This window comes from Excalfactoria chinensis, chromosome 21 (assembly GCF_039878825.1).
Source record: "Excalfactoria chinensis isolate bCotChi1 chromosome 21, bCotChi1.hap2, whole genome shotgun sequence".
Taxonomy (NCBI): Eukaryota; Metazoa; Chordata; class Aves; order Galliformes; family Phasianidae; genus Excalfactoria; species Excalfactoria chinensis.
In genome coordinates, this window is record NC_092845.1 from 5,570,425 (window position 1) to 5,793,082 (window position 222,658).

The 222,658-nt window shown below is 53.7% G+C and overlaps 17 protein-coding genes across 35 annotated transcripts; 9 read left to right on the forward strand and 8 right to left on the reverse strand.

The window, feature by feature from the left end:
* The first annotated feature begins 364 nt into the window (after positions 1–364).
* On the forward strand, positions 365–37,074 carry CDON (cell adhesion associated, oncogene regulated). The gene is made up of 19 exons (XM_072354992.1): positions 365–620; positions 12,520–12,617; positions 14,085–14,357; positions 15,104–15,250; positions 15,492–15,635; positions 15,836–16,123; positions 16,624–16,893; positions 20,411–20,694; positions 22,058–22,232; positions 22,370–22,498; positions 23,576–23,782; positions 24,377–24,558; positions 25,342–25,447; positions 27,896–28,018; positions 28,756–28,980; positions 29,339–29,598; positions 31,772–31,851; positions 34,409–34,659; positions 35,259–37,074. The coding sequence occupies exons 2-19, from the start codon at positions 12,548–12,550 to the stop codon at positions 35,405–35,407; spliced, it is 3,363 nt and encodes a 1,120-aa protein (XP_072211093.1). The 5' UTR covers positions 365–620; positions 12,520–12,547; the 3' UTR covers positions 35,408–37,074.
* Positions 37,075–37,438: 364 nt separating this feature from the next.
* Positions 37,439–41,675, reverse strand: VSIG10L2 (V-set and immunoglobulin domain containing 10 like 2). The gene is made up of 12 exons (XM_072354845.1): positions 41,490–41,675; positions 41,068–41,415; positions 40,408–40,692; positions 40,036–40,311; positions 39,614–39,907; positions 39,158–39,418; positions 38,774–39,067; positions 38,391–38,693; positions 37,937–38,059; positions 37,841–37,865; positions 37,648–37,763; positions 37,439–37,571 (listed from the first exon to the last, which is right to left on the reverse strand). Exons 1-12 carry the CDS (start codon positions 41,542–41,544, stop codon positions 37,501–37,503), a joined length of 2,451 nt encoding a protein of 816 aa, XP_072210946.1. The 5' UTR covers positions 41,545–41,675; the 3' UTR covers positions 37,439–37,500.
* On the forward strand, positions 38,736–47,966 carry PUS3 (pseudouridine synthase 3). Of its 4 annotated transcripts, none has more exons than XM_072354849.1 (5): positions 38,736–38,834; positions 44,512–44,945; positions 46,009–46,577; positions 46,867–47,057; positions 47,415–47,966. In XM_072354849.1, the coding sequence occupies exons 2-5, from the start codon at positions 44,559–44,561 to the stop codon at positions 47,645–47,647; spliced, it is 1,380 nt and encodes a 459-aa protein (XP_072210950.1). In that variant the 5' UTR covers positions 38,736–38,834; positions 44,512–44,558; the 3' UTR covers positions 47,648–47,966. The 4 variants fall into 4 exon arrangements, with proteins under 4 accessions (XP_072210950.1, XP_072210949.1, XP_072210947.1 ...); XM_072354848.1 differs by lacking the exon at positions 38,736–38,834 and adding an exon at positions 41,979–42,103; XM_072354846.1 differs by lacking the exon at positions 38,736–38,834 and adding an exon at positions 42,198–42,326.
* Positions 42,366–48,205, reverse strand: HYLS1 (HYLS1 centriolar and ciliogenesis associated). Of its 2 annotated transcripts, none has more exons than XM_072354853.1 (3): positions 48,050–48,205; positions 46,964–47,045; positions 42,366–43,571 (listed from the first exon to the last, which is right to left on the reverse strand). In XM_072354853.1, the coding sequence occupies exon 3, from the start codon at positions 43,545–43,547 to the stop codon at positions 42,705–42,707; it is 843 nt and encodes a 280-aa protein (XP_072210954.1). In that variant the 5' UTR covers positions 43,548–43,571; positions 46,964–47,045; positions 48,050–48,205; the 3' UTR covers positions 42,366–42,704. The 2 variants fall into 2 exon arrangements, with proteins under 2 accessions (XP_072210954.1, XP_072210955.1); XM_072354854.1 differs by having other exon boundaries at positions 42,366–43,568; positions 46,962–47,045.
* A 46-nt stretch (positions 48,206–48,251) lies between these two features.
* Positions 48,252–50,857, forward strand: RPUSD4 (RNA pseudouridine synthase D4). Its single transcript, XM_072354852.1, has 7 exons — positions 48,252–48,481; positions 48,550–48,703; positions 48,889–49,090; positions 49,495–49,588; positions 49,666–49,816; positions 50,095–50,192; positions 50,340–50,857. Exons 1-7 carry the CDS (start codon positions 48,338–48,340, stop codon positions 50,532–50,534), a joined length of 1,038 nt encoding a protein of 345 aa, XP_072210953.1. The 5' UTR covers positions 48,252–48,337; the 3' UTR covers positions 50,535–50,857.
* A 205-nt stretch (positions 50,858–51,062) lies between these two features.
* PANX3 (pannexin 3) lies at positions 51,063–55,132 on the forward strand. 2 transcript variants are annotated; one of them, XM_072354851.1, is made up of 5 exons: positions 51,063–52,195; positions 52,897–53,039; positions 53,208–53,422; positions 53,546–54,189; positions 55,010–55,132. In XM_072354851.1, the coding sequence occupies exons 1-5, from the start codon at positions 52,015–52,017 to the stop codon at positions 55,057–55,059; spliced, it is 1,233 nt and encodes a 410-aa protein (XP_072210952.1). In that variant the 5' UTR covers positions 51,063–52,014; the 3' UTR covers positions 55,060–55,132. The 2 variants fall into 2 exon arrangements, with proteins under 2 accessions (XP_072210952.1, XP_072210951.1); XM_072354850.1 differs by having other exon boundaries at positions 53,546–55,046.
* Positions 55,133–55,212: 80 nt separating this feature from the next.
* NRGN (neurogranin) lies at positions 55,213–62,985 on the forward strand. Of its 5 annotated transcripts, none has more exons than XM_072354963.1 (4): positions 55,213–55,319; positions 55,785–55,992; positions 56,103–56,197; positions 56,351–56,715. In XM_072354963.1, exons 2-4 carry the CDS (start codon positions 55,839–55,841, stop codon positions 56,519–56,521), a joined length of 420 nt encoding a protein of 139 aa, XP_072211064.1. In that variant the 5' UTR covers positions 55,213–55,319; positions 55,785–55,838; the 3' UTR covers positions 56,522–56,715. The 5 variants fall into 5 exon arrangements, with proteins under 5 accessions (XP_072211064.1, XP_072211063.1, XP_072211062.1 ...); XM_072354962.1 differs by lacking the exon at positions 55,213–55,319 and adding an exon at positions 55,501–55,589; XM_072354961.1 differs by lacking the exon at positions 55,213–55,319 and having other exon boundaries at positions 55,607–55,992.
* A 740-nt stretch (positions 62,986–63,725) lies between these two features.
* Positions 63,726–70,170, reverse strand: ESAM (endothelial cell adhesion molecule). Its single transcript, XM_072354960.1, has 7 exons — positions 70,072–70,170; positions 65,865–66,022; positions 65,161–65,374; positions 64,931–65,086; positions 64,619–64,741; positions 64,385–64,523; positions 63,726–64,191 (listed from the first exon to the last, which is right to left on the reverse strand). Exons 1-7 carry the CDS (start codon positions 70,115–70,117, stop codon positions 63,858–63,860), a joined length of 1,170 nt encoding a protein of 389 aa, XP_072211061.1. The 5' UTR covers positions 70,118–70,170; the 3' UTR covers positions 63,726–63,857.
* Positions 70,171–70,946: 776 nt separating this feature from the next.
* Positions 70,947–87,465, reverse strand: MSANTD2 (Myb/SANT DNA binding domain containing 2). 4 transcript variants are annotated; one of them, XM_072355065.1, is made up of 5 exons: positions 86,927–87,465; positions 78,846–78,890; positions 78,003–78,261; positions 76,357–76,417; positions 70,947–72,660 (listed from the first exon to the last, which is right to left on the reverse strand). In XM_072355065.1, exons 1-5 carry the CDS (start codon positions 87,422–87,424, stop codon positions 71,808–71,810), a joined length of 1,716 nt encoding a protein of 571 aa, XP_072211166.1. In that variant the 5' UTR covers positions 87,425–87,465; the 3' UTR covers positions 70,947–71,807. The 4 variants fall into 4 exon arrangements, with proteins under 4 accessions (XP_072211166.1, XP_072211168.1, XP_072211167.1 ...); XM_072355067.1 differs by lacking the exon at positions 86,927–87,465 and adding an exon at positions 80,260–80,280 and having other exon boundaries at positions 78,846–78,887; XM_072355066.1 differs by lacking the exon at positions 78,846–78,890.
* A 6,276-nt stretch (positions 87,466–93,741) lies between these two features.
* Positions 93,742–102,655, forward strand: ROBO3 (roundabout guidance receptor 3). Its single transcript, XM_072354796.1, has 26 exons — positions 93,742–94,038; positions 95,258–95,584; positions 95,882–96,039; positions 96,111–96,231; positions 96,302–96,440; positions 96,956–97,083; positions 97,309–97,433; positions 97,509–97,680; positions 97,756–97,964; positions 98,194–98,275; positions 98,360–98,525; positions 98,606–98,772; positions 98,856–98,962; positions 99,038–99,254; positions 99,330–99,442; positions 99,904–100,075; positions 100,184–100,369; positions 100,439–100,580; positions 100,647–100,717; positions 100,790–100,960; positions 101,033–101,183; positions 101,250–101,411; positions 101,973–102,079; positions 102,160–102,237; positions 102,307–102,408; positions 102,480–102,655. Exons 1-26 carry the CDS (start codon positions 93,891–93,893, stop codon positions 102,638–102,640), a joined length of 3,882 nt encoding a protein of 1,293 aa, XP_072210897.1. The 5' UTR covers positions 93,742–93,890; the 3' UTR covers positions 102,641–102,655.
* A 32-nt stretch (positions 102,656–102,687) lies between these two features.
* Positions 102,688–107,785, reverse strand: ROBO4 (roundabout guidance receptor 4). The gene is made up of 13 exons (XM_072354797.1): positions 107,568–107,785; positions 107,205–107,483; positions 106,999–107,137; positions 106,796–106,923; positions 106,319–106,434; positions 106,025–106,244; positions 105,826–105,947; positions 105,407–105,578; positions 105,176–105,326; positions 104,966–105,096; positions 104,633–104,755; positions 104,278–104,557; positions 102,688–104,168 (listed from the first exon to the last, which is right to left on the reverse strand). The coding sequence occupies exons 1-13, from the start codon at positions 107,695–107,697 to the stop codon at positions 103,037–103,039; spliced, it is 3,123 nt and encodes a 1,040-aa protein (XP_072210898.1). The 5' UTR covers positions 107,698–107,785; the 3' UTR covers positions 102,688–103,036.
* A 344-nt stretch (positions 107,786–108,129) lies between these two features.
* Positions 108,130–113,145, reverse strand: HEPACAM (hepatic and glial cell adhesion molecule). Of its 2 annotated transcripts, XM_072354800.1 has the most exons (7): positions 112,988–113,145; positions 111,042–111,383; positions 110,523–110,804; positions 110,341–110,434; positions 109,768–109,838; positions 109,630–109,700; positions 108,130–109,548 (listed from the first exon to the last, which is right to left on the reverse strand). In XM_072354800.1, the coding sequence occupies exons 1-7, from the start codon at positions 113,049–113,051 to the stop codon at positions 109,330–109,332; spliced, it is 1,143 nt and encodes a 380-aa protein (XP_072210901.1). In that variant the 5' UTR covers positions 113,052–113,145; the 3' UTR covers positions 108,130–109,329. The 2 variants fall into 2 exon arrangements, with proteins under 2 accessions (XP_072210901.1, XP_072210899.1); XM_072354798.1 differs by having other exon boundaries at positions 108,130–109,700.
* A 721-nt stretch (positions 113,146–113,866) lies between these two features.
* Positions 113,867–127,523, forward strand: CCDC15 (coiled-coil domain containing 15). Its single transcript, XM_072354994.1, has 11 exons — positions 113,867–113,930; positions 114,139–114,325; positions 115,935–116,084; positions 116,897–117,085; positions 117,538–117,678; positions 120,931–121,089; positions 122,191–122,310; positions 124,091–124,194; positions 126,290–126,469; positions 126,537–126,685; positions 126,791–127,523. Exons 2-11 carry the CDS (start codon positions 114,161–114,163, stop codon positions 126,901–126,903), a joined length of 1,470 nt encoding a protein of 489 aa, XP_072211095.1. The 5' UTR covers positions 113,867–113,930; positions 114,139–114,160; the 3' UTR covers positions 126,904–127,523.
* A 788-nt stretch (positions 127,524–128,311) lies between these two features.
* SLC37A2 (solute carrier family 37 member 2) lies at positions 128,312–135,686 on the forward strand. Of its 4 annotated transcripts, XM_072354897.1 has the most exons (20): positions 128,378–128,515; positions 130,032–130,113; positions 130,211–130,298; positions 130,590–130,668; positions 130,755–130,890; positions 131,060–131,136; positions 131,214–131,380; positions 131,671–131,708; positions 131,919–132,038; positions 132,119–132,209; positions 132,294–132,356; positions 132,695–132,780; positions 133,366–133,414; positions 133,738–133,811; positions 134,101–134,179; positions 134,282–134,379; positions 134,500–134,564; positions 134,646–134,692; positions 135,179–135,206; positions 135,469–135,575. In XM_072354897.1, exons 1-18 carry the CDS (start codon positions 128,457–128,459, stop codon positions 134,686–134,688), a joined length of 1,494 nt encoding a protein of 497 aa, XP_072210998.1. In that variant the 5' UTR covers positions 128,378–128,456; the 3' UTR covers positions 134,689–134,692; positions 135,179–135,206; positions 135,469–135,575. The 4 variants fall into 4 exon arrangements, with proteins under 4 accessions (XP_072211001.1, XP_072210998.1, XP_072211000.1 ...); XM_072354900.1 differs by lacking the exon at positions 135,179–135,206 and having other exon boundaries at positions 128,312–128,515; positions 134,646–134,694; positions 135,469–135,604; XM_072354899.1 differs by lacking the exon at positions 134,646–134,692.
* A 2,079-nt stretch (positions 135,687–137,765) lies between these two features.
* On the reverse strand, positions 137,766–139,368 carry TMEM218 (transmembrane protein 218). Its single transcript, XM_072355011.1, has 3 exons — positions 139,223–139,368; positions 138,982–139,084; positions 137,766–138,354 (listed from the first exon to the last, which is right to left on the reverse strand). The coding sequence occupies exons 1-3, from the start codon at positions 139,318–139,320 to the stop codon at positions 138,220–138,222; spliced, it is 336 nt and encodes a 111-aa protein (XP_072211112.1). The 5' UTR covers positions 139,321–139,368; the 3' UTR covers positions 137,766–138,219.
* A 6,507-nt stretch (positions 139,369–145,875) lies between these two features.
* Positions 145,876–204,430, forward strand: PKNOX2 (PBX/knotted 1 homeobox 2). 2 transcript variants are annotated; one of them, XM_072354786.1, is made up of 15 exons: positions 145,876–145,984; positions 147,897–148,017; positions 179,214–179,320; positions 179,703–179,781; positions 182,073–182,141; positions 185,474–185,582; positions 189,772–189,908; positions 193,472–193,643; positions 196,100–196,288; positions 199,744–199,876; positions 199,949–200,046; positions 201,209–201,328; positions 201,906–201,982; positions 202,496–202,674; positions 202,893–204,430. In XM_072354786.1, the coding sequence occupies exons 6-15, from the start codon at positions 185,499–185,501 to the stop codon at positions 203,135–203,137; spliced, it is 1,434 nt and encodes a 477-aa protein (XP_072210887.1). In that variant the 5' UTR covers positions 145,876–145,984; positions 147,897–148,017; positions 179,214–179,320; positions 179,703–179,781; positions 182,073–182,141; positions 185,474–185,498; the 3' UTR covers positions 203,138–204,430. The 2 variants fall into 2 exon arrangements, with proteins under 2 accessions (XP_072210887.1, XP_072210888.1); XM_072354787.1 differs by lacking the exon at positions 182,073–182,141.
* Positions 204,431–205,301: 871 nt separating this feature from the next.
* On the reverse strand, positions 205,302–214,211 carry FEZ1 (fasciculation and elongation protein zeta 1). Of its 2 annotated transcripts, none has more exons than XM_072354789.1 (10): positions 214,105–214,211; positions 212,349–212,649; positions 210,554–210,650; positions 209,728–209,820; positions 209,317–209,527; positions 207,852–208,123; positions 207,441–207,521; positions 207,048–207,123; positions 206,290–206,355; positions 205,302–205,461 (listed from the first exon to the last, which is right to left on the reverse strand). In XM_072354789.1, exons 2-10 carry the CDS (start codon positions 212,621–212,623, stop codon positions 205,445–205,447), a joined length of 1,188 nt encoding a protein of 395 aa, XP_072210890.1. In that variant the 5' UTR covers positions 212,624–212,649; positions 214,105–214,211; the 3' UTR covers positions 205,302–205,444. The 2 variants fall into 2 exon arrangements, with proteins under 2 accessions (XP_072210890.1, XP_072210891.1); XM_072354790.1 differs by lacking the exon at positions 214,105–214,211 and adding an exon at positions 214,005–214,029.
* Between the last annotated feature and the right edge of the window lie 8,447 nt (positions 214,212–222,658).

Consider the following 222,658-nt stretch of genomic DNA (forward strand, 5'->3'; position numbering starts at 1 on the left):
GCAGACAAGCGGGTTGCACAAAGCACGGCCAGCTGCGCGGGGCTCGGGCAGCAGCAGCCGCCTCCCGCGGCACGCGGGGCTGCGAGGCGCTGTTTTGCTCGGGGAACGTTTGCACGGCAAAAAGCCGAGACAGCGAAGCCGAGCGCGCATCGTGCACGCGCACCGCGCGCCGCCCCCCTCCCGTTCTGCCGCCCGCGGGCGCGCGCCGTGGTGGGCGTGCACCGCGCCCCGCCCCCCCTCCCTCTTAAAGGGCCCGCGCCCACCGCCCCGCTTCCTCCCGCGGGGGCCTCCTCGACTCTCCCCCCGCAGCTCCGGCCCTTGGTACGTTCCGCGGGGCGGGGGCGGCGGGCGGCGGGGCTCGCGGGAGCGGGCGGGAGGCGCCCGGCCGGGTCGCCCGCCCCGCCTGCAGGCTGCGGGGCCGGGTCCGCTTCCCTGCGGGCTGGGGGACGCGGGAGCTGCGCTTCCCGGCTGGATGCGGCCGCCGGCAGCCGGGCGCGGCGTGACTCGTTGCGGGCTGCCCGCATGCACGCGGCGCGCCGCTCGCTTCGCACCCCCGGCACGAGCCGCTGCGCCCCGAGCCCCGAACGGCGGCGCTGAGCGGAGCTGTCAGCCCCGGAGCGGTGAGTGCTGCGGACAAGGGGGGGGTTGTGCGCGCTCGGCCCGAGCGCCGCCCGTTACCGCGTGCACCGACCCCGGCACGGTGACAGCCGGCCCCCCCCGCTTCGCCTCTCGCTCGCGCTGCCTCCGTTCCGTTCTTATTCGCTCTCCCCCTTCTGCGGCTGCAGCCCGGCCGTCATCGCCGCACGAGGCAGGTAGAGCCGTCCTCGCGCTTCTCGCTGCTGCAGCGCTGCCCGTCCCGACAGCTGCGGGCGCTGCGCACCCCCTCGGTTGGAGGGAAAGGTGCTTTTGCAGTCAGTGCCGCTGCGCTGTGAGAGTTCTCGTGTAGCAGTGCTGTGAATCCTCACCTTTTTGATCCGGCGTGGTTGTTACGGTTGTTAATGTTGTTATGGTTGTTACGGTTGTGACCTGCGTGCTTTTGTTACAGCGAACCAAACGTGCGCTGCTCGTGAGACTGAAACCAACGCGCTGCGTTTGTTGGAGGCTGCCTCGGGGAGAGCCCGATGCACGGAGCAATAAAACGGGAAACGTGCGTTTTCCCAGTCATCCCCTCCGCAACAAGAGGGAGGCTCTGGGCAGGTGGGCGCAGCGGTGCTGCAGCCCCCGGAGCTGCTCGGAGCCGTTGGGGTCTCGGGCTGCTCGGTGGGATCGCCGCTCGGTGCTGCGCTGTTTTGACTCCGGGCTCTGGATGGGGACAGCCCGGTGGAGAGGGATTAGCGATTCATACAAGGGTGAGCCTGGAGCTTTGTTACCGGGATTAACGCGATTTACACCCTTAAGCTGCTTGTAAGCGGCCGTGTCGGGGTGGGTGCTCTGCTCCCCTCCCGTGCACCACGGAGGGCACCCTGGGCTGTGCTGCTCGATGGGTTCCCATCGCTCTCCTCCTTGTCAGCACCGTTCTTGATGTTCCACCAAACCCGTTGGGTTGGCGCACCCTGTGTGCTCCCTCTGCTGGGGCTCAGCGCTCCTTAATGTGGTGTTTCTTACCCCCGAAAGCAAGGAAAAAGCCAGGAGGGGCCGTAGTGCTGCGGGGCAAACCCCAGCAGTGCTTTTGCCATCTCGAGGTGTGCTGTCAGCCCATAAACTGGGGCTCGTGCTTACTTTGGCGCGGCCGCGTGCCAGAGGAATAAGGCAGCTGTGCTCCGACTTCAGGTGATGTCACTTGAGGATTTTAACTGTCAAAGCTTGGAAACACACTCACTTGTTTCAAGCCTGATTCTGCAGATGTGGAAACAGTGAAGCACAGCGATGGATTGGCTGCATGGGCGCACTGTGCTGGTGTTCCTCATCCCAGTACCTCTCAGCCATTGTGGGAGCCCTGCTGGGAGCTCGGGGTGCCATCCTGCTCTGCTCCCTGCCATCAGTGTAAGGACAGAGGAGCTTCAGCTTCCAACACTGAACTGGGAAGCGTGAGATGGTTAAATTGTGTCAGGATGAATTTATTTTGTAACTCAACGTGGATTTGGGTTTCTCGTACAGGGCTGTGTCTCTGCTGTGCAGCTCGCAGTGCTCCCATGCACGCAGCCATCTGCACAACTGTCTGAAGATGCATTTTGTTTCATCGGTTTTATTTGGCTTGGCACAGCTCCACGGTGCCCCATCCTGGGGCTGCTGCTGTGTCTGTGTGACAGCTGCGGGTTCTGCTGCTCCTGGATGCGGTTCCAGAGGGGCCTGGAGCTGCTCTGGGTTTGATGTGCTCAGGGAACCCCAGCACCGAGTTTGCAGCTTTCCCACTTGCTGCAGCGTGTCTCCGGTTTGTAAAGCTGTGAGGTGAACCATCCTGTAACTAGAAGAGTTAGTTAATAACAGCCCAAGGTCTGCGGTGCCTTTTCTTTGTTTGCAGCCCTCAGTCTTTTCTCAGCCTCCAGCTCTCCCTGCTTTAGCTGTCATTTTCCTCTCACTGACACACACGTGTTCAGATACAGGCCATGTTTGAAGCTCTCTAAGTGCAGAGGAGTGCTGTCAGAGGCTGTTTGGGAAGCTGAGCCGTGCAGTCAGTGCTGGTTGTGTGGAGGGGAGCTGCTCACGGTTCCCCTCTTGATGGGACCCTCCTGCTTTCCTATCAGTTCAGTCTCCAGGCCGGTTCCTGGGCACCAGGCACTGCCCTGTGCCCTGCCCTGTGCCCTGCCCTGTGCCCTGCCCTGTGCCCTGCCCTGTGCCCTGCTCTGCAGTCTGGTGGCTCAGCTGGCACCAGCTCTGCTCCTGAGGAGCGTTCCCAGCTGCATGGGAACGATTCATCCCGAGTGCTGTTATTCTGCAGTGCAACATCTGACAAGTTTCCAGTGCTGCATTCCCAGCACTGCCTGAACTTGCTGTTGTCTCTCCCTCTTTCTCCAGGGAGAGATCCTCCCTCTTCCCATCCCAACCCCTACAGTCTCCTCCGCAAGCTCAGCACGAAGGCTCCGTGCTAACGAGCGCAGTCTCCAATTACCCGTCTCAAGAATTCCTGGAATAGATAGCTGCCTGTGGATGTGCACGCTGCTTTTTTCTGGGTGTTCTTCCAGCAATTTCCTTGGTAAATGACTCGCTGCATCTTCCAGGGCTGAGTGTGTCACACGGCTCTGCTCGGCCTCATCACGGTGCTGTGCTGCTGGTCCTGGTGCAGTTATCAGCATGGGATGAGCCGTGTGTTCAGCACGGCCTGCACCACCTGCCTTTCCCATTAAGCCCTCGCTCTTCCGATGTGAGAAATCTCTGCTGCCTTCCAACAGAAGGGAAAACAATCACGCGAGCTGAGCTGTGTTCCCATCTCTCCCATCGCTGTGAGCTGCTGGAGCTCTCCCACCAGCCGGGGGCTCAGAGCAGAGGGTCCGTGGCTGGTGCTGTGGGACGCTGCTGCTCTGATGGGTGCCCTGGATTTTCTGATGGCTGCGGGGGCTACAGGGGTGGGGGGGGTGGGGTCACAGCCCCTTTTGGCAGCAGCTGGTTTGAAATGAGCTTAGCTGGCTCATAAAGCCGCGTTCTCGTGGTGTAGCTGAGCTAAGTGTTGCAGAGGGGGAAGGCTTTGCTGTTTCCCCCATACTTTGCCCCATAAAGCTGTTCTGAAACGGTTTGGGGGGGAGGAGGAGAAGGTTAAAAAATACAGTGGTAATTCCCCTGACAAGCATCACAAGATAAGCTCCCTCCATTGGAGTATTGCTGGGTCCTGCCTGGCAGGGGGGCAATGCCAGGAGCAGCGGGGGGAGCAGAGCGGGCCGGGCCAGGAGACCCAACTGCTGGGTAACGTGAAACCGCCCCCGGCCTCACCTGTCTGCCTGATCACACCTCTGATTTATGGGCTGGATTTTGCTGTTTAGTTTTCCCCACAGACTTCAACCATTGTATCTGATAATGAACCGAGTGGTTGAGCCTTATTTGTTTAATTCAAAGGCAAGTTGAATGTTTTCGACCTCGGAGTGGTACCAAGTCTGCTCACTGGGCTTTCCCTGCAGCAAACCTACAAGCAGAGGAGGGGAAGGGCTGCAGTGGGAACTGGGCTGTGATGGTGCACAGTGTAATGCTCAGACAAAGGGGTTGTGTGCTCTGGGAAGGGCTGGGCACCACCAAATTACATCTGTGGAGTGACGGTGGCTGTGGGCTGCGCTCCTGCCCTGCTCACCTCCTGGTGCTGCTCCTTCCCTCCCTCTGCTGTCTCGGGGGCTGCAGGAGCTCCCATTCCTCCTGCGGTGCCCTGGGATGTGTGTGGGCACTGCTGGGCAGCAGCCCGCTCTGATGCAGCTGGGGATGCTCCTGGTTCCTATGGGGGGTTTCCCTCCCTCAGCTCTCACCTGAGAGAGTACATCCGTGTGGCTGAAAAGCAAAGGCCTCTCATTGACGTGCTGGTGTAGGAGGTGACCCCTATGAGTGCTCCTCATTGAGGACATGGCCATCGTGGGGAACTGCACCAAGAGTGGAGGAAGTTGGTGGCTGCAAACCAGAGGAGGTGTTTTGTGGTTTCTGATCCCCTGGACCCGAGCGGGGCTCTCCCCACTGCAGTCCCTGTTGTGAGTTGGTGTTTCTTCTGTTCTTGTTTCCCTTCTTGCTTGCTGTTTGTTAAGAGCTGATAGATCAGCCCAAATAAGGGTATGAGGGAGGCTGGAGGTTCTCAGGAGGATCCACAGACAGTCAGTACATGACTTGTTGCCTTTATCTCTGAGATCAGGAGATTCTTTTGCAGTGATGGATTAATCCACTCCTGAGTGAATAATATAACCAAGAACAAGCAGGAGCCAGCACTCCAAACAGATGATGTGTTTAATACGTGTGTGCCTCTCCTCCCCCACCAAACAGCGTCTTTCTTCGCCGTCTCATTCTGCGGGGGCCCGCTGAAATCCCAGCGTGTGGAGGGGGAGGGGGGCGGGCCTGGGGCCGTGTCAGATGTCTGCAGGTGGGTGAGGGTTGGGAGCTGCCTGCAGTGTGTCCCAGCGAGCTGTGCTGGCTGTCGTTGCTTTGGTTTGCCCCCCGTGGGGACGTGGTGGCATTGAGCTCTGCAGGGGCGGCATCCAGCTGTGCTTCTGTCTGCCCTGGGCTGTGTTGGCTGGGATGCTGAAGGCGGTGCTGGATGTGTCTGTGCCGTGCAGGGCTTTGCTGCCCGCAGCTTTGCTGGGCGATGTTCCTCGTCCATCAGCAGTAACGGCGCTGTGTGGCTTTTGCCCCTTTCCCCTCCCTGCAGAAAGCAGCTCTCGCATTGCAGCTATGCAGGCCCAGCTCTCCGTGCTGTGTGCTGAGCACTGTTACTTTTAAGGAATTATTTAGCCTGCAGTCGTTTCAGGAAACCTTTGTTTCCCAGCACCTTCCCAAGCCGTGCTGTTGGCGGGGCACGGAGGCTGATTGCCTCAATACCTTCCAGTGACATCGCGGCCCGGAGCTTGGAGCCTCCTCTAATGAAACGTGAGCTGAGGAGGAAAACCCCGAGGGTTTTTTGGAACAGAAGATGTTTTCTGTTCTTGCCACTAATCTTTGTTGCAGGATGAAATTGGAATGTATCCTTCACATCTCTGTGAGGGTGTAGAAGGAAGCTGGCAGCGGATGTCATCAGAAAAGCTATTACCCAAACTCTCGGAACGTGTTGAAATGTTGGGCCCGATGGTATAACCTTAAATACTGATGTTCAGGCTGAGGCGCTTCCCGTTGCTGTGCCTGCTGGGATGGGGCAGAGAGGAGCCCAGGAGGGGGATAATGGATGGTGGGTGCTGGGGGTTCCGGTTCTGCACAGTGCGGCAGCGCCGGGTCCCAACGTGAGCCGCTCCTGTGGGCTGCAGGAGGAGCTGGCAGTGACCTTCACCCCGTGCCCTTTGCTTGTCTGATAGGTTGCAGGTTGAGGACGCAGAAGAAGCCGAAGCCCTTCTCCGAGCAGGAGGTGTGAAGCTGTTTATTTTCACTCTGGAAATGTATATACTGCAGGAGGCAGATGCTCGCCTGCTTAACCCAAGCATTCACGACTTATCTGGGGTCTGGCAAGTGTACAAGTGTTGTCCTTTCTAATCCCCAACTATTAAAAAGTCCAGGCACCTTTCTCTGGCTGAGTCTGAGACTGCTTGAAAACACAAAGAGGAGCCAACAGAAAGAGCTCTTGCTCTCCTTGCCAAGTTTAAATGAAGACTAATGCCGTGGTGCTCCTTAATCTTGTTTTTCTTGCTATGGGATGGATGCTGACGTGGGGTGGGATCGGTCCTGGCTGCAGTTATCTGCTGAGCGCGGCGCCAAGCTGTGCGAGGAGGAAAGCAACAATCTGGAGCAGAGAGGAGAGTCAGAGCTGGTCGGTGTCTCAGTTCTCATGCATAATCCTGTTTTGATTCTCTCTCCACCAGCAGTGAATTCTGAAGGCTGGGCGAGAGCCGTGCAGCACCGCTCCCTGCACACCTCCCATATCCTGCAGCCATGAGTTCACAGGCTCCTAATTGCCGATGATGTCAGACAGCAGTCGATGGAGCTGCTATAAATTCTGGCTGCAGGTGTGGATTTAACAGTTGTGCTTCCCTTTAAGGGATCACGGATAGCACGGGTCCTGCAAGTTCCAACACACTGAGTTGGACGTGGGGGCACAAGGGGCTGTTTGGTGTTTTTGGGGGCTGTTGCTGCCGAGGGATGAGCTGTTCCCCCTATGGGTGTTTGTTTCCTCCCGCTCTGTGCTCCCCTCTCTGCCCGTGTGTTGGTGCTGCAGGCAGGGGATGCACGCTGCCCTGGAGGAAGGTGCTGGGCTGAAGCGGTTGTGAAATGCTGCGCAGTGAGATCACTTGGCTGCCAACCAGGAGATCCAGTTGGTGGTGTGGGAAGAAGAGGGGAGCGCTGCCAACAGCGGGGAGAGCACAGCGCTGAGCTGCAGGTCTGGGGATGGGAGCAGGTAGGGGTGAGGGCTGCTTTGGGACCTTTACACTAATGATACCTTGGGGTCCCTCGGGCTCTAAAAGCCCTTAGTTAGGCATTTAAAGATAATTGCGGCAGAGCCGAGCTGTACATTAGCCTAATGCTCCATTCCTTTTCTTCCCCCCAGGCCAGAAGCTCAGAAACCATACCCACTTCATTAGCGTGGCAGCAGGGGGACTGTCAGCCTCCTCCTTTGAGGTTACTAATGAAGCTGAGTGCCTCACGGTGCCTGTTTGCAGAGCGCTGTGGGTCGGTGGGACCGGAGGGGCATCCCTGCTGTCCCAATGGGACACCTTCAGGTGCCCCCAGCAGGGGCTGAGCCGGCCGTGCTGTGGGAGAGCAGCATTGCTGCAGGAGCACAGCACACAAACCGTTAACTTTCCTTCACTCTGCTCACAAATCCATTTCTTCAGCCCATGCCAAAGCATGCGTTCTTCTATCAAGACCATATGTACGCCAAGGCTGAGGTTTTCAAGTCAAGGTGTTCTTGAAATATTGGAGTGCAAATTAAGTATCTGAGTAATCTCGACTGTCTTCTCGAAAAAATTCGCTATCAGCTTCACTTATTACTCAAAGGATTAATGGAAAGCTAAACTTTGATCCGGGTCCAACAGCTGATACCAGCCGTGAGGCTTTCCAGGCCTGAGAGCAGCACAGAGGAATCCAGCTCGGCTGAGCTGCTCCATCAGCTTTGGGGCCGGGGCGGTTTTTGTGCTCAGCCCCTTCACGCCTTCTTGTGTCACCTCTGTCCCGTAGCACCCAGTGCTGCCATGAGGGCTGATGTTGCACTGCAGGATGCAGCCACATCCCTCTTGGATTGAAGCGTGCTGTGGGACGCGGGGTGTGCTGGGCTGGTTGCTCAGGGCTCAGCATTCATGGAGCCCTTTGGAGAACAGAACTTTATTGCTGCCACTCTTGCAGTCCCGTCTCTGGCGATGCCATCATTCCTGGTTATGGTGTTTGAACAAAACCCCAACCCTTACGTAAATGCCTGATTGCTTATCTCCATCGCTCGGCTTCCTGCAATTTAGTAACACAGAAACTGCAGTTTCAGTGCTTGGGGTGGGGGGAGCAAAATGGGAGCACTTCTATTTTTCTCTGGTTTGACACTAGCTGTGACTGCAGCTCGACTCCTCGGTGTTGGGGTCCTCTCGGAGAGCGTAATTAGGAACACATTGATTCTTATTGCAGCTGGCAGCTGCTCACTATTGCCTTTTTCAGCTTCTGACCCCCATAGTCCCGCTGACCTTTCCTGGGGTTAGTCGTGGGCCCTTTGCATTGTGATGGGCTAGAAGTGGCTCATGTGGAGTTGATTATTTCCTTGCTTGTCTGGCCTTTTTGGTGCCATAACTCCAAGTCACTTCCATTTTCTTCCCCTGCTTTTGGCTGACCACAGTGAAAGGAAATGCTTTTGCTGGCGACAGGATCAGTTTGCATGCTTGACTGCCTCGATTGAGACCCTGAAAAGGGGGGAGGGGGAGGGTAATGAACACTGTAGGTGCTGCATTTGCTTTTTAAAGGCTGATGCTAATGATTGAGCGATCATTAAGCATTGATAAAAATGGCGCTGGGGCTGCTTGGGATCGCTCTGGGTGCTCCAGCCCTGCTCAGGGCGGTGTGTGCAGGTGTGTGTGTGTGTGTGTGTGCACGGGGTGTGTGCTGTGCACTGACAGCAGAGCTGCACTCCACGCTGCGCCCCGCACAAAGCTAATGAAGTCTATGTGCCAGCTGTTACACTCATTTTGCCGGACCCCAGGAGGACAGCATGAAGACAGTGAGTGATCAAAGGCTTTGCAGATCACTGAGGAGCCGGGGCTGCAGGAATGTCTGATTGCTTTTTCTTGGAATGCCACAGGCTTCAATACCACTCTTTTTTTTTTGAGGGTGTCTTGGTGTGAGATTTAATGACCCAACTCAGCTTGCTTGCACTGAAGGCGCTGCTTCGCTTCGTTCCGGGGGTTTCATTTGCCCCAAATTTTGCTGCTTTGAAACTCTGCAGTTGTTGGTGCAGCGAGGATCTGGGAAAGCGAGTTAAAAATTGATTGGATTGCAGAGCTGCCAGGAAGATAAATAACACAGAGTGCGCTCAGTGCTGCTGCAGCCTGTTCGGATTGCAGCCGGGGGGGACGGGGCTGGATGGAGAGCTGAGACCTTCAGGTCTGCTCAGCCCTGGGCAGCGCTGCGGCGGCAGACGTCACTTTTTCCTTGGGCTGCTCGCAGGGCTGTCAGCTCCTGGAGGTGGAGTGGGGAACCTGAATACCTCCCTCTGTTCCTCGGCCTGCCGTTTCCTTCCTCCTCCTCCTCCTCCTCCCTGGCGCTGTGCGGAGTTGGTGCTCGCAGGGCTCCATGCGGAGCGAGCGAAGGGATCCCGTCCTCCTTTAGCTCCGGGTGTGCCGGACCCACACTGAAGGTCAGATGCTGGGAGGGAGGGCTGGGAGGGAATGTGGTGGTGGTGGCTCTGCATGGAGTGTAGCTGCAGGATGAGGTTATAGCAGCTACAGGCAGAGCTGGGTTTGTGGTCAGGTGTGGGAGCGGGGCAGTCCCGGCAGTCATCCAAAGGATGGGGAGTTTGATGGATGCTTTGAGTCGGAAGGGACCCTTAAAGGCCGTCTGCTCCCATAGCCTGCAGGGAGTGGGGATGCCCACAGCTCCAGCAGGTGCACAGATCCCAGTCCTGCACTGAGGGATGCTACGACAGCGGTGTGCAGCATGGGGCTGTGACTGATGAGTGCATGGCTGTCCCTGGGGCTGCTGCTGACCATTTATGAGGGATCGGTGACAAATGAGGCACACAACTAGAATTACTCTGTCCCTGGGAGTGCTCCATCTGTCTTCCTAATGATCTCCCAGAAGGTATCAGGTGTGTTTATTTATGGCTCTGTGTGTGTGGGGCACTTTCTGCAGGCAGGCGTCCATTGGAGTGGTTGGGACTCCTCAATCTCCTGACACAGCCCCTTTATCTTCCTTGTTCCCATTGACTGGGATATAGCAGAGCAGCAAAGAGGTCAAGTGTTGGAGGAAAACAACTGGGAACTGACTTTAGATAAAGAGGTTTCAGTGGAGGTGGGATAAGTGTGTGCTTTGGCCACGCTGTGGCTTTCTGCTGTGTGTCACTGAGATTGCCACTGGGAGTGGAAAGGCTTTGCTCTGCCCATGGGAACTGTGGCCGCTTCAGTTCCACTCTGTTAACGTTGCTGTGAGTAATTCCTGTCAGTACTGGCGTTCCACAAGGATTATAAATAGACCCATCCTGTCCGTGTCACCTCTTCCTTCAGAACGTGGAGCATTTGATGCCACAGTGGTGGGGATGGATGAGCTCAGGTGAGGGGCAGGGAGTGAAGCCATGGATGTTCCTGGGTGCGCTCACCCTGCAGGCTGAGATGTGTAACTGGAGTGGCATCCAAGCAAAGCGCTCCTTCCTCTGCCCTGTGAGCACCTTGCTGGCCCTTGGCAGAACCTGCTGTCACAGGCAGTGGTCGGAGTGGGAGCTGCATGGTACTGAAGTGATGGCGGAGCAGAGGAGTTCTGATTTTCCCCTCCTTTGGGCAGTTCAACACTTGGATTTGTTTTAGCATGTAATGCTTGAGGCAGAGTTTATCCACCGAGTGTCTGAAGACCCCCAGAACAGCAAGCTGTGGTCTCTGTTCTCTCCTTTGCTGGGGGCTCTGCAGTGAAACATGGAAGGAAAAGCAAATCTCCTTTGGGTTGTGTAGCACTCGTGGGCTCCATCTGTGTGTCTGAGTGGAGTCTGCGGTGCTCTCAGAGGTGATGTGGGGAGAGGTCTGTGATGGCTTCCGGGCGGTGCTGCTGAGGATGCCAGCCCAGGTAAAGCTGCTGCTTCATTCCTCCCTGCAGTTGGGCTGCGGTGGCCCCCATTGCTCTGAGCTCTGTTTGACGTCTCACCGCTCCGCCAGCCAGACTGCTGGGTCGGAGAGGAGTAGCTGTTGACACTGGCAGCCAGGAACATGTAAAGAGAAAGATAAACAGAGGGAAATCAGAGCCCGGATAAAGTAGATCTCCAAAGATAAAGTTTAGTTAAAGATAATGAGCTGGCCTTGTTTGAAAAGACAGCTGCGGAATAACCCAGTAGCTCCATGTGCCGGGGTTAAAGTTGACCTAGAATATACGTTTCATTGCGTTTCATAAATAAATAGTCAGGGGAAGATTTGGCAAAAAGCAACATTGCCCCCCACCCTCTTCAGAGCAGCGTTTGATGTTAACAAGTTCTCTGCGTGTTTACTCTGCGCTCACAGCGGAGCGGCCGCGCTGCCAGGACCTGGGAGGCCCCGGGTGAAGCTGCCCCAAAACAGCAGCGCAGCTCCTCGGGATCCCGCTCCCCTCCTAAAGCTGTCACTGGGAACTCGAGGCGGAATCGCGGGGAGAAGCGGTTGGAAGTAAATAGTCCTATAAAATCTGATGTTTTTATGATGGTTGGAGCCTTCTCCCGACGCGTGTTTTGCGCAGACACTCCACGGTGACACTGATGATGAAACGCCGCGAGTTTAAATAAACCGTGGGATGGTGTAGCCGTGGGTGTCTGGATGTTGGTCCTTGGGAGCGGAGCGCTGCCCAGATGTGCTTCCATCGGCTGCTGTGTGGGTGAGGAGTTTGTGCACCGATGTGACAGATGAGACGTCTCATGTAGTGCTGGGTGTTATCAGCAGCAGGGCTGTATGGTGAGCTGCGGGCAGACTGATAAATGAAGTAACTGCGCTAAATGAGCTCAGATCTTATTCATCATCGCGGGGTGGAGGGCAGCAGAAAACGCAGTGAGAGGTGGCTGTGGGCTTTGGGGCTGTTTGGGAGCAGGGAGCGTTCCATGATGGCCCTGGGGTGCAGAGCATTGCGTTGGAGACCTGCACTGTGTTCGGGGCTTCTGCTCCTGGGGAGGGGAGATCTGCGGTCCTAGTGGCTGCTGGGGATGTGTCCTCTCCCAAAGGGCAGTGCTGTGCTGGTGCGGCCGTGGGGGGGTCACCGTCCTGGGCTGCAGCACTGAGCGGTGCAGTCAGTGTGTGCGGTGCAGGGATCCAGGAGGACTTCTCCAACCTGAGCAGCTCTGTGCACATCGGGATCTGCTGGTGATGCTGCCCTGGTGGGCTGCTGAGTGCGGGCAGCGTTCCCCATCAGCGGCTGCAGGACTGTGAGCTGCTGCTGTGGGACATGGATCCTCATGCCTTGTTAAGCAAGTGGAGCTGCTGATGGATGGCCAAACGATTATTGTTTGCAAACAATATTATCTGCGATAGATAAGCTGTTTATTTTGGACTTCAGTTCCTCTGGTTGGCAAGTAGTCCCATTCATCAAGGCAGCGCGGCTCGGTGCGTGTGCCGCGTATCCCAGCTGCGGAAAAATCTTACATCAAGAATAGGACTTGGAAACACAGTGAAGCTCAACTTGTAACTCACTTTTGCAGATGGTTTCTATATTGCAGAGAATATTGGCCGTTTCCTGGTTGCGCCATGTTTTGTTTTTTTCATCCTCAAACACTTTGTTGTAGGGGAGCTAAAAGAAGAACTCCTGAACCTTCCCATAGACATCTGTGTGTTTGCTTTGCAGCCGTGTTGGTGCCTGCTGTCCGGGCGCTATGCAGTCGGCCCCTGCGTGCCTGCATGCACTGCTCGCCGCCACCGCACTCATCTCCGCCAGTAGCTCAGGTAAGGACCTGCTGGGTGAGGCTGAGCCCAATGAGGCTGAGCCCCAGAGCTTTGTTCTTTGGGGTCGCTGTGGATGGGCCGGGCTGTGGGTTCGCATCTCAGTTCCCGTGGGGCTGGGAGGGGTTTGCAGTTTGTGAAGGAAAAGGGGAGCGGGATCTGTGAGCTGTGAACGTCGATGCGTGGCGGTGGTTGGAACGGCTCCGGCGTGTAGAAGAAAGCAGAGGGATGGTTTTAATTGACACATCTGCTCTGTGTAGTCAGCTTGTCTTAATGTAACCGCACAAAAAAGAAGCTTTTACTACTTTTAGCACTTCATAGGCAGTCGTTATAAAGCAAATGGGATAAATTTTGTTTTTCAAGCCGTCGTGGGAGATGAGTTCCATCTGCAGGTCGGCGCTGCCCGCTGTGACCACAGTGCGGGCGCTGCAGGACGGGGCAGTGCAGCCACCACTGCTGGCCCTGAGGTTCAAACCCGACTATTAGGAAAAGCAGTTTTCTAATTAAAAGCTACAATGGTCCATCTGGAGCCCCGAGAAATGCTTAGATACCGTTTTTATGGATCTCATATAGTTGTTGTTGTTGTTTTTTAAGTGAAGCCACGCTTTAATTTCCAGCGTTGTTTTATGTCTATGCAGATAGTTGGCTTTATGGTGTTGTTAAAAATGCTCAGTTTCTCATCTGCAACTCATCTCTGGAAGCAGTTGGACGGGCTGCACTGAGAGGCAAAGCGTGAGCTGAGGGCCCCACCTATGAGAAAACCGTATCCAACCTGGATTTCATTTTCCCTGCTCTCAGCTCGTCCTGTTTGGGCTTTTTTAGCTTATTTACAAACTCAAACGCATTTTTCCTTGCTGCTCTTCCTATCTGCAAACATCCCCCCCCCATTTCTAACCAAACAGGACCTGTTGGTGCTAAGTGCTGTTTTCTCACTTGGTTTGTATGAAATCTTCAGCAAAGAATCCCGCAGAAAACAAATGGAAATAATTCCCAATGTTTTGTTGGCCAGAACAGGAAAAAAAATTCCTCCAACAAGCAGGAATTTTCTCCTGGCAGATCAATGGACTCTCCTCACCAAGTTTTCTGGAGCTCAGCCTTTTATTTATGAGCAGCTTTCCCTGTCTGCTCTCCTTGCTGCGGTGCAGATAATGCTGCCCAATCCATCACTCATCCCAATGAAGTTGTGCATTTGGTGTTCCCGGGTCCTTTGCTGCCCACGCAGCCTTGCTGTGCTCAGTGCATCGTTCTGCTCCCACCCTCAGCCCCTGCAGTCACATCTGAGCCCCTCTGCAGGGCAGTGCAGTGCAGCTGCACGTTGCAGGGCAGCATCCCAAACGTTGTTGGGGATTTGCTCTGCATCCAGTGTGGCCATATTCTCTACGCACCCATTTCTCTGGGTCTCATTGTGGGTGCTCGTATAAATGCATTGACAGATAATGCTCACTAACAGTACTGTGTGCTTCCTTTTAGACTTGACTCCCCGCTTTACTTCCGAGCCTATTTCTGCCGTCCAGAAGCCCGGTGGCCCCGTGGTGCTGCACTGCTCTGCTGAGCCCCCATCAGCACACATCTCCTGGCTGCTGGATGGAGAGCCGCTGGGCAGCGGGCTGCAAGGGGTGGAAATCCAGCACGGGTCTCTGAGCATCGCCTCCCTGAGCCCAGCCACATCTGGCCGCTATCAGTGCGTGGCCAACAGCAGCGCGGGCGCAGTTCTGAGCAGGGCTGCGGTGGTGTCAATAGGCAGTAAGTCAGTTTGGTTTGTATTCCTCGCTCCACGTGAGTTACAGAGACCTCAATGAGGTTGTGTGATTTGTTTTAATGCTGTGTGGGGGAATCGGGCGTTGGGACCCACTGCGGATCTCAGTCCTTGGAGGTGGGCATTCAGTGGAGCTGGGATGACGCGCTGTGACTCCCACGACGTGGAGCTGACTGGCTGTGCCATGTTCCTGCAGCGTTCATCCCTCAGCGTGGTTTGTCTGCTCTGGATCGCAGCACTGTCTGAATCGGGCCTTTGTCAGGCAGGGTTTGAGTGATTCTGTGTAAGGGAATCTCATCTATGGAGCATGGCCAAAATCCCCCCGGGAGGAAGATTTCTTCAGAGAGGTGTTTTGGTAGAGTAGTGACCCATAGCGAGACCCTCTCAGGAGAACCGTGGGGTGGCTGCCGTAGGAAAGTGGCGCAGCTGGGAGATGCTGTGAGCGTGAAGGGCCCAGAGGAGCAGAATTCACATTTCTGCCTTCCTTTTGAGGTTCTTGCAACACGGCTGAAGGTGCTGCTGAGGCCTTCAGCTGGCTGCATTGCTCACAGCAATGAGTGGAGGACGCCGCCGGGTTCAGCATTGCAAAAGCACTGTACTGCTTCCTATGAGAAAGCTCCGTGCATTAGTTTCAGTTGCACTCTGTGATGCCGTTGGAGCCCATGATGAACACCAGGTCCTCTCTTCCCTCTCCCACCCTCAGCTGCTCATCACCTCCTGCAATTCCCTGCAGGTCTGGCTCACTTTGACCCATCGCTGACACCCGTCATTGAGGCTGAGGAAGGAGGGACGGCGCTCATCAGCTGCGCAGTGCCAAAGAGCAACCCCAGAGCTCAGATCCGATTCCGGGTGCGGGGCAAGTGGCTGCTGCGTTCTGCAGGTGAGGAGCAGCGCCCAGCGGGCGGCCATGGGGCTGGATGGGACTCCCAGTGCTGCAGATGTGTGCACACCGTCCTGTGCTTCATCAAACCCCTTTGTAACAAAATGTCCTGTTTGTAGCAGCGTGATTTCTTCATGATTCCAGATGCAGGGTGGGTCAGTTTGTGTGACAGGCTATTAGAAAATGTCTGCCTTTATTTGAGGTGAAGTTAAGATGCCTTTCTTCTTCCCCACTTGTTCAGATAAGTACCTCATTCTCCCGTCGGGAAACCTGCAGATCCTCAATGTGTCCATGGAGGACAGGGGGTCCTACAGGTGTGCTGCCTACAACCCCGTCACTCACGACCTCAGAATAGAACCCACCGGGAGGAAACTCGTCGTCACACGTGAGTGCTCCGTTCCACCTCACAGAGCGAATGGAGCTGGAGGGAAGAAGTCACAGCTCGGCTGGGCGGTGGGCTGCTGTGTACAGGGGGTCAGCGACCAGCCAGAACGTGTGCTGAAGGCTGTGCAAGGCTTTGGTGCTGTGCAATGGCAGCGTGCAGCCGAGAAGTGCCAGAACTGATCCTGCTCTCCTCCCTTCCAGGCTCCTCCATTGCACAGCCCCGCATCCTGCACCCCCGGCAGCCGCAGGTGCTATCTGTGCTGCAGCACAGCCCGCTCACCCTGGAGTGCGTGGCTGCAGGGCTGCCCGTGGCCGCTGTGCGCTGGGAGAAGGACGGCCATGATGTGCTGCGCGGGGGCAGGTGGGCCCTGCAGCACTCCCACCTGGTGACTGATGGGCTGCAGCCGGAGGACTCCGGGAACTACTCCTGTGTGCTGGAGAGCGGGCTGGGGGAGCTGATGTACGCCAACTACTCGCTCACTGTGCTCGGTAAGAAATAAAGCCGCTCTCATGGCCGGCTGTGTCTCGCCTCCCGTGGCAGGTTGCGTATTAAAACAGAGACATGTTCATAACAAGCTTAAAATTCATTTTGCTCCCCTTTCCTTTGTGGTCATTTTCCCCTTTGAGGTTTTGGTCTCCGTTGCTGTTTTTGTTTGGATTTCAGTGCACACCTCAGGGGAACTTGGAAAGGGGGCTGCTGACATTGCATGCACCTTTTGTTACGGGGACGTTGCCAAAGAATTATTTTGGAAGTACAAGTGTTTTATGAACAGCATTACTGCAAGCATGATTGGTTGGAATAGAGGGAAAAGACCACTGAAATGAGCAAATCAAGGGGAGCAGCAGCCCTGTGGTGCGCAGAACCAGCACTGCGTGGTCCTTTCTGAGCTGTTGTATGGAATAAGTTTGTTTCACATTTCCAGTGTTGTTTTTCAGGGTTTGGGCTCGGATACATACGGAGCTTCACACAGAACTATTTCTCTTTTCAGAACCTGTCTCAATTTCCAAAGGACTGCAAGACGAGACCGTGGCCATCGGCACAACGGTGTCTTTGCGGTGCGCCGCCCACGGGACCCCCTCTCCAGCCCTCAGCTGGCTGCACAACGCTGCACCCCTCCGTCCATCCCCGCGGCATTTCCTGCTGGGGGGCAGCCTGCAGATCCGTGGTGTCACCATGCAGGACGCCGGTGTGTACCAGTGTGTGGCGGATAATGGCGTTGGCTTTGCGCAGTCGGCCGGGAAGCTTCGTGTGCAGCCAGGTAGGAGCACTGCGGGAAAGCAAATTCGGCTTTTATAAGTATTGTGGAATCACTGAGGTTGGATGAGAGCCCCCGGGTGCCCAGTCCAAGCCCACCCTGCCGTGCCCGCAGTGCCGCATGGCTGCCTGGGACACCTCCACGATGGTGACTTGAAGCTTTATGCCGCCGTGTTTTCCCCTCGCTGATTTTTGTCTCTGCAGCACACGGTGCAGATCAGTGCTGACAGGTGCGTGGTGAGAGCTGCAGGTGTTTCTGAGGTGTTGTGGTTGCTCGATATTTGAAACGCAGGTTGCCAGCTGCAATTAAACCAGTTTGTGGTTAAATTCGGCACAATTTATGCTGAAATGGAATCGGGACTGGATGAACTGGTATTCTGCAGTGTGGGCTGCTGAGCAATTAAGCCTTTTTCATACCCTTAAGTTAGCAGGACAATTTTCAGCTCTGGAGGTGATGCCATGTCCTGCAGGTTTGCTGCAAGGCACCGCAGTGGCTTTGGCCCCTTCTTGGGTGGAGAGGCTTTGCTTTCTGCCCCTGGGGAGACTGAGCCAGGCAGTTCTGCATGTACTGCAGTTATGCCTTTAATGCACAGGGAAGGCGGAGTGGTTTGTGTGCTTCCATCAGCTTTAGAGCAGCAGAATCATGGAGGCTGGGATCCCCAAACCCGTCCCGCCGTGCCCACTGCCCACATCCCTCAGTGCTGCATTCCCATGGCTCTGGGACACCCCTAAGGTTGGTGACCCCCCCCTCCCTGGGCAGCTGTGCAGAGCAGCACCGCTCATTGGAGAAGAGATTGTTCCTCATTTCCAACCTGAGTGTGACGTGACCTCGTTTTCCAGCTCTTACAGCACCTTGTGTCTGGATGTTTAGCTGAGTGCCAGTGGGATTCAGGATTCTCATGCATGTGTCCCCGTATTTCCAGTTTCATTGCTACCAATTGGCCCATTCCTATGATTTGCAAAGATGCTGAAAGGTTCTCTTAGAGGAAGGGGAGGGGGAAAAAACGGAGTGAGTGTGATCCCATCAAGTGGTTCATTTGTGAGTTTTTGTTGGACGTGGCTGAATGGAAGCAAAGCTAAATGTCATCCCAGGGTTCAGCCTGTATCAAACAAAACCCAACTGCTTCGCCTCAGAGTTTTATGGCTGTGAGTTGAAGTTTAATGTTTTGTTTATTAGCTTTTATCGGTTTCTAATACGCTGTGCTCGCTGCCGATTGTGGTGCGGCGTGGTTGCGGCATTTGGTTCTCATATAAAAGTCCTTAAGTACTTTCTGGGAGCTGTTGGGGTTTTTGAGCAGCCCCCATTGGTGTCAGAGCCGCGCTCAGCCCGTCAGCTGAACGGCAGCAGTTTGTGCCAGGTGCTCATTGGGCGCTGCAGGACCGTGTGAGCTGCGATTCCAGTGTGTTGCATTGGAGTGGGATGAACCTCAGCTCTGCCCCAGCAGTTTGTGTCTGTGCTTTGCCTCACTCCGGCAGAGCTGAGAGCGTTTGGATGAGAAATGTATTTATTTTTTCCTCTCTGCTGGATCTGCTCCATGACCTGGTTCATTGCATGGGCTTCAAAGCTGACACGGCCGCTCAAGCCACCACCATAGTGAGAAACCACCGCAATGTAAGATGATCGCCTTGGGGTCCCGTGTCTGCAGCACTGCAAGTCTCTTTTAGACTCTTGCGGTGGTTGCGTGGCAGAATCTTCCCATAGCTGCAGAACAGCTTCTGTCCAATGGAAATGAAGGAGAGAAATGCACTGCAGGAGGTGTGAGTGGTGCTGGGCAGGTTGGTTTAAAGCACGAGAAGGAGAAGATTTGCTGGAGGTGGACAGCTGGCACAAAGCACCCTGCAGGGGCTTCCTGGCCTTTGGCAGAGCTTCAGACAGAGAACCCTTCAGTTGTTTGGGAAGGGGATGAGCACCTGGGAATGTGATCTGTTTGCACTGATGGCAAAGCACAAAGGTTGCTCTGCTGCTGTGCAAACAGGGGATGCCAGCAGGTCGGGAACTGCTGGCCCCTCCATGTAAAGAGAGGCAGGGCGGTCATCGTGGAGATGAACGGGCATAAAGCTTCCCCAGACTTTGCTTCTGGCTGCTGCTGGAGATGGGATTTGGGGCACTTCAGCCCTTGGCTCGACCCAGGTGGGTCACACTGGCGGGGCTGTGGGGCTGAGGAAGAGGAGCGGGCGCTCGAGGTGGCACAGCCAGCAGCAGGCTGTGTGTGGATGTGAATGGGCAGCAGTTACACCAGGAGCTGAGCAGCCAGAGCTGGGCTCAGAGCTGCCTCATGGAAACTGTTACCCGGGGTTGTTTTTCTGAAAGCAAAACGCAACTGGTTTGCCAGTCGGCGACGAGTCCCGTCCCGGAGCAATAAACACAGCGATGACTGCAGGTCTGCTGTCACCAGCCGTAACCGCAGCTCCCCAGGCCAGCAGGCACCAACCCTGAGTGCCCACCCACAGACCCGCGTCCATCACACTGCGCCGTCCCTCTGGCTCCCGGAGCCGCGACAGCATTTGTTTCCAATATTCCATGTGGCAATGCATCACTTTCTCCCCGCCGCACTGACAGCAGCAGGGACCCTTTCCCTCCGGGGCTGCGGTGGCTCTCAGCCCTGCCTGCCTTCGGGGTCCTCTCCATGGGCCCATCCCTTCTCCTGCCTCCGAGCTGCATTGCGTTCCCAAACAAATAGGAAGAAACAAAGGCTTGCGGAGTGTCTTCGTTTTGAAAAGAGAGCTTTCCTCCCCTTCCCAGCTTTTTAAAAAGTGGCCAAAAATAGCAGCCACACTTGCTGCTGGTATTTTAATGGAGGTTTGGAGGAATCCGAGTCAGCCGGCCCAGCGCTGCCTGGGCTGTGCGTTACCGAGGAATTTGTTTGTTTTGTAAACCAAGTTCCCTTCATTCCCTTCCCCTTCCAGACCCCGCACGTAACATAAACCTCCACGGCTCCGCGGGAGGGACGCAGCTCGGCACATCTGGGCTGCAGTGCTGCTCCCAGCCATCCTTCTCCGCAGCGCTGACGTTTTCTTGTCCTGCACAGTGTCAGACGTCCAACCTGCCGCCCCTTCCCCGCCCCGGCCCTGCTGAGCCCCACATCCACCAAACAGTGGGTTTTTTGTCCCGTGGCCTCTCCCGCACTCCCATGTGTTTTATTTCCCACCAGCACAGTCCATGGGCTGCAGGGGCCGGGGGTCTCGGGGCGCACTGGTGTGGAGCTGAGCGTTGGGTCGCTCTGTGAGCTGAGGTCATTCTCAGTGTACGTTTTGGGATGAAGTAGTTGAGTTGTGCAGCTTTCAAAGCTGATTGAAATTACGGCAGAGACCTCAGAGATGGAGGTAGGAGAATGTCCTCTTGTGTGCATGCCGGTCCGGGGCATGGAAAGTTCCTTGTACAACTGCAGTTAATTTAAAATGACTCTGTTGTGTCACAAGTGGAGCTGTATGTTTCTGCTGTTAACATACGGTGCTGCTGCGCCCTGTGCTGGGCTGTGCCCATGGATGGTGTAACCAGGCTGCTTTTGCATTCCCTGTAGAAGCCAGCCTGAAAGCAGAAGAAATGTCTCTCACGGAGACTGCCCAGGGTGATGAAAGCCGCAGCGATTCCGGTGTGGAAGAGGTGATTCCCAGCTCACCCCCAACAGAGCCGCGTTTGGACACAGCTGCGACAGACAAGCCGTGGGGCAGCATTTCCCCCCCCGAGGCACCCATCATCCTCAGCCCCCCGCAGACACTCAGCCCAGACGTGTACACCTTGGTGTGGCGGTCGGGGCGGGACGGTGGGCTGCCCATCAACGCATACTTTGTGAAGTACCGCAAGGTAACGGGCCCTCCTGCTGTGCTTGGGGGGTCACTGGCTGGTGTTAATGAGGGCATGGGATGCGGGCAGCACTGCCTCACATGGAGCTGAACTGCAGCTTTGCTGCGGCCACGAGGGCAGTTTGTTCCTGGGTGGCTATGCCAGGCAGTGTGCTGCTCTGTCTAGATGTGTGTGGGGCTGATTCCCATCTTAGTTCTGTTATGGTATCATTATGGCCATGGGGAATTGGGCTCCAGGGCACGTTGCACTCAGCATCAGTGATGTTAAAGGTTGGAAGGGGTTTGCTATGGCTGCATTGGGATCAGAAGGAAAGCTGAGCGTTAGCCTGACACATCAAAGGGATTGCATCCCAAGGAGCAACACGTTGCAGTCCATTTTAGACTGAAATCATCAGACATGGAGCTGAGATTCTTTAAGCAGGTACCTCTCATGGCCTTGAAAAGTGTGTCTGCAGCGAGCTGATGGAATTGAGAGCCAAGCAATGCTGTTCTTCCAAGCAAACAGTTTCCTTTGTGGCAAAGCTATTGGGTTTATTCTTCATAAGCTTTTTAATCCTCTACATCCTGATCTTGTCTTAGCCTGGAGGGAGCGCTTTGGTGTCTGACCTGTTAGTTCCTGAAAACCCGATGCCAAAGTCTGTTGATACAATTCCTCAACCGAAGGGAGGTGGTGGCTCACGTGAGCGCTGACGGCTCCGATTGACCCCTCGGTGCTCACCCTCCCTAACAGCCCTCTCTCTCCGCATGAAATGTGCTCACTCGTGCGTTTCTCAGCAGGGAGTTGCTGTGTTTTCTTAGGGAGGTGCTCGCTTTGTGTCATAGATGATTTTATTTATTTCCCTCTTTGGGGGAAAAGAAAAGAAAATTAGTGGGGAATAACGGCACTGGAAGAGGGATCTCTTCAGAGGGGAGCACTGGAACAGAGACCTCTGGCATAACCCTTGATAATCCGTGGCATTTGGATTTGCCTCCCATGTTATATTAAAGTCTTATATTGTTTGGTAGTTTATTTTTGGTAGACTCTGTCTTTTCCTTCGGGATTTGGGGTAATGCTTTTCTGCAGAGGTCGAGCATTAAGGGACTGCCCTCAGTGTGCTTCAGCAGAGAAAATGATTGGTTTTTCATCGCGTTTGTGGGGTGGGATGGTGGGGGAGGCTGTGAAGGCAGCCGCAGAAGTGCTGATCTGAGGGCAAAGTGTTTGGAGATGGCACCACCCAACAAACGTACCATGGAGAGGCCGAGGAAAACCTGAGGGAAGCTGGCAGGTTAGAGAGGTCCTCGGGGTGTTTGTGTGCAGAGCAGTCATGGATTTGAGTATTGCTTTGGGGTCCGTCGGTGCTGAGCTCTGTTTCTGTCCCGCACAGCTGGATGACGGTGTGGGCTCCGCTGGGGGTTGGCACACAGTGCGCGTCCCGGGCAGCGAGAATGAGCTGCGGCTCAGCGAGTTGGAGCCCTCCAGCCTCTACGAAGTGCTGATGGTGGCCAGGAGCGCCGCTGGAGAAGGCCAACCTGCCATGCTGACGTTCCGCACCAGCAAAGGTACAGAATCGCAGCCATTCGGGTTGGAAAGACCACGAAGATCCCCCACCCCACCACATCTGTGCAGCTCTAGCATCACTGGTTTCGTTACTGACCTTCTGGGGTGATGGGTTGTGTGTGTGTCTCGTGTTCCTTAGAAAGAACGTCATCCTCAAAAAACACACAGGCTCCTTCTCCACCGGTGGGCGTCCCAAAGCACCCCGTTGTCCATGAAGGGACCAACAATTTCGGAGTGGTGCTCCCTGATGTACCTCGGCACAGTGGAGGTGGGTCTGCGGCTGTTTGTCTCTCCTCTACTCGTGTTGGATGCAGGGTGGTGCACCCAACTGAACTCATGTGCTTTTTGCTGCTCTGGCTGCTTGTGTTGCCTCCCTTATTCCTGTTTATTTGTGGGGCCTCCTGGAGTTGTGTTACCTGGGTGAGACCAAAGCAGCCCCTCACACTGTCGGGTTTTCTGCTCCTGCTCTGCACTCCCAGTGTGATGCTGGCTGTGCTGTGGGTTGGTGCGGTTCCTGCACGGCCCAGGGCAGCACACAGCAGTGTGTTCTGTACGGCTTCTGTGCGGAGAAGTACTGGGGCTGGGAATGTAACAGATGCACATCCTAATCTAGAGGGCAGATAGGATTTCAAAGGGCGCTGTCACCTGCATGCTCGGCTCTCAGAAATGAGATAAAAGTCTTCTGTGTGTAACCCACATTCCTGCTAAATATCAGAGTCCCTTTTTACATCAGAGGAGCCGGCTGAGGGGGCCCTGTGTGCCCCGCTGTGTGCACCAGCTCTGCTGCTGTGGCTGCTCCAGGCTGTCCATGAGGGGGGTTAGCGGTGCCGTGCAGCTCTGGGTGCTCACAGTGGCTGTAGCAGATTCACTAACACGGCTCTTCCTGTTCTCTCTGTCCCAATGCTGTCTGTAACTTCCAGTGAGCTCCGTAAGTACACCGTTTGCTGCATGCCTCCTTTGCTCTTTGCTCTCCTTTCTTCCAAGTGATGGTCTGGGCAATGTAGTGCTCATTAGTGGTGGGGTGGGTTGAAGTTTCATTGGGGCCTGGGGCAGGTTCAAAAGCTGTTTTTGCCATTCACTCGCTGTGCTCCCATTTCCATTGGAGGTGGGCTGGGCAGCGCTGCACGTCCATTTGGATGTCACCTCACTGAGCTGGGTAATTCTGTTCCTCCATCCTTCTCTTCATGCACCCTTTCCAGAAGAGTAAGAGGATCACTGATAGGATTTGGGATTCTCTGCGTTAGTGCACAAAGTCTGATTTGATCATGAACTCCTTTAATCAGTTGCTCCAGAAGATGAAGTTCCAGCTGTGCTGGTTCTCTTGTAACCCAATTTCACCCTTCAGTTCCAGAAGCTCCCGACCGTCCCACCATCTCCACCGCGTCCGAATCCTCTGTCTACGTCACCTGGATTCCTCGAGCCAACGGGGGCTCCCCCATCACAGCCTTCAAGGTGGAGTACAGGCGGGTGGGACGGAGCAGCGACTGGCTGATTGCAGCCGACAGCATTTCTCCTTCCAAGCTGTCCGTGGAGGTTCGCAGTTTGGAGCCAGGTACTGCGGGCTGCTCCTCCACCTTCAGGTGGCTGCTGGTGCAGGGGGGAGCTTTGGGATGGGACTCTGTTATGTGAATTCTAGTTGGTGTCTGGCTGTCCAAATGGAAAAGAGAAACACCCGCACCGTCATTTAATGCTTCTTCATGCAGAGAGGGGGTTTGTGTACTGTTGCTATTATGAACTTAATGGTCCTTCTGGTAAACAGTCGGAATGCAAAAAGAGAAGAAAATGCATTGAGGAGGAGTTGTGCGTTCCGGTTTGCTTTCTCCTGTTGTCCAGCCCTAAAAGCTTAGTGAAGGAGCGGAGGGAAGGGGCAGTGAGCTCCTGCTGAAGGCTCTTCTCAGTGCCCACTGCTTCGTGAGCTGATGGAGTCCATCTCTGTGCAACGTCTTTGCGTTTCCCTCATGGCTCCTATGAGCTGTTTATATTCCGATGGCCACATCAGTCTGTGGCAGCGAGTTCTGAGGGCTTTTTTTTTTTTTCCCAACTGGATGTTGTGCAAAAACTGCTCCCTAATCTGTTTAGTCTCTCCTTGAATCCCGGTTCTGGTGCTTGTTTCACTGCCACTTTCTTGCCCTTTTTCCCTTTTAAGGAGAGATGTATAAGTTCCGTGTGATCGCTGTGAACAACTACGGGGAGAGCCCCCGCAGCGCCGCGTCCCGCCCCTACCAGGTCGCAGGCTTCACCCACCGCTTCTCCAGCCGCCCCATCGCCGGGCCCCACATTGCTTACACTGAAGCCATCAGTGACACTCAGATCATGCTGAAGTGGACGGTGAGTAGGGGCAGCCCTGGCTCTGCTCACATGGTTTTGGCCATGTCTGTTGCAATTCCTGCTGCTTGGAATCTGTGGTCATTAAGAATCATTATGAGATGGCTGGAAGAAGCCACTAAGTTCATCAACCATCACCCACCGGTTCCCTCCCCCCTGGCTGAGCTGGCACCAGTGCTGTGCTGCCTTTAGAAACCCGTCCTCTTGCCTCGCTTCTAGCAGAGGACTCATGTTAGAGAAGCGTTTGCCTTTCCCCTGGTACCTTGTCTTCTGTAAACAAGTGCTTTAAAGTCCTTACTGAAAGCCACAGAAATTCTTTGCTCTTGTTTTGAAATCTAACCCCCTGGTGTACTTTGGAGGATTTAACGTGTGGAGTTCCCGGTGTTAGTTTGCTCTGCTAGCTTAGTCTTAAGAGATGTTAAGGATAATAAACTTGAAATAACCCCTTGTTCCTCGGGAGGCCGCATAACTTAAAGTTACACTCAAATATTCTGAGCTGGATTGGAGCGACCTGAATTCTGGCTGAGCCAAGGATGGTTTTAGCTTCTCCTTTCCATTATATGCTCAACTTTTCAGCTTATTAATGGTCGAACCCCAAGTGAATGTCATTAAAATGGTGTGGGAGGGGGAGGTGTCATCTGCAGCTCAGGTGATGGGAGAAGTGTTGGCGGGGTGATGGGCTGTGGTCAGCAGGATGGAGGGGTGCGATGGGGATCTCAGAGCTCTTTTCTGACCTTAATGACCAAATCCACTGAGTTTGTTCTTGTCTGCTGAATTCTCTTCCAGTACATTACGTCGAGCAACAACAACACCCCCATCCAAGGGTTTTATATCTATTATCGGCCCACGGACAGCGACAACGACAGCGACTACAAGAGGGATGTTGTGGAAGGTACGGCTCCGTTTGCACGCTGAGCAGCACGGCGTGGTGGGGAGGATCGCCGTGTAGCCATGTTGGCTGTGTTTATATGAAATCTAAACTGCTTTTCCCAAGTGGAGCCTTTACCATATATTTCACAGCAGCAGCCATCTCAGCCCCATTACAGCCCGTTCTGCCCACACATGGGCTTGTTGCTTCCTTCTGAGCCCTCGTTCACACTGAAACTCGAGAAGCAAACAGTGGTAGTGGGGCTGTGCTGTTGGGTTTGTGATGGCAGTGCTGCCCGGGGAGCTGTGCTGTGGCTGCAGGTACAGCAGAGCTTCGTTTTGCCTTTTAACCAGCTCTGTTTTCTCAGCGCACATTAGATCACCATTTTCCTGGAAGAAGTTATTAGATAATGTCTATATTAGTCCAGAAGTGGAAAAGCCTTTTACAAATATTTCACTCCATGTCCTTATTGCTCGGGCTGAGTAAACGCAGTGATCTCATCCCGCCCCGATGACGGCAATTATTTTCTCCCCTCATTTATTTTGGTTACAAGGGGAACGAGCCTTTATTTTGAACGTTTCCCTCAGCTGGACAGCCCTGCACAGGGCCGTGCTGTGTGACACGAGCCTTTGCACCTCCACAAAGCTATTGGCTGTTCACCATTTCTGCTTTACTTTGCAGCCTGCAGCTTCGTCTGCAAACGTCTCTCAGCCAGACCTTGTGCCAGAACTGCTCTGCCCCCAGAACAGCTTCTTGGCTAAAGCGTGATAGCCACACGTGGGAGCTGTGATGGTGTCTGTGCCATACATCGCTCATCCTGCCCCGTTTCCCTCGTTCCCTGTTTTTTTAGCCCCGCATCCCTCCCCACTCTGACAGGCGCGGTGCCGCGGGCAGCACAGAGCAGAGCTGAGCAATGCCGGCGTTCCTCCGCTCCCTGTTCGGTCTTGTTGGAGGCACCCAGAGCTCTGCTCCCATCTCAGGAGCTGCAGGCCAGAGCAGATCTCACTGAACAGAAAGTCCCACCTGCAATGGCTGCTTTAAGGAAAGAAGCAAAGTGAGAGCGGCCCCGTCCTGTGTGTGTGTCTCTGTTTGAGGGTCCTGGAGACTGAAATTAAGATGTAAATGCAGTCTGATGTCAGTTGTTTAAATGTTTTCCCTTGCTAATGGTGCACGAAGAGGACAGTTAAAGTGCCTGTACTGATTCCAGTCCCACTAATGGTTTGGAGCGGAAACCTAAAACCTGGTGCAGTGATTAGCAATAGGAATGTGTGTGTGCTGGATGGGGGGGGGAGGGCTGCAGCCCTGCAGGGCAGCATCAGACCTGCCTGCATCGAGTCCTCCTGCTGGCAACGCGTAAATCAGGAGGTGCTGTGACAGCTCCTTAGAAACAGTGGAAACAGTTGAAGGTGGTATTTTCCAAGAGGGATTAGGGGCGCTCAAACAGTTAATTAAACTCCCTGAAGGGGGAAAAAAAAAAAAAAAGAAAGAAAAAAAGGAGTCGCTGTTTATTAAAATTTGTCCCAGGCCCACGAAAGTAAAAGCAGGCAGTGATGGATGGGATGGATGTGGAGGAGCTCCGTGCTGCAGGAGGTGTCCCAGGCAAACACTGGCAGGCAGCCAGGGCTGACAGCGTCCCATTAGCGCTGCTGGCGCGGAATGCGGCTCTGCAGGGCAGGCGGCAGCGCCCGGTGCTGCTTCCTGCTGCATTCCGTGCCTGCCGGGCTGCGTGCAGTTTGAGGAGCACAGATGTGCCCTTCCTGTGCAGAAATGCTGCAGGGAGACGTCCGGCTCCGCAGCTCACCTGCTCCATCTGCTGAGCCCTCCTCTGTGCCCTGCGTGCTGTGGGTGCCGGCACTCCAGGTGGTGTGAGGGAGTTTTGTGCTGTGAGATGCAGTTTGCAAGATGCTGCGGAGAGCTGCAGGGTGGAGCTGAAGATGTCAGCGGTGCTGCTGTAAAGCTGCTGCAATGCTGGGCTTGGAGTGCTGAGCTCGGGGACTTCTGCTTGTGTGGGAAAACAAACACAGAAAAACTTAAACAAACAGGAATCCTTAAGTACTCAAACCAAGCCTTGTTCATCAGAAGGCTGTGACAGGATGGGCTTTGGGTCACAGTGAGCCGTGAGCTTCCAGACGGGTCTGAGGGTCCGTAACAAAACCTTCTCCAGCAGGAGAGCCACCAGTGTGTGTTCTGTACAGCCCTGCAGCAGCACGGCCATGGAACTGCTGTGGCTGGGAAGGAACTGTGAGGTCAAGTCCTACCCTTGTACCATCCCCACCTCGCTGGCCGTGTCCCCAGGTGGGATCTCAGTCACTGAGGCCAGGAAGGAGCTCTCAGAGCACCGAGTCCCATCCTCTGCCATCCCCATCATGCTGGCTCGTGGAGCCCCGGGGTGCTGCAGCCATCCCTGCTGTACCCACACCCAGCTCTGAGTCATCCCGGTGAATGAAATGCAGTTGATGTGTTTTTCCACAGGCACAAAGCAGTGGCACCTGATAAATCACCTGCAGCCAGAAACCTCCTACGACATAAAAATGCAGTGCTATAACGAAGGTGGTGAAAGCGAGTACAGCAACGTGATGATCTGCGAGACGAAGGGTGAGCCGTGTGAGCTGTGCCTCTGCTGCCCCGGGGCTGCGGGGGGTTGCAGTGCAAAAGTTGTCTGTAATGAAGGCTGTAATGTTCCGGAATGTTCCAAGGGGATGTTTTGTCTTCCGTAGCAGGGATTGTTTTTAGTGGAGCTGCTGGGCTGCGCTCCCAAGGACGGCTCTCACCCCGTGCCTGGCCAGCACAGCAGTGCCTTTGGGAGCAGCACGGGGTGCAGCTCTGCATTGGGATTGAGGGGTGATGCTGCTCACCCAGAGGGCCTGCACGGAGGTGCTGCCTCTGCAGAGCAGCCCGGCTGTGACTCAGGCACCTCCTGAAGGTGTCCGTGTCAGGCGGGTTGAATCTGAGCTGGGAACCAGCGTGGTGTGATTTCTGGGTTATCTGTCCGTGTGTTTGCTGTGATTCCTGTTCAGCTCTTTTTCTGAGTGGACAGATGGGTGCTCTCCAGTTGGAGTTACTGCAGCGTGCCTTGAGCTGCGTGTTACGGCTCCCAGTGACCTCAGCGGGAGGGTTAGCGGGCTGGATGACAGCCTTCTTCCAAGGCAAACAGTTATTACCCAATAGCAGTTGGCCTTCTCCTTACAGTTTTCAGTACTGACTTGGAAGGCTTCTCATGGAGGCGTTAGGATTGTAACCCCAGCAAGTCGTTATTTTCCTTTCATAATGAAAAAATGCATTTAGAGAACTCCTTTGGTGAACGTTCCCTTCCTGTCTCCCATTGCACGCAGTGAAGCGCATGCCAGGAGCGTCCGAATACCCAGCCAAGGAGCTGAGCACCCCACCCAGCCCCCCCGAGCGGGCAGGGGGCAGCGGGGGTCCGTCCTCCGGCCCGGTGCGCAGCAGTGACATGCTGTACCTGATCGTGGGCTGCGTCCTGGGCGTCATGGTCCTCATCCTCATCGTGTTCATCGCCATGTGTCTGTGGAAGAACCGCCAGCAGAACGCCATGCACAGTGAGTTGCTCTGGGGCTTCCTTTCGTGGCGGTGCAGGATAAGATCGTGCCTTCAGCTGCAGCCCAGGCACACTGTGGGAGCAGCTCTGGGGTAGCAATGGGTCTGTTGGTCCCAGTTGGCCACATTTGGGCGCTCTGTGTCTGCCTGATGGCAGCAGAGCCCTCCAGCACGGCGCTGCCCATCTGCCCTGCAGGCGATGGCTGCTTTCCACTCCTACGGCTGTTCCTGAGCACTGAGCCAATTCACAAAGTGCAGCAGGAGAAAATGAGTTTCCTCTGTTTCTCAGCCGCCCCTCGGGCACTACGTGCGCTCTCTGGAGCAGAACCTCACTCTGACTCACACCTGGCTCTCTTGCAGAATACGACCCTCCTGGCTACCTGTACCAAGGGGCAGAGCTCAGCGGGCAGATGATCAAATACACCACCCTGCCCGGCACCAGCCGCGTTAATGGCAGCGTCCACAGCAGCTTCCTGAGCAGCGGCGCTGGCAGCGGCTGCCCGCACCACCACAAAGCAGCCGCTGGGCTGGATGGGGCCGTGAACGGAGGGGTTGGGCTGCACAGCAGCTCCCTGCCCGGCGCACACCTGGACTGTGAGCGTGCCCAGCACCTGGTGAACGTAAGCTTGGGGGCTGCAGCGGCGGGTTTAGAGCTGGGGGGAGGCAGGGGAGGAACTCATCCATTGATAACAGCCGGCTCCGCTGAGCGGCTGCTCCCAGAGGAGGCAACCGGGCTGATATTTCTGATACAAACATGATGGTTTTCATTTGAGAATATCGGATGACAGCAAGAATTCCGCTCACTCTGGGAAATCTGCCCCTGCCCTCCCAACAAACAGCCCTGGGAATACTTTTGTGCTGCGTCGGGACGCTTGGCTTCTACACATGGTATTTCTCAATCTTCGAGTTAAACAGATTTAATTATAGCTGCTTATCCTGCAGCTTTATGGATGGCCCGTTTTCCCCCACCTGTTTCAGATCTGTGACTCTAAGCAATGCCATGAATTGCAGCACAAACGTGGCAGGAGCTTCCACAAAATAGCCCGTACACCAGCAGCGCGGTGACGCACTGAGCGCCTCTTTGGGTCCCTCATTTGTGACTCCTGAGACAAATTGCCCCTTTTCTTTTTTTTCTTTCTAATTGAAAATAAAATTAAAAACTAATTTAACTCCCCGACCCAGCCTTTGGACGCTGTGGAAAAGTACTTCATTTGCTGAAATGCGTCCCGTTTCCAAGAGAGAATAATGATTTCATTATTGTCTATGGAAACAGATGGCTTGCATTCAGACTTACTAAACTTACACAAAACTGTGAACATTGCCCAGGAAAACTGAAAGAAAAAGTTCAGAAGTCTGAGAAGCAGCAGAAAGGGGGCTATTGTTTGTGTTGGTAATTGAACACAAGCGCTTCGCTTTATTGAACAACAAATTAGCACTTGCACAGTAGTTGCCACTTAGAGCACTGCAGTTTTCAGGGCAGACGTTGGGTCCTCACCTGGTTGGCCGTCGGTTGGCCATCAGTTGGCCTTCAGTTGGCCTTCAATTGGCCATTTGCTGGACCCACATTTCCCTGACCTGCCCACCCAACCAGCAGCTGAACTCCTAAAAGCCTGAGCCTGCCCGAGCCCCGGGGAAGGAGTGCTTTTGTGGCACTTCCTATGCAGCCCATAGGAAGCCTGGCAGTGCTGGAGACCTTGCTGTTCTGTCGCTGCTCATCTGCTCCTTGGAGGCAGCACCTTGTGCACGTGCAGCTGCAGCTCTGCTCAGTGTGTCTGTGCTGAGATGTGGGCAGCAAACCCAAACCCCGGCATGCAGTCTCATTGGAGCAGCTGAGTGTTGGTTTAGTGCTGTTTTTCCCCTCTGTGTCGTGCGGAGCTGAGTAAGGCAACCCCTTTCCACCCAGAGCAGCCAGCAGAGGAACAGGATGTTCTCATTCTCATTAGGACTCTCTTTATTGTTCCATTGATTGGGCTGAATGAGGAAGAGGGAGACTGGCAGGATGGCAATCAACACTAATTAGGCATTTCCTCAGTGATCCCTATCTGGCTGAGCAGCCTCCCAGAGCAGAACCCACCCTCACCATCAGCACGAGCTGTTGGGCTCCATTTGGGGTCTGGTTAGGCTCTGGTTGGGGTCTCCCATCCTGCTGGGTCCCACAGACCCCACTGGGCTGTGCCGTCCCCACTCGCTGCTCTGGTGCTGCCCCTCACAATGAGGTATGTGTTAATCTGGGCATTCTGCTCGCTCGTAATGGGCCCCGCAGCCAAAACCAACAGCACCAAATCCCTCTCACCCGGAGTCATTGCTGGCGAAGGAGTTACCCCATCTGTACAAATACGGAGCCTTTCAAAGCTCAGTGTAGTGAAGTGCAGTGATCTAATCGGGGTAATTGCAGGAAGGTGGGATGGGTTTGTGCTGTGACATCAGCCCTGCAGATTTAGTGCTGTCTCCCTGAGCGGCGCAGCTCGCTAACGAACAGCGACTTGCTTTCATGTCTGTCATCAGCGTTAAAAATAAACATATTTACAGCGTGTTTATTAAATTAAACCTGAGCGCACTCAGCTGAAAACAGGCCGGGGAAATTACAGCATACTTGTCTAAGCTGCAGTTGCTTACTTTGCTCTCCGACACGCGCTGGCAGAGCCCCTCGCCTTGGCTCCATATAATGGCACAGTGTTACAGCGCTGGGATGCGGGCCCAGGGCTGTGCAGGGCAGGGCTGGGGGCTCGGGGTGCAAGGCTGGGGGGCGCTGAGGCGCTGCTCCCAGCTATGCTGACCTCTGTCTCCATGCAGGGCGCAGGGATGTGTGCAGCGCTGCCGCAGGCGGAGCCCCCTGAGTGCATCAGCTGCAGGAACTGCCACAACAACAACAGGTGAGGGCAGTGTGTGTGTGTGGGGGGATCTGCTGTGTGCCGTGGTGGAGAGCTGGGCACTCGTTGGGCTGGGAAGGGTTGTGGAGGATGTGCTGCCTTCCAGGCTTCTGAGGGGGTCCCTGGTTGTTTAAGGACTGTAAGTCAGGCGTTCCAGACGTGTAGGCATGCAGTGACTTTTATAAGACCTTAGAGTTGGTGAGCACGGCCACTTCCAGCACTGACCATGGAGGGGCTTCACTGTTACAGCAGTGGAATCCTCTGGTCTTTGGTCATTGCTCATGGAGCTCTACCAGAGGCAGCAGGGGCTGCCAGGTTGTGGATGCCCACTTTGCTGTGGTGGACAAAGCCAGGGAGGTGAGCGTGATTGTGTTGGTGTTCAAAGCACGTTTCTTTGTGTCGTGGTTCTCTGGTGCACTTTTTCTTTTGCACTGATGTTCTCTGTGTCCTCAGTGGGATTTGGAGGATTTGGAGCTCTGCTCTCTGTCGGTTCCCTTTGGCACACGCTGTGTTAGAGATCTGCACGCTCATCCCGAGCAGACGGCCCTTTGGGTTGGAGGGCTGTGCACGCTGGCTCATAGCATTGCAGCACTGAGAATTGGTGCAAGGCGTGTTTTCTGCAGCAGAGATTTTCCATTGCTGCTCACTCCGGGTCCACCCATGGCCGGTTTCCGTCAGAATGTGGTTTTTAAGCTAAAAAAGCTGAACTGCTGTCTTGAAGCTCCATTCGAGCCGGTGGAGCAACACAAAGCGCTGCACTGACCTCTGTGTCTTTAAAAAGAAAGTCCCATAAACATGCAAAACCAAACATCTCACATGGGTTTCTCTAAGAAATTTTTCAATAATGAGTGAGTGTAGTCAAAACCTCTGCGGAAAGAAATGCAAACTAATAAATGGATTTGTTTGAAGCCCAGATGTGTTTCATGTGGATTCTTCAGTGGCTTTTGTGGTATTTTGGTACTTGGAATAATGATCTGGAGGCGGCTCAGGGCGGAAGGACGGAGCAGGAGCTGTGAGTGCCATGAAGGCTCCGTCTGTGCGGCCCCAATGGCACTGTGGGGTCAGTGGGCACAGCAGGACGGGTTTGAGGGCTGGGGAGGTCTTTGCAGCCTTTGTGTTGGCTGGAGGTGGGCGCTGTCATGTCAGCTTATCTGGGGGGAAAATGCACTCTGGAATGGAATCCTCCCCGCAGTCAGAGGGTAAACCTGCAGTGCTGCACACAGTGAGGACTCGGAGCTTACGTGGGCCGTGTGGGTGCCAGCCCTGGGTAGTGCAGTTAGTGGCAATAAGCAGCGATGTGTGGTGAGATGGATGGGGCTCATCATCGGGAGCGGGGCAGGAGACTGTCCTGTTTAGGGTTGGCAGCAAAGAAATGCTCCGAGTTGTGCCCATTTGGTGTATGGGCTTGTAGTCTGTGCGTGGTGTTGGAAGCCTGTCCAGCCTTCCCTTGAGTGCCTGCGAGTTGCGCTGGCCACACTGGGCTGTGCTCCGACCATAGCTCAGTGCTGGGGTCAGACAGGCAGGGATGGGGAGTGCACTGCAGGACAGCTGTGAAGGACTCGCTGACAGCATTGCGCTGCATTCTGGGGTCCTTGCTTTGCTCCACCTGCGTATCCATCCGGTAGTTTCCTGGTCTATGGCAGCTATACAAGTGAACCTTTTACTTTTGTGGTAATTATGGTTTTGTATAAAACCACAGTGAAGTGTGAGTTTGGGCTGTCCTACATAGGATTTGCTTATATAAATGTTCGCTGAGTCTCCATTGTTAGTGGAGCTGCAAACACTGCAGGCATTTTCCCTGCCTGCTGCAATGGCATGCGAGTCTGTCGAGGAGCCGGTGTTTGCTGAAGGTTAAATACCTTGGCTATAACAATTCATTTTGCACTCTAACTCCGATCTCACAGCCTTGTGTGTGTCTCGCAGGGTCACGATCTGAGCTGCACCACGTGGGGTTTTGCCTTTCTAGTGCTGAAGATATTGTTGTGGTTTGCATCCACTCTGATAACACTTCAGCATTTGTTGTCTCAGGCACTTGGCTTTGCTGCTTGGGTTTCCAACCTGAGCTCGTTCTGTTGGTGGTGAAAGGCCGCCGTGTGGGCCTGCCCTGCTGGAGACCTGCAAGTCAATGGTCGGGTCACAGCGGACAGGGGAAGCAACTGAGCAAATGTTTGCAGTGTTTGCAGCTGTCTGCTGGGAGGAGAAACGCTTGATCCTTCTCTTAATGTTAGGATGGATCCAAAAATACATTCAGAACTCACTTGGCAAGTTCTCTACAGTAAATAACACATGGTGAAGTACTTAAAAATCGCACTTTCTCATGCTAAGTCGAGCGGTAGAAAGGGAAAACGTGCAGATGATCAGGGCTCACAGTGACTGCTGGTATCCGCTCAGGTTGGGAATGAGGAACATCTCTTCTCCAAAGAGCTGCACTGTGCAGGGGGTCCCCATCCCTGGGGATGTGGCACTGAGGGACGTGGGCACAGTTGGGGTGGGTTGGACTTTGTGATCTGAGAGGTCTTTTCCTACCTTAATACCCTGCGATTGTGGTTCACGTCCTCAGGTGTTTCACCAAATCCAACGGCACTTTCAGCAGCAGCGCGCTGCCCGTCGTGCCCATCGTCGCACCTTACCAGCAGGACAGCCTGGAGATGAAGCCCCTGAGCCACATCATGGTGACCATGTGTTTGGCCTCTGGCGTCCCCGAGCACGGCGGGTTGGAGGAGGACAGCGTGGAGACGGCCGAGCAGACCCCCAGCCCCCAGCCCTGCTGCAGGGGCAGCACCGGGCCGCTTTGCCTGCAGTATTCTGATGGTGAGGCACGGCGATGGGGCAGCACCCGGCACTGGGATGCTGTGCAGAAATGGCACTTAACTGATGGTGGGGAGGCTGACAGTGAAGGTTGCAGAAGAGCTGGTCTTTGGAAAAAGGGCTGTGTTCCACCTCCTGTTGAACAGAGGTGGTGAAGCTGAGCTGCTCCTCTTGTCTGATGCCTCTGAATGAGCTCCCCCTGCAGGCACGCTGCAGGTAGTGATGCTGCCGGCTCACACTGCTGTCTGATTGCTGCTGTCTATACCCACAGCAAACCCACGGGCTCCCAAGGCAGACCTAGGGGCTGAGGTGCTGCCCAATGGCGTGTTCCCTAATGAACGGGCATCTGGGGTGGCCTTAAGCCATGCTGGAGGTGAGGGTGGCACAGGATGCTGGTGGGGTTGGGCCGTGTCATCCCCACCTGCTGGATGGCAGCATCAATGTGCTCTGATAGAGCCAAGGCGCTGTGCTGTTGCCCAGCACTTCCCTGGGGTTCTGTGGGAGTAAACCCACCCGGAATTCCTTTCCAAGATCCAGTAACCTGAATTTCCTCTGTGCCTGTGAGTGCACTGAGCTAAAAGCACGTTGCTCTTGCTTTGCAGGTGACAGCTGTGTGCTCTCAGAGACACCAAACCACGTTCTGAGCTGGAGCCCGCTGGTTCTGCAGCCTGTGCCCAAGGACTGCAGGGACAAACCAGGCTGGACTGCAACGCTGTGTGGGTCCGGGCAGCCCCCACTGCAGGAGAGCTGAGGGGAGCGCTGCAGGGACTGATGGAGGGGCCTTAATTATAACAGAGAGAGTCACTATTTATTTTTTGTAGTAGTGTCGTATGAATGTACCTTGTTTTTCAATGGTTGCCTTTTTATATTATTTATGCCTTGAGATTCCTTTTGTTTTTTCCCCCACGCACCGTGAAACTGGCCTGGTTCTGTGTATATAAACCAACAAAGATTCGTAATAATATAAAGAACAACAATGGGAGATGTGGAGTGTGTGTTCCATGGAGCCGTGCCGGCAGAGCAGCGCTGCTGAGAGGCTTTGGTGCTGCACTGGGTGCTGTGGGTGCTGCAGTGCCCAGCAGGCAGAGCTGTGTTGGGCTGCACTCAGACTGCTCCGCTGGGAGTGGACAGAAGGGGATGAGCACTGCAGCAGGTGGAGGTGCTGCAGCCTTCACTGCAGCGTCAGGTTTTTGGCGGTGGGTTTTTTTCCTTTTCCTTCCAAATTTAATCAGAGTGAAAGCAATGAAGCTCCTAAAGCACTGTCCAAAAAGCAGCCCCGGCTGCTGAGAGCCTCCATCACTGTCACAGCTGCCCCACGGCCACACGTGCAGCCTGGGTTGAGTGAGGGGGGCCCGGAGGGGCTGCAGGTGCCAAAGCTGTTCCCCACTGAATGTCTGCTCTGTGTACAGCATGGAGGTACATGTAACGTGCTTTATAAATAGAGAACGTGTCGGCTCAGAGCTGGGCTACCACGCAAGTAGGATCCTGGTTGATGCTTTATACCCAGAGCCTGGCAGTGATGCTGTGCTGTGTAACCTGCTTTCTCCCCTCTGCATGCTTTAGTTTTCATGTTTGCAGGACTCAGTGCCTACCAGGGGAAGGTAAGGCTACCCGGACAGCACCACGTGAGGGCAGTGCCCTGCCCCGGATCTGCTGCTCTGCTTTCTTGATGCCAACACCGGATGCTGGCGTGAGCTCGGGCGGATGGAGCAGGTCTGGTGTCAGATGGAGAGGAGCCATGGGCTGAGCCAGGCAGACAGCGATGGATGTGGGAGGCTGCGATCTGCCGTGTCAGCAGCACCTCCCTGCAGATTGCTTTATTTATAGTGAGTGACACTGTTTTAAGTGTTTGCCTTCCATTTACTGTATTTTACTTTAAAATGTATCTGGGCTCTGCCTGCGCCGTAGGGTTTCAGTGCACGCTCCCACCTCCATGTGCCCAACTCCGAACCTCCCTCTGGTCCTATGGGAGAGCTCCACCTTCAGGCTGCGCGCACAGCCCTGCGCCTGCTTTGTCCACCCAGACCCCGTCCTTCCCTTGGCTCTCCTTCCCTTCCCAGCAGCGAGCTCTGCTGGGCTCCCGGCGCCTTGCAGCTCCCTGCTTTCCCCCAGCACCGAGTTCCACAACCCCGCGTGCATCAGCCCCTTTTCTCCCCATCTTTGGGCTTTTAGAGGAAACCAAACGGACAAACCTCTCTGCGTTCCTCCGGGTACCTCTGAATGCATCACTGCCCCGCGCTGAGCTCCGGATGTCTGCTTGTTGGCATGTGGGTAAATACACTCTATTTTCCGAAGAAGATGTAATGTTTCTTTGGGAATTGCACATGTGTTGGAATGATGTAGTTGTTGTGTGTTGGTTTTTTTGTTGTTGTTGTTTTTGGTGGTTTGATAAATATTAAAGTGAATGCTGCTGCTCCATGGGATGGCAGAGTGGTGATTGGTGCGGTGTGTTCACGAGGTGCAGGACAAGGCAGCACCTCTCCTTGCATCAACTAGAGTTGAGGGCCACCTCCTCCGTGCTGCCCAGGCAGAGATTTCCCCTTCCCCAACCATCCCCGTTGAAGCCCCTTTCCATTTAAAGCTGAGAATCCCACAGCTTCACCCTCACCTCCCGGGGTCCCCAGCCCTGGGTTTGCAGCCCCTCTGCTCCTCCCCAGCCAGACTGAGTCCCCACATCTGCGGGGACCCTGTGCTCTCTTGCAGCCTTTATTGAGGCAAAGGAAGCGGTGGGTACAGCACAGTGCAGGAGGATGGGGCTGTCCCAGGGGTGTTGTTGCCACATCCCAGTTCTCGTCCCCCAGGAACAGCAGCAGTGAGGAGGGGTGTCCCAGGGCTGTGCCAGGCTCAGGGCATGGCAGTCCCTGTGATGGTCACATCCACCGGTGCATCATCCAATGGGTCACCTGGTGGCTCTTCTGCAATGGGACGGGATGGAGAGCCTCGGTGGCACCACTCTGCACCTCCATGCTGGTGGCTCTGCCCACCCTCTACCTTCCACGGCTGCTGTGCTGGGTCCACCCGGCTCCTCCTGTCCCTGTCCTTCTCCATCCTCCATGCTCACGGCCACGTTGGCATCCTCGGCGAGCTGTGGAGCATCAGGGCCAGCCCTGGGGGCATTGGGCTCTCAGATGAGCAACAGGATGCAGGAGAGATCTGGGTGCGTGGCAGGGGTTGGGGCACTCACATGCGGAACAGCAGCTCGTGCAGCCCTATGGACGGACAGACGGACACAATGGGGGCGTTGGGGTTTTACCACCCGGCCGAGCCCCCCGGCACTCACGTGGCAGGCGGTCCCGGTGGCGGGCAATGAAGTACACGGCCAGCAGAGACATGGAGGTGGCCACCAGCATCCCCATCACTGCTGCTCCCATCACGGCCGGGAGCGCCTCGAAGGGCGGCTCAGCTGGAAGAGAGCAGTGCAGGTCAGCCCGTTGGGAAGGGGGAGGTGAGGAGGCGAGGAGCGGCCAGGATGGTGCGGAGGTACCGGGGCAGAAAGGAGCGAGGGGAGCACCGGCATCCCTGGCACAAACGGAGGAGAAGGGTGGGAACCTGCGCTTGTTTGCTCTGAAACCTACTGACGGCTGCTGGCGCTGGGGTGCAGTTCTGCCTTTCTCCGCTCACCCCCCGCTCTGCCAACAGGCATTCAGCCCCGGGCTGTTCTGCAGCCCCTACCGACGCCTGGCACCACCCGGGATGCCATAGGAGCACGGCGTGCCGTCCCGTGCCCACTTCACCTGGCGTCTGCACCTCGGAGGGGTGCCCGGCCGTGCGGTGGTTGACGGCCAGGACGCGGAAGGCATAAACCACGCGGGGGTCGAGCCCCCCCAGGCGCCGGTCGCGGGAGTGCGGCTCGATGTCTCCGGCGGCCGTTTCCCAGGTGCCGGGCGAGCGGCGCTGGGGCTTCTTGGCCGGCCGCCGCTGCACCACGAAGCCGGTCAGGTTGCCCGCGCCCTGCGTCCGCCACTGCAGCCGCACCTCGGTGCGCGCCCGCGTGTAGCGCAGTTTGCTGATGGTGACGTTGGGAGGCGCCGGGTACCCTGCGGCGAGACGGCGCTCCGTGGGACAACGCGGCCCCCCACGCACCGCGGGGATGCGCGGCGCCGCCCCTGGGACTCACGGTCCACGCGGAGGCGGACGGGGAGGCTGGCGGTGCCCACGCTGTTGGCGGCGGCGCAGCGGTAGGTGCCGCCGTCCTGCGGCCACTCGGCGTCGCGCACGGTGAGGTTGGCCCACGCCCCGCCGCGCTCCAGCCGGTACTTGGCGCTGCCCGCCGGCACCTCGCGCTCCTGCGGGTCGTACCAGCCCAGCTCGGCGCCCAGCTCGGTACCGCCGCGCTGCCGGCACGCCAGCCGTGCCTCGCCGCCCTCCAGCACCGCCACCTCGCTGCGCTCCACCTCCAGCTCGGGGACATCTGCGCGGTGAGAGGGGCTGCTGGTGGGATGCCAACGGCCGGCGTGGCACAGCGGTATTGGGGGCGGCACGTGGGGAAGTTCCCCCTTACCCAGCCGGAGGCGGCACTCGGTGCTGGCGGCTCGCAGGGGGTGCGCGGCCACGCAGACGAAGTCCTGGCCCCGCAGGCCGGTATCGGTGCTCAGCACCAGGACGGTGGTTGATGGCGTGGGGAAACCCAGCGCCCGGCCCCGGCCGTCCCACCAGCGCAGCGTGGCCGGCGGTTCGCCCCCCTCCCAGCGGCACCGCAGCATCACGAATTCGTCACGCTTGGTGGCCGCGGCCGTGCACGTGGGGCTGCCTGCCGGGATCCCTGGGGAGGGGCGCGTGGGGGGGTGAGACCCCCTGCCCGACTTTGTCCCCCAAAAGTGCTGGGGGAGCACGGGGCAGCCGACGCTGCTTCACTTTGGGGCGCTCCGTGGTGCAGCCGCAGCACGTGGATTGAAGGGTAACAGGGTGAGGAAAGCAACTTGAGGACAGGGGAGTTTGGGGGTAGATGTGCACTCACACAGGGTGGTCCTGCACACAGCCCCCTCCCGCAGCGCAGGGTGCGTGGCCACGCAGGTGAAGGAGCTGCCGTTCCTCGTGGCTGCCCCTGGCACGACGCTGGTGGCCATGGACAAGCTGGGCCCTGCTGCCCCCTCTTCATCTTCCTCCTCCTCCAGCTCCTCCTCCTCTTCCCCGGGGCCCACCCAGCGCAGCCGGGCTGGAGGGAATCCTCCCAGCCAGCGGCACCGCAGGGCCACGTCCCGCAGGTCAGCGGTGGCCAGAGCGGAGCAGCTGGGGCTCCCGGCCGGTGGATCTGTGCGGGGCACGGAGCTGTCACCGCAGGGTCCCCTCCGTGCCATCACCCCAACCCGTCCTTCCCACCCACATCCTCACCGGGCACCACGTTGTCACCAGGCCGGGCCAGGGCCTTACGGTACTTACAGTACACAGTGAGGACGATGGTGGCCTGGGTGCGGGTTTGGAGGTGGGTGTTCTCAGCCAGGCAGGTGTAGGTTCCTGCCTGACCCCGGGCAATGGCCGACATGACAAAGGTCTGGCCAATGTGCACCTGGGAGCCGTTGTGCAGCCAGATGTACCGGCTGGGGGGGTTGGAGGGCGCCAGGCAGCTCAGCACCACATCCTCCCGCTCGCCTGCAGAGAAGCTGCCCTGCTCCGGGGAGAAGGGCTCCACGCTGATGGCCGGCTCGTCGGGACCGTCTGCGGGGACACAGAGCCCTTTAGCTGCGGGACGTCGCTGCTTCCCCCCCGCCCTGGGGCCCCCTGGTTAGCAGAGCCGTGCCCCAGGGCACTCACAGACGATGTCGAGGTAGACGGGTTCACTGGTGCGGTTGTTGACCTCGTTGCGGGCCGTGCAGCTGTACCAGCCCGCGTGGCTGCGGTTGGCGGGTGCCAGGAGCAGCTCTGCCCCGGAGCCCCCCATCCCCACGGGGGCAGCCAGCAGCATCCCGTGGGGCTCCCGGTGCTGCCAGGAGAAGCTGAGCGGCGCCGTCCCCTCCCGCACGGTGCAGGTCAGGGCCACCTCCGTCCCCTCCGCTGCTGCCGCTGCCGTCAGCCGCACGAAGGGCTTGGAGACGGGCACTGCGGGAACGGGCCATGAGGGTCCCAGAGCCACCAGCCCTTCCCAGAGCTCCTGCATCCCTCCTTTCCTGGCCGGTTGCGGCCTTTCCAGTTCTGGCTAATGGGCTCGCTAATGTGGGTGTCTGTGGGTCAGTGAGTCCACATGTTGGCTAGCAGGATGCCAGGTTGGCCGGGGGAGGGAGTCAGGACGTGGCTACTGAGCTGCTGTGTGGCTGCTGGGCAAGGCAACGGGGCTGGCCGGTGGGCTGCTCTATTGGTCGGGTGCAGAGCTGTGTCGCCCGGCGGGGCTGTCCATGGCCCAGCAGCACCGTACGCTGGCCGGCAGTGCGGGCTGCGGGGGGAGCCGCGCGGAGGCCGGCAGGAGGGACGCCTTACCCAGCACGCGGAGCATCACGGCGGCGTATCCCACGCGGAGCCGCCCCCACTCCGGGAAGAGCCCCTGGCAGAGGAAGCGCCCGGCGGCGGCCGTCCGCAGCTCCCGCAGCTCCAAGGTGCCGTTGCGCAGCGCGACCCGGCCCAGAGCGCCCGCCCCGGGGGCCACCGCCGCCTCCGGTCCCGAACCCACCGCCACGGCCCGCGGCGGCCCCGCGCTCCCCGTGGCCGTGAAGCTCCAGAAGACCACGGCCGGGGCCGCCGTCCCGCAGCTCAGCTCCACCGCCCGGCCCCGGATCCCCGTCACCGTCCGCTCCTCGTAGGCTGCGGAGCCGGCGTCCAGCGGCTGCCCTGCCGGGAGGCGCGCTGCGTTGGCCGCGGCTCGGCTCCGTCCCTCCCCGCCGTGCGGGACCCCCGGCACTCACCCGCCGCCACCAGCGGCAGCAGGCAGAGCAGCCAGGAGCCCCCCCGGCGTTCCATGGCAGGAGCCCCCCGCGCCGCGCTCCGCGACCTCGTGCCGGGTCTCCCCGGGCCGGCCCTGATTAACCCTCAATTATTGATGCGGCGGCAGCGAAACCCAACCCGCTGCAATCTGGCCGCCCCGCTGCCGGCCACGAGCACACGGCTGCGCTCACGACACGAGTGGAGCCGCTTCCAGCCGAGCCGCTGCCGGGACGTCCCGCCGGCGGCCCCCAGCCCCCAGCCCTTAGCAGCCCTTGGCCCTTAGCCCGCCCCTCTCCCGGCGGTCACCCCAGCCCGCCCCGCGCCATAACGGAGCTGCGGACACGGCGCGTGTTGCGGAGCGGGGTTTGATATTTCATCTGCCCGCCCGGCCATGAAACATTGATGGGGCGGCCGGTAACGCAATGCCGGCACGGGCCGCCTGCGGGGGGCGGGGAGGGCGGGGTGCAACGCGCGGGACGAGCCGCCGCTGAACAGCGAGAGGAACCGCGGAGCGCGAGGACGGAGCGCGGCACCGCGACACGGCGGCGGCCACGTGCGGATCGAGGAGCACAGCGCCCCCTGGCGGCACGGCGGGGTGAGATGGGGAGTAACGGCCCGTTTGGGACAGAGCCGCCTCTGAGCGGGGCACCGAACGGGAACGGGCCGGGACGGACCGATAAATCTGGGCCCGAACGGGGCTTGAATCGCCGCTTTGAGGCGGGCTCATGAATATTCAACGCCTCATGAATATTCATGTAGTGGGCACTTCCGGGGCAGCGGCACCGGCACCGGAAGTTGTGGCGGCGGCGGCGGTGCAGGTAGCGGGGGGTGCGGGCGGGCCGGGCCGGGCCGGGTCGGGTGGGGCCTTGCTTGTGCCGGCGGTTCCGATCGCAGCCGGAGCTGGAGCGGCCGCGCGGGGCGGTGCGCGCTGTGGGTGCGGGTTCAGCCCGCGGCCGTGTTCCGTGCGGCTCCGCGCCACGTGGGCCGCTCGTTTATAACGCCCCGCTGCTGCCGTTCATTTATAACGCCCCGCTGCTGCCGTTCATTTATAACGCCCCGCTGCTGCCGTTCACTTATAACGCCCCGCTGCTGCCGTTCGCACACGCTTTATTGAGTAGTTGCCCGGTTCGCTCTCACACCGCCCCATTCCGATGTAAAAGCCCGGCTCCCTCCCAGCACCCAGCGGGGCTGCTCGCTCACAGCGGGGCGCTCCTCCTGGGCACGAGCCCGTTGGCCAGGTCCCAGCGCACCCCCCATCGCAGCGCGCTCCGCTTCTTGTCGCTGGGCGCGGTGTAGCCGTTGGGCACGAAGCTGCGCTGCGCTTTGCTGGGCTGCCCGCGCTGTGCCTGCAGCCGCCCCCTGATGCAGCGGCGCAGCTCGTGGTGCTGGGCCTGTCCCGGCACGGGGAAGCGCTCCCACTCCCGTTTGTACTCCAGGTATTTGGCCACGCGGTCGGTTTTGTTGCGGTTTTGGTGCAGCGTCTCCAGCCTGGGGGGAAAGAAGGACTTGGGCTGCAGGGCGGAGGCTGCGCCGCGGGAGCTGGGAGGACTCTGGCTCTGCACAACCCTGAGGAGGAAGGGGGTCTGCTCGCAGTGAGCGCAGTGGTGCCGACAGGAAGGCTCCGGCTGGAACTCGTGGTAGAAACTGCTGCTGGTCTCCGTCTCGCCCTCACAGAGGCTGTCGTCCAGAGCGGTGCTCAGCTGAAGCATCCTCTGTGTCAGGCTCCACGTGTCCGTGGGCTCCAGCAGGCTGCTGACCGACTCGTCACAGACCTCCACTCCTCCGTCAGCTCTGTGTCTCAGCACCTTCCTCTTCATCGCCGGCCTCCTGGAGCCCTCGGGGCACCACAGCGCAGCACTGGGCTCTGTGCAGGGAAGCCCTTTGGATGGAGGTCGGGCTGTCTGCAGCCCCGTGGGCACGGTGTAGGCGCTGCAGCAGAGAGCTGCCCCTCCTGCTCCGTGGTTCTCGCTGCCTCCTTCCAGTTCCTCATCACTCAGAGCAGCACCTGCATATCTCTCTGCTCCCAGCCTGTTCTCCATGGTTTCTGCTGGGCTGGACAGACCCTGCAAAAAGAAATGTGGTTAATATCTTGCAGTGCATCTAAGTAGGCTGAGGGGGGCTCTGCAAAGGCTGACTCTTCACCACCCTGAAACCTCTCAGGCTTGTGGGTGCTGATTCAGGCTCCAGCAAACGAGGAGGAATCCTGTAGATAACTTTGTACGACAGCACATTGCATGTAAATTGCACTGCATTGCGTATAAAGGTTCAATGAAGTGATGGACAAGCGCAGGGCAGACTCAGCTCACTCTGTGACTATAAGCCTTGGGGAAACCAGTATGTTCTCAAAACCACAGAACCCAGCTGTGATTAAATCTAGAGACATCAAAGAGTGGTTTTATTTCCACAGACAAGGAAAAAATGTTTGTTTAGAGCTTGGCTATTATAGCCTGAAGGCAGAGCTGCAGGCTGAGTTGTGTGATTGAGGGAAGGCAGAAGGACTGGCTGCAAAAGGGACACGGACAGTGTTCCCACTGAAGCCTGCAGGTTTGGGGCTATCTTTATGCCACTAAATGGGTTTAGAAATGCAAGTTTTAATCGTGTGGCAGTGATGCCATTACGAAACGTTGGAGCAGATGGTGCTGCAGGATGACTGGTAGCTGTTAGCAGGCTGTCTGAAGTGTTGATGCTAGCTGAACACAGCGAGAATGGGAACCGCTCCATGACAGCTTTGCACAGGAAATGTGGGAATGAGCTGCCGCCGTGCTGGGCTGCCAGAGCAGAGCTGCTGACAGCGGTGGCTGAAGGGAGATGCCTGATGAAAAGCACCAAAGAGATTCGTAGCCTTGAACCAAAGTGTATCATCCCAGCCGAGCCCCCTTGACAGTTACTGTGTGCTCCTGGGCACCCTGAGCGATTACAAAGAAGCCCAAGAGTTACTGTGCAGATGGCAAGTCTGCAAAGGCAGAAAAAGGTAGAAACACAGATTTCCTCCTTTCTTTGCAGGCCCTGAGGAGCCGCCAGCCACCAACTAAGACTCCAGGAGACTCACGATGGCCAACGGGAGCTGGGCCGCAGATCGAGAACAGCTCCTGAGGAGGGTGCAGGACCTGGAGGAGGAGGTGAAGCAGCTGCAGGAGAAGCTGTCAGAGGGCAAGGAGGGCTCTGCAGTGCAGGACACCCCTCCAGCCTCCAGGAAATCCAAGAAGCAGCACCAGCGACCATTTGATTTCAGCGCCCACGGCCGCAGGCACGTCGCACTGAGGATCGCCTACCTTGGCTGGGGGTACCAAGGCTTCGCCAGCCAGGAGAACACCAGCAACACGATTGAAGAGAAGCTGTTTGAAGCCCTGAAGAAGACACGGCTGGTAGATGACAGGCAGACCTCCAACTACCACCGCTGTGGGCGGACAGACAAAGGAGTCAGTGCCTTTGGACAGGTCAGGATGGATTTACGGGTTCCACTGGGGGTGGTAGAGCTCAGGATGGAGATCTTGTGGGGTTTCTGGCCAGCAGTGACGAGCCAAGTGCTCACTGTGACACCGCAGGCTGGGTTTGGTTTTTAAAAGCTTTTTCAGAGACTAATTCTTTACTGGAGCTGTTTGGAGCAGATGAAATGCATTTCAGGCTGCTGTTTCCTGAGTCAGGATGGCTACCAGTCCAGCTCACATGCCAGAAAGGGGAGCTGCCCCTTCCTCTGCCTATGTATATATTGCTCTTCCTGTGCCAACTGCAGTGCTTGGCAGCCCCCTCCCATCTGCCCGAACTCAATAGCCCAGCAAAATAACTGGAATGCTTCCCACAGAGTGAGAAAGCTGCATCCCTGTGTGGAAGGGTCTGAGGAGCCGCAGCCGGCGGAAGAGAGCGTGGGAGTGGGAGCTGGAGGAAGAGGAGCAGCTGGCCCACACAGCGGCAGGGAACAATCAGGGAAGCTCAGCCTTACGATGGCTTTGCTTTCCTCCTCTTCCCCTCCTGCTTGTGCTCAGGGTATGGGCCTGCCCCAGCTTTTCCCATTCCAGGGTGGTTTTAGCCTGCATCACTCACTTGCTCTAGTTCACGAAGCAAAGCACAACAAGTAAAGGCGTGGGCCACCTTTGCTTGCACAGTTAGATGTGCTCACAGACTCGCAGTGTTGATTCACTTGTTTCCACACCACAACTCCCAGCCTGTTGGGCTGTTAATGGGTTCAAGTTATGAACTCCAGTTAAAAACAAAAAGGCACATGTGTATCTTGCAGACTGCAGCCATTTAGAGACCATGCTATGTAGGCAGTTTGCAACTTTTTCTGTTTTATTAAAGGAATCTATAGCATCTGCTAGGAAGCTCAGCAGAAGCACTTGCAGTTTTACCCACAGGAAGGAGTGGTAAGAAACCGAATTAAGATACCTTCCTCTGTAGGAGATCCTGAATTCATTTCAAAATGCAAGGCAGAGGTGTAGGCAGACTTGGCTTGGCGCACTGCATACGCCCATCCACCTAATCCTAGTTTTCACAATTTTGCAGGTGATTTCCCTAGATCTTCGCTCTAACCTCTCTGAGGAAAAGAAACTAAATGGTTCCACGGGTGACTCGGAGGGAAAAAGCAGTAAACCTGAGGAAGAGCTCCGCTACACCCACATGCTGAACAGGGTGCTCCCACCTGACATCCGTGTGCTGGCCTGGGCCCCCGTGGAGCCAGACTTCAGTGCCCGGTTCAGCTGTCTCAAGAGGACCTACCGTTACTTCTTCCCCTGTGCAGACCTGGACGTGGCCCTCATGCACGCTGCTGCCCAGCGCTACGTGGGGACGCACGACTTCCGGAACCTTTGCAAAATGGATGTTGCCAATGGTGTCATCAACTTCCAGAGAACAATTCTCAGCGCCCAGGTGACGTGGGTGGATGGGGGAGCTGAAGGTGACCTGCGGGACCCCTTCCGACTGTGCCAGTTTGAGGTGACGGGACAGGCATTCCTCTACCACCAAGTGCGCTGCATGATGGCCATCCTCTTCCTGATTGGACAAAGGATGGAGGGCCCAGAGATCATCGATGAGCTGCTGGATGTGGAGAAGAACCCTCGAAAACCACAGTACAGGTATGGGCAGCAACCTCCCAGCAAGAAAGCAAACTGCTGGCATCTCCTTGAGATAGCCATAAGGATCCTGTTGCTGTGCTCCTGAACAAGCTATCGATGGTCTTAGCCCTTGGTATTTGGGAAAAATTAACTCAGAGAAGCATTTTTGTGAAGGGCAGCATTGTTATTAGCAGAATGGGCAGGCCGTGGTGCTGTTACATTAACGCTGTGACCCTTTTCTATCACGACCCTTCTCTCGCATGTCTCCAACACCTTGCTGTCAGTTTGTAACGCCTTCTCTTTTTCCTAGTATGGCTGTGGAGTTCCCCCTGGTCCTGTATGACTGTGAGTTTGAGAACATCCACTGGCATTATGACCGGGAAGTGCAGGAGTTCAACGTTACCCACCTGCAGCAGCTCTGGGCCAGCTACGCCATCAAGACTCAAGTGCTGCACAGCATGTTACGAGGGCTGGATGCTGCTCCCGTGGCTGCAGGGAAAGGTGAGAGATGGCAGAATTATTCCCAACAAGTAGTAGTCGAAACATTGTTGAAAGTGTTCATAGAATCGTTAAGGTTGGGAAAGACCCCTCAGGATCATCAAGTCCAACCATCAGCCCGTCCCTGCCATGCCCACTAATCGTGTCCCTCTGTGCCACATCTCCACGTTCCCTGAACACCGTCAGGGCTGGTGACACCTGGGGATCCCCACTGGGACCGATTGCCAGCTGGGTACAATTGCATTCATTGCCACCCTCTGTGCCCAGCCCTCCAGCCAGCTCTTCCCTCAGCAGAGTGTGCCCATCCAAGCCGTGGGCTGCAGCTGCTCCAGGAGAACACTGTGTTATTTCTCGTTGCAGACCCGGGGGATGCCGGCCCCGTCCCCTGGGGCGCCCTGCAGCCCGCGGTGCACAACCAGGCCAGCAGCTTCGTGGAAGGTGTCCGGGCCCGGACCTACAAACCGCTGCTGGAGCGGCCGCGGTGCGAGGGGCTGGAGTCCCGCATCCAGCACTGCCTGCGCAGGGGGCGCGGCCAGGCCGAGCGGGCAGCCAAGCGGCTCCGCACCGGGGAGGGGCCGGGGGAGGGCTCCTAAGGGACCGCATGGTGCTTTTTGTGCACGTTTGGCTTTAAATACATTTTCCTTTGCGATTTTTATACGTTGCTGTTAGCTGTAAAGATAACGGCGCTGTGCTGTGGGCTGCGGGGGGACCCCGGGGCAGCATAGGCCTGGCCTGGGACAGCATAGGCCTCCCCAGGGCCGTATGGATGCAATTCCTGCCCAGGGCTGTATGTTCCCCTCGGCTCTGTTTGCTGCTGGGCCCAACCGCTCAGCACAGCCTCCAGGCCGTCTCAGAGCGCAATGAGGGCCAGCACAGCCTCCTCCAGGCGAAACAACCCAGCTCCCTCAGCCGCCCCTCACCGCTCAGTGCTGAGCCCCCTCACCGCTCATTAGCTCAGTGCTGAGCCCCCCCGTCCCCGCCGTCCCGTCCCGTACCGTGGCTGTTCCCTCAGCCGCTCCCTCGCACCGCGGCCGTTACCGGTTCCCAACCGCTGCTCTCCTTCGAACGGCGGGGCGGGGCGTTGCCGTTTCCTATAGGCGGCCGCTGCCGTCGCTCATCTCCCTCCGCCCTTCCCATTGGGTACCTGGGTTGCAGGGCAGCCTCGCCGTCTCCTAATGGCGGACGGTGCCGTCGCTCGTCTCCCTCCGCCCTCCCCATTGGGCGCTGGGCTGAGGCACCGCCTTCCGGGGGGCGGAAGGGGCGGGGCGCACGGGGGCAGCGGAATGGCGGCGCTCAGTGCTCGGCTGTGGCGGCGGCCGGGAGAGGCCTTGGGGCGGGCGGCGTCGGGGGCGGTGCGGGCGGAGCAGCTGGCGGAGCGACTGCGGGCGAAGCGGAGCGAGGAGAAGGAAAAGGAGACGCGGCGGGAGGTGAGCGCGGCCGGGGGGCGGCTCCCAGCCCGGGTCCGACCGCCTCCATCGGCCTCTCGTTCCCTCAGGTGGCCGCGGAGCCGGCGCGGAGGCGGGCCCGGGAGCTGAGCGCGCTGCAGCGGGTGCACCGCAACGTGCTGGCCAAGGCGCTGCGGCAGCGGGTCGTGCACCAGGACGAGCAGCTGGTGCTGCTCAACAAGCCCTACGGGCTGCCCGTGCACGGTGAGCGACGGGGCGACCTGCGGGGGGGGCGGGCTTCAACGAGACCGGCTGCCCGCTCACGGCAGCGCCTGGCAGCGGGCGGGTGTGGGCAGAGCGGCCGGAAAGCTGCTGTGACCGGGAGATCCTCCCGTATCGTTTGTATTGCGGTTAACTTAGGGCTGTGAATGCCTGCCTGGGCTTTGCAGGTGGCCCCGGGGTCAAGAACTGCATTGCTGATGTGCTGCCAATCTTGGCCAAGATGCTGGTGAACATGAAGGCTGAACCGCTGCACCTGTGCCACCGGCTGGACAAGGAGACAACGGGAGTGATGGTGCTGGCGCGGAGCAGGGAGGCAGCAGACAGGATCCGGCTCCTCTTCAAAACCCGCCAGGTGGAGAAGATATACTGGTAGGAAGGTTTGGGAAGGAAGATCATGGAAGGGATTAGGTTAGCAAGGACCTTACACTGAGTTCCAACTGCTCTGCTTTAAGCGGGGTTACCAGCCATTAGATCAGACTGGCTGGAGCTCCAGAAGTGTCTCTGACAAACAGCAGAGTCACCAGTGTGCAGATGTGGGGACGTGGGGCCCCATCTAACCTGACCTTGAACCAACTGCACCACTCAGCTTGACGTCATTATTGCATTTGATGAGAGCACTCTCAATCCCACTGTCTGTGATTATGAATGCTTGAGTATCTTGTTAAAAGGGTTTCTCCTGGGGAGAAGAGTGAGGGGTAAGGGAGAGTTTCTATCCTGCTGGGTGTGCAAAGGGCCGTAGCAGCATCACACAGATCTCTGCTTTTCCTTTGCAGGGCAATTAGTGTGGGAAACCCAGACCCTGCTGAGGGCATCGTGGAAATCCCCATGGTGGAGAGGGAGGTGCAGAGCCACCAGCCTCATTACAAGGTGAGCGAGCATCCTCTCAGCTGCAGTCTGGGGCTTTTTCCCCTTCCCATTGGGCTCATCCTCTTGCTGTGGTTCAGATGACGCTGGCCCCAAACTACCGCGTGTCTCCTGAGGATGGAAAGGTGCTGAGAATCCGCAAGAACCGCAGTGCTGAGAGCGCAGTGACGCGGTATCGCGTTCTGGCCAGCTCTTCTGCCTGCTCTCTGCTGGAGCTCCAGCCCATCACAGGTGAGGCTTAGCCGGGTGTTCGTGTGCTGTGCCAGCCACCCAGCTACTTGGTCACCTTGGCTGTGTTTTCTGTACAGCCGGGAGCAGTCCTGGAGAGAGGAACAAGCTGTAGAACATGGCCAAAGCTCTGGGAACCAGTGCTGTTTTGCTGCCAGGGCTCGCAGCACAAGGTTACCCAGCATGAGGGTGTTTTTAGGGGCCTGGGTTGGTAGTGAGTATAGACCTGATGCCCAGTGTGACAGATGCGATGTTTCTCCTTTTCTCCCTCCTCATCTCAGGAGTGAAACACCAGCTCCGGGTTCACCTGGCCTATGGATTGGGATGCCCCATCCTGGGGGATCATAAATATTCGCACTGGAGCAAGCTGGCACCGCAGGTAAGTCAGATACCGTGCCATGGAGCAGGGCAGAGGAGGGACCAGCTGCTTGGTGGTGCATGCTGGGATTCTGAGACCAGGCTGCTGACATGGGGGTATGGAATTGGGTGTTAGGGCTGTCCTCACACCACTCTGTCCTCAACACAGAAGCTTCCTGAAATCACTCTGAAGAGGTTGAAGCTGCAGCAGAGCAAGTCTCGCCACCTCCCTCTACACCTCCATGCCTACCGCCTCTCCCTGCCGCTGGGCACCAGTGGCAAACAGATAGACCTTGTATGTGAGCCACCCAGCTTCTTCCACAGGACGCTGAGGAAGCTGGAGCTGGACATTCCTAAGGAATAGGATGAGGCCTGTCAACTGGACTGATCCTTTGCACTCCATACTTATAGCACGTGACAGTGCTGCAGTGGTGTTTCACTCATGGCAAGTGGTGTGATGAGGTTTGTGCTCTGCTGCTTGGGAGACACCTTGCCTTCTGGGTAGTGGAGTTGCTGGCTTAGCCTCTGTGCACTTCTTGTCCACAGTCCATACCTGATCAGGAGCAGAAAGCATAGTGGGTGCACTCAGGCCTCTTGTTTATACTGATGAGGCTGGGTAGAAACTGGGCATTGATCATTCTGTGCTCTGAACTTGTCCCTGTCCAATAAAGAACCCAGCTTCTGCAAAGGTGAAGGTTGTGTGGCTCTCTGTGGTCAGGGCAGGTGAACCTCAGTGCCTGGGCGGGTTTGAACACCTCTGAGTGTAAAGCCAGTCAGTTCAGAGCTTCCTTGGCTCAGCCCTTCTGTACTGTCTTACATCCTGGCACTCAGATTTGGAGACTTTGTCTGGAAAAATGAAAAGCCAACACAGTAAGAGTGAAATTTGGCAGCAGCTGTGAGTTCTGGCTGTGTTGAGAGGCTGCACAGAGCCACAGCATGGCAGGGACTCCCCTCAGCTTGGCTGAGCAGCCTGGGGCTCCTCTGGCTTTGGCTGTTGGCTTCTTGGGCAGCAGGCGCACTGCCAGAGCTGGGAGCTTTTCTGTCCTCTGTTCCATCTCACCAACTCCTGATTTCCATATTGCTTTTTTCTAGATCCCAATACTTGTATCTCTGTCCCACTGGAGCTCTCTGCGTTGTCCTAACTGCTCTCCTGGAGCCGGATTAGAGGGGGGGGGGGCAATAGGAGCTTGTAAAGCTGGTATCCAGGGAACCAGAGCTGATGTACACATAAACAGTGCAATCACTGATGTCTTCTTAGCTCCTGGTGCCACTTGTCCTGTCCTCAAGGCTTGGGAGCTGAGGAGCAGGACCTTCTCCAGCAGCCCTGGCACGCAGGAGTGCTGGAAGGGGGCTCTTTGTACCCTGTGAGGCCACTCTGTACCTGGCTAGAGCTTTTGGTTTGGGTGATGCCCCATCCTCGCTTGTTACAGAAAGCAAAAATAGATCAGAAGCCCCACGCCCCGTGAACATGTTGCTGGAAATACATCTGTTTATGACAGAGGAGATTAAAACCACGGGGATCTGGTCCATGCTGGGACCCATGGTGGCTGGGCAGGAATGCTGCCTTGGCCATGGTGCTGTGACTACAAGGCTTTTTCTTGTCTATTTTGGGGCACGTTATTTGCATTCCTGCCAGTGAAAGGCTTCCCCTGTAATTATCAGTTGATTTAACACACTGTCTAAGCTGTCATTTACAGCTGCCTGCTTGGTAGCACTTGGCATGCAATGCTTCCATCCATACAAAGCCTCTTGCCGCGCTGGTTGCACCTCAGACAGCTCCAGGACCCCCAGGCAGCAGCACTGGACTCCATTTCCCTGTGGCGTAGCCCTTCCCGGGGAGAAAGATGTCCCTGTCGCACACGGCTGCCGAGTACATGCTTTCAGATGCCCTCCTCCCAGACCCCAGCAGCTCCCGTGCCAAGGGCTTGCGGCTGGAGCTGCCGAGCGACCGTGTGCTGAAGTTCGTCGCTGTGGGGCTGCCCCTCTTCCTTGTCTCACTGGCCTTCGCCCGGGAGTTCTCTGCTGGTGAGTTGTGGGGACAGTGTTTGTATCACACGACTTGCTGGGTCGGGTTTGGGGTGGTGAGTACCGTAAAAGCCTGATGTTTTCACTGGCATGACATCACAGCCTGGAAATCCCATTTGAGGGGGTTTTAAGTTTTCTGTCTTGGGCTTACTGTTCGTTTTTTAATTGATTTTGATAGCTTTTATCGATTTATTATTATATTTAATTGCCTGCTGGTAGCCCTAGCCCTCTGAGGGTTGCTATGCCCTCTCACCTGCTGCCCATGCTGTTCTGCTCACAGCATCCTGTAGTGCTCCTATCTCAAAGGCAGGGTTGTTTTGGGGGGAGGTGTCAGTGGGGTTTTGAGGTCTCCCCTGGACTTTTTAGGGCTTTTGCTGTCCCAGAGTTTGGTGCTTGCCGGGATAATGGGGGTGGGCTGGTGACAGCAGCACGGAGTTTCATTGATGGTGCTGTTTTGTGCATCTCAACATTGAGCTAAAGCTGGATTTGGCCGGTGTTGTTCTGTGGCTTTGCAAGGTTTGGTTTTGTGCCGGTTTGTGTCAGGTTCACATTTCCCTGCTGTGAACCTGTGGCTGTGCTGAAATGGAAGCGTCTGGGAAATGGTAGAACCCTCACCCCTCTGACAGCCATAAAACAGTGCAACGGGGACAGATAACTACAACGAGCCTTGTCCTGCCTGCTCAGCTCCCTCCTCCTTGTAGGCTCACAGATCAGCTGTTTCTCACCCTCCAACTTCACGGGGAAGCAATCTGCCTATGCTGACACAGCTTGCTGGGACTCACTCCTCCACCACGGCTTCGATGCTGAGGGACGTGCTGTCACCAAGTCCCTTTGGGCTCTCAAGGTACAGTGGTGGGTTGGTATGGGGCCGTCAACTCGGTGACAGGGCGCTACCAGCTCCTGCCATCGTGTTGGTGGGGGCAGATCCTGGAGGGCAAAGTAGCTGTGCACCTCATCCCTCCTAAAGTCCCTCTCTCCTGGAGAACCCTAACCTAGGGATGGTCTCCCTCAGGTCTTCCCGTACTCGCTGCTGGTGGTGGCGGTGCTCATGTACCTGCCCTACCTGCTGTGGCGTTATGCAGCCTCCCCCACCCTCCACTCTGACCTCCTCTTCATCATCGACGAGCTGGACAAGTCCTATAACCGCTCTGTGCGCCTGGTGCAGCACATGAGGAAGGTCCAGCAGGAGAGCGATGATTCGGAGCAGTTCTGGGAGGAGTATGAGAGGTGAGACAGCGTGGTGGGGGGACATCCAGTCATAGCCCCTGCACACTGCCTTGGGGTCACCTCCTCACTCACTGTGGCTTTAATGAGCAATGGGGAGGGTCCAACTCTCTGCTTTCTCTCCAGGGCTCGACGGGAGAGGTACTTTGAGTTCCCCTTGCTGGAGCGCTACCTTGCCTGCAAGCAGCACTCTCACTCCCTGGTCATCATCTACCTCCTGAGGAACCTCCTCCTGCTCTTGTTCTTGGCTGCAACTTGCCTCTACCTGGTCTTCCTCCACCTCAACATCTTCTTCCAGGATGAGTTCAGCTGCTCCATCAAAACAGGGCTGCTCCAGGCTGAGCCTCACGTGCCCCAGCTCATACCCTGCAAGCTGGTCGCCTTCTCTGTCTTCCAGCTCATCAGCCTCACAGTTGGTGGTGTGTATGTCCTCCTTATGCCTGTCGTCATCTTCAGTGCCCTGCAGCTCTGTCAGTGGGACAAGGGGCTGCTCTCTGTCTATGAGATGCTGCCTGCCTTTGACCTTCTTAGTCGCAAGATGCTCACCTGCCCCATCAACGACCTCAATGTCATCCTCCTCTTCCTCCGGGCCAACATCTCCGAGCTGACGTCCTTCAGCCGCCTCAGTGCCGTCAGTGCCTTGCGGGAGGCAGCTGCTGAGAAGCAGGACATCGATACCGTTGTTGACTTCATGACGCTGCTGGCTGGGCTGGAGGCCACCAAGCCCAAACACCAGGCTTGTATGGCCCCGGGCAATGGCGAGGCCATAGGTAGGTTCCTTGGTGTTCCTGGGGTAGAGGTGACCTCTTTGCTGTCTTTTCAGCGCCCACATTGTTGCATTCCACCTTGTGGGTGAGGCAGAACCTGCCCTGGCCCTTAACCTGCTGCCAAGACCCTTAAGCTTTTGGGGCAGGGACCGGGGCGCTGCTGAGGGTCACTGAGGGGCCGACGGCTCCATCTCTCCATTTCATGACCAGGGTCTGGTTCTGGCAGCCAGGGCCGCGATGCTGCCACCAGCCCATGCGTGGGCAGGAGTTGCTATAGGAACGGGTTTGCTGGGAAGATTGCGGAGCTGGAGGCTGAGACCCAAACTCTGGGCTGATGGTGGGGCTGGGGATTGTCCTCATTTGAGACGGCAGCAGCTCGGCCTCCCCATGGCTGGGGGCAAACTAAACCTTGGGGTGCTGCTGTGATGTTCTGCTGTGACTGTGGGGTGCTGGGCAGGCACCCAACGCACCAGCACTTGCTCTCTCACATGGTTGGGTTTCTGGGGAGCCGGGGGCACCTTCTTTGCTGTCTTCTCAAGCCGCTCGCTGTGTTTTCTGGGCTCTGCAAGGCAGCTCATCCCCAGCAGGGCAGGAGCCAGAATGTCTGCACTCCTTTCCTCGCCCTGAACATGCAGACTGTGGTCTGTGGTTTTAAAACGAATAAATATGGAAAGAAGGGAAGATTGAGCTGTATTTAGCATCCTCGTTGGCATGGCAACTGCAGGGCCGGCACAGCCAGCTCTGGGGCTAGAAGAGCCCAGGCTGCTGGGCTGGGCTGGTTCTAAGCCCAAATAATAATCGCTTCTTCCCCATCTCCGTGCAGAGATGAAGCCTGCGGTGGAAGCCGAGGACGAAGCTGAACCCGACTGCTGAGCCGCTGCTGGGCTCCGGCTGCATCGTGTTCCCAGCGGCAGCGCTGGCTGTTCATTAAACTGGTTTTGTTACACGTGTGCTGCTGGCCGGGCCGGGCTCGGCTCACCTTCTATCTCTGTTCGGGGTTTTTGTGTGCCGGGGTTGAATCTTTCCCTCCTTCCCTACAAAACGAACCCAAACAAACAAACGGACGTTGCCGTTGGGGGCCGGAGTCGCGTCGGCCGCGTGGGAGCGTTGCCGGGCAGCGCTGCGTCCCTGAGGTGGGGAAGGTGGGAGCAGGTCGGCCCCGGGAGGAGCGGAAATGGCCGAAATGGGGGGGGGAGCAGCTCTGCGGGAGGGGGGGGGTGCTGGGGCTGAGCCCGACGGCAAAGCGGGGCGAACCGGAGCTGCGGGACGGGGGCACCGAGAGCAGCGGGGGGCGGGGCCAGGGCGGGGGGCGTGGTCATGACAGGGGGCGGGGCCACGCGGGCGTCGCGCTTCCGTTGCTGGGAGACCGGCGGCCGCGGCTCAGCGCTGAGCGGGGCGCTCCGGTAGGAGCGGGGCGGGGGACGGAGCGAGGCCGGGCGGGGGCGGAGGGCCGGGAGCTGCTCGCCCCCCCCAGCGCACCCCCCTCCCGCTCCCCCCCCTGCTCCCCCCTCTCCCCCCCGAGGCTCCTGTGCCGACTCTCCGCAGGCGCGGCGCCCTCCGAGCGGTGCCGGCAGCGCCCCCTGTTGGTCCGCCCGCAGCTGCTCCCGGCGCTGTGTCCGCGGGTTCGATCCCGCCGTCCGCTCGCAGGCGCCATGTCGTTTCCCGACCCGCGCAGCGCCCTGCGGCTGCCCAGCGGCTTCGAGGAGGTGCTGTACGGAATGGCCCGCGAGGTGCTGAAGGCGCAGCCCGACGACGTGCTGGGCTTCATCGCCCGCTACTTCCAGGCGCTGCTGGCCGAGAGGGAGCGTGAGTGCGCCCCGCCCCGCGGCCCGGCCCCGCTGCGCCCCCCGGGACCCCCCGTGTCCCCGCCCCGGGCAGCGCCGTGCCTGCGGCCTCATGCGGCGCTTCCTTCCCAGGGGGCTCCGCCGCCCAAAGGACGGAGGCCGAGGTTGTGCCGGAGCGGCTCAAGACGCCGCGGAGCATTTCGGCCGGCGCGATGATGGAGCGCCAGGTGAGCCCTGCGAGCTGCCCCGTGTCCGCAGCGGAGCTGCCTCAGCCCGGGGCTGCGCTCCGTGGCACCGCGGGTTCCCCCCACGCCCCCCGGGGTCACTCGGCGTCCAGCCGTGGAGCCGCGGGCTGTTAACGCTCCTCCTGCCCCGAGCAGCGCAGCCCTCGTGATGCGGACCCGGCCGCCGCTTTCCTGACCTCGCAAGAAGCTGCGACGAAGATCCAGGCTGCGTTCCGGGGCTACAGCGCACGGAAGGACCTGCAGGGTGTGCGCAGAGCCTTCTCGGGGCCCCCCGGCACAACGTCGGACCCCCGGGACTCCCCGTAACCAGGACAGCCCCGCCAGGACGCGGCCGAGCGGGCGCCTCGTCCCCGTATGGAAACATCCTGACCCAAAACGAGGAGCCGAGAAACCTACATTTCTCTTCCATTTGGTCTCGCAGGGCGGAAAATGAGCTCCTGCAGCACCGCCGAGGCGCCTCCATAATGAGAAGTTAATAAAACGCCTGCAGTAGCACGCTCCCCAGGTCCCTGCCGTTATTAGCAGCTCTCACCTGAGGTTCCTCCCCTAAAAGCTCAATGAGGAGCCGTGCCCTTCCAGCACGACCGAGAGAGGGGAGAAAAGCTCTGTAAAGGCCTCGAGACGGTGTTTAGTGCTCTATATTTAGGCCCCTGCATCCCTGGAGCTTGTCAAAATGTGATATCGTCCCTGTGAAAGGAGGGATGTGACATTGCTCCTCTGCCTTCCCCCCCACGGCCGAGGTGCAGCAATCTGGGGGTCTGCGTGGGTCCTCCTGGGTGGGGGATGCAGGGCTGCTCAGCTTGGAAGGGTCTGCAGCCCCCCCCAGGCTCACCCCGCAGAGGAGCCACGCGGCCGCGCAGCACCGAGGTGTCGGGAGCTGCCATGTGCAGGCTGAGAAACACAGGAAGGAGGGACGGGGGCAGCTGGCGGGGACCCCATGCAGGGCTGCTGCCAGACGCTGCGCCCTGACCCTGCATCGCCTCCCCAAAGGGTTTGTGCCAACGCCGCGTCGTGACGGCGTGTCCCCAAGCTGGGCCCTGACACCCAATTCCATCCCATGGGGTGATGCTGGGGGGTTTCTGAGTGCCTGGAAAGCGTTGCTCAGGGTGGCTGTGTTTTGGGGTGCCCTCACTGCGAGGAGCAGTGCGGGGAGAAGGAGGCAGAGCTGGCGCGGGCTCAACATGCTGCTAATGATTAGAAATGTTCTGGCATTTTGCATCCCTCCTCCGCAGCCTGCGGGATTTGTGGCGATCGGTGACTCTGCCAGGACTGGGAGCTGCGGATGGAGCTGGTGCCGAGGGCCCAGAGCCAAAACACCCCCCAGATTCCTTTTACACTGGGGGGTTCACGGGTCAGGCAGGCAGTGGGATGGGCGTTTTGCACAGCAGTTTTTGAGGCTTCCCATTAAGCACAGGTTTCTCCTGCAGCCGTCCCCTCCTGCGCCCATCATCTCCCTGGCTCTGCTGAGCTCCCCAGAAATGCCTCCTCTTGCCTTGCCAGGAGCCAGCGATCAATCCGGGGGCTCTTTAAGGAGAAGGGGATTGGTTTTCCATCTGAAAGCACCGGCTGAGCGGTGCAGCCTTTGTCTGGAAGCTCGGAGCAGATCGGTGCTGAGAGCGCAGCTATTTTTTCCCCGCGCTGGTGGGAAGAGGTGGCATTTGCAGGGACTTGAAACTGGCTCCGCTCGGGGGAGCGGCACTGAGCAGCTCGCGGGGATTCGAGGGATGCTCAGCCCTGCAACCTGCGTGTCACTGCCAGTGCTTGCACATGGAGGCGGCTGTGGATAACAACCCCAACCCCTCTGAGGGGTGCGATGGAGATGGGGACAGGGACTGATAGACAGGGAGAGAACAGGGGCAGTGATGGGAAAGGGAGCAAGGATGGTGACAAGGGATGGAGAAGGGGGTGGATATGGAGATTAGGAGGGGAAGTGAGGGGTACAGGGATGGTGAGGAGGGCAGGGATAGGGAGGGGGATGGACAGGCGTGATGAGAGAGGATGGGGACAGGGATAAAAAGCTTTGGGCATGGGAACAGAGATGATGATAGGAACAATGATAGGGATGGGGACAGAGAGTGACAGACAGGAGCAGTGATGGGGCAAGGATGGTGATGGAGGCAGATAATGATGGTGTTGAGGTTGGGATGGGAACAAGGATGAGAGCTCTAAAGGGGATGGAGACAGGAATGGCGAAACAGGCAGCGATGCTGAGATGGGAACAGGGATGGGGACAGCGGTGGAGATGGGGATCGTGGTGGGGGTGGTGATGGGAACGGTGATGGAGATGCAGCAGGGCGAGTAACAGTGTGAACTGTGACAGCGACAGGAACAGGGACAGTGATGACAGCGGGACAGAGGTGCTGACCAGCGTGATGGTGACAGGGACACCAATGACGCCAGCTGACGGCAATGGGAAAGTTGCTGCAACAAAAGCCTCGGGTGGGTGGCGGGGCCAGCCCTGCAGGCAGCCTGCCCGGGGGCACCCATCCCCAGCGGGCAATGGGGGGACACGGCCTGTTCTGGGGGCTGGTCAGAGCCAGCATCGCTGTGCGGAGCCCACAGGCAAGTTGTGTGGTTGCTTAGCAACCCCAAACCCGGATTAGAGGCGCATGCGGTGGGCAATGCGGGGGGCTGCGGCTGCAACCCCCTGAGCTGCTCTGGGGGTCCCCGCGGCCCCTGGTGACAGCGGGACCCGGGGGGTTGTCACAGCGCGCCCAGAGGTGTCTCGGTTTGAACGTTTTGCTGGAAAACACCCCAAAGTTGGGGGTGGGAGGGAGCTGTGAGTGCGACCACCGTGAGCAGCCCCCTCACCATCCTCATCCACGCGCTCCTTTGGGGCCCAGCGCTAAGTAGGTCAGAGCTGGTGCGGGAGGTTTCCCTCCGCTCCTGCAAAAACGCAGCTGGGGGTGAAGCCCCCACCCCGAGGGCTCAGCATCAGCCCTGAAAAGTCGCATCACTCCCGAAAGTCGCATCATCTCCCCCAAAAATTCACCCCAAAAGAGTCACGTCAGCCCCTCTTGTTGCAGGTGTGTGTGACCCCGGGGCGCCCCGGCCCCCACGTGCACGATGAAATCAGCTCAGCTGGGAACAAAAGGCAGCTCCCACCCCCCCCGATCTGAGCTGTGGGCACAGTGCCCAGCGCCCCGACCCTGTCAATATTTGATAGCATCCTCCGTGCTGCGGGATTCATATTGCATGAAGCCCTGGCACGGGCTGCCGGCTCCTTTAAGCGTTAGGAGGGAGTCGGAGGCGAGGGGAGCCGCTGGGAGAGAAATTGGAGGAGGCAGGAAAAAAAAAGAGAGAGAGAGAGGGAGAGAAGGGGGAAAAAAACTGCAAAGCTGAATCCGGCTGCTGGCAGGAGCGGCAGTGCCGGCGGGGAGGTGGGCTGAGCGGCGCGCCCCGAGGAAGCGCATTACGTAGGCAAACGGCTCCGCTCAACTTGCCACCTGCGCCGAGAGAGCCCCGCACCGCCATGGACTGCTGCAACGTACGTAGCCTCCCGCTTTCTGCTCGTTTCTGATCAGTGTTTTCTTTATTTCGCTTTTTGCTGCTGCTGCTGGTTCGCTTTTTCGCTTTCACGCGGGGCCGCGCGTTGTGCTGCTGCAGGAGCTGCAGGAATGTGGGTGCTGCTGCCCTGTGCGTGGCACCCCAAAGCGCTGCCGCTCGCGGGGTGCTGGAAGGCAGCACCCCAACCTCTCCTGCCCCAGCTTTGGGCAGCATCCCACCGAGGCAGGGCGGGCAGCAGCCCCCTTCCCCAAGCCCAGCACGCAGAGCACGCAGACACCCCGTTCTGCTCCCGTTCAGCCTTATCTCCCCAGAAAGGCTCCCCAGGAGGAGCGCAGGTTTCCTACAGAAGGGGCTGCTTGCTGCCGTGGCAGGAGCCGATTGCTGCACCCCTGGTGAGCGGCACTGCAGCCCCCGGCCGGGTCACGGAGCCCATCTGCCAGAAGAGCACCCGGCTTCCCCCTTCCTCCCTTTTCCTCCCTATTTCCCCTTATCTTTTTTTTCCCTCCTTCTCCCCCTTTTTTAACCCTCCTGCTCCATCGGCATCACAGCACTGCTGGCTGCCTGCAGGGTGGCAAAGCCCTCCCTGGGGACAGGATTTCCCCCGTAGATATACAAATTGTCCCTGCGGATATAGAATTTCCCCCCATGGATATAGGGTTTCCCCACTGCGTATACAGTTCCTTCCCCAGCTATAGGGTTTCCCTTCTGGCCGTAACATTTCCACCCCAGCCGTAACATTTCCACCCCGACGATCGCGTTTCCCCCCAGCTCTGTCACTTAAGCTTCCGACACCCTCCCCACAGCCACAGCAGCACTTGGCAGTGACACTGTGTGCCCCGTCGCCAGCAGCACAGGGCATGGTGACTGTGATGCCCCCTGCTCCTGCAGGGCACTGACCACCCTGCAGTGTGAACTGGCCCCGGCTGCTTTCTCCTGTGTGTGGATGTGCCGTGGCTGCCGTCCCTTTGCTCCCAAAGAACCCCCAGAACTCTCCCAAAAGTCCTTAGGAGCTGAGGGCAGGGTGACGCAGTGATGCAGTGGCAGAGGGATGACACTGGTCCCATTTCGGTGGGTGTTTTTTCCCCTGTTTTTCACTCCTTTCCACTCCTCAGAGGTAATAGTGTGAATTATTGCCCCAAGCACTGCCCTGGGGGATGCAGTGGGGTCAGGATGGGTGCACTGGGTGTGTGATCCCAGCAGGGTGATGCTGTAGTCTCTTCCCCCACCTCTCCTGGATCTCCCCATTGCTTTTCTCTACTCTGTGGGATGACGGCACCTTTCCCACACCGTGACTGCACACCGTCACCCGCGCACACCCTGACCCCCAGGCCCCAAAGTGCCCCCATAACGGCCTCTCTCTGCCGGCAGGAGGGCGCCTGCACGAAGCTGGATGAGGACATCCTGGACATCCCCCTGGACGACCCCGACGCCAACGCGGCGGCGGCCAAGATCCAGGCCAGCTTCCGTGGGCACATGACCCGCAAGAAGATCAAGGGGGGGGAGATGGACCGGAAAGCCAAGGACGCCGAGTGCGCCAACAGCACCCGCGGCGGAGACCTCCGCAACGGCGATTAGGTACCGCAGCCTCAGCCCCGAACCAAACCCCGCTCCCTCCAGCTCCGAGCATCCTCCCATCCCACCCCATCCCACCCCATCCCATCCCATCCCATCCCATCCCATCCCATCCCATCCCATCCCATCCCATCCCATCCCATCCTCCCATCCCACCCTCCCATCCCGTCCCACTGGGCTGCCGCGATGGAGCTCTCCTTGCAGGAGCTCAGCAGCGCTGCCTGCCCTAATTCTGCGGGCGCTCCGTAGTAGTTAGCATAGGAACGGCGGGGAAGGCGAAGCCCTAGATTTGAATTGAATTTCTCCCTTAGCAACACCACCCCAAACGCCTCGCCTCAGCACATGCTATTTTTAAAAGCCTGTGTCACAGTCTCCTGGCAGGAAAAGGGAAATTTAAAAGCGCCCACGGTGCCGGGTTGTGGGGCTGGGGGTGCCGGGGGTGCGCGGGGAGCAGAGAATGGCCCCACGGCCCCGGGGTCAGCAGCTGAGGTGTCCCACTGCCCCCCCGGATCCACGCAGGGATGGAGGTGGGGGAGGCAGTGCGGCTGTGGATGGGAGGTGGAGGCGCTGGAAGAGGGAGTGCAGTGGGGTTACAACCTGGGATGGAATGGGGATGCATTGAGAATCCAACTTGGGATGCATCTGGGATGGAATAGGAATGGAATAGGTCTGCACTTGGGAGTGAAACTGGGATGAGGGGGGATGGAATAGGGATGTACTGGGGACTGAACTGGGAGTGCGTGAGGAAAACACTGGAGATACAACTGGGATGCAGCGGGTGGAACAGGGATGAGTGGGATGCAACTAAGGTGCCATGCAGGTGAAGTGGGAACGCTGTAGGGAGTCGCTGGGGCTTTAGGAGGGCTGCAGCTGGCTTTCAGTGGGATGCAGTGGGACTGTGGTAGTGATGCATTTGGAATTCAGTGAGGGTGTAGTGGGGATGGTCTTGGGATGCAATGGGCTTGCAGTGAGGTGCAGTGGGTTGAAATGGTTGTGCATGGGACTGAAGTAGGACTGCAGTAAGGATCCTATAAGGATGTAGAAGGAATGGACTGGGGATATGGTGGGGCTGCAGTGAAAATTCAGTGAGGAAGAAGCAGGGATGCAGCTACAAACTGCAGGGGCTGTGGAGCTCTTTAAGACCATGAGGGTCATTAGGTCTAACTCAATGGCTGTTCCACGCAGGGTCTCATCTTCATGTGGGCTCCAGCCAAGCTGTGCTGGGTTCTGCTTCCCATCAAAGTCCTTGGACCCTGGAGTGGGCAGGGTGGGGGTCTGTGCCCCCTGACTCCAAGGGCTTGTGGTGCCTCAGCTGCATGGACAGGACAGGGGCAGGCAAGGGTGGAGGGAGTCAGAGAAATTGCAGGGAAAGGTTGCAGGCAGGGCATGGAGGGAGGTGCAGGATGCACAAGCAGATTGAAGGAGCAGGGTGCAGGGTACAAGACATGAGGTGCAGGAGCAGGGTGCAGGCAGGCATAGAAAAGGCTCAGGCTGCAGCAGCTGGGTGCAGGGTGCAGGCAGCCCCGTGCACACCACTGACCGTTCCACTCTCTCCTTGCTTGCAGGCCCTGCCGGATTCCCCCTGCCGAGCCCCCCCGCCGCCGAGGAGCCCCTGCTTCTCCCCATAGCACCCCAGCATGCACCCCCTGCCCTCCCCCACCCCAGCCCCAATAAAAGTCCCTGCCAGCGGCCGCGCTGTCCTTGGCTCCGAGGGGACACGGCAATGTCACTCAGTGGGGGTGAGAGCTGTGACACCGCGGGTGGACGGCCGCTGTCACCCATCACAGCCGTGAGCAGCGTGGTGTCACACACGGCACGGTGCAGATGTGGCATCACTGCTGGACGCTGCTGGCTGTCATGATGTCACACCCGCGTGTGACGGCACTGCTGGGTGGGAGCCGGCTGCTGTGACATCATATGGGTGGGTGTGACGTCACCGAGGGACCTGGGACAGCCAGCCCAGGTTGTACAGCACAGACCAGCCCCCCGGGGGCACACGGGCACTGTGACCCTGTGCCACCTGCACAGCGCTGGGACGTCACCATGGGGGACAGTGGGCGCGATGATGGGGCACCATGAAGGCTCCCCGTGTGACGTCACACGGCCACGTGACATCACCCCGAGGGACATGGGGCCACCGACCCGCCGCAGCCTCACAAAGTCACCCCAAAAGCATTTTAATCTGAAAGAAAAAAAACAACCCTAAAAAAAAGATCCCCCCCCCCCCATCCGCCGCCTCCATCCCTTCCCCAACACTTGGAATGCTCCTTTATGAAAAATAGCCCGTTTCCATCGATACATAAAAAAAAGAGGATCCCCCCCCCCCCTTCATCCACCTCCGAGCGGGGCCGGTTCGTGGCGCTGGCATCGGCGGGGAGGTGCAGCCCCCCCCAGGGCAGAGCGGGGCACCTCCCACCCCCATTAAACACCGCAGGACGAGTCCGGCTGCTCCGGGAGTCTTTACAAAAAAAATGAAGAAAAAAAGGAAAAAAAGGGTAAAAAAAAAGTGCCCCCAAAAGCGGGCAGGGCTGGGAGCCGAGGGAACGGCCTGTTTCTGGGGGGGTCACACCAAGGAGCCGGCCCGGCTCTGGGCGGGCACCATGACGGGGACGGCTCCAGCCCTCGCCAGGCTGGAGGGGGGCAGCCCCGCCGGGGGGGTAACGGGCTGCGGGGGGCGCCAGGGGGCCCCGTTGGTGGCGGGGGGGTTCGCCCCGGCCCGGGGGGGTCCCTGGTAGCTGCCAGCAGCGGTGAGGACCGAGGCAGTGTAGGAGGGGGGGGAGGCGCCGTAGGGTCTGTCTCGGGAACCCACAATGGAGGACAAAGTGCTGGTCTTGGAGATGGTGTCTGCAGGGCGGGTCCGCGTCCAGGTCGGGGTTTTGGGGGCCACGGCATCTTCCCTGTGGAGAAGGTGACACAGGTTGCTGGAAGGGCGGCTATTCCCTCCCCCCCCGCCTCCATCACTGGATGATGCCCCCCCGGTGCTGCTGAAAGACCCGTGTTAACTCTGAAACCTAATGATGCACCGAGGTGCAAAACCTCCCGTTACCGCTGAGCCGCCCCGCTCAGCCCCGTCACTGCGGCTGCCCTCACTTGATCTCGTTGGCCGCTTCCTCCTGCCCGTCACGTTTCTTCCTCCTGTAGCCGAGCAGCCGCTGGGTGAAGAAGGCGACGGTGGCCAAGGCGCCCACAGAGCCCAGCACGGCGCCCGCGATGACGGCTCCTTCGCTGGCTGCCGGGACAGAAAGGTGGGGGAGTTCTTTGCCTCTCATCTGCCCCACTGCGGGGATGGAGCCCCCCTCCGCAGCCCTGCGGACACACACTCACTTGAGTGCACCTCCAGGACGATGCTGCACTTGGCCGAACCCGCGCGGTTCTCCGCCTCGCACTCGTAGAGGCCCGACATGTCCAGAGAGAGGTTCGTCAGCTTCAGGGTTCCCCTGGCCCGGTCTGCGGGGCAGAGATTGAGGAGCTGTTCTGCCCTCCCCACCACGACCCCAGTACAGCGGGGATGGGAGCGGGTGGAGTTACAGGGATGGTCCCCTGTGTCTCCCCGGGGGAGGCCAACAAGAGCTAAAGGGTCAAATCCAAGCCCTCCAGTTCCCCCCCACCAAACCTTCCCAGGGTTTCCCACCTTACCCTGAGCGGGGGGAAAGAAGACCTGCTTGGTGGGCTCCTGGCGCTGCCACCTGTACAGGGGGGAGGGTTTGCCCTTCTGGGAGGCGCAGCTCAGCGTCACGTTGGCTCCCACCGTGGGGCTGCCCTTCAGCCTGCAGACAGGGGGGGCTGGCGGCACTGCGGGCACCAGATCAGCGTCAGTCCCAGCACGGGGGATACCAGGGGAGGCAGAACGGCCTGTGGGTCCTTACCCAGCACCGTCAGGTTGATGATGGCCATGTTCCTGATCGGGCTGATGATGTCATCCACCACGTTGACGGAGCAAATGTACTGGCCCGAGTCGTGCTCCCGCGTGGCATTGATGAATAGTGAGATGTTGTGGGTGAGGACGGGGTGCAGGAACCCCACACGGGGCTTCAGTTCTGTCTCCTCCACTTTCACCTCCCCGTCCAGGTATGTCAGGATCTGCAGGGAGAAAAGATCTGCTTGTACAAATATAGAAGCACTGCAGGAGGGGAATTCCCCCCAAATCCTATTCTGGGGAGCACCAGGGGCTGCACGAGCCTCCTCCATTCTCACTAATACCCCATCGTGGGCACCTCTCCATCATGGGCACCCCTCCATCATGGGCACCCCAAGCACCTCCTCATAGTCTCCCAAACATGGATGCCACGAGCATCCCGTCATCACAGGGACCGCCCTTCTGTGGACACCTCAAGCATCCTCCTATCATGGGCATCACTGGCATCTCCCCATTGTGGGCACCTTCTCACCATAGACACCATGAGCACCTCCTCTCCATTGTGGATCCCCCCCCACCATGGGCATCATAAGCATCATGGACTTCCCCCCCACACCCCGTGGGTACCAGGAGCATCCCCTCATATTGGGCACTTCACCACCATGGGCAGCATTTCAGACACTTCCCTGCTTGCCCCTACTCCATCCCCATCACCTGGAAGTGCTCAGCAGCTGCTTTTTTCAGTATCCAGCTGATGTAGGGCTTCTTCTGTGAGCTGCTGGTATACCAGGCAGGCAGCACGGCTCCCTCCCCTTCCACTGAGTAGACAGAGCTCGTTCCCACGTGCACCTCCAGCACAGCTGAGCAGACACCTGCCCAGCAGGAAAACAGACACGTCTCAGCCCTGGGTGCCAATTGTACGAAAGAACAACATAAAACCAAACCAAACCAAAACAAAGCCCCACCAATTGTTAGAACAGCTCCTTGTTCCAATGCAAGGAAAAGAAAAGCCCCGTTATCGCCCGGAGGTTGTGCTGGGAGGAAATCTTTCCTCCTTCCCCACGACGGGAAGGGCTCTCCGGATGCAGGACAAAGCTTTCCTCCCACAGCCGCTTCCCCAACAACAACACGAGAAGCCCCCATCCGGGGGTATTGGGGACGGACCCCCGCACCCCAGAAAGGCTCCGCGCGGCGCTGCACAGCACTGGGATGGAGCTACCCCCGCAATCCCCATCTGATCTCTTATGGGGGCACCCAGGCAACACCCGCCCGAATGCAGCACCCCGCATCGCTTCACACCCCCAGCATTTCACACCCCCTGCCCCAGCCCCCTCGCAGGTACTAAATGGGGATTGCTGATGGTGATGGTGATAAAGCCTCCGCAGCGTCCCCCCCCCAGCACCCACACCGAAAAACGCAACCAGGAGGGGGGACCGGGGCGGGTCGGGGAGGGGTGCCCGGCTGCGGGGGGGATTATTTCCCAGCTTTGCTCTGAAAAGGATCAGCTGGAAAATAATCTGCTCAGGCGAGGTCGGGCACCCGGATGGGTCTGCATCTGGGGCTGAGGAACCTGCGGCACCGCTGACCCGGCGCGGCCCCGCTGCTCCATCCCTCGTCCTCCTCCCAGGGATGCTGTGGAGCGGGGAGAACACGGGGCGTGGGGTAGGGGTGGCTGTGCGATTTGGGGCGGCAAAAAGGGGAAAGGGAGCAAAAGGAAAGATTTGGGCACCGGGCGCCGTTCGGTCGAGTTAACCCCGCAGTAACGCGCTCTCAGGCACAGCCCCCCGAATCCTCCCCCCCTCCGGCCCTTCCCGAACACACAAACTCCTCCGGGATCTTTGCAGGGCGGTGAGATGACAACACGACGCCCGGTTGTATTTTTAGCCTCCTCCGCGCATCCGCTCTTCCCCCCCGCACGGTATCGGCGCCCGCAGCCCCGCGCAGGAAGCGCTGCGACGGCTGATAACGACCGGCACCCCCCCCCCAGAGCCAAGGGAGTGGCCAAGGAGCAGCAGGGATGGCCGGGGCTGGGTGAGGGCAGACACCTCAGCGCCCGAAATAGCTAAACCCGACCTAAGCGCATAAAACCTTAAGTCCTACCCAGGGGGGAAACGCGCACCGGAGGCGGCAGCGCAGATCGCGGGGATGCAAAAAGCACCGTGGAAATACACGGAATGCTGTGTGTGCTGGGAGCAAAAAGCAGCTCTGGGGGCTGTTCCCACACTCCTCACCACACAGAAAAGCCGCGTTTTCACCCAGCAGCATCTGTCCGGCCTGCACAAAGTACAGCAACAACCACACGAGATGGGCACAGCTGAGGTGAGATGGGGCTGAGCACTGCACCGGCAATACAAAGCCCTGGGGCGGAAAGCTCTTGGCACCAACCCCGGAACATCCCACTGAGTTGGCCCCAAGAGAAAGCCCTGACATCTTTCAGAGATCGCAGACAGTGACAAATACATCCATCATTACTCACAGGATCCCAGGGCCAGTTTCGTACCAAGTTCCTGTGTCATCACGCAGCTTCCCACCAGCGAGCCCCACGATCAGCCTCGAGCTGCCCCACTTTGCCCAGCCCGGGCTGTTTTCCCCACGCAGTGAAGCTCAGTGGACATATTATAGAGCAGCTCCATCCCTCCCCGCTGACATTTAGCGTTCAGCATTGTGGAAATGCTTCCATCATGGCAGACCTGCCGCCGATGGGCCCACGCTGCTCCCACACCAGGGCTCCCTTTGCTGTTAGGAGGGTGTCTTAACTCTGAAACCTACTGATGGCCCGACAGCACCGTGCCCACAGTGCAGCTGTCACCCCTAAATCTTGGAGACAGAAGAAAGGTCGTGGCTCCACTCACACCCCGCACGGTGGGGTGACCTCAAAGCACGATGCTGCCCTGCTGGAGGATCCTGGCAACCAAAACTGCCCTTTTTCTTGGGGAGGTGCCCCGCAGCCCCTCAGTGCAGGAGGAATCGCCCTGCAGGTGCTGCTGCCTGAGCTCTGGTGGGGACGCAGCGCCCGGGGAGCAGCCCTGAACCCTTTGGTTTGCGGCGCTGCCTTTGGCATCAGCTCCAGATTTAGCCACCTCGCCACTGCAAATCCCCTAATGCTTTAACCAGATCGAAAAAATTAAGCTGCTTGGGGCGTGCATATGCATAACGGCCGGGGGGGAACGGGCCCTTCGTGCGCTGCCCTCCCTGGGGGCCACCCGGCTGCTGTTTGTTTGGGATGAAAAACACCGATTTCATCCAACCGCCCTGAGCTAAGCACCTGCCCAGGGACGGCTCCTCGGCCTGAGCCCATCTGCCGGGTTTTTTCCTTTGGAAAAAGCCTTTAAATCCCCACACACCTCTGGCTGTGCTCCACAATGAACTGCTGCACCTGCACGGAGCACCGTGACCCCGGAGTGGCACCCCGTGTCTCGTCGATTAAATCACACTATTTCAGCCCCAAATTCTGCCTCTCCCACCCAAACACCCCAAAGCCGTCCTCAGCCAAAAGCATCCTCCCCAAAACCGCAGCTCCCAGGCGGACCCTATAAGCCACCCACTAACCACCCGGGAATTAATGAGCTGAAGGCGGATTGCATCCGATGCCCTCGCTCTATAGGATTAAGGCGATTTGGCCATGTGAAACCGAGACAGAAATTAAACCGAGAGATGACGACTCAGATTGAACGTGCTCCTCCGGAGCGGAAATGGTGCCAGAGAGGGAATGTGGATGGACAGCGGCCCCCGAGAGCCTCGAGAAAGGTCAAAGGACCCACGAGGAAACGCTGCACCCACCCGGCCCCGGGATGGTCCCCCAGCCCTGCACTATTTATAACCGTGCAGATAGGGGCTGTGCTGCGCCCGTTGGGAACGGACACGGCGGCCGTTCTCACGACCCAGGGGCAGAAAATGCCGTATCCTCTGGAGAGCCAAAATCAGGAAAAAAATGTGACTTCGCTATAGATAGACGCAGGCGGACGCTTAACCCCTGCGGCTCAGCGCCGGGGACACCGACACAGCAGTGGGCACTGGGCATCACCCCACTCTCCTTTCCTCCTTCCCACCTTTCCTGTGCTGTTTGTTCTGCCGTGACCCCACACAGGCCCCGTGAGGTGTGAAGGGATCTTTGATTTTGTCCTTCTGCCCAAACAGCACCAGTTTGGGGCCCTAAGCGCCTCATCTCCGTATTTCTGCTCTCAGAGGGTGAGTTGGGTCCTTCCTGCAGCACCGCATCCCCACACCGGGCACAGCGCAGGGGAGCCCACACCGATCTCAAACAGCAGAGCAGCGATCGCCGCGTCTCATCCCACCACCCCTCAATTAACGCTCCTTAATAATAAAAACGGGGCAGCACAACTACAAAGCGGCTCCACCGGGGGCAGGGAGCGCCCCGCCGGGGAGGAAACACCAGCCATTGTCCCCATTGTCTTCGGGGCCGTTTCCTTCTCCTCGAAGGAAACTCGAAGGGCCGTGTCCCTCCGCTGCACCCCCGGCGCCGGCCGCCCTCCCTTCCGACCCGCAGGAATAGGGCGAAAGAAGGAAAGAGCCGGCGGACGGAGCGGGGCGCGGCGGAGCAGCCCGAGGGCAGCGGCGCTCACACTGGGGGGGGCGGCAGGTTTGATGACGGGAAAAAAAGACATCGATTTTTGTCCGCTCGATGCCGAGCGGGAGGAGAAATATCGGCGGGGAAATGCCCCCGGTGCGAGCAGAGCACAGCGACCCGCACTGCGGGGATCGGCCCCACGGGGCGGTGCGGGGCGCGGTGCCGCGGGGCACCCCGGGCTACGAGCGTCCCCTCGCAGAACCCCCGACGGGCGGCATCGCGACACCAGCAGCGCGGCCAGGGCTGCCCCCCCCGCTCCCCGCCCGCACTCCCCGGCGCTCAGCGCCCCCCGCCGCCCCCCGGACGCGGTTCCCGCGCAGCCCCGCAGCTCACCCAGCAGCGCGCCCAGCAGCAGCGCGCCCGGCGGCAGCGCGCCCATCCCGGAGCGCAGCAGGTGCCGGGACACGGGGGGGGCGACATGAAGGGGAGGGGGCGGAGCTCAGGTGGGCACCGCCCCGCAGGTGGGGGCGGGGATTGCAGGGCGGGGCGTCTTGGCCCCACCCCCCGGGGTCTGAACCGCCTCCCCTCCAATCAGACCGTATCACCGGTTATTTGCTATTCATTATTAATTGTGGTAGGAGGGCCGTTATCGTGGACGGCCCGGCACGCTGATGGCGCTGCTATAAGGAGCCCACGCTCCCAGCCCCCTCCAGCCCCACTCTCACCCACTGGCCGCGTTCGTGGCTTCTTGGACTTTGGCTCGTTTTCTCCAGCCACAAACGAAGCAGCAGAACTGGCCAGAGGAGGGCGATGCTCGTCACACCTCACGGAAAACCGAGGAGCCCTTTGAAGCTGAGCTGCACCAAAGGGCTCCCAGTGCTGAGACCCAGCTTTAGCAGGGAGGTGGGCAGGGCAGTGGGTGAAGGCATTTCCCAGTGCTGCCCGGTGGTGGGACCCGCTGGGCACGGCCATGGAGCACCCCCAGAGCCCAGCACCCACCCAGCACCCACCCAGCACACCAGCATCGCCTGCAGAGCCAGGACCAGGAGGCAGCTCCCATCCCTACAGCACGTGGCACTGCGTGACCACACAGGGACAGCAGCACAGCAGCGTCCCCCACCCCCCTCACTGCTGCCCACTGCACAGCAGAGAAGGGTCCCAGGTGTCGGAATGGAGGCCCGGCGGGCACTGCTGGGTGCTGCTGGTGGACAGGACGGCTCCATGCCCACGGGAAGCTGCCCAGAGAGGAGAAAGACGCCTGCAGGAGTCCGTGCTTGTTTGCTCGATTTTATTAGGACCGACACATTCATTGTATGTCACAACGTCACTGACCGATGAGCTTCAGAAAACCGAAAGGCCGGCGCCAGCCAGCCCGGTGATGGGGCACGTACAGTAACACTGCGGAAAGGCTTCAATGCTTCCTCCCGGCCCAAGTGCCCCCAGCCCACCTCCCCCCCCCCCCCCCATCTCACAGCTTTGATTGTACCCATAAGCATGGTTTGACAGAGTGCTCCCCAGCTGCCAGGTTATTCTCACAAAGAGGTTAACTAGAACTGAACAAATAAACCCATAGAAATCAAATAAGAAAAAGGCCGGGAATCCTTTTAATGTTAAAAAATAAAATAAAATAAAATAAAAGCGGATATGGCAACACTACTAGGAGAGTGGAATACAGCACAGAAACAAAAGTCTTTGCAGGCAACACTGTTTGGAGATAGAACACTGGATGGGTGAAAAAAGTGGACTTCTAAATTATATACAACAGTATCTAAGGGTGGCTTTGAAAAACAGTCTCCTTTGACGTGATTCAAGGTTTAACTCGCCGTTATCTATTGCTTATTTATTCAGATCTGTAATAACACTTAGAGACGGATGTGTAAAAATGAGACATTGTGGAAAAAACAGCTTTTCGTATGAAACGTCCGCTCCGCCCCACGTGGAATGTATGGGATGTGCTGGGCAGGGCTCAGTGCTGCCCCACAGCCGCCCCGCGCCGCCCCACGGCCCAGCAGCCCCAGCTCAAACACTGCTGAGCAACGCCTGCAGCTGCACGGCTGCGCGCAGGAGCCAGCAGCGTCCGGTGAGATGGGAAACGGGCAGAAGCCCTTAATCCTTATGAAGGACGAGAGTCAGTTGTTGAATTTCAAGGGGTATCCAATGGCTTTTTCCAGGCACTCTACCAAAGAGCCAGCGGAAAGAAAATCCCTCTCCACTTCCACAAATTTGATGTAGATGGATTTGGGGGAGACCCCGGGCTCTACGACGCAGTTCTGAGATAAAAACGCGTTGATCCCAACCCACTCTTTGCTGAAGGTTTTGGTGTTGGCCTGAAAATGTAAAAACAGGCACTGCTGGAGAGTCCTGACCTCGGCGATGCCGAGGTAGCAGTAGATGATGCGGGCCGACTCCATCTCCACCCGCAGCGAGGCCTGCGGCGACGGCACCTCCAGCTCCCCCGCAGTCTCAGTGCTGGGCTCGGCGCCCCGCGGCTCCGCCAGAGGAGAGTGGGGCTTCTCGTGGCACTCCTCGTACCCGATGGCGTACAGACCCGGGCTCTTGGGGATGCCCCCCGGCAATAAATACTGAACGACGTTGCCTCCCGTCGGCTTGGAGTGAGCGATGGGTATCCAGTCAATCTCCATGTGCAGCTCCAGGCACCTGGCTTCGCTGATGGTGATCTCCAGGAATTTGTAGTACACGTTTTTCCAGTTCATTTTCTGCACTCTGGTCATGATGACTCTGCCCTCCGGCTTCTCCGAGTTGAAATACTCCCGGAGCCGTTTGCCCAGCGGGACCTGCGAGCTGATCTCCGCGTAGTGGTAGCGAATGTCCTCCTTCCAGCGCGTGTTGTAGCCGATGCCGAAGATGGCCAGTTTGTTGGACAGGTGTAGCCTGGAGAAGTCCGTCCAGCTCTGAAACAGCTCCCACTTCAACTGGACGGACTCCAGGATTTGCATAATGTTCTGCATGACGTCGCGCTTCCTGGAAAAGCCAACAGAAGGGTAAAGCTGTCAGTAACCGCCCAGAGCTGCAAAACCATCCCAGGCAACACAAGAAAGCGCCACCGGCACAGGAGGGCTGGGACTCGGCACTGCTTCCCAGCCACCTCTACGAGCTGGGAAGACAAAACAGCGGGTACAAATACCCCCGCGTGCATCCCAGATCACTGCTGAGCTCCCGGGTTGTAACACCACGCTGATGTGTCTGCTTTCATCCTGATTTTAATTAACCTCATTAACAACAAAAACAATAAACAAAACAGAACTTCATCAAATCCCTCCGGCAAGATGCACCTTCTGCTGGAAAAGGTATTTACTGCAACAAGTTCTGCAGGGGAGAACCTGCTGAGGAGAACCTGAGCAGCCCTGCGGATGCAAACAGCACTGCAGCCATTCACACTTGGCTAAGCGATCAGGTGGGAGCTTTTGCATACATCCAAAGCAGCCGGAACGGCTTCCTTCAGGATGAATGAGACACTTAGGGCACAATTAGGGGAGATAACCACTGATTCTAGGAGGTATTGTCCTATAATCCAATCCACAGGAAGACAATGCAGCTCTGCTGGTAACAGAAAGCTCCCCCAGTCCAAGAACTGTGATTCAGAAGCTGCTCCACTCAACCCTCCCTAGAATCACCCTTCCACAACAGCTCCCAACAGCGATGGCACCGGCTGCTGAGACAGGAAGGTCAGAAGCACCAACTTGTTATGAAGCAAGTGCTTAAGCAAGAGCAGACAGCACCCAACAGACTGCAGGGGATAGGAATGGGGCTGATACTCCATGTGGAACAGAAGCAGGTTCCTTCTTCCACTGTTCATAGAATCACAAAATCACAGGGTCCAAGGATCAATAAGGCTGAAAAACACCCCTAAGATCCCAAAGCCCAACTCACCCCCCCGTGCCCACATCCCTCAGGGCCACATCCCCACAGTTCTGGAACACCCCAGAAAACTGCTTCTTGGAGGTGCTGCACACCCAAATGTAGCCCTACATGCTGGGTCTGAGCAGCCCAGGCTGAAATCACCCTCCCCACTGCAAGACTCGTCTCAGACCTGCAGTTTAGACCTTTGGAAATGTTAAGTTCAACCTCTGGAGACAAAAGGGATAAGGCATGTGGGAAGTAGCTGGCTGAGCACAGGGCTGTGTGATAGCAGCCTGTGTTTCACATTCACATTCATTGCATTCAAAGAGGAAGCAGAAAGCAATTTAAGGAAACAGTCCCATCCAAACCCAGACACGCCAGAATGCAGTGTGGGTAGATTTTCATTCAACAGTGGAGGAACAGAGCTAAGAACAACAGAGAAACCAACACCTTTATTAATTAGACCATAAATACTATTGCTAAGCTCAGCTCCGCACAAAACACAGCTGAAGCCCCGATGAGAAAAAAAAATTAGTCACTCAAAGTGCTCGTGCTGAACAGGAATAATTCCACTAGAGAATCCCCAGCAGTGCTTCGTGTATCGGGGAAGGCAGAGGCCTCCCATGGATCTGCTGCTTCAACCACAGAGGAAGCAGCAGGAAAAAAGGTGCTAAAAAAGCAGCTCTGTCTTGAACTGGGGAACCCAGAACTTGTCCCAGTGCTTCACATGGGGCCTCCCCAGGGCAGTGCAGAGAGGAGAACCCCAGCACAGCAGTGCCAATGGCTCAAAGCACAGCTAACCGTGATGATGGCCCCTCCTTTCCCAACCCTACAAAATCTGGGGGTTAATCAAGAGTGGGAACCCCTCGGCTCTGGTTTTGTTACCCTTTACAGCACAGCTCCATCCTGCTGGCTACAGCAGCTAAATTAAAGCAACGCGACTCAGGCAGACACGTGCTTTGCTAAAGCACGGAGCTCAGGCTGCTTTCTGTCTCTGCCGGCTGCAGGAGGAGAAACACGCAACACAGCCAGCAAAAGCCAGACTTCTTTTAAAGAAAGAAATCTATGGTATCTGAGCAGGCAGGAAGTTCATCCTGGCTCAGCCCTACATGTCACAGGGCTATTTCATTTCTCAGCTGTAGAAGGTGCCCTAGAGCTGCATTTTACCATATTGTCAGACCTCGACCCCTAGCACCTGGCTCAGACTGGTCATTGCATTGCTTTCACCTCTCCCTTTGCAATTCAAACAAGGAAAGACTCGAGACTTGGTGTAAATTTGTTCTAAGGCTCATTTCCAAACACAAGCAGACTTGGAAGTGCATCATCCCTTCCACTGATTTCACCGAGATTACTTCTGCTTCCAACTTCCACGTGCACAAGGAAGCAGATGAACTGAAGGTCTGCTTTCTTTGCAATAAGCTACTGTATTTTTAAAACACGGGCCAAGAACATGAAGATGTCTGGTATTATTTATTTGCTGTGGCTTTGAAAATTAGACAACTCTTTTCTTTTAAACAATAATAAATAAATACTCGGCTTATCTACAGTATCAGTAAAGCTTCTCCAGGCTGCTCGTAATCATTCCAAACTCAACACTCATTTCCTTATCTGATGTCTGAGACGACCGCTGAGGCAACGAACTGGACAAAGCAAACCCTGCCACAGCAGCATGCAGGGATCTTCCACTTTCCAAAAGCCCAACCTGAAAAGCTGCCTCTGACACCTCCTACTAAAAGCCCTGGCAGAGCAGAAGGCAGGGAGAATGCCTCTGTAATTCTTTGCTTTCCATTGCTTGATGCAGTCAGCTCTGTGAGCCATGGGGAGAAGTGGTGCAAGACACCATAACCGTATGTGTTCCCACCCTGAAGGGCCTGCAAGTCGATTTGAGACAGCTCGTTCCATTACAGATGGAGCTACACTTACCCTACAGGGTTTTAAACCCAAGAGGCTGGAAGAAAGCAGCCCTGGTCTGCAGAAACATGGCACGATTCCTTTCATTTTTTGAAATACTCTGTGTTATTGTTGGCGAGGCAACGGAGATTCACATGCTTAAAACATTTTAAATGCTCCGGTATTTGTCAGATTAAACCAATCCCAAAGGTTACAAGTCAGCTCTGGAAAGTTATAAAAATAAAAGAAATCACAAACTTTGGCACGCCTTCCACCAAGGAGGGGAAATGCACCAACTTTTTATGCAAGCATTACTCATACAAGCCAAGTCAACAACACGCACTACTACTGAGGTAGTCTCCCTTCTCACTCTCTTTCCTCCACTTAAACGGATTTAAATCCATTTAAAATATCTGGTCAGCACCACCTGGCTATGCAGGTCACTGTCCTGCCACCGGTTTAGTGGAAAATATACATTACAACTTAATGAATGTTCTTATAAAAAAAAAAAAGAGAAAACTTATTTTTTTCCTTGTACCCAAATGGACAAAATTTAGGCAACTTCAGGCAGATGGAAAAAACAGACTTCAGGCGGCTCCAAGAGCCTGGGCTCATCCCGTGACAACCGCAGGCTGCCCACACACATCCCTAGCAGTCCTGATGTGGATCTGAGCCGCATGTTAAGTCCTTGCATTCATGTGGTGAGTCGTTTTGTTTGCTGCGCGATGAAGCCAAGAAAGGACAAAGTTGTGAAGCTTTTTGAATGTTCTGAGGTAACTGGAATAATGCATAAAGCAGATTCAAGTGTATGAATAGTCTTGCACAATGTATTTATAATTATAATCAGACGTTTCAAACAGCCTCCCCCTCCTGCACAACATCCCCAGGGAAATACATTCCAGGGTAAAACATTCAGAAATTACTTACTGAGCATCTTCTGAAGACTCCTGTTTTATCTTCAATGTTCTTTTTGTGGTGGGCATTTCATCTGAAAGGTAAGATTCCAACACAGTCATCATTTAAAATTAAAGGCAGCAGGAATATTATTTTTTTGAGGCTGAAGTTAAAAATCCATTTTTAAGCCCACCAAGTCCTGCCACATGCACAAGGCAGCTCCAGTTCTGACATTAACCGGAGTTTTGTTTTTCCTTAGGAAATGATGCAGTCAGTTACAAGATCTGAATCTGCCTCTGCAAGTGCAAAACCTTTCAAGGACAAGAGCATAATTCCTGCAATTAAATCACAAGCCAATTTAATTACTAACTACATTGAGGGAGGAAAAAAGAAAACAAGAGAAAAGACTGTTCTGCTTTCAATAGCACATTTGAAGAGCAAGCACCAGAACAAATGCATCTGTATTCCATTTAGATTTTGTGTGCTAAACGCTTCTCTCTTGACTTCTTTCAACGTTACCAATACTGTCAGCCCAAGTACACACAAATGTCTCCATAATTCAGCTGAAGGAAAACGGTGACAAACCAGGAGACTGCAGTTTGAGTCACCAGAAGGACTAGATGGAATTAGCTGTCATTTACATACGTTTTGAAACATCATCGTCTCCCCACCATTTCTCTCCCACATAGTTCTGACTTCTAAGCTCCCAGGGGAAGAAGTTGAAGAGAACCAGAATGTGGTTAATTTGCAAGTTGGCTGCTTTAATATCAAACTGCAATTTAAGACTCTTTTAAAGCATCCACAATCTCCAGTCTCCTGAACAAAGATGCGTACAGACAGGTGACTGCATCTCCTTCCCGTTCCCATTTCAGCCTACAGATCACAAGGAAAACCACATCAACATCTTTCCCCAGTTTGTGTTCTGGCTGCTGGATTTGATCAACTTCTCCTTCCTCCATGGAAAGAATTCCTTTTCCTCCACGCTTCACATATCATAACATCAATGGCTCAAGACACAGACATGCTTGAAGAAACCTGCTTCTTCACTGCAGCTGGACACAACAGCTCCCATCAGCGTGCTTGCTTCTCTGATCGAGAATGTGGTAGCTGGCTCCGTTGGACAAAGTGAAACAGCCACAGGCAAGAACCAAATCTCCAAATTAGTTAATGTACTCATTTGTATGCACTGAAGCTGACATTACTAATTCAAGCAGGAAAAGCATTCTGAACACCACACATCTGGATACAAGCATATCCATGTGCTTAAAGCAGACACAGCAGTTAGGATGAATGGGAAGGAGGAGAAAACAGTCACTGGTATGCACAGGAGCAGCCTGGAAGTAAACACTGGTTGAGTGGTAGCTGGCATCCAAGGACCTGAAAGCCAGGCACTGCTGGCAGGGAAACACCTCCCTGATCCCAAGAGGGGAAGTGAAATTGAGCAGTGGGTGGAAGGGACAGAGAGAGCCAGGGAACGCACCGCCTCCTTTGCCAAGGTTTATGGCCACATAACCCTTCTTTTCTCCTGATACTCCAGCAGCCTCCAAGAACCACTGTCTGCTTTTGATGATGTCTTCCTTGGACATCAGTTGTTTAGAACTTGAGCACATTACGTCCCAAACATGAACGTGGGGACTGTATGAACATGGAGCACAGAGAAGACTAATAGGATTCCTTACCTAACTCCTGCTCACCAGTCTGGTAGCAATGAAGATCCTGACTGTGGTTTCCCCAGTCTTCCTGTGAGTACTCCTCCATGGTGCTGCCATCTGACTCCAGCTCCTGGTACAAGCCGCTGCTGTTGATGAGGACAGGCTGGCAGGGCTGAGAATCCCATCCTCCCTGGCCAAACACCTGCTCCAGCTGTTCAAAAGTGTAGCTGCTTTTCCTCTTCCCAACACCATGCTCCTTCACACGGCTGTAACACCTGCGAAGGGTCTAAGACAGAAAACTGCATGTTAATCACCCAGAGGTGCCACTGCAGCAGTGCACACATAGCAGACAGTTACACGACTGCCAGGCAGAGTTTAGCATTTTGCTTCTGCTGATCAGTACTTGCCACACGCTCATGAGCTAAATGCAAGGCTGTCAAGTTAATCTACACCTGGCAGGAAGCATCGTATGTACCTGACGCTCCTGATGTAGGTTTTAGCTTTAACATCCACAGCTCAGAAGGAAGCTGTGCAGCAGCTACAGGTTCATCAGTTTAACCTGGAAAATTTATTCTCTTTCCCACTTCATAAACCCCCAGATCTGCCATGTAACACAGGGAAAATAAACAACAGAACCCCAGTCAGAGATACCAATCAGCCAAGAAAATTCACACCTACTACAAGAGGGGGAAAGCAGAGCTGGTGTTTTGCCCACAGCTTGAAGAAGGTAAAGCAGGGAGGAGATGGAAAGGAGGAAAGAAAGAGGTCCCCAAAAGCACAGACAGTCCAACCTTCCTTGCTCTGGTAAGAAGACACAAGGTACAAAATGTATGCCTAAGCTATTCAGCTAATAAAATATATATTACTTACATATTTTGCATTCCTTACTAACTCACTCTGTCTCTTGTGAAGCTGCTGAAATTTAAAAGAGGTCAAATCAATAATGCTCCAAATTCCCAGACTTTGATATCAATCATTAAGTAAGAAACATAACTCAGATGGCTCTGGCTAATAATCCACTGCGACAGCTTTCAGTGCTAAGGTTGAAACCTCCACAAAAGACAAAGGCAGAAACCCAACATGGTTTTGGTGACCTCCACCATCCTGTACTAGTGGCCACACGTTAACACCCACTGCATGACAGCAAGGCAAAGCTACAGACAAAACTCATGGACTTGTACAATCCCCCCTAATCCAGATCAAGGCAGATATTGGGGTGGGGAAGGACCTTTATGTGCATCTCCCAACGTGCTTTTAATTCAGCCACCACTCTGCTCTTAAAAGATAACATTTGCTCCATCTTTATCTTGCAAATCTCAGCGATTTGCAGGCTGATAGATTTGGAGAACACATTTTCTCACACCACATTCATTACATTGTTCAGATGCTAGACTGAATGGCAACCAAAGCCACCTCTAAAGCTCAAAGGAGGCATTAATTCAGGAACAGTTAGTTTGGTCATCTCATTTTCTGAAGAAGGACTGCAGTGTTTAAGGAACAAATACACAACATTGCATAAAACGTTTGGTTTTCCCCCAAAAGGAACTTTACATCTCCAGAAAGCTCCAACGTATCTAATGTTCCTCATGCATCTTATTTAACAGCATCAGCAGGAGAGGAATACATTCCTGACCTCTTTCCCCATGATGGGACGAACACCAGCAAATTTTTACATTTCCAACACCTCTACTGCAATTGGGGTAGAAAGCAGCCAGCTATGGAACCCCAGGATCAAGAACCCAACCATGAAAAGAGTCTCTACTCACTGCGAACAAATTCGTTCCCTGTGACTGGGGCTAAAGCTTTTTCTCTGAGAGTGACCAGGCACTGGAATGGCTGCACAGGGAGGTGGTGGAGTCGCCGTCCCTGGCAGTGTTCAAGAGTCTGGATGAGGAGCTATGAGATGTGGTTTAGGGGCTTGTGGTAGCCACTCAATGGGAGGATGATTGGACTAGATGATCTTGTAGGTCCTCTCCAACCTTATGATTCTATGTACAGATAATTCAACAAGAACACCTTTGGGAGCACTGAGATGGTTTGAAATGGTCAGGTCTGCCACAGGTTGGATATTAGGAAAAACTTATTCTCCAATAAGCAGTGATTCACAAGCACAGGCTGCCCAGAAAAGGGGTGCTGCCACCATCCCTGGAGGTGCTCCAGAACCATGGGGATATAGCACTGAGGGAGATGGTCAGTGGGCATTGTGAGGGTGGGCTGGGGTTGGACTCAGTGATCTTAAAGGTCTTTTCCAACCTGAATGACAGCAGTTCTGTGATCTACATACCTGTCCATATTTAGTGTCACATTTACCCTTCCATGATATCCTATCAAACAACAGCTGCTGGCCTAGACCAGGCCCCAGAGATGCAGGGTAGCACTCAGCACCACTCAACTCCGAAGACGCACTTAATGGAAGACAGGAGTCCTCAGGTTTAAATGCTGAAGGGTAGAAGGCAGTATCCAAAGGCTGCCTGCCTCGTCATGCTGGGATACTCACAAGTAACAAAAGATGAAACCACAGCAGGATAAAAGAAATGGCCTATGAAGTTCAGTGTGGTTGTACAGCATATAGGGATGACTGGAGCCATGAAAGCTCTTGAAGCCTGCATTCCCACACTGGCTGCCTGGAGCACAAGGAAACAGAACTGACCACAGGTGGTTGATTCCTCTGCTCTACACACTACCTCATGAACTTGTAGGTTAAAAGATGTGTGGAAGGCAGGAGAACATCAGGGCTAAATAGGAATATCACCACAAGAAGCCCTATTTCTGTACTTCTGAACTTAGGCATCAGTTCCTAGAATAAAAAGAGAAGAAAGCACAGCTTGAACTCTAAAGAGAGCCACACCACACAGCAGAAAGACAGCTGATGACTTTGTGCTCAAGAAACCAAATCTACCGCTGCTCTACAGAACGTGAGCAGTCCCAAGCAAATCCATCCTTAACACTTTGCAGTCGTGTTCCAAGAACCTGCTGCAGACCTGTCTGAAGGGGCTCCAGCTCTGCAGGTGGCCACACATCTGTCCGATCACAGCACTCAGAGATACCCAATAACAGTCCCACGTGCCATTTTGGTCAGTAAAGGTGTTCTTTCCTACACTACCCAAAGCTGCTGTCACTACTATTCCAAAACTATCCACTGCTTACCCCAAAGCAATGAAAGGCATCCTTCAGTAGATCGTGCTGCCTTCAGAAACACACTCATTCCTTGAAATTAAACTTTAGTTTTCACACAAACACTGTGAAAGGGACAAGCATCTCCACGCCACCCATGAAGTCTGACATTCAAAGACAGTCCTAAGTGCAGCAGTCTGGACCAAGGAAATCCAAGAAGTACTTCATAGGTTAGACACCAGCTATTTGGCAAGCCAAAAAGACCACACATGCCTACCCCTGTTGGCTCTAGGTCTCTAATGAGCAGGCAGAGCAGGGCCACAGACCAAGAGCAGCACAAACCCTCCTGCAGGTGGTAGGAAAAATGATCTGCTCCAGAATAAGCTCCAGGTGGGAGGCAGAAAGCATCAACATGGGGAGGCACCCCATGGGTAACTACTCACATAGTTCTGAAAGCTGGGAGCTTTACACACGATCCTAGAAGCATGCAAACGCCCGTCCTGAGGCTGTGGTCTCCAAAGAAAGGTCCATGCCAGGCGAGTCCAACCTCAGCCTTTGTGATTTAGCTGCATAGAGAAATCGTTATCAATAGAAAGCAACATCTAAATCTAGACCAATAGGAAAAGCTGTAAGGGAAATACCAAAGGCTGTCTTAACTTGCTTGCACCAGAAACAATGGCCAAAACAAAGGCTGGGAACTTGTGGGACCCACAGCAGTCCAGAAAGCACATCTCCTTAGCCTCCAGACTGACAGATTTAGCAGGGTGTAGCAGAATCTGGAACAGTGGTGGAAGTGAATCTGCACCCACACAGGCACTTTAAGCTCTGTGCTTTCACACCAGCTTCATTCTGTTGAACATTTCAGGTGCGTTCAGTTAGTTCTAAAACAAATAAAACCCAAAATCAACCATCTAGCAACCGCATCATTGCCACTGGGACTCCTCTGACGTCAATGCAGTTTCTGCAGTATAACTGCCAATGCGATGTCCACAATTACAGCCCACTTGTGCGTACAGCCTAAGGGCAAGTATTAAAAATTGGGAGAATTCTAAGGCATGGGTCCTAAGGATTTAACATTCACAACTGTGACTTGCTGCCTGCTCAGAGACATGCCGTACGTGAGCTTCTTTTAGCCTGGCCCATGCAGCAGAAGCAGACAGCAAACTTTTGTTTCACTGGGTGGGCAATCCCAGGGCACACCTGCATACCAGAGCCTCCACCAAAGTGCAGCTGGCAGAGCTGCTCTCCAGAAATCGGGCAATTCTGGCCTGCAGTGCTAACCTGCCTCTGAACAGCACTCCAGAAAGTGGCCCACACAGGGTGGACACAGCTGCTGTGTGAGAGCATTCATTTCACGTGATGCTCACATCTTCCACAGATGCTCCTCCACTGCAGTCTCATGGTATGTCCAAGAAGCAGTAAAGAAAATAAAACTGTCCAGTAACAAAGAACAGATTTACATTGCCCAGCTTACGAACGTCAACAGAAAGTTGCTCCCACCTACTGGGGCCCGTGAGGTTCTCCAGCGAGGAGTGAATTCTTGGAGAGGACTCAGGACAGGAACTGCAAAGTGACCCAGCCTGGAAAACTAGAGGCATCTGAACCTACTTAAGGCGAAGAAAGATCAAGAGGTAACTTGAACACTGCCTGTGCACATCGCAGAGGGTGGAGTCACGGGGACAAGGAGCTCGGCCTGAGTAACAGAAGACAAGGGAAAATACATTAAAAAATGGAAGGCAAAGCTGTTCTGAAGGTGATAAGCAGTTGGATAAGCTGCTGGTAAAGAGACTGATAACTCCATCCTTGGAAATCCTTTGAAAAGAGAGCCACTCTGCTTAAGGTTATTGAACCCAGTGATGAATTTCTGGGTGAAATTCAATCTCCTGGAGCACACAGAAGGTCACACTGCATTACTGCAGGAGTCCCATCAGAGACAGCCAGTGCAGCACTTCCTTCTTTCAAAACGACTTCGCGCTACAAAGATTTAAAAATAGATTGTTTACATCATAAAGCAACAAAAAACACAACCACACCGAAAGTAAACCCTGTCATCACCACCTTACATATAGCTTAAAGCAAGAGAACATCAACAGCTGACATCCAAGCATAATTCCTCATTCTACCCTGTTTCATGTTAGCATTCACTTCTCCCCTTTGTGCCTGTGTTCCCCGTGTGAAAGCACATAACTGCTTCTTTTTCTTGGCAAAGTAAATCAGACATTCTGTGCACAATCACAACCCAGCAGACGCCTTCCACCTCCTGCCCAGGTGAGCAGCAGGTCACTGTGTGCAGAAAACCAAGCATGAGGGCAACAGGCTGGACACCAGCAGCCGAGCTTGTGAACGACATGTTCAGAGGTTGGAAGAGCATGAAACAATGATGTCCAAGCTCACTGTCTGATCTGAAGCAATAACAAAGCCTACATACTGGATGCATCAGCTTTTTTTTGGCCTTCATATGGAACTCCACAGCACAAGGCAATAGCTCCTTTTTCTGTGATTGTGTCTCTGCCACTCGTTAGCAGCTCACCTCCTGCTCTGAAGCAATGACACGCCTGGTGAAGGGCACGGAATAGAAGTGACTGCATACAAATCTGGAAAGGGTTTTACAAAGTATCTCATCCTCTGCCTTAAATAGTAGTTCTGAGGTCAAAACGAATAGCTGAATGCTCCACAATGCCGCACAGAGGGGATCAGTTTGGGGATACACAGACTGCTGAGCCGGGCTAATTCTCCAGTCTTGGATTATGAACACACTTAGCAAAGAAGAGCAGGGCTGGAGGAAAAGCACATGTGCTTCAGCAAATAATTCTTTGACAAGAGCTGTGAGATCACAGTTGTAGGAATGGTCAGAGCGCAGTACTAAGCCAGCACTGATTCAGGACACAGCTTGGTATGGCAGGATGAGGGAACTCGGGGGCACAGGACAGCTTCTGGGGACCCAACAGGCAGAAAGAAAAAGAAATTAAATACTCCTGCAGCCCCCAGTCCCTGAGCTAGCTGGTCCACAGGCATCAAAGCCATGAAGCCAGGCCATGTTGCAGGAATAAGCCAGGAGTACTTGTTGGAATCATTACGTGTGAATTCCCAAATTCAAAACAGGTGCTCTGGAGTGGCAGATCCGAGCAGTGGGCTCATCTGCAGACTGCAGGCCAGCACCGCCCATGTGCGGAAAAGCACATGCAGATGTTAGGAGACAGACAAAACGCGAACTGGGACCTTGTGTTACATCCTGTTTGAATTAGGAGAGAATGCATGTATGCAGTACAACTGAAGAACTGGAAACTTTGTTCTGCAGAGCTGACTTTTTCCTTTCCATCTCATTTCTAACACTCCTTTGGCAGAGAGCAGGAAATTCGGGTGTCCTGAAGAAAGCCAATACAGAGTTCTTATCTACAATGTCTTTATAAACTAAGTTGAATCTGACACATTTTAAGCATGATTTACATTTATAATCAATCAGCAAATCTTTACAGCACTCTCCCTTGAGGGACTTGCCAAACTATCCTATAAAATCATGGAAATGGGGGACATTATGGCTACAGCAGGAAAATGGAATGGCAAAGCAAAGCACTCATCCATCACCACTGCCCCAGCTCTGCTTCTAGCTCTGACAATGGATAGCCTAAGACTATGAAGTGTCTGTGAACCACACTTGCTCCAACAGCAGGCACAAGCCTTCCTGCTCCATCTTCAGATGGAACTCAAGCATCAACCCCTCTGCGTTCAGAAGTGACTTTCACCCTCAGCTGAGCAAGAAAGAGCCAAGAAGACAATTCTGCCAATTCTAACGCAACCATTTCAATAATTCCTGTAACAAACTGAACCTTCGGCTCTATCAAAAATGGAGCTCTTCAATGAGCGCTCACTTTTCTTGAAAAACCCGCAGGATTGGGAAAAGCTCTGCCATGCTGACATGTACATGCATCTCATCTGCCATGCTGACATGTCTGCATCTCCAGGTGCAGCAACGAAGACCCCACACCAGGAGGAATCCGGACATGCAGGACCTTGGACAGCAGCACGAGCAGGTGCAGGGCAGGGAGGAAATCCTGTCTGCGAGTGCACGGGATGCTAACAACCTGCAGCAAGGAGCCAGCCATGAACTAACAGGGTAGGACAGGACAGCAGCGGGAACCACGCCAGCTCCTTCACATGTGGACTTAAGAAGAGTCCATGCAGATGAATTGCACGTTGGACAGAAAAATCTGTAGGGAAATGTCTAAGAGATCCTTTGGTAGGAGCTCTTGAAGACATTGCAATGCAGTGAGCATAAGCCTCAGAGTGCTTCATTCCCTCTAAACAATTTGAAACACACATACGAAAATATGATTCGTGGTTTCTTTGCAGCTTAAAAAAAATCACTGACAAAAGACGGCCACCAAAGCACCTCTCATCAGCCTGGGGGAGAAGCATCTCTGGTAACACCATGAGCTGCTGGGAAAAGGGACATTTCACCACCCCTCCAAACACACCACCCAGCCAGGTCAGCTCTGGGACAAACACTCTCCTTACAACCTGCTCTGCACTTCTGTGAGACCAGAGCCAAGGTGGCAGCCCTTAACAACAGCTGCAGGAACCCCCCATGTAGACAAGGAAAACTGCCCTTGGAGGTTTTCCACCACTAGCAAAACTCCAAGTGCCCCAGTTTCATGGAAGGACTGATTGCAGCTGGATGTTGCTCAGAATCAAGAGACTCGGAGAAGTTTCGCAGTGCATGAGGAGTCTGCTTCAAAGCAACATTTCCCTCCGAAACGTTCTGATGGATTCAGGAAAATAAATCCCCAAGCAGAGAGCTGCAAGGAGTCAAAGAGATGACCTAAGAATATACATTCACAAGCAAAATGTTTATAGGAAAGAGTTGCTCCACTTCAACCATTTTTCCAAAGTCAAATGCTAATCTATTTATGAGACACTGCAGAGCAAATCCGCTGCTCTCATTTGCTCCTGAACATCTCTTAGGATGCTCAGTAACGCACAGAACTGACATACTGCCATCGTCCCTATCAATACTGCAGAGCTGCACAGTTCCTTATTTCATGCATTTTGCAAACCAAAGCGCTGGGTGTTTGCACGCAGACAACCTCAAGCTGCACGGACCAGCACAGCACTATGTGATGAATAGGACAGGGCAAAGAAAAGCCACCAACCTCAGCGATATCAAGAACTAACAAAATGTTCCCTTTTAACTGATCAACATTTTAAGTATCTGCACTGAAAATCAAAGGGATCACAAAAGGGGAAACGAAGCCCTGGGGGATCTCAGCATTTAATTCTCGCTTCTGCACTTCACTCACACTCACAGCCTGAAGCCCACAGCAGCTTCTACATATTGCAGGTTCCTCACATCCCACCAGTCCTAGTCCACAGCTCCCTGTGTATGAGGGGGGCACGTGGATTCCTGCTCCCTGTCTGAGCCGAGGCTTTCTCTTCTCCCCAAGGGATGACACAAGTGGAGAGCCAACTCTTTAAAACCCAGCACCAGAGCAGCTTGCTGGCTGTGCTGTTTAACACAGCCCAAAGCAGGCAACCCAGGGAAGCATCATAGACACGAGACAACTCCCCAGGATCAATGAACCCCAGGATCAACGGGACCCCAGGATCAGTGCTCCATCACAGAGCCGCAGGAGCTCCTGTCCCACTCCACAGCCGCAGTGACGCTGGGGGGCACCATGGGCCGGGTCAAACCCCCCCCGAGGCCGCTCCCTGCGCACACAGACCCGCAGCTGCTTCTTGCCCAGGGGCTCAGCCCCAGCAGCCGAAGGCGGCCTCGCTCATCCCCACTCGAGGAACGCCCCCCCCCCCCCCGAGCCGTCCCCGCGCGGTGCCGGGTCTACCTTGATGCGCTCCCGGCACTGCGATGGGGTGCGCTCGTAGCCCAGCTCGGCCAGGGCTCGGGAGACGCGCTCGTACATGGCGGGCCCTGGAGCCTTGCTGCCGAACACGGTGCCGGCGCCCTCCAGCTGCTGGTAACGCGCCTCCACCAGCCGCTCGTTGCCCCACACGGCGATCAGCGCGTTGGTCTCGGCCGGCGTCCAGGACATCCCCCGGCACGCGGCGGCCGCGGCGGCGGCGGCGGCTCCGCCCGGGGAGAACGAGACGGAGGGCGACGCTCCGCCGCGGCCCCCCGCCGCCCCGCCGCCCCCCAGCCCGGCCCCGCCGGCTGCCGGCCCCGGGCCCAGCGGGGAGGCGCCGCTGGGGGTGGACGGGTCGGACAGGCTGGGGTTGCCGTCGCTCAGCGCGCCCGGCGAGCCCGGAGACAGCACCTCCATCTTGGGGATCTTGAGGGGCGGCTCGGCGGCGGGGAGCTGCGAGGAGCCGCAGGACGCCGCCATATTGGAGCTGCCGGACCGAGCAGGCGGAAGTGACGCGCCGATCGTCTCGGGTGGGACTTCCGGTAGTGGCGAGAAGAGAGGGATGGGGAGCGGCGGGGGTGGGCGTGGCCAGGTGTGGGCGTGGTCAGTTATGGGCGTGGTCTGCGAGAGGCGTGGCAGCGGTCGGTGGGGGCGGGGCTGGTGGGGGCGGGGCTTTTCTCGATTGTGGGCGTGGTCATGATTCGTGGGCGTGGCTAAACGGCTGCCCTCCCAAAGGGGGCGGGGCTTAAGATGGGTGTGACCTGCCGGGCGTGGTCAGCTGTGGGGCGCCGGGCCGGGGGTCCCCATAGGGGTGGGAACGACGCCCTGAAAAACGGCCTTTAGGAAAGTGAGATGGACCCGGTGTGTGTGAGCCGCACGTCCCACCAGCTGCAGGGTGAGCAGCCCCAGACTGCAGGGTGAGCATCCACTCAGCATTGAGTCCTGCAGCCCCAGAGCTCAGGGCTGAGCGTCTCCCAAACAGCAGCACTGAGAATCCCCCCAGTCTGCACTGAGCTCATCCCCAACACCGGGACCGAACGTCCCCCCAAACCTGGGGCTGAGCGTCCCCCAGTACAAGGGCCAGTAAGGGGCCCTCAATAGGAGGAGCGGGTATCCCCCAATAAAGGGACCGGCAGAAGAGCTCCCGGTATGAGGACAGAGCTCAGCACAAAGGCTGCCCCGTGTGTGCCACGGCTGCCCCCCCACCACGATCCCAATTAAATGGGCTTCGAGCAGAGGCGCACCACGGGCTGTGATTGATGAGAGCGGGGCAGGAATGAAGGGGAGCGGGGACCCCCTCGAGCCGCTGTCGGGGGCCGCTGGGGGTCCATAAGGGTGGGCACCGCTCGTCCCGTCCCTCCCCCCGTGCAGCAAAACGCGTTAATTAGCGCCGTGTTGGTTAAACAAACCCGTGCGTGGCACCGGGCGAGGCGGGGGGGGCTGCAGCACATCTGGCGGGGAGCGGCCCGGGAGCAATCAGAGCCGTAATTATCCCATTCTAATTACTGGGATTACCGCGGCTGCGACGTTACACAGCTCATGAGCTGCAGGCGCTGGAATATATTAACCGCCCCCGGGCCGGGGGGGGAGCAGAGCTGTGGGTTCTTTGTGAGCGGCCACGAGAGCGGAGCCGTGGGGGCGTCCCGCGTGTCCCCATCGGGGTGCTCCCCCTGTCAGCTTGTCCCCAGGGAGCTGGGCACACCCCCTGCCAGCACCACGATTGTCCCCAAAAGGTGCAGCCACTCCAGCCCTGTGACATGTCCCCAAGGTTCGCCCTTGTCACCGCACCCTCAAAGCAATGCACCCACTGTCATCACGGTTCCCTAAAGGAATGCCCCCACTGCTGCTGTGTCCCCAAAGGGCTGCACCCAGCGCTGCTCCCTCTGTGTGTTCCCAAAGTGAGTACCCAGGACTGGGTGCCCCGAGTGGCACAGCTGCACATCCTCGGTGCTGGGTGTCCCCAAGCCCAAAGGTGTCCCCAGCGCCGTCCCTTCTCCCCGCAGAGCTCATCAGAACACAATTAGAGCACCTCTCCATAATGCAGGGATAGGGCGGAGGGGGGGGATGCAAATGAGGTTAACGGTTAATTACATATTGAAAAATTCATTATTCCTCCAGAGCAGCTGATTGCAATGCAGCCCCGCATCCCCATTAGAGTTATTTGACCATTTGCAAATGAGGCACCGACCCCAGGCTCACCCCCTCCTCTCCCTGTCACAAGACATTCCTGCAGCAAGTTGTGTCCACCCTCAGCTCTCCACTTTCCTCCCTGAGATACTGGAACAGGTGAAACTGGAGCATCCTCTGCGTTAAAGGGATGTGTAAGAGGGACCCGGCATCCCCAAAGTTTGCCCCAGTCTGTGTTAATTGGCATCAGTTCCCTCTCCCCACCGAATCAAAGATCGCTTACTCCGAGGCCCCCATCTTCTCATCATTCCCATTGCATTGGAAGCTCTGTTAAATAAGGAGAAGCAGGAGAACACCAAAAAGCTCGGCCCTGTGCCACCCTCTGCTGAGCAGCAGTGAGATGTGAACTGAGCCTGGCACTGGCGTTCGTGTCGCACCGAGTCAACCACCGCTGCTGGTGGCACTAAACGGCAGGGATTAGTTGAGGTTCATTTAATGGATGCAGGGTTTGAAATGCCACCGCAAAGGCGCCCTCTCCGAGTGGCACTGCTGTCAGCAGAGACCAAACGACACCGATGGCAGCAGAACCGAGCAGTTGGTCTATTGAACATGGGGAAGTTTCTGTGCGGGGCTCCCGGGGTCGCCTCTGTGTGATGGTGCAGATGGTCACACGTGCCACGAGTGGTGCCCACCCTCAGAAGCGCCGTGTGTGCAGCCCTGGGGATGCGTGCATTGGGGCGGCCCTGCCTGCGCCTGCCTTCAAACTCAATCGTGATGATGAAAAATGAGCCTAAGCCAAGCGAGCCGTTAGATATCCCCTGACTTGTGCTCGCTGCGATGTAGTGACCTGCTCATAATTAACCTCCCTTTGTAAATGAAAAGAACTATAAACTTATTAACAGCGACAGAGGCCGATGCCAATTAAAGCGGAAGCTGGCGCGGGCTTTCTCGGCGTGCAGCAAAGAGCTGAGGCTGATGAAAGGAGATGAAAGGCGCGGGATGCCTGCGGTGCCGATGCAATATTCAGGAGGACGCGGAGCCGGGCAGCGCCCGGCCATTGGGGACGTCCTTCGGGGCTGTGTCCCCAGGGGCGGCGGCGAGGAGCACCCAGCTGCCCCCTGCACAAAGGGCCCAGGCGGGCGGATGGGGAGCGGGCGGACTGCCACGCCTCCGCCTTTGTCTCTCTTTCAAAGCCAATATCCCAGCCCCAGATGGGTTAATACATAATGCAGACAAGCAAGTAATTGGTTGCCTTTGTATGGCCGTCAGCTATCGGTCCCCGGCCCTCTGATCCCCCATTAGTGGTCATGCAAACAACCCTTCCACCCAATTAAGCACAGCTTTGATAGCTCCCTTCCCAATGATGCGCCAGCCCCAAAGCAGCGCTTCGCACATGAGCCACTACCTGTTACCCGGCTTCGGGGACGCGTGTCCCCGCTGCTCGCCGTGCCCCAGCTGCTGAGCCCTGCCTGCAGCCCCCGGCCTGAAGGGAGGCCGGACTGATGAATGAGCTGGGCTAACTCTGTATTAAAGAGCTGAAAATGGGATGTTAATATACCCCAACTGCTCATCTCGAGAACACATGGGCTCCGGCTTCCCAAAGGCAGCGGTAATGAGGCGGGCTGGGACGCCCACCACCTCCTGCACCTGCCAGGAGCACAGAGGACAGCCTGACACCGTTCCTCTAAGGCATGCTGGCATCTTCCACTGAGCATCCCAGCGCCATCCCACAAAGCATCCCAGCATGCTCACTGCAAGCATCCTGGTACCATTCCTTAAAGCATCTGACCATCGTCCTCTAAAGCAACCCGGAGTAATCTCCCCAAATATCCCAGTGTTATGAGTGTTATCCCACAAAGCATCCCGTGCCATCTCCTTAACGCTCCCTTAAAACACCTCATACTGTCCCCCTATGCTCCTAGGTCATCCCCTGGACCATCCTGTGGCATCTTTCCTAAGGCATCCCATATTATTCCCTAAACCATCTCCCTGTGCTTCCTTAAAGCATCCCACCTCATCCTCTAAAGCTTCGAGGCATTACACCCTAAACACCATTAGCATCCCTCACAGCAAGCCAGTACTCTCCCCTAAAGCATCTCACATCAGCCCTAATGTATGTCAGTGTTGCCCCCTGAAGCGTCCCATGTCACCCCTTAAAGTCTCCCCCGTGTTCCCTAAAGCATCCCATAACATCTCCCCAACCTTCCAGCCCTTTTCCCCTGATCACACCGTTATCATCCCCACGGCACCTCAGAGCACATTCCTAAAGCCGCCTGCCTGTTTCCTACAGCACCCCACTGTTATCCCCCAGGACGCCCCTCTTTGCCCCTTTCAGGAGGTGCTGTGGGGACCCCCCAGCCCCCAGCCCCACTGCTGGCTGTCACCCTCTGCTCCCCCCCCCCTCCTGGCACGCTGCCCTTTGCTGTGTCACTCTGCTCTGTATAAATATTCAACATAGCTCATTTCCAGGCGGCAGCGGGGGCTCTCGGGGGCTATGCTAATAGCAGGGCTGGATGGGATTTACATCCCCTCACAGGCACGGGGCCTCTCATTTGCCCATACAAATGCCTTGTCGCTTGTCATTACCGGCTGGGCCACCGTGCAGCTCCGTGCCTCAGTTTCTCCATCCCGATGTCACCCGCAGCGTGCAGAAGGTTCTGGTGTGCGGGGAAAAGGACAAGTCCGGCAAACAGGGACACGGAGATGAAGTGCCTATAACTGCATTATGGGGAGAGCACCCAGGCACACAAGCCCTGAGCAAACAGACACTAATCGCTGAATTAAAGGGCAATTAGGTGCCGTGGCGGCAGAATCAATCTACTAGCAGCCCCCCACTTGCTGTTTGCCCAACTGATTGTGGGGACAAATAGGGGGATTAGGGAGCAGGGCTTCCTTTGTCTGCTTTCCCCGCTCCCAAGAGGGAGGGTTCAGGAGTGGGGTCTGCGTGTGCCACCCCTCAGAGCCCATCACTCTACTTCGGCCCTGGCTAACAGCGAGGGTTCTCCATTCTGTTCCCAGGCCTTGCCCCGTCCCCCTGCTCAGCTTTTAAAGGTGCACAGATTCCCTAATTCAATTTATGGCATTGCTTTCAATTACCATTGCAGAGAACTGTTCAGATAATAGTTGGATAAACCTGTTATTCTGCAGGTCATTTGTTTCTGCTTTTTCCTCACAGGAGTCCCTGGGCTGCTGAACCCCAGCAGGAGAAATGGGAAAGCTTTGTGTTATTCCTAAATTAATATTTATTTGCTTTCTCTTCTTTGCCCATGAACAAGAGGGAGTGTGAATAATGCATGGCCCTGAAGATGCCCAGATAAGAGTGCTGCATCTTCGGGCTCCGAGGATTCTCTCGGCTGGGAAGGCTCCCAGATGTGCCCCAGAGGAACTCAGATGTGCCCAGATGTGCACCCACTTGCAATGCCAGCATGGTGCCAGACGTGTGCACCCAGCCAGGTGTGCTGCACTCTTCAGGTGTGCACCCAGCCCAGTACATGTGCCTGCTGTGAGAGGACCTCCAGATGTGCGGCCAGATGTGAGCTCAAATTCCGTTGACACTCCTGGCTGAAAGCACACGAAGCATTGCCGTGCCTCCAGACATGCACAGCTTTGAAGCATCCATCTGCCCAGACGTGCCCACACTGTGGCACACACACACGTACAGATGTTTGATCAGCTGCCCCCTTCCCAGCTGCCGTCCTGCACTTCAGCTGAGCCCTCCAGCTGTTTGAGTGCACAACCAGACCTCAGCATCCAGAGTCCCAGTTTACCCACACAAGGTTGAGCACCAGCCCAAGGATGCCTCCAGGTGAGAACCCGTGCTGGAGCACATCTGTGCCTCTCCTTTGCAGATGTTCATCCAGATGTGTGCATCAGAAAGTGGCTTCTTCTGAGCGTACAGAGGGGAGCATGGGAACCTCCAGATGTGCACACAGCTGTTTCCCTGTTCTCTCCCCATCACCCATCCCCACCTCTTCTCTCCTTTGAGCTCCCCCCACCGCTGCCAGCCTCAGCTTTGTGCTTTCCCAGCCTGGTCATTAGTGGCACCATAAGGAGCCCCTTCCCACTCCTGGGGGGTGAGCTGAGGGGCCGCAGTCGGGCTCCAATTAGCATCAGCAGGAGCCAGCTTTGAACAGGCGCATTGCTTCACATGTTAGCCTGGCACATTCATAAAGCAGCTAATTGCCAATTATGAATTCGAGAGATATGTGGCTACTGCGGAGCCATGGGGTGGCGGGCGATGCTGGGACCCAACACGGATTCTGGGACGGGCTGGGGATCCCCAGCTGCCTCTTCCTCCCCTTCCTTCTTCTGAAGCCAAAACGGAGCCCAACTGGTGGAGCTCACTCCGGACATGCCAAGATTTCATCAGCTGCCCCCGGCCGCCCCCACATTCCACCCCATTTGGGACCCCCTCACCCCATCCCTTTGCCTCTCAACCCCTCACCCCCGGGTTACCCCCATATAGCAGAGTCCCACGCGATCCCTTTGCCTCCACTCTAAAGGTAACACCCTCCCTCCCGCCACGGACACCCCCTCTCTGCGCTCCCCCCGCTCCGCACCGCTCTGGCCGCGCCCCCCTCCCCGCTGGGTCTGGGGGCGGTGCTGCGGGCTGGGTCGTGCCGAGCTGAGCTGGGCTGGGCTGGGTTGGGTCCGGCCGCGTTGTGCCGAGCCTGGACGGTCCGTGCCGCGCTGGGTCCGGCAGAGCCGGGCCGAGCCGTGCCGGGCCGAACAGAGCCGAGCCGTGCTGGGTCCGGCTGAGTCGTGTCGTACCGGGTCCGGCCGTGCCGTGCCGAGCCCGGCCGGACCGAGCCGGGCCAGTATGCTGCGGTACCTCCTAAAGACGCTGCTGCAGATGAACCTGTTCGCGGACTCGCTGGCGGCCGAGATGTCCAACTCCTCCGAGCTGCTGCTCGGCATCAACGGCAGCGAAGCCGCGCTCGACCTCCGCAACCTCACCGCCGGCAACGGTACGCGTCGGGCCCCGGCCCGGCCCCCGCTCCCCCGCTGTCCCCCGGTCCCTCTGTCCCGCCGTCCCATTCCCTCGCTGTCCCACTGTCCCCGTGTCCCGCTGTCCCGATCCCGCCCCGACGCGGGGCACAGCGCGCCCCGCAGCCCCCAGCCGGGACGGACCAGCGACTTTCCCCTTCTTCAAACCCACCGTGTGTCCCCATGCCGGGATCTGTCCCGTCTCTCCCATCCAGCCCCATTTTCTCAAGCCTGTCCCTTGTCCCCAAACTGGGAGTGGCTCCTCCTCCCCAAACACACTCTGTGTCCCCGAACTGCCCCCTTGCTCCCAACCGAGAGCGACCCGCGTCCCCATATTGCTCCCGTGCACCAAACAGGAACGGATCTCGCGTCCCCAGACCGGCTCCGTATCTGCAAACCCCTAATTTGTGCCGTGTCCCCAAACCGAACTCGCGTCCCCCATCCCCACAGGTCGCTGCCGTGTCCTCGAGCCGGGTCAGTCCCGGGGCACGGCGGGTTCTGGAGCTGCGGGGCCGTTCTCCTGAATGTGGAGCACTTCTCGAGTTCTTTCCTTTTTCTTTGAGCCCGAACTTTTGGCTCCTTTTGGGTCCAGGGTGCCCGATCCGTGCTGGGAGCCCCGCGGGACGCCCCATCCCACCGCAGCCGGCTGGGCTCAGGAGGGGGCACGGCGCGCCCCCCCCCCCGTGCCAATTAGCCCCGTGCCCAGCTGCGGCCCCCACCCCGCTGCTCCCTCCTGCCCCCCGGAACTCTGCAGCATCCTGTTCTCATGGCAACGCTTCTATCCCCATGGCAACGCATCCAGTCCCTATGGCAACGCATCCCACCCCCCTTCCCCGGCAGCGGTGCCTACCCCCCCCTCCCGGGTCCCTCTGCCGGTGCCGCCGCTCTTCACGACCCCCCCCGGCCCCTGTCAGGCTGGCACCTGCGTGTACCGGGCACTGCGAGACAGCAGCGCCACCCCGCGGCCGAAACCCGAACTGCAGCTCCGGCGCTGCCGTACAGTCCCGCATCTCTGAGGTCCCGCACATTTCCTTCCCTGCTCCCTCAGCCCGACCCCAGCCCCACCAGCACCCGGCCAGAGGACCAGGCAGGGGACACACCAGGGTGGGGACACCAGCAGCTCCCCCCGCAACCTCAGCCTCCCTCCCTCTCCTGCCTTTCTGCCCGCACATCCCCGGGCTATGGCACACCCTTCCCCAGGCTCCCACCCACGGCTGGAGGACTCGGCGCCCCGCATCGTGGAGCACCCCGCGGACCTGCTGGTGTCCAGGGGTGAGCCGGCCACGCTGAGCTGCAGGGCAGAGGGCCGCCCGTCGCCCACCGTGGAGTGGTACAAGGATGGTGAGCGCGTGGAGACGGACCGTGAGGACCCCCGCTCCCACCGCATGCTGCTGCCCAGCGGCTCCCTCTTCTTCCTCCGCATCGTGCACGGCCGCCGCAGCAAACCTGATGAGGGCATCTATGTCTGCGTGGCCAGGAACTACCTGGGTGAAGCCACCAGCAGAAACGCCTCGCTGGAGGTGGCTGGTGAGCTCCAGTTGCACGGTCCCCATCTCCAGGCACAGCAGTGGGTCCTGCAGGGCTGGGATGAGTCCCAGCAGTGGGGTGATGCAGGGCTTGGGGGAATGGAGGGCAGGGTGAGGGGACGGTGCGACAAGCAGGATGGGGACAGATACAGGATGAGGTTCAACCTGTCATCCATGTAAGGGCTTGATTTGAGCACTTGGAGAAGGCACTTTTTGCCCCCAGAGGGGGCTCCTGCAGCAGAAGGAGTGTAGGGATGGGGGATCCGAGGCAACGAGGTGGCAGCCTCTGTCCCTGCAGTGCTGCGGGACGATTTCCGGCAGTCCCCTGCGGATGTGGTGGTGGCGGCGGGTGAGCCGGCTGTGCTGGAGTGCGTCCCGCCCCGCGGGCACCCCGAGCCCACTGTCAGCTGGAAGAAGGACGGCGCCCGGCTCAGCGACAAGGACGAGCGCATCACGGTGAGGGCCGGGGAGTCCCCAGAGCAACCGGGTCGGTGTTCGGGCCTCGGCTGAGTGCGGCTCCCCGGCAGATCCGCGGTGGGAAGCTGATGATGGCCACCACACGCAAAAGCGACGCCGGCATCTACGTCTGCGTGGCCACCAACATGGTGGGGGAGAGGGACAGCGAGCCGGCCGAGCTGGTGGTCTTCGGTGCGTGGGGATGGAGCGGCAGCTCTGGGGTCGGTGCCAACACGGGGGACTCACAGCTGCTGCCCCTCAGAGCGCCCCGCGTTTGGCAGACGGCCGCAGAACCAGGCGGTGCTGGAGGACCAGGCGGCCGAGTTCCCTTGTGAGGCACTGGGGGACCCCCCGCCCACCGCCCGCTGGCGCAGAGAGGACGGTGAGCTGCCGGCGGGAAGGTGAGCGGGGTGAGGGGCTGGGGGGGGCAGCACGTTCCAGTCGGGGGTGTCTGCTATGGGATGGGTGTCCGTGTAACCCATCCATGTCCTCCCTGCATCACAAACCTTCACATCCAACATCCCCGTGGCATCCCACACCCCCGTGGTGTTTCAGATCCCCGTGACATCCCTCGTTCCTATCACATTCCACGTCCCCATGTGCATCCTGTACCTTCATTACAACTCAAATCCTGGTCACAACCCAAATCTCTATCATAATCTGTATCTCCCTGATGTCCCACATCCCACTCACATTTCACATACTCATCCCATCCCACATCTACATCACACCCCACATCCTTGTTGTGTCCTGCACACTCACTAAATCGTGCCTCTCCATCCTTACTGCCCCCACACCCTCCATCCTAGCTGCATCCCATATCCCCATCACGTCCCCATCACATCCCACATCCCTGTGGCACCCTCGTGGCACCTGGTGCCCTGTCGGCACCGTGGGCTCTGGGGTCTCTCCCCAGGTGGGAGCTGCTGGCTGACAACACGCTGAGGATCAGTCAGGTGCGGGCAGAGGACGAGGGAACCTACACCTGCATGGCGGAGAACAGCGTGGGCAGGTCGGAGGCCTCGGGCACCCTCATAGTGCGCGGTAAGGGGGGACTCCAAGTGTCTGTGCAAGGGGTAGGGCATGGAACGGCTCCCCAGGGCAGTGGGCACAGCTCTGAGCTGCTGGAGCTTAGGGGGTGTTGAGACATTGCTCCCAGACACAGGGCTTGGTGTTGGGGGTGCAGCGTTTGGACTCGATGCGCCTCGTGGGTCTCTTCAGCTCAGAATATTCTGTGATTCCATGATTCCCTCTCTCCCTTTGTGTCAGTGCCCCCACAGCTCATCACCCACCCCCGCAACCAGACTGTGTCCCCCGGCCAGAGTGTGACTTTCCAGTGTGAGACCGCAGGGAATCCTCCACCAGCCGTGTTTTGGCAGAAGGAAGGCAGCCAGGTCCGTCCCCTCCCCACCTGCACCCCCACAGCACCCCACCGTGCACCAAAACCTTCTGTCTCCTCCTGTGCCCAGACACTGCTGTTCCCTGGGCAGTCCTCGCCACCTGCCAGCCGCATTTCAGTAGCACCCAGCGGTGCCATGACCATCGCCGCCGTGCAGCCCACCGATGCCGGCTATTACCTGTGCCAAGCCATCAGCGTGGCTGGCAGCGTCCTGGCCAAAGCGCTGCTGGAGGTGGAGGCAGGTGGGTGCTGGTGATGGGTGGCGATGCTCCGGGTGCCGAAGCAAAGTGGCTCACTCAACCCTGTCTGCATGGCAGCGCCTGCTGAGCACCGACCGCCGGTGATCCGCTGGGGTCCTGCCAACCTGACACTGCTGCCGGTGGGGGCCACGGTGCAGCTGCCCTGCTGGGCAGAGGGTGAGCCCCCACCCCGCGTGGGGTGGCTGAAGGATGGGCGCACCGTGCCGGGCTCTGAGGGCCGCACCAGCCTGCTGGAGAATGGCACTCTGCAGATCAGCAGCCTGCAGGTGAGCTGCACCGGCATGGGGGAACAGGGAGACATTGTGGAGCTGGGGGGGGGCACTGGGATGGCTGAGGGGGAATTGCAGCAAAAGGTGATGGGGCCAAAGGGCGGTGGGTGCTCAGAGTGATGGGTACCCAAGGCAATGAGCATCCAAGATGATCCGTACCAGAGGTGACAGGCACTCTGGGTGAAAGGTGCTCAGGGAGATGGGGCAGGAGCTCTTCCCGTTGCAGATGACAGATTCAGGCCAGTATGAGTGTGTGGCCACCAGTTTGATGGGGGAGATGCGCTGGAGAGGGTCCCTGCAAGTGCAAGGTGAGTCGTGGGGATGCTGTGGGACCAGAGATGCTGTGGAACTCGGGAAGCAGCTTCCATGGATCTTGGTGCCTCTGTCTGCAGGTGATGGATCTCACCTCTCCCCACCATCCCCAGATCCTGGCATCCTTCCAGGGCCACCCTCCACCCCGTTGGTCACCAATGTCACCAAAAGCAGCGTCACCCTGACCTGGAAAGGGAGTGAGCAAAGCGGTGGCACTGCAGTCACCTACATTGTGGAAGCTTTCAGGTACCCCATGACCTCCAGGTTCGGGGGTGACATGGTGACGTGGTGCCACCTTGCCATGGGTCACCCCTGTGCCCTGGCAGTGAGGCCATGGGTGGCCCATGGCAGACAGTGGCAGCCAACGTGGAGGGTGAGACACACACAGTGCAAGGCCTCGTCCCCGACACCGTGTACCTCTTCCTGGTGCGGGCACTCAACGCCCATGGGCTCAGTGACCCCAGTGGCATCTCAGAGCCCATCCGCACCCAAGGTGAGACCCAGCGGAGGTGCAAAGAGATGCAGCATCCTGGCTGCACCCACATACCCACACACCCAGCTCCTCCCCCTTTTCAGAGGACACCAGCCCCACGACACAGGTGCCCCCAGAGCTGGCACGTGTGGCCGTGCACCTGCAGGAGCCCGTGGTGCTGCCGCCGGGTGCTGTGCGCCTTGCCTGGACTGTGAGCGAGGGGACACGGCGGGTGGGAGGGGATGCAGTGCTGCATCTCCATGACCCCCACCCTCCGTGTCCTCAGGTGGAGCCCCCATCGCCCTCCGTGCAGGGATACCAGGTGCTGTACCGGCGGCGCGGTGGGCGCTGGGAGGCGTGGGATGTGCGGGCACCAGGAGAACGGGGGGCTCTGCTCACCGGGCTGCGCCGCGGCCAGGACTACGAGGTGAAGGTGCGGCCCTTCTACATGCACCTCCACGGCCCCGACAGCGCCGTGCGTGCCCTGCGTGTGCCTGAGGCAGGTGAGTGTGGGGCTGGGGTTGCAGGGTGTCCCTGCCATGGGATGCACTGTGGCCACGATGTTCCATGTCCCACAGCCCCCAGTGCTCCACCACGGGCTGTCAGTGTGGCTGGAAATGGCACCAGCGTCCGCATCTCCTGGCAGCCTCCACCGCCAGCTGAGCAGAATGGGGTCATCCTCGATTACCGGGTAAGTGCGGCCTGCAGGTTTCCACATCCCACCACATCCCATGTTTCCATTGCATGTCACATCCCCATCAGATCCTCATAATCCTCATCACATTCCACATATATGTCGTGTCCATATCCTATAACATCTCACATCTCCATGGCATATCTTATCTTCAACATATTCCATATCTTTCTCACATCTTACATCTCCACTGCATCCCACATCCTCATAGCATCCTACTTTTCCACCTTGTTCCACCTCCCAACTGCATCCCACAACTCCATTGCACCCAATCTCCATATCTCCATATCTCCATATCTCCATTACATCCCATGTATTGATCTCATCCTACATCCCTGTCACCCCCTGTATCCCCACTGCGTTCTGCATTCCCATCGCATCCCACATCCCCATTTCATTTTGCATTTCCAGCAGACTGCACATCCCCATCCCATCCTAACCCTGCACCTCTGCCCCAGATCTGGTGCTTGGGAAACGAGAGCCGCTTCCACATCAATCAGAGTGTGGAGGGGACAGTGCTGGCCACAGTGCTGCGGGGGCTGGTGCCGGGTGTCCCCTATCGCGCCGAGGTGGCTGCAGCCACAGGGGCAGGGGTGGGTGCTCGCAGCGCGCCCATCCCCATCCGCATCGGTGAGTGTCTCCATGGTGGTGCATCACCCACAAGTGGGGGCCTCTGTGAGGCAGGGAACCAGGGGTGTCTGCTCGGCTCCGCTGGAATCCCATCCCATGTGCTTACAGCACTGCCAGTGGAGCAGGACGTGGGACTGGTGGGATGGGGCAGCGTGGCGGAGCGCATGGCCGCGGTGGCGAGGCGGCCGGCCTTCATCGCTGGCGTCAGTGGCGCCGTCTGGCTCATCCTCGCTGGGTTTGCCGCATGGCTCTACAGCCGCCGCCGCCGCAGGAAAGAGCTGAGCCACTTCACAGGTACAGATCGCAGCCTGGGGCCCCCAGCTGCTGCCCCCCCCCACACTCACACAGGGATTTTTGTCGCAGCCTCCTTTGCCTTTGCGCCCACGAGTGCATCCATGGGTGCTGTAGGGACGCGTCACGGCCCCGCCGCATCCTCACTGCCGCCCCCAGCTCTGTCCACACTCACCTTCCCACACACCCCAGCACCGGCACACAGCAGCCCCAGGTAACACCGCATTCCCCCAGACCTGCAGCTCATCCAGGGCCCCCATCACCACCCGTATCCCTGCAGGAATGCTCACCCGTGGCTGGCGGATGCGTGGCGTGGTGGTGGCCTGGATGCCACCGAAAGATACTACAATGGTGAGGGACTGCGAGGAGCCGGCGGCGTGCTGCAGGTGGGACCAGCCCTAATGGGGTGGCCGTGCTCTGCAGAGGCCGGCATCTCCCGCTACATTGCCCAGACGGAGCCCTTTGGGCCCGGGAATGCGGAGGGGCCCATCTACAGCAGCATCGAGGCAGGAGGTGAGGAGCTGCGCACCTTTCACCGGCCCTGCTCACAGCATGGCCCTGAGACCCTGTATGGCCACGCAGCCCCTGGGCACGGTAGGATCGCCGCAGTGGGGGGACACTGGCACACATCCCTGTGCCTGCGGCCCCACGTCCATTATCCCAAAGGGAAAAACCTGGGGAAAGCGGTGCAGACGCCGGTGCTGAGCTGGACCGAGCTGCTGCCCCCGCCACCCTCGGCCAGTGAGCTCAGCCAGTACACTGAGGAGGAGGAGGAGATGGCAGAGGAAGAGGAGATGAGCAAAGAAGAGGATGGCATGTGAGTGTGCGTGGCTGGGGGGGCTGCGGAATGCCGGCTGCAGTGCCCACCCTGTGATCCCCACAGCTCAGGGCTGGAGGAGCACTGTCCTTCCACTGAGGATGCCCCTCGTCACGCTGCCTCCTCACCTGCCACCCCCACCGGCTGCTGGGCCCCAGCTGCAACAGCCCCTATCTCCCACGAGGACACTCGCAGCCTGCAGCGCTTCGACAGCCCCCATTCACCCCGGTAGGAGATGTTACATCACCCCTTGTCCCATCGCCATATGGCCACGCCGGCACTATGGGATCATCACAATAAGTGCATGATTCCATCATGAACCCAGAGTAGAACAACTACCTGGGACATGTCAGTCCAGCTGTGCCACCATGCCATGGCCCAGCTGTGCTGCTGCAGTCCTGCTGTGCCCCTGCAATTCAACCCTGCAGCTGCGATCCTGCTGTGCCATTGTGATCCAGATGTGCTGCTGCACTTTGGCCATGTCACTGAAATTCAGCCGCACTGTTGTTGGCCAAACGTGCTGTTGAAATCCAGTTGTTCAATTGCATTCCAGGTGTGCTGTTGGCATTCATCTGTGTTGTTGCACTCCAGCTGTGCCTGTGATCCAGCTGTGCCGTTACAGTGCAGCCACACAGCTGTCATCCAGATGTGATCCTTCCATCCTACCTCACTGTGCCATCACTCTGCTGTGCTCTGACACAGCACAGCACTGGGATGTTTCCTTGTGCCCCCCTCTCTCCCCACTCCTTTCAGACAACCTGATGTCACCCCATATTCCTTCTTCCCCAGGAGGCCTCCTCGTGGCACTGCACCCTCACCGAGCCCCCCGCTGAGCCCCCGCAGCCCAGACACATGCAAGGGTCCCATGCCCCGAGCCCACCGCCCCCACGGCTCAGGTGAGCTACACAGCGCCAGCATAGGGTCTGGGAGGCTCTCGCAGTCTGGAGGCTGTCTGACACGCCATCATCTCCCCCAGGGAAAACACGCTCGGAGACCCCGAAGAGCCACCCAAAGCCCAAAGGCGGCCGCTACCCTCGGGAGCAGTGGATGGGAGGTGGGTGTGTGCCCAGGGGGATTCGGGGGCTGCCCGCGGTGCTCAGCCCCCACTCCGTCCCCGCTGTAGACCTGCCGCCGCCCCCGCTGCCACCTCCGGGCGAGACCCCCTCTCCCAGCCGGGAGCCAAGCGGAGCTGAGCGCAGAGCTGCCCACCGCCCGCCCCGCCAAGGTGAGCTGGGATCCGGCCGCAGAGCCGAACCGCTGGCACTGCCACCAACCCAGCCCGTCCCTCCCCGGCAGGAGACGTCGTTCCCTACAGCAGACCCTCCTTCCTGGCTCGGGGCTGCTCCACCGCCGGCAGCGCCTCTTCCTGCGGCTCCTCCGGCTCCCGTGGGCACGGCTCAGGGCGCAGCCCCCGCCCGGACCCCCTGGGCCCCCGCCCGCCGCAGGAGGAGCGATGAAGCGGCGCGGGGTCAGTGACACAGGGACGGTGACACAGGGATGGGTATGCGGGGGGTGCTCGTTCATTTTTGTCTGTAAATAGGTGTGCACAGAGCCAGAGAGCGGGGGCCAAGCTTGAGGGGTTGAGGATGCACCGGGTGGGGACAGGGATGGGATAGATGAGGGATGAAGACACTGGGAGGGACAAGGATGTTTGGGACAGTCACTGGAGATGGAGAGACAAGGACTCTGGGAACAAGGCCAGCTGGAGGGGGACATGAGCAGGAGGGCCACCTGTCCACCTCAGTGCTCCCCAGCTGTGCATGTAGCATTTGCTAGTGGAGAGCCCCTTCTGGGGGCAATGATGAATAAAGATGGATTGTAGCCAAGCTGGAAAGGCTCTGACCTCAACACTGCTATAACCCAGGGGTTGCCACACTCCTGTCCCTCCTGTCCCTGGAAAGAAGCCCACCCCACTGGCTGCCCACCCTGGCCCAGGGGCTGCCCATCCCCATCCCTGTCCCCAAGGTCACCTCCCCACACAGAGGGGATGATGCCAGGCACTGCAGAGGGGCAGCAGCTCCCTCACCACCCCCATCGATGTCCTCGAGGTTGAAGCAGAGGCTGTCAACAGCCACAGCCAGCGCACGGGCAAAGCTGGCATCGAGCAGGAAGGAGCCATCAGAAGAGCTGGCCAGGCTGCAGCGGGTGCTGGGGACGTTGTCCTCTGAGACAGACCCCCATCCATTCAGCAGAGACCCCCCCGGGGAGCCCCCATGACCCCACACCTTGGGCCTCTCTTCTTCTTCCTCTTCCTCCTCCTCCTCCTCCCCCTCACCCATCTCTGAGGTGGGAGGCCCACAGATGTACCCGTAGGTGTGGGGAGGGGACAGGGGCCGGGGCACAGGGATGCTCTGGGGACGTGCTGGGGACACCTCTGGCCTGGATGTGTTCGTGGGGCGGAGGGCCTCCTGCACCCTCTCCAGGTCCTCGGCCACCCGCTGTGGGGTGAGGACCCCATCACTGAGCGCTGGTGAGAGGCGGCCATGCTCTGGGGACACGTCCTTGGTGACCATCAACATGTCCCTGGGCTGTCTGGTGAGCACAGACGTGTCCCTGGGCTTCTGGGGGACCATGGACATCTCATCAGGGTGCCTGACTGCTGGGAGCACATCTCTGGGACACCTGGTAGCTGGGAACGTGTCCCTGGGGTGCTGAGTGACCAGGGATATGTTCTCCTGAACTGTGGAGGCCAGGGATTGACTGGAGGCTGGGGACAAGTCCCTGGGGCTCTTGGTGGCTGGGAACTTTTCCTTGGAGTGCCCCATGGCTGGGGATCTGTCCCTGGGGCACCCACCGACTGGGGACACATCTCTGCTGGGTCTTACGGTCAGTAACCTGTTCCTGCGGTTCTCAGTGGCAGGGGACATATCTATGGGGCTCCTGGTGACTGAAGGCATGTCCCTGTGGTTCCTGGTGACCATGGACATGTCACTGGCGTTCCCAGTGACTGGAGATGCGTCCCTGGAGCACCCCATGGCTGGGAACCTGCAGGCACATAGTAAAGGGTGACTTTTGCTGCTGCAGCATCTGACCGGGGCAGGGAAAAGGACAGCCTACAGCACCCAGGGCATCGCCTAGAGACACACAGACTCACCGGGTCCTCGTGGGGTGCCAGGCATGGGGATGTCCTTCAGGTACCACCAGCATCCCGGCACCAACTGATGTCAGCGAACTGCGCCGTGGTTTTGGGGAGCTGACAGCGGGCGGCCACCACGGGTCCTCTCCTGATAGAGCAGTGTCACCATCGTATCCTTTCTGCTGAGGCCATCTGTGCGCTGAGTCGAAATGTGTGCCCCACTCCGTGCCACACAAGGGCACGGGCATGGCCCTGAGCCCAGCCACTGTCACTGGGGAGCTGTGCGTACGGTCCAGCTCTGCATGGAGACACAGCCATCAGCCACCATCCTGCTGTCCCAGCGTGCTGCCCCATCCCCACGTCCTGTTCCCACCTCGCTTGTGGATGCGCTCCCACAGTGCCAGGCTGGAGGTGCTGGTTTTGGGGTGTTCCCTGCAGGGGTGGCTGCAGCTGGGGGTCGTCACAGGGCTGAGGCTCGGCAGCTCCGAGGTCAGGGCTGTAGAGGCAGAGCTGTCACACTTGGGCACCCTTGGGTGCTGAACCCCTGAGCCCCTCCATCCCAGGCACTATTTGTCCCAAATGGGGGTCCCATAGCACCCTGTGGTATTTCCATAGCACGGGGTGAAGGGTTCCAGGCACTGAGTGGAGGTTCTAAAACATGGGGGGTTCCCATAGCCCTGGACTGGGGTCCCAACACGGTGCTCACGAGAGGGCTGGGGGTCCCTGCTGTCACTTCCCAGGAGCCGGCTGCTGAGGCTGCTGCTGCCACTGAGGTTCTGAGGAACACAGACAGGTTTCCAGGGGCTGCTGAGCCACGGCACATCAGCATTCTCCCGCCTGCAGGACAAGGGTTACCATCAGGAGCCCATCCCTCCTGTGCCAGGGAAGCCCACAGACACCCACCTCACTCACTCACCCATGTTGTGCCATGGAGTGCTGGCTGGTGCGACGCTGGCAGATGAGGAGGAGGAGGGCAAGCAGGGCCAGCCACAGCAGTGAGCCAGAGGCTGCAATGACTGCAGGCTGCTGCAGCACCTGCACCACTCCGGTGCTCGCCGCCATCATCTCTACAAGGGCACAGCCAATGTCACCCCTCTGCCACCTCTCTATCCCCTGCTTGTATCCCACAGCAGGCCTCATTTCCTACCCAGGATGCCACAGGTGGCATTGCTGGGGATCCCCAGCCCTGCACCATTGAACGCAGCTACTTGGATGCAGTATCTGGCCCCAGAGCCATGCAGGAGTGTCTCCAAGCGACGAGTTCCTCCGTCCACTGTATGGTTGGTGGGTTGTAGCCAGCCCTCGCCCAGGGACCAGACCTAATGGGTGCCGATAGGTGAAATTCCCTTGAGAAATCCCCTTGGGATGGATCCTCTTGGATGACCACCCTTATAAAACCCCTTTGATGGATTTTCTTGGATGAGCCCCTCTGTGATGGTCCCATTGGTTAGACCTCTTTGGATAGTTCTCCCACCTCGGATGGAACCCCACCATGAATCTGTTCTTCCTTGGATGAATCTCACTTAGATGGAACTCCCTCAGATGGACACCCTTGTCCCCTCAAACCTGGTAGCCCCGAATGATGCCATTGTGGGCATCAGGGGGAGGTGGCTCCCAGCTCACGATGATGGTACCATTCCCCGGTGCAGCCTGGCCCACGGTGACGTGCTGAGGTGCTGCACTTGGCACTGCTGGGACAGCAACACTGAGCCCCTGGGACTTCCACATGGCTCCCCACATCTCCCCTCCCACCACCCCAACCTACCTTCCTCAGGGATCCAAAGGTGCCAGCTGTTGCTGTCCAAGCCCTGGGTCCCACCAGCGTAGGGGCGGACCTTGAACTCGTACTGGTAGCCCCGCTGGAGTGCAGGGATGATGGTGTTGAGCTCCCTGCCCACGTCTTGCTGAGACCAGGCAGTGCTGGTGGGGAGTATGCAGCGATACAGCACCACATAGCCCTCTGGAGCTGGTCCTGGTGTCACCATCTGGATGGGACAAGAAGGGTTATAGGGACGTAAGGAGAGGATCTTATTCCTCCACTTGGCTGAGGCACACTTACCCGCCAGCGGAGCCAGACAGTGGCATTGGTGGGCAGTGCAGTGCCATTGTCCAGCTGCAGCCGCACAGCCAGCAGGTTCCTCCATGTGGCCTCCCACCGGCCTGCCGGCAGCTGCCCTGCAGGAAAGAGCAAGGATAGTGGTGGCACCTGCACCACAGAAACCATGCCTGGGGAACAAGTTGTCCTTGCATGGTTACAATTAAATGGGCCCTTTGGATGAAGAGAGCCTGAATGGCCTCTTTGGATGGATCCCATGGTGGATTCCCATTGATGCATCCTTCTTAGACAGATCCCTTGGATGGACACCTCTTGGTTGGATCCCACTGTAATGAATCCCCCGTGACAGAACTCTCTAACTGGATCCCCTTGGACGAAGCAGCTTAGTTGAATCCCATTCGTTCTCTGGGATGGGCTCCACTTACATCACTTCCTTGAGTGGTCTGTCCTTAAACTGACCCCTACTCAAATGATTCTGACCTTCCACTCGGAGGCGCGCGGTGGCAGCAGCGCTGCCCAGCTGGCTCTGCGCTGTGCAGACGTAGGCACCGCCGTCGGCTGCCGTCACCGCGTGGAGTCGCAGCGTGTGCTCCTGGTCCACCTCGTGCCTGCGGACGCCACCATCGTGTCACCTTTTGTCACCCACTCTGGAGATGACCTCACCTCACCTCGCCGCCTCCTACCTCCCCCAGGGCAGATCCCCGCTCTCCTTGTGCCACTGAACCCGCGGTGCTGGGTCGCCCTGTGCCCCACAGCTCAGCTCCACTGTGCTGCCGGCCGCTGCTGTGACATCGCTTGGCCGCCGCACGATGACCGGCTTCTCTGCAGGGAGGAGATATGAGGGAGGTGGCGCGGTGCATCCCCAGGACCCTCATCCACCGCAGCTTACCCAGGACGGTGACATGGGCCCCCCGGCTGCGCCGCTCTCCCGCCGCATTTGCTGCCACGCAGACATAGACCCCCGCGTCACTCCTGCGAGCCGGGGCCACCCGCAGCTTCCCCCGGCTGAGCTGGTGGCGGCCCCCGGCCAGGCGCAGGGCGACGCCGTCCTTCCTCCAGGTGACTTTGGGCTCGGGCTGCCCAGCAGGGGGCACACAGTCCAGCTCCAGCGCCTGCCCTGCCACGACCACCAGGTCCCCGGGCTGCAGCCGGAAATTGTCCCGCAGTTCTGTAGGAGAGGGCACACTTCCCTTGACGGAGACGCCTTAGGGTGTCCCCCACCCGCCCATCCCCGTCCCCACGATGTCCTTACCAGCCGGGCGCTGGGTGCTGTGTGACTCCACGTCCCCTCCGGAGGGGTGGCAGCCCCCCAGGTGCAGTGCAGCAGCCCAGAGTCCCAGCCCCAGTGCCATGGCCCAGCCGCCCGCCATGGCCTCCCGCATCCTCCCTGGATGCAGTCCTTCCTGGTGGGGTACAATGGCCGGATGCGAGGGACGGGAAGCTCGAGGGGATGCAATCAGCCTGGCTGGGGGAGCAGCCAGTGGGCTGTACGGAAGGGTGGGTGAAGGAGAAGTGAGATCAGCGTGGGGCGGGGAGGGCTGCAAGGCACAACGCCATCAGTAGGGACTGGAGTGAACTGTCCCAAAGGAGCACTGCTAACTGAAATCTGGGGGAAGCTTCAGCAATCCCCAAGCCATCTTTGGGTGCTGCTCCCTTCCAACTTGGGACTTCCCCATCAGCTGTCATGCCCACCCCACTCTTGCTGCCTGAATGGGTGCACTGAGTCGGTCCTTCCCAGCTGCCACCCATCTTCCTCACATTGTCCCCACTCCCAGCACACCACCCCAACACACTGCGCACCTCGGAGCTGGGTAACACATGGAGTTTATTGGTTAGTAGCATCCACGAGTGCTCGCACACGCTGAGCACCACGGGGTGCCCCAGCACCTGCTCTGGTGCTCCGGCCCTTCGGCTCCATCCTAAACCTATTCTGGGGGAATCCTGCAGCAATGGAGAGCTGATATGCAGCTGATTTTCACAGAAAATCCAGAGGCAGAAGAGGGCGGCTGGCAGCTGTGAGGGCACTGCTGGGACTTGGGCTCACATTTGGGTACAGTGCAGCCAGAGGGCTGGTGGCCTTTCTACCTGTGTGTGTGGGTGTGCACGCGCATGGGAACCTGCACATCAACTGCATGCACAGGGCTGTGGTCGTATGCACAGTGCTCTTGCACACGCATAACACGTGCATGCTCTGTGGATGTTCTCCCACACTCCACGCACACTCCTTCCACACACCCATGCATGCTCTCTGAACACTCGTGCTCTCAACACGCCCCATGAACATTTGGAACGTACTCCAAACTCTGGCACACTCTCTGCAAATCGCACAGTTACCTGCATGGTCCATGCACATGCCATGCACACATTCTGCGTAAGTACTTCTGCTATGCAGCCTGTTTGGTCTTAGCTGCATGCTTTGTGCACACTCTCTTGACATGCTTTTGACTTGCTTTATTTATGCTCTCTTGCATGCTACCTTTGCACACTGTGTGCATGCCCTCTCTCCATACTCCAGGTTGCTTTTTCCACACAGTCCATGCACGCTCTCTTGCAGGCTCTGTGCACACTCCGTCTGCATGCTCTCTCCATATATTTCATGCACAATCTCTCTGCATGCTCTGCTCATGATATCCTTGCACACTCTGAGCACACTCTCAGTGTTCTCTTGCATACGCTCTTGCACGCTCTCTTTGCACACCACATACGTGCTCTCTGCATGTTCTGTGCATGCTCTGTGCACACTCACTCCACATGCTCCATGCTCACTTTCTCTGCAGACGGTGTGGGCTCTCTGTGCATGCTCCGTGTACATCCCATGCACACGTGTGTGTGCTCCCCATGCGCCCCACACCCCATGGCCACTACAGCAACACTCCAGCACCCCAACGGGGCGGAAGAGTGCAGCTCCAGCAGAGTTCAATACCAAATTAGTGACTTTCCATCGTGCCCCGTGTCACACCTCCACGCCTGGGCCGGGCCGGGCCATGCATGTGTTCCCCAGCAGCAGCGCAAGCTCAGGCACTGATCTCCAGGGCGCTGCCTTCCTCCTGCTCACGGATGGCAGGGACCCCGGTGGCCCGCAGCAGGCGCGCAGCAGAGCGGGATCGCGCAGGGGAGCCGGGGGGTGAGCGGGGTGGCCGGGCTGGGGCAGGTGAGCGATGGTAGCGGCGAGCCCCGCGTCCCGGCGAGCGCCCAGCAGGCGGCGATGAATCCTCCTGAGGCGCTGTGCTGTCCTGCAGGGGCAGCGTGGGCACCGAGGTGAGCGCAACGTTCTGATTGCACCGCGGCGCATCCCAGCCCCGCCGCCCACTCACCTGCTCCTTGAGGATGTAGAGGGCCAGGGGGGTCTTGCGATCATGGTCAGTGCCACGCGGGATGGTCTCAGCTGCGGGAAGGGGAGTAGGTGGGTGCCCATGGAGCAGTGCTGCCCATGCTGCTGGTACTGCACTCACCCTCATGCTTGGGGTGCTCCTCATCCTGTTCTGTGTAGTCAGGGGGAGGTGGCTCTGCTTGCTGCTTCGGTCTGGAGAGTGAACAGAGGCTGTGATGATGGTGGTCATGGGTCAAGATTACAGTAACTGTGACAGTCATGGTGGTGGTCATGGTCATGTTGGTGTTGAGGCTGATGGTCATGGTCATTACTACGGTGGTGACATAACAATGGTAATGAGAGAATGGCCCCAAACACAGACACAGGTGACCATGGTGCTATAGTGAGAGTGGGATGGGGTGAGATGGGATAGGACAGGATAGGACAGAATTGGGTGACGTGGGATGGGACAGGGTGAGAAAGGACAGAAGAGGGCAATTTTGGATGGGATGAGATGGGATTAAATAGGATGAAATAAAACAGAATGGAACAGGATTACATGGGAGGGGAGCAAATGGGATGAGACATGACAAGATGGGATGAGATGGAAAAGGGAAGGATAGGATAGGATGGAACCAGGAAAGATGGGATGGGATGGGATGGGATAGATTAGGAGAAAGACCCCCTTTGTCTCCTGCATTCCCCCAAGCCATACTTCTTGGAAGGTTTCCAGCAGGCACAAACAGTCACCAGAGTTACGAGGAGGAAGATGCCACCCGTGGAAAGGATGATGTAAAGGGAACTCCGGCCTAAGAGAGAGCAGTGAGGCAGAAATACCCCCAAAAGCTTAACCAGGATCATCTGCCAGCAATGGCCAATTGTGGGGACACATCTTACGGTAGACAGTGAGCTTCACGGGGACACTGCGGCCCTGGCTGATGGGGTTCTCCACAAGGCAGCTGTAGACATCATCGTCTGCCATGAGGACACGGGTGATGGTGAGGATCTTCTGGTCGGGGGAGAGGAGGAGGCGGGAGTCGTTGTTCAGCGGCCGCCCGTCCTTCAGCCAGGTGTAGGTGGGCTTGGTGCCATTCTCGTGTGAGCAGTTGAGGGTGAAGAACTCACTGAGCTCCAGCACTGTCGAGGAGGCCACCAGCACTTGTGGCTTTGAGATGGGGACTGTGGATGATGGGAATCCAGGTGACACCAATGCCCTGCAGGACATGGATGGACCCGGGGGATGGGCAAGGGACCTCAGAACCCCACCGGGGACATGATTTGGCTGCAAGCAAGCCAGAACCATCTCTCCATATGGCCAGACTCCCCACATAACTCTCTGCTGCTCAAATAGCTCCCAGAACAAAGCTGTCCCGTTGGGAAAACCCAAACACGTCTGAGCACCCCCCTCGCCCTTACTGTCCACAGTGAGGTTGATGGTCTTCTCGCCAGTGAAGGTGTCATCGGTGATGGAGACCTCCACCTCGTAGCTGCCCTCGTCGGCCAGCTGCAGCGGGCTGATGAGCAGCGAGCCGTTCTCCAGCACACGGATGCGGTCTCGGTAGTCGGGCCGCAGGTTGCCGATGATCTCAGTGCCGATGGACTGGACGACGGTGACGGGTTTGTCCCGCTTCAGCTGCCACTTCACCACCGGTTTGTCGGGGCTGGCGCTGGCGTAGCGCACTGACAGCAGCGCCGCTTTGCCCGCCGTGCCGCGCACCAGCGCCGACGGGCTGGTGATGTTCACCCCCGCCAGCAGACCTGGGGACGGGGGGAGACAGCGGGCGCCGCGTCCCGGCTCTCCGAAAAAGGGGAATCCCTTCCCACCCCCCACCCCCCACAAGCATCCCAAGAAACCTCGACTGCAGCACCCCCATTGTTTGCACACATTGCCTCAGAAAAGCGCATTGCAAGGGTTGATGCAGCTCTCTGCAAAATGCATGCGAGGGGTTGATGCAACCATTTGCAAAGTGCATTGGAGTATTGACGCTAAGTGTGTTGATGGGGTTGATGAAGCCCTTTCTAAATGCATTGTGGAGTTGATGCAGCCCGTGCAAAGCGCACTGCAGGTCTGATGCAACTCATGGTAATGATGCATGCACAGAGATGGGATTTTTGCATCACACCCCCAGCTGCAGAGGATGCTCTCGTCCTGCCAACACTCCTCCCCCTGTGCACAACCGCAGTGAAGGGGATTGAGTCCCCATGTCCCAGTTTCAAGGCAGCCCCCATCACCCCACAGGGAAATGCAAACTAGCTGAGCTCAAAGCAAACAACACGGCTTACGAAACTGTTCTTTGGAGAAAAAGAAATAAATATACAAATAAATAACGGGTTTACTCTCCAAAACCCCAACCTGCACCAATCTGGGGAGTTCACGAGTCCCTGTCCAGATGGCATCACTCAGAGGTGAACAAATCCTGGACTGAACAGGGGAAATCAGCTGGGGAGGGCGAGGAGGGAGGCGAGCAGAGCAAGAAAGGGTTTAAACAAGCTCGAAAGTCACGGGACCTATTGGTATGCAGCGTCCGTCCATCCACCCTCCCCAGCAGCCATGAAGCTCAGCCTCGAAAAAACACCGTGGGGTGAAATTCTGGGGGAAAACCTGGCTGCGGGGACAGGATGCAACCCCTGCCCCATCCCTCACACACAGCTGGGAGCCCGTTTCAATGCCATGGCTTTGTTTTTTCAGGCTTTTGTGGGGATAATGGGAGGGATTTGGGAGCATCACACAAACCTCCACCACAAAACCCTAATGATTCCCCAAAAGGTCAGTGCTTCCTCCAACCCTCCCCTCCACTCCATGTAATAAATTTGGGAGTTCAAAACCAATGCACTTTGCATCCTCAGCCCAACAACTTCTGTGCTGCTTATGGGTCTGGAATTCAGAGGAATGGTGCAAAACAGCAGCTGCCTTCCTGCAGCAGGCCCGGGGTGGGGGCTGGTCCCTCAGGGGGTTCTGAGTCCCCAAAATCAGGGTTTTTTGGGGGGGATTTAGGGAATCAATGATACTTTGGGGTGAGCTGGGATGGGGAGAACAGGAGATGACTGGGGCAACAAAAGGGTTTTGAGGGGAAGGTGAAGAGTGAGCGAGAAAAGGGTCTGGGGAAGCCAAGGAGCTGCTGCCAGAGCCCGGGAGGCCCCCCCCCCCCCCCAACCCAGCACAACCCACTTTCCCTGGAACAGTTATTTGTGCATCTTTCAGCCCCATTTTCCCCCTTTCCACCGCTGTGCTAAGGGAGGCAGCAGCACCCACCCACCCCCACTGCACCCCATCCGTCCCCAAACAGATCCCCCATTGCATTCAATCCCACCCTATTGCAGGGGATAGGAGCCGTAGTGCAGGCGGTGTTGGCCGCCCCTACCTGCGTGCAGAGCCAGGAGCCAGGCAGCGGGCAGCAGGCGCGGGGCGCCCACAGCTCCCCACATCTCGGGCCGGCTGCAGGGCCCAGCTCTGCCTGTTGGTCCCGCTCCGGGCACGTCCCTCCTGCTGCTGGCCCTCAGCCCGGCAATTTTTTTTCCCCCTCTTTTTATTTGTCCCTCGCTCTCTCAATAGAGCCCTGTGTGTTCAGCCTCCCCGGCAGCCTGAGCTGACACTTGTTTGGGGAGAAATCACCCGGATTTGCAATTTTCCACCCCATTTCCATGGGCTGGCTGCAGCATCCCACGGGCTGCGTGGAGCCGGGTGCTGCGGCCCGTTTCCTTGGGGGCTTCTTTTTCTGCTGCTATTTTCTTGTTTTTGGGGGGGTCACATTCTGCAGAGCTGCCCCCACCTCCAGCCCGCGCTCCCTTTTGGCTGTTTCCAGGCTGCGTTCCAGCTCCAGTGCCAATTAGTTCCCGGCACGGCTCAATGGGGCAGCGGGAGCGGGGCAGGCTGCCCGGAGCCGCGTCCCACAGAGCGCTGCCAACTCAACACGGGCTGCCTGCGTGGCTCGGGATGCACCCAGGGATGCTCAGAGGTGTTCGGGGGGCACCGGGGGCACAAAGGATGCTCAGTGGTTGTGGGAGCGCTGATGGGTGTGTCCAGGGTGCTTTAAGGACGTTTTAGGGACGCTTTAGGGACGTTTTAGGGACGCTTTAGGGACGCTGGGGGATGTTTCAGGGCGATGTTCCGCAGGCTCCCAGGACACGCACCTCCTCCATGCCCCCCCCCCAATCCCCCCTTTCCGCCCGCGGCGGGACGCGAACCCGCGGCCATGAGGAAGGGCGGAGCGTGGGGAGTGGGCGGGGCGATGGGCGGGAAAACGGGCGGGGCCGAGGGCGGAAGTGGCGCCAGGATTCAAACGGAGCGCTGAGGCGGAAGTGGCGGTTGGTGCGGCCCGCGGGGGGTCCCGGGGGTGAGGAGCCGGAGGGGGCTCCATTGGGTGGGGAGGGGCCGAGCGGGGCCCCTGTGGGGTGATGAGGGGATGGCGGCGCCCCGGGACTCGCGGGGTCAGCGGGTGCGGTGTGTATGTATGTGGGGTGGGATGGCGGTGTAGGCCGCGGGCCGTCGTTCAGCTCCCCGTTCCCTCCCCAGGTGCAGGCCCGGAGCCCACCCGATGCTGCCGCCCTCCGGACCGCGGCCGCGAGCGCCCCGGGGAGCCGCGGGTCGTGCGGAGAGAACCCCGCGGACGGGCCGGGCGCTGCTGGGCGAGAGGAGCCGCCGGGTGGCCCCGGTGGGCGCCTGGGTGGAGAGCGGCCCCCGCGAGCAGAGCGCCGCCTTCGTGAGTGCTGGGCCGCCTGGGGGGGCTGCGCCCGCGGTGACTCGAACCCCAACTGGGGCCGCGGGCGACGGGAGCACGGATCGTTTGTTCTAACGGGGTCCCGAGGTGGCGCGCTGCCCGTGCTGCCCGTGCTGCCCGTGCTGCCCACCCTCCTACACACCCTGAATTGGTTCACTTTGTTTTTCACGAGAAACGCTGGTTTCAGAATCAATCACATCAAGGCCCTGGTTCTATAGAGCTGCTGTTGATGACTGTCACGGGTTAACAGTGACTTACTCTTTTACACCACCCGCTGTAGCTTTAGCTGGCTCTCCGTGCTTCTAGCTTGCTACCAGCAGCTGATCTCTACCATAAGTGTGTAATCAACTAAAATAGAGCGGTGCGGTTAGAAAGGGAAGATCTGAAATAGATGAAAAACACTCACCTGCTCACAGGGAAAGCTCCAAGAGGAGCAATCTCCAGCAAGAGAGCCTTCCCCAGTGGCAACCAGCCCTTAAATGGTGTCCAGGTGAGGTGCAGCCAGGCTCCACCCCTTCTGGTCTCACAGCTGAATTGCCCTTACCTGTGCTCCCAGGGCTGACTCATTGCTCGCCTCAGGTGGGCAGTCAGAGGTTCAGGCCGTGATTCAACAGTTCCCATACACATTGGTAACAGAGCTACCAACTACTGATGTTTTGCCCCATATCGGTGCTCTTTATATTGTTTGCTACGTCCCTGCTTGTTCCTAAGGGATGTTTGTGAGCAGAGGGTTTATTCTGATTTAAAATAAATAAAGTTGCTGATTTAAAATAAAGAAAGAAATGCAAGTAAAGAAATGCTGTAGGGTTTGGAGCCAATCCATGCAGCACCCCGTTAGAAATGCTTAAGAAAATCTTCTCTGGTGCTTATCTCAGGGATTTCTGCTTTGAGGGTTATTATAAGAGGACTAAAAGTGCATTAAATATAGGATGATGAGTTCAGTCCCCTGTAATTAATGTCGAAACGTTACAGAAGCTCCTGTGCTTCTGCGATGATTTATTTCCATATTGTAATTTAAATTCTGAAAGGTTGAGATAATATATGGAAATGAATTGTCTCTGTATTCATGCGACTTCCACTGCCAAACTTCGAGGTGAGCTGGAGCTTTCCTGGTGCTCAGGTTTTGAAGCCAACTGAGAGCTGCTGGTCCTTGTTGGGGGCTGAGCCCTCGCTGTGCATCGAAGCACCTTCTGCACATTTGCCACACGTCAGCCATGCTCGTGCCTCCCCTTTGCCCTTGTGCCTTCAGCTGTGGGCAGGGTTGTGTGAAGTTATTGGAGCTTGTTTAATACACCTGTGTGCAGCAGCGGGTCATATTGAAAGATAAAATGAATGTCTTCAGTCAGCATTGCTAATGAGATTGCCGGCAGGGAGCACGGCGAGTTGGAGATGGCATCTTCATGCTGCTAGCAGTGCGGAGTTCTGCCCGCCTTCATGCTGTGGTTGTGCCAACAGGGCCCTGCTGCCGTTCATGTTCCTGGCATTGAGGTGTGGGGTGCAGCCATCCCTGTGATTTGAGGTTGTAAAAGTACGTATAGGCTGATATCAGCCTGCAATGTTGCAAAACCATGAGAAATCTGCTTTCATCCAGGCTTCAGCATTTCGGGTTGAGGAGGAGCTGAAGGAGCAGCAGAGGAGGAAGGCAATGAGGCTGAGGCACTTCCAGGGAGAGGTGAAGCGGCGGGTGAACCAGCAGGTCAAGATGAGAAGAAAGCAGCAGCTGCAGAGGTCCTGTGAAGCGGTGAGCAGCTCCTTCTCTCTGCTTTGCAAAGCAACACGTCCCTCTAAACTGGGGAAGAAACACAATCAACCCCCTGTTAGGGTGTTAGTAAGAAAGCAGAAAACTTGTGGCTCCGGCAGGCACTGTTGCTGCAAGTGGCAAAGCCACAAGTAAGGCAGCCCAACACCTTGGATTGCTGTGATGCTAAGGGGGCACTGAGCCTTCTGTTCCACATGGAAGGGTCACTGGCTCTCTGGGGCAATAGCTAGAGAACAGAGTCCTGCTGACCTCTTAGATCTCCAGTGTTAAAAAATAGCCAGGCTGAGTTGTGAATGGTGCAAGTGTCTCCTGGTTGTGTTAGGGAGAAGCAGCCTGTTTCTGCCAGTCTCTTCCCATAGCAATTCACAAGCAGCACTTCCATGACATATTCTCATTTCCCTCCAAGAGCTTGTTTTAAATGTTCTTTTGAATATATTATTTGATCCTTTATCCTTTCAAACTCCAGTGATAGTTGCCAGAAACTCACTGTACAGTGAGAAAGGGAAGTACTGAAATACCAGCAGTTCTGGACACCCTGAGGGTGTTTGGGCTGCTTCCAGCAATGAGAAGGCACGGTCAAGTGGGTATGTCCTCATATTACTGCCAGAACCACTCAGAGGAGAAAGCTGCCAAACTGCTGGTGTTTGCTTGTGGTGCTTTAGTGTCTTGGTTTTAACCACAGAAGGGTACGATCCTTTAAGCTCAGCATGAGCTTCTGTGGAAGCACATGCCAGCCAGGTGGGAGACGATCACTGGAGATCTGGAGATTTACATGTGGCTTTTTACCCTGGCAGGCAGAGAAGGAGAGCAGCCTTGCTGTGCAGTGCTTGGGCTCGGTGCTGCACCTGACACCCAAGAGGAACACGTGTGTTTTCCGGAGCCGCCCTGCACCCGCCATCTGCAGCCCCAGTGCCCACGCTGCCCTGGCACGGCAGCAGGAGCTGGAGGTGCCCAGCGAGCCCTTCCAGCAGCAAGCTGCCCAGGTGCGTGGGGCCCTTCCATCCCTGTTCTACACTGTCCTGGTTTTTAACAAATATTGGTGTACCACTCCATAGGACACTTGAACCAGCCCCACTGCTTGTAGATACGGTGAATTTTGGTTAAAACTTGCTGGAAATCCTCAGCTGTGACCTATTGCTGTGCTGGGATGTCATGCTGGAGAGGAGGCACTAGATGGTGCCACCTCATTGAGCGTGTGTCCTGCAGACCAAGTGTGTGGGATCTGAAATCTTGGTAAACGTGCTGTGGGGACTGTTCTTAGTGTTTTCAGTAGTGATGGTTGTGGTGCATTTGGCACTTTATAATGTGTGTTTTTATAGGAGCTGGAGTTGAGCAGGGCCCATTGGGACACCTCTTAAATGAATTTATTGGTGCAGCACTCCTGGAAAGCATCTGTTGACCTGTTATTGTGTCTGTCCTGTCCCCCTCACAACAGCTTAGCAAGGCCATGAGACAAGTTCGGCGCAGGCTGGCATCCTGTCAGGCAGTGTCCAAAGGCACAGAGGCCTCAGAGCTCCCCGGCAGCACATGGAGGCTTGGCCAGAGGCGAGATGTGAGTGGGGCAACTGGGCAGGAGGTGAGTTACATGTGAGGCTGTGGGCAGGGCTGGTGCTAACTCTGAACCCGAAGTGTCAGTCAGGGAGATTCTTCAGCAAAACCTGTGGCTTAGTGACCCAGGTGATGATGTGCCTGCCCATGGATGAGCAGGACCCCAGGGTCCTGTTGCATGGACACTTCTACCTTTGTTCTTGCAGCCACCTTTCAGAGAAGGCAGCTGGACAGAGTGGGTGGAAACACCTCTGTTTGCAAGATTAAGGAAAGATAAACTAGGAAGTAAGAATTCAAATAATATTTTAAAGGCTTAGATTGTAATCTGGGGATCTGGGAGGAATGTGGAGATCATCCCAGCCCTTGTGTGCCCTTCAGCAAACTCCAGCTGCTCCTATTGCAGCAGTCTGTTTTGTGCACATGGCAGAGACCTGGAGGACTTTCCTCATTCAAAGCTGACTTCAGGAAGGCGGTTGTTGGCATGCATCTCCTTTTCTCAGAGCACTAAGTACATGGGAGCCACATAACAAGTTTAGTCCCAAGTGCCTGACCTTTTGTGCTGTTGAATTTCATCCTGTTCTGATCACTCGGTATCAGCTTTATGCCACAGCTACTGGCATAACTATGTCCTGCTTTGTATGCCAAGACATTTTTTTAACTGATGTACTTTGCCCATCTGCAAGTCCTGGAAAAGACTAGCAGCAGCCCAACCTGCTATTTTGTCTCATTACCTCCACTGGAGCCAGCTTCCTGCCTGCCTTGCACTTCTTCATTCCCTTCTCTTTTCAGGTTCATCAAAGGTGGAGTTCATTTTGGCTAGCTGTTATCTAGAAAATGCCTTTTATATAAGGGCTGGTCTGGCTCTTCCTACTCTGTACTGTTGGATGTCTGTTCAAGAAGGTCAGCTTTGTGAAGGGTTGCAGAAACACTGTAATTATGGCTCAAGGAACTTGTATCTGTTTCAAACACTACACATACCTTCTATTTAAGTCCCTGATGATCAGCAAGATGAAGAGATAACATTATTTAGCTGTTAGTGGTGGTGTTGCCTGACACGAGTAACACAGCCCCTGCCTGTGCAATGCAGGCACTTCCAGCAGACAACGGGCTGTGGGATGTGTGGTATGGGAGTTGTATGTGTTGTCCACAGCAGTGAGGAACAACTCAGGGAGAGGTTGTGGGTCACCATATCCACCCTCCTACCTCAGCTGTAGAAAAAGGCTAATCTGCTTTCTTAAAACCCCTGGCAAGAAGGCTCTCTTAGCTTCCACATGCAACTTTCATCTGGAGCGCATGTTAATTTATTGCATTGCTTTGTCACATTACTCCAAGATTGCAGAGAAAAGAGCTCTTATGTTCATAGGAATCTTTCTTCCTGCATACATGCCTGGTTTTCCATAGTCATAATTAGGACAGCAGCTTATTCCCTTCTTTTCAGACTGTTACAGTCTTAACACTTCGATAAAGTGCTGCTCTTCCTTTGTGTTTGTCCTGATTAAGCTTCCTTGTGCTGCCTTTTCCATCCAGTCTCTTTGATTTGGATGCAAGCATTTAAACTATTCTCAGATACTTCTACAGCTTCACGTGATGTTATGGGGTCTGCAAATGCAATCAAGGCATTTCTTTGTTCCATCACCCTGGCTGATAATGAAATTATTGAGCAGAGCCCACTTAGTCCTTCCCTTTCTCAGCAAACCCAGTGTGACTGTTGCTGCTGTTACTAGCTCAGAACAGTTATTTGGCTGAAAACTGATGCACAGAAGCATAAAATGGTGTCCCTCCTGGTGTCCTCTGATAGCTGTTCCTCTCCTTGTGTACTGAATCCCCTTACTGAAAGCCTGATTTCTTGTTACCTTGATGTCTCTTGTTTTACTTACAGCCTTGGCCTTTGTGGCACTTGTTTTATGTCCCTGTGTGCTTGTGCTGTCTCCTACATGATTCTTTTTGTAATCTGACCCATGCTCCATTTCCCCTGTGTTCACATTGATCACAGGCACCAAAACAGCTTGGAGCTGAGTCAGGTTTGTCTCACACTATGCATCGTGGCTCTCCACTCCAGCAGAGTAGCTTGTACTTGTTCAGTTAGTGCTGTTTAATAGATCAGCTGCTTTTTCAATCCTCTTTTCTACCTTTTTCTTTCTTTTTTTTTTTTTTTTCCTCAGTAAAAATTTGCATTCTCTGTGGTTATTAAACAAGAACTCTGTTCCTGAAACCATCCCTGTTCTCTCCCAGGGATTTCTTTCCGGGTCAGACACTTTTCAGAGCTCTTGCTGGTCTATTTCTTGCTGCATGTCTTTCCCAAGCAGATACCTAGATTGCAATAGAGTGAAATTACCTGTCCTGTCTTCCGGGTGATCCTGCTTACCAAGCCTTTCATTGCTTTGCCTTTAGTGTTTGTAGGTCTCCAGCATGATAGCACCCAAATTCTTTCCCCAGCTGATCATTCCCCAGAATTATTGTTTTTTTCCTTCAGCAGTTTCATTTCCTTCTGTCTCCTGGGCTTCAGAGCATCCTTACAAAACAATAACTGCTGATATCTCCTCTCTTGTCCCATTGAAAAAGGTTCTCTGTTGTATTTCTGTCATTCCAATGTTGAAGAGCAGTTCCTCTGCCTATCAAGTAATTTCTTTTTCAGACTGGCTCCAGGCTGTCCTCCATGCCCCACATATTGCAGCAGCACAACCATCCTGGGCGATTCCTGGCTTGACCCACATTCCTCCTGTTGATTCACCCTGCGAGCACTTCTGCTCTTCCCTTCCTGTCTGTTTCTATCCTGCTGAAGGGATAGCAAGGAGGAAAAAAAGAAACACAAAAAAATATGGCTCAGAGCTTGTTTCTGGCATTTTGATTTTTAGTTTGTAGGAAACAATCTGCTGCCTCTCACAATATTTTAATATCCTTTCAGGAGCCTGCCCACTTACCATCTGAACAAGCACAGAATGAGTGTCACTCAAGCAATCCTGCTCACCCCAAATCCTTGCAGTCAGGAAGTGTTGCCTAGAAAGGTCTTTTTCTTTCCATCACCCCACACACTTCTGTCCCTCTGTTTCTGCAGTTGGTGAGAATGTAGTCAGGAGCCACCCTGCTAGATTTCCTGGCGCTTGTGCCCTGCAGTGATGTTTGAATACATTGCATTGCTGCTTGCCAGATTCAACTAGCTTCTCAGAGCAGGTGCCCTGAGGTTAAAAGTACCTCTAACCCTTACTCGAGGATGTTGCCTTTGCACTCTGCACCCAAAGCAGTCACAATTGAACCTCATGTTTCTTCCTCTCTCCTCCAGGAATCAGTGCTGTATGCTCCACTGCCCACCGAAGGTGAGAATGAGGAGCTTATTCTAGCAGGACATCATGATCTTCCAGCTGAACTGCACGACCAGATGGCAGCTCCACATCAGGCTGAGCAAGATGATGATTTCTGCATCAAAATGGAATTTAGAAAAGTAAGATGTGAGTCTGGGCCAGTTGGTCTTACGAAGTGCAAATCTTTGGGAGTTATGTTCAGGGAGGGGCAATGAGGCTGCTGTTGTAGTTCCATTTGCACCTTCACGCTTGGCAAGCTTGTGCCTACTGTCACCTTTGGTCAACACAGACCAAAGAGTGTGAAAGCAAGGTGAGATTGGTGGCTTGGAGAAGGCTCTCTGGCATGCACCACACACAAAGGCGTGTGGAAAGGTGTGTGGGAACTTGGATCTTGATCTGTAGGCACAAGAACTCCATTTTTAAATGCCTGAAGCCTGTTAGTGGGTAAGTGTAATGAGAGCTCCCGTGACTGCTCTTGGAATGGCCGGATCGTTTTAACATTACGCTTGCCACTTTAATCTCAGTGCTGTGGTTTTGTGTGCCTGCCTCGTCATGCCAGTTGTCTGTGCTCAGCAGAAATCTGAGACTCACTGTGCAATTGCACTGGGTGCTTAATCAAGCTCCAGGTTTGGGCAGGAGGACCTGCAGCTATCCCACATCCCGCTGCCCTGCTGGAAGCAGTGGTGGGATGGGAGAGCTGTGCATGCATCAAACTTGCCAGAAACCTTCTTTAAAAAGGAAAAAATCAAAAATTTTTCATCAGAGGAATGAACTGATGTCACTCATCCTGAGGGCACCATTCATGTGCATGCTCCCAAGAAGAGAAATAAATGTATTTATCGATGGGTTTTCTGGCAGTTTTACTAGGTATCTGAGGCATGGAAATGTTTTGCCCTTTGGATTACTTGGAGTAGTTAGCAAATACATTATGGCTAAAGCAGCATGTGCCCAACCTTGTCCGGTGACTGCTCCAGCTGAAATACTGACTTGACAAACACTTTGAGTGGAGTGAAAAAGACAGAGGGTTTTGGGATTCCATCTCTGCTACTCCTTCATCCTCACTACTTCCCTGCTCTGTATGGGTCCCTCCTGTGGGATGCCATCCTTCTGATGTGATCCTGTGTGCAGCTAATGCCGAGTGTGTTACTCTGCAGATCATGCATAGAGAACCCACCTCCAGCCTGGAGGACTTCACCGAGGAAAGATGAATGTTAATGCTGCTCTCTCATGTTATCTTTTAGTTTTCTGATGGATCAGCAAAGGATTTGAGCCCACCTGAGTCTCTGCAGAGAACGACCCTTGGTTGTCAAGCTCCCCTTGTCCTGTGGGCTGGCATAGACCAAGAGGAAAGCAAGAAGCAGGTTTGTCTGCTGCAACTAAGTGCCCATTGTTTTGTGTCTGTTTCAGGAGTGAAATGCACTGAAGCTAGGTGATGCTGCTGGCTCAGATAAGAAGCCTCTGGAGCAGCAGTGGTGTGTGAAGCATCTGCTGAGTTTGTCAGCGCTGATGGTTTCTTGAGCAAACCCACCAAGTTCTTTCTTTAAGGTCTGCTGTGACCCTGTGTGCAAACAGTAGTTGCCATTTACCCAATATCTGGGATCTGAATGATGCAAAAGTGTTTTAGGAAGAAAGGTTTGGTTTGTTCTTCCTTGCAAAACAAAGGCTGTGAGGTGCTGTGATTTGTTTTCTGCAGTTGCATGGTGAGAGAGGGAGAAGCTGCCAAAAATGCTAAGTAAAAAGAAAGGAAAAATGAACAAAGCTTCAGTTTATCTTGTTTGTGTATGAAGCTGGGAGTATAAAAGGTTCCCTGCATATCAGCACGCAGCAGGAGGGATGGTGGCTTTCAGGCTCAGGCTGCAGCCCTGATGCTTGCAGGAACTTGGCTGTGCTCAGCATGAGCTGCTCTGCTTGGTCAGCACAAGGCAGGGAGTTTCCTCCCTCTTGGCTGGCCCTTTGCTTGAGCAAAGCAGTGCTGTTTAACTCAATTCAGGAGTGGCTGAAGCTTGCTGGGGTTTGTTTTACGCTGCTAATGGGATCCGGCCTCTTTCTGTAGTGTGCTGAGGGTCTGATTTAATCACCAGGATCAATCTGTGGCCAACATTTTGACTAACGTTAGTGCAGGAGATGCAAGGAGATTGCTTCTCTGAGATTCCTTAAGAAAATAGCTTATTTTTTCCTGCTTCCTTCTGACTTGAACTTCTGTGTGTGTGTGTGTGTGTGTGTGTCAGCTTCTTTGTAGTCTATGGCCTGAAACAAAAAAGGACTTCAAACAAATTGTGTTTTTGTTCGTTATGTACATTTTCTAACAAGCTGATCCAGAAATGCAGTTGTGGTTTCTAGAAGTCGTGACAGCAGCTGGGGTTTGTCAGACTGTTCCTTCTGCCCCTTGCTTGTATCTTCTTGGCTCTGATCCACCCTGAGATAACTGGTTTTGCCGCAGGATCTTCCGTGTGGTTTTTTTCCATCCAGCTTTCTGTCCTTTCAGCCTGCCAGTCTCTCCTGTGCCTTTATATCCAGCTGTGCAAGCCTCTCTGCAGAGCAGCGTGGACATCCTCAGCCCAAAGCTCTTGATATTGATGAGAAAATCCATGCCTTGAGCTTGCTGGTGTTGTGGGGCTCAATCATGCTGACTGCTTCCCCTTAAGATGGGAGAGCTTTGCCTGTAAGCTTTAGCCAGCAGCTTTCCTCACCCTTGCTGCAGCTGTGGGTTTAGGCTGAAGCCCAAACACTGAATGTTTGCAGTCCTGCACACGGTGAATTCAATTTGGTGTTGTGCACTGTTGTTTGTAGCACACTCCTATAGTGGGATTAGGTGGAAACTAGTCCTTTTTCCAGCAGGAAAGCAAGAGTTCAGAAATTTGTTAGATGATAGATTCCATATCCACGGGAGGGTCAGTCAGAGAGCGCTGGTACAACGCTCTCCAATGCTCCGTGATGCTTTAGTTCTCCTTTCCTCATCTCTCCATCTCTTTCTTCAGTCCCGGGCTATTAAGGGACTTCTGGGGATCCTTTGGAGAGAGAGAGAGGTTTGCATCTTGATAATCACAAGCTCCAGAAGTCAAGCTGAGTGTCTGTAATACGTAATATTAGGTGAGTCTGCTCCAGTACATCCTTCTCAGAGCTGCACCTTCATTCCTGCAGCATCAGAACGAGTACCTGAGGTGCAGGCGCCTCTTCATGAGTGCTGAGCGAGAGCAAGTGAAGGAGCAGCAGAGGCAAAAGGAGCGGCAGAAGAGGATTGCTGAGTAAGTACGTGTGGGTGAGCAGCACTCTATCACTTGCCTCTTGCAGCCCAGCCTCCAAGGTAGGGAGGCTTTGTGAAGCCTGTCCAAAGCCGCATGTGACAGGACCTTTCCTGACTCCTTTGCCACTTCATCAAGTTTTCAAAATGAATCGGGAAGTCAACTGAGAGAAGCCCTGTGATGCAAGTATCTCCTTGCTCTGTGCTGCTCAATCCATTGACTCTGGGGTGGGTTTCATTCACCTAAAGCAGGAACAGAGACCCTCAGAGACCTCAGTCCTTCGGAGGTACTCAGCACTTCTCTGTTCAGTTTCTGTGTCCCCATGCAGCTCTGGGGGGAGTTGGGAGCTGATGTGTCAGGTTTGGAGAGATGCTGCACAACCACAACAAGGCTCCCTGGGACATTGACACCCAGACCACATGCTGCTGCCACAGTCAGAAACATTGGGGCGAGATTACATTGTTCTTAAGCCAATCTTCTCTGGGATTTTATATCAGACCCTTCACCCTCACAGCTATAAAGATCTATATGGCATAATAAAAACTTTTTTTTAGCATTCGTTCCCAGAACAGAAAACTCAGTATCTACATGGAAATCTCCCTTTGTTTTGGTGGCTAGGTCACCTTTCCCTTTTAGGGAGGTCCTTAAGGAGAAGCTCTGCAAATTCACACCAGGAGAAGGAAGATGCTGTGTCTTTTTGTCTTTGACTTGCTCTGGCATAAAATAACACATCTCCATGGTCCCCTTGTGCTCTGACACTGGTTCTTGTGGGACCAGGCTTTGAGGGCAAGATTTGACCATTCCATTCAATTTAAGCACAGTTTCAAAAAAGGAGTGTAGCCTTCCTGCCACCTGCAGCCAGTTGCAGTCAATCCAAGGGGACCACCAGCAGGCAGCATAAATGCTCCAGCCCTTAAATGACAAGGTCAGCCTGCTGCGTGTCCCGGAGCATGAAGTCCTGATGGTGTTTTTTGTGTGGTCATTTCTTAGACAGAAATTGCAAGGAAATGTTTCTCCAGCCACATCCCTGAAACTTAAATAGGTGCTCAGAGCTTTTGCAAGTGCTGGTGAGGCACCAGGGACCTCCTGGTTAGTGATGGGGCTTCTTCCCTTCTTTTTTTTTTCCCTCTTTTTTCTTTCTCTTTTTTTCCTTGTTGCAGGAGCTCTGCTGGGCCTGCAAGCTGCTCAGCTTGTGAGTGAGAAAGAGCTGTTTTTACAATTACTTCTGTAATGCTAAGCTGGCCTTGGCCTTAGTTTCTATAGCAGAAGATTTATGGCAATGTAGTTAAGGCACTATTACCACTTCATAAAAAAGAGTTTATAACTTGATGAGAAGTTTGGCTTCAGTGCTTTCATTCTCAGCATTCATATTTGACCCAACAAATAGAGTAACATCCAAAATGTCCCGTTCGATTATGCTTCTTTCCCCTGGCTTCTCCCCAGCTTTGATATTCAGAATGCCTTTTGGCAGTGATCAGTGTGTAACGTGATAGCATTTGGTACTCATCAGCAGGAATAAAATGGCACATGCTTTGGTTTAGGGTCTTTGTGTTTTGTAATTGCCACTTTCAAGGGAATGTGCTTTGCATTTTTTAAGTTTTACAGTCCAGCTTCCACGGAAGGGGTTGTGGTGCCATGTAGGTGCAAGGGAGAGCGAGGCAATGGAGAAAGGTTTAGTTAAAAAAGGAAAAATAAATTAACTTCTCGAAGCCACTTTAGAGTAGGTGTGGGATCCTTGGAGTTTTCCTGTTGTGTTTCTGCAGCCTTATTTTCCTTGTCATTGACTTCTTGCAGGGACAGCTTGCAGCATGGTGCAAACTGCCCAGTTTGATGAAGTCAGAAATGGGGAGGCTGAGCAAGTGTACCCAGGAACTGCTGCCCTATGGGTGGATATAAAGGACCTCAGGCACTATTCTTAGTTTCGTAAGGGTGGGAGAACATCTCAGGAGGCTTTTTAAGAGCACTGTGGTTGGCTCTTGGAGAATGGGAGTTTGTCAGTGTGGGTGCCCACGATTCAGCACCTGTCTGGGTGTGGAGATTGTGTTGGGAATTCTCTTCCCCCTCTGCGGAGGTCAGTGAAAGCTCTCTGTGCCTGCAGGATTAAGAGCAAGAAGGAGAACCAGCGCCAGCTGGAGGAGCAGAGGATGCAGGAGGTGACTAAGCAGCAAAAAACCTTTGTGGGGGAAGGTGTCTGCGAAGTTCTGGCCCAGCTTGAACTGGAGGAGAGGAGGCTAAAGAAAGTCAAGCAAAATGAGCAGCGAAATAAGGAGTACACAAGGTGAGCTGGCAACAGCTGGGCCTCTGCTCCTTGTGCTGAGCCTAAGTGACCGCTCTGTGCCTTGTAGATATGTAGAAGCTTTAAGAGCTGAGGTGAAGGAGAAGATGAAACTATACAACATCGACTTGCCACCCCTGTGCTCCTGCAGCTCTGACTTCTGGGAGTCTCACCCTGATAGCTGTGCCAACAATTGCATCTTCTACAAAAACCACAAAGGTAGGAGCTCCTGCCAGTTGTTTTTTGTTGCATCAAAAGCCCGAAGCTTTTAATTAGTGAAATGCTCATCTTGTAACACGGCTGCTTGCTCCGTTTCCCTCCCAGCCTACAACCACGCACTGCGGTCTGTCATCTCATCTTGTGACCTGGTGGATGGAAGGCCGAAGCTGCTCCTCCACCACCTCGCTGCTCTCTTCACCTGCCCTGCAAAGCTGTGAGGAGGGCAGCGGTGGTGGTGCTGCAGCGTCTCAGCACCAGAGCTGCACTGTGCTGATGCATTTTGCTGCAGTTTGCGCTCAGGTTTGAATTGCACATCTCGGACTAGGTGCAGTTGCCTGTTGCACAAGGCAAGGGCAGGTGTGAAGGAGCAGTCTGCTCTGTGGCCTTACTTTTAGAGACTTAGATTTTAGCATTCAACTGCAGAATAAACTGCAGCACAGATGATGCTCTTTGGTCTCATTTGCGGTGAGAAATGAGCAGAACGGAGGTGCCTGGGGGTTGAATGTCATGGTGCCTCATGCATCACTGAAGCCCTGCTCCAGGGACTGCTTGCAGAGGGTTTTGCTGTGGGTGTGTGCCCCTGGCTGCTGCCTGAGGTGTGTGTCTGCTGCCCAACCTTTGCCCGCCCTGCTCACTTCATGGAGGTGGGAGCCCGGCACCCAGCCAGCCTGGGAACGGTGCATACTCCAGCTGCCTTGGATGGAGAAGCCCTCTTGAGATTCGTTTTCTCCCTCCATCTCATGGGATGCCATGGCCAAGCCTCCTCCTGCCCCCTCTCCACTGTTAACCCAGGCAGGAAGGGCAGGCGCCCAGGCATGCAGCCCCACTGCTGCTGCTGACCCCGAACCACGGCCGGAGGTGGCTCAGCGCATTGGTGCCAGCACTACTCATTAACTGGGATTTGCGTCATGGGAAGGGGCTGGAGACAGCCCTCATGGGTCGGTCACCTCGGCCACCCCACAGAGATCAGGGTTGGGATGTCAGCATCGCCTTGGTTGGGCCTGGGGTTGGAGGGAGGCAAAGGGACCCCAACTTCTATCCATCCCATGGACTGTAGGCAACATCGAGGCTGAGCTTGTAGGGATGGAAGTTGAATAGAGCCGTAATCAAACAGTCATCACTGTCTGTCCCTTGGCTGATGATGAGAGCCCTGCTCACTCCCCAGCTCATCCTCCTTTGTTTGTTTTCTTTCCACTTCTTTTTTCCCTTTTATATTTTTATCTGATTTTTGCCATTTTCCATCCTTTTATCTTCCCACTTCCGTATCTTTTTTTGCATTCTCATTCTTTTTTATTGTTCTTTTATTTCTTGTGGGTTTTTTCTTTGATTTTTCCGTTTTATTTCCTGTTTTTTTCCTTTTCCTATAATTATCTTTCGTTCTTTCTAATTATTTCATTATTTCCTTTTTTTTTTCCTCGTTATTTTTCTTTTCCTTTTTTCCCGTTTTTTTAATTCCCCTTTCTGTGGATTCTTTTTTCTCTCTTTACCGTTCTTTATTCCCACGTTTTTTTTCCTGTTTTCCTTTCTCTTTAGCCCTCCTCCCCCCGCCCTCCCCCCACACTTTTTCTTTCTTTTTTTCACTTCCCACCACCCCTTTTCTCCCTCTTTTTCCCCGTTCCCCCCCCCGCTCCCATCCCGCACGCCGTGTCCGTCCCGGGGCGGGCAGTGCGGGGCGCGGGGGCGGTCCCGGGGCGGTGCCGGGCGGGGAGCGGCGGCCCCCGGGGCAGTAAAGGGCCGGGATCGGGACCCGGGCACGGCCCCGCCGCTCGCCATGAGGGCAGCGCTCGCCCCCGGCGTCCGCCTGCTGCGCGCCGTGCCCCGGGACAGCCGGTGAGGGAGGACCCAGCGGGGCCGTGGGACGGGGAGCGCGGGGCTGGGGATGCGCTGGGCTGGGGAAGAGCCGGGGTGGGGACGCGGCCGTGGGGCCCCTTGAGCCTCGCGCTGCACGTGGCAGGATGGAGCTGACACCTTCACGCTTCACTCCTGCCCGTGTTGTCCCTGTGGGCTTCGTGCCTCCTCCAGCAACGGGGAGCCCCGGGGTGGGTGGGCAGAGGGGCCGGTGGGGCTCTCGGGCACTGGGAAAAATGCTTCTGGGTGCCCTGAGGCTCAGCCTCGCAGGGCTGCCCTGTGCAATGGGTGCGTGGTGCTGGGGGAGACCCCGAGTGCCCCTGGGAGCAGTCCGGGATGCAGGGTTCCCTCTCGGGACACGCTGTCCCTGGGTCGGACGTTCCTGCAGGCATCCTGTCTGTCCTGTCCTGCGGGGTGAGGTGCCGAGTCTGCCCTTGGTTAATTGAGCAGATACAGCTGCTGCCAAACACCGCGGTAGCCGCCTGCTTCCCCTCTGCTTGTCCTACACTGCTGTCATCTTTTCCATCCCCCAGTTCAGCCCTTGTGCTTGGGACGCACATGGGGCATTTCTGTTCCCCTTTCTAGCTCACAGTGCCCTGCAGTGCTCAGCAGTGATTTTATTATTGAGTTATTTATTTGGAGTGGGAAACAGTGATTTCTATGCCATGTTAGGGCCCCATCCGTCCCCAACCCCCAGAACAGCACCGTGCCCCAGCCCTGTGGGGCCTCTGGGTGTTCTGGCACCTACCCATAGTGTGGGAAGAAGTGAAACTGTGCCGACTCAAGCTTTTCTAAAATGGCTTTCCATTGTTTTTGTTGGGTTTGCTTCTCTTTTTTTACAACTGAATGCAGAGTCCCACTCTGTGTTGGGACCTTCCCGGTGCTCTCCTCCAGCCCTGCTCAGAGCAGCATCCTCTGGAGATGCCTCTCCCCATTTTCCCCAATTTCTCATGTTTCATTGGAGCAAACAGGAGGGAGCAAAGCGTCCGGCTCCCCCCCCTTTCCATTTCCCAGCTTGGTTTTGCTGAGCGCCGGCAGCACTGTGACTCAGCCACACTTCCACACGTGGTCCTGCATGACACGGGACTGCAGGGCCAGAGAAACAGCAGCCCCAGCGCAGGCAGTCTGTTAGCAATAATCCTACTGTTATCTTTATTCCCCATTGCAATCCCAACCTCGGGGCACTGCACTACCCAGGGAGATGCCCATCTGGAGCTGACCGATCTAATAGGAAGCCCCCCGCCATGCTCATAGGAACCGCAGATATTCTGGGGGAGAACTGCGAGAAAATGGCCCCACTTTTGCCCTTTTCCATGCTTTTCAAAGGAGATGCTCGGTTCTCCATCACAGAGTAGCATGCATATGCCCAGATATTGCAACTGCTCCCTGCAAGGATCCGTCCTGTATCCTGGTGACTCACCCTCATCTCATGTCGAATGGAATGTTTTGAGGTGGTAACTGGGTTTTACTCAGTCCTCTGTCCCTGACTCTCCCACAGCTACCGTGGTCTGACGCTGGTGCTGACCTTCCTCTCCTACACCAGCTACCACCTCTCCCGAAAACCCATCAGCATCGTCAAGGTGAGCCGCGCTGCGCCCCATGCCCGTATGCAGCCTGGGGGGATCCCCGAGGACCTCCCCATGCTGACCTCATCCCATTTGCTCTGTGCACCCCCAGAGCCAGCTGCACCTCAACTGCTCGGCACTAGGCACCAACCCACACAACGACTCCAACAGCACCACGTGGTGCAGCTGGGCACCCTTCGGTAAGGCTGGCACCACAGAATCCCAAATGCACCCAAGTCTGAACTCTGTCCCTGAAGGTGGTTTCAGTCATTAATGGGTTAAGATGGGCAGGCAGGGGACCAGCACTCATTAGGCTGGAGGTGATTAAGTGGTGCAGGATTGTGCCCTGTGCCCCAGACCAAAGGACAGCGGATGTTGAAATCAGGACAGGGTGGGATAGTTCGCAGCTCCCAGCCCTACTGCCCGACCCTGTGAGATCTGCGGGGTGGGATGGGGATGGGGATGCAGCTCTAACGCTCTCTCTTCTCCAGATCAGGACAACTACAAGGAGCTCTTCGGCGCTCTGGACAATGCCTTCCTCGTGGCCTACGCCATCGGGATGTTCATCAGGTAGTTGGGCTGTGCTCAGTTTCCCCAGCTCAGCCCCACGTCCCCCATTTGGCACCACTCCTCTGTTTCCCGTGCTCTCTCCACAGTGGCATTTTTGGGGAGCGGCTGCCGCTGCGGTACTACCTGTCGGTGGGCATGTTGCTGAGCGGGATCTTCACAGCACTCTTTGGCTTTGGCTACTTCTGGAATATCCACGTCCTGTGGTACTTCATCATTGTGCAGGTGCGGCCCGACCTCGTCCCAATTTTGGCATCTCCTCCCTGCTCAGCGTGGGTGCCGATACGGCCCGCCCAGTTTGGCAGCCGCTCCCAGATCACCCTCCGGGATTGCTGCCCTGCTTCCTCCTGCTCAGAACAGTGCCCACATTTGGGTGTTTGCTCTCTCCTGCCAGGTGTGCAATGGGCTGGCGCAGACGACCGGCTGGCCCTCAGTTGTGGCATGTGTCGGGAACTGGTTTGGGAAGGGAAAGTGAGTGCGTGTCCCCATCCCCATCCTCGTGTTTCCTGCTCACAGTCAATGCTCACCCCACCATCCTGTCCCCACAGGAGGGGTCTGATCATGGGCATCTGGAACTCACACACCTCCGTGGGCAATATCCTGGGCTCTCTCATCGCGGGCGCCTGGGTGTCCTCTCAGTGGGGCTTGTCCTTCATTGTGCCTGGCATAATCATTGCTGTCGTGGGCATTGTCTGCTTCTTCTTTCTTGTGGAACGTGAGTGGTGATGTGAATACCCAGCACAGATTTTCTCTTTGCTCATCTTCTGGTGGTTTTGGTGACCCCAAAAAGCAATTTCCCATTGGAAGCAAGCAGGGATGCGTCCTTGGTGCTGGGAGCAGACCAGGCACCACAGGGATGCTCAGCTTCCCTTGGGGTTGCACCCTGGCCTCCCCGATGCCATTGGCTCCTTTGGGAGGCCTTGTGGGTTTTTGTGGGGCTGTTTCGCTGCCAGGGACATGGCACCTGCAAGGCAGTGCTCCTAGGGGTGTCTTTTCCTCCCACAGACCCCGAGGACGTCGGCTGCAGCCCACCCCTGCAACACGTGAGTTCCATCGTCGTGCCCTTTGTGGGTGGGTGGGGAGCCTGCAGCCACACGGTGCCAGGGATCAACTTGTTTGTAAATGCCCTGGTGCTATCAGAAATCTGAATGATGCCTGACTGTTGGGATGCTCACTGCATTGGTGCAGGCATCCTATGGGCCAGTTCTCAACCCAAGTCGTCACATCCCAGCCCCATATCTGCTTGCTTTTAGGATGCATCAGATGAGAAGGACCCTGAAGGGGTGACCTCCGAGGACCGCAGCAGCACTGACCCCAAAGAGCTGGCTGAGGAGCTTGAAGCGATCAGCTTCCTTGGGGCGCTCCGGATCCCTGTGAGAACCTTCCTCCATGTCCCCCTGGCAATAAAATTAGTGGGAAAATGCTCTCCTGATGCCATCTTCTCTCCTCACAGGGTGTGGTGGAGTTCTCCCTCTGCCTGCTCTTTGCCAAGCTGGTGAGCTACACCTTCCTCTACTGGCTGCCCCTCTACATCGTGAATGTCGGTGAGCTTTTGGAGATGGCAGGGCAGAGTGGGATAGATTCAGCCCCTCCTCACCTCGCTTCTCACCCCGCTCCTCTTCTTTCAGCTCATTTTGGTGCCAAGGAAGCTGGAGACCTGTCCACCCTCTTTGACGTTGGCGGTATTTTAGGTTTGTGGTGTGCCCGGGTGCAGGGTTGTATCAATCCTTGAGTGCAGTCCTGGGTCTTGCCTTTCCCTTAGAGAAAATATCTTCTGGAGTGCAGAGTTGCATGTGGGTACAGGGAAACCATGCAGAGGGAGGCAGACAGCTCATGGATAAATGACAGCCCTTCTCTGATGCAAAGATATTGAACTTGGATGTTTAGCCTTTCAGATATTTAACTTTGGGGACATCTCACTCAGAAAATGGGACAAAAGAACATCCCAGTGCAGTGAACCATTTGATATTGGGCTAACCCAGCGTGAGACTGCTTTGCCCTTAGGATTGATGTGATTCCTTTATTGCAGGGGGGATCTTTGCTGGCCTCATCTCTGACTACACTGGTGGCCGGGCCACCACGTGCTGCGTGATGCTGGTGGTGGCTGCTCCCATGGTAAAAAAACAAACAAAGAACCCAAAGGGATCTTTGTGTTTCATCCCACTCTGTCTTGAAGCCTGAGCAATACTTCAGCAAAGCCTTGGGGTCTCGCTGAGCCAGTCCAGCTTTCATCCTTTTGCTTTGCACCCTGAAATCTGAGAGCCCAAGCACCTGCATGCAGCTCACTTGGCTTTGCCGCCATAAAATGCAGCTCATTAGCAGTAATCCAATCCATGCTGACTTGAAGCTGTGAGCCTTCTCCTTCCCACAGCCCTTCTGGAGCTGACATGCATTATGGTCACATCCATGATAGCACTGCTGGGGGAAACCATGCCTGGCAAGCAATGCTGGGCCATAAATTGGTGCAACATGTCTGTATGGCATTCTGTCTGTCTGGACACAAGGCCAGGCCTGTGTTCCTCTACCTGCATCCAGCTGATGCTCACCACTTCCCAGCCTACTTGGAAGGAGCTTCAAGTTCAATGCAGTGATGATTTGGCTCCCAAGGGGCTCCCATCCCACACCCAGGGTGCTGATGCTGTGAAATTGCTCAGGAAAGTGGGATACTGAGGATGGGTTTGTGCTGTGTCTCTCTTCCAGCTGTTCCTGTACAACCACGTTGGGCAGAATGGCATTGGCACATCTATAGGTAGGGAGCAACTGGGTGCAGTGACTCCAACACCGGTGGGCAGCAGGAAAAGTTCTACTTGCTCTCCTGGTTTCATTTCTCCCCTCAAGCTGGGGCTTAGGGCGCCCTCCTGGCTTTATTTTGGGATCTGGGGAAGGAGTCTGTGGATGGTTGCTCACTGCCAAACCAGTGGGCTTGGCTGGGGAAAACGTGAGCTGCTGGGTGCCATGCTCACAGAGCAGGACTCGCTGGGACGATGCTCCCACATCCCAGGAGCATTTAGCTTCAGCCTCTCTGCCACATCCCGGCTCTGTGCTGACCCCGGGCCACCTTTTCCCTTGCAGCAATGCTGATCGTCTGCGGTGCGCTGGTGAACGGCCCGTACGCACTCATCACCACGGCAGTGTCAGCAGACTTGGTGAGAGTCATGGGGCTGTGTGCATTTTTAGCTGTGTTCCAGCTCCTGCCCAGAAAGGCAGGATGGTCACACTGTGTGCTTTCTTCCTACTGCTTCCTCAGTTCCTCAGCTGTGTGACTCCCCTTGCTGTCCCCATGCATCTCCCCATAGCGTATACCTACCGGAAAAATGTGCTCATGAATCACACACGAAAGCCACATCCCTGCATGTGCTCAGTCTTCCCATTCGACACATGGAAACTGCCGGCGTGTGCAGTGCTGAGGCTGCTCTTCCTCCTCTCTCCCCACAGGGAACCCATGAGTCCCTCAAAGGAAACGCAAAAGCCCTGTCCACCGTCACGGCCATCATTGATGGCACAGGATCTGTAGGTCCGTGCAGCGGGGGGTTGCTGGATGTTCTCCTGGTGCTGTGGGGCTGGAAGGCCTCGCTCCCCTTTTCCCATGTCCTAACACCCCTCGTGTTCCCTGCAGGTGCTGCTCTGGGGCCCCTGCTGGCAGGGCTTATCTCCCCCACGGGCTGGAATAACGTATTCTACATGCTGATAGCAGCTGATGTCTTGGCTTGCCTGGTAGGTCCTTCCGCAGAGGTTCCGCAGCCCAAAGGTTCAGCCCCACAAACAGGTTCTCCTGGGTAAACCCCCGGAATGCATCTCCCAGCAATGATAAAGCTCCCACCTTTCCTCTTGCAGCTCCTTGCTCGTGTGGTGGTCAAAGAGGTTCGTGCATGGTACGGCTGCATGGCAAGGAAGAGAGGGTATGTCCAGCACAGCATGGGGATGTATGTGGGACATGGCCGAGGGATCGTGGTGCTGAGCATCATCCTTGTGTCTTGTAGTTCTAGTGTACAGCTCACAGAGTCAGTGCTGGATGGGAAGTAGCTCGGTGTGAGTACCTCTGGCTGCACCCGCCTCAGTACCAGCACTGAATGCAAACACTGATTGGCCCCAATGCTTGGCAGGGTCACCAGCAGACACACTCCAGCTGGAGGTGTCCCTGCTTGCTGCAGGGACTTGGACCCGATGGCCTTTAAGGGCCCCTTCTAACTCAAACCATTCTGTGGTTGCAAATAATCCCACAGCCAATCCGAAGGATCCAACCCCAGCAAGCAGGGCACTCAGGCAGGCACGCAGCACATCCCCATCTCCAATCCTAGGGACACAAAGCATCGATTAACCCCAAACAGCCAAATGTAGAGGCTGCTACCTGTGCTAACGAGCAGATCGCGTGGCTCATCAGCTGCTAATCAGCCCATGGCCAGATTGCTGTGGGGAGGGTGCACCTCAATCACCTCCAAATCAGCACCGGCCAAACCCCGCGCTGTGCTGTGCTGTGCGGCCCAACACGAGCTCCTCCATCTTGTGCCCGCAGGTGAGGAGCAGCACTGGTCCGCATGGCGGTAAGTGCAGCCTGCCTGGCACTGCGGTGGTGGTGGTGGTGCAGGGGAGGCCGCTGCTCTCCCCACTGCTGCTGTGCTGCTGCACCAGCTGCACGCAGTGTCTGGGGTCGCTGTGGGGCTTTGGGCCGTTCCCGCTCTGCTGGAGCTGCGGCGGTGGCGGATTCTCCCCTCACATTTTCCTTCCCTGTGGCCGGAGCCCAGGAGCTGCTTTTCCACCCGTTTCCATCCTGTTCCTGCAGCTCAGCCTCGCTCTGTCCCGCAGGTTCCAGCAGTTCTGACGTGCCCTCGTCAGCCGTCCCGCGCTGCCAAAGGGTGAAGGGACGCGGCCGCTGTGCCGCCATGTCGCCGTGCCACCACAGCGGCCCCGGGCAGGTCCCGCCATTTTGTCTCAGTGGGAGGAGGTGGCCAGGAGCCAGCGGACACTTTTTGGGCCAGTTTTGTGCCATCGGCTGTTTTATTAATAAAAAGGTGCAAAGCCTGCGCTGCCCACGTCTGCCTGGGTGCTGCAAACCCCCCCTGCTCGTGGGCTCACCCCGTCCTGCATGCTCTGCGTTGGACGTCAGACCATCACCAGCGAGCTGCAGCAGCGGCGCCATCCATCCCTTGTGGGGATGGATCCTGGAGCCGCAGTGCAGATGCTGCTGCCCCCCAACACTCCATTCGCCCCATTGTCCCCCACTGTGCCACTCAGCGTCAAAAATGGAGGCAGGTCCTGATGGGCAGCTCAGTGTGTGTGCTCTCCTCGCTTCAGTGCAGGGGGCTGATGGTCTTCGTTAGCCAACCCCTAATTAGGAGAGCAGAGCAGGAGGGCCACCTAATTAGCATGGGGCCAGCTGTGCGGCCAGCTGTGCGCTCAGGGGGCTCAGTATGAGGGGTGGCGTGGATTGGGACGCCTGCAATAGGAGGATGGGGAAGGCTGGAATACACACCTAAAGCAGAAGTCCCACAATGTGACACACACACACACGGGCTTATTGCAAAACCAAAGGCTTTTTTCCTTTCTTCCTTTTTTCCACCTTCTGCCCTTTCTCGCTGCAGCTCTCAGTTTTTCCAGGGTGAACCGGAGCCGTGTTCTGCTGCAGCAGGGCTTGGAAAATGTGAGCAGCCCTGGCTGCAGTGCTGGGAGCAGCAGAGCCCAAGGCCAGGAACTGCACATCTGAGCGGGATTTCAGAGACCAACGGGAGGGCAGCATCCCTGGGTCCATCATGGCACCCCCACACAAAACATGCTCCTCTGCTTGGGAAAATCGGGATTGCAGGGCACATAAAGTGCTTCGGGCACATGTGAAGGGCAGCAGCGAATTCCCCTCTAGCAGCCATGCCCGGGTGCTCCTCCATCCGTGACCCACAGTGCTGAGCTCTGAGCCGTGCCAGGAAGGGCTGCTCTGCCTTTGGAGCAATGCGGGCCCTGCAGAGGTGAGGAGCTGGTGAGGAGGTGGTTTGGGCACAGCCCGTAATTACCCGCACGAGGAGCAGCCGGCGGGCACTGAAGGGCTTTTTAATTAGCAGCCAAAGGCAAAGTGGGACTCAACAGCGGGAAGCTGAAGTCAGCAAAGTCAAGGTGGAAATCAGAGGCCAGTTCTGTGCCAGGGAGAGTAATTAAACGCCAGCAGAGCACGGCGGGAGGAATTGCCGTCACTCACGGACCTTAAATCAGGACCCGGAGATTCTCGTGCACTGGGCACCGCAATCCCAGCGGCGGAGCAGCCCCGCTCCTTCCTAATGAGCAGGCGGAGGGTGGTGCAGGGCAGGCCGTCCCAGCAGCCTATGAGCGGCTTGCAGCCCACTGCTGCCACTGCCAGCAGCCCTGGTGTGGGGCTCTCTTGCTGGAATTTAGCACGATCCTCCCGGATGGGATGCACATCATCTGCAGGAGGAGAGCTGGCAGCAGGAAAATACACCTCCCTGCATCTGAGCAGCAATGGAGGATCATGGAATTGTAGGGGATGGAAAAGAAGATGATTGTTGTTGGTTTGGGTGGGGGACAGCAGCAACTTGGAAAGCAGCTCTGGCTCACAGTGATTCCTTCCCCAAAAATAAACAGGAACTGTCTGGAAAGGCCCCGTGTGGGGGGAGCAGAGCTGCACAAATCACTGCAGTGCCCACAGCCATTGGAGCACACCCAGGGGGCACAGGACAACGATGGGGTCCGACTTTCTGGTCACCCCGAGTGCCCCAGGAGGAGCCTAATGACCAATTTTAGTTACAAGCAGGTGACTAAGGGGAGCAGAAAGCAAACATGCTGCGTTTATTTCCAGGGAGAATCCTCACACTTCTGCTTTTAGGGCTTTTTTTTGGCACTTCAGCTGCTTTGCCACAGCTTCCCTATTTGCGGGACGCGACGCCAGCAGCGAGGCTTTGGGAACTGCTTGCTGCCATCAGTGCCATTCAACCTCAGAATCTCCCAGAGTGCCAACACTGGTGCTGCATCACCGGGAGCAGAGAGCAGGGAGCACCCAACCCACACACACCTGGAGGGGGAACCTCCCAAAAAGCAGCTTTCAGTAACACCAAAATGCTGCAAACCTCATTCCTGGAAAACAGATGAAGGCTGGGCCTCGAGCTTCCGACAGGACTTTTATTCATGTTAAAAACGAATAAAAAGAACAGCTTGTGAATATTCATTCAGTAAAAATCAACGTCCCAGCTTGGCCACCCAGTTTATTGCTATGAAAATGGGAACCACTTCCCGAGGACTGTCCCTCTGTGCTGAAATAAAACCAGGTGCAGAAAACACCCTCCCTCCGTTCCCTTGGAAAATAACAACGGACAAGAAAAGGAGACAAGGTGTGAACTCAAACCAGCCGAGACCTCGGGCTGCGCCTGAGATAGTTGTGCTCAGAGGGATGACAGAATCATTAAGGCTGGAAGAGGCCTCTCGGATCACTGAGCCCAACCAGGCAGCGCTCCATCTCCTGCGCTTCCCACTTGCACTGCCAGCAGAAGGGGATCCATGAAGCCGCTCAGTCCCAGAACCGCTGGCATCCCAGCAGAAAGGCTGCACTGCTCAGCGTCACCTCCAGCAGCGCAGCGCCTTGGCGTGTATCGGCTCCAGGAGGTGCATCCCCAGCAGCAGCGCGCAGCCCAGCAGCAGCAGAGCCATGAAGGCCAGCAGCACCAGGCGGCCCACCAGGAAGGTATCCACGATCTGTGGGCAGAACACACTGTTACAGCCTCCATCTCTCGTGGCTGGGAGAGAAAAGGGACTGTGGGAGAACGTTACACCAGGGGGAGACTTCTGGGGTCCCACTGCAGCATCGCGGGTCACAGAAATCTTTGGGTGTGAAAGAAGAGATTCTTAAGGCAGCTGCAAGGAGGATGCTGCCAGCGTCAGCCTCGGGTCGGGGCTGCCCGGGGCCGTGTGCTCCCAGCAGAAGCAGAAGGCACTGGCACACGCTCAGCCCCGAGATGCCGCACTGAGGGTCTCCTGTGGATGCCGCGGTGGCTCCTTCAGCACGTTTCGCTTTTTAATTAGCCAATTAGCGGGGCCTCGTTGCAAAGAGCCCGTGTCATGTATTATGTATGGACAGGGGAAGTCCCGCCCGACTGGGGGAGCAAGAACACAAGCCAGACGTCGGGGCTGGCCGACACGAGCACCGCAGCCCGGCCGTTATGTGAGCGGGATTCACGCGTGGAAGAGAAGAAAAACCCGCACGGACGTGCAGATGGAGCATCAAGGACTGACCTGCAGCTTTAGGAGGGGAAAGTCGGGAGGGGTCGCTCTGAAGGGCGGGGGGTGAGGGGGGGGTTGGGGGGGTCAGAGCTCCGAACTCACCTGGGGGCCCGGGGGCGGCCCCGCGCTGCCGTCCTCGCGCGGGTAGAGCAGCAGCAGGGCGCTCAGCACGGCGGTGCACAGCGGCACGAGCAGCGCCGACAACCTGCGGGCGGAGCGGAGCGGAGCGAGGCCTCAGCGGCGACAACGGCAACGCGACACCGCCCGGCAGCCCCGGGACCCCCTTACAACCCTTACAGCCCTTACAGCCCTTACAGCCCCTCGCCCCCTTTCCCCCCCTTACCGCGTGGCCCCGGGTGACAGTGCCAGCATCAGGCAGAACAGCAGCGCGAGCGCCCACAGCCCCGCCAGCAGCACCACGCCCGGCCCCGCGCCCTCCATGCTGCCGCGTCTTCTGCCTGGCAACCGCGCCGCTTCCGCCCAATCGGCGCCGCCCGCCGCGCGCTCCGCGCTTCCCATTGGCTGAAGGAAGGGGGGCGGCCTCGAGGCCTTCCCCGGGCCGTTAGTGCCGGCCGCGCGCCGTGCGGTGCGGTGTGAGCGGGGGGGGGCGCCGGGAACGGCCCCCGTGGGAGCCCGCAGCGCCCATCGGCCGCCTCCCAGCGCCTGCACAGGGGGGGTCGTGCCGGGTCCGAGGGTCCGTCGGGACGAGTCCCGCGGTCAGCGCGGTGGGAGCCCGTAAGCGGGTGCGTGGCCCAACGCAGCGAGATCCGAGCGGTGTTTGTGCCGCTCCTTCCTTGAGCCCCACGGCCGAATAAAATAAAGGCAAAACGGGAAGAGAATCCTAGGAGGGGAGAAAAGGCCGCTCGTGGGCTGCAGAAGGTGGGGAGCAGCGGGAACGAAGGCTGTCCGTGCGTGCAGCCTGGTGCCGCTGGTTGCTGTTGCACGCGGACGGGTCTGGACGCAGCGCCGGGCGCCGCCAGCAACGTGCAGCCACGCGCTGCCAGCAAAGAGCGCGGCCGGGTAACGCCGAGCAGCGCCCGGCACCGCCGTGATCCGACAGAGCTGCTTCTATTCGTGTGGATTGGGATCAAGTAGCTCGTCTGCAGACTGGGGGAGGCGGCTTTGGAGGGAGGGTTTGGGGAGAGGGAGGTGGTGAGGTGACCCCGCCGGGGCTGGATAATGGAGCCTCACAGAGCTGCGGTTTCCCAGCCCTGAGACTAATGAAGTGCTGGCCCACGAGGGCACCTTTCTTCAGAGGCTGCGGAGCTGGATCAGAGCTCGTTTGGAAAGTGATGGCCTGAGGAATGGGGCAGGTTCGGGTCGAGGGGTCTCTTTGGTGATAACGGCACGGCTGTGATGGGCAGCACCGTGCTGTGCCTGCCCTGCACTTGAGATGCCAACCCGAGGCGTTACACCCCCAAAACAGAATAGCCGTGAAACGAGGACAACAAGAGCCTCCCCCCAGCCGGACCAGCACGGCTCGGTGCTACTTTCTGCCCCAAAACATGGATTCCATGGCGGTGTCAGCTGGAAATGCCCCATCCCTCTCCATCCCCAGGGCGGTGTCAGCTCTCTGTCTCCAAAGAGGAAGATGCCACCATCCAACCCCAGCCAGCAGCACCGGGCTGCGGCCCAGCAGCAGGGAGCTGTGAGAGGTGGGACAAGTCGAGTGGTTTCCTCAGCAGAGCAGAGCGGGCAGAGCAGAGGAACTGATCCCTTGCACCACTGTAAAGCTTGCAGTGCTTCAGCTGAGTGTGGGCTGGGTTATCAAATACGAGACCTGCTGATGCAGGTCTGTCCTACCCCTGATTTCAAGACGGCTGAATTGCTAAATATTTTTATTAGCAGCAAATTTGTGGCTTGCTGGAACTAATTTCACGCCCAGTAGATATGGAGCTTAAGCTGGGGATGGCGTTAAATTGCTCTCTGGTACGGGTGTGTAAGCCCTTTGGGGATGCTGCTGGATGGGAGCAGGTGCCAGGCTCCCTTTGGGGCGTTGTTTTGGGTTGGCAACTCTGGGGCTCACCTGCACAATGGGAAACGTGTCTGTAAAATGCAACAGTCTCATAGGTGTAGCTTTGCTTTTGGAGAGGCAAAGCTTGCTGCAAGCGCAGAGGGAGCAGGCGGTGAGGCTGGGAAGATGCTCTTTGTGTTTGAGGGAAGCATTTGGCATATCTGTGCTATTTGGGGCATTGCAAGCAGCAGCATCCTGCGGTTCTTCGCCACATCTGGAAGAGGCTTTTCCATTGCATTGCTGCTGACGTGGGATGGGTGTGGTGACGCTCCACTCATTGCACAGATGGGGAAGGTGGTCTGTGGGCGGGCACTGGCCTGGGTGCAGCTGGGTCGGGTGCAGGGCAATGGGGCACAGGGGCTGTGGGCTCTGCTTACAGCTCTGAATGCCCAGGGCTGTGAGTGAGGGCTGCTCTGCCCCGGCATCTCCCCAACGTCACGCACAGATCAGCCAGGGGATGAGTTGCCCTTTTCCAAAGAGAATCACTAATGAAAGAAAGTTAAAATAATATAGGAGAGTTCATAATGGCTCCGGTGGGGATACAGCTCTCTCTCGCAGGAACCCATTTCGTATTATCTTTCTCCTGCTCATGGCGGAAATCAATTTTAATAGCGGTGACAGGAAATGAGGATGTAAGACTTCAAATAGAACAAATCCTGCAATGCTCAGAAATAATAAAATGGGATATGAAGTCACTTTTTAAATAAAAAACTTGATCTTGTCAAGAGAAAAAGCGCCTTAAAGCGCCCAAACGTGCTGGGGTTGGGGCACAGAGATGGTTCTCACCCCCATGATCACAACCCCTGGGCAGCAGCACAGCCTGAACCTGGACTCCTGCTGCTTTCTGGGGTCTGTTTTCCCAGTCAGACCTCATGAAGGGGAGAAAAGAAGGCCTGGAGTGGGGCAATGTGCAGTGCCATATCTGCATACCTGGTACTCCAGCTGGAAGACACCACGTGGTTGCAATGGAACTGTTTATTAACTGTTATTGCTCTGTTTATTCATTGTTACTGTTCTTGTATCAATCATCATTGGTGCAGTTATCAGTCGCTGTTATTCTGTTTCTATAGGAGCCCACTGACACTTTTTAACCCAGGGTTGTCTGGAGCTTTTCTTCTATAAGGAAAAGTCTGCGGAGCCTCCCAAACCAGGATGGGCTTCTGCAGACACGATGCTCCCTAAAGCACATCTCGAGGTGTCCGTGCTGCCACTTCCCATTGAACAAATAGGAACGTGGTCACTGCTTCTGTTGCTGCTCCAGGACCTTTTCCAGCACCAAGTGCCTCACGGTGGAGCCACTCGATGGAACTCCCCACACTTAACTTTAAGTGGCTCATCATCATTAGATCTTTCGGTATTCCTCGTAATGGCGTTAATCACGGGCCACTCATTAGATTTTAATGTGGCTGTAATATGTTCATCCATTGTCATTCAGGTGCAGTTTGGCTCACTGGAAGGGCCGTGCGGTGTCACTGGGGTTTGATGGCAACACCTTGAGTTCCCCTGATTGTCAGTCAACAACCAGGCACTTTTTGGCCTTCAGGAATTAAATGGTGGGGTTTTCAGTGCCGCTGGGTTTATATCAGATCACACTGGGGACATCTGAGCTGACAGCTCACAGCTTTGTCCCATCATCAGCCTGGATGGGGTCACACCTCCTGGGGGCATCCCAGGGCTTTTCTGCTCCTCTCCAACCTGATTTTTATTGCTGATGGATGGGAAAAAATAAAATAAAATAAAATAAAATAAAATAAAATAAAATAAAATAAAATAAAATAAAATAAAATAAGAAAAAGGAAAACAATGAGAGAAGGGAAGGGAAGCGAGTCCTTTTTGCCACACTGGGCTCCATGACTCTTCCAAACCCCATCTTGTACCCCCACGTTCTCCAAGCACACTTTTCTATCAGCCCTGTGGTTTGGGCTGGGATCTGTAGGAAACACTTCAGCTTTCCCAGGTCCATCTGTGAGTCTCTGTGCTGTCTCCAGCAGGTGCATTACGAGGCGTTTGGGTGGTAGATGAGATGCTCCTGGGGAACCTGGGCAGGAAATCAGAAGCTGGCTCATCAAATGGCCTCCTGTGATTGCAGCACAAAGTCCCGGTCACAGCAGGGGCTGTTAAAAGGCAGAACCAAATCTGTGCAAACTTTGGTGGGTATCATTTCAAGAGAGACCAAAAAAATGACACTAACATCGGGATGTAAAGCTGCTCAAAATTCAAAGTTTATAGTCCATCTGTCTCTTTGCTTCAGGGAGCCTGTATTAAATTTATTGCTAAATAAAACAAATAAGCCTAGCAAAAATCGGCACCCAAATCTGCATACGCAGATGAGAATTAGCACACGTCTCTTGCTATGATGGCTGATTCTCAATTTGCATCTTTAAGGAGTTGTGACCAGAGCTGCATCTCCTGTGTCCCTGTGGGTTGGGTGAGCCCCCAGCATGGACCGAACCCAAAACACTGCAGTTTGAGCCCAGATCCACCGGGCTGCAGCAGCACAGAGCGTGGATGGGAACGGCGGCTGGGAGACCCCGAAGGAGCAGCAAGACTTTATTACGGCTGGAAATTAAACATTTAAAAGCAGCAAGTTGGCAGTGGGGATTTTCTAATAAAAGCCATCTCGCCTGCCATTTACTCAGCACTTCCATCCGAAAGGACCCCAGCATGCTTTCCCAACTCAGCAAGGTGTCATTAACCCCTGCCTGGCCGATGGATGCTATCCCTCCTGGTGCCTCTGGATTATTGATACAGCCTTCATTACATCCCCTCTGCACTTACCTGTTCGGGGCTGTTGGTTCTATGGGCTGTCATGAGGATGTGCAGAACGCACCGTGCCCTCTTGCTATTTGTTTTCCAGCAGCAAACAGTGCTGCTGCGCTGCTGCCATGAACCTTTTGGCTTTGCTCTTGTCCCCGGGAAAGTTGTGAGCTGGGATAAAGGTAACATTGTTGAAGTTGCATTGGATGACAGTGATGGACCACTCTCAAAACTCGGTGGGATTTGGGCAAGGCTGGGAAAGCACGTGAGCCCTAAAGGACCATCCCAAATAGCAGCACTAGCTCAGCACTCAGAGCTGTAGGGCATGCAGGGGGCTGGGAGCAGCCATCCGTCCTCAGTGTGGTCCATGGGGCTCCTTGGAGCCATCCTGGCTGTGTTTCAGGTCAGCCATGTGGGGCTGCGCTGTGTCCTCTGCCCAGCAGCGCACCTCACCGGGCTCACCATCCACGCTCCCACTGTTTTAACATCTATTGCTTCATAATGTACCCTTCTCCTCTCCTACACATATTTCAGGGCATTTCAGCACCTCCCATCACACCCCATCACCCTGAGTCCAGCACCGGCTCCAATGCAATCCTGGAAGGAGAACTGAATTCATGGCACAGCGGTCAATGGCAGCATGAAGCAGCAGGGTGAGATTTCGTGTCTCCTGCAGCCCCTTGTGTAGAGATGTAAATACGAGAAGCGATCTGTGTCGCTGCAACTGCCAAATGTTTAATATTTTAGTAAAGTTGCTCCGAGTGCTCTTGCCACTTCGCACAAGGAACTCGGCGTGCTCTTGAATAAGTGCTAATTAGTTTGCTCTAATTGCATATTTACAGCTTCGAGTGCACAAAACACAGCCTTGCTGTGGGTGCGTGGTGCAGAGACCCTATTTTTGCCAAAAGGATTTAATTTTAGGGAGGTTTCCATTTCCTGATGTGGGACGGGGAGGTTTGAGCAAGGACTGGGGGCTTGGATTCCCTTTGCAGCATCACCCTATGGAGGAGAAGATGTATTTAATATTGAAGTGAGCGTGTTTGATACTAAATGGGGTGTATTTTATATCAAAGCGGGTGCATTTGGTATCAAATGTGGGTGTATTGGATACAAAGCTGCAGGAAATTTGGAAGGAGTTTGCAGTGAGAGCCAACAAGACTGAGCCAAGAGCTGCGTCCCACTGTGCAAACCTGCAGTCCCAACCCCAGAAAGGCCGGGGTGAGCTGGTAGGGCAGAGATGGTATTGTAGGGCAGAGATGGTATTGTAGGGCAGAGATGGTATTGTAGGGCAGAGATGGTATTGTAGGGCATGGGATGGTATTGTAGGGCAGAGATGGTATTGTAGGGCATGGGATGGTATTGTAGGGCATGGGATGGTATTGTAGGGCACGGGATGGTATTGTAGGGCATGGGATGGTATTGTAGGGCATGGGATGGTATTGTAGGGCATGGGATGGTATTGTAGGGCATGGGATGGTATTGTAGGGCATGGGATGGTATTGTAGGGCATGGGATGATATTGTAGGGCATGGGATGGTATTGTAGGGCATGGGATGGTATTGTAGGGCATGGGATGGTATTGTAGGGCATGGGATGCTGCGGGTGTCGCTGGGGTGGGGAACGACCCTGAAGCATTGGGAACTGACAGTGGATGAGCCCCACGGCCCCGATTCGTGCTCCAAACCCGAACCAACACAGAATCGCCATCAATCACCGCCCCGGCACTGACGTGCTGCGCGGGGTGCAGTCAGAACACACGGGAATATGCGGAGAAACAGGAATTTCAGCGCGTTTTTCCCCTTTCGGTTTTATTTAGTGCGGAAGGGCGGCCGGGCTGCGCGATTTTCCTCTTTCATTGCGCCGCGCTGGGGGCGCCGGGCGCGTTTTTTTTCTTTCCCATCGAGACGCCCCATGTCAGAAGTTTATTTCCAGGAGCGGGGAAATAAAACGGGGGCGGCGGGCGGCCCTGATACGGCTCCCGGCGCCGCCAACGTCCGCGGTCGCTCCCACTCGCTCCCACTCGCTCCCGTTGCCCATTGTTGCAGCTTCGCGCGCCGCTTCCAGCGACCCCCGTTTCCCTCCGCGCTCCGCTCCGAGCAGCGCCCGGCCCGGCCGAGTCCCGCCGTTGCGTCGCGCAGCTCGGGAGGCGCGGCCGGGCGGGCGCGTGGCGCGTGTCGCGTTGCTCCGGGTCCGGGGGCGGGATGCGGGCGGCGCTGCGCGCGGCGGGCGGTGCTGCGCGCGGCGGTGGGCGGCGCTGCGCGCGGCGGGGCCGGGCGGGCGGCAGCGGCGTCGGGGCTGTCAGGCCGGTGCCGGTGTGATGAAGATTGGCGGCAGGTAGGCGCTGTCACTCAGCGGCGGGGCCGCCGCGCGGGGGCGGGCGGAGCCGAGCGGACAAAGCGGCCCCGGGCGCCGGGGCACGTGCGGCGGGCGGCGGCGGGCGGCTCCTCCGCGCCCTCCTCCCGTTTGCGCTCCGGTGCGGGAAGTAACTTGGCGTTCCGCTGCGGCGCTCGCGGCGCCGTTTCCCCCCCCCCCCCCCCCGCGCCTCTCCCGGTGCGCGGCTCCCGGCGGCGGTGCATAGCGGCGGGGGACCGGAATGTGACCCCCCCCACCCCCCCCTCTCTTCTTCCCTTCCCTTCCCCCTCCCCGGTCATTGCAGCGCTGTGCGGCCGCGCGCTGCTCTCCGGCCGCGCGGTGCTCGCGGCGGGGCCGTTCCCGTTCCCCCCGGGGGGTCGCGGTGCGCTCCGGCTCGGCGCGGTTCCTGCCGGTGGTTGCGGCGCTGGGGGACCCTCGTCATCCCCCCGGCGGTTTGCGCGCCCCAACTCGGCCCGTTGCAGCCCCCCGCCTCGTGCGATGCGCCCCGGCTGCTCGCGGTCCCCGCAGACCGCTGCGATCTTCCCCCGGCCCCTCGCGGTCCCCCACAGGGGGCTGCGTTGCCCCCCATCCCGTTGCAACGCGCTGCAGCTGCACGCGGTTGCCCTGACCCGTTGCAGTCCCCCTGTTCTTTGCGGTGCATCCCAGCAGCCTGGAGCCCGGTCGGCCCGTTGCAATGCACCCCGGCTGCGTGCAATAGCCGACGGCCCACTGTGATACACCCCAGCTGCGTGCAGCCCCCGTCTCTTGCAATCTCCCCCCTGCCCATTGCAGTGCATCCCAGCAGTCTGCAGTCCCCCAAAGCCGTATCAATCCTTCCTGGCCCATTGCAGTGCCCCCCAGTCACTTGCAGTTCCTCTGACCCATTGCAATCCCCTGCCTTTTGCCGTGCACTCAGCAGCTTGCAGTCCCCCTGTCCTTTGCAGTGCATCCATGCTGCTTGCAAATCCCCCTGCCCCGTCCCACTGCAATTCACTCCAGCCACATGCAGGCACCCCAGCCCACTGGAATTCCCCCTGTCCCACTGTTACCCCTCAGCTCTTTGCAACACAGCCCAGCTGCTCGCCATTCCCTGAACCCATTGCAGTCCCTCCATCCCGTTGCAGTGCACTTCGAGTGCACCCTTGGAGTAACACATAGAGCTGTGGAGCACCACTCCAAAAGCACCCGCCCTGCACAGTGTTGGCCAACCACCAGCCCAGGGTTGAAAGGCTGAAACACCGTTTTTGCATCTTTTTGCCTCCCTTCATGCCCGCTCCCCTCCCCAAGGTTTGTGTCTCTGCTCTTTGTTTGGGTATTGACCCCATAACAGATATCTGGGGATGCAGACTGGGGCTCCCAGCCCCTTTGGGGTTTTTATCATTTATTTTCCTCACTTCATTGAAACTTTCCCTGCTGTGTTTTCCCAAGTTTTTGGTTTTATTTCTCAGCCCCTTTTTAAAGAAAACACAAAAATCCCCATTTTGGGACTGCTTTTGGGTTGACGGAGGTACAAAACCCAAACAGTGCCCATAGGAGGGGCACATTCCAGCACTTTGGGGTGGGTGGAGGGAGACATTGGGATTCCCCCCTTTTTCCTCCCACTCCCTGTTTACCGAACTCCTCCTGCTGAGGTTTCCCATATTACGAGGGGCAAAAGTTAATTGACCACATCCAGTGATGGGTGGGGAGCACTGGTGCAGGCGGCAGCGGGGGAAGGACCCCGCATTTCTCTGCTGTTGCACCCAACCCACATTTTAATTCACATTAATTTTCGGTCACACTTCAGCCCACGTTTCAGCATCAATATCTGCATTCATATTGCAATATTGCTGGCTTAGAAGCTCCAGCCCTGACCAGACCTCCTCACTTTGCATGGTTTTTTTTGCTTTCCCAGGGAACTTTCTGATGCTGAGCAGTCCCTGCCCCGCCGCCCGCCTGCACCTCCCATCCCAACCCCAGCAGATCTGCAGGGATTCAGTGTCCATCCCCCAGACGTGGCCGATGCGCAGGTGTAGGTGAGCAGAGTGCGGTGCCGTGGGCTTGGCTTCCCCCAGCATCTACAACACTGTGGCTGAAAGTACTTTCTGACAGCGGCTGGGGTGGGTTCCCCACCTGAGGGTGGATGGGGAGGTTGGAGGCGGTGCATGAAAGCATGGCGTAAAAATATACGGGGCTCAGAGTGGTGCTGCATTAGGAAACACTGATTGAACGTGTCCAGCTTTGTGTTTTTGGGCTGAGTGCTCTCCTGGATCCCTGTGCTGTGCTTTTGCTATTTCTTCCCTTGCAGAAGTTCTGAGTGCAAACAAGTAAATGCATTTTCCCATAGTTTTCCAAAGGTCTGCTGTGCAAAAACAACCCAAAAGATTTGTGCTGTCTGGGGGAAAAAGTCATTTTGGTATCACAGGTTTTGTCTGAGCGCTGCTGCTTTCTGCTGACTGCACTTTTCGGGTCCAATTTGTGCTTTTTTGGTGGTGTTTTGAGTTAAGCTCTAGGGTTGGTGTTAACTTGCAGCTGTCCCACGTCCCCACTGGTGGCTGTTGTTGGAAACGTCTCACAGAGAGGGCTGAGCGCAGAGCAGCTTTTCCCCTAATGAGAATTGCAATTGGAATCCTGTTAAGAACAAACGGCCGCTAATTAGAAAAAAATTATTTTGCGGCATCATTAGCCCAGAATGTGAAGATTCTGCCTCAACACGGCAGCGCTGGGGGAAATGGGTTTAATCCTTGCAGGGACGCGGTGCCGGGGGATGCTCCAGGTGGAAAATCCAAGGGAGAATCCCACGGGATGGCCCCAAAGCGCAGCTGGAGTGGGACGGCCCCGCAGCTGTGTCAATACGACGGGAATTCGGCCTTGGCTCCGCGCTTCCCCCTCCCCTCCTCTGCCAATAACCTCGTGTTGGGCTCCAGCGTGCGCTGATAAACTTAAATTGGTGTTGGTTCGCTCTGTGTGCGCCGTGCGGGGCAGGGCTGCGTCTGGCGCAGCGGGATTTTTCTTCATTTAAAAAAAGAATGAGGGCAAAGTGCCGTTTGGTCATCGCTGCTGGGCGATGCGGCGCTGCTAACGAGATGCAGATGCTGGAGGCAGCTCCGGGCCGACGCTCACGACCCTTCAGTGAGTGTGGGAGCGAAATCGCCCCGAGCCGGCCCTGCAATGGGAATTCTGGGGTCACACTGAGAATTGTGCCCAGCTCCAGCCCTGCCTGTTGGCATCCCGCAGCACCAGGTGGGCATCGTGCAGCACAAGGCAGAGGGAGCGCAGTGGAAGGGCTGCGTGCAGCCACGCGCAGATCCTCTCGACCCAAACCCTGCGTCCCGCCAGGAAGCTGTAACCCCACATCCCAACACAACCACAACTCGAATCCCATCCCAACCCGTATCCCAACCTGCATCCTAACCCTTCCCAAATTCGGGAGGGCAGCTGCAGTGCAATATGATTGGAGTGCCTCAGGAAAGTGCCACCAGCTCCGTTATGTGCGTAGCTTTCAACTTTAATAAGGTGTTGCAAAAACTATGAAAATAGTTATAACTAAAACCACATTTTTTCGGCTCACGCTGGCTCTGTTCTGCGTCCCTCGGCCACAATGTCTGCCTTTGTACACCTCCATAAAGCTGTTGGAGCATAGTGAGGAATGGCAGCGGGGCAGGATGGGGGTTAATGGACACGATGTGGATATCCGAAAGTCCCAGGCTGGGTTGGAAGTGTTGCAGGCAATGTGTTTTATTTCTCTTTCAAAACCAGGATTTGGGGCATTAAAAATCGTATCGCGCGGGCTCAGGAGGCTGACCTGAAATCCCCCCAAAAATCAGAAGGTGTTGAAACTGTTGCTGCACGTCATCCCCTACTGTAGGGCCGGTGGGTTTGGATGCCTCGCTTTGTTGGAAGGTGCTTTATAGGTTTGCAAAGCCCTTACTGTGGTTATCAGCACTGCTCCCAGCTGCGTTAGGACAGCGCTGCCTCATCCCATCCAATTCCCACCGCAGTGCTGTGAGCTGGAGCCTGCTTGTGCCCCAGATGTGATCCAGCGCTGCCCAAGGGTGGGCACTTCTGATTTTTCTCATTTCAAGCTTTACATTTTTTCCTCTCCTGTCCCAAGAATTGACTTTCTGGCACTCTGGTCTCCTCATCTTCCCTACATAAGAAGACTCCAAAACACAAAGTTTTTGGTCTTTTTTTTCACCCCCCTATTTATCCACTTTTGAGCATCCCAAAGAGTAGAGCTGGAGGACAGATACAGCAAATCCCACTGCAAAACGAGCGGGCTGCTTCCATGCTGAGCACCCGGGGGGTGCCCAAGGTTATCTCAAGGTGGGATCGCGTCGCTCCCCACAGCCCTTCCTGCTGGGATCTACTTCGGGGGCTGTTAGTATCCCGGGGGCCGGAGCTGTTATCTCTGCATGCATCGTGCATTCCACTCTCAGAATTAATTGCACGGGCTCAGAGCATCATCTCTGTCCTGCTGCTTGCACATCCATGCACTGAGCTGGGGAGGGCTCAGCACACCCAGCAGTAGTGTCTCTGTCCCTGCTCCTGTTTGGAGTTTTGCTACAGAAATAGAGTTTGCAAAACAAAGGAGTGGTTTCCCATCCCTGCAAACTTCCTAACCAGCCATGCACCAAGCTGCTCCCCCAACACAAGTTGCAAACATGCTTGTTGAATTTTCCTCTTTTTCCTTCTTGAACTCAGTCTTTTTTCAAGGAAGCCCCCAAGCCAGCAGCACCCCAGCCTTTGCATCACACCACCGAGTGGGGGGGTGGCAGAGGTGAGGAGTCCCGTAGGTGCGGTTTGCAGAGCCCTCTTTGTCATGCTCCCTTTGCGGAGTTCCTTTTTGCAATGCTCTTTTTGCAAGCCCCACTTACAGCATGTCCCTTTGCAAAGCCCCCTTTACAGCACCCAACTTTGCAAACTCTTTAAGCTAAGCAACCCTTGCAAACTTTCTTTGCATAGCCCCCATTGCAAACATTCCCTTTGCAGAGCCATCACTCCAACACACCTTTTCCAATATCCCCTTTGCAAAGCTCCCTTCATAGCACCCACCTTTGCAAACCCCATTGCAAAGCCCCTGTTGCAAAGACCTCTTTTCCACTGCTCCCTCTGTAAAGTCACATTTCCATCGCCCTCTTTGCAAAGCCCCCATTACAAAAACCCTCTTTGCAAAGCCCCCCATTTTAAAGCTCAGTTTGAAACACCCCGTTTGCAAACACCCATCTTGCAACGCCTCATTTGCATCAATGTTTTTGCAGAGCCCCCATTTGCAAAGCTCCCATTGCAAACACCCCATTGCAGAGCCTGCCATGTTGCCCCTGGTGGTGCATTTTGCCCCCCCACTCCGGTGTGAGGCAGAGGGGCAGCAGTTTGGCCCCGCTCCAGCCCTGGGCTGGGACACACAGCACCCTTCATGAAACCAGACAGAATTAAACCTTTTGTTTCCTGTTTGCAGCCCGCCTTGGCTGAGGCCGGGAGCGCTCAACAAACCCTCCTTTGTACTAATTTAATTAATCGGGGCGGCGAGGATGAGAGTGGGGCTATAAATACTGCCCCTTCCCAGGGGCAGGAGGGGATCACACGGTATCACTGCCAGGTTGGTGACCCCGCAGCACCACAGTGGTGGATGTGGGAGTGCAATCTGGGAGGAAGAAGGGGATTTTGGGGAAAGGCACCAACGTGGTGACAGTCACTTTTGCAGTGCTGCTGTTGCACGTCCTCCCAGAAAGCAAATGTTTTGCCCCAGCATTTGCAGAAGACAAGTTTGGAGTTGTGTACAACTGAGCAACATGTGCTGGGAGTGGGGTGGGGGATTTGGGTTTGGTGCAAAGGACCCACGTGATTCTGCTTTGGGGTGATGGGTGGACAAACGCCTCCTGACCGCCCGCATCATTTCAGTGGGATATTCACTGGTCTCTATGTGCACTCTGAGGTTTTTCCACCCAGTCCCTTTGCAAATGAGGAAATCAGAGAATGCAACACAGGGCAGTCATATGGCAGGGGACTGCCATAGAAACCCTTTGGGTTAATGTATGTAGTGCTGGTGCTATTTCTGGTGGTTAAATGGGAGAGGGTTTGCCCATTTATTTTGGGACTGCTGGGTGATGTCACATGAAACCTGGAGAATTTGCTGGTGAAACATTATCTCGGCCTTAAAATAGCTGCACTGTGGCATGGCCGTAGGGCTGAGCTTGGGGTGAGGTGTGTGGTTGGGCTCCCAGCCTGAATTTAAGGGAAAAAGCAGTGTTTTGGTCCTTGGAAGGTCAAATGCAAAAGGAAAGATGTTTTTCCAGGCAGGGGCCTTTACTCCTGGCTCAGTCTGGGGGAAATCACAGCAACAGGATTGGTGGGAACACGTGGTGCGGGGGAACTGTGCTGCACTCCATCGGGAAATCCCAAATCCAGCACGGAGGGCGAGCATCCCCCTGTTCTGTGCTCCTCCTGCCTCCGCTGCAATGCGAGCACACTGCTGATGCTCCCTCAGCATTCTGGGGAAGAAGTCAGGTATTCCCACTGGGAAGAAGCAGCGTTGGCTTTGCCAGTGGGCGACGTGGGAGGATGTCCATCCTGCCACATCAAAACTATGTCTGGTAATTCCTTAGTGAGAGTTGTCGGGGATGGCAGCTCACTGGGATGTGCTGGAAACGAGCCCAACAGCATGAAGTAAAACTCTGTTTTTTTCCCCAAGTGTTGATGTTGGGGCAGTGGAAAGCTCCGATTTGCACAGTCCATCCCATTCTTGGGATGTTTCAGAGCGCAGTGACATCCCCAGCCGTGTCGTGTCTCTATTTACACAACCCCTGGTAAATACTCCACATCCGCTTTTAATCCTGGTTTTCCTGGAATTTAAGGGCTTTGGTCACGCTGAAAGTTTCTGAGCAATGGTTCTTCATGCTGTTTTTTCACTCCTAAAGGAGAAATGTGCATTTCCCCACCCCTCCCCGCAGGAAAGGGAGCACACACACCATTTTTGTTTAGTGCGAGCAGAAACCCCACCAAAAAGTTTAAGTTTCAAAAGAAAACATCCAAAAAAGCCCGAATAATTCCACCATCGGTCAGTATTTCTCTGCACAGGTGAGGGATCCTCGTGTCATCACCCAAAATGTTGGGGCAGAACGTGGCTTTGCCATTGGAGCAGTGTGAGCACAGCGCAGCCCATTGGTGTGCCATTATTCTATTAGTTTCAGAGCTGGTGTTAAGTGGACATGATTCCTTCCCACGGACCATTAGTTGTGTTTTATTGCTGGCCTGATGGCCATTACCCTTTTTTGCTGGTGCCTTCCCCCATTAGGTCTGTACAATTAGCAAAACAGGAGTGCAGGGTGGGGAGTGGTGGCAGGGCTTCAGGGTGCTGCACAATGGGAAATGCTCTGCACTGTGCTCCTTGCAGGCTTTGGGATGGGATGGTTTTGGGGTTGTTTTGGGTGGCCCATTGGATGGGAGCAGTTTTTTGGTGCGTCACCCATGGGTCTGCATAATGTCATGCAGTGGGCACAGCCACATGGGCAGAGGTCCTGGCAGTGTGGGTACATCACCATAGATGCTTGCTGGTATCCAAATAGGTGAAATTCCAAGCTGAAGGTCCCAGCTGGGCTCCTGAGGTAGTTTCTTTCTCCCCCAGGTGCTCAGTGCTTTCCCTCCTCTCACTGTGGCTGTGTTTTTTGTTTCGATGCAGCAGCATCAAGGTTCTGGTGTGCAGTCGGTGCTGCCTTGAGGAAACCTGGTGGTGAGCTGAGCCCTGGGGTCCTTCCCAAAACTCTGCATCTGCCTTTTACATTGAAATCCCGTAGGCAGGCCTAAAAGGAAAACCTTTTGCATGCAGGGAGAACGCAGATAGTTTGCTCTAAACTCAGATGGAGTCAGGAGGTGGTAAATGTGTTGAACGTTTGTGGTGATGGCAGCGTCGGGTGCTGAGCTCCTCGTGCGGCCTTTGGTGATGTCTACAAAAAATCAGTTCTGATGAGAGCACCTTCAGCTTTGTAATCAATGGTATAAATAACCTCTTCTGTGCAGGGAACCTCGCATCCTCGTTAGCCCTAATTAGAGCTGGATTCGCTTCTCATCAGCAGGGGGCGGTGACCTCTGCTGGGGACAACCCAGGGACGCGTGGCTGCACAGTGGGACTCCTGGGGACAAGGTGCTTCTGCCCTGTGTTGGGATGGGGAACTTGTCTGTGCGATGGTTTCTGCCTTCATCAGTGCCCAGAAGGGAGTTCTGTTCTGAGCCAGGGAGCTGCCCTGCAGCTCTGGGGATGCTGTGATTTGGGGTGCTCTGTTTTGGGGCACGCTGTGACTTGGGGGATGCTCGTGGACCAGCCGCCAGCCGGCACCTGGTGGTTCAGGCTCTGCTCCTGCAGCTGTGGGGCCACATTTATGGCTTCCCCCACCCAGATTCACACCTCTCCTCCAGCTCTGGGATCTGCCCCTCTGCGGCAGGCTCAGATATCGCCGCTCTCCCCTCTCATCTAACAAACACCTCCCAGAGCAGTGTGGGTGTTTCTTTCCCTTTGCGTCGGCTGAAACCCGAACTCGTGTTTATTTCTGTTCCTGGTTGTCTCCCCGTGAACACAGCCCATCCCGCACAGCACTGTGCCCCCTGCATGGCATTGCTGTTGGATACGGAGTCCTTTTGCTGCAGGCACCCAAAAATAGCCGGGGTTGGTGCTGAGCAGAGCATCCCTGTACTGTGCACAGCTTTCTGCCGCATCGCCCATGGAAATGCCCATGAAGATCCCAGCTTTGCTGTCCTCGTCTCCCTGGAATCGTGGAGCATTTCAGTTTTTGTAATTAAAAGGTGCTGCTGAGGAGCAATGAGTGCACTGTTTGCAACATCTGCAAACCTTCCAACTCTCTTTGGCTTAAATTTTAGCAGAAAGCCCCAAACTGCCTTTTCTTTCCGTGCTGCGCTTCAGCCACCTGCTATTGACTGCAAGTGCTCTGAGGCTTAATTGGAGTTGCTTAATTACCCACCGGCATCAGGTGGGTCATTCCTTGGGGTGCTTTGTGTGTAAAGGTCCATCCCCAGCAGCTGCCCCAGTGGTTGCCAACAAGACTGTGCGATCCCATAGGAGCTGGGTGATGGTTTGCATTTCTTTGCACAGAGTGGCAGATTCCCCAGAGATGTCTGTGGGAAATGGAAAATGGTCGCACTCTTCTTGAGAGGGCTGATGGTGGTGATGGAAGGAAGTGCTGATGATGGAAGAGAAGTGAGTGTGAGAACACCCACGTTTTGGGGCATTCCCTGCACTGGTGTGCTCTCCTCTGAGCGTTGCTTGGGAATGAATGGGAAAAAAGGTCCCCATTGCAGAAGAGATAAGAAATGGAGGTGGAAGGGTCCGAAAGTGCCAGAAGGAACAGGTTGCTGCGTTGGGCTGGCCACGAATTTACTCATTTTGGGGGAGCCTTTTCCCTGTGCCTGCTGACACCACAGGGAGGTGTTTTGCTTTCAGGGATTTCTCCTTTTCCCTCCTCAGATGTGTTGTTGGAGGTGAGCAACTTTGGCAATCGCTGTTGAAAAAGAGTCATAAAATGATGAGCACTGCCCGGCCATATATGAGCCCATGGCTGAGCTGGTACCCATTTTTATGAGCTTTTTTTTTCTTTTAAACGATCCCGGAGTACTTCCTGGAAAACGAAGCCATGAATTGATGCTTTTTATAGGTCGCACCATAACGCACTAATAAAGCAAAAGGTTAAGAGAGCGGCCGTGTCCCCGTCCTCTCCTCCCGCCGGCTGTTAGAACAGCAGATTCTAAATCATGGCGACTTATGAAGTGCGGCTCATGGTACCGTCAGCCAGTTCAGCTCTCCCCATCGTGCCGTGCATCTCTGCACCACTGCCATCACCTCCCCATGTGCTGAACAAACCTTCCCGGTGAAACCTTTACAAGCAAGAACATGAAATATTTCCAAACTGTCCTTAAAATAGCCAGAAACGGCGTCGTGAGTGGGAATGTGGCTCCCCAATATGCTTGTTGTTGTTGTTTTTGGTGCAAAGAAGACATAAAATGGCATTGGGTTGGTGCTCGCCAACTTGGGCGGTGGAAGAGTGGGGTTTGCATTCTGCAGAGCAGCCCTCAGGGTGAGCAGCGGTGGTTGCAGAAGGTCCCATACCCACTGTGTGTTTGGTGCCCCAGGGGGACCCCACTGTCACCCCGACCCCATCCCCACCTCACAGAGGCGAACCACAGCGATGGAGCTGCTGGAGTTCCTTTCTCAATTAATGGCTTTGTTTAATCATACCCCCTGTCCAGAGGAGTATTGTCTTACGGATAATTTCGTTTGCCTAACGAGATTTTGCTAATTAAATCTCCTTTCGGTCGGCATGGCTCTCCCTGCAGGATAGGGGAATGTTTGTGGATCCGCTGCCGGCTAAATAAACCTTTCCACTCCGCTACCAAAGAAAACACGGGGACTGCAGGAGCCAAACACTGTTTGCAAATTAATTATCTGCTGCGGCCCTGGCGAGGTGCTGTGTTGTGCAGGGTGCTGCTGGCGGTGCTGTGCTGTGCAGGGTGCTGCTGGCCATGCAGTTCTGTGCAGAGTGCTGCTGGCCGTGCTGTGCTGTGCAGGGTGCTGCTGGCCATGCCGTGCTGTGCAGGGTGCTGCTGGCTGTGCCGTGGGCTCTGCCACTACTGCAAAGCGTGCATCTTGGAGCAGGGCTTTGGATCCCCAGGGTGGTGATGCAGCCCTGAAATGGTTCAGGGGGGAACTTTGGACGTCGGGGCCTTTGGCAGCATATTTGAGTCCGGTTGCGTTGCAGGTTTTGGGACATCTTGCAGGAAAACCTCAGAGCTTTTCATGTGGCACCCATTTAGCACCTGGTTAATCACCATTAACTCCTTGGCACTCGCTGCATTTATGTTAATGGTGACCCAATTAAGCAACACTCATTACCTTGCTCTGTCACTCAGCTAAATCATTTTCCAGAGAGACAGCTCAGGAAAATCGCTGTCCCTTTTGCTGGGGCTCCAATGGAGAAGAACAAACTCTGTTACCTCAGGGTGTTCATTGCGCTGCCTTTGTCCCATTGCAGCACTCCAAAACGGCAATGCTGATGCTTCTCTCTGTTTTTTCTTTTTTTTCTTCCCTTTTTTAAAAAAAACCTTCCTGCAAAACAACTTTCTATTTTTCTTCCACAAGTTTCACACATTTCTCCTTCCGTTTTTTGGCTTTTCTGGCTGCAGTTGTGTGCTTGGAGTGCTGCTGTGCACGCTCTGCTGCTCGTTGTGCATGCTGCTATGCATGCTCCCATCCTCAGGCTCTCTTACTGTATGCTTCTTCTGTGCCCCCATGCACACTCCCTTGCACGCTCCCAGCTTCTGTGCACACTCCCTCTCTCCCCTCACCCTCTCGTGCCATGGAGGCATCCTGCAGACCTGAACATTCTGCATGCAGCCTTGCTGGGTGTTTAATAATATCTAATAATGCAGCGTTGCAGCATAAACACTGTCTGCGGCTCATCGGAGGCAGTAACACTAAAAGTTACAGGGAGCACTTGGGGAATGGTGATAACACTTCTGAGAGGCAAATAATTGGCGACCGAGGAGAAATATGGAAAATGGAGAGAAAGAAAATATGTGTGTACTTGTATATATTAATGAAACATTAACTCTCTGCACGGGTTGACTTCCACAGAGCTGGGGGTGGGATGAGGGTGCGTGGCTGGAAACCCGACCATAAGTAAAGAGAAAAGAAAATAAAAATGTTTTATCTCCGATCTCTTTCTGTGATAATGATCTTAACTGATTGGAGATGGCAATAGAGCTAAAGGGAAAAACGTGTGTGGTTTTTAAATGAAAGTCGCCGTGGCTGCGTGCATCCCTGCTGCCCGTGGGGCTGGAAGGTTGGGTCGGGAATTCCAGCTTCATGCACCAAGATCAGCTCAGGAAGGTGGCATTGCCCCAAAGCACTGGAGCAGAGATTGGGGGGATGTGACTCCCAGGGCTGGGGCTGCGTCCGACATCCACTGAACTGGGCAGGTGGGATTATGAGAGAAAAAGCGTGCCATTTTCCACCAGCATTTCATCCAAAGTTGGTTGAACGTTGCAAATATGGAGCCAGGTTCTGCTGAGCAGAGGTTACGGTGCTAAAGGGAAATCCCGCAGCAGGCACCCAGCAGCTCGCCCCTCCTTGCAACAGGCAGCTGCCAGAGCTGCTTCTGGGGCCAATCATTGCACTTAGGGGCAGGGAGGAAGGTTGCTGGATGCGCTGCAAACCCATTTGCAAGGCTCTGCATCCCACCGACCCCATAGAGTGGCTGAGGTGGGAACAGAATTCCAGCTGAGGTTTATGTCCAGTCGGCTTTTGAGTAGTTCCAAGGATGGCGATTCACCATCCTACCACCCATCCACCTCCTCCCCACCTGCACCACCCCTGAGGCTCCTGACCTGGTGCAGAGCCCACCCTGTGCCCTTCTGTGCCCAGAGCATCACGCACGTGAGCTCATTCTTTGGGGTTTAACCCATTTCTGTGCTTTTCCTCCCCATCGGGCTGTTCTCAGCCCCAGGCTGAAGGAGATCCCGAGCGGCTGCGTTCTGTGCGTCAGGGCTGTTCTGAGCACTGCGTTCCTTGGCCGTGGGCCAGGCTGGAGCTGGGGCTGCTGCTGCTGCCGTTGCTATTTCCATGCTCTTTTCTTTTGCTTCCGAGGACAATTAAAGGAATATGTGGGCGCTGCTGCCTCATTGCAACATGAGTGCACAGAGATGTGAAATTCGGTGCTATTCGATGGCGCAGCCCAACACGTCACATCCACATTGTGAATGTGCCAAAATTCCCTGCCAGAAAATAAACTGCTTTGTAGGTGTTTTTCCCCAGTTTAAGTTCCAGAAACTCATCTCCTGAGCGTCTCCCAGCAGTGCCAGGCAGCGGGCAAAGAACCTTCCTGATGGGTCAGTGTTACGTTTTGGGGCAAAAGGCAAAGTTTCCTTCACTGTTCCTCTCCTTCTCTGTGCTCAGTGCTCGCCACCCCGCTGTCTGTTTTTCCTTGCCGAGGTTCAGTTCTAATTATGTTGATTTTCTCCAGCCCACCCCCTCCTGGAAAGCTTATTAGGGTGAATATTTTTATTTATTATCATTTCGCCCAACTCCTGCCAGCATTTCCAATTACTCTCGCCGCTTCCTTGTAATTGTCTTTCTGTAATGGCTCCGAAACAATTGCGCTAAATGAGGTGTCTCCGGCAAGATGAGGGTTTCACTTCATTAAAGGCTAATGTATTCTCAGCTCCAGCTCTGTGGGGCTGGCGTGGAAGGAAAAAGGGGAAAAAAAAGAAAAAGAAAAAAAAAAGAAAAAAGAAAAAAGAAAAAAAGAGATTTAAACAGCTTCCTTTATTTTATTGGGAACAACTTTCCAACAGGAGAAGCATTTGGGGATTTTTGCCTTTGGTTGAAGGGAACCCTTTGGGAGAAGTGGAGCGTCCTGTTGGGGAAGTGCTGACTGTGGGGGAAAAAGGCCTGTGGGGTCAGGGAGGTGAAGAGTGGTTCTCAGTGACGGCTGCGCCGAGACTTGCAGAAGTCTGGGTGCATTTGGGTGGTTTTTGCTCCCTTTCTGCACCATGAACGTTGTGTTTGTGTCTCCATCCAGGCGTGCAGCGTTCCCTTTCTCCAAGTTGCCACTTTTTACTTTCTCACTAAATGTTGGTTTGATTTCCTTTCTCTAAGCTCCGTCTGCCTCACAGAATCCACCTTATTTCCCTTTTTTCCCCTCTGCCATCTGACAGGAGTTGCCTCGGCTGCACAAAGCGGCACTGGAGGAGTTCCCCATGCTGCAGCTGAGTCCTCCTTGCCCAAAATTAGAATAATTATTGCTGCAAAATACACTTTTCTCTTAAAATGCCGCATCTGCGGAGCAGCCAAGGCCGGCTGCAAAGCTTTCTGCATTTCCATCAAATTTCAAGGCTCGCTGGGTATTATTCTTGAGCCAGAATCAGAAATTATTCTTGTTTATAAAAGCATACATGTATATTTTTTCTCCCATTCCCCCCTCTTTTCTATTTTCTGGTTATTCCTGGCTTATGGGGAGGACTTCACCATTTGCTCTGTTGGAAGGCTAAGAAGCAGGGCTTAAAATTTGAGGGTTTCCTCTCGATTTTTAAGGGTTTTCCACAGTATTTCTTCAGGTCCTGATCCAGCAAATGGCTCAGGGCTGCTCCAACACGAGCATTGCGAGCATCAAAATGGGGCTTCAACTAAACTGAGTCAGAAACTGCAGGCAAAAGCGTCCAGTTGGGCAGAGTGAGACCGCCTAGAAAATGATGTGTGCAAATGGAGGTCTGAATGTGGGGACAACCCACTTTGGAATTGCCACTAGTGAACACTGCAGCTGCAAAAATGGCTGTTTTTGGAAGCAAGCAGCAAGAGGATCCCCCAGCAGGGGGTTAATACTGAAACCTGGGCATGAAGGAAGTTGCTGAAAGCGTAACAGACATCAAAAAAGTGGAATTATTGCTCTTTTAGAGTGGAAAATGCCCAAACCCCACCAACATGTGTTGCCCAGGGAGGAGTCAGAGAAGAGATGGAAGTTTGATACAAGATGAAAAACAGGGTGGTTTTTTTTCCCACATGTACAAGGACTTGGGGTTGTGTCTTCATCTGTCTGTGTGATGATGGGAGCACAGTCAGCTGTGCCACATGCCCACACTGCTCCCAGCCCAGCACCACGCACCCACGTAATGCCAGGAGATGGATGGAGACAAAGTGCTGCTAAAACAGCTGCAGGTTTACTTAAAATAGAGGTCTGGAGTGACCTTCAAGCCTTCACCTCCACTGTGGTGCGCACTGTGGGGTTTTTCCTTCAAAATGTTATTCTGTAGGGATGCAATCTTTGATAAACAGCAAATGGAGCATCTTTAAGTGGATGAAGAACACTGAGAACTCAGCAGAAAGTGCCAAAAAATGAGGATTGCTTGGAGTGGCTGCCGGAGGAATGCCATAAATCTGCAGTTCTGGCTTTGGAAAATGGGGATGGAAATACCCTAAAAGCAAACCTTGCTTTTGTTGTTTCTACATCACTTTGCTGCACCGTGTAGGGGGACAGCGAGCGGATGGCTGTTAGCAGCACAGCTCTGGGAACGCCTCCTTATGGATTTTTCTTTCCTGGGAACACCGTTATCAGCTGAAGGAGGAGCATGTTATTTCAGATGGGTGCCAGGAGCAGCACTACTTCAGTGCAGAGAAAAGCAAACCGGAGGGTGCAGGGACTGCATGGATGGAAGAGCTGAAATTCCTGATTATAAAAGCCCTAAGGTGGCATAAAAAGCTGAAATCCCTAATTATGGAACATCTGGAGGTGAGATGGCATGACCTTGCTGGCAGCTGGGGATACTCAGCACCCTGAGGATGATGGGGCTGCTCTGTGCAGAAGGGTTTGGATCTGAAATGTGCCAAAAAGTGTCTCTGTGTTTTCTGGTTATTTTCGTCCAGCTAATGAAGTACTGCAGCCTTAGGTGACTGTGTCCTCTGTGCTTCCAGCCCACCCGGAATCCTGGCAGTGATGGCAGCCAGTACCTTCAGCTCTGTTCTGGGCTGCATCCTTGGGGCAATCGTTGGTTATTTGTGTCCAACTCAGCCATTGTTTCCAGTCTGCTGTTAGATGGATTGGCTCTAGCCAGTGTCCTTGCTTTGACTTCATGAGCATCTTGGGTTTGGATGTAGCTGGCAGCCTCCTTCTGATAATTGCACCCACAGGCTCAAGCTGGTCCTGCCCAGCATCTCTACCTGATTCCTGCCAGCCTTCTTCATTTAAGGTGAAGGTAATTCCCAGCTCAGCTCGCACAGTGCATCCATGCCTGCAGTGCGTGTGCAGCTGCTGCACAAACCATGTGCTTCCTGCATTGCTATGGCATTTATCCAGCAGTTTTCTGACCGTGTCCTGGCAGACACAAGGCCAGCTGCCTTGGTCTTGTTTTACAAAAGCAGGGTGGGAAGCACAGCTCATCCTCAGAGCTGCAGCCTTTGCAACAACTGAAACAGCTTAGGCCAGATGCATTGAATCAATGCACTGAATTTGCAGCATATGCTGGGCAATGAGGAGCTTGTCTTGTTTTTTTGTGGGGCATGTAGCCCTCACCTTTCCGACAGTGTTTGGAGCTTGCAGCAGGCCAGCAGCATGCACAGTAACTGCTGCCTTTCTGCGCATTGCTCCCCGTGCCCCACCTGCACTGCCCTTTGCCAGGACTTTCTGCAGCCCTCCTGCACCACTTTCTGCATTCTGCTCTGGTTACACTTTTAATTTTGCCCTTATTAAAGCTTCCCAGGCACTGTCTCATTTCATGCCTCTGAGCTGAAATTCCTGGGCCAGGGCTCACACCTGGGCTGGTTCTGCTCCCATCCAGCAGCGCAGACATGAAAGCCGATGGCGGGGTGCTGTTCCCGGGATGTGTCTGCGCAGGTCCCTGTGCTTGGCACAAAGGAACACAAAAATTGAGTTTCTGAGGCAGGAACTGAGGCAAGGTTTGTCTTCTGGGGGTTATGTCTGAAAAAAAACACACACAAAAAACATCAGTAGAACAAGCCAGGAGGTTTTGCAGTCGAGCTGCCAAGTGGGGAGAGGTGCTTTTTGCAGCTTTCGCACAGTTTCTCAATGAGATGCAAAAACTCAAATGAAAATAATCCAACTCCTGCAGCAAGCTGCAGCGTGAGCGCTCTGCCCTGGATTTCCTACTCCAGACTTCCAGGAATATCAGTGCAAACACTTGTGCATGCACAGTGGTGGCAAAATGTTTCTCTTTGTGCATGCAGAGCTGCATGCAGCAGCACGGAGAGGTGGGAGGTGCATCCCCAGAGAGAGCCACGTGCAGCTGCACCCCTGTGTGCACACCCCTGATTTATACACAAACACACTCCATAACTTTCTTTTCTTCCCATTATCTCTAACCCATATACTCCAGGAAGTTTAATTTGTTCTCGCTGGTAATCACCATTAAATAGAAATTGTCTTTTTCTGTGTAAACACGTCATTAGTGGCGCTGGTTTCTGCAGGGTCCAGATTCCATTTTTATTAAAATGAAACACTTTTCGGCTCCTCACTGTGTCCAGAGATGAGCAGTGTAATTTTAACCCGTCGGGTTGGCCGCAGATAATTGCGCGGCGTTTGATTGGGGCGATTAGGGAGATTTCCTCTTTTCATGCCGAAGAATTTGCATTTTTCCCCTACTTCTCTGCAGCGAAGTCATGCTTTTGTACACAGCCAGTTTTAATGAGCATTATAAATCCTAATGAATATATTTTCGACGTGCCTTTTATTGGCTTGTTTTCATTAGCAGAGGCCTAACAAACAGGTCTGGGTGGGAATGGTGGAGCGGTGCTCCACACCTCTGCTCCTCTGCCTCCCTCCCAGCAGCAGGGAGGTGCGTATGGCCACTGTCCCGTCCAGGAGCACCCGTTTTGGGGCTGAGTTATTTTGGAGCACTGAAAGCTTTTGCCATCTCACAGTCACAAAGTCAGACATAAAGGTGAACCAGCACCCCCTGTGCAGCTGTGCCAGCGCAGCACCACTCATTGGGAGAGGAGCTGGTTCCTGATATCCAACCTGAACCTCCTCTGGCACAACTTGTGGCCATCGCTTTGTGTCCTAAATGCAGTATCTCCCTGTATATGAGGAAACTGTGGTGCTGCAAAAAGTATGTATGTACATATATATATATATATTTAAATAGTGTCAGTAGCTGTGCAGCCAGCCAGCTCTGTGTTGTCTCTGCCATGTGGAGTTTTGAGGCAGAGGAGACAAAACTGCAATAAAATCAAATCAAATGCAGGCAGAGATCGCACTGCAAAGTTGTGAAGTAAGAATGATTTTTATGAAAGAGCGAACAGGTTTTGCATTGCCAAGTGGCAAAAGTCCAAACGTGCACGAAGTGGGGATTTGAAAAAATGCTTTGTGGAATTTCAAAATCCTGCAAGGGCATCGCATTGCAAAACCTTCGTGCAAATTGCATTGCATTGCAAAAAGAGCAAGCGCAGTGCATCGGCTTGTAAAGCCTGCAGATGGGCTGCATTGCACTGCAAAACTTGCAGCGTTCCTCAAGTGCCAGAATGGAGTCAGTTTATTGTAGTCGGCAACAAATTAGTTCCAGTAACTCCGCATTTTTTTCTGCAAGGAGGAATGAATTCCCTCTTCTGTTTCGCCTTTGGAAACTCAGGTTTAATGACGGGGATCTTTCTTTGCACAGAGGATTAACTATGCCCCCTTTTAATTCATAATCCCTTTATTGCCGTTCAGCTTTTGCTGTGACCCGCTGCATATCCTTTGGCTGCTGACACCAAATTTATCGCCTTATTATGAAGCCAAAAATTGTTTGCTTTCCTTTGGAGATCCCCACCCCCAGAGTTGCTTTTGTGCCCCAGCAGCACTGTGGCCGAACCGCTCCAAGCCACCAGCGCTGCGGGTTTGGGCAGAACCGAGCATCACCGGCGCTGAAGCCTCATTACTGTGATTTAGCCATTATTAGGTGATTGTGGTGCATTTTCAGCCAAAAGAAAGCCTTAATTTTGACAGGTGAGAGGAAAGCGATTTCCTTATCTTTCGTTTTCTAAATTTTTTTCTGGAACCCAAAATGGGAACATCCAGCAGCAGGAAAACATCTGCGAGAGAAAAGGGGCTGCTGGGTGAATCGGGGCCTCTGTTCCCCCAAATCCCCCCAGCCCACCAATGTGAAACCTCACCTTCAGGACCCAAATTAGCGCAAGGTTAATTCCGATATTTTCAAACTCCGGAGTTTACGTTCCCATGGCAACCAGTATTTTTATCCTCTGCGCCGTCGGGGAGCAGCGCTCCTCTGAGAGCCGCCGAGGTGTCGGGGTCGAGTCAGAACAAATAAATAAAGCGCAGAAATTTGTGCTGCGTCGCCTCGCGGGCAGCGGGAGCCGACAGTGCTGGCGTTGGGGTCGGGTGGGAGAGCAGCCGGAGGAGCAGAGCTGAGGGGCTCCACTCCTGAAGAGCTGATAGGGGCTGTGTGATGCTGGGTGCTCCATGCTGGGAGAGCAGCGGGAGTTGGGAGTCCTCCAAAGTCCCCTTACCATGAATGGGGAAAGTGGGGGACGTTCAGACTTCCATGCGCTGAAGTTGTGTGGTTGCTCCTAAAGGATCCCATGTCTGTAGTTTGGGTGAGATGGGAGATGGGACAGGAAAGGAGCGTTTGGGGTGAAAACCACAAGATTTGGTTCAGAAATAACCATCATGGTGGGAGTCTTGCCTAAAAGCAACACCAAGAATTTGGGCAAAATTATGCAGCCTGTCCACGCAGCCCATGGCCGAGGAGCCGCACTCTGTGCCAACCCTCCAGCCCTGAATATTAATTAATCTTTCGTATCGACGTTTTTCCCTGAAACGGGAGGTTTCCAGCCCGCAGTCTGCGCCGTCGGGTTAAGCAAATTAAAGGTGGTTTTGTGCCGTATTTTTCTCTTGACTGAATCAAACAATGCTGTTGGCATAGAAACAGCCTTTTGTGGAAAGGTCACCTGCACGGAGGGCGTTTTAGGTGTAATTCAAGGAGATTACAGGGGATTAGGGAACGTTTAAATATATATTTTTATATATGGAGGGAGCGTATGTATCATGGCATGCCTGTGTATATATATGCTTATGTGCTCATGTGCTCATGCAGACCCATGTATATATATTTATATGCACTTCTTTAAGGGAAATATGATAAAGGAGCAATATCCAACCAAGCTGGGAGGTTCGGCAAATTAAAAAGTCTGCGATAAAGGTTTTATTTCCCCCTTTTTTTTTCCTTTTTTCTTTCTTTTTTTTTCCCCTGCATGTGGCGGGGTGATATCGACACGAAGCGCTTTCTCCTCTGTGTTTTTGTGCTTGGCTTTAATTAAACCTCAGGCAGGGCTGGAAAAATGTGGCGAGACGAGATAATTGTGCTATTCCCCACGCGGGGCTCAGCGCCACGGAGGGAAAATGCGAGGAGAAATTTGGGGATGGAGCCGTCGAGGGATGGAGGCGGTCGGGGTGGCGATCCTTGGGCCGGGCAGATTCCTTTGCAGCCCCAAAGCTCCCCAGAGTGGAGGCTTTTGCCCCACCGTGCACCTCTGTGGTTTTGCAGGGAGTGGGAAAAATTAGTAAACCTGATTTTTATTCAGACGACCAGCACAGGTTGCTTTTCTTTGCTTTTCTTTGCTTTTCTTTGCCTTTCTTTTTTTTTCTTCTGGTAACACATTTCCAAGGCAGGAATTTAAAAGGTGAGATCACTGCAAAATGGCGTTTATATGGGATTTGACACAGGGTCGCTCCCTGCAGCTCTGGGTGCTTTCTCAACAGATCCCCCAGACTGGTGCTGATGTGCTGCAGATCCCTCTGGAATCAAGTGCTGATTCCATGAGAGGAAAAGCAATGTCCTTTTTCCAGGTTTTCCCACAGTAAGTCTTTATAACAAAAAGCAGCGTGTTGGAAGCAGCCTGGCTGGTAGGAAGGGCTTCCCACACCTGACCTTGCTGGAGCCTGTTGGGATGTAATAGGAGAGAGAGGCCGTGGAAATGTGGGAATGAAGAAAGGATTTAGTCAGACAGCGATAACAAAATCCCAATTTCGTGTCTCTTCTCTCCTATCTGTAGCGGCCCGTGGTAGCAAACATTTGGTTCAGATTAGGTTTTGGTGATTACAGCTTGTCAGAAAGTATTGTTTGCATCCTGCAGGAAATATTATGTTTTAACTTTGTTTTCATTCCGAGCAGTCAAAATATTGATTTTGCATTTTTTCACAGTAAAATTCCAAAAGCGATTTCTGTTTGGACACATGGAAGCAAAAACTATCAGCTCTGTCTGCAGACGTGAAATGTTTTGACATTTTTAAATGTTAGTTTCAAATTGACATTTCAACTTAAAATAGCATTAAAATGGCACAGAGTGAAGCTGTTGATTCAAACAAAAATTAAATTTCATCGAGGCATTTCAAAACTTTGCATTTCTCTCCATTCTGAACAAGTGACATTCCTTGCCATTGATGCTTTTCCTTCAGAAGGGACCAGATGGGCAAAAAATGCACCATTTCTCCCCAGATTTGGTATTAAATAATCCTGGACTCCCCATTTGCCAGGGCTGTATTCATTGGAGGCCTTTGAAGTCTGCAATGTTGATGTGAGATTTTGGCTTTCTCCCCTGGAGGAGACCGCTTTGCTTTTGACATCCCAGGATGGCACCTCTTGACTTGCAGCCATTGGCAGGGAAAAGACAGCAAGGAGTTTTTTTTCTCTTTTCTGTAGGACTGCAGTATTGGATATATCAGCACATGTTCCTCCAAGTGAAAGGAAAAAAAAAGCCCAAATAAATCAACTGAAAAAAAAAAAAAAAAAGAAAAAAGAAAAGAAAGAAAAAAAAGAAAGAAAGAAATTAAAAACGACCAACAAAATAACAGTTGTATTTTTTCCCATGTTGGTTGGTGGCCAAATCCCGTCACCCGCTGGCGTTGGAGGTGGGCTGCATCTATTCAGCTGGGAGCAGCTGTGTAGGATGTAGGCCAATAATATCTCAACAGAGAGGCAAAAAGCTACAGTGAGCCTCAAATGGCTATTGCTCTTATTCATCCGAGTGCCTGCAGTTTCCATTTCAAGGTAAAGAAATGGGGACAAACACCGATAAAAAAGCCACGTCCAGCATGTCATCACTCAGAAGTGATGAGCATCACACAGTCACCGCGGGAGAAGTTGGACCAAAGTTTTACTTCTTCTCGTGGTTCTTCTTCCACCATATCAACAAAGAAACACCAAAAAACACTTTTGGGGGGCTGCTTTTCAGATGCTGCTACTCAGTGTCTCTTGAGTGGAAATCCATTGGAAGACTTTTCCCTGAGAGTCTCATTTTTGCCCTCTGAGCCCTTCCCATAGACAGCTCCTCTTCCAATCAAAGAAAAAAATCCTCAAAAATGGACATCCCCTCTTCTTTCCACAAAGTAGAACAAAGAAATACTGAGCAGAGAGGAGATTTCAGCTTTGGGAAAATTTCTGTTTCTGTAGGAAAAATTGCTGTTTCCATTGGGTCCCTCAATGGCTCTTTTGAAAAAGATCTTGAGTTCGGCCAGAATTGATGGCCAAGGCTACAAGTGCAGAGTGCTGTTTCCAGCCAAAATTGCCAAACGAGGTGATAAATAGTCTCTTCGGGGGGATTTCTTTTAATATCTGAAGTCACTTTATAGCAGTATTTGACTTTTATGGCAGTCTTTGGGCAGTTGGTTTGAGTCACGCTTCCTCTTAGCTCAGCCGTGGACACAGGATCAGCTCTGCTCTGAAGGATCAGCGCGGTATTAATAGCTGTTATTTAATAAGTGTGCAAATAAATCCATGTCCAGAAGTTGTTCATAACTGTGCTTTGTTCCTCAAGGCGTGTAGGAAGCAGAGCATCCATCCTCAGCAGCATTCAGCCGTTTGCTTTCTGCCCATTTGGAATTGCCTAAAAATAGGGCGATTCTCACCCTGCGTGGAAATGAAAGTACAGAAAGATGATGAGCTGGGAACGCCCTAACCTGGAGTTTCTGGCATGCTAAGCTGCTAAATGCGAACTTTATGGCATCCACGCGCTTTCTTTGAATACTCATAACTAACAGAGGCAAATCAACACCCATTACTGGGTCAGCAGCGCAGGTTAACGCGCACCAACCGCTCTGCAGGGAAACGCCTCGTCAACGTCTGGCTCTGATGGCCTGATTCCTTTGGGTGGAAGAAATCCTGCCCATGTGCATCTTGCCCCACAAACGTAGGATTTCCCAGGACTGGATTTTCCATGGAAGGTTCCTGTGATCTGTTTTGCTGTGCACTGACTGCAGACAGCAGTAACAACACCTTCCGCCGGGCGCACGCAGCACATGCAGCTCCGATCTATCACAGCTTACTGCAGGCTATTAATAGTTTATTAACTCCATTTAAACTCTGCCTAAATGCTCCCAGTGTGCCAAGTGCCTCTGCATGGAAATTATTAAGAAAAAAGAATTAAATGGAATCGCAGAGTGTGCCAGGGCACGTTTGGAACTTATGCTGTGTCCCCCACATTTCTGCAATTAGCAGTGTGTGTCTGTGTGTGCATTTGGGAAACACTGGGGACGTGGTCCTTCTTTTCCTAGGAACTGTAGTGTCACTGCGAAGGGATGCTTCCTGGAAGCTTCTGTGAAGGGCTTGTTTGTGCTGGAATTTTGCATTTGCTGCTGCTTGTCTTGGAGCAGCTCAGACTGCAGAATAGTGATCAGCACCAAACTTCAGAAATTCATCCCCATAGGAAGGATAGAGGTGTGTTCCCAGCCCACTCCTGCCTATGGGGAGCTGAGTTTGGGGGATTACGGATGGCAGGAAATTTCTGCCACTGGAAGATTGTTGGGAACCTGCGATTTATATTTGCTTTCACGTCTGATCCTCACCCACAGGGATCCCATCATTTGATCTCAGGCACTCCCTTCCTGCTAAACACGAAACAAATGTATATTTTTTCATCTCCCCCTTCACTTTGCTGTGATGTTTCTTTGTCTCCCACCATTCCCCGAGTATTGAGAGTCACGCCAGGGCATTAATATTGATGGAGACCTCGGTTATTAGGAGCTGCATTTCCGAGCGTGCCGGCAGCATATAAATACTATTACAGGGTAATTAGTGAGCATCAAGCTGAGTTTGGATCTTGCAGGGCTTGGTGCCCTACTTTTGTGGTTTTGTTCGTGGGGTTGTTGGGGTTTGCCCACAGCCGGAGCTGAAGGCGGAGTGGGATCCCATCCCAGGAGCACCTGGATGCTGAATGGAGCAGAGTGCGGCAAAACACAGAGACTGGGGAAGGAAAAAGGCTGTCATGGCTTTCCTTCTTTGGAAGCTGTGTGTATTTGAAGTGTGGAGTCGCTTCCGACTTTCTGATTAAATTTTCCCCATTTTTTGTTTGCTTCTATCCCTCCTTGCCAAGATGGGATTTCATGGTTTGCATTTTCTCCTCCTGTGCCATGGTTTAATTTTTTTTCTTCCAGTCTTGTAAAGTTTGAGAAGGTTTCAGTGTTGCCAAAGGGCAAATACAGCTCAGTGGTTCTGAGTGCTGGGAATGCTGCAGGTCTCCCGGCCTCGCAGGGCAGCAAACAGCTCACACTGTACAACACTTTGCAGTAGAAAGGAAAAAACAGAAACAACTCCTATTTCGGGGGAGAAATAACACCCAAACAGTCCGGGTGCGTTAGATCTGGAAAACAAGTGCTCCTTGAATTCCTCACACTATTTTACCATTTCTTCCACTTCCTTCCCTTAGCAACTACAAGGAGAGGTTGCCACCCTAAAGGAGACAACTCAGGGTTGTGGCTCTGCCCCCAAATCCTTCGTTTTTTCCCACGGTGCTGCTGTTTCCGTCTTCTACTGAAACTCTCTGTGAATAATTTAGGAGCGTTTTGCATCTTTTATAGCTCTGAACTTCGGCTAAAAGGAGTTTTGAGATGGTGCTGCCTGTGCAATAAAGTATGAATGTGGCTGAAGGCGAAAAACCTCAATCTTGCATGAGTGAAAAGGGATGGGGATGGGGGGTGACAGCAGTAGAAGCCAGGGAGGCCTATGAATGCTGCGAGCTCTTGGAAGTGGTTTAGCACATTATTTTCGTGTGTTGACATGGGAGAAAGGGCATTCAACTTGCAGGCTGGCAAGCACGGCTTGGCCCCAGTGTTTCCTTCTCTGGGGGCTGTCAGGGTGGTTGGAGAGGTTTGGGGTTTGTCATTCTGCTTGGGACTGGGGAAATCAATAGGGTGTGCTGCACAGGGAGTGAATCACTGCCCCTGGGCTCAATCAGTCAGTGCAGCTCTGAGTTCCCAGGAGATAAACCCACCTTCTTGCACTACACTTCCCCCATTTATTTTTTGCAGTTTGGTTGCTGCTGTTTTCTGCTGCTGGGTGTCGCTCTCCATTGCAGGTGTTGGAGCTGAATCTTACAGTTTTAAGGACTCTTCATTGCTTGAGGCTTTTAGTACATTTGCTGTTGGCCAATAGGACTTTGCCTTCAGGGGCTGAGCTCCCCACCATGTGGGCTATAGCAGGGTGTCTGCATCAAGCTGCTGCAAGGATTTAAAATTCCTGACTAATTTCTTTTCCATGAAACAAATGAATCTTCAGGAGGGTGTTGTGTCGCAGCTGCTAAGCCATTTAATTTATCTGAGTCGTTTACAATTTGTGATGGGACTGTTAATGGCCTGATGTGGGGATCAGCATCACTTCAATACTTGGAGGTTGGTTGGTTTGTTTTTGTTTTTTCTTTTCCATTTTTCCCTCCTGTCCTTTATTTTTCCTCCTGGTTTTAAAGTTGTTTCTGGATTTGTCCCCAGAGGCACAAAGCTGTGTTTGGAAAATGTCAGTTCTGTGTCCCCAGCCCCTTTGTCACACTGAAAGCACAAACCGCAGCCCACCCAGGGGGACGTGCCGCCCTGCTACTGCTTACTGCTTCAAAGTACCTGCCCGTGATATGAAACATGCCATAAAATGAATACATTCCAGATGTCCCTGCAAATTCCCCTTGGCTTCGCCATCCACCTGAAGGCAGTCGATGTGGTGAGGCTGCTTTGCTTGTATGAGGCTTTCCTGCCCCGCAGTGTGGGATGGTGGCTCAGTCCCCGTGGTGCTGGAGGTCAACAGGGGCGATGTCTCCAATACTTTCCCAGTGCAATGTGGCAATCTTATGGTTGGGAAACCCCTTACTCGCCAGGGTTGGTGGGGCAATGCACGTCCTGGGGCTGGCAGATCTCAATATGTGGGAATGGTGGAAGTGGTGGGAAATCCATCCTTGAAGGTTCTCCCCTCTCAGTGTTGCGGAATCTCTAGCCATGGGGGAGCTCCATGCTCTGAGGACTTCCATTTTAGATCCTAGGCCAAATTAGGAACTACTGCTTCTTCCACAAAGCACTCAACTGAATGCAGAAGGCATGGGATGATGGCCAGGCTCTTGTCCTTGGGATGCTGTGAGCCTGTACCTGCACGTGATGCCAACTTTGCAGGCAGCTCAGCAACTGTTGCCCTTGTTTATACAAAGGTGCCAAAGAAAACACAGTGGGGGAATGTTTGTTGTCTCGTGGGTGGATTTCCAGGAGATACAGGCAGCAATTTCCTTGCTACCTGTGGTGTGAGGGTCCGGCTGGATGGAAGGGCTGCATAAAATGGGGATGCTGGTGGTGTGGAAGGCAGTAGTTACAAAAGCTAAAATTACTGTTCATAGCTGATACGTTGCGTGGCACTAATTAATTTTTAAAGAGACTCACTGGGGACCTCATTGCTAAAATGTGATGTTTTCTCCTCCGGCATCAGAACTGTTAATTCAATACAAAGCAGAAAAACAGAAAGGAAGAGGAACTGCAGCATCCAAGGGATTTCTCTGGCAGGCAGATCCTGCTGCAGGGATTGGGTTGGGGTCACCCTGTTGCACCCTTCAAGATTGCTGTTCTTATTATTTTTTTATTTTTTGGACAAGTCAAATGCAACTTCCCTGAAGTGCAGGAATGTCCCTGGAGCTCAGAGCAAAGCGAGGAGCTATTCTGGGCTCTGCTCTCACCTGTCTCACTTTACCCGAGTGTGGCTTTCCTGAATATTTTTAGCTGTGTTTTATTACCAGCCTCACAAGGCCCAGACCAGGGGATTATTGCCATTGCACAGTTACTTACCCACATACAAGTTATTTAATTCAAACAGTCTTTGGGAGCACTAAGAACAGACTTTCCTGGACGGTTTTGTTGTCGCTGGCATCTGGACAGGAATCAACAGCCAAATATCCAGCATTTCCCAGCATGTGATGTACGTAGTATTGATCCTAAAATGGCCAAAGCCATAAACACTTTGTCTTCAATTTCTGTTTAACTACTATTTTTATCAGGCTGGACGTTTTTCTCACCACCACCTTGAATCAACCTCCTAATTCCAACCCTTTCCAAGTTTCCTTAGGGTGTATTTCTCCACGAGAGTGGGAATTTATCAAGCTTCAGCAAAACTGTTTCATAAAGTCACACTCAGTGCTTGTATTTGCGCCCCCCCCCCCCTCCCCAGTCCCCCTGGTCATTAACTTTTCATTTGAAAATTAGGAAATTTGGTTGCTCAGGGCAAACCTTCCCTGCTGTTCTGGAGGGAGGTGATAGCGGAGTTTGGTCCAAACTGGGTCGGGGATAACAAATGCCAGTTGCCCCATTGCAAGATGTGATTCTGTTTTTGCTGGTAGCAGCCCGGGGTCACAGAGCACCGTGCTCACGTCCTCCCCCAGACGGAGCCATTTCTGGTTCCATATGGAAAAGGGCTGTGGCATCTGGTTTCACTCTCAGCAGCTGGCAGCTTGAAGCCTGTGTTTTGCGTGGTGTGGAGTAAAGAGAAAATAAAGTGTCGAATTGTTTGGCATTATCAAGGATTTCTGCTCCCCAGGACTTCTGCATAAAGAGATGGAAATTTTAGCTGCTGGAGCCAAGAAACACACAGAAGTATATGAATTTATTACATTTTATCTCATTCTCCTGCAAACAGCGCTGGAAATGTCAAAAGATCATCTATTGTTTCATCATTTATAAAGAATTTTTGTTTTCTTGTTGTAATTTCTTTGATGCATGGCTGTGGGGAAGGAAAAGAAACGGGAGCAGGAGCTGGCAGGTTGAACGAGCAGTTTGTCTGGCCGCAGAGCTACGTGCATTTAAATTTCTCACATCCCGGTTTTTAATTTAACAAATGTAATTAAGGATGGGGTCGGTACTCGGATTATTCATTTACTCCAGATGGAAAAATTAAATTGAATGCAAATTCTATAATCAGACATGAAGTTGAGGATGTCGGACGTGATGGGGAAGTGTCAGCACATTAATGGGACCACTTTCCCTAAACAGCCCCCAAATCTAGAGCTAGGGATTATTTGAATAATTGAGGTGGCATTTGATAAGATATCTGATTGCTGATATCTCCTTAAGATGGAGCCTTAATTGTAATTCTCCATCAAGAAGGATTAATCTGCGTAACGGGGCTGTTGGGAACGGTGTGGTGTCAGGCTGCCTCGCTCAAGTTTTGGTCTTTTATCAAGGGCTGCCATTCCTGTTAGCGGTACCAACAGGATTGTTGGCATCTCCTGGTCTGTTACGTGTGAGCTGGGAGACCAGCAAGCCTTGTGGCTCGTCCCTGGGCCTCCAGGGCTGCATGAGTCCTGGCAGAGGGATTTCCCAAGGGTTGCGCCAACTCTGCAGCATCAGTACTGAGGTCTGCTCTCATTTCCTTTCTTTGGGGTGCAATCAAACCCTTATTTCCTTATGAAATAGAGACAGACGAGGAGAATATTGTCGCATCTTCCTCAGAAGACCTTGTGGGGCCGTGAGTGTCCTGTAATGGGATGCTGCTACTGAGCGGCCATTGGGAGTGGATGGACACTGACTCCCAGCTCAGCCTCGGTGGGGGCAGAGGGAGGAATTTACACTCATCCTGGTGGCAAACATTTGGTCGCGGTCACAGCCGGCTCCTCTTGCATTTCCTCAACACTTATGCTGCACGTTGGAGAAATAACTCTTATGTAGAGTCCTTGTCACTGTCAGCAGTACTTGTTCCTCTTGGAACAAGGCATAACAGGCAGTGAGATGGAGACAAACTTTGCTTCTTGAATCTCACATCTGGCAGATAAAACGGGTTATTTCAAATGGTCATTGTTTTTGCAGGAAATAATAATTAATTTTAAAGGAGAACAACAACATTTTCTTTAATGTTGACTATCCAGAATTGTGAACTAATCATTGCAGCCTTTCTTTCTTGCCTCCCGCATCTAGCAACAAATGAAGAAAGGGAAAGAGAGATGAAAGGGGGCAAAGAGATAAAGCTTGAAAGATTTATTTTCTTGAGAGTGTGCATATTTTGGAACAAAATGTAAATGAATCACACAGAAAAAAACATTAGGGAGAAGATACTCATGAGCCCTACCTGCAGATTTGGGATTGCCCAATAGTGATGAGTGCAGCTTATATCTCTACTGTTTTTAATGTAAAGCCATATGCAGATTTTTCCTTCTTTTTTTTTTTTCCTTTTTTTCTTCTTTTTCTTTTCCTCACCATCCTACTCATAGCTGTCGCTATGTAGTAACATCCATTTCTGCTAAGTGGGTGCATTCATCATCTCAGCAATGTGATTTTAGCACTCGGATGATCTCTTAGGTCAGCATTCACACTCCACAACCAGAAGGGCACGATTTCCCCCCAAAAAACTTAAATCACTTGAGATAAGTTGGGCATTATCTTCAAGGTTGCAAATTGCTTGTTTGCTCCTCCAGCTGGAGCTCTTAATTCAGAACAATTAGCATGCCATTTAAAACAGAAACAAAGCATATGGAGGTGATCCCAGGAAAAGAGCATCATTGGGTTGGAGCACCCCAGCATTGCCTGGTATTCACTGAACAAACTGCTTGGCTCCAGTTCATCTTTCTTTGCACATCTCATCTCTTCCTTTTGTCCTTCTTTCCTCCCTCGCTTCATCTTTCCCTTCCCTCCCTCTCTTCCTCCCTTCCCTGCTTTCTTTCCCTACTTTCCTTACCCACTTGCCTCCATCATATTTGCTCTAATGGTTCGTACTGGAATTGCATGAGAATGTTATTAAGAGAACCAAGAATTTATTTTTCACGTGAAATAAAAACAGTGTTTTCCTTCAAGTCTTTGTAGGAATCAGCACTGCCCAACACACACTGCGTCACAGGAGCATTTTTGTTCACCCTGCAGATTATCTGCACATCTTCCCAATGTACTTTTCCACCACTGGGTTTTTTTGGGAGCCTCCATATCTGCAGACCCAGGCTGTGAAGCCAAGCAGGTTGTTGAACCTGCAGAAAAGAGCTTTTCTGCAATCCCTTTCCCTTTACTCCCGTCAGAGGATGGATGGAGGCAGCATCGGCAAATCTGAATAACTAATCAGAGTCCTCATTAACCCCCCGCAGAGATGCTCAAACATTCACTTTGCTGTTTGTGAAGCAGAGAAGGAAAAAAAAAAAAAAAAGAGGGGGAAGAAAAAAAAAATACAACACAAAACGACCCACCCTGCATTAAAATTGATGTGTTATTAATCCCACTGTTCAGACCTCATGGGCACCGAATTTTCCTCCATCTCGCCCAAGGCTGAGCAGTGTGGGGCCGCTCCTGTGGGGCACTTTGACTTTCCATTATTTATGGCTGCAGTGTGGTGAGGCCGCTTTGTTCCCGGTGCCCAGATGTGCACACATGTGCCTGGCGGGGAGATTCCCATATTTCTTTACATTTCCCCCCACTTCCGAGGATGCAGATCTCATCCAGGGGCAGTGCTCTGCTCGTGGATTCAGCTGTGCTTGGTGCATGGCTTTGCTTTTGCTTTTTCAGGAGTATGGAAATAGTGCATTCCCTCAAGTCTTGTCACTGATGGCACCGTCAGGATTAGCTTGTGACTCTGGGAAGGTGGAAGGATGAACAGATGAGAGCACTGAGTTACTCTTTGCACCTTCAGGTGTCCCCACCCTGCGGCTCCGGGCCATGTTTTGTGGCTGGTGCTGAAATTGCCCAATGGGGAAAAAGCCAAACACAATTTAAGGACTTTTTGCAGCACTCCTTATTCCTGCTTGCAGTGGGCACTGGAGCTGCTGCTGTGCTTGGTGTGTCATCACCTCTTGATTAAGAGTGGTGCTCTTCAAAGAGCATAACTGAAATCTGAAACATCATTTTTTGCAACTATCCTTAATGATTATTTATTTATTTATTTATTTGCTAAATATCAATCAGCATTTCCTTATACTTAATTAAATCCTTAACAAAGGGATGCTCTAAGGAACCAGCCTTTGCAGCCTGTGTGCAGGCTGAAGTCCTGGGATGCTGGTACCTCACCTTCACTGATGGACATGATACAAGTTGGGTAAATGGGGATTTAGAGTGTGTTGGGGGATTGCTGTAGATGCAGTCTGTGCCAGGACTGCATATCATTGCCATTGACGTGTCTTATTTGTGACCCTCCAGCAGCTGCTGCATGCACGGAGTGCTGGATCTGCCATGGAGCAGCTTGGAGGCAACATCTCCATTCCCTCTCGCATCTTCAGGACTTCAAAGGCCTCTGATAAACTTCAAAGGATGCCTTTTGAAGTTGCTAAAAGTGTGTGCTGGCTAATGAAGATTTACCTCCCTTTGCAAGAGTGTTTGTGGAAGTGTTGCTGGTGGGATTGGCTATTTGTGCTCCCTGTGGCAGGAACAAAAGCTGCATCTTTTGTGCAGAAGCCATGCAAGCTGTATTTTTGCCCTGTCAAAACAGGTGCATACAGTATCCAAGTCTGCAGCCCTGATCAGCTCTGCAGATGGAAATCAGCATTGCTCAGGAGCTATTTTAGCACTCGCAGAGCGCTGTTTATCTGCTCCTTTTCTTCCAGGTCTCACACTTAGTTTGCACAAGTGAAGCCAGATGACAAAAGTCTCTCCCACGGGAGGAAAAAAGACTTTACAGGGATGACAAATTGCTGCAAAAACACGAGCTTTTGGAAACATTGTCAGGACAAACCCAAAGCAGGTCACGTCCCAGCTCCTTGACTAGTGTTTGCAGTCAGCCTGTGCTTGCTCTGCCAAGGCAGCAGCCCATAGGCTTTTATTCCTGATTATAAATAACCTTAATTATGTTTGCAATTGAAGAGTCTTGGACTCAGGATCCATCTGAGTGTTCAGCATAGCCCAGGTTTAGTGACCTACCTGCCCTTCCGCCTCCTTCACCAAATCTTCCATTTTATGAAATTTTGGGTCCAGCTTTTGGATGGGAGGAGAAGATTTTGTGCCAAGAGCAGAAGCATAAATACATGTTCAAAACTGTAGTGCTGGAAAGTCAGATGGCATTTTGGGTGAAGAAATCATGGGAGTGATACTGAAACAAACACACAAGTGCTGGGGCTGTGGTGTGTAGCATGGCAGGCATTTTGGGTGGATGTTGGGGATCTCAGAAGCTCTCCTCTAGCTGATGCATATCCAGGTGCATATACCCCGTGTACATTCAAGATCTGAGCAGCTGTAGATCAAGGCATAAATATATCCTAGGCACATACGAGTGATCTGAGCAGGTCTGTACTGTGTGATATATATTGTAGTAGGCAGATACAGATTGAAGATCTGAGGAGCTTTCTGGAAGGGATGTTTATCAGGGGACTTACATGTTTATTGGAGTTTTGAGGAGCTCTGCAGAGCTGTTATATATAGCATGGTAGATATATCAGACATGCACTGGAGATCTGGGGAGCTCTCAAGAGGTGATGTATGTCGTGGTAGGTACATACATCACATGTATATTTTGGATTTGAGGAGCTCCAGACTGGTAATATATATCAGAGATGCATGTATCAGACAAATACGAGAGGTCTGAGCAGCTCTCTAGAGGTGATTTATATCAGTGTAAATATAGCAGGTGTATATTGGAGATCTTAGGTGATGTTTATCACCTCATATCTAGAGGTGATGTAAATGGAGGGACATTTATCAGGCGTATATTGGAGATCTGAAGAGCATGCTAGAGGTGATGTATGTATCAGAGATCTGGGGAGCTTTGTCTCTTTGCCTTGAAATCATCCACTTGCTTCCAGAGTCTCTTGGAGGCCTCGATATCGCCCAGTTTTCCAGGAATTGCATTTTCTCCTTTTTTTGAGAGAGAGAAAAAAAGGCACAGAATGCAGCCGTGGCCATGCAGGTCATTGCTGGGCCCAACTTGTTTTTTGTTTTATTATCTATGATGCAGAAGGTTTCAGACAACAGGTTTCTTTCTCCTGGACTCACCTGGCTCTCTGACTTGTGTCTTGCTGAGGAGTAGCGCCCGTTTGCCAACCTTGTTCAAAAGAAATCTCAATTTTTAAGTCATCCTTGCAAGCTTTCTTTTCCCGCTGCAGAGAGGGAGATTTGTGAAGGCATTTAGTGAGATAATTAAAGCTGAACTGAGAAATACGGTGATTTGCAGATGCGCCTAAGTGGGTTAGGCAGCTAAATCCCATTTAGGCAGGGAAATTTTGCCACTTGATCTGCTTAGAAGGGTCTAGAAATCCCAATCTCAGCTTCCTTAAAGAGCAGATCCTTGGGAGAGGCAGCATCATCTCTAACACTTATATGGACTTCTACTTATTAGTTAACCTCCGGATCCACTCCCCTGTTTTTGAATTAATGGCTCTTTCCTGGTTCACAGTCTGAGCTGGAGTGTAGAAGCACATTTAGACTCAAGCAAAGATTATAGTTAATAATGGCAATGTTGACAGCCAGTGCAAAACAGGGATGTGGCCAAGAGCAGCAGCAGCTTCACAGCTTTTTCTCTGTTTTCTCCTTTTCAGACCCAAACTGCACTGCTAACCCACTGTGAGATCCTGTGCTGGGAGCTGTCATCATTGAGGAGCAGGAGGGGACAGGACGAGATACAGCTGTGGATTTTCCTTTGTGGGTATGCTGGCAGCAATCACATCTTCATATTCCAGACACATCTCGGTTCGACCTCTAAAATTCTGATTCATTTTTCCCGTTCCCTGGAGTTGTCCACAGCTGCTTGTCACATCCCCAGGGGTCTGACTTAGCAGTCACTAGTCCACCTTTCATCCCCAAGGGGCAATTGTCACCTCTGATTTCCTTGATTCCTCCTATTTTTCGCCCTATCCTGCAATAAACTTACTCTAAGAACAGACTTGCCCTCTCAGGGTGGTCCACGGTGGCTTCATTGATTGCACCGAAGGACCTAGCACAGAAAACTTCATCCTCTATATGATATTTCATCTTTCCATTGCACTGTTTTCTTTCCATATTCAGTATTTCACCATTTCCTTTCCCAGCCTGTGACCCATACTCGGAAGTTTTGCTTTTGTGGCTGTGGAACATTTCGTGCAGCGGCTCCTCGAGCACCCGCAGACGGTAAGGCAGCCTTGTTTTGTGCTAATTGGGCAGTGATGTATGAACTGAGAGGGATGCGATGAGTTGTGACCTCAGCAGGGCTTTGTCTGAGGGATTTCTGCTCTTTCCTGGTACCTTGAGTTATATTGCACGTTGTTAAGAGCCGTAAGCCACGACTGGCCCAGAGGAAAACACAGATTTTGTCATAAAAATACCCCAAATATGGGCTGTTATCACTGTGAAATTTTGGCAGCTCAGTAGGATATGGAGAAATGGTCACCAGTTAAAAATAACTTAAATGCAGAGCTTAAAATAAGATGTGCATGAAACCAAGGCTCTTGCAGTTCTTCACTCAACCCCAATTGCTAAAATTAGGGCCTGACCGAGTGACAAATGTGTTTGCTCTGTGCCATCACTGGAAGCATCCTGAGGGTGACAAAATAAATGCCCGTTGACTGCAACTTTCCTCCAAAGGAAGCGAAGAAAAATCTTTGTCTGTTGAACAAAATGTTGACTTGAAAACTGAGGAGATGCCTTCAGTTTGAGCAGCACTCCTGAAAAGGAGCCTTATCTCCTCCTAAATCAGTGGAGATGAGGGCTGGAGCATCTCAGGGTAAAACCCAAAAGCTCTTCAGTTCTTTCTGTTCTTCCAGCCCAAAGTGAAGCTTCACTTGGATGGCTGCATGGCAATTCCCAGTGCAAAACCTTTTGCATCTTTTCTTTGAGTTTTGCCTGCTCTGAAAGCCCTTTTAATAAACGGCAGTCAATAATGACAGGATTATTTTCTCCAGGCTGCCCTTTCAGCCTCAATTCTCACCAGTGACCTTCCATCAGCCAAATAAAACAGGATTAAGTATGTGACGAAGTGGCTGAATTTCTCATTATTTCAGATCTTGGGTTTGGCCCCGTTTCTACTAAAGGTGTGGATTGGGTTGACCTCGAAATCTCTTCTCAGGTAAAACATAAAACTATCAGAGAGTGTCCAGAGAAGAGCTACGAAGTGGGGAAGGCTCTGGAGAGCCATCTCTCACCAGGAATTCTGCATTAGAATAAAAAGCCCAGATCCATTTCCCTTGTGGTGGTGAAGGAGAGGGATGTGAAACAGAAGTGCAGCGAGTTGGGAGCTCTGATTTATCTGCCATATGGGAAAGAGGAAAGCAGCCGGCTCCAAAGGGATTCCTTTCTCTCTCCCAAAGGGAGAATTTGCAAGCGTGTTAGCAGGAGTTAGAAAGAAACGAGGCAGATTTAAGCGTGGAAAGGGTTTTATGGGTGTTCCATGGCATTGCCTTGCCTCTAGTGATTCCTATGGGCGGGGAAATCTTTGCCTGGGTTCCTGTGCATATCTTGCCATCCACATTTCTGCAATTGGGGTAGGTCTGCTGCTTTAATCCGGTCTCTGCCTCATGACCAAAAATTGTGTTTCTGCTGGTGTTGCCATCACTCACACATGCATTGGGGGATCTGCACGAAGCTGATCTTTGGAGCACTGAGGTTTGTGTGTGGATTTGTCCACCAGTGCCAGTTTGATCCTCTGGCTGAAAAAGTGGTGATGAACCATGGGACGGAACAACAGAGCTGATGTTACATTTTTGCTGAGGAAGATTTTCTCTGTCCTCCATGAAATTCTGTGTCAAAGTCTGAACCTGGTTGGGACTTTGGGGTGAAACTTTCCTATTTCAGAACTGGAATGTGATTGAGATTTGATGTTTGGGTGCTGGAATTGTGGTTGCACAGTAATTCCTATGTCTTGGGATTAGCAGGTTGCAATCAAAAGTGAAGTGTGCAAGACAAGTTTTGAAAGCATGAGGATAGATTTTGATCATAAATTATTCAGTTTTTGCTTGCAGTGAAGAACTGTTAGAAAATTAATCTGCTCCTGTTTTTTGCTAATGCTCTCAAAACAATCAGAACCTTTTCCTGGTCAGTTTGTGTCCGACAAGGAGAAGTTTGTGCATTTTTAGGCTCCTCAGCTACGTTTCACTTCAAAGCTTTTCCATTTGCCCTCCAAAAAGAAAACTCACAATTTGCTCTTTTGGGAACTTTTGCTGGGCCAGGGGCTGCATTGCCCAAAATTCAAGTATCTTTATGTTACTTTGAAGAAACCTCTTTGATGTTTCCCTGTGCCAGTTTTTTTGGAGGGTGTTTTAAGGATCTCCCTCTATAAAAGTAACACTAAAACGTGTGTAGGTATCTCAGCTCTCCACTTAAAAAAAGAACAAAGTTGTTTAATGCTGCCGTTCAAGGTACATTAACCTTGTCTGCTAAAGCTCTGACTGGCTCTTGCAGGTTTTATTCTTGTGTTTATGTTGCAGAGATATCCCTGGAGCATTTTAGTCGGCAGCGGGGATGGGTATCTTCGGAGAGAAGAGAAATATTTAGCGGTAATTGTTGTTCTCATCAGCAATGCACCACAGCAGCTCCCCCTCCCACACCGACTCCTTCCCGTGCAGCTGGGGGGGGTTTGCAAATATCTTAATGCTGTTTCCCTTCAACAAGGGGGAGATTACCCATCCTGTGGGAAAGCGAGCTGTTTTCGGGACGTGCCATGCAGCGCAGCGTGTCCCTTTCCCTTCCTGCTGCCTGTCTGTCAGTCAGGAGCTTTTTTAGGAGAAGAAAAGGAATTTGCTTCGAACCTGGATTTTATCCTGCAGAAAAACCAAATCCCAAACCGTGTTACACAGCAGCAGCAGCAGCAGCCCAGCCTTGCTTTGTCTTTTATTTTTGTTTTCACTGGGAAATAACGGATTGATGAGACACCAAGAAGTTGTCAAAGTTCAGGGAAGTGGCGTCTGGGCTGTTAGTGGTGCAAAAATCCTCCTGGAATTGAAAGGATTTTCCAGAGGAAATTTGGCTACCAAATGTTGTGAAAAAACAGAAATATTTGTTATCCCAGTGGCATTTCTAGCGTGTATCCACATGCAAAGCAGCATGTCAGCCCACGTGGTAGAGAGAGAAGAACTGTGAAAACCAATTGAGAACAGGTAATGCCCTGAAAAACAGGATTCTTCCCCATTTTTGGTCATTTAATAGCATCAGACGTGACATTAGAGGGTTGCTTTTGTAGCTTGTGAAAACGTAACGTTCATCTGCAGCTGGAAACTTTTGCTCTCAGGGAAATGAGCAAATTTCAGTAAAAACAGACGGTCAGCAGCAGGGATACGGTGGGCAGAAATGCTGCATGTGGGACTGAGGGATTTGCTCCTGATTCACTTCACAGGCAAGCAGAGGGATGCTGCCACCCGCAGAGGGCGAAGCTGTCCTGGCTGGCGTTTCACAGCAAGATCTATTGTCCTCTGGAGGTGCATCTCCCTTCCCGTCAGCCATATTTCTTCATTTTTACTTATATGTGTGTATAATGAATGCATATATCATAAACATCAGCGTGCAGAAGCCCTCTGTGAAGGCAGCAGCTCTGAGCTCTGGCAGCCTGCTGTGAGCAGAGTGTGAGCAACAACATCCTCGTGAGCCGTCTGAGAAAACACCCCTCGGAAGGTGAAACCCCCTCCTGGGGCAGAACCACATTGACAACCGCCTCAAATAATTCTGCAGCTTCAGGAGGAAAATGGGAAATGCATGAAAACCTGCCTGCATGATTTCCGCGTGGAATTCTCAGTTATCCAACACACGCTGTGGGGAGAAGATGTTGAATTAGCTGGAAAAAATGATCCCCGTTTTCCATTGGTTTGGAAGCAACAGCTGCATCTTGCAAAGCCAACATTAATGCTATCTCCACAGAATGATGACGTGGAGACCAACACGGTGATTTTTTGTCATTCAGGGCTACTTCTAGTGCAGTTTCACAGCAGTTTTGCTCCTCATGCAGGTCAGAGATTTCCTCTTTGCCTCCAGGATGGCAATGACTGCTGGTGACACTTGGATTTTTTTAACATTTTGAAGCACTGATGACCACCATGAAACAGTGACTTCTCAACTCATTCCAATTACATTAATTTGAAAGGGGAGATAAGAGATGGCTGGTGAGAAGCAGCCTATAAATCTTTCTGGGCTGTGACTCTTTTAGGTAGACATGAGCTCTTTGGGAAATACGTTTCCAACTTAATGGCAGTGTTACAGCGAAATGAAATAATTTTTATTTCATAAGGAAATTTAGGATACTTTGATCTCAGGTTGCTGCCAAAAGCCCTTCCGGAAATGAAAAGAGCATTTATCAGTTTTATTGCTCAAAAATTCTCGGCTGTGTTTGATGCCTCGGGAGCAGCCTGGCTCCTCCTGCCCTTGTCAGCTCCCAGCCCAGAAATTCACCACTTGCCCAAGGTGGATCTGCGCTGCTCTGGAAGGGGCTGTTGCTCTGCAAACCCTTCTCTTCCTCCTCTCATCTTCGGGATGCCGATAGCCAAGGGCTCTGCACCGCACGGGGATCCACAGACGCTCCCACAGCACCCGCTGCTTCCCCAGATAAACACAGAGCTGTCAGCAACGGCTGCCTCTCATTTTTATCCCTGCTCATATTTGGCCATAAGTCCCGTTCTCCAAACAAACCAACACCTGTGAAGCCTCAGAGAACTGTCTGATGTGGTGAGCAGGTGAGGAGATGCCCGGCAGTGAAATCGGGCTCTGGGCTGCCACCTTCTGGGAATACATTCGGCTACAAAGCCTGCACCCAGCAGCACACCGCTGCTAACAGGAGGCTTGCTGCCGGTGCGGGTTTTTGCCCCAAAGTAGCCCTCTGTGGGGTCTTTTTCCTATTTTTTTTGCCTCCTACCGAGTTTCTGGACTGTCAGGGTGCTGAGCTCTTTGCTTCTTCCAGCTGCAGCTGTTTCTGGTGAGGTTTCCCCCATAGACTTCAGTGCCGACCTCAAGGATGGGGCTTCCTGTGTGCCCGCAGGGCAGGTTTTAGCATCTGACCCCACAGATTTTAAGCTGCCAATTCACTCAGGAGCAGATAATTTTATTAGAGTGAAAAAAGATAAAAGCATCATTTCAGGAATTGGACTTGACGATCCTCATGGGCCCTTTCCAACTCAGGAGATTCTGTGGTTTTATGATTTTAATCCCATAAAGGCCATCTTCAAGAGTTCTGCGTCACACACTGACCCCACTCTACATTCTCATTGCACTGCATTTTGGATGTGCTCTCTTAATAAGCTATTCAAGGGACATGCAAAGCATGTGAAAAGTAATCCTATATTATTATGTCTGTAAACAAATGTGTAGTACTATTTCTCACCCTTATTCACTTGAAACAATAAGGGCAATTGATGCTGATCTCACAAAGCTCTCAGCTTTCTGCACAAGCACAGTGCCCTTGTGCCTGTGGTGCCTCGTGGGCCCAAAGTCTCATGGAGAAGCACAGAGTATTGCAAAACTTCCCCCTGACAAATGCATCCCTGCATCCCTGTTCCTCTGCCGCAGGTGAGGACGTTTCCTCCCATGGCTCACAGGGGTAAGCAGAGCCCTGCATGCAGCAGGCTTCATATGGGGAAAAGTATAGCAAACTCCACCCATGGCAGCCCATGGCTGCAGCAGCGCTGCTCTCACCTGAAGCCCTCATCACTTTTCCCTGAATGCATTTCCCATTCAAAATCACAAAGCTCAGATAATTGAAATTAAGGGCCAGCAAATCGCTTTGTGAAGGATGTCACCTCTCCTTTCCTTCTCTCCTTTTTTTTTGTTCTTTTTTCCTTTCTGGGGAAGAAAAGCCCTTTTTCGGGGTGTTTTTTCCCCAGATCCAGCAGCCTTTCTCTACCCACAGGTTCTCAATGTGACTCCTGCCCAGGATGCACCATGTCTCCCCGGCGCCGGCTCTGACGATGATGGCCACCCAGACGGTGCCCCCTCCTCCCTACCAAGACAGCCCTCAGGTGAGTGTCCCTCAGGGCCCTCCCCCTCCCCAGGACTCTCCCTGACCCCCAACTCAACACATCTCCCCGTGCATTATTTACTCTGCTTTGCTCAGCACAAACTCTTTGTCCCAGAGACTGACAAAAAATTGAAGCTCCTCTTGATGCAGCCGATGGTTTGGGGGCAACCTCCATCTGTTTGGTTGGATTTTTTGGTTCTGCTCAGTTTTTATCCATGTGAGGGTTGCAGGGTTTTCCTAGAGAACCGGCACAGTGAGATGTTTGGGATACAGTGGACACTCCAATCTCCGGCTGCAGCCTGGGCTCTGCAGTGGGGTGGCTTTGGAGGCAATTTGAGTGGTGTTTTGATTGATTTTATGGCATTTTTGGCAAGCTGTCGCAGGGAAAAATAGACTTCATCTACAGTGTTGCTCCAAGGAGTCGAATAACTTCCTTTCCAAGCATCATTACAGAGTTAGTTATTGTAAGAAAAGGAATTTGGTCCAAGAGAAACTCAGCCAGAGCACCCCAATGTGCTGGATGTGGGGATTTGGGCTCTGGTGAGGCTGGGTTTTGGGGATGGCCCTCCTCCTCACAGCCTGTTCAAGGCTTTTGAGGGGCAAATGTGTATTTCTGGTTTGGTCTGCAGAGGCTGAATGTGGATGATCCAGATGGAGCACTGAACTGGTGCCGTGTTTAAGGCAGCTTTTATAGGGCTTATATGGAAAAATGTTAATTTTTCCCCCATTTTGTGTTTTCTCCAAAGCTCAGCCCTGCTGCCTTTCTCCACCATTTGCATCCCTGTGTGGCTGCAAAAGCACAAAATACCCCTCAGGAAAAAAAATAGAGACCATTCCCTACAAGGAAAATAAATACGTTGCTGCCAAGCCGTGACTTCTGTGCTCCCCCGAAGCCACCCGGGCCTCCTTTCAGCTCGTCTCCTTCGGTGGGAAAAGGTCACTTTTGCAAATGATGCCTCGGTGGGGCTTTTATGGCTCCTCCAACTTCTGTGTCATCATTTGCTCGCTCTGCTGCTCCGCTCAGGGCTTTTTTCCCCCCCCACTTTTTCCTTTTTTTCTTAGTGCCTCCCTGTCGAAATGCTGCGCCTTTCTCGCTTACGCAGCAGGGAGCTGGGACGCCGATTTAGTCCTAATGGGCAATTTAAGGGACTTTTAAAATAGCCCAGCTTTTCCATGGCATCCTACAGAGACATACCCTGTACCTTTCCCTGTCCCTTCTGCGCCCTCGTTTTCATTTAGAACATTGCACTTGGGGATCTTTGGGACCGTTGCCACCCAAACCCTTTCCTTTTCATCCTTTCGAAGGGGATTCTTGTGTGTTTTTCCTTCATTTTAGGGGCGATGCTTCAGCAAGAAGCACTTTGTTTTTTGTTGTTTTTTGCTGAGTGCTGTGGCTGCTGTCAGCTTTTCACCTGAAAATTGAGGGATTTGGTGTTTCTAGCTTGTAGAAAAGCAAATTGCATGTTTATTCCTCTCCCCAAAGATACGGCAGAGACGGGGAGGTCAGTGTTAAATAAAAAAACGAGTGGAACCATCAATTATAAGAGCTACAACTGACACTGCAAAGCTCCCCGTCATCAAGGGGACCATCCTGGGGAGAAAAATGGTAAAAAAGGGGTTTGGGGGAGCTTTGCATTAATATCGTTACTGCAGCGTCCGTGCAAGCAATTCACCTCACTGTTGGAAATGTGTAAAAATGAAGCAGAAGTGGTGGGAAAAGCTGCCTTACGAGGGAAAAAATGCTGTAATAATCTCCTGGTTCTGCTACCAGCACGTAACGGCGTAATTGAGACCAAGCATGATCGCCGAGCAACTCTACCTGTTGGAAACTAAGAGTCTGCATAGAAATCCATGTGTTTTCCATAATAAATTAAAGGAAAGAAAACAGCAGAAAGTTGTCTGCCAGTTCACACTGCCATGACACACTGTCAAAGATGGACAAATATAGTTAGCAGAATAGAATCTCATTTTCAGCTCAGGAGCTGATGAAAATAAGCGAGCCCCCAGAAACCATTTTAGAATGGGGTTGCATCTGTCACGGACTAATCCACAAACTCTGCAGCTGTTGCAGGTTAAAAATTGAGTGGAGATGTCAATTTCCTGATAGGATCAGTGAGTTTTTCTCCCGGTGTCCTCGGCATAGTTTTGGACTTGGAACCTTCCTTAATGGCACATGGATTTCATGCAAAGGCACTGAGAAATGTCCCAGTGAATAGGATCATGTGCAGCAGACTGCCCTGCCCTCAGCACCTTCGCTGGGGTTGCTCACTGGATTGACCTATTTGGCTGTAGTTCTCAGAAATGTGGAGCAAAAGGGATTATTGCAGGTGCCAGGCAAGCTGCCACTGGCCCTGGCGAAGCATTTTCATCCTACAGAACCAAAAAGGGGATTATAACGCCAACAGGAGTACAACCAGGAGGTGATGTGGTGCCACAAAAATCTCTTCAGCTTCCTGCACAGAACTCAGCCCTGCCATTACCAGCAGTTACCATCGTACAAATGCATGGCAATTGTTTGCATTTTTTCCCTCTCTTATGCACATACTGTTGGCTGTTTTCCTTCCTGCCCCGCACCCCTGTGTGTCTGCAAACACTTTGCATTGGAGCAACCTCTCCTATTTTTTTCCGACTTGGCACCGCCGTGCTGTTCATCAGAGGTTGCATGAGGTGCGGGATTATTTTCTTTAGTCCAAGGTGAGGTAATGGCTTCGAAACAGCCGCAGAGGAGGCTTTTCTGTGAGTAATAGCCCAATTAGTTGCAGACTCAGCTGCACGCAGCCAACTTGGCAGGATTTGGGGGCTCCGTCTGGTTACGAGGACACAGAATGGGCTGTGATGTCCCCATAAATGATTGCACAAGTAAAGAAAGAGGAAAGGGGGGAAAAAAAGCCATTTATACCCCGAAATGTAAAGTAATTCTCAGTGGAGCTGGCAGGGAGAGGGAAGGGGAAAATGAGAAAGGAAGTGGAGGTATTTAACAGCGTGGCTGGAATGCCATACACAGTCAGTGCTTTCAATTTGGGTTTGGATAAAAACTGGAAAAAAATCAGGGAGAAACCCCAACTGATGGGTGAAGCCCAAACTGTCCCACAGACCCGTTTGTTTGGCCCTCTGAGAGTGAAAAGGGAGTAAAATGAAGCGACCCAGCCAGCTTCTGCACTGGGAGTGTTAGTAATTAAATGGTGCCAGGTGAATTTCCAGGAGCCAAACTTCGGAGTTATGAACAATAACTGAGATTAAAAAGTGCCGTGGCAGCAGGGAAAGGTCAGGCAGGAGATATTGAAGTCAAACATTTCAAAAGCAACGGGCACTTTGGCATGGATCTGTGCAGCTTTTAATTGAGGTGAGAAATCTGCTGCTCTGTGCCGAGAGTCTGAGTGCAGAGGTGAGTTGTGCTGGACACAACTGTGGGCATCTGCACATATACACACCTCTTCATGTACACACAGAAAGTATTTAGTCAGAGACAGAGGCTTCTTTTTGCTACCCAGCTTGGGGGAGGATGGAAGATTTATGGAGGAAAACAGGCAAATGCTAATTTGTACAGAATTTCAGAGCAAGAGCAGGTGAAACATGGACTCAGGGCATTCATTTTGTGCTGGGATTTTGAGTTGCAAAGTGCAGGAGTTGGGGTGCTGATGGATTTGGCCCCGAAGAAATCATGCTTCTCCCCCAGCTGTTATTCTTTTAAGTAAATCTTGTCATTTATGTACAGACATCTTGGGGCGATGCTGGGAGGACATGCAGCAGTTTGCACATGTGCTGGCAGAGCTTGGTCTCGCTTTTTAGAGGCATGTTTCACTAAATTAAGGTCAAGTTTTTGAAAGGGAAGACATTCGTTAACACAGTCGTTTATTGCGTACATCTCTTATGTATATTTTGATGGTGGATTTTGCGTCCCATGGCAGCAGCCATTTGGGCAGTGTTGGCCATTGGGACACACACACACACAGTTGCTTTTCTGGCTGTCTGCTCGCAGTGCTGCAGGTGACTCATTGCTGGGCTCGGCACACAGAGGGCTGGCAGGAGCTGGTGTGATTCTGGGATTAGGCTGAACGCCGGCGTGTCTGACAGCCCTGCTCTGTATGAACAGCCAGAGTCTATCAGGGACTGCAGAGCACTTCGCAAAGAGCACCTGCAGTTCCCCCTCACGTTACCCCTTTTTCTCTCCTGTTTCCCCTTCCCTTCAGATGACGGCCACAGCCCAGCAGCCCAGCAAGGCTCAGCCCGTGCACCTCTCTGCCACGCCGGCACCCACCGCAGCCGTCCCCCCCGCAGCCGGTGACCCGCAGGCGCAGCTGGAGGCCGACAAGCGAGCTGTCTACAGGTGATGCCAGCTAATGGCCGTGGGCAGTAATTCATCCATTCGTTGCTGCTTTCGTTTTTCTCGTGCGCTGGGAGCACGTTGATTTGGTCATGCATTGATTAAGGCATTGATGAAGCCAGCAATGCACCGATACATTAATGATGGTAATGCATTGCTAACCAGATGCATTTGTTAATGCCCAGGAATGGGTGTGTTAGCATCTATCTCCTTCTTATCAGTAATAACACATGGTGGTAGAGCTCCTTGGCCAACATAGCACCACATCCAGCAGCACCACACCCCTCCAGAAACACCCACATCCACAACATCCAAACTCATCATCCGAGCTGTGATTTGAGGCAGAAAACACACTCAGGAGGAGCAAAACCAGCCATGAACCCGAAAGGTGCTGTTTGTGCATCCATGTGGTGCACAAGTGGCAGTGGCCAGACCCCACCTGTCCCCTTATTTTTAGCTGTGGGTACAATAATACATCATATTATATTGCATTAAGTGTTGTATTAAATAATATTATAATTATGCAAATAATGTAATTATATAAGTAACGTGTAATTATATGAGTGATATGTAATTAATGACAATACCATAATGTATACAGTATGGTATAGCAGTAACACTGGGGGTTGGAACCAGGTGATCTTTGACATCCCTTCCAATCCAGGCTGTTCTATGACTATTATATGATACTGTCATGTAACTAGGATTAAGGCTTAATAATAAGGAATAACCCCAGTTATGCAAATGGGAATGCAAAATCTGAACATGCAGCATTTCGGGTAGGATAAATAGACGTCATTTGATATCAAATAGTTTTAGCAGCTGGCTGCCTGCCACCCTGTGCTGCATCCTCCGATGTAAGCAATGGATTTTTGTTAGCTTTGAGTAATTACACAAAGGCAGAAGGCATTGGCTCCGTGCGCTGGTTAATCAAGCTGGAGGGAAATTGCCAGGAAAATGCAACAAGAAAGACAGAAGGCGATAGACGAGTGACCGCAGTCACCATTGGATTTTATGCTCCCCCATTAAAAAATAGGAAAAAAAGGGAAAAGCAATCCACTTCCTCTTTCATCATCCTGGGGACTAGTCCAGCAGCATCACTTCACATTTTGGGCCATCATGCACGCAGAACCACTTCTGCGCTCTTTGTGCTCTGGATCTCCAAGTGGGAACAGTCTGCGCCTCTTTGCCAACCTGTTTTTGCAGGAAAAAAAATGCATTTTGGGGCTGGGAAGAAAGCAGCAGTGAGTGCTGAGCCACGCTGCCCTCCCCGTGCCCGCGCTGCCAGCCCACAGCAGCACCCTGCTGAATGTGCGAAATGAGGCCATTAGAGGGATTCATTTCTCTTTATTAGCCCGTGTCAAATCCTTTTTATTAGCGGCTGCCAACGACCTCTCCTGCAGGAAAATGTCAGGTTCAGCCTTTTATTTGCTTGGTGCCACCACCACACGAGCACTTCTCCCGCTTATTTGGAGCAGTGGCAAATGGGGTGGAAAGGCTGACCTGTGCACGCTCCAGATTCAGAGAATTGCCCCCAAAACACTGATTTTTTGCAAAAGCAGATTTTGCCAAAGCAGATTTTTCCATCCCAAAACTTTTCTCGGTACTATGAGGGTGATTCTCTGCCTTTGTGACATCTGTGATGGGAGAAATCCTCCTGGACCTCCATTCCGTATTTCACATTGAGGCATCCAGATCCCCCATGCCAGAGCCCCATGGTGCCCATCCCATTCTCCTGCATTTAGCAGACATGGGAAAGCTGGAAATAAAGAAAGCTGCGTAATTGCTGCATGCAAAAGGAAAATAAACCAACAAACAATTGTGACAATTCAGCACCCAGCTCGAGAAGCCCTAATTTCACTGCTCCTGAGCCCTGTGCTTGGAAAGGGCTTTGGTGATTTTCCTTAGCTTAGGGGTTTTACATGCCCACCTTTAATTGCTTTGTTTTATTTAATTATGAGATTTTGTTCAAAATATTTTTTATTTTTTAAACTTATATATCTTGTTATTGTATCATTTATTTTGTTTTATTTTCCTTCCAAATAAAAGCAATCCACACTGCCTCCCTCCCCATCCCACCAGCAATTCCTGAAGGTCAGTTGTGAGCACAGTGGAGCGCAGCGATGTCAGTGGTGGCTTTAATCCCTGTTGGCACCAACAACCATTCAAAGCAAAGAGGCTACAAAATGCATCTCCCCCCTAAAATAACCCCAGCCCCTGGGGTAATTTTGCTCCCTCATACCAGGTCGGTTCGTGCCTTTTCTTCCTAGCTGGTTTTTGAAATGGCATCTGCTGTGAGCCGTGGGTTCATAAGGCCAATAATTCACACTGCTGCTTGGAATTTGCCGTTCATATCCCTCGGCTGAGCCCCGGCGGGGCGGCTGAAATTACGGAATGATTCCCCCCAGCCCCCACAGACTGCTCCAGCCCTGGCGAATCTTGCATTAAACTGGGATCAGGCCAGATTAGACTATAATATGCTGCAGTATTAGTGGCTGCAAATGAAGACTTAGCCCAGGGGTTTAACCCCTTCCCCTGATTCAGGCTTGGAAAAGACCCACAGGAAGCCTGGACTGAGCCATAATCATTCATCCTTTGGGTTAAAATTGCCTTTTTTCCTCAAAAACGTTCCATACCTGTTTATAGGAGTGCTTATCTGAAGGGGGTACAGCGAATTCTGCTATACTGAGATAACTGGGGTGCCATTGCTGTGGGGTGTATAAAGCAATCCCATGGCAGCATTTTGCATTTCTCTTCTCAAAGCTTAAAAGCTTTATATTTTCTACATTTTCTATTTTTAATAGTTTTGTGATTTTAAAGTTGAACAGCCAGCGAAGCTCCCTGTGTTATCTCATGATCTTTGTGTCCTTTTGCGTGTGCTTTGGGCTAACACGTATATTTGCATTCTATATTGTGTTGATTTAGAATAACTATTAAAAGGAATCCCTATTGGAATCCCAGTGGTGGATTCACAAAAAGAAAGGCAAGCCTGTCCTTCAAGGGAAATCTCTTATTAAAAAGGAAGAGAGGTTTGGTCCACGTTCTACCCTATCATGAACACAGATGTGCTCAAAATAGCCACAAAGAGCCATCAGGATGCAGTAGCAACCCATAAAGCAAAAGCAAGTTGAGTCCTTGGTATAAAAAGGCATCACAAGCATGTAGAAATGCATGCCTGCCCCCATCCATCATCCCCAGCTGACTGACATTTTTGGGAGCCTCTTGGCTTGGATCCCAGTGCAGATGTCGATTCCAATGCCAAGGCAACCTCCTTGAAGCCAAACATTTTTGTCCACTGCAGAACCATTCTGGAACAGTCAGCTCTGATGCAGTGCTGGAAAGCTCAGTTGTGTTGAGAAATGCCACTTCTGGAGGGGAAACAGAACATTCAGCAGTTTTAAAGCTTTGTTTCTTACCTGATCTAGAGGAAGCACATCCAACATTGGCATGAAGTTTTCATCACCAGGCTGTAGCAAGCTGGGAGGGAATGGGTTGATGGTTTAGGATAAGAACAGATGAAAGGACTAAAGCAGCTGGACTTACGGGGTGGCCACTCTTGTTCACAGGCACCCACTGTTCCCGTTGCTTACGCTGCTCTTTGAGAAGTGTGAGCAGGCGACCCAGGGCTCCGAGTGCATCACCTCAGCCAGCTTCGACGTCGACATTGAGAACTTTGTCCACCAGCAGGAGCAGGAGCACAAACCTTTCTTCAGTGATGACCCTGAGCTGGACAACCTGGTAAGAGTGTGCTGGGGCTCGGTGTAGGGGCTCTGGGGACTGGGGCTGGGATAGGGGATGAGGAATGTGTTATGGGGACCTACCAACTTGACAAGGTCTTGGGGCTGTGTTCATGACATTGGGCACCTTAACAGTGTTCTCCACGGACTCTGCGAGATTTTTTTCTCTGGGATTTTCTGTGAGATCATCTCCAGCAAGAACAAACTCGAGACAAAGTTTTGCTTGATTTTCTCACACATGCACCGCAGTCAACACATTTCTGGGAATCAGACAAGCTTGATGATCGGTTTGTGACCCAGAACTTGTAATCTCTGCTTTTCAGTATAACGTGCAATCCCATCCACCTTCTGCCTGGAACCGTCTCAGCTCATTCATGGTGGGCTGAGATGATGATCTTGTCCAACAAACACAGCAAAGTGAGGGACTTCTCCAGAAGGGAAGATGCGTATCAGTGGTTTGGGCCACTTTGGGCTCTCGATGGTGCCTTCTCCACTGTAAATTTTGTGCAAAGACTCTGCTTGGGATGGAGCTTTTCCCTTGCACAGACTTCAAGGGATACCTCCAAATCCCATTATTATTTTCAGGAAGCCTCCACACATGATCTCCATGAGAGGTATGTGGGTGACCACGTCCATGGCCCCATCCTGGTGCACTCACTGCCTCACAGGGAGATTTTAAGGTTGAAAGAGGAAATTTCACAGGCCTGAGATGATGCAAAGACCAAAAGTCCTTCCCCAGAGAATGGTGTGGCCCCCTGGGATTCACTGCAGAGGGTTTTCCATCCCAGAAAAGCAGCAAAATCAGGCAATTTGCAGGCAGTGAGTTTGTCTGATGACCTGGCAGAAGGAGAAAAAAGTCAAGCAATGCTCATCCAAGTGCAGAAACAAACACTTTCCTAAAAAGCAAGAAATAATTGCAAGATTAAAGTGCTGCATCTTTTGGACTTCATTTCAGCTCTTTGAGGGGAGTTTGCTGAGATCCTCAGTTCAAGACTGGCTTGAAAGTCTGTGGAAAAACACCCAAAAATTACAGGATATGCAAAACTGTTTGCAGATTACTAAACCCATTTTGCAACATCTCGTAGACAAGAAACAAAATGAATGACCAACAGAGCAGTGTTTGGGATCATTTCAGTGCAGACTGAAGGGCTGAATAGGCATCAGGTGCTTCCCATCCAAAATCTGTTTGCATTCTTCTATTTTATTTTTTTTTTTTTGGCATTTTTGTAACACCATTGATTCCCTGGAAATCAGCAATGGCAAAGCAGGATGAAAAGGCCAGCGGCATTAGCTATCATTAGAATAAGAGTCATGTATTCCTCGCTGCCGAGATGCACGTAATTAGAAATTAGAAAAAGGTCAGATCTCACCATTATCAACTCAATCAGCTGCCGAGTGCCACACAGTCAATTAATTCAGCATCTGTATTTTTTACAACCCCGCGCACGTACGCCGACGGACTGTAACTCTTTATCCGGACAGATATACGGCGCAGCGGAGCAGGGACATAAAATGAGACCCTAAGCAAATGAGCTGAGATAATTGAGAGATTTATTTTTTGTACATATATGTGTCAGGTCCTCTTGCCTTTGCCCTTGAATATTGACTTTCATGGCCGTGAGCCCCTGGAGGATGCGGAGAGCTGGGGCGCGACGCCTCCACCTTGCGCTTCACCCGTGCCAAGCACAGAGGAAGGAAAATATGCAGGAAAAAAAGCATAAAAGAGGGAAGTTTTCCATCCATGCCCCATTTTCCTGCTATCTGCTGACCAAAAATTTGCTTTCTCCATTGTGGAGCCTCCACCTGAGTTTGGCCTTGGATTTTTCGGGATGTTTCCCAACCTCGACATCTCGCAGTTTGTAAAGATGACCACTAAAATTTGCAAGTTAAAAACACCCTTTGAAATGCAAAGACTCTTTGTTACATAAAACTGGATTTATTGCCCCGGAGTGAATAGCTGAAATTTTATATATTATGCAAGATTTCAAACAGCGGCTGTAAAACTTAAGGTTTCAGCTCGGCAAGAGGAATGTTTCATGTGTAAATTTTTTAACATTTATGGGGTACGTTTTAATGAGGCCCAGGCTTTGCACCAGCAACAGCTTACGGCGGTGCTGCAGCCCCATAATCTTGTTAGAGAAAGTGGCCTCTGGAGAATAACCAAACACGTTGCTACATCAGGGCTTTGCCTCAGAATTTTCTGGGAGAAATTCCCATGAAAGCAACAGCAATTTTTGTGAATTTCACCCCGTGGGATCGCAGAGGTAGCACGGCAGCGGAGGGAGAAGAAAGGCAGCGGTGCAGAGGGATGGGCTCTGGGGGGTATTCGGGGTGGATTTGGGGTGAGAATATCAATTCTAGGGTTTTTGTTTTTGTTTTTTTTTTTCGTTTTTGTTTTTTTTTTTTTTGGTTTGATGAGAACAGGAATGCTTTTAATTCTACTTTTGATGCATGCAGATGGTGAAGGCAATCCAGGTGCTGCGCATCCACCTCCTGGAGCTGGAAAAGGTCAATGAATTGTGCAAGGACTTTTGCAACCGCTACATCACCTGCCTCAAAACCAAGATGCACAGTGACAACCTACTCAGGAACGACCTGGGGGGCCCCTACTCCCCCAACCCCTCCTCCATCAGCCTCCACCCTCAGGTAACACCCTAACATTGCCTGCAGTCACCATCCTTGCACCTTGGCCAGTGTGCAAGGCACGCAAAGTTGAGGAATGGTTCTGCAAGTCCTGTGATCTCTGGGAAATTGAATGAAATCCATCCCAAATTGAGGAAAACATGAAAAAAAGAATGTATCTTGCACATATGAAGCAAAACGGTGAGGATTTCTTTTTTTCTGAAATAGATGCAAGTGTTTCATGAAAAAATACTATTTGTCCCTGTAGTAGAAATGCTAAGTCATGGCTTGTAGCAGTGATGGAGCACCTGGTGGGAAGGCATTAGGGCATTTTGCTGGAAGTCCCTGCTTGCCAGAGGCCTTCTGGAGGTAAACAACTTCTTCCTTTTATTTTTGTGCCCACAGCTGTTGTACTTGAGCATAATCCTCACTGCAGCCTAGGATCTTGTTGCTCTGCTGTTCTTGCTACACATTCTGTTGTGTCAGTCCCAATTTGTCATCTTCATTTGGAGGCAAGTCAACAGATTTCAAGTCTCCAATGACCCTTTTTGGTTGCTCTGCTCTTGCACATCCTGCAAACAGGGTATCATTTGTAGCTGCTTTGCTCCAAGTGCTGCACAGTTCAGAACTCCTGGCATTACACTCGGGGCTGCCTTCTTTCCCCAGCACAAGGAGGGAAAACATGGGGGGAAAAAAAAAAGAAAAAAGTTGTATTTCTTATTTGGGTTTCCTGAAAGCACCCAACCACTTAATCATTGATCTAAAAAAAAAATCCAGCCTCTCTCTATTTTCTAATAATCTCTAGAAATGGACTTATTATCCCTTTGCTACTTTATGGAAGCATTCCTTATGATCAAAATTAGCAAGACACTTGCATAAAAGAGAACAATAATTGCTCAACGAGCATCTCGTTTGTAATTTATTAGTTTCTATTATTGTGCGTTGCCACGGCAACAGCTCGTGTCCCGGGTGATGAGAGAGATGTTAGATATGAGCCGACGAAGCTCCTGGTCCCAGCAAATGGAGGTGCACGTTTTTATCAGTAATTTTCATGAAAATAATAAGTGAGGGAGTTAATGAGATGGAAAGCTGTCCTGTGGCTATTGTGATTTCCCCCCCCCCCCTTTTTTTTTTTTAAAGTGTTGATCTAATTAGAATGCATCAGTCAGGAGAAGTAATGAGGATTTAGCATCTCACAAAGAGGTGGGGATCGTATCAGAAAATTAGCACAAGTCTTTGGAAAATAATCAGGCCGGTGGTGGTGAAGGGGCTGAGCACTTTGGATTCCTGAAATCCCAGAGCTGTCCTCATTTCCCTTCCAGGCAGGACAGGAAAGTTGAGAATTCAAGTGAGGCTTTGGAGATCGTTGCTAAATAAATGGGTGAGGCCCAGTTGGAGGGGAACTGTCACAATGGTTGGAGGATAGAAGAGTTTGCAGCAGGCAGCAGGAGCTGAACCATTCATGGTGTCAGCCCAGAAGAAGGCATCACCTCCCTGGGCGCTGGATGGGAATGACAGATGGGTGCTGATGGCATAAGGGCAAGTTTTTTCTAATTACCCATCTCAGCAATGTCAGGTGTCAGAGAGCTTCAGCTCATTGAGTGTACTTGAGTTTGCATAGAGAAAGCTTAGAAAAACAACAGTAGAAACACTTTTTGTTCATCAAGGAACCCTTATAGTGCTGGGGATGCTTTGGAGAACTGATGAACTGCGAGACTCGTGTTCAAAAGATGGCAAGTGGAATGATTTTGCTCATTATTGTGCTATTAATCCCAATGAAGATGGATATAACACATAAGCAGCCACTACTATAGGAATTAAAAAAAAATCTAAATAATGGAAATGCGGTTAATCAATTATTTGCCTACAAGTTTTCTTAGAAAATAGGCTTGTGGGTTTGTTTGTTTTGTTTTCAAGATATGGGATCAATCATTTTCACAGGAGATGTACCAGCCCAGTTGTGAAAGCAAACTGTTTCTGGCTTGGGCAAAGTTGTTTTTGATCACACAACTGCCTGCTTAAAAATGTATGGAGATGTTGTAAGAAGAATGAGAGCTGAAACTGAGAAAGCAACAAGTGGGACTGACAGAATGGGATAATTGCCGTTGTATTGATTTCTCTGCTATTTAGAGCCAACAGATTTTCATCCCCCATCCATCCAGCTGTGCCTCCGCGGTGCTGAGTTTGGCCAACTCTTTCTCAGTACACTCAGGTTTCTTTTTTTCTCCAACTAACCCAGATTTTCCCCAGTTTAACACAAGCGCAGACAAGTCTCAAACAATTAGGAATGGATGGAAATTTCCTGCATGTGCCACCCAAAAATAAATCACTGCATCACAGAACAAAGTGGAAGGACATCAGCACAAGTAGCGCTGTGTTTTAGTGCTTGCCTTGTTGTGAGAAAGGGGTGTTTTGTGCACAGTGCAGTATATGTCAGGTCCGTATCCTCATTAAAGTGATTTTTAATTTGGAGAAACCATGGTTTGCCATAGAGCTGCAGCATTTTGGTGCTGAGATGGATCTGGAGAGACACCTAGTGATGCGTTCTTTCTACACTCAAGAGTGAAAATTGCCAGAAACTTTCCAACTGGAGTCCTGAAATGTAAAACACTTCTAAAATCATCACAGCAATGTAACTTGGCTGGCATTTGCAAATAGTCTGCTAAATACGTATTTTAAATCTTCTTGGAGATATCTGTAACTATTTTAAGGCAGAGCCTCCACTTCCATTGGATACTTCTGGCTTTGTGGTGTTGATGCACTTTCAGATATTCTGAATTATATCTTAGTGCACTTCCAAGAACAGTCCTCTGGGTTCTCATTTTCTGAGGCACTGCAGAATAATGAGTCAGGAGGGGAGCTTTGCACGGCTCCTGGTGAACAATGCACCCCCATAATCTCCTGATGTACAGTTAATTGATCTGAGCATTCGACTTATCTCCATTGTGTTATTGTTAGAAGAGGGGTGATGGCTTTTTCTGGCCCAGCCATGCTTGTGTTTTGGTGTCACTACACATTACACATCAGTCCTCTAGATAAGTCCTCTTTTCTCAGAGCAAGAGATAGGCTTGCTGAAGAAATGTTTCAAAATGAAGTAAGTTCAAGTAAGGTGGAAAATGCCTTTTGTTGGTATTTCGTTCAGCAGCTGAGGAACAGGACAATGGAGAAGTGAGGCAGAATGGGAATGGGTAGAAGAGGGAGAAAATGATCCTCCTTTTACTGCAAAATATGAATGCAGCTTTATTTCAGATTCAGGTGGGCATATTACAGATACACACCTGTGTCAGGCTTGTTTTGGAAGGATAGTTTCTAAATGCCTTTGGCATAACATGCAAAAATCTTGCACATCATGGCCCTGTGTTCTCTATATCCTCCCACTGTGACACACTTCTCAAAGTATTTTGCTAAATAATCACATAACCTATTTGTGCTCTTACTGAATGCAACAAAATGCTTTGAAATCTTCTTTTCTTTTGCAGGAGATGCTGCAGAGCTCACCTGCGGCGCTGCCAGCCGCCTCCAACCCCCCACCGGGAATCGTGGTGCCTGCAGCCGCGCTGCCCCCAGGCAACCTGGCCATGGGCAGCGGGGCTGGATCGCCCGCCGTGCCAGGTAGGGCCAGCAGGGAGGCTGTGGGGGGGAGCCCTCAACGTGCAGCACCCCCACAAACCCTGTCTTCTGCAGGTGGAGCCCTGTACCAGCCCGTGACGATGGTGACATCTCAGGGCCAGGTCCTCACCCAAGCCATCGCCCCCGGTGCCCTGCAGATCCCCAACGCCCAGGTAAATCCTAGAGCAGCAGAGCATTCTGAACTGGAGGGTACCTGCAAGGGGCACCAGGCCCAACCCCTGGCTGTAACAGCACCACCCAGACACACGCTGTGGGTAGAAATTGCTTTATGAGGATAACTTACCATCCCTGTCTGCACGTATCCTGCATCCTCAGTCTCTTCCTAACGCTGTCATTCCTCAGGAGTTTGGGCAAAACATATCACTCTCTGCCACACTGCTCCCTGGGGCAGACCAGCCTCAATCCCCCCATGCACATTCTTAGTGGCAGGAGCCTCCTAACACTATCAGGCATAAAAGCATGTGGAAAAAAAGGATATTTTCGGAGGAGAAGACACCTCGGCAGCAGGCTTTAATGCCTTCAAGGCTTCTTTTTTCCTTTCCCTCTTTAATATCTTGCCGTCACCAGCTTGGATCTTGCAGCAAAGCTCTCTGAGGTGCAGGAAACAGACGCACAGGGAATATCAGGGCAGGGAGAGCAGCCTGGACAAGCACCTCCGGATGCTCTTCCCGCACCGCTGGCGTGATTTATTCATCTGGAGCTCCTGGGAGCGGTGGGACCTGCCGGGCTGATGTTTAATTCATCCCGGAGAAGTGTTTTGATGAAGAGCTGGGGAAAAAAAAGTCTTTTTAACTGAGGTTTCAGTTCTTTTCCCACGACATCATTAAAGCTTCTCTTGCAGCATCCCACTGTATTTATTTTTAATTTTTTTCCTAAAAGCGGCGCATTTTTCCCACAACGTTTCTCCTCTATTAATTGGAGTAAGCATAGTGAGGAACAAGGAGTTAACGAATCACAGAGTTTTAACCTCAGGGTGTTTAAAATAGTTGTCTCTGTTTTGCTGTGGTATTTTTATTATGGTAAATTATCCTCCTTAATTGCATGTTGAAAGCGGTCATGGCGTTGTCCCCACTGGTGCCACTGCGGTTGGGAAAAGCCAATTGCCCTTTGCAACACTGGGTGCAAATATGAAGATGCTAAATGGGTGAAGTGAGATCCTGGTGGAAAATGGGAGTTTAATGCAGATTTTGGGAAACTGATGGTATTTGGGAGGTCTGACCATGGTCTGTTTTTCCCACTTGAGGTTCATTTTTGCTTGGATTTTTTGCCTTGCCAATCACCTTTTTCAGCGGATTTTCTCCCTCTCCCTGGCAGGTGAACCTGGATCTCACCTCACTCCTTGATGGTGAGGACAAGAAGTCCAAGAACAAGCGGGGCGTCCTGCCCAAACACGCCACCAACATCATGCGCTCCTGGCTCTTCCAGCACCTCATGGTGAGCTGGAAAGAAAAAAAATGCCCCCAAAACCTTCAAAATGAACAAACTAAAGTTGGTGGTTTGTCTCGGTCTGGGATATTTGAAGGCACAAAGTGGCTTTGCTTTTATTTCAGGAGCATTTGAGGCGTGAGTGTTTTCACTGCAGGTGGCAAAATTATGACCTTGATGTTTAGCAAACAAAACCAGGGGGGGAAATAAGCCAAGATAAGCCAAGTCTCTGACTTTCATCCACATTTGCAGATGTGTGAAGGAGTGTTCTGTACAGTTAATGGCTCCAAAATATCCTTTTCCATCAGTTGGGTGTAACAGCGACCCCTATGGGTGCCATTCTGGTACAGCAGAAATGGTCCAAAATGTAAAATTACAAAATCATCCGATTTGGGGGTTGGTGGGAGAAGGTGTAATTTATAGAAGATGCAATTGGGGTATTTTCATGCCAGGAGACTGCTTGCCCACCACTGGGGCTAGAAAAAGGACAGTAGAAAAAAGTGCTCTTTTTGATTTTTATTTCCCCCTGATTGGGGCTGCTGCTTTACATACGTGCGTGTCATTTTGTTACCCGTCTGTCTTCCAGCACCCCTATCCCACAGAGGATGAGAAGAGGCAAATTGCTGCACAAACCAACCTGACCCTCTTACAAGTCAATAACTGGTGAGCACACTGGTGACCTGTGCTGTCACCTCACAGATTTTATGGATTTCAAACCATTTTGTCTCATTTAGTCTATTTTTAGGGATAGGGTGATTGGTTATGGCTCATTTTTAGGCAGTAGAATGGCTGTGTGCTTAGTTGTTGGACATTGGCGATCCTTATGGGTCACTTCCAACTTAGGGTATTCTATGAATCTAGTGTTTATTTGTAAAGTATCAATGCCCTCTCCTGGCAATTCCAATATAGCAGCCAGTATTTTCTCTCCTGCAATTAATGGTTGGAAAAATTAGGGCAATGGCTTAACGTGCCACAGACAAATGAAACAGAGGCACATGGCTTGGGAAATGGGATAGAAAAACAGTTTTCTGCATCATAAAACCAATTTTGAAAAGGTTTCCAAGTAATTATATATATACAAATAATATAGCAATGCACTAAATTGTTATTATGTACTTAATACAGTGATTTAAACAATTTTTAATTGAATGGACACTTTTTTTTTTCCTGGGAAAGGTTCATCAATGCCCGTCGGCGCATCCTGCAACCGATGCTCGATGCCAGCAACCCGGACCCAGCCCCTAAAGCCAAGAAAATCAAATCTCAGCACCGACCCACCCAGCGGTTCTGGCCCAACTCCATCGCTGCTGGTGTCCTGCAGCAGCAGGGTGGCAATTCAGGGACAAATCCTGATGGTAAGGAGGATCCTGGTGGTCCCTGTTCCTTCTGGATGGGGCCATGCATTGTATTACGGCCTGATGTTTGTATTTAAAGATTAAAGGAAAAACAAGGACCCTCTACAAAGTATTCTGTGTAGTACAGCTGTCCAGTTATGTTCTTCTAGTTTTATGCACTTCTTTTGTCCTTTTTTATATTAGCCAGGGAGCCCTTATTTTTATCTTTTTAATTTCAGGCTCCCTTGCCATGGACAACCTGCAGCCCCTCTCATCAGCCACGGCCACCATGGCCATGCAGCAGGCTATGCTTGCAGCTCACGAGGACTCCCTAGATGGCACTGAGGAGGATGACGATGAAGAGGATGAGGACGAGATGGAGGAGGAGGAAGAGGAGGAGGAGGAGCTGGAGGAAGAGCCTGGTGGCCTCCCAGCTGCGCCTGGTGCTAACCTTGGCTTGGACCACAGTGACTCACTGGAGTAGCTCACCCTGCACGCTCCCCAAATCATGGATGGCATCGGAAGCGACCTCTCCCCAAATGGCAAAAAACAGCAAGAATAACAACAAAGTGGTGAAGAAAAAGCTAACTGTGGAGGCACTGACAGATGCCACCACATCAGCACATGGCAGCGAAGGACACGTGTTTACAAGGCACATATTGTGGCCGGATTTTTTTGAGGTTTTCTTTCAGGTTTTATCCTTGTTTTCTCCCTTTTCCCTTCATTTTTGGTAAGGAAAGCAATTATAGGGGAGGCTGTTTTCCCCACCACACTCGGATGCCACCATGGGCTGTTGCATCCTCTTGGATTTCTTGGTGCAAAAAAACCCTCAACAAAAACAGGATTGATGTATTTTGGGGGGAAGCTTCCACAAAAAAGGTCATTCACATAAATATCGGCATGGGGAAAAAATTGCCAAGTTGCCAATTCTGCTTCCTATCAGATTGGAAGAAAGTTTCATGCTCTTGACGCACAGGATCGCTCAAATCTCCCTGTTTTGGCCCCAGTGCTGTGGCCATTTGGTGACTCCTACACATGACTTTCAGGAAAAGGGGGAAAACTCCCCAAACTCTTTAATTTATGTGCTAAAAACCCCATCAAATCTGGAAAAAATACTCAGCCTTGTCCTTCAGGGCTGAGATTGGATGCAAAGTTGGGCTGGATACGAGGCTGAGCAAAACCTTTCCAGGATGTTTTGGTACCAAATAGGAATAAAATAGCAGCCTTTCACCCCAAATTGAATAGCGATTTCCCCAGGAGGATGGAAATTCAAACAGATGGTGTCTCCCCAATGTCATCTGCCTGCGCAGGAAAGCATTGGGTTTCTCACCCCCAAGTGCCACAAGCGAGCTGTCAGGGGGCAGCTGTACAAAAACACTGTGTTTGGGGGCTTCGAGTGGTAGCAAAAAGGCAAATTCTGCCTTAAAACATGAGAATAAAAGCAGTCCAGGTAACACAGGACATCAGTTCCATGGGGGTTAAAAAAAGGATTTTTTTCTGCAAGTTCTTCCCCATCAGTGAGGGGTTTGTTCTTCTGTAATAAGGAAGGATTTCGGCGGCTGCATGAATTGCCATTTTTGACCTTCTTTTGGCTCTTGAAGAGTTGAGAAGAAACAACAGCCGCAGCCACAAAGTGATGCAATGGGCAGCAAAGCCTATTTTTCAATACTGATCTGGCGTGAATGTAATCTGTAATTTCATAAAGGATTCATTGTAATTTAGTATTAATTCATGTCCATTTATTATAAAGTGCTACGAGATGAGGTTTTGCAGCTGTATTTTATTGTCAGCTTCTTCCTAGTGGAGGTGAGGGAGATGAAGGACAAGTGGAACACCAGAATGGGTGAATAACCCCAAAACAGGCAACCCACAAATAGGCAAATTCTCCTAAAATGAGTGAATTGCTTCAAAACCACAAATGAGTGATGCAGCCCTAAAAGGATTTGTACTTAGAAAAGCAATGTCTCTCTATGAAGAACTCTGAAACTTGAGTGATTTACCACCATTATGAACTGTGCTCCCCCAGATGAGGGACCATCCCCAAATATGAACTCTGCTTCTCCAAGTACGCAGTGTGCCTCCAAATGAGTAACCCACTCCAAAATCAATGGCAGCTGCCCTGACACTATGCCACCAAGTGTTGCTTCCCAAAAATGAGGAATGCTCTCCAAATATCATCAACAGTTCCCCAGAATTGGATTCTTCCCCCAAAATGAGTGTCTTTTTGCACAGATGAGTGCCCAACATGACAGAGCCCAAAGCAGCATGATTCTTCCTACTGCTCTCTTCCAGTATCTGAAAGGTAATTGCAGCGAGGGGTGTTGGTCTCTTCTCTCTGGTGACAGGAGAAGGGGAAATGGCTTTAAGTTGTGGTTAAGTTTGGGTTGGATATCAGGAGGAATGTTACAGAAAGGGCTGTTAAGCACCGAATGGGCTGAAAAGGGATGTGGTTGAGTCACCATCCCTGGATGTGTTTAAAACTATTTGGATGTGGTGCTCAGGGATATGATTTAGTGGAGGGTTGTTAGTTATGGTGGCATGGTTGGGTTGTGGCTGAACTTGATGATCTTTATGGCCTTTTCCAACCTGAGCAGTTCTATGATTCTATTCATTGCAGGGAGGGGAAGAAGACACCGGATGCCAGTTGCTTAATTAATGAAACAAATTATTTATTTCCCAGCTGTGCAAAGGTTTGGGGGGATGAGGGCAGGGGAGGTGCAGGTGACCTGTTTCCATGTGTCCGCCCCATCTGTGGGGGTGCCGGAGTTTGGGGGTGCAGGGCGGCACTGCATCAGGTTGGGCAGAGCACTGCAAAGAGAGAGGTGAGTGTGCACGAATGTGCACGGGGCTGCACTAGGGTGCAGGAGGCTGCAGAGTGATGCATAACAGGGCTGCAGGAGCGTCCACAAGGATGTGTAGGGTCGCACAGTGATCCATGAGTGTGCAGTAGGCTGTATGAGTATGCATTGATACATGGGAGTGCACAGGCATGCTTGAGAGTCTGTATGCACAAGTATGCATGAGCATTCATGAGCGTGCACCAAGGATGCACAAGCATTCATGTTGAGGGTGCATAAGTTTGAATGAGGTTGCACAGTGGCTGTATATGGGATGTAAGCCGACACAGGAGAAAAGCAGAAGGGATGCATCAGGAATTCACAAGGTATGCACAAAAGGGAGCACAGGGGTTGCACCGGTGTGCAATGGTGTACAAAGAATGCATGGGGGATACACAAAAGATGCAGGGAAATGAGCAGGTAATGCATGAGGGATGCCCAGGAGGTGCATGGAGGATGCTTGAGGCACACAAAGGAGATTCAAAGGAGAGAAGATGCACAGGGGTGCATCAGGGGAGCCCAGGCATTCCCAATGGATGCAGAAGTGCCCCAGAGGGGCACACAGGAAGGAGAATGGATAGTGACATATGAGAGTTCATGGGGATGCTGTGAGGATGCAGGAGGGATGCTCAGGAGATGCACCCAACATGCAGGGGAGATGTAAGGGATGCACAAAGAATGCATGAGCACTGCATGAGAGGAGGGCAAGGGAGATGCAGAAAGGATGCACAATTCTAAATGGGGAATGCACTTGGGGTATGGAGGATGCAGGGAGGGTGCACAGGGCACATGCAGGTACCTTTGAGGATGTAGTCCGTCAGCAGCGTGGGCACCTTCTCATTCCCCTCCTTCATGGCAAACAGGACTGCACAAAGGAAAAGGACCTTGAGCACAGTCCATGTATCCCATGTCCCTATTCTGTCCCCAGGCAGCCCCACGCCATCACAGAGGCACTGCCATAGTGTACCCATCCTGACAGTACCCCAATGGAGCATTTTCACCCCCATCAGTCACACTCAGGTGATGCAGAATGGGAGTTTTCACCTGAATTGGCACTTGGGGTGTGCTGCAAAAAATTGTGGGGGGAGGCACTGCAAATCAGTTGTGTTACAGTGATGCAAAATGGAGGACTGCACCCTAAACTGCTCAGGGCACAGTGATGCAAAATGAACAATTGTGCCCCAGATTGGCCATGCTGGGAAGCAGGGTGAGGGGGTATATGAAATGAGTCAATGTGGATGGACCACAGCGATGCAAAAACCAACAGCATCCATGCTGATGCAAAGTTTTGATTTGCTGCAGTGGTGCAAATGAGACAACTGCCTGAAAACTCGCAATGCTTCATTGATACAAAATGGTGTTTCTCTTTCAAACCAGCCGTGCTGCAGTGGCGTCATGCATCTGATTGTGAAAAAGGCAGCTGCACCCCCAACTGGCTGTGTTGAAATGTAAAAAAAAATCACGCGAGTTGTGGGCACTGCAGCAATGCAAATTCTGTGTTTGTGCCCTAAATTGGCTGTGTTATGCTGATTCAAAATGGGTCAAATAAGGACTCACTGTTGGTGAGCATCTGCAGATCTTCAACGGAGGGCGGCGAACCCTTCTTCTCATAGGGAATCACTGTGTTCAGATACTGCAAAGCAGAAAAATGCCCCCAAAACACCTCCATGCCACAAAGCTGCCCCCTTTTTACACATCACCGATGCAAACCACCCCAAACTGGTGCAAAAGCAGAAGTGCAAAACACAGCTGCAACTTTCCTGCAATTGCATTTAATTTACAGATGTTTGGGGGGCTGCTGAATTAACTGGATGCTGCAAAAGCTGTGCTTAAATGAACCCCTAGCTAGGGAGGATTGAAGGGATAAAGAAGTGCAAAAATGGCACTCGAGGGTGTGCAGAACAGGGGGTGGGAGGGGAGAGATTTGGGCAAGTTGGGGGGAAAAGGCACCTGCTTCTCGTTCGCAGCGGGGCCAAAGGTCTGACGCAGGCCGGAGTGCAGGATGCTGGAGATGCCCTCCATGCTGAAGCGCTGGGAACATGCGTAACCCTGTCACTCCCTGGCATGAGGACAGCACTCCGGGCACCAATATCCCCCCATCTCCCTGATCCACCTCCCTGTCACTCCATCCCTTGTCCTCACATCCTTATGCCACATGTCCTGTCACTGTCCAATGTCCTCCATTTGCCCAGTCCCATGTCCCTTCATCTCATCCCATCTCATCCCATCTCATCCCATGCTAACCTACCCCATCACATTCCACACCATCCCACGCCATCCCATGCCATCCCCACCCCCACAGGACCCCACACCCCACCTCCCCCAGACTCATTCCCACATGTCAGTTAACCCCATCCCCACCTTTCTGGGCATGTGTCCCCCACGCTCGGGACGACCTCCTTGCAGGCTGAGCCCACGGTCGCGGCGGCGGCGGCGTGCGGCCTCCCGCTGCTCCCGCTGCTCCCCCTGCACGGCCAGCAGCGCCCCAATAAACGCCGTCTTCACCTCCTTCTCAAAGGCCAGCTCATCCCGCCGTGCCAGCTGGGCCACCAGCTCGGCCGACAGCGCCCGGCTCGCTGCCTCCGCGCGCCCTGCTGCTGCTGCCAGCTCCCCGGCCGTCAGCTGCTCCAGCCCTGCCGCCAGCATCATTGTTAGAGTGCACAGCATGCATGCACTGTACAAAAAGGCCTTATGTGCAAGGTGCAATTGGTGGGATGCCTGGGATGCTCAATGCAATGCATGTTGCAGTTAGCAAAGGTCCAGTGCGATGAGTGACATGTGTGGTGCAGTGAGTGTTATTTCTGATGCAGTGAAAGGTGCAGTGTATTAGTTAAGCACCTGGTGCAATTAGTGAAATGCACAATGCAATTATGGGAATGTCTGGGGCAATTAGTGACGTTCCTCATGCACTGAGAGCTGCTCCTGGTGCACTCAGCAAAAGCACAGTGCATGAGCGAAATACCTGGAACAATGATCAACATAAATGATGCAATTACAGGAATGTCTGGGAGCAATTAGTGACGTGCATCGTGCAATTACTTGAGCATGCGCTACAGTCAGTAAAATTCTGGGGATAATTAACAAAATGCACAATGTAATCAGAGAAATGCTTTTTTACTGCTCTGTGATCAGTGAGATGCTCAGCATACTGCTGGAGCATCCAGCACTGTCATAGCGGAGTTGCTGAAGTGCCCAGTGTCAGAACAAAGTACCCTGAGCAATTATGGAAGTGCCTGGTGCAACTAATGGCATGCATGGTGCAGTAAATGAAAAGCACTAAGTACAATTAGGGAGTATACAGAGCAATTATCAAAATGCCTGGTGAGATTAGGGAAAATGTAGGCAAGGTATATTTGGGGGAAAACCTAGTGCAATTATTAAAAAGCATCATAACATTTCCCATGTACTTTGGAAAACATCTGGTGCATGCCACAAATCAGCAAATTAGGAAAATGCACCAAGCACAGCTCAGGAAAGACCTTGCTGCACGCAGTCATATGCATGCAGGGTGCCATTAGAAAAATGCAGGATGCAAACAGCAACGTGCAGAACAAGTGAGCCATCTTCTCAAAATGCACGTGTCCATTGATCACTTGCACGGTGTGCTTAGAAAGGCACAAGTCACTTAGCAGCATGCACAAAGTGCAGTGCACTGTGCTGGAGACATTTTGCAAAATGCGCTGCATGCTTGGTGAAACACGGGGCCATCTTTTACCATGCTACAAGATCTCAGAGGGATCATTTTTTGCAGAGAGCCGCCTCCTGGTGTCCAATTTAGTGAGAACTGCACCCAGAAAGGGCTGTGCCTGGCTCCTACTGCCCATACCTTCATAGGAACAGTTGTTGTTGAAGGTGGGGGAGAAGGTGTGCAGCTCACGCAGGACAATGGGCTCCATGCCCCGGCTTCCACTGTCACCCTCTGCATTGGCCTCAGCATCATCTTCCTCATCTTCTTCCTCCTCCTCATCCTCATCGCCCTCAGGATCCGCCTCAGGATCAGGCGAGCTCTGCATCAGCTCCTCCAGCTCCTCAATGACCTGTGGGACACCAGTGTCCCACATCTGCACCCTGCACCTCACATCATCCCACATCTGCACCCTGTATCTGACATACGAGTCTTGCAACCTTGCCCACAGATAAGCGATAGTGTCCCAAAACAAGCGTATTTTGCCTTTCTGTGTCCTGAGCAGTGTGAGCCCAGTGTTATGGAGACATCCAAGTGTTTGGGTGTAGGTACCTGCTCAGCTGTCAGCAGTGGTTCCTCATTTATGCCTGAGTCATGTTCACTTCTCTCAGCAAGCTCTTCCTCTTCATCTTCCTTCTCACAAAGCTGCGGGAGACACAGGCTGGTCACGTTGGTGGCACCACAGGCACTGCCTGGTGCAGGTATGGACGTGACATAGGCACAGACACAGCTGTATATACCTATAGCTCATGGGAAGAACCACAGCACTGGGAAGGCACTGCCTGTGGGGCTTACACTGGAGAGATGTTGGATGGAGATGCTGGATGGGGAAGATGGACAAGGAGATATGGATGGGAGAGCTGGATGGATATGTTAGATAGAGACAGTGGATAGGGATTTGCCATGGAGATGTTGGATGGAAGACTCTGGATAGGGGTCTACAATGGAAATGTTAGATCAGAGGCATTGGATAAGAGAGTTGTATGGAGAGATGTTGGCTTAGGAGGTGTTTGATGGAAACACTGGATGGGGGATGTTGGATGGGGACACTAGGGAGGGTCACGCAGTCTTGGGATGCCAGATGGAGATGCTGGAATGAAACTTCAAATGGTGATGTTGGGTGCAAATGATGAATGGGGACAAGTTTGATGGATGAATTATGGAATTGTAGAATTGCTCAGATTGGAAAAGACCTTAAAGATCATCAAGTCCAACCACAACCTAGCCAAACTGCCAAATCAAACACTTAATCTTGCCCTTTAGAGTGACTGCTCCCCAACAGTTGCTGAGTCTTGGGGCTGACAGACAGCTACCAATTACCACAAGGGTCATATGGAGGCAACAGGGCTTTGGGGTGCCAAGGGTGTCATGGCCATACCTGGGAATCGGTGCCATCAGGAGCCTCAGCTTCAGGGTGCATCCAGGGCCGGGGGGAGCCCTGGGGGACGAAGCCATCGGTGAGGGCATCCCAGACTCTGCAGGGAGGGAGGCGTTGAGTGGGGATCACCAAAACACCCCAAAATGCCCCAAAGTGCTGCCTCCCAGAAAGCCGTCCTGAAACAGCATGCCAAAATGCCACAATGCATTCCAAAATGGAGCCCCAGGACACCCCAGAATGCTTCTAAACATGGCCTGGTGGTCATTCATTCCCTGACTACCACTGACATGTGCAAAACATCCCAGAACACCCCAAATTCTGCCTCAGAACACCTTAAAAACATGTGCATGTTAGCATCACCCCAATTCACCTAAATCGCCCCAAAACAGCCTCCCCCTCTAACTGCCCCCAGCTCCAAACCAGCCATAAAGACACTCATTTTGGGATATTCATCTCATCTCCATCTTCATCTGATTTTAATTTCCTCTTATGCACATATTCCACAAACTAATGCATAAAAATGGGATGTTAAAAAAACAACACCACATATTCCCATTTTTAACAAAAAAGCAACAATTAAGGAAAAAGCAAACAACTGTCCCCAAAATTTGCTTCTTTTCTGCTCGTAAAGAACCAGCACCTTGCAGAATGCAGCCACAGGCTTCCAGGTCAATTATGGCAATAACTGGTTAATAATTAAAGGAAAGCAGCGCCTTTAAGGCCCCCACCCATCCCCCATCCATGCACACAGGGCTCATTGAAGACTGGGGAAAAAAAAAAAGCCTGTTTTGCCCAAACTGACCCAAAGTGACACAATCCGCAGCACTAAGTGGCACCACGGGCTGCCGGTGGCAGCGCAGCTTTCTGGGCGTTCTGCCAGAACTCATTTTGTTCTCTGCAAAACGACTGATTTTTCACTGAAAAATACAAAAACAGCTAAAAAAAAAAAAAAAGATTTGGGAGCTTCTGGTTTCAAAACAACCACTTTGCATGGTGAAAAATCAGTGTGAGGAAGTGCAGCCTGGGGAATAATCTCAACTAAACAGGCAAAAAGAAATCCATTAGAAAGTTGTTTGTACGTCAACACTGCTGGTAAATTCTGCCCCTAAATGGCATTTTGCAACAAAAAAAAAGGTTTCATATGAAAGTTAGATTTCAGTGCAAATGGCACTATGATGCTGCTGGATGGACAGGCAGCACTGGGCAGATTTTGCCCCGCTCTGCTGCAGTTTTACACTGCAAGGAGGAGGCTGAGCCCTCACCTTCCAGCTCACACTTACCCCCAGCTCTCCTCACAAAGCCTGGACCCTCTGCAGTGTCATGTGGGGCTCCTGATGTGCCTACTTGTAGGGTGCTACACAGATACTGCATGGTATTGCATTCCCATGCTGCGAGGGAGGGACCTGATTTGCACACGGAGGGTACCCTGCAAGGACTCAAGGAGGTGCACAGGCCCCAGATGTGCCCTGCTCTGAGGACACAACACCATTACTCCACACAGTCATGCTGCAATGGGGCAAGTAGGTTTCCATGCTGGGGTGGGGTGTATCTCACAGTGATGCAAGGAGACATGCAGGCCCAAGTGTCCTATGCGTCCTATTTGTAAGACACCTCACAGGAACTCCATGCAGATGATTCTGAGCAGCACGTGGGGGAAGTCTCAGGGGTATAAGGAGGCACAAAGGCCCTAAGGGAGTTACTGCACCAAAACTGGGGTGCACCACATGATCATGCTACAGCATGGGGATGGGAGTGCAAGGAGACCCGTGTTCCCAGCAAGAGCAGCCTTACTCACTCCTCATCCTGGAGGTGCTCCTCCTCCTCCTGTGCCTGCAGCCGGCCCCTCACAGGGGCCAGGCCCTCAGTGGTGGCATCGTAGTTGCGGAAGCAGACGGTGAGCTTCTCGTCGAACTCCTGCACCAGATCCTCCATCGACTTGAAGCTCATCATCTCAGTCGAGAAGCTCTCCAGCTCAGCCAGCGCTGGGTCCATGGTGCGCCGGGGGGTCCCCCCATTGTCCCCAAGCCCCTCCTCAAATTCCTCCTCCAGGCTTACCAGGGGTGCTTCCATCCTCCTTGCCACCGCTGCCGTCTTAGCTGTGGGAACAAGGTGACCATGAGGCACCTGCTGCTCACAGGCTGTGTCAGCAGGGCTCCCCAGAACCTTTGCTGGCAGAAGCATCCAGTACCCCAGTACCAACAGTACCCCAGAAGCATCTTACCACTACCTGTCCTCATTCCCTAGCAGGAGCTCAGAAGCATTCCATTGGTATCACAGTAGCATCCTACTAAAAACTGAATACTGTTCCAGTAGCACCTTATGAGTGTTATGACAGTATCTCCACAGTATCACAGTGGTACCCTGGTGCTATTTGAGCAGTGTCCTAGGAATGGCTGTGCAGTATGTTAGTAGTAGAGTGTGCTCCCCAGAAACCCACCATTACTGGCATTCCCTCCTGATGGCATTTTAGTAAATCCCTGGTAACACCCCAGCAGCATCCCAGAAGTGTCCTCCAGGCCTGCAATCCTGTGCAGGTATGTAGTCCTGCACACAGAGGGAGTGCATGCCTGCACAGAGGCACATAGATGGGAGGGTGCACGTGTGCACAGTGCACAGGCGTTCTGTATGCACACTTGGGAGTGCATGACTGTCAGGGTGCACATGTAAATGGGGTACGTGCACACAGGTGTAACTGAGTGCAGGTGCATCCCGTGCCACCTGCAGCTCTGCACACATGTAGCCCTGTACATACAGTGGTGCACAGGTGCACGGCACATGTTTGCACACAATGTGTGCACGTGAGGATGCACGCATGCATAGTGCTGTTTGCATGCTCAGGGGCAGCATGCCAGCACTGGGATGGCTGCACACACGGCAGCACAAGAACGTGCTGCATACACGTGCACTTCATAGATGTGCACTGTGCATGCAGGCATCTTTGTGCACCAGCTTTGTGCACACCTGCACCATTCACATGTATCCTGCTTTGTGTATACCAGCTCTCCTCTACACACGCCCGCATGTCTGCACTGCGCATGCCCCTGCCAGCATCCCTCATACGTGTAGCTCAGTGCACGGGCCCCCCCGATGCGCCCCAAAAAGCCCCCCCAGCCCCACATCACCCTCCCCCACCCCGTCGCACAGCGCCTGCGCACCCCACAGCGCGCTCCCTCCGCACGGCTGCTGAAGCGCATCGGGCACCGCGAGGGGCAGGCGGCTCCTTGTGCCCCCCCCAACCAAGCACCCCGAAAATCCTGTCCCTACGCCCCGTGCACAACACCCAGCGCGCCCCCCGCCCCGGGCAGCCTCATGCGGTGTCCTCGCACCGCGCAGTGATGTTCCCCCACAGCCCCGCGAGCCACCGCGCTGCATCTCCTAAATCTTTGCCAGCCCCCACCCCGCACGCAACGCCCTTTGCAGCCCCCATCAACTCACGCACACATTCACCCACCGTGCACTCACTCCCCTCCGGCTGCACCCCGTAGTTGCTCGCACTCCCCCTCACCCCACGGGTGTCCCCCCCCGTGTCCTCCCCCCGGCCCCGCACCCACCTGCGGCCCCGCATCCTCCGCTCTCCGGGAGAAGGTTGACGGGGAGGGAGGGGGGGCGCGTTGCGCACGCGCGGAACGGGTTGGGGGGGGGGAAGGTGACGTCATCTGAAGAGCTCACGCCCCCCCCATCACCCCCTTATCCCCGGGGAAGGGCAAAGGAAGGGGGGTGCGGGGCTCTCACCATCATCTGCATCTTGCCTTCTACATACTCATCCTCCTCAACATCATCATCAGTATCACCTTCATCCTCATCCCCCCCATCCTCCTCCTCCTCATCCTACTTTTCACCTTCCTTCTTCTGCTCCTTCTCCCCACCCTCATCCTCACCCTCCTCATCCTCCTCACAGCCTTTCTTTGAGTCATGCACCCCCCAATACACCATTCTCCCCTCCCTTTAATATATAGATATATTTATTCATGCATTTTCGCAAGCGTACAAATACATTGCATCCATTACAAAAATCAGACGATATGAATATATATACAAATGAGATGAAGTTGGAATAAGATCTTTCAAAAAAACTATTAATTATGCAAAAGTCCCTTTCCCCTCTTGCATCAATGCTTTTTTTCTTTGTAAGGGTCCATACATCCATCACTATTCTCTGTAACCCTGAGTGAACAGCAGACCCAGCACCCCCGCCTGGAGGCTGTGCTTTGCCATGGCTGTCGGTGCGATGCACTGCAGGGATGCACAGGGCAGCACCGCTCCTGTATCCCTCCACACCTCCCATTCCCAGCGATGCTGCAGGATTTGCTGGAAATTTCCAGCTTCCCTAATGTCATCCTTTTGTTCTTGCACACCAGCACAGAGGTCTTGTTGCATTGTTGTGCTCTTAGCAAATGGTCTCAAAACAGCCTGAAACTGAAAGATTTCGAGGTAGAAAATTCTGTTGTCAAGGCTTTGAGGCTGCATACGTGAGATAACACATCACAGTATCACAGCTGCTTGGCGGCACAGCACGCTGTATCTGGGGGAAGGAGAGCAGCATTTTGCAGTCCAGCAGCTCTGGAAAAGCTTTCTGCTTTGAGAAAAAGGGGTTCCCGTGATCCCACCCCATCTCATGGTTACAGCATCGAGAAGGTTCTATTCTATTCTATTCTATTCTATTCTATTCTATTCTATTCTATTCTATTCTATTCTATTCTATTCTATTCACTCCATTCCACCCCACTCCATCCCATCCATTCTATTCCATTCCACATTCCACTCCATATTTCATTCCATTCCACGTTCCTTGCCATTCAATTCTATTTTTATGGCATTAACTCCACCCATGCCGCCCTGCAGTGCTCAGATACTTCCAGCTCCAGCACCTTTGCCCACGGCGGTGTTGGGAATGAATTTCTCATGTGTCCCCATAATTCATGTCCTCTTTTAATTCCATTCACAGCAGTCACTGCACTGACAGTGACACAGTTTTTCTGCACAACTGTTTTTGTGAAAGAAGTCATTTAGTGCTGAGAACGCATCCCCTCCTCTGTGCCTTTACCAGCTCACAAAGCCCTCTTTTGAGCATTTAGATTCTCTGTATCTCCAGCAATGCTTCTTCCCAGCAGTATCTGCAGGCAAAGGAACACACTGCAGCTCATCACCATACAGCTTTGCATTTATTGTTACATCCATTTTTACCGTGGCAGAAGAACAAATCTTTTCCCACCAGCTTGTGCCTGTTTTCCTTGCATGTTAAGCGAGAAACCCGAGTGGTTTCCATTCTGGTGTTGACAGAACAGGAATTGAATTCTCTCTGAAATAAGAATTTTCAGTACAGCACCTGCAGGGGAGCCGTTAGGTCATGGCTTGAACTGGTGATTGAGCACCTGATCAAGAGCTGTGGCTGCCCATGGAACATGGCAAAGTGCTTGCAGCTGTGCTCCCTGTGTGGCCAGAAAGGCTGCACTCAAGGTGGAGGCACTCTGTGCTCCTATAAGGGTCGGTCATGGAAGGGAGCTTCCTGAGAACGCGTGCTGTGTAGCCAGAGATTCCCCAGCACCAGTTTGGCTCTTCTCTCTGTGTGTGGCTATTGGCCTACCCACAAACGCTGTGCTTGGTGTTGCTAAGAGCCTGTTAGAAACAGATTTGCTTCTTTGTGAGCAGAACAACAGCCCATCTCCAGTGGAATGAATGAAAGATGATTGGCTTTCTCTTGCTTTTTGTGGTTCTCCAGCCATGGTTAAGCTGAGCTGAGCCTTTTGTGTGTGTGTGTTGTAGCATTCCCCCCAAGCAGCTTCTGCACAAGCATATGGTGGTTGCTGTGACTGGTTGGTGCATGGACATAGGCATAGATTCTGGGCTGGCCCCTTCAGTGCAGCACTCAGTTAAGGAGAGGAGGGCTCTGGAACTTTGCATTTTGTCAAATGGTTTTTGCCTGTCTGGAAAAGATTGATATTTGGTCTTTCTCTCAGGATTTCTGTTGCCTTTGACTTGTTAATACTGAAGCAGAGGCAGAAGTCCCTGTAAGGTTACTAAGAGGGAGATCGGGTTTACAACAGGTGTTAGTTCAGTAAACAAAATCACTCACAGCTGTTGGGTGGTGCAGCAAAGGCTTCTGGTAGGCTGCAAATAATAGGTGCTTGCTTTTAGGTGACCCTGGCAGTTGTGGGCAGCTACTACTATAGGAAGCTGGTAGCTGCAACTCTGAATGTTGTTTTATATGATGTTTTCAGCTATCGCAGACCGGATCTCTAAGTTAAGTTTAAGATGAAGCGTGGGAGGCGATGGTTTCTTCGTGCTGTTGGGGCGGTTACACGCCAGGTTTTGATGGCAGATCCTTTTTCTGATGCGCTTTTACACACGCCCTGCGCGCTCTGACGGGCTGCAGTTTCTCCCTTCTGCCACGCGGTGTCGCTCTCCAGCTGGAAATATTCGGAGCTGGGATTTCTGGTCTGGTCTCCGCGCTGATTTGAGCGGCTTTTGTTCGCTCCGAAGCTCTGTGAGCTGCCCCGAGATGTCTGAGCAGCGCCGTATCTCAGCGAAGTGCTGCTGATAGCGGACTTATCTGGGTGTAACACAAGCGTAGTGGGCACAAGCGGGATGTCTGTACTTGCCGGCTTTAATCCAGTTCTTGGCTGCTGCTGTTCCCCGCAGTCAGGCTGCAGAGCTGCAGGCAGGGCAGAACTTGCGGTTCTTTCAGTTTCCATCGGGTTTCTGATGTGGTTCTGTAGTGTGTCTCCTTGCTTATTTGGCAGCACGTGGCCTGAGTTGATTCATAGCAACGTTCATGTAACATCCTTGGCTAGCAAGAGAGCTTGCTTGTGGCCAGGACGGCAGCATGCATTAAGAGCTTTGAAAGTTCCATTGCAAAGTGACATGAATGGCTGGTCAGTGCCTTGTGGCTTTGAAATGGGGATTTCCCAGCTTGGACATGATGGGAGCAAAAGCTGCTGGAGGTTGCAGAATAATCAATCTGTGGCATCTCCAGTGTAAGCACCGCAGTATTTTTTGGGTCTGCACGCAGACTGGAGCCCTAGAGAACAAGCTGTACGTTCCTCTTTAGCAATGTGTTTCGTCTGGGCTAATATCCCGTATTCAGACTCATAGGCTGAGGACTGTAGTCTTGTGGGACTCAAAGAATTATGAGGCACATCGAGGGGGAGAGAGAGAAGGTGAACTAATAGCTCACTCCACTGAGGACCCCGACTCCTCTAAACCTGAACTTGTGATCCCGGTTGCTTGAAGTTGGCTTTACTAACTCCACTTACTTGTTTCTGATGTTACTCGAACATCTTCATGCTGCAGAGGTTTGGGGTTTTTCTCGCTACTTTTCATTTGTCTGATTAATTTCAACATGGACCTTCTTTAAGTGGCTCTGATTGCAGGAAATTGCTGTGGCAAGTGACATGTGTCACAACAGTGCAGTGATTAAAGCCCCCGTGTGTAATTTACTGACTGATTGAGCTAATTGCACTGATGAAAGTGGCAAGCATGCAGAGAGGATCTGGGACTCCTTATTGTTCAGGATTTTAAGTATCATGAATTAAGAGTCCAAATAAATGGTAGTTGATCTGGAATCTGTCAGTTCTCATCCTTTGAAGCTTGCAACAAATACTCTGTGTAATTTTAGGAGGCAGGGTTGGTTTCCTCCTGTCTAAAAACAACACAAGGAATGAACTGAAGCAGAGGCATGTTAAAAAGCTTTGCTGCTGAGAAGATAAAGCCAGCATCTGGAGTACAGTCTCTGTTGGAGTGAAGTGTCTGTGAACTCTTCACAGTCCATTTCCAATTCTGTGGACGTGGTGTGTGTGTATGGTGTGGTGTGTGGGCACCTTCTGGCTGCTGTGACCTCCTAAACAAAAGGTGGTGCTGAGAGTTAGAACAGAATTTGCAGAGCATGTCCAAAGCGAAGACAAGGCAGGCAGCTGCTTGGTCCTGCTGGTGTCCTCTGGCAGCCTCCTTCTCTTCTGCTTTGTTGCTGCATGGAAATTCCCCATGCAGTTCCTTATCAATACCTCACAGCTGGAGCACAGGGGAGGTATGGTGCCTTCCCCATTGAAGGAGGTCAGGTTGCCATAGCAGCTGGGCTGATTCTCCTCCTGTGGAGTCCCTCCAGAGCTCCTGCAGCTCCCAGCCCTGCTCTCTGCTCAGCATGGTGGGGCACTTGGAGCACAGCCCTGCTGGAAGCCAGAGTGGCACGGCTGCAGCCTGGGCTCCTGTGCTTTCCCTGTGATTCGTGTCCCATTTGGGCTCAAAGCTCAGTAGCTTCCCCCTTGTCTACAGCAGTCTGAGAGTGAACGTGTGTGAGGACCTTCAGTTTTATAATTGCAGTAGCAGATACGCATCTTTGCATTGTTTTGCAGTCAAGTGCTGGAATTTTGCTGGAACGTGCTTGTAAAGATTTTCCCATGGCACGTGTTCCCAATCCCAATTGGTCTGTTGAGCTCCTTTGCTCTGAATGCGTCATAGCATTTCTAAAATAAGACAGCATTGTTTGCTTCATTTTTTTGTTCCTTGAGTGTGATTGAGGTATAACTTGCATAAGATAATGGGGCTCAAGCAGTTCTCAAAAGGGGATGTGACACGTTTTGCAGTAGACTGGCAGCTGACAGATGATTCAGCCCTTTCTGTTCATGTGTCCATTCTCAGATCAGTCTGTGCATACTGAGTCTGCAGAGTTGCCACTGCCCTTCCTGATCCAACTGCAAGCTTCACTGAAGCTTCACATCAGTGATGCTCCGAGTCTGTCTCAGGATGCAGCGAGTACTTCCATAGTCCAGAAACTTGCTAGTAGGTCTGATGGTGGAGTATATATGGAAATAGGAGCAAAACCATTTTTGCGTTCTTGTTCCATTTTATTTTGGAATAACAGATCTAAGCAGTGCAGTCTATTAGACTTGAAAAGTTGATGGATATGAGTAGCTTAGCTACAGGCAAGTAGCAGCTGTATCAGTGTCTTGGGTGCTGGAAGGACCTCACTGTGACTCTATCCTGGAGCCAGGGGATCCGTGGGGAGAGGTCTTCCCAGAGTGTGACACAGGGCTCTGTGTAGGGATGGTGAAGGTGCATCAGAACTTCATGCAGTGAGCCGGGCTGCGTGTGTCTTTGAGTGCGTGGCTTCCCCCAGATCAGCTCAGTGGAATGACACCATTCTTAACTCCAGTGTCTGCTTCCCTACGATGAGCTGGAAGTGCTCTCTGCTGCCTACAAAGTAAGTGTAAGAGCACTGGTGTATGGGAGATTGGTAATCACAGCCTGAACCTCTGATTAATCAGCTGAGGCAAGTATGGGGTCAGCTGTGGGAGCACAGGTGAGAGTGATGGAGCTGTGCTCCCGGGAGGGGTGGAGCTCGACTCCATCCCCTCTGAGACCTCATTTAAGGGCTGACTCCCACTGAAGCAGCATCTCTTGGAGATCGCTCACCAGTGAGGACTGCCCCAGCTTCTTCAGCCAAGGCACCACCATTGGTGAGTTTTTCCTTTACTTATTCACTTATACCTTCTGTACATTTGTTACCATCTGTATATTAATAACCAATACAACTGGAAATGCTTTTTTTTCCTCTCCAATAAATTTCAGGTCTGCAGCTCAGAGGCTGCAAAGTAAGGAGCATTAAAAACAAACAAACAAAAAAACCCACCTTACAGCTCTTGTTCTTTGAAAATAAATGACCCCAGCAGTTCAATTCACTCCTGATGAAATGGAGGCTTCTGGGACTCGCTGTGAGTCTCACATTGACGTCAGCAAGTGCAAATGTGAATCTCAGCTGGCTCTGATAAATGGTGCTGCTAATTGAATTAGAGAGCACTCCGAGCTACCAGCTAATTATGCTCCTCAGGAAGCTGCTTTGTCCAGGTCCATTTAATTCTATATTGGCTGAGCACTCCAATTCTGTCTCAGAGAAGGGGAAATATATTACAGCTCCCTGCTGAGGAGCACATATTTTCCAGCTTTTTAGGCTGAGCCGTCTGCCCACTCCAAACACTTGTGTTCTCACTCTTGGGTTTTCTATCATATATATATATATACATATATTTCTTAGAGTAATGATTCAGTCACCTTGTGCTAGAATATCATTGCCCTGGTATGAATTGAGAAGTGAATTGCAGCCAACACGTGGGAACTTCTGCTTTCAGCCCCATTCCTCCCTTCCAACCCCTCTGGTCTGGAACCCTGATGAGCATGAGGCTGGAGAGCTGCTGGGTTCAGCCAAATGCAGGGTGCTGCACAGACAGGAACAGTGCTCTGCCTGAACTGCAGCTGGCTGAGAAGTTCAGCGTGTGTGCAAGCTGGACTCCTGCCTGGGGTGGAAGAGCCCTGTGCAGCCTGCGGTGTGTGCTGTACTTCCTGGCTAATACACACTGCTTTCAAGAGGAAATACTATCTTTGCAAGGAAGAGTGAAGTAAAATTCGTTTGCTTTTGCCTGGCTCTGTGTGGTGGTGGCTAGGAGGAACTTCAGTTTCCAGCACTGGCTCCTTCTGAGGACACACATCTGATCTCTTTGGGCAGGCAGTGCTGAGTCGGAGCTTTGGTGCGTTTTCAAACATGTGATTACTTTGAATGAGCATTGGTAGGGCAAGGTGAAGTGCAGGGGCCCACAAGTGTGTCTGTGGGGCTTGAGGTTAAGGACCAAGGTTAACCAGCAGGGCCAAAGGTCAGCTTGCTGCGGCTCTGGGAGGAGGTCAGGGCCTTTTGTATTGAACTGCAGCTTGGCACTGAATGCGTGTGTGACGGCCAGAGGTGTTGGAGTGGCCCCCAGACTAATGGCCCCGCTGGGCCTGTGGGGCACATATGGGGCTGAGGCCAGTGCTGTTGGCAGCAAAGGGGGATGTGCTGAGTCTGTCCCCATCTGGAGCTCTGTGAGCTCTCTGCCTTCCTGAGACCGAGTTTGCTCAGTGCCCGGAAAGTGCTTCAGAACCTTCCTTGGCTTTGTGCTATATTACCTTCAGCTTCCTATAGGCAGCATGGCCTGGGCAGATGTGTTGGCATAGCAACAGCCCCAGGGATGGCCTGGCACAGGGAGCAGCCAGCATTTGGCCATGCCCCCAGCTCGTGTCAGCTCCCTGATCCCTGCCCATAATTCATCACCTCTCCAGCAGCCCTTTGTGCAGCTACCGTGACGTGAACAGCGCTAATGGGGCTTGGCTGATAATTAGCAGCATTAATAATAATGTCCTCCTGTTTTTGCTCATAGCACGATGCTACCAGGGAGGTTAGAGCCAGGTTCTGTATTTGGTGGGCAAAGTGTAGGCCCCCTACGCACCAGCAACTGATGTGCTTAGAGCTGAGCATGCTGCTTGCTGCCAGCCTTGCAGAGCTCACCAAGCCATGCCCAGCTTTGCAGAAGCTCTCAGCTTCTGACTGCCCAGAGCAGCAGTAGTGTGGCCTCGCCAAGTGATTACTGTGTAAGCTGTTAATTGCAAATAGAACAGCCCATGCTGGAATGGGACAGGCAACCTCCTGACTGCTGGGGCTTTTGCCATTTGGCACGTGTCACAGTACCCAGTCAGCAATAAGCTGTATGCTGCTGTATACTGAACTGTACTTTCAAAAAACAAAAATAAGAAAAAAACAAGATCTGAGAGACTGAAAATGCTTTTTATATTTATTTTTTCCCAAAGCAGGGAGTGGAGGTTTTAGAGAATATTTGCTGGATCTGGTGCAGTATTTTCCATGCAAGCAGACACCTGGGCTTCCCTGAGAGCCCTGCGGCACAGCTCTCAGCAGGCTCAGTTGAAAGGGTAATGCATACCCAGGTGATTTGGGTACATGGTATTATTTACCCTATTGACGTCAGCAGCTGCATGCTCTCTGTTTCTCCCTGCTCGAGACAAGCTGCAGAGGGCTGATGAACTCCCCAAGAGCACCCAACCTTTCCAGAGCTCAGCATGTAATCCTCAGCTAAGTAAATGTCCATTTTCCTATTGGGATCAAATCTCCTATTAGCTTTCCAAAACGTAACTCATTTTGCTTCTGTTCTCTAAATCAACACCACGTGGCTTCTTATCAGAAAATAAAGATAGTAGTGTCTTTTATGGACTAAAAAAAAAAAAAAGAACAGCTCCAGCATTCCTATTTTTCCTGTTAATGATGTTTTTGGAGTGTTACTTCAAACACAC

Excerpts from the sequence above, each read along its gene's own strand:
- RPUSD4 (XM_072354852.1), top strand. The coding sequence starts at position 48,338 with ATGGCGGCGCTCAGTGCTCGGCTGTGGCGGCGGCCGGGAGAGGCCTTG. Across the intron at positions 49,091-49,494 it reads CAGGTGGAGAAGATATACTG|GGCAATTAGTGTGGGAAACC; the intron begins GTAGGAAGGTTT and ends TTTCCTTTGCAG. Across the intron at positions 50,193-50,339 it reads GGAGCAAGCTGGCACCGCAG|AAGCTTCCTGAAATCACTCT; the intron begins GTAAGTCAGATA and ends TCCTCAACACAG.
- CCDC15 (XM_072354994.1), top strand. The coding sequence starts at position 114,161 with ATGCTGCCGCCCTCCGGACCGCGGCCGCGAGCGCCCCGGGGAGCCGCG. Across the intron at positions 121,090-122,190 it reads TCAAAATGGAATTTAGAAAA|TTTTCTGATGGATCAGCAAA; the intron begins GTAAGATGTGAG and ends GTTATCTTTTAG. Across the intron at positions 122,311-124,090 it reads AAGAGGAAAGCAAGAAGCAG|CATCAGAACGAGTACCTGAG; the intron begins GTTTGTCTGCTG and ends TCATTCCTGCAG.
- HEPACAM (XM_072354798.1), bottom strand. The coding sequence starts at position 113,051 with ATGTGGGGAGCTGTGGGCGCCCCGCGCCTGCTGCCCGCTGCCTGGCTC. Across the intron at positions 110,805-111,041 it reads CATCAACCTCACTGTGGACA|TCCCCATCTCAAAGCCACAA; the intron begins GTAAGGGCGAGG and ends CATCATCCACAG. Across the intron at positions 109,701-109,767 it reads GGAGCACCCCAAGCATGAGG|CTGAGACCATCCCGCGTGGC; the intron begins GTGAGTGCAGTA and ends CCCTTCCCGCAG.
- ESAM (XM_072354960.1), bottom strand. The coding sequence starts at position 70,117 with ATGGGCGCGCTGCCGCCGGGCGCGCTGCTGCTGGGCGCGCTGCTGG. Across the intron at positions 65,087-65,160 it reads CATCAACCTGACGGTGCTGG|TGCCGCCAGCCCCCCCTGTC; the intron begins GTAAGGACCCAC and ends TGGTGCCCGCAG. Across the intron at positions 64,524-64,618 it reads CGTCCTGGAGGTGCACTCAA|CCAGCGAAGGAGCCGTCATC; the intron begins GTGAGTGTGTGT and ends CTGTCCCGGCAG.
- VSIG10L2 (XM_072354845.1), bottom strand. The coding sequence starts at position 41,544 with ATGGAACGCCGGGGGGGCTCCTGGCTGCTCTGCCTGCTGCCGCTGGTG. Across the intron at positions 39,419-39,613 it reads TGTGTGCAGGACCACCCTGT|GGATCCCGGCAGGCAGCCCC; the intron begins GTGAGTGCACAT and ends GCCCCTCCCCAG. Across the intron at positions 37,866-37,936 it reads CCACCGGGACCGCCTGCCAC|GGCTGCACGAGCTGCTGTTC; the intron begins GTGAGTGCCGGG and ends GTCCGTCCATAG.
- MSANTD2 (XM_072355065.1), bottom strand. The coding sequence starts at position 87,424 with ATGGCGGCGTCCTGCGGCTCCTCGCAGCTCCCCGCCGCCGAGCCGCCC. Across the intron at positions 78,891-86,926 it reads AGTGCCGGGAGCGCATCAAG|CAGCTTCACAAGAGACAGAG; the intron begins GTAGACCCGGCA and ends TTTAAATTTCAG. Across the intron at positions 72,661-76,356 it reads GAGTCTTCAGAAGATGCTCA|GAAGCGCGACGTCATGCAGA; the intron begins GTAAGTAATTTC and ends TGGCTTTTCCAG.
- ROBO4 (XM_072354797.1), bottom strand. The coding sequence starts at position 107,697 with ATGCGGGAGGCCATGGCGGGCGGCTGGGCCATGGCACTGGGGCTGGGA. Across the intron at positions 107,484-107,567 it reads CAGCACCCAGCGCCCGGCTG|AACTGCGGGACAATTTCCGG; the intron begins GTAAGGACATCG and ends CCTCTCCTACAG. Across the intron at positions 105,327-105,406 it reads TGCCACCTGTGGCATCCTGG|AGATGATGGCGGCGAGCACC; the intron begins GTAGGAAATGAG and ends GTGCCCTTGTAG.
- HYLS1 (XM_072354853.1), bottom strand. The coding sequence starts at position 43,547 with ATGGAGAACAGGCTGGGAGCAGAGAGATATGCAGGTGCTGCTCTGAGT.
- NRGN (XM_072354963.1), top strand. The coding sequence starts at position 55,839 with ATGTCGTTTCCCGACCCGCGCAGCGCCCTGCGGCTGCCCAGCGGCTTC. Across the intron at positions 55,993-56,102 it reads GCTGCTGGCCGAGAGGGAGC|GGGGCTCCGCCGCCCAAAGG; the intron begins GTGAGTGCGCCC and ends CTTCCTTCCCAG. Across the intron at positions 56,198-56,350 it reads GCGCGATGATGGAGCGCCAG|CGCAGCCCTCGTGATGCGGA; the intron begins GTGAGCCCTGCG and ends TGCCCCGAGCAG.
- PUS3 (XM_072354849.1), top strand. The coding sequence starts at position 44,559 with ATGGCCAACGGGAGCTGGGCCGCAGATCGAGAACAGCTCCTGAGGAGG. Across the intron at positions 46,578-46,866 it reads CCTCGAAAACCACAGTACAG|TATGGCTGTGGAGTTCCCCC; the intron begins GTATGGGCAGCA and ends TCTTTTTCCTAG. Across the intron at positions 47,058-47,414 it reads TCCCGTGGCTGCAGGGAAAG|ACCCGGGGGATGCCGGCCCC; the intron begins GTGAGAGATGGC and ends TTCTCGTTGCAG.
- PKNOX2 (XM_072354786.1), top strand. The coding sequence starts at position 185,499 with ATGCACCATGTCTCCCCGGCGCCGGCTCTGACGATGATGGCCACCCAG. Across the intron at positions 200,047-201,208 it reads TGCAGATCCCCAACGCCCAG|GTGAACCTGGATCTCACCTC; the intron begins GTAAATCCTAGA and ends TCTCCCTGGCAG. Across the intron at positions 201,983-202,495 it reads CTCTTACAAGTCAATAACTG|GTTCATCAATGCCCGTCGGC; the intron begins GTGAGCACACTG and ends TTCCTGGGAAAG.
- FEZ1 (XM_072354789.1), bottom strand. The coding sequence starts at position 212,623 with ATGGAAGCACCCCTGGTAAGCCTGGAGGAGGAATTTGAGGAGGGGCTT. Across the intron at positions 210,651-212,348 it reads GAGCACCTCCAGGATGAGGA|AGTCTGGGATGCCCTCACCG; the intron begins GTGAGTAAGGCT and ends CCCTCCCTGCAG. Across the intron at positions 209,528-209,727 it reads CACTGCTGACAGCTGAGCAG|GTCATTGAGGAGCTGGAGGA; the intron begins GTACCTACACCC and ends GGTGTCCCACAG.
- CDON (XM_072354992.1), top strand. The coding sequence starts at position 12,548 with ATGCAGTCGGCCCCTGCGTGCCTGCATGCACTGCTCGCCGCCACCGCA. Across the intron at positions 15,636-15,835 it reads GAGGAAACTCGTCGTCACAC|GCTCCTCCATTGCACAGCCC; the intron begins GTGAGTGCTCCG and ends CCTCCCTTCCAG. Across the intron at positions 16,894-20,410 it reads GAAGCTTCGTGTGCAGCCAG|AAGCCAGCCTGAAAGCAGAA; the intron begins GTAGGAGCACTG and ends CATTCCCTGTAG.
- SLC37A2 (XM_072354900.1), top strand. The coding sequence starts at position 128,457 with ATGAGGGCAGCGCTCGCCCCCGGCGTCCGCCTGCTGCGCGCCGTGCCC. Across the intron at positions 128,516-130,031 it reads GCCGTGCCCCGGGACAGCCG|CTACCGTGGTCTGACGCTGG; the intron begins GTGAGGGAGGAC and ends ACTCTCCCACAG. Across the intron at positions 134,180-134,281 it reads TGATGGCACAGGATCTGTAG|GTGCTGCTCTGGGGCCCCTG; the intron begins GTCCGTGCAGCG and ends TGTTCCCTGCAG.
- PANX3 (XM_072354850.1), top strand. The coding sequence starts at position 52,015 with ATGTCCCTGTCGCACACGGCTGCCGAGTACATGCTTTCAGATGCCCTC. Across the intron at positions 53,040-53,207 it reads AGTCCCTTTGGGCTCTCAAG|GTCTTCCCGTACTCGCTGCT; the intron begins GTACAGTGGTGG and ends GGTCTCCCTCAG. Across the intron at positions 53,423-53,545 it reads TTCTGGGAGGAGTATGAGAG|GGCTCGACGGGAGAGGTACT; the intron begins GTGAGACAGCGT and ends CTTTCTCTCCAG.
- ROBO3 (XM_072354796.1), top strand. The coding sequence starts at position 93,891 with ATGCTGCGGTACCTCCTAAAGACGCTGCTGCAGATGAACCTGTTCGCG. Across the intron at positions 97,965-98,193 it reads TGCAGATCAGCAGCCTGCAG|ATGACAGATTCAGGCCAGTA; the intron begins GTGAGCTGCACC and ends TTCCCGTTGCAG. Across the intron at positions 98,773-98,855 it reads AGAGCCCATCCGCACCCAAG|AGGACACCAGCCCCACGACA; the intron begins GTGAGACCCAGC and ends CCCCCTTTTCAG.
- TMEM218 (XM_072355011.1), bottom strand. The coding sequence starts at position 139,320 with ATGGAGGGCGCGGGGCCGGGCGTGGTGCTGCTGGCGGGGCTGTGGGCG. Across the intron at positions 139,085-139,222 it reads CTGTCACCCGGGGCCACGCG|GTTGTCGGCGCTGCTCGTGC; the intron begins GTAAGGGGGGGA and ends CTCCGCCCGCAG. Across the intron at positions 138,355-138,981 it reads GGCCGCCCCCGGGCCCCCAG|ATCGTGGATACCTTCCTGGT; the intron begins GTGAGTTCGGAG and ends TTCTGCCCACAG.